Source organism: Ischnura elegans, chromosome 4 (assembly GCF_921293095.1).
Source record: "Ischnura elegans chromosome 4, ioIscEleg1.1, whole genome shotgun sequence".
In the NCBI taxonomy this organism is placed as follows: Eukaryota; Metazoa; Arthropoda; class Insecta; order Odonata; family Coenagrionidae; genus Ischnura; species Ischnura elegans.
The window spans coordinates 7934584-8212716 of record NC_060249.1 but is presented as its reverse complement, the minus strand read 5'-3'; the positions used below and the strand labels follow the sequence as shown (position 1 = coordinate 8212716).

Below are 278133 nucleotides of genomic sequence, written 5' to 3'. Positions count from 1 at the left end.
TTTAATATTCAAGACGCAGGAAAATTCTGACCAGGATCATCTCTACATATTCTGAAAATTTCAATATGATAGCTTAATTTTTAAGTCGGCGATATGACACGAAGACTGACCGGTCGGGTTGCAGTGATGCGCCTTCTCAATTTAAAATGTCACTTCATGATAGTCGTCTCTCCGATTCGAGAATTGATTCGTACTTTATCACTTTTCATGGCGCTTCTCTAGTGGGCCAAACTTTGCATATCTGCTTGTTTTCTTCATCGTTATATCACATTATTTTAAGAGGAAGATATGTCCATCAATACCGGTCGTATTTTGTCTTTTTCGGCGATATATATTACGCCTTTAAAAATTTCGCTATCGTATCAAAATTTTCTGAGCATCCAGAGTTAATTTTTGTCAACATTTGTTCGTATTTCAAATATTAATAGTCAGAATACTCTGTCTAAAATTTTCAAATTTGAAATACAGTTGACCAGTGTCCTGTTATGAAACCTAATAATATCAAGATTATTGAAAAGTTTTTAAGCGAGTAATGTATCACGAAAAATACCGATCGAGCGGCTGTGAACATCAGATGGTCTGGGAATTATTTTGTAAAAAATGAAGGTGTCAGAATGATTGCTCTGTCGAGAGTTAGCCATGATAACATATTTGTAATCATTTAAATCCTGAATTAACCAATATATGTCTTCTTCCTTGTATATGTCTCTTCAGAATTTTGCTTCAGACTTTATTCAAACATGTCGTTTTCGTCATTTTTGTGAAATTCGTGGGTCAAACTAGCAAATTTATGACATTCATTTGGGACCAATCGTGCGTTCTATGATACAGAAAACTCTATGATACATTCATGAAGTTGAGTAGGTATTTTCAAGTCATTTAGAGGTGTGTCTTGTTCTGTTCCACTGTGTTGAATTGCCAAATTAACCAAATACGATTTTGTAACTGTCCTAGGAAAAAGTTTTGCGCTTGACCCTTTTTTGTTTTTTTTTAGATGAGTACATTCCAAAGTAAATTGGTGATATTAAATGAAGTTATATTCATAAACTTTTCTATGATCTAAGTAACTGTGATCTAGTAATTGTAAAAAGAAGGCTAGTGAAGACTCTGGAGTGTAGGGCTTTATGGTGTGGAAATATAGGCTCTGCGGAAAGAGGAGTAGAAAATAATAATAGCTAAGTGAGTAAAAATATAATAAATAGAGGAATGAATTGGATGGGGATGAAAAGCAACGAAGAAGTGGTAGACATGGTGGGCAAGGAGAGTAAACTTTTAGTGGTGGCTCAGAGGATACAGAGGGTCTTGGTTGAGGGAACATTGATGGGGAGTGGATGTTGAAAACATTGTTATTGGGAAAATTATTGGGTACGTGGAGACGGGGATGAGATGAAACTAATGCATGCACAGGCATTATTGTGAATTGAAAAGGGAAGTTAAGCGTGGGAATGGGGACCAGCTGGGGTGATTTGCTGAGTGCTTTATGTAAACCTATCAGGATTGGTAAATGCCATTAATAATACTGATGCTAATGAAGTTTGCTTATTAGTAGCATCAGTTTTGGATGTTGTTGAGTGATGTTTACTAAGTTTTTAGAAGGATGTATCCCAATCATCAATTCATTTTGGTATATCTTACTTAAATATGGTGCACATGTTTTTCTTGCAAGTGAATTATGTTTTGTGGTATAATGGACTCAATTAATTTAATTTTACATGTATTGAAATAACCATTTGGCAATTATTAAACTCAAGATTATTTTATAATTGTATTATTATTATTAATTAATTTCAAATTGTGGAATTTTCTCTTGTTTTTCATTGCACAATGCTCTTGTTTACTTATAGTGCTCATCAATTGCTTACAAGCTCACAGACGATGCAATATTCACAAATCCATTCTTCTCATTTAGAGCTGAAGCTAAGGTATTTCCTCAATTTCCCTGCAAAGGTTTTGGCTCTGTAACACATAAATTTTGTGAGATTCCTGTCTCTTCATCTCAGTTTGTTGACTTAAAGGGACAGCATTTACAAAAGACATCCTGATTTTATATTCATAATGAATCTAATGCCTCGTTTCCACCTTTCTCTTGTGGAATTGAGTGGGGTCACATCATGTTGTGAAAACAGTAGCAGAGGTTAGAATTGTATCCCCAGTTAGCTTACTACCAGCTGTTAATGCAGGTGAACAATCTTAATGCAAACACTTTATGCAAACACCAGGTTCTCCCCTTATGACCTCCCATGCTTTCTCTCATTATTCCAGAACTCAATTCAAATATGTAGTTTTATTAATTCCAGTCTAATTTCTCGAAAGCAAGTTACACTGGTTAAAGAATTAAACACGATCTTGGGAAACTTTGTGGTATTATTGTGAACACCGGATGAGGACGCTAATACGTTGAAACCCGGGTCATGTTCTTGTTTTTATTTATGTGGTTTAGTAAAAGTTTCCTCACGTAATAAAGTTTACGCTGGTTAAATTAGTATCTTTTTGGAACTTCAATCAGGTTACCCAGCATTCTCTAACCATTGTTAAGTTTGTGTTGTGGAAAGAAGACAATGTGACCACCTGTATACATGTACTCTTAAGTTAGAGCATTCCTTTCCTTTAAGGGGTATGGCACAGTAAACACTGTCCTCCACCACTACATTCACATTTCACTGTACTAAAGGAGAATGTTTGTGATATTATCACTACTGAAGGTCTATTGGTATTGTCAACATTTTCTGCTCCCCACTTGGGTTGGTATAATGTTGGAAGATAATGTGTGTTGCACCATCCTTTTACACATAATCAACCTACCAGTTTTGGAATAATTATTTGAAATGCGATGAATCATTTTTCCATCATCCTTGTCTGTATTCATTCCTGCTCTGAGTTTCCTCATCAGTTTGGTTTAAAGGCTAATGCTCCTCAGTGTTCCACGAACTCATTGCTCTCTCTTTATCCTATACCTATCATTGCTTACCTATTATCCTTCCCTATATCTCAAACTTCAACATTTTTTCCCCCCTCAGAACCCACTCCATCCACTCCCTCTGCTCTTCCTCATCTCCTCCAAAAGTTTCCTTCCCTTGCACACCATCTTCTCTCTCCATCTGTTTCACTTCCATTCTCTCTCAAAGACACACCTCTAATTCTTCTATCCTATCCTCGTATTTCTTCCTCAACATCCACCTTCTCACTCGAACGAGAGAGATCTCAAGAAGGAAAAAAAATAATATAAATAATTTATTTTTCCAGTGTCTTCTTTTTTTCCATTGCAAACAAAAGTTTGCTGTTGTTATTTTGATTTCTTCATGTGGTCTATTGTTTTCTTGATCTCTTTTTACGCCTCTGTGCATTTGACCTCATGCGCTTAGGCATCCACCACACTTCCCACCCCATTCGTTCATCTGCCTATTCCCCCTCCCTCCTTTCCTTGCGCCCCCTTCCACTATATCTCCATTCTGGTCACATTTCTTGAAAAGTTGGTCTATTTACATGGGTTCATTTTGTACATTTGCAACATTAATTGGGTTGATCATCGTCCTCAAACCCTTGTAACTACTCTATTCTGGAAATAATGGATTAGAAGACGGAAGTTTGGCCTCTTTTTTATAGTTCTGGCTGTCCTGCTGCTACATTTTTATTGGTCACATCTATTTTTTGCATGGCAAATGTTAAAAAATCCACTACAACTTCAGGCCACTATCGTCTGCATTGCCATCATCTTCAACTTCTTTATCAACATCATTATCTGCAGATGACAATGAACATTGAAACGAGGGTCATGAATAAACATTCAACAGTGAAATTTACATACTTTTTATCCTTTGCAGTGAATGGAAAATTTCATATTATTACCCTGTTGCCATTTATTTGCCAAATTTTCTTTTCTTTGCATTGCTGAGGCTATTACCATTATATCTACTGAAGTATTTAACTTAATTAATCATCAAGGTTTGCCGTATTTGTTTGACATGGTAGCAACTGTCCATGGCCAATATTTTTGTACCTTGATAAGCAATGTCATTCCCCAGCTTACTCTATTCCTACTCTCGAATGGCTATAATCGGCTCCACAATGGTTCAGAATTTTAACATGGAATGGCAGAGTGGCGCAGCAACCACACAGATCCGGCTGCAGAAAGATATATTCTGAGAACTAAATTCAATGCAAAGGAAAGTTGTGTGTTTCATCAAAAAATACTATGAATGAAGAGAGTGTGTGGCAAAGCCTGAGCAAAAAATAGGGCTGGGAGCTAATAGAGACTTTGAGGCTATGGGCTAGGTTTAGATTGATGGAGCAATTAAGAACAGAATTCTTTTAGAGTGACACAGGGAACATCATATTAAAGCGGTATTTTCTTTCCTGTTCTGACCAAAATGATGAAATGAGAGAGGTACTTTTAAATGGCATAAAAAAGATACATATATATATATATATATAAGTATTACACCTGTCACCACCAACCATTCTATCCTCATTTTTGCTAACCCTTTTCTCTATTCTCTGATTCAGTAGGTACCCATCTCCGTCATTTATGGGTGTGCAAGATGGAGCTTAGTTTGAAAAAAATATGTTGTTAATGGCATTGTGAGTGGAAACCAGAGTTTCTAGTTTAATTGGCTATGTGAAAGTCTAGAGGGGTGTTGAAGAGCTGATTTTAATGATTGTGTGGGAAGTACAACGTAATTTGTAATAAGAAATGGGGAGAAAGTGATTGGAAATGAGATAGCATGTAATTTGGAGGAAGCTGCTAGGGTATTCACTCCCACTTCCTGTTCCTGTATTCCGTAATGCAGCTTCATTTTTTTGTGTTTAAGTTACAAATCACAATCATGATTAATAAACAAGTAATTTTACTAAAAGCACTTAAAGAAATGGAGGAACCTGAATATTTTCCCCTCATATGGCATCACCTTCACCAGCATTTAAGGTCCATATTGTGGGTTCATGTTCATAGTGATGGTATTGCTTTCTATATCCAAGCAAAGATAAAGAGGGGCTAGATAAAGATAATTACTGCTATCACTTTTCAAGTTGAAGCTTTCTGTGTATGGCCTCTATCATGCTAAAATTGAGGGCATTTTTTGTATCCATGTCAAAATTGAAACCAATGATAATATCTCACAAAAACTTATACTTCAAAACAATGTGATATAAGGAATTATTCAATTCTGAACACCAGCACAATCCTACGCACCGGAGTTGTTTTTATAAATTAAAGCACAATGACTGTGATGACACATGTTACATGGGCAAAATAGAGGATTCATAAGCAGTACCAAGAAGTAATGGTTAAGTTTTATGGTTTGTGATGATGAATGCTGTTTCACAAAGCATGTAAATGACTAGTCATTTTTGTAATTTTTGAGCCGCTATTTTTTATAATTTTAACTAAGGGCCTGAGCTCAAGTTCTGTTAGCAGTGTGAATTTGCATAAAGACAAGGCAAGTCATGTAATGGTATTATTTTTAACTCCACATCACCTTGTGAGTCTATTTAATAGGACACACCTTGCATTAAGTGCAGTGTAACGCATGCAACAATTTAACATGAATTGAAAAATATATAGGGAACTGTCTTCTAAAATGGATAGGGGAAATTTGACGAAAGTATTTAGTTGCTTGTCTTAATTATCACATCACCAATGAGGACAAAGTATGCAATATATGAGATGAATCTAGTGTGTTGTCATGCTCACCTTGGGGTCTCTCTTCAAGGGTTGCACCAATACATGATAACTCTAATTTTATTGCTCAATGAGAACTAATGATGCAAGGTCCAGCACTTGATAACTGCTACTTGGTATGCACATTATATGATTTCTCTACATCCCAACTTAAGGGAGGGACACCCCTTTATAGTCGTGCCCACAAAATATGTGCACAGATCATTTTGCTCTTACGAAGTCAGCCATTCATTTGTTGAAGACCATAGATGATGATTTGATGAGGTGGGTGTGAGGGACCATAGTGACCCCTAGCTAAAGAAAATTGGTGACTTATGTTTATATTTGGTGATTGGATTAAAAATGTTAAGTTTTTAGTAATATATTGAGTTGGGATGATTTTGTTAATATTTTGTTGATACATTAATTAAGTTGCAGAGGAAATCAACTTTGCGTGCTTCTGTCAACTGCATATGACTTTTGTGAGAATTTTTGGAACTACCTTTCTTACTCTGCCTCAAAAGAAGGGGTTTATTACCCACCGTTTCCCTGGAAACACTGTTTGACTTATGACTTACCCCCTTTGGTTAACTTATAACTGTATAACTTATGACCCCCTGCTTTGGTTGAGGCAGAGTGTGATGGGTAGTTCCAAAGATATTTTCACTTTTAATTTTAATGCGTTGCTTTTCATATTTTTTTTAACAAAAATAAGTGCTCAAGTGAAACAACAACAGGTGTTAATAATTTGAAATCAAGCTGTGTAACTTAGAAAACGTTTGTTTCTTCACTGAATTTAAAGCAAATGATGCAAGATATAAAAACCATGTTCATGGGAATGTGTATGTTCATGTGCTAGTAAATAATGCGAAGAATCTATTTATGTTTGAGCTTTTCTGAATTCTTCTCTAAAAATCATACTCAGTAAAATAGTGCACATCTCGCCAAGTATTTCTCAAATTCATCCACCTCCTGGTAGTTCTTCTCCCTCTTTGTCACACAGACTGGAAAGATTAAATTTTCATCAGACATCATTGTGCCAAATACAGGGTAAGGGTGTCCCATTTATCTTGACCACCCGAAATAACTTTTTGTCCCGATGCAAATTCAAAAATGTGTCAAGCAGATGTCCATTAGCCGCCAGGGGGACCTTATTTAGCATGATTTCCTTCCTTGTAGCTTTGTTATTTACAAAGATAGGAACAGCGGTATTTCTTTTTTAAACGGCATCATTTATTTTTTATTTGGCAATTCATTTCCTCCATTTAAAAAAGATATACCGCTGTTCATATCTTTGTAAATAACAAAACTACAAGGAAGGCAGTCTTGCTCATTAAATGTCCCCCTGACGGCTAATGAACATTTGCTTGACACATATTTTTGAATTTGTATCTGGACATAAAGTTACTCCGGGTGGTCAAGATAAATGGGACACCCTGTATATGTATAACTATCATCTCATGAATGACTTAGCACTCTTTGGATATCCCATTAATATCACCATACTGAAGATTCCTCATTTTGACGCCTGATGCACTTTCCCCCGTCGTGCATTTCAATCTATTTCCATTTGCTCAGCTGATTGTGGAGCCATCAGAATGCCGCAGAGAATCAGGCTGGCATTAGGACAGTCAGCCAAGGATTTATATTTGCAATGGTTTTATCCATATAAAGTCGTAACATTTCAATGATATTCACTGCAATCACAATTCAATTGTAAGTATGTCACTCGCATTTTGGAGGCATGTATATTATGCAAGAATGATATAATTACCCTAGCCCCTCTTTATGAAACACCCATACCCTATAGAAGTGGAAAAGGGAAAAATGGTGCATGTATCTAAAATGCCCCACTACATAACTGTTTTTGGAACTTGGAAGTTAACTCTAGAATGATGTAGTGAGCCAGTGACTGTTTTACTTGTATGTATGTATGTGTGTCTGCAAATATAATGAGGTGCCTTCATAGGATCACATCAGCCCTGTAAACAATCTAATCAGGTTATAGCCTTCGTGGGGATCCTTAAGCCCTTATAGTGAGCATCTTAGTTTGATTGAGATTGAGTGACTAGGGTTCTGGTTGAGTGGTTGGGGTTTGGTTCCTGCTGTGAAACTCCCCTTCCTCCCTTACGAACTCAATGATTCATTGTGTGATTGCCACAAGCATGGATAGAGATAAATTTTACCCCCATTAGGGTTTATATTTAATGTTGCGAACTAAGAGCCTGTTCAGCTCAAATCTCCCTGCCCTTATTATGGCATTTTTTGAATTGTAGAAGTGGTTTTTTATATGTTATATTCAATAAATAAGGCATACCACATTCCCAAGACAACAAATAGTTTTATTTGGGGATTCGATGGGAAATGTGGCATTTGTGACCTGTCTTTTTCAGAATAACGAAGAAGGAATGATTCTAATGCTTTAGAAACGAGGAGCTTTCTTATGAGTGATTTTGTGTTGTGTTTCTTGTTAGAAATCTTAAATGATTAGGATTTAAACGATTTTGACTGAGAGTGGTTTCATTAAAGAATTATGTTATTGACCTAGCCCCTCTTTATGATTTGAAGAGTACCCATACACACAGAAGTAGAAGGGGAAAAATGGTGCATGTATCAAAAACCTCCCACTACATACATTTTTTGGAACTTGGAAGTTAACTCTAGAATGATGGAGTGAGCCAGTGAACTTTGTTCCTTCACTCTATTTACCAATTTCTTTCAATAAATTTGGTCTTTCATGACTTTTAATCCTCTTTAAAGATCTTTAGGTCAGTGAAGTCAGGCATCTGCCACGCAAATGGTTTTAGGAAATAAATGATATTTGCCTAGAATGACGGCATGCCATAGCCAAAATGGTTCACTCCATCGTTCTAGTGTTAAATTGCAAAATTTATTCAGCTATGATCCGGGGACCCATTGATTCAAAAGCTAAGGATACTAATGAAAACACTCATATCTCATCGGTTCACCTCGAGTCCGACTCATTTTGGCTCTACTTGCGGCTCTCCAGCATCTTGCAATGCCTCACGAGAAGTTTAAACTGCCTGAAGTGTTGACTATATTTAGGGGTAGCACGAAGTGTAGCCTAATTTAAGGGGCAATATAACATCCTGATAGTTGTGACGTCTGACGAAGTATTTCCAATGTTGTTTTGCCTTACGATCCCTTTCATTCTTGCAGGTGATGCCCTTGTGTAAGGTTTACAGCTTCGCGCAATTTTTAACAAAATATTAATACATCCTTCTGGGATCAATAACTAATTCTTAAAAATGCGCTGCAAAATTTTGGGGGAAGGTTTGGATTGGGCACGAAAATATACAAAGTGGAGAGAAATTGTGTCATGAAATTTTAACCCGGGATAGCTGATGCCAGTGTGAACCAAAATCACGGATGATGTTTATGTCGAAAACGTACCATTTTTAATAAATTGCGGAATTTTAAGATAAATGGTTCAAAATGGTGAATTTTACGGCTTTCTGAGGGATATTTTATTAATCCTTACACTATTCTATTAGTAACATCAATCCAATTAAGTAAAATGGACTTAACTTAAAAATTTCCCTGAGCTCTTGGGGGGATTTTATCCCCCAAAACCCCCTCACTGCACCACTGCTCATGTGTATATCAAAGTTCTCTTTCGTAAATTTCCCATCAAGATGAATGCTCAAAACAATTTACTTTCGAGTTGAAAATACAAAGAAGCATTAAATATGTACTCATTCTAAGACTTCCTTTGTTTTATGTGGTCGCAATAAATCATCTTTATTATCTCTTGATATCGCTGTGATCGGAATTCGTTCGTTTATTTTATAAAAATTTTACGGCAAAGTGATTTACTATTGTATAATTGAGCTCAAAACACTCTAAAAGGTTTTACACCAGTGACTTTTATCGGTAAATTGTTCCCTAAAATTCCTTTTTTATTTCGCAACTGCCGATAGTAAAATCTCGAACTTCATCATTTAACGTAAAAAATTGCAGTTTCAATTTCAGATCTCAATTCGCTCTATTCCGTATGTTTACAAAAATTCCAACATCGGACATTAAGGTAGACCACATATTGTAAGCAGGAACTCAATGTTTTAGGAGCACGAGCCTTTATCTCAATAATCGGATGGGGTTGTAATTGTATTTTGAGTAGAATAAAATCAGTTCCTTTTTTCGTCATAATGTGTGAAAGTTTAAGCTTCAGTTTTGGAAAACAGTCTCCTGTAGGAATATAAATTGCTGCGTCATTTTCTGCGTCAGGCTGAGTGCAGCCCGCGCCTTTTATGACGTCAGCTCCCCCCTGGAGGGTGAAGGGAGGCGTTCTGTGCTCATCCACCGCCAAAAACGCCCCTCAAAGCAAAACAGGAACGAGGAGTAAATAGTTCTGAGGTGAGGGCGAATGGATTATGGCAGTGACGTGTTTGGTCGTTGGGTTATTCACCCGATCGCTATCAGTCCACAGTAAAAGGGCGAAAGCGGAGAGAAATGCATTAATGGATTGGGAGTGGCTACTTTGCATTTTATGTTCAGTTGACGGAATTTTCCCAGAAAACTGGAGGAAGATGGGGAAGGCATTTGTAATGTAAGTGAAATTATATGTAACGTAAGTAACTAGCGAACCGCGGTAGACGATTTTCTGCCGGAGAATATTTTCTACCCTAGTATGTGTTTATAGACGCCAAAGGAATACTTCATATCCGTCCAAAACTCAGTAAAATTCGAATGACAGTACTATTTCATTTTAAAGTAAAAATCACCATTCAATTATATTGTGACTGGTTGTCAAGGAAATATGTTACAGATAATTTCAGGGTAAAATAATTCACTCTATATTGTTCGTGACCGAGGTATGTACTGCAGTAGCCATTAAAACATCGTCTTAGTTGGCGTTGGTTACCAAGATATTAGTAGTTCGTAACAGTGCAACTCGACAGTGGTCGGCGCTGCTAGTGCGGCCGAAGCCGGAAAAAATAGAGCACGTAGAGGAGAGCGATAAGATCCATTTCGAGTCATTAAGTGAGAAAATGGATCCATGGGGAAGAATAAACGATTTTAATTTCTCCTGGTGAACACTACTGACGAATATTTCTCGGGTTTTCAGCCAGGTAGTCTTATGAATGGGGCATGATTCATGATTCAGCTAAAATCATGATTTTCAGACGAAAGCGAGGCGCACAGGAAAATCGTTTCGAAACATTGGGACCTGAAATCATTTCTCCATCTGACGAAGAACTCCCACCGTCATTGTGTTCAGAGTTGTGGCTCATGAAATCGTTCACGGAGAGCCTTTGAGTGAAGGGAAGGAATCCCTCGCAGGAGTGTAAACAGCGGCGAAGCACACGTGCACGAGGTCGAGGAGTAGCTGGATGAGAAGCAGCGACCCACTCGCCATGAGCTCGTGACGTCATCGACGTGTCTGTGAAAGGGTTTAGGCCGGCGGTTTTTCGTAGCGAATAGCTCGAGAAGTATTCAACGGATTGAAAAACGATAAAATACGGGTGTCTTTATTTTTTCAAACTCTATTACAATCGAAAATGTGGGATTGTTGAACGAGCCTATTGGTCGGCTTAGATGGCGGCGAAGGAATATTAGGTAATAAATGAATTGGTAAAGTTTTACGAACGAATGAACCATTAAGTTTTATCGATATCATTGGTTGAATTCCTTTCTTAATTCCATTAATTTCGCTGCAACGGATAAGTAGGTATTAAAAAAAATCATTTTGCTTAAGTTCCCAGTCTGAATTCTTAAAGGTTATTTTGATATATACTTTTACGCTGAGAAAATCCTCTTCTTTTCATAGAAAACACTCAGCCGTACTGTAGCTTTTGTTTATAAATCGGTAATATGACAAGAATTTAAAAACTTCAAAGTCAGATCATCTGAAATGTAAGGAAATGACCGAGGGTTATCCGTCGGTGAACCTTTTAAGGAGTCGCCTGAATGTGCCCACACCAGATTAAATACCAAGCCAAGCGGAGTTTTCTTTTATACTGTTTTTCCGAGCTCCCAGCCAATCAGCTGTCTTCTTGGGGTTTCTGCAATTGGGTGGGTTCTTATGCTATAGTTGATTTCTCTCTTGATGTTTCGCACCGAGCATTGCGAGGGTTAGGTGGGTGAGGGAATATGGGAAGGGTTTAGGGCACATTTAGGGGTTCTGTGGGTACATTTATCAGGAATAGCATAGTCCCAAAGGTTAATTAATAGCGCGAATTTTTGCTTCTGCGCATGCAATCAAGGTGCAAATGGCAATTACCTAGATCACGTGTCGTGATGACTCTCTGACGTACAAAGTAGTTGTCCTTCTTTCCCAATATTTGCCAAACTGCAAAGACTACCCTTGGAGAACTTACACATCTATGAGGTCCTGAATTTATTCTATTTTCGTAATGGTAACACCTCAAAAGTTTCGGATAATGGGTAATCGATTCATACGAGTACATCATATTGTCCAAACCAAATGATAATTTGTTCAAATGAAGTTTTATTTACGTGGGGCCAAAAATTTACAACTGTTTGCCAAATACAATCAAAGAGAGTAATAGCAGCTATACCTACCTATAGCAAGTGTAACCAGCCATAAACCAACAATTTTATTATAAAGGATATTTCATAGAAGTATTTTCAAACCATATTCTTTTTTCAATTGTTTAATTTTAATTTCTATCTCTGTTTTTCTTTGATGTATCATTAATGTAAACCACTTATGAATCAACAGTTCATCAAGAAGAACATTTTGCTTATCAAAAACCTGCACGGTATTACGCTTATTATTTCCCGAAGATGATCCCACCAACAAGCAAAAACCTCCGTTATCGCCTAAAGCTTCAGACTGTATTCGTATCTATGTTACTGTAAAGTGTTAATGGACCAATAAATATTGCATGACATTATTTTGATATCATATCCAAAATGATAAGTTTGACTTCCACGTCAGTTCCATTAATGGAGTGTATTGATCCGAGGGAATTATAAATATACTCTCTTTTTCATGTATTTTTCTTTATGAGAGTAAGCAACATTCCTTGAAGATTAAGCCGTTTATGTGCACCTGCTGATACAAGATTGGAAATGCACTTCGATGACGTCATTGCTATATGCGCAGCGACCCGCCTTGTATTGGTAGTACCACGACTAAATCATCACAACTTCCACCATCACGGTGAATAATTAATGCTGAACCAAATTCGTCATGGAAGTTGACGAAGTTTTTTTCGCCGGTTCGAAATGAAATATAGGTTCCAAAAAGTTACGACAGATATTAATTACCATCTTATTTACGGCGAATAATTCCATAAAGTTGAGCTGGCAACAGCTAAATCACAATTTAGTAGGAGACTTTTCTTAAATTCAAAGGCTTTCTTGGTTGATGTGATTCTTCTTTTGACCTCAGACTAACTGGTGATACGATTTTTTCAGTAGTATTGGGATTGAAAATTCATTCGTGTTTATTTGAGCCGCAGGAATCGGCCGTAAATACACGAAATTGGATTTGCAAAGTGATATGAGACAGAGAGAGACAGACTCGCTCGCCAGCCGGTCTTCAAGTGTGTCACCCTCCGTGTTGAATGCTGTCATGACATTGGCGCCATGGCTACCGAGAAGTAAACAATAAATGGACGCCGCCGCTTCCCATTTTAGAACGATGTTTAGCAATGAAAACAGCCACTCTCCCCCTTTGTAGGATGGATGTTTTCGAAGCGGACATTTTTAAATTGCCTTCGCAACCGATTGGGAGTTCAATGATCGTGCGAGCCACAATGATCCACGGGTTCACACGACTGTCAACGGAGTGTCTCGACTTCCCTCTTCATTCTTTGAGAAAATCACAATATCTGGTTAAACTTGCTAACCCGTGCCGATATTACACATTCAATTTATTTCACAATTTGATTAATGCATACTTTTGAAATCTTCTTGCAAACTTTCTAAATTCAGGCATAAAACATCAAAGGATTTCATTACAGCTATCGTTCAGAGTGCTCATATGCGAGAAAGATAGGTACGTCTGACGTTGTTATGCCCATCTTAATGGAAAAGTTGACCGTATGCGTTGTACCCCACGGTCATTAGGATATTCAATATGCTACTCACATCGATAGGTGGTGAGTTAACGATGTAGTAATTCGCCCTAACAAATAGACATCTTCTTAATTTTCCACACTATTTTTTTATCGTCTTTCTCAACAGATGTATCTGTGCATTCTGCCATCTATCCCAAGGTAGTTGAAACAGGTTGAGGAAGAAAATAAAAAATGCAAATAAGACAATTACAGCGTTATCTCTCTAATGTTTGAGACGCTTTCGGACCCGTCTCGGCAGTTCTGAGAAATGATATTCTCGTCTCGATTGCCTAGACTGTGGGGTGGTCGAGAGCGTCGTGCAGCCCTCAGAAGATGAAACTCACCCATTGGTCTACATCTACGAGGTACGGTGCAGGCCACCGCTATTGTCGGCGTAAAAATGATGTGCAACTTTACATAGCAAATTTATATCTTGACTTCAGTGCATGCCATAATGATGAATAATACGTCATTTTAAATGAAATTTTATTCTTAATTCTGATTTATTTTATTACGAAAGATTCAAAAATGTAGACACGCCAGTGCAACAAATGACTCCGCGCACCATAAAATTAGCCGTATTGTCAACTTCATGAACTTTGTAACTCAACCTAGGGAGAAATAATACGTCTACAACAGTCATCTTCCACAATAAGTTGAAAACATTAATGTAGATTAATAAAATGGCCTTTGCGTATTTTTAGAACGCATACTTTGTTGCAAAAAAACGAAAATGTTTAAACACTATCTAGTTCTACAGTTTACCCCGAAAGAAAAATAAAATTAATAGAAACCCTTCTTAATTTACTTGAAAATTTTCTATGATCCGAAAATACATGATTTTTAGGTAGCATAGATTATGGATGGACATTGAAAAATACGCCTGAGGGAACGAATGCTGCGTTGCCACGTCTTGCCCGCGAAACTTTACTTCCCAGTAACCGGCACTGGCCCAGCGCGGCCCCGTTTGGCAACATGGCATTGATAGAAGTTATTGACATTCACAAATGTCAATATTTTTATAGATTATGGATCATAGAAAATTTTCAAATAAATTAAGAAGCGTTTCTATTAGTTTTATTTTTTCTTTCGGGGTAAACTGTAGGACTAGATAGTGTTTAATGCACTGAAGTCCAGATATAAATTTGCAAAGTACAGCTGCACATCATTTTGACGCCGACAGTAGGGTGTGTGGCACGGGGCGATTCCATACCAGCTCATCCTAGCCATGATCAGCTAAAGCAAAGATATATGATCCCTCATTGTACGCGGAAAAAGAGACATCTTAATATCCTTAAATCAAAATATAATATCCTTCATGCCACAGCAACACGGTGCTCTGTTGCGTTAATTTTACGAGTGTTGGGTATTCATACGTTCATTTGATTTTTTCCCTTCAAATCGTATTTGGGAGGCCGTAGAGCTCACAGTCTCCCTTTCTACTTAGATTTGTTACTGGGTTAGATTTGGCTCCATTACGACGTTTCGGCAGCTGACTGTGATGTTCAGTGCCTTGACTAATTGTGTTCGGAACTTTGTTAAATTCAGATTGATGAAGAAGGTGCCGCCTGATGGGTTGATTTTTCCCGACTCAAAGATACTATGCAGTACGAAAGCAACCGCTTTACGCTGGAAAAACCGTTCAATCTGGTGGCTTCTCCTTTGCCAACTTAGGATTTATGAAAGTCCAACCAAAGTCAGTCAAGGCACTCAGTTAGCCCCTGAAGAAGGCAGCAGAGTCGCCGTCGAAACGAAGGCATGGAATCGACTGTAACCACTTGGAATACCTGAGAATCCAACTTATTCACCAGGAAGACATCAAACCATTTGTCTCTGTATTTGTTGTAGGATTGCTGAATTGCACAAGAAGCGCATACCTTTCTATGTGTCTGCTTTGAATAACCACATGAAAGCGTTTTATCTTACAGATTCTACAGCGAGTCATTGCAACACATTGACGTTGTAAGCCAAGGGATGGGAGACCGAAATATGAATCATTGCTAGGTTGCCAAGGAACGGATGAAAGGAATGGTAAAAGGTGAAAGGGAAAAGGTTGATACCAAGTGCTTGAAAATATCGAGGAGAAACAAATCCTGATAAGAATAGAACGGCGATGGAAGAGCATCAACGTGATTTATCACTTGACTATCAGTGAAATAGATGGATCATTCCACCTCAACACAACCAACAATTTGCCATTAAGGTCTCAGGTTTTGATAAAATTTTCTGCGTGGGTCTATATTGACCTCAAACTTAACACTCACAGACCGTTTATCGAAAAAAATGTTCTATGCTCTTTAAACGAATTTTAATTTTCTGCCTTTTTAGCCAAATAACCCGCCTATAATCATATCATCCCTCTTATCTCTCCACGCGATTGTCATTGAGTCATGATTTTTTAAATCGCATTTTAAATCTTAGACTTTACTTGGCACAATAGACATCAAATCAATTGAATTTATTCCATTATATTATTCTTGTAAACTTATAATGTTGAACAAAATTTTTATTGATTTTTGTCAATACTCCATCTCAGAATCTCCCGAAAATTTGATTTAATAATATAAATGTATTTTACGATTGCGAAAATAAGAAATAGTGTTGCTCATTAGCCCGTTTTATAAATGTATTGAATAATCAAGAATTTACTCCGATTCGGCACTTCAACTCTTTCATTGGGAATACATGCTGTATTCTTGCGATATAAGTATATGGGTGTTCTCTTTGCTCCATATCGTGGTGATATGAGGTGTATCTTCAGTAATGTACTATCAGTGCCATGTGTGATTCGATTGTGTAGCTAAAGGAGGCAGGAAATATCGTCCCTTTCGTAGTTGGGAGAAATGAACTTGCGACATTGCAGCGTTGGGTCAAATGTCGCGCTCCCCTCTTGAGAAACAACATAAGCTGTTTACATTGTTGGGCGCAGTGGGTGCCGTGTTTTTGATTCCGTCAACTGTGGCAACGTAACGGTCTACCTTCTTGTTTACCTCGTGGTGTGCCCGCCTCTATATATACGCGCGTCTCTGCGTCTGCCCTCACACCCCCATATCGGATGCAGTGAGTGACCTTCCCTTTTATTATCTGGGGTGTCCGATGACCCGATGCGATCCAAGTTGCTCCCGAGAAATATTTTCCTCTCATCCCCAAGGTCTTTCCAGAATCCTATCTCTCCCCTCCCCACAACCTATTCCCGGAACAATCAATTCCCCCACCCCCTTTCCCTGTCATACAGGTACGCCATTGACATGTCCTCGGGATACACTTGTGCATTTATTGTGTTTATTATTATTAGCAATCGCTCAAGCCATTTACTCTAAAGAAAGAAATGCTTACACCCCTCCCAAGTGAAGCCTAGAAAGTACGCATCTTGAGAAAGATATGGGAAATCACGCGATTTTGAAGGTTTTTTTTCTCTACTGATATGTATTCGGTCGGATGAGGTTGCGAATTGGAATATAAATTACTTGTATCCCATGTGAAAATATTTTTCCGCCTCTAAATGCATAATGCTCCTGATTTACTTTTGCTAATTTTCCCACTTCAAGTAGATGTCTTCAAGTAGAAGTAGATAAGTCGGCCGTATTTGGAAGGTCGGGACTTTCTGTGCAATATCGACTGGAGAAAACGTTTCGTCGGTTCATTCAACGCCATCATGGGAAAAAATGCTTACAATTGTTGAGAGTTACGTCATCCATGTTATGATTGCTGCAAGAAAAATCGTATTTAATCCACTGGTTGATAAAAAATGGCCATTCTGCCTTGAATGATGAGATTTAAATGCCTCCATTCACCAATGATCTTTTTATAACACAATAATATGATCACTCTGCATGAAAAAATAAATAATATAATGGAGGGCCTCATTCAAATCACGATAAATACGTTCACCTTTATTTTTTTAGTGCATTCACAGGTATACGGCTAAATGTCTTAACACCGGTTAAACTTATTGAGGTGAGTAGGTGAAGTGTTGTCAGCAAAGTTGGAGTTGTTGAACTAGCTAAAATTGTTTTTTTTTTAGGTGCACACTCATTCCCTCTTTTGATGGCGCCACTTTTCGGATTAAGAGAGGCGTGGACTCACGTGCGGCGGCGCAGGGAAGTAACCCGGGGACAGCGGAGGGTGCAGGGGAAGGGGAGGGGGGGTTGTCGAACGCCATCTCGGGGGATGTTGTGATCGGGCGGAATGGGATTGTTTGTTTGTTTTCTCGGGAACACTAGGTCATTGGAACTCGCCTGTATCCCAGACTGAGATGTAAACAAGTGCTAAATTCGGAAGCTAGGGTAGGTCTTTGGAGGAGGCGACAGACGCCTTAGACAGGGTTCAATTCGGTTAGGGACTTCAGGGAATTTTCCAACGAAAGGTGGGTTATGGGCGTACCCAGCGAGGGACAGGGGGGCAGCTGCCCCCCCAGAAGCAAAAATCGCAAAAGTCTTTAAGCAAAATCAGTTCTAAATTGAAACGACGGCATTCAACAAATTTTCTTTGAAACCACTAAAAATGATATGTATTAGTATGAGATATGTAACTAAAATAAAACTATTTTTTCAAGGAAATAATCTCATAAACAAATGTCACAACTTGGTTTGCCCCCCCCCCTCACACCTAGACCATGGCTTGCCCCCCCTCCCCTAGACCACGGCTTACCCCCCTCTAGTCATGATCCTGGGTACGCTCTTGAGGTGGGCTACAAGGGCTTAGGTCAAAACCCATTTCAAATCATTGTATGGAGAGAGTATCGTAAAGTCAGTCTACATATACGACCAATTTTTCAATCGCCGAGGTGGTTATGTCGAAAAGTAACCACAAGTACACTTAATTTTAAGGAATCAAATAATTTTTCATCATTCACTTAGCCTTCTATTAATGGCCGTTCAGAGGTTTAAACAATAAATGGCCTCGTAATTTGTTCTAATGGGATAATGAGCGTGTTATAAGCTGTAGAATTAAACATTTTAAGTGTTAATACACCCGTCCTCGATGGTGTAAATGATAGCTGTCGATCGCCTTCGCCGATAAAAGTGCGAATGTCGGCGAAGGCGACCGAGTGCCATTTCCAGGAAAAAAAATCTTTTCATAAAACATGGCGATTAGGAGAGGTCCAGACGGAGTCAGTTGGACGGCGTGGAAGGGGGAGGGGTTGATTGAGAGAGCGGAGGGTTGGGGGAATTCTGGAAAGATCCGGAAGATGAGAGGAACATTGGATCAGCGTGGACTACGTCAGTCCCCCACACACGTATTCTTATTTTTCTCTATGCTTGCGTTGAAGAACCCGATTAAACTTTTTTTCCAGTCGATACTGTCGAGACCATGGCAAAAAAGGCAGAAATGGTTTAAGAGGTGAGAAATTTGCTTCATTTTGCGGTTAACTGTCTTGAAATCCAAGGAAATACGAAAAAAGTGATAATTGTCATGTGGTTTATTGCGGTTCTTCCGTCGCAAAGGTACAACATCAAAAACTGACATGAGCTAGCCACATTGCAACAACCGTGGCGAGAGTAGCTAATTTCTTCGCTAACTTGAGTAAATCAACCAGGAATAATTGCTAATATAAACAGGATAAACGGCCACCAATAGTGTATACACTAAACAAAATTGTCGAAAAACTGGACTCAAAACAATGAATGCTGGTTGCTATGTACCGCGAACGGTAACAGTTGAAGCTAGAACGAAGCCCGTACGGAAATCTCTTAAGATGGCCAATTTCTACGCTTGGGAAAAATTTGCAAAGTTTCGCTGAAAGATCTTTGTGGAAAAGGTATTTTGAGGCACAAAAAGCTGTCTAATGGGATACAAATAATTTATCTTCCAATTAATAATCTCATCCGAATTTCAGGAGCTGAGAATAAACCTCGAAGTCGCATGATTTCCCATTCATTTGTTTAAATGGAGGGCAACTCCTTAGATGCATCTCAAGATGGCAAGATGCGGAAATTCTTGGCTTCATCTGGGGAGGGAGTATGCTTAAAATCCTTAGTTTCGAGTCAAGTGGATTTAGCGATCTCAAATAATAGCCAGAAGAAATGCCCAGCAATGGCGTACTCCGTGGCATCGCAAATGGCGTCTGCGTGGACGGGGGAGGGGTAAGCGACTGTTGTGGGTTTGGGAAGGTGTGACGGGAGGAGAGGGGCCTGGAAAGATGTGGAAGGTGAGAGAGGAACATATTTCTCGGGATCTAATTCGATCACATTGGGTCATCGGCTGTCCCAGAGAGTAAAAAGAAAGGTCACTACATCCGGCAGAAGGTATGAGTCAAGACGTCGACGGGGGGATATAGGTGGGTAGGTGGAGCTACGAGGTAAATATGGGGGGGGGGAAACCGTTACGTCTTCCACAATTCCCAGAATCAACGACAGACCCCGCTCTTATCTGTCGCTGTAAACAAGTATTTGCATAAGACTCACGTCGTTTGACTCATAGTGTCAGTTTCGCCATTCTATTCTTATCGATACAATGGAAGGAACCCTCATAACTCCAATAAATGTTTCATTAAGAAGAAATTGATATATTTCAATGTAATTATGAAAATTAAATATGTTCAAGCAAAAATAATTTAACCTATTAACATCACCATTGCTGTGAATGGTTATTTTGCGATTGTATTATTTTTTAATTAGCGACCGCTATAAAAATGATATTACAACGATTTCCTAAGTACAAAAGAGGGAAAATTTAATTCTAAGGCCTCAAGTTTGCAATATAGGGGGGAGGGCGTCTCCATCCTTGCGAAGAATCCCGGGTTATCGAACAGGAAGCCTTAGTTTGAGTCCCTAAAGCCCTAACAAAAGATCTTGTTTTGGTTGCTTGTATGCCTGAGTGGGTGTACATATGTTATGTAGGTAAGTGAGTTTGGCTGTTCCAGTTGAGAGTCTGTGGTTTGGTCCTCGTTGCAATGACACTCTCTCTCCCTTCCCGTGCACCAACACAGTTATTCATCGTTGCAAGGTGGACGGGACGGCCATTTGAGTATTTTCTTTCCATATTGCCATGATTTCTTACAAAAACCTTTTTTAGGGATGGTCGGACCGGATACCTCGGATCCAAATATCTGCGGATATTGCCCTTCATCGGATAAATCGGATCCAAAGTCGCGGAAGACATCGGATCTGGATCCGAAATTTTGAATAATAGCTTCAATGAATGCAACGCCCAATAAGGGTGGAAAGAGTTCCGATTCTCTCTTCGAATGCGCCGTCGCATGCGATTCTTGTCGTACTCATGAACTGTTTTGTTTGAAAGCTCTCGCAGAGGTTACGTAGGAGAATTTCAGCCGTGGAAAAGAAAAAAAAGGCAAAATACGACTGGCACATAGTGTGACTCTTCCCAAGAGATTGAACAACCATCGGGGGAATCTCAGCGTCAGGAATTCGAAAATGCATTTGGATCCGAAAATATCCGATTCGAAATATCCGGCTCCGAAAATCAAGGATCCGATCCGAATCCGGATCCGATAAAAATCCTGGATCCGTCCATTTCCACTTTTTTTTTTACATCCTTTGAAATCCTCAAAGTTTTTATAAACAGAAAATAAGGTTAACAGCATGTCTCCGAATCATACATCGAAACCCACTGCGAATATTCACCGAAATTTATTTCTGCCTTGGGCTTATATTACGGCATGTATGTATCGCAAATCTCAAAACTGCATTTTATCTGCGTTTAAAAACCCGCATGTTTCACCTGTGTTGCTTGCTAAGTATCTTAGTAAGGTGGCGTTTGCAAATGGACCTCAAGGGAAGTATGAGGGAGTATACCTTGAGAGGGTATAGTATAAAAGCTTGACATTTGGGAAAATAAATTGATTGCACTTGATTGAAATTGTAGCAGCGTCAGTTTAAACCTTTTTAGAGCAAAACGCAGACGCCAAATATTTTGGACAAGGAACATGAATGAAAAAATTCGTCAAAAATTTAGTTACAGTCCAATTGTCGCTTCCTTTTCATGCCCACTTGGTTAATGGTATAATACCCGGCGCAATACCTCACTAAAAGACGGATAGTAGGGTGGTTTATAGAAAATTTAGATATAATTGGATGAGAGAAGGAGATTTATGCCTCATTGTCTCTCTCGAGCGTAGTCAATACTCCAGATGGCATACATTTCCTGCGAGGGTTGGTAGTTCCATTACTGTAGAATTTTTTTCTTCAAAAACCAAAATATAATCCAAAATAATGAAAAAGACTTTTGCTTTAAGGTTCTCGCTGCCTCTTTTATTTATAATTGTTTCTTCTGGGAAATGCTTCATCCGAATAATTTTTCTCTCAACGTTTCAGACTCTTGATAAAGTTTCCGGTCAATAGGAGTGAAAAGTTGAATGAAATATGAATCGGACGAAGAATTTCCCGGAAGAAACAGCTACATATAATGACAAAAATGTATTCTGCCTGCTTGTTCAATAGAACTGAAAGTGGCACAAGTAGGATCGGAACTGTCCAGAGTTGAGAAAAGCTCACATTTATCCTGAAAGGAGCAAGAAAGGTTAGTTAAATAAATTGAGGGGCATGTTAACTTTGGCAGTTTCTCTTCCATCAGTATAACTTTTAATAATAATAAGGGCATGTGCTGAATATTTTACGAATGTGCAGGTGATATTAACTCAAGTTTCTCCAAGTTAAGCTATTGTGCTAAATCACCTTGTTATGATTCAACGTAGATATTCCGTTTGAGTTTTGGTCTAATATGAAAAGTCAATGTGCATGTTTAAGAAACTTTTAATGCTTCCTTTGGGGATGATCCTTCAAAACCAAAATAATAGTTAACATCGTAAAATGGCATTGAATTTTGTTTGCTGTAATTATTGTTGCATTTTTGTGGCCTTTTTGGTTTTGGTCAGCTCTGGAAGAGGTTCAAAGAGTTTGCCGAAACGTCGGCTGCGGATTTAATAGTTTTCTGTATTATCCATCAAAGAGAGAATTACATACTACCAGCGCCGGATACAGGATAAGGAAAAAGGGGAGGGACCTGGGGGACTAGGTGAGGGCCATCGGGGCAACCTCCTAGCAGTGGTGGGAGTCCGAGCAAAATTACCATTTTATCTAGTGTAAACCCAAGGGAGAGCTGTGACCCCTCCCCTAGCCTCTCTTTGGATTCGCCACTGCATATTACCGATTAAAATTTTTTTAAGAGTAATGGTTCGGTCGTTTGATGGTTATGGGCAAAGAATTGATTTAAAAAAAGCAATGCCTTTTTTCTTTCCAAAAGTCTTTTACCGCCTGTTTCCCGCATCAAATCCACAATGGCCTCTCCATTTCGTTTGTGTGCTGCTTATACACTGATGAGTCAATGTTTCATTGGCATACATATACAAAATTTCGCCCTAGAGTTCAATAGCACGATTTTGGGGTTGTCGCCGATGAATAGATAAATATCTTAGAACTCCCCTGTGGCGGCCGATTATCAAGTTCCTAGGAGCCCAAGAGGGGGAGGATGGGGGAATTGCTGTATTTCATGAAAATGGGGAATTGATTCGAGAATTCGGTAGTTTTCCATTTCATTGGCGAGTCCTTTCGCCATTGTGGTCAATTGAGCAAACTCGGCGAGACTGTCGGGGGAGGAGGGGTTGGAGGTGGGGGGGGGCAGAGGGGGTGGGATGGGTTGTCCACATGGCTCAGGTGATTTCCTAAGCATTCATTTATAAGTCTCGATTCGCGGGCAGATTCACTCTTAAAAGCCACTGCCGATGTATGGTCACCCGAATAAAACGCCAGTTTATACCAATGGCCCAATTGGACTTTATGATAATTGTCGGCATAATTGGAACTGTTTTTACATGAGATGGCTCGAATCCACAATTAGTTTGTCCGTTTGTCTGAAAAACCTGGAATATTCAGGGATTTACAGTTTTTCCAGGCCGTGGAGGGGAGTCGGAATTAGTCAAGCGTAGACATTGAATGAAGTCATGTCCCGAGCCGAAATGGCAATTTCAACCTACACCCCCGTGTTACGATATTTCTTCAAAATAGACTCGCCCATGCCTAAAACTGACGTCCGCGCAGGGTATACAAAGTTTTAACTGAACTGCATTTATAAAAAGTTCAAAATTTGTATTGATTACCCTTGCACTTTGCTGGAGCGCAATTATTGAGTTCTTTCTCAAGATGGCCAGATGCGCAATGCCTTGGGTTTACCTTCTAAGACCGTGGTTTACCTGGATATCAACAATGCGGACTCCATTAAAGAAGGTCCAAGAACACAGCAGTCAACTGTTATATCTGTTGCCGTTTCGCGCGCATTTTATTCGGCGGCGCACAGTGGTCCCAAATCGAAAAAAGCTGGCCAAAAGTCGTTTTTTTCGAAAATTTCAAGGAATTTTTGAACCTTATTTTCGGATTCTACAGGATATGGTCTACAAAATACACTACTAAGTTAGTATTTTTGTTCATCAGAGCGACTGCAGTGATCCGTCAAACATGGAGCATTCACCGTAAAAATCACAGTTGCGTGAAATCGGTCGATTTTGAGGAAGTTCAGCGTCATGCAGGACAACCTTTACGCGATATATTTGGCCAAAAACATTTTTAACTACAAATATGAACATTATTACATAGTGGGACATAAATTTTATTCGGATTTTACTATGTTTACTATTTTATATATATTTTGTAACTTTTAGTGTTTTTTACCCGAATTTTCAAATAAAATGTACAATATCGTTTAGAAAGGCACGTGAATGCACGGTGTCTTTTGCACCAATACAAAGGGAAAAGTATATGCAACGCAGTAGTGAAGAAAATTTTTGCTACTAGTTGCTACTCCGACCTCAGCATTGATTTAACTGTAATGATGCAATGCGCTGACGCGGGCGGCGGCCTGGCTGGCGCGTGGTAGGGCTCGAGGAAATCCAGTATTTATGGGTGTTATTCAACATTGTTGGATATTTTATTTCTACAAAAAATATTTACCCTATGAATAAACATCTCTTGTCATACGTAGAACGTTTTATCATTAATAGTTTCCATTTGACCTTACCTTTTATTTACGCGTGCCCATGCTCTCATAAAAATTGCTTAAGGACTCGAGCGGAAGGATATATTTATGGAACGAAAGTTCGCAGCTGTGCTTATAGTAATCCTCAAAAACATGAATGCATTCAAAACAAAAAAGAATCCCTCAAATGCTACTCCACCCTTTCCTTCCGTTAGACGGGTTAGTTTTCGCCCTCACGCGGCACATTGCCCCTCTGTCGCCTCCTTAGCGGCCTCCTCAACCACATGCAGGGCAAACGACGGCCGAAAAGGCCTAGGCTATTGATTGCGCCCATCGGGAAAACGACACCACCGCTCTCTGTACACTTGTTATGAATTGCACTTTGGCCACCGGGGATGAACGGAGTAAGCCTTTTCACCTTTCAAATGTGATATTTACTAGAAAATATAGATAATAGCATCGCGAACCTCACACTGTGGAACCCCCAAATTACTTCTAGACATCGCTTGCCCGAAATTTTCTCGCCAAAACTCAGTTTTACTCAGATTTTGCCAAACGAAAGACGTGAAAGTTAGTTTCCTCAAGCGTGAAGATCGAGTCTTGAAAAAGTCGAGTATCCTCGAACTTTTTAAAGAAGACTTGTGGGGTTAAAGAAGAGTGCCCATAGTGTTTTAGTTCGATAACTCTGAAAATTTTCACGCGTCTTGAGATGCATGAAAAATTTCTTGAAAGTGGAAAAGGGTCTGTATCGTTTAAAAACCAATACTTATTGGATTGCTGGAGCAACAAGATAGAGTTAGATGAGGACGTTAATTCAAAAGTAATCCTAAAAAAATTGCGGAGAAGTGTTTTTTCTCTCAAATTATCTTCGCCGGTGGAAGGAAAGAAAAAGAAATGACAGGTTTTTTAGAAGAAAGTTCGCTGACTGCCTAAATGAGAAGTTGAAATTTCCTCCGCCTTTATTTAAACAATTTGAGAAGTCCAGTGAAAGGGCCTAGAGATGAAAAACGGAGGATCTTAGAGCTAGCACATCGCCAGTTGAGCATCCATGAGTTATCGAAGCAAAGGTGATGAGTTCGTGGCGAAAATAATAAATGAGGTGACAACAACCACTCTCTCAAGAGCGCGGCGAGTGTTATCAAAATGGAGAGCCAAGGATGTGAGGCAAAGTAAAATCTCCCACGAAGAAGACCTTTCCATGATCGTTTCTGGTAATTTCACGAAACATCAGTACTTGCTCCTCCGACGGACATCTAAAGAAGCTGCCCTTCCTATTGTCCACTTGTCCGAGGAGGCAATGGAGGCGAGGAATAAGGACATAAGAAGATTCAGGGAGCACCATGCAAGGAAATTTTCCTGGATAGCAACGAATGAAGACCTGTTTAAAAGATTACTCCTAACTTCAGATGCAATGATATCAAGTATTTCTAAGGCTCAAAGAAGGAAATTACTTCAATTACCAATCGAGGTAAAGAGTTTATTAATCCTGGAAGAATTGAGTGGATGACGACTGTGATGAGGATTTGTCGGATAGTGATCATGAATGTATTTAAATTTTTTTCGTAACAATGACTGAGAAAGATAAGGAGAAATGTTAACTTATTTTTTTGATAATTAAAAAAGCCCAAATTAATGGAAAATCTCATTTAATTTTTCGTACCAAATCATGTGCTCGTTAAATTGATGCCTCACTTCGTAAAGAGCTTATTGCAAGCGTATCAATAAATTTGGCGTTTAACTTGAGTTATAGGAGTTATGAAATATTGTTTATAACATTTTAATGATTGTAATAATGCCTCCGTTGAAACTTGTGAAATACGGAACCCCGTTTAAAATTGCTTCCAAATCCATTGGCACGTTACAAGGAACTATAAAATTGTCTACTTAATTAGAATTAGATATTATAATTTTTAAACAATTAATGCAGTACAATAATATTAATAATATACTTATAATATAAATTTCCAATTAATATTAACTTATTTTTCGTATCAAATACGATCAAACAAATGAGAAAGTAGAAAATGTTCTCTTGGTTCATTCAAAATAAGTTGTTCAAAATTTGTCCAAAAATAAACAATGCAGTAATTTTATATGCATTTATGTATGTTTTAAATAACTAATTCAGTTTTATGATATGTATAATTTTAATTTACTATCACCAGTATAATCTCAAATTCCAATGTTAAAAAAATTAATTGTTTAAACAAAATGTGAAATAGCAATAAAATTATTGCAAATACATAAAAAATAGTTATGAATTCAGAATAAGCGGGTCAAAAACAATAAGAATAGACCTTTAGATCAAATATATACATAATAACAACGGCGTAATTAATTTTGGCCAGCTTTTTTCGATTTGGGACCACTGTGCGGCGCCACTATACACGTATACATAGGCAGCGGTCTCATTCAGTGTGACTTTCGTCATTAACCGTAGTGGAAGTGGTCTTTATTTGTTGATAATCTTCTCGCATACATGTGGTTTATATGATTTATTGGCTCCGTTACATATTACTGCCGTGTAGAGAGGTGAGAGAGAAGTGGAAATCGATGACTCGTAGCGCCGCGAGTGGCGTTTTTGAAATCTGGCGACAATTCTAGCGGCAGACTTGAGATTCTTTTAATGTAATGTTCGTGGTATCAGTATTCCAATGCTCATGCCCCTTGCACACAACCGATTTTGGACGGCCGGTAAAATATCGGCCGTCCGCATTCCAGTAGTGAACAATTGGAGGGCATGGGAGCTTGCAGACTGACCGACCACGCAACGGCACCGGTAAAAAGTCGCTTAGCTGCCGGCAATTGCCACTGCGGATCACCGGCGCCAGCTCAGCAGCCAAGCAACTTATCGTTTGACCGGTTGAAATTCAGCTTGTGTGCAAGCAGCGCTTCGCCAGTAAAATATCGGCCGGTATTTTACCAGCCGTCCGAAATCGTTGTGTGTGCAAGGGGTCTTAGAGATCAATGGGCAGCAGCGATAAAAGTGAGTAACTGAGAAACGTTTTTGGCACTCAATCTGTTTACAGCACAGTGGCAATTATCCTTCGAGCCTTTCGGGTCGTAATTTTATCGTATCGTAGTCTGCCAGGTTGGATGGCTTCCCATGTGATGGGCAGATTCACTTTCAAAGTGGCGAGCAGGGGATGGGGCGCAGAATACCTTACATTAGTGCTTTTACTTTACTCAGTTTCCCTCATCTGCGGAGTGAATAATACGCCCGTGTACACCAGTGTCCGAATCGGACTTTCGGATGCTAATTTTCGGCATAATTGGATCTGTTTCTATCAGAGATGAATGAATCGAGTTCACTCATTCGTTGGATCCGAAACTGGGATGAAATCTCAAATCGAATGTTGCATCTGTTTGGTCCATATTCGTGTAACTATTCCCATTAATCGAGCAGCCATGATCTTTCCTCCAAATTCTCCATCTGAATCCACGGGAGGTTGACTTTAACAAATTGGTTTACCTATATTTTCACCCATTTGCGAAAGAAATGATTTAAATAAAAGCTCGGGTTTCTAATGTATAGCCACATTATGGTCATCATTTGCGATCGTCAATGATTGCTCTTGAAATTGTTGCATGGAATTTAGAAAATCATCTCCTAAATCCAATTAAAATAGGAATTTTTATCTCAATAACGGGGTTTTGGGTTAACTAAGCAACCATAATCGGGGAGTAGAATTTGTCTTAACTTGTCGGAGAATGTTATAAGGCATACTCTCTTCCCTGATAATGTTTTCCCATCTAAACGATTAACCGGTTACTCCTTAGTTGCTTCCAGGAGATATACTTCTAAATTTCATTTTCAGCCAATTAGCAGCCCCACTCAATTGAATATGAATGATTACATATTTTTAGCAATAAGCGGACTACACAGCACTTTTAAGTTCAAATTAAGTACGCTCGAGATAAAAACTACTATATATAACGCTTATAAAAATTTTCCCCTTTGACAATGTAGATGATAAAAAGAAAGGGATGCCTACGACTAATTGATTTTAATTTATGAATAGTCACGTCCTTTTCCCTTATTTATTGCAAAATATTTTAATCCATTGGAATACGATTTACCCGAGAAGGTTGGACAATAAGGGTAACGATTTTAGCTCAGTTTTTATGAATGAGGACCACTGGCTGCCATGAATTTTGTTTCACGCAAGATTTTGTTTTACCAGAGAACCAACAGCTGGAAAGTACAAGTTTACCGTGTAGAATCTAATATAGTTCTTACAACTAGGAAATAATTTGTGAGCAGGATAAAAAGAGAGAAAAACTGATTGATGATACAAACTGATTGAAATAATTACTGACATCACGTATATAACATGATCAATGTATATATTACTATAATTATTATAATATCTTCCGTCCCGTACTGCAATTGAAAAATAACCAATCACCATGCAAACAAATATTTTTCTCTTCATACCTACCTATTTCCCTTTTCTTGTTTTGAGCCGATTAATAATTTAAAACAGACACATCTTAAATACACCAGCATTATTTCATTCCTCGCTGATTCTTAATCACGCGCATGTATTCCATTTTGTTTGAACTTAAATTGCGATTATACTTCTCTGCGGAAGTGAAGCATGGACGATGAGAGTAGCGGAAAACTCCAGGATAGAGGCTTTCGTAATGTGGCTCTAAGGAAGAATGATGAGAATCAAATGAATCGACCGAAGAAAGATTTCGTGCTTTCGCGGCGAATAGACTTAGTGAAGAGTTCTCGGGATCGCCACCGGGTCAGGAAATGCAAAAATCACAGCCCTGAGGACGACGACCGATTTGGGCATCGAAACGTGCAGCTCCTGACCCGGTGGCGATCCCGAGAACTCTTCGCTGAATGGACCGAGTTAGTAATGAGGAAATCCTGAGAAGGGCAGGAGAGAAGAGAAGCGTCATGAAACCCTGGGCAAGAAGACGGAGCAACCTAATAGGCCATATCTTGAGACATGATGGCCTGATGAAGACGACCGTTCGAGGGACAAGTGGAAGGCAAGAACGGAAGAGGAAGATCTCGAATAAAATGTATGCAACAGGTAATAAAGGATGTGAGAGTTAAGAAATGCGTTCGTGTAAAAAGTGTAGCCCCCAGGAAATTAGAGAGCATAGCTGCACCAAATTATTCTTAGGATTGTTGACCAGTGATAATGAGTGTTTCGTCATGGGTTGCATGCATCTATAGATTTTACCAATCTCCTTCTTTCGATAATATCTGGGCCCATTGAATTCATGGACAAAGTCAAGTACCTGTGTCTTGCATTTTCATTCTCTATCACACTGCGAAGTTAGAACCCAACGTAGAGGTGACACTTTGGTGGCTTTCCTTGTGAGACTAGCGATGAGTTTCTTCAAAGAAGATGATACACCGTCCAGCCCTCAATCAAGTCTCCTATATTTCCAGGTCCGACAGAAGCAATAAATGAAGATAGATGTTTTGCCGTACGGATAGATATGGGAATTCGTTTTTCCCCCGAACCATAAACGACTTTAATAAATGCTGGTCCTAAATTCCTTAGAGCACTTTCTTTTTGTGTAAGAACAGCTGGTGTCCTAACACCGCCTGCCACACACCTCTTAGGCGGCTTGCGGCGTATTATGTAGATGAATTGTAAAAAGGCACGCTTCACTTCCCTTCTGCCGAGTGGTCCCTTCCGCACGCAACTCCCTCGCATTCTCGCTCTCTCCCGATATTTCGTTAATTACCCACGATTCTTCCCAGCTTCACCCAGAAACAGATGTTTTTCTCCATTCGTACACGGAAAAAAAAGATTTGATTAAAACTATCGAACTGGCGTGATAGAGAGTATTTTTGTTAAATATACTTAAACTTTGATGCAAATTATTAAGCACTTGATTTATTTTACCAAACGCTAGCGTGAGCTCTTGATATATTTCATCAAACATTTTGGTATTGCATAATTTGGCCAATTGTACGGAAGAGTTTCGTAAAAATAACCGAATTAATTCAATACGATTCTGAGTTTGATAACTTTCATCGAAGTTATGATTAATTTTACGAAGGTGATTGCTTGTTTGGTAAAAATTATCAAACTCAACATTGCTATGCAAATTTGGTTTGATAGAATTTACCAAGTGTTTCGTAATCTATCGAACGGTCTATCGTTCCTCTTATGTTTATACCAATACACATTTGCAGTTGAAAGATTCTTAAACGGGCCTTACATAAAAGATAAGTTGGTAGAAATTATTTTGTTTTAATTATTTGTGACGGCGATAACGATTTAATTTTGTTTACGTTCATTTTTCTGTTTTTTTCCTGCTTTAAATTGCAATACTACCCGTTAGCTGGTGCATCAAAGACATTGATTGAATCACATATTATCATAGATATTAAAGCTGTGAGGAGATGTTTGTGTATTTAGACACATTAAATCTTTAATTAGAGGTATTCCTGAGGTATAATCATTCGCGATCATGTTTAATAACATGTGATAAAAGCCGTGATACTAGACCCAATCCATGCTAAGCATATCACCCAGCACGTTAAAGCCATCTCTATATCGATGTAATAAGCCTGCAAATAAAGTTTTATTGCGCATCTGCACTAGATATTCATATGGAGTTACTACGTAATGCAATTGTGTGCATCAAGTATTCCTCTTAAGCATACAAAGGGAAACTGTAGTCACACCTTATCCACATTTCAAAACAAAGGTTAAATACTTACAATAATAATATATTACAGCGTTTAAGTTAGCAATTATTATGACAACCGATTTAGACTAGTTGTTAGAGTCCGTTGTTACCACGCGGAGGGCCCACGTTCAATGCTTCATGCAGGCTTGTTATTTTTCCACTTTTTTTTGTATTTTTTTTGCAGAAACTTACGCCAGCCTCCTAATAATATTATTTTCAATCATAATAGTGTTTTCTGGGTTGAAAATCTTTCACATGTGCACGCTACGTCGATTTTGTTACCCTTTCGATTTTGATAGTTTTTATCGAACTGCTGTAGCCATTTCGGTAACAATTACCAAATCAGTTTGATAGAATTTATCAAACAGGTTTGGTAATAATTACTGAATTTTTCAATGTGCCATATGAACCCAAAAGTTTGATAAATTTCATCAGAATTCGATAGTTCTAACTAAACTTTTTTTTCCGTGTAATTATTGCAGCGTGTCTGTAATGGTGGCTCAGTTGCTATGTTACAAGGTTAAACTCTGAGTAAGGGAAAATGAGATGCGACGCACTCAACTGTCTCAACATGATATCGACACCACTGAGAGTTAATTTAAAAAAATGTTACGAATTACTTCAGGCTTCACTATGTGAAACCTTTCTATGTGGAAAATAAAGGTTGTTCACTTTATAAGGCCCACTATTAATGTATGATGGGTACCACTCGGATTTAAGGACATGGTATTGTAATAACCTGAAAATATTATTGTGTTACGCAACCCGGGCCGTGTGTATTGAGCATAAATAGTGAACCTTACGGAGAGTTATACTTTTATTCTCCAAAAAATTCATCGCCCGGAAGTTAAATTGTGGGCGATGAATTCATGGTATATGTTTTTTACTGTTCCAGGGAAATTTCCATTCTTCCGAAGAATGAGAATCAAGTTTACTATTACGAAACCTTAAATATATATGCGAGGAATACACATTTATCAATGTGTATCCGGGAAATTGAGTAGAATCTTAAATTTGGACCAAGAACTCACCGAGGAAAGAGGTCATTGAGGACATTGGTGGAGGCTGGGAATTTTCAGCAGAAAGAATAGCGGAATAATTGGTGGCCGAGTGGCGAGGTCACTGCTTGCATTTGTAAAGATTCCATTCAAGTGTTCGAATTAACGCCCCCTTGTTTCATCACTGCCCCCAATCAGCCTAAGTAACACAGCGAAACAAAATCGCTAAGCAGAGGACTACAGGAATGCCGGATCTCAATATTACAAAACATTGTCTCACAGAGCAGTGTTTACCGAAATGTATTCCAGGCAATGAATTTTTTGGAGGATAAAACCCTCCTCAAGGTTCAATATTTATGTTCGAAAGGAAATACCCAGGTTTCGTGAGATGGAATCGTCTTCAGGTTATGTTATTACGATTGCATAATTTGTTTTTCTTTCCTTTACTTGGCGTATAATCCAAGGACTGGTACGTCTGAATCACTGTCATACCGATGGGGGATGTGAAATTTGTGTTGCATTGTGCATGCGTGCTTTTAGCGAAGTCACGTCTTTGCGTCTTAGTGACATTATACTTGTGCGGGATAGTCTTTCTTGTATCGGTGGTCCGCAAAGGGTTTGTTTCTTTGGGTTTTTATTATTTTCCTTTGTTTTTATGTTTGGCTCGACTTTAAGTGGTCAAGAGTTTTGCACAATTATTTTCTCCTGGGCTGATGAAACTAAATGAATTAATATTATTATTACTTTCCTCGATTTACTACATCCGTTTCTTCGAGATATGTTTTTTGACTGTTTTTTTTTTTTTTTTTTTTTTTTTTTTTTTTTTTTTTTAAATTCTCAGACCACCGGATACAGCTCTCATTGGCCATTTTACACCGGGGTGTTCAACAACTGTAACAATTAAACGTACACAAACGACCATGCCCTGGATCGGGGAAACCTACCCAGGCGGGACTCGAACCCACGACCTCAGGTTTGGCAGGCGAGAACGTTACCCCGCCGCCACCGAGGCCGGCCAACTGTTGTTGTTCAGACTGTTGTTTTTAATTGGTGGGAAGGCATTGCTCTTGTTGAATTCGATTCTTTGTGCTTATTCAAGGGGACTAGAGGAGGTTCGTCCCGTGAAAGCTTCATTTATAATGCCACTAATGGCGCATTTCAGTCAGTTTTCGAAAATTTCATTCGGAAAAATATAATTCTCGTAGACGGGTCAAATTTGCCGAAACACCGTATTGTAGTACCTTTTTTGAGTTAAATAACACCCTCAAGAAATATTTCAGTCATGATTTGAGAGTGCAAGGGTTAAAAAATTTCTGAATTAAGGTGTAATGATTCATGCATAATTTGGTGTGGACTGACAAGGGTAGGTACCCGAGTTGCACCTCCAGGTCGCATTCAAACTTCGCAGTGCGACAGAAAATAGAATTTTTGCTGAGTTCTACTCAATCGCTCATGGGGACTTGATTTTCGAGATGTTATCGATAGAGAGTGATAGTGTAACTCCCTCATTTATGCAAAACTCAATATTTCCTAGAGAAGTGCATAAATTGAGTTCTTATTAAAAATCATAGTTGGTGAATCAGAGAGGGGAAGGCCTGTTTTTGGCGGCAAGTTGTGAAGTCCTATATCCCTCGCGTTTTCGGAGTTTGAATAGCGCTCCTTTCAATGCTGGTAGTACCTACAATGTTTTACTAACTCCTGAATACTGGATTTTTTTCACCTCACCAATTTGGAAATAGTCAATTCCCTCACTTGTTTTTAAGGTGTCATTTATTTTATAGAATTGCTATACTTAAAAAGTTTGGCTGTGGAATAAACTTGTTTTCAACCACCAATTTGACACCCTTCAAATCTAAGGAAAGGTAGTGGTGTGCAGTGGTGTGATTATTTCTAGCTACCCAGTAGTTTTTTAGTTATGCTTTCAGTTTATTTTCCCCCAAATGCGAAAATATATAAATAGGTAATCCTAAAGTTTAATCATCCGAGATTATAGACAACATTTATTTATTGTGAACGAGAAAAAAATCAATATTTCATCTGGAAAAATTGTAAATTACTACTAGGAAACCTGTAAAATGTGAGGTATTAAAAAAAAATTCTTTTCTACTTCCCAGCCTATGGACTCACTGAATAGTGACACGCAAGTGCCATTTTGTTTTGGAACATGGATTGACTTTGGTGATTCCTTGTGACTCAGTTGTTCATTCGCATCTATTCATATATCTTCATTCTACTCCATTAGCCGCCTCAACATGCTTGTGGCGGGGGGCGTTGGTACACAAACCGTTTATAAAGAAAGATAAGAAAGTGTGCGTTGCAGATATTTGATTAATGAATCCCATCTAGGGTTTAATACAGTCTTTCATTGTTCGGGGAAATTATTTTTATCCTATCCCAGATACATAAAATCTATCAGTTATTCTCTTATCGTTTCGGTTAGACCTAGAAAGATAGCGATGTGCCAAGGTTATGTTCAAAGTGTAGCTCCGGAAATTATCCTTTCTTAGCCACTCAATTAATATTAGCCTGACACGTAACATCTGGGTCTATTACGGCTCCCAGTCTAATAGCTCCGTATCGCTCTTCCATCGATATTAGCAGTTTTTGACGAATGGCGCAGTTTTCTCTCGTATTTTATGAATTTCACTGATTAAGTCTTTCCGCGCCTCATGCAAACACGTGAGGCGACGCGACGCCGCCCACTACCTCTTCAAGGCGCGGCCGTGTGACATTGTACCGCTCTTTCATTTTTCATCCGTAAACCTTCCCTCAGCACTATTTTTGAGTCCTAGCTTCTTCACGTATCTGCCTTTAATGTTTCTTATCTGTGTTTCCCACGATAGACTCGCTTGGCCGTAGTCGGAATGGCCTTCATCCAAGGTCTGAGCACCCGATGTTATTGGCGAATCAGGTTGTGGAGTAATGCCCGCGAGCAAGGCCGTGTTGTGTTCGTGACGTCATATTACTCGGTCTTAAAACAGACTCCACTGTTAGCATACGAGGCTCAGTTCCCCGCTGGAAGTGTTAAGATTCGCATAGTTTGTGTGTGTATGTGGTGGATAATGGTGCGCGCTATTGCCTGAACGGTTCACGGTGTTATAACAATTGATTGTTTATGAGTTACTTGAGGAATCGTTAGCTAGAAAGTTGCCATGAAAGGTTAAGAATATCTTCCATGATTTTAAGTAATTTTAAGGTCTAGGGATTGTGAGTATCAGTACCAGACCGAATGTTCCGTTTTTTCCAAAGGATGAGAAAATGACGAGGAAGTGGCTTACGATCATTCAGAGGAAGGACTTGACCCCATGACCCCATCTACATGATTTAAGGTGAGTACCATGAGGATTCAAATTGCCTCCTCTTTCTTGCCAATGATATTACTTCTCCGTGATTAAACCTGAATCGTACGATTTTTTTGGGTCCCATCCGAGCGATCGCTCCCATAACTACGGAAAATGGCCCTCTCACGCAGTCATTTTCCGGGTTGGCTATGGAAATCCCATATATATTGTACCAAAACTCGGCACATCCCTTTTTCCATATTTGCAAATACAGCTGAGCATTAAAAGAGTTGTCGTATCTTAAACCTGAATCACATGATCATTTTTTTCGTCCCTTCCAAGCAGCAGATCCGAGAAATGGTGGAAATAATGACCGTTTCAGTCGACTCTTTTACGCGATGGCCATCTCATCCTTTTTTCTATATCTCGGTACGTCCCTTTTTCCGTCGCTGTAATTATCGCTGGCACCGCCTTTCGGCCAATCGGAATACACGGCACTAACAGCGATCTATGCTTTTGATTGAGTGACAGTTGTAAATACGGAAAGTGACGGAATTAGTGATGGAAAAGGGACGGTGGCAATGACCGTGTGAATCAGAAAATTATGGGTCTGTGGGTGATCACTCTATTGGTCCATGAAAACCTATCGATGGAGTAGCAACTCTAGGAAGGGAAAAAATTATCGTGTGATTCAGGCATAGTAGGAGCAAGATATCTTTTTCAAGCTGTTGCTTTCGCGATCGACTTGGGCATTCGAAGTAGTCCGCAGGGAACGCATTTCTTCCGCACAAGCAATTTTGGCTTGCAACTTTCACTCTCCTCTAGAAATTTGCACATTACATAAAGTATACCCTCTTTGACGTTTACTCAATCTCAAAATTAGAACCTATTTTCCGCTGAAAACTTTCAAGTGTACTGATTTTTGGGAGCGTGGTTGGCTGTTGGATAGAGCACATGGCTGCTTATGAAATGGTCGCGGCTTCACATCCCGGGAAAAATCTTTTGGAGAGTCCGAAACAAACATTCTCACAGTGCGAGGTAATCAAGGGAAAGGGACATCAAGTGAGGCAGAAATGAACATTCTCTTGCGATAAAAACGAATAAAAAAAACTCAATATTTCTTATAATGACAGAATGATAATTAGTTAATAACTTACCAATTAGAAGAAGAAAGTTAGTTGGTAAAACATTGCCTAAAAATATGCGTATATTATTTACTTATTGTCAAAGAAAACTCGTGTTGAGGAGCGTATTGTGGTATTCTGTCGGGGCGAGAGCTTGGCTGTTGATCGAGGGATCCTGGAATCAAATCCCTGGTGTAGCCCCTGGGAGCCCCCGGACAAAATTCTGGAAGTGTGGTGTACCTTAAGGAAAGGAACCGAGTTTTTTAATAGTGCCGATGTATTTATTCCCGTTGTCCGCCTTTTGAGTCATTTTCTTCATTGCATCGAATCTGATTACTAATAAATGGAGCAGGTGTTGAAAAAAGTAGCATTCCAAGTGGAGCTATCGTTTTCCAATCGACAAAAGCCTCTCCGTTTTTCGTAAAAATCCTAATAAAGAAATTAATAATATAAGAATGAGTTTCTGATGATATTGAGGAAAAGTGGATTCACATTATTTTTTTCTCATATACAATCTTGTTAATTACGAGTGATGGAAACGTTACCGATATGCAGCGCATCCAACACGGATATTCCGAATTTTTGCAAGGAAAGTCGGATCATTTCGGTTTATATTATCGTCTAATACCTCACCTTCAATAGACATGATACGCACAGTTCTAGTGAAAGCATTCATCGCGGGCGTCGTTATTCAGACGATTTTCCGACCGCTTGAGCATATTCCTGGGAAATATCGCGCAGGAAGTCCCTATTCCCTTGAATGTTTGATTAATTACGGCACTTCGATCAATTTTTAATCAAATTTTAAAAGGCTCGCATTGTAGCGACGAGCGTATCCATTTCTCATATTTTCAAACGATTTTTTGTGTCCGCGACGGCGTTCAAAAGCTACGGAATCGACTGATTACGCTAAAAGCCCCGATTATAGCGAATTTTCCCGCGTGATTTGGACCGAGCCTCTGTCGTGAGAGACTCGAGCGGTACCTTTTGTCAACTAGTTTAATTGCACGTTGAGTGGCGGCCCCTTTCGGTGGCCGATGGGTCGGCAATATTCGTGCCTGACAATATGAGCGAGTGGGATTGCATCGCAATTAGTTCGGCGAACCGGAGGCGGTTCTCCGGTGATTGTATCGATTAATGCCATTAGATTGCTTTCTCCGGAGGCCTATCGTCCTACCGACGGAGGTTGGACGTCAACCAGAGGCGACGCACGCGGTCGGAGAAATTGGACGATTTCGGAGGATGCGGAGGTTTACGGAGCGGTGAGTCAGACATGAGAACCTGCGCCGAGACCCAAGATCTTGTTATAATATTGATGCGCCGTGTTTGCAGACTGCAGAAATTTTATGTGCCCACCTTCGTATGGATTCGTGAAAAAATTAAGATGAATATTTAATTGAAAAAATAATTTGAAGAAAGAATAAAGTCAACTTTTTTTTGGAGAGATATCGTGGAGCAACATATCGGATGATAAACAAAGATATCGCACTGCCTACTAATTTTATTTTAACCGGTTAAAACACGTGATTCGATTGCTATATAATCATCACCAGGTATCTACTAACAATATCCTATTTCGAAAGATGTATATATATATATCCGTCTTAAATGGGATTTTTTAATACCTTTTAATAATTGGGCAGCAATAAAAATACGTTTTGTAAGCTGTAAAAATAAAATTAGTAGGCAGTGCGATATCTTAGATGTTTATCATTCATAAAGAAAGACATTTTTCTTAAATTTGCCACTTATAGAGGAGAACGGGGTACGCGACAGAATGGGGTTTGGGATTAAAGATCTGAGGTTATCCCGACGTATGATGATGTTGAAGTTGTTTCGGGTTTCCCACCGGGTGAGGTTCTCCATCTCTGCCGGCGTTTCGAGTGCCGTGCCGTCCATCGTCAAGCGCTGATGACGATGGACGTCACCGCCATCGAAACGTCGGCAGAGATGGAGAACCTCACCCGGTGGGAAGCCCGAAACAACTTCAACGGCGGGTTTATGATTTTTTGCGACTAGGAGGTGCTGTCAACTGTCAGAGAGTATCCGAAATATGCTATCCTGTTATTGCTCATGTTTTGCTTGATGATTAGGCTTCAAAAAAGACCGATAAAAAGTGTATTGCAACTAAAAATTCATTCAAATTAAAATAAAATAACATACAAGTTGCATTTTTCTTTTGTGTCACACATTTAATTTGTTTTTGTAATTCATTTTCATACTATCCCATTCTAGGGCAGACCTCTATCTTCTACCTCTATCTTGGGCTGAACGGGGCAAATGACATACTTTTTTGATTTTGGGGAAAAAATATATAAGGTTTTTTCCAATGTATTGTTGTATTTTTGTGACAACACATTCCAAAAGGCCTATCTAAAAAAGTGAGGTAATTTTCTAAATCCGTCATGTGCTTGTTTTTTAATGTTTTGAACTTGATACCTCATTCTCTCCGTAACCCCGATGTATAAAAAACCGTTTCCCTTTGACCTGAAGACGCTGACCTTGCAGTCAGCGAAACGGTTGTCAACAAAAGCTAACGGACGCGGTGACAACCCGAATAAATTGCATAGATCAACAATCCTCAATGTTAATCATTTAAAAATAGTAATTGCTTCTTCTTACATCGCCCTTATACTAACAATTGAAGAAATTTATGCCCAAATTTTAATATTCACAAGAGTGTGAACATTTTCAGAGGTTAGATAGTTCACGGGTGATATGGTAAGAAAAAAGGCGTCAGTCATGATTAATTAGTGACTCATATTGGAAACGTGGAAAACGTTCGGTCCGCAAACCTCCACTCCGTGCCCAACAGTAATCGAAATGTTGCTTTCTGGCTTTCTGTTAGCAGGCATTGAATGAAGATTATTTTCATCGGCTTGTTCGTGTGAGGGTCTGAGCTTCCGAGCCAGATTGACTGCTGTGGAGCTGGCTGTATATCTCGACTTGTGCAAGTGGAAGATGAGCGTGATGGCCTTGGTGAGCCAAGCTTATGGCCTCTGAACGAAAAATTCCCGTTTCGAAATTTGGGTAGAGATTTCGGACACAGCAACAAATAAAACCTTGCTGTCACAAAAAAGATATGTGAAATATCATGTCTAGCGCATAATATGCAATTATTAAATTGATTGGGACGCTGTAATTTTATGTACCGATGTTGATATAGTTCGATGTTCGTTTCATAGCCCTGAAAAGAGCTACAATACATCTGTAATTGTAAAGAAAAAAATCGACCAACCTCCGAGAAAATCAGGATACGGCACAAATTCAGTGGTCAAGATATGAGCCATCACGTTGACATTTGAGTGATTTCAGGCGGAGGAACCGGCCTACCGAATGTGAAAGTTAGTGGTGTAGCCAGGAATTTCGTTCGGGGGGCAGGGTGGGGGGTCAAAACCAGGGAGGGGGGCGGGGGGGGGGGGGAAACCGGGCAATAAGTAATGGATTTTAAACTAATTTTAACACTTTTCATAATCGTAAAACTTAATTTGTTAAAGAAACATTATGTAAATTCCTGATTTTTCAATATTTTGTTCTCTTTTACGAAGGATAATAATTGTGTTTGTAAATTTCGGGGGGAGGGGGAGTCCGGACCCCCCGTATCCCTCTCCTGGCTACGCCACTGGTGAAAGCGGAAAGTCCCCTGATTGTGCCTTAATCCGAGGTGAACTGTATCCTCGCATGTCCAAGGAACTTTCGCATTGAAGGAGTGAGCTCGTACGGTACCAATTCATAGAATGCTCCTTTTAGCTTGGTCAAAGCATCCCTTGTGGCACTCGTCATGTTGATTTAGCGAAAGATTTAAGGAGTGTCTGTGTGTGTGGTGGTCATGACGCATGTCCGTTTGGTCCTGCGTCAAATCGGTGGCCACCCCCGCACATCACCCTCACCCCGAGTCACTCCAAAATCCTCCCCCCACCCACCGCCACCACCACAACGGGTCACTCGGCGAACGGGTGGGGGGTGGGAGTCAGGCGGGGAGGGGGGGGTCTCATGTCTCGTGGGAGGCAGCTCGTGTATGACCCCCAGTCCGCCCCGCCCCCTACTCCCCACCCTCCACCGCCTCACCAATCGGAGCTGGGCAGTGAGGAAGCCGAGCTTTCTGAAGAGGGCGCCTCACTCCCGCACGATCGCACGCATTTTGTCTTTTTTCATGACGCAATCATCGTCATCTCTGGTCAAAAAACCTAATTTTCGATTCACGCAGCTCTCCACTCAATTCTCCTATCAGCCAATCTTTTCACACCTACGCACTTCTTCTCTTTCACATTTTTTTATCTGCCTGATTGATTTTTACCAGCTCAATATATTTTGTTCGAGGTCTTCCTTTTTCCAGCCTTACCTTCTACTTGTCCCCAAGATGATTATCTTCATCAGGTCATCATGTCTCAAGACAGCGCCAGATTCAGGATAGGGACAAAAGGGGGGGGATCTGGGGAGGTGACCTCCAAGCAGCGAAGAGAATAAGGAACCCTTCGAGGATACAGCACATCCGGGGCCGGGAACCAAATCAGAGACTTATACGCCCGATCACCCGGGGAGGGGCTGGGGAGGGAGGGAAAAGGAAAGAGGCGCCGCCGCGATAGGAGCCCGACGACGCCTCTGGCGACGTCTAGCTGACGTCTCGCCTGAGTTTGTTTGTAGCATTTTCAGGGCTGAGGTAAGAATTTTCAAATGAAAATCTAGAATCGTATATGATCTCACCTCTGAGTATGTTAAAAAAAATTCTAGTGAAATGTCGGCCAACATGAACCATATGATCCGGTGTAATACCCGAGAAGAATTTACCCTTTCGCCTTTCGCCCCGTTAGCCTGAAATCATTCATCAATTTATTGACAGCTACTTACGAGTAGTTTCGAATTTTCGACATTAACATGGTGTAATTTATCGAACTATTAACTTATTGAATTAGAAAGAAATGTTTAAAAGGTTCTGTTACTAACACCCTGAAATTTTCAAAGCGATTTATTTTTTAACAAGCAATTCGTCACTAAAAACGATTGGTTGAGCAGAAGTGATTCGTCATTTTAAGGTTTCGCCATGGCTACAAAAAAGAGGGCAAATACTATTGAAGTTTACTTTTATGTGCGTCATCTCTCGATGCTAAAAATTAGGGTACATAGAAATAATGTGGACATTTGAAAGATTACATTTCGAAAATAATGATTTCTTAAGCTTGGTTAGCCTTTTGGAGCGCCGTTTTCACTTAACTAGCGTAATGTGATTACAGTTCACTGCATTAGGTTAAGCTAAGGACTCAAAAAGTCTTATGGTTACATTCCTGCATTTTGCTTTTATCTATGGGCCCGTTCCGAAATTCACTGCCAGTGCTGCCAAACCGTTCCGAAACCAACTGGCAGTACGGTGCAGTAACCGATGACGTCAGTCGTTTGATGACGTTCCCTACTGTGGACTCTACTGTGGCTACTGCAAGGCGAGAGCAGCAGTAGCGGCAGTAAGGAAACGTAAGCCGATGTTCACCTGTTTTTGGAGCACAGCAACCGCTTTGTTTAATAACATATGGTACGCAATTTAATGAAGTATAATGGACATAATTCATAATATATTCACGAAAACTGAGTAAAAGAACTCTAATTTCCACTTATAAATATGCATTTGATGTGAAAATGGCAAGTTGTGCGCTAATGAATGTCTGATTACCTATATGAAATATTTAGTTTTCTAACTTCGTGTGATTTACCGTTGGTGTCTGTCTCGTAAATTCGAGTGGTAGATAAGAAGTTATTCCTGAAAACTTCAACGCAAGAAACTATTATTATTAAAATTACGTTTTCAACGCATGTATGTGTATCATGTGTTACTTAAATGCATGCATAAACTTTCTTGATTTCTTTCATCAATGCAATGCACTTGTTCTTTCTTGACTTCCTGTCATTTTTGACAGAGACTTCTTGTTCCACCATACCGCTTGACGTGTGAGCACAATAATAACCTAAGTGATGGCAAAAGCAATTTTAACTACGCGTTGGAAATTCGTCTCCATTTACATTCTTCTACCACCAAATTTAGAATGTATCACTCATTTCACCTTGTAAACAGCCCTAGAAATGTACCAAATAGTCCACCGACTGTGGGATTATGTGTATAAAGTAAGGTGCTATTCATGAGAATAAATACTGATTACGTTTAAACCACGGGGAGAAATAAGGAGTATACAAGAAATATGTGGCTTTTGGTAAGGTAAACTATGTATTTGCTGCTGTGATTCCCATAAAGTTAACGCAAAATCTCAAATTTCGTCTCGTTTCTGCAGTGGGTTTCTGTTCAAAAACAGGAACTTGAGTACAGAGTGAATAGTGTTTGAAACTTATTTCTGTGTCTATCAAATACTTTTTTTTACCTTTTCACGATCATTAGGATCTCAACTCCGGCTGATTAGGGAATCTAAGTTCCGCATGGTAGGTAACTAAGTAGATACATAAGATATATTTTTAGCTAGCAATGGATATATTAAATCTTAATGGACAAAAAATATTTAAAAACGTTCGTAAAATAATTTTCATTAATCGCATAGTTATTTACCTCCTTATTTTACTCCCACATCGCGCTAGTGACAAAGCAATCACTTTTTTTCATAAACTCTGCCGCCATAACGAAGTCAACCAAAAGTAAACTGAATTATATTGCTTTCTTAAATCCCTCTTAAGTCAATTTGTCCTTTTAGGAACTACTACAAAGCTCGACGAAAATTTTTACTTCGATATCTTGCATTGAAGGCTCTACCACTCTTCTCTCTTAGCGAAGTGAATGGTGTACCGTGCGATGACATCAGAAGGCGTTTCAGGTCATGTAACTTCAGGCGATATTTGAGCATTTTTAATTAGCATTTATTGACGTTTGCGGAATACAAGGAGAGTTTTGGCTGATATATTTGGACTCGTGAGAAAATTTTCTATTCAATGAGACTAACTAGCATGGTGAAAAAATTTCATGCATGTTCCCCATTGTTTTGTGCCAGTGCATGAAGTGCGAAATATAATTTGAAGTGTATAGCGTTTATTGCGTTTAACTTGGCTTCAAACATGAAAATTGAGAGACAGCTAATTAATAGGGTTGTTCAAGCCTATCAGAACGGTCTAAAAAACGAATGGATATCACTTCTGATGTAATTTCATTTTGATTGGGATTAATTACAGATGCGTTGAAAAAGTAATGGTGGAATTATTAGCAATCAAAATTCGAACAATTTCCACGCCGCCAAAAACGGTCCGCCATCTTGAAATAGAGGTGATGACGTAGAAAGCCTGTACGCCACTGTACGCCTGGCCTGTACCACACGGCTGTGCCTGTACCCTCGATGCCAAGTTGAGCACTCTGCATGCCGACTGGACATTGACCAAGGTTATTCCTTATTTTGAAATGGCCTATGTTGTGCATGAGACTTCCGGATGGATCAAGGCGACATAAAATCCATTCTTCAAGTTAGGCAGGCAACGTATGTAGCGTTGACAGGAATTGAAAGCTTTGTATATCTGCATTTGCTAAGAAACTACGTGCAGTGAACTTTCATTGTGCCTCTAGTGAAAGTGAACAATGTGCCCTTAATGTACCCCTAAGTGAATGATTGCATATAGACGATGAAGTAAAGAGTGAAGCGACAAGTGAAGTGAGTTATGAATGTAACATCTTCGACGAAATTATTTATGATGAAACAAAAAGGAAGACAATGGCAGGTTCCACAATTTAATTAATACTGCGACCGGTTTCAATACATGGTATCATCATCAGGCACTTTTGGTATAACAGTTTCCACTTAACTTAACAGGGCTCTCCCTTGTCACCTCTACTAGCGGATATATACATGGACAATTTTGAACAGATCGTCTTCTCCTCCAAGAATCCACTGGTGACGAACGTATTCTGTTGGTACCGATATGTAGATGATGTTTTCTGTGTGTGGACTGGCTCACGAAGGCAATTAGACAACTTTGTTACATTTCTAAATAAAATAGACCAGAATATTAATTTCACTTGTGAAACTGAGACAGAAGAAACTTTGAACTACTTAGATTTAGTGATCAAAAGATGCAACGAGAAACTCGAATTTTCAATCTACAGGAAGGAGTGTCACACCGACCATATAATTCCGGCAACGTCAAGTCATCACTTCTCCCACAAAATGGCTGCCATTCACTCCATGCTTCACAGACTACTCATGATCCCAATGCCGAGCACAAAAGTTAAGAAGGAATTGAACACCATCAAAATAATTGCGAAGTCCAACGGGTACTCGGAAAAACTAATTGAGAGAATGTACCAGAAAAAAGTGAAACGTCTCGCCATAAACGAAATATATAAATCAAAAGTGAAAGAGGACAGAGTGAAATGGTGCAGAATCCCATATCTCGGTGAAACATCATCGAAACTGTCTAAACTATTCCCGAAGACTGAGATAAAGCCAGCGTTCTACAGCTTGAGAACCTTAGGCAGCTTGCTGTGCAATACCAAAGACAAAATCAGTGATATGAAGCGGAGTGGCGTACATCAACTTGTGTGTCGTGATTGCAATGGCACCTACATTGGCAAAACCGGAAGAAACTTCGACATTCGGATTAAAGAGCATCGATCATGTTTTATAAACAACAACCACTCCTCGAACTTTGCCAGACATCTCCTAGAATGTGGCCATGAAAGTAATTTTGATCCAAAAATTCTCCACAAAGTCAGCAACGGCGCCAGACTCGACGCCTTGGAGCAGCTAGAAATTCTTCGAGGCCAAAATTCCCCGTCGGTAATGTTAGTGAACGAACAATTGTATTCTTTGAATTCCCCCATTCTCAATGTGTTTTCTCAACCATACCCCCCTCCTCCCCCTCTAAGTTTCCCTCACAACCCTGACCACTCTCCCCTTCCTCCCCCGCCTACATACTCCACCTCCCCTCCCATTTCTACTGGCCCCCGACTTGACGCTGCCAACCAATCCCCCTTAACCTCCCCACCCTAACACCCAATCCATGATGCTATTAACCATTCCCCTATTATCTCCTCCACCCCCCCATGCCTCATGACTACTATATAAGTGGAAACTGTTATACCAAAAGTGCCTGATGATGATACCATGTATTGAAACCGGTCGCAGTATTAATTAAATTGTGGAACCTGCCATTGTCTTCCTTTTTGTTTCATCATGAAGGAGTTCCATCATATTTCGCCTGACACGATTGAAATTATTTATTTCTTCCATGCTGGTTCAATAAACCCTATACATTTCGATCTAAGGTATCTAACTATTGCGAAGGGGATATGTTTCATATTTGAGCTAGTTGTTCTTTAGGGATACATCGAACGCATATTAATTTTCATTAACTTGTTCGCTTCTAAGTTCTGTTTGATATTATTACCTATTGCCAATTCATTTTGAGCATTCGCCAGTGTTTACATTTCACGAATTTCGTTGCGCTGTTGTTTGTTTTTATTTTGGTCATATTTTTATTACGTAAGAGTGAAAGTGAAATTCAAAGTTTTTTGATGTTACAATAACTGGTTTAGCTAGTTTAATAATTTGTTTCAGCCTATTCATTTCATTTGTCTTCGCAATGTCAATGTGAAATAAGGTAAACTGATTCTAAGTCGTTAGTGATGAGTGATAAGTGAGGTGTGGAGAATCCTTTCAAACTTGAAGGAGTGCAAATTCTTTTAGTGTGTGCAGAGTGATTGTTAAACCGATTATCATGTTTTATTAGTGTTACATAATAGTGTTTTATATTTATTGTGAGCCAAGTTTTTCATTGAATCAGTTGATTTGGAATATACTGATTATAAGTACTATCAAAAAGACAGCTCGTGAAATGCGTGCGTTGTAGTGCTATTTGTGATTTGATGAGCAATAAATATGTACAAGTAAGGGTAATTTGCTTATTATTACTCTTATTAAAGGATAAATTTGGATTTTCTTAAAACACTGATCTGGCGGCAGACGCTGGAGATCTTTAAAAAAAGTGGAATAACCCTGCTGAGCCACTTAAACAACACTGCAGTAGGGCATCTACAGGCTTGTGACGTCACACATCAATTCAAGATGGAAGCAGGGCTTTTTGGCGTAACGTAAAATTTGTCACTGTTTAAAGCCTTCTCTAAACATGTACAATGAAGAAAATAGCATAACATAACTGTCATTGCTCCTTCGGAAGCACGATCTTTCGATTTCTTAAATAAAAAAAATATGGTGAACAACCCTATTCCTGTATCGGTGCCTTGGAAATTCTTCTTGATTATATTTACGCACTGATTGAAGGCATTTTTCAGCCTGAGATTGAAGTACTTTTAATTTTTAAGGTATTACGTGTCTCTCCTCAATTATAATGGATATTAGAAAATTATTTATTTAGGCTGCAATCTATCAATTTCGAACTTTCATGCTTACAACGTATATATTCAATTTACTTTGAAAATGGTATTTGAACGATTCATTATTTCCCGCGAAATTATCAACGGCAGCTACTGTTGACCGTTCCGAAACCACTTACTTGCTTATAGTGGCAGTACTGCTTTCCGTTCCGTTTTGCAGCAGAAGTAGCAGCACTGCCAGTGAATTACGCCCTATATTTCAATAGTTCAGCGGACCATAATCATTTTGAATGAATAAGTTAAACTTTGTATTTCCACAGAATAATAAAAAATTTAATCACGACCATGGTTTCTAATGTCAATGTCATCTTCTGGCCCAGTATTTTTTAATTTATTTAATTATGCATATTTAATTTTGATTGTTATTTGAGTTTTGATTTTTATTAATTTACATGCTGATATGTTTTCTTAATCGATGTTTTTGTTTGTTTATTGTTTGAATTAAAGAACGTTGCTATGTTGTTGTTGATAATAGAAAAGGATTGTTTTTTTTAGATCACGAGATGTGGGTCAATTGTAAATATTATTTATTTTTTCCAAACTTTGCCAACGTTTCGGACATTATATTTGTCCATCCTCAGGTCTATAAAAATGATAATTTATGATACAAAATTAGTTAAATACAGGCAATTTTACAGTTGTTATACATTAAAATACATGGAAATACATATTCAAAATTTACCCTTAAGTCTGATGTTGTTTTTATTTATTTATTTACAATTTGGTTGCTTGGATTTCTTTCTTTGTTGGTTATGTCATTTATTAAATTATGATAAATTTTGCTAAGGTAAGTAATGTCTGTTCTTTTATTGCAGCTTTTTTTATTTCTGGATATGTGGTACATTTCTTTGAATAATCTTTTTGATAAAACTGGTTCTGTATCTAAAATTTTGGCCTCTTAGAAACGAAATGAGTGACTGTTTGTAATTGCATGATCTGCTAATGCACAAATTTGAAATCATTAATCCTAAAATAAGTCCTAAGATTGATCTGACAAATCTCCACTCAATTCTCATATCACCTAATCTCTTCACGACCACGTTTTTCTTCCCTTTCACATCCATGTTTACCTGTTCCATGTATTTCATTCGAGGTCTTTCGTTGTCATCTACATGTCCCTCGACGATTGTCTTCATCAGGCTATCATATCTCAAGATATGGCCTATAATGTTATTCCGCCTCCTTATTAAGGTTTTCATGAGGCTTCTCTTCTCTCTAACTCTTCTTAGGGCTTCCTCATTACTTAATCAGTCAATCCATTTGATTATCTTATTCCTCTGTAGCACCACATTTCGAATGCCTCTATCCTTGATTTTTTCGCTGCGGTCATTGTCGATGCCTCACTTACGTGGTGAAGCATACTCCAAATGTAAGTTCTGATAAACTGTTTTCTTACTTCTATGCTTTAATTTCACGCTGTAAGAAGAGCTTTCTTTTGGGGGAATGCTCTTTTCACGTGGGTTATTCTGCTAGTTTCTAATTTTTTAATAAATTAATATTCAGCTAATTTCTTTCTTGCTTCTCCCGTCGCTAGTTATTCTGATTCCCAAATAACAGAATTCATCCACCTCTACCAGTTTTTGCTTCCCTATTTTAATGTTAGTCTTGACTTCTGCTCTTCTGCTGCATACTAAGATCTTGGTTGGCTTAGTATTTATTTTCAGCTGATATTTACCCATTTCCCCATCCATATTAACCAAATTATATTTCACAAATCCATCTCTGTCTCTGCTTTGACGACTACGTCATCGGAAAATATTAGCATGCTAATTTTATATCCATAGACATTCACTTCCGAGGCCTATTCTTTGATTTAATTAGTGGATTTATCGATGTGAACGTTGAAAATCACGTGTGGCGAAGCAGACACAGACACTTGTCTCACTTCTTTCCTAATTCTTGCCTCTTCACTGTTGGGTCCTGATTTTATCTCAGCTACTTGGTTTTTCCATAAACTGTGGATAATTCTGTTGTCATTGTAAAGAAATACAATTTACTTCAGGATTCCAACCATTGTGTTTAAATCCACGTTGTCAAATGCCTTCTCTAAGTCCACGAACGCAACGAACGTGGGCTTGTTCTTTTCCATTCTTTGGTCTAAAAGCAGTCTAAGGGCCAATATTGCTTCCTTTGTGCTTCTGTTTTTCTGAGTCCGAATTGTTCCTAATGCAAGAACTCCTCTACTTTTGCTTATATATTTCAATATATGATCCTTGCATCTTCGACGCATGTGTTGTTAGACTTATGGCCCAAAAATCTTCAAAGTTCTCCGCTCTTTTCCCCTGGGGAATGGGGATTATGATGTTCCTTTAATGGGGAACTTGCATGATTTTTTTAATTTCACAGACGGACAGAAAATTATTTTCTGAGTACAACAAAGAAAACCGCATGTATATCTGAGTTTTCCTTCGCGAGATATTCAATTATAAATATAACGAATTTTAAAACGCGGGAAAAACTCCCTCCCTCCCAAGTCACTGCCGACGAAGCCTCGATGACGTCAGAGGTGCCTTAACATCACACGAAGCTATTGTTATGATTGTTTGTAATAGTTGCCAGCAGTTGTGAGAGCTTCGTTTGTTAAGGCCTGTTTACACGATACATTAACACTAGTGATGGGCAAAGTCGATCATTTTAGTGATTCAATCATTTTGACTCGAGTCACATAAGTGATTCAATCAATTGATTCAATCACTATGATCGAAAAGACTCAAATGAATCAAGATCGAAAAGACTCAAAGGAATCAAGATCGAAAAGACTCAAAGGAGTCATGATTGAAAAGACTCAAAAGGAATCATGATCGAAAAGACTCAAAAGGAATCAAGATCGAAAAGACTCAATCAATGGATGTAATAAACCACTTTGAATAATCGAATAAATACTGCCTCATCTGCGAAGAGCATTGGTAACGCTGATTGCTATCCATATTATCATTTCATATACTATTTTGATTGTGAATTCCTAGATGAGTAAATTAGATTGCAAAAATGAAGGAAGTAGTGTCATGAAAATATTGGGAAGGCAAAACTGCCACAGTTTCTTAACACTAATAAAATAATTTCTAACTATAGTTGATCAAAATATAACACAAAATACACCACACACTATGCATGAATCTGATCTGCAGGATAATTTTATAAACGGCACAGTTAAATGTAACCAGCTTTAACTTCTACTTCTTAACGTTCTCCTACAGGAGTCATCTTAATATTTTCCTTTTACGTGTATTGGTGTTATTAATACTGATAACTGCTGGAAAACATTTAAGAAAAAGATTACACAAGTATTCAGTTCTTCATAACATAGTATTTAATTTTCTCACAACTATTTCTGCCCTGACGAAAAGAGATCAGGCATCGATCGTTCCAAATTTTGAAACAAACCGGAAACTGAGATGATTGATATATGAAACCGGAAGTCGGAGTGATTGATGATTGATGATCGACTTGTTTAACGAAATGAATCATGAGTCATTTGATTCACCCAGTGATTCAATCTTTTTGATCGAATCGTTCATGATCGACCCATCACTAATTAACACGTACGAGTTAATTGTACGCTTGCGTGAATGATTTTTGTGGACCGGAACGGAACATGCACGAATGCATGAACCAAATTAGAACAGGTTCTATTTTCTGTGCACGCATTTGCACAAGTTGGGTGGTTGCACGGTGCAATTTGGCGTTCATTCTCGCGTTCATACATTTAGACATTAACCCGTACGTGTTAATGTACCCTGTAAACAGGCCTTTAGACGTGTTGATTATTTTCTATTTAAAGATAAATATCCGACGATTGAGGATCAGAAGCCCTCATATTTTGTATTATTTGTAATATTAATATCTGAGTAAGGGCATAAAATATAAGACTGAAGCAGTTAAACCAAAAATTTTTGTAATACCTAAATAACATCGTTGTAGGAGTCTGAGCCACGGCCGTTGGAAGGGGGATACATCAATTGTAAGTTGATGTTATCGACGGCATATCATTCATTTAAGTATGTAAGTAGAACGATTTTGATGTTTACTAATGTCCGCTTAGCTTTTATATAAAACGAGTACTTATATTGGCGCTTGAATTCATCAAGCGGGTAATTAGGGGGGTGGGAACATTGTTGTGTCACGTGTTGTCGAGTATTGTGTCCATAAGTGGTTTAAATATTCAAAATTTTCCCGCCGTTTTTTGAAAGGGAAAGGAACTTAATACTTCACTGTTAAAAAGATTTGTTACTTTCAACAGGTTTTGATTTGACGGATAATTCATTCTTTGGATAGATTAAGTTAAGCATTGACTAATTGGACTAAGGTTTTAAAAATTTCAAGAGAGTGACGATTTTGTGGTTATTTTTCAATTCTTAAAGTCCATAAGCGTTGTGATAAGCGAAACTTGAAAATGAAACAAAGATTCGTTAGATATATATATAAAGAAATACCACTCACAAAACATATATCAATAATGCAGTATGTTAAATACTAAATTGTTACAATTCCCCAAATTTCTTTGGTCTAAAGGAAAATAGTTTTAAAGATTTTCCAAATTGCAAAATAGCCTTGATAATGGTAACGGTATTTCACCTAAACTGACATCTGCAATGTATAATCTGATACTATTGATTTCCTTTCCATTCAATTGTTGTCCCCAATAAATGCCAACAAAACTGTACCAGTGGATGATAAATCCTTTAAGGAATAGCGATAGGATTAATTTGAAGAAAATGAAGAATCGAAATATATCGAATAGGAGTCCACCAATCATGCATATTTCCAAAGGCCTGCATGAAGAAGGCTAAGATGCACCCAGAAAACCAAATTTAAATAGGCTAACAGGAATAACAAATAAGATAAGCCAATTTCCGTATCTGCTATCATAAACGAATTGAACTTTCGATTATAGCGGCACTTGATTTGAACGATTCGCGATCACATTAAGTTGCCATCCACTCATTGGTAATTTCCTTTAGAATGAATGCTCATTTATCCCCGTAGATGTTAAATTCTAAACATTATAGCAATTCGATATATTTCACAAAAGTATAGATTCGATATGTGTCGCAGGGGAGCCTAGCAAGCAAATATATTTCAATAATACATTATGAACAATGCTATGAATAACATATTCATCAAATTTCTTCGTCTTACATCAATAGTTATAAAGATACGCCAATTTGCATATTTGCTATCATCATCGTATCGATTAATCAAGTATACAGCCACGTCTATTGAAAATTGAATAAGAATAAATATTGTCTATTGAAATAATAACGTCTATTGAAAAATAAGAATATTTTCAAACTGAAATGATTCTTAATATTGCGTCTAATCCGCGTTTTATATAACTTCATTGTTCTCCAAGAAACAGAAAATATTTTATAACCGATTCATTGACCTGTCACGGTATCTTATGCTATGGAAGTTAAGCAAGAAGAATTTACGCCGAAAATAAAATATTTGTTGTTAAGTTTTGGCTTAAACGCTTAAAATCATACCCTAGAGCCTGACGAAATAATATTTTTTAATGGTAATTGCCAGTGAAACATAATGCCGTTGACACAACTGCTATTATTACGCTCGAACTAATAAAAATGCAATCAAAAATTACGTGTAGTCCAGTCTCATTTACTACAATGTTAAGTATTTGAAATATTATTTGGGATGAGCCAAAGTCTTAACATCACTCCAGTAGACGTTTCCATCTAATAAAAAATCTGAAAGTCCCTGATCAGCTTAAGGTTGGAAGGCGATATTTGGTGGAACTTGTTGACCGGAAACATAATGAAGATACACTTTTGTATGTTACACAAGAGTTTTTTTATTAATAATTAAGAGTTTTTCCACCTTGATAATGACATAGTGTACTGTCGAAACCTGGGTCGGTACTAAAAACTCTTGTGGAACATACAAAAGTGTCTCTTCATTATGTTTCCTGAAAGTCCAGCCAAATCACCAGCATAAATAATGGTATAGAATAACACGATATCTCTTAAATTACACTTCAGATCTTACTTACTGTGCGTGAAGTCATCACCACAAGGAATTTAATAGTTGCAGGAAAGGAAAAAACCACAGAAATATAATACAGATATTTTATATTTTCATTAGTCAATCACAATAATATCTGCCATGTTTTCTTCTTACCCTTATCTAGTTAGGCGAAACAAATACTGTCATTCTCTTTGGAACAAAAATTATATAAAAGCGCATTGTCAGAAGCCACAATAATTATTCTCAATAGTTTCTCCGACGAATGTCCGCTGTCACATCATCCACTTACAAAAAACAAATCCACATCCACCATAGTTCTATATGTCAGTTCTACCAGTATGTCTTTGTCTTCTAGATGATAGTTGAAGAAATGACACCTCCCTCCAATTTGGGCACCTTTAATTCAACACGAACCCTCCCCATCTTCTCGTGCAAGGCCACAGATTTTTTTCTTTTCTGATATCACTTGATGTGAAGTTAATCTCATGCACCTAAAAGTAACAAATAAGAAAATACCATGTAAATTACTTCGTCATTTCATCTCCGCATTTTGTATTTGTATGAGAAATATATTTAATGACTAGGCTAGTAAATATAGGAGATGAATATATACCTCAATGATATTTTTTATTTTAAACTCGAGCATAAGATAATTTGAAACGATGAAAGTCGAACACCGTTTAATTCCGGTTCATCGCACCACTTACGATCGAAAGAGAAAAACGCATATTTCCATTTACGGCGGTCCGGACGCCCAAACAACCTATATAAGTTCCTGACGAGACTCAACGAATTTATCATGATTAAACGTTTTATGCATATACATTAATGATATTAATATAATCTGAAGGCAAGAATTGCTAAAAATGTATGTGCTTTCCTCTGTAATATAAGGCACTACGCCAAAAATAAAATGACTATGATAGCTTCATCGAAAATACCCTAGCTTTTCAAATCTAAATTGCTAAAGTATAGATAAATAAGCATTTTTACTGAGTCTCCGACGAATAACACACCAAAGAAAAAATATTCGATCCTGTAAACTCGGCTGATAATTCCCCTCCTTCTCTGATAAACTCCTTCAACCACACGTTTACTGAACAAAAGAATACAAAAATGACAACTAAAATACTAGAATTTTCGAATGAACTGCCGCCACAATACTTTAAATCACCACTTTCAGTACTGGAGTCATTCATCAACATTCCCAAGCCACATCTGGTTAGATATTATCTCCAAATAATTACGGCGAGAAAGGATACTTACCTACTGTTTTTCCTGGTGGTGAAATTATCTCTTTTGATCCCCCAATTCCACTTGGTCTTCAACTCAGGATCTTTTGGAAAGCTAAAAAATCTAACTTGGATCCAGTCCGGCAGTTTTCTTCACATCCTGGCACTACACTCGTGGGAAGCCTCATAAACACGTTTCTGAAGCCGAGTGAATGAAATTCAAGAATAAAGGAAACTTCACTATCCTCAGAAACTCCAATTTTCTCCCACTGACACCACAAAAATCCCAGAAATGTGGTAAAACGTAACGTAAATTCGCACGTAAACAACGTGATCTCCAACAGCAGCCGGCAGAACATAGCACTGCTCGTGCTGACGTTAGAGCCAAAACCGTCGCTTGTGATCGGGCCTTCTCTCTAGGTGGCCATGGTAAAGTATCATGCTACGAATCAGAGTTTCGACAGATCAAGTCTCAGTGGCGGATGATTTTATAGTCGAATTTTGCCTTGAAATTGAAAATTTATTGCTAAAAATCTGAAGATTTAACGTAATCTATGCATATAAAACAAAGTCGAAAATTGTGTTAGTTTCACCATTTATAACTTGAGGACGGCTGAACGATTTTAATGATATTAGGTTTTTTGCATTCGTCTCAGCCCCGGGTAACAGAATAAACATTGAAAAATAGGAAAAGTTCACAAAAAAATATTCTCGATATTAAGGGCATTTTTTGTGAGTTGGTAACACTGCAAAAGCTGTCAAGTGTTGATAAAAAATCAAAAGTCGATCGAAACTAGATGATTTGTTTTTTTATAATTTTTTTATGACTGAGCTCCATAGCAAAATTAAAAACATATTTGTAGTATAAAATATTTAAAATATCAAAATCGGTAATATTAAAATAATTTATTTTGAGTTAAGCCTAACTCGAGTTGAGTTGTCAACAAACACATAACTACCCTGTGTGTAAGAAAATCTCGAAGCAATTGTTTACTATCGGTAATGATTGTGTTCCTGTCGACGAATCGAGAAAATTGATTATTTTTCCTCATAGTAGTAAATATACACTATTGAGCTATTTGTAGTATATATGAGTGCTTAATTAAAACTGATAATAATGTGATTCACACAACTATTCTCAAAGGAAAATGTAGATAATTTTGACTTTACGAACTTATTTTTAGCAACACGATATCTAATTAAAAATTAAAAAATATAAATTAGAAAATTCGTTGGAACAACTCCCCTTTAACGTGCCCCGGTGTATCCTATGTAGATTGAATACAGAAAATGTCTACAACCAGGCATTCTAATACTTATTTTGGTAGTTTTATTGATTTTTTAATAATATTTTATCATAACAAGTAATAAATTATTAAAGCCAGTACATCCGCTCCTATTTTATGAATGGTGTAACTAAGCTGTTCATTCATTATTAGGCGGTACAAAGTACACCGGACCATCTAGTTACAATATTGATTATGGTTAAATAAAAGCTATAATACAAATATGCGTGTGAAATATGGTTTGATGCTTTCCTGGCGAATAGTGTGGGTAAACTCTTCTCGGGATTCCCATCGCGTTAATTTTTCCATAACGGCAAACGTTTCGAGTTTCGACTCGGCGCTCATCCAGCCACGAGGATGAGCCTCGAGTCGAAGCTTAAAACGTTTGGCGCTATGGATAGATTAACCCGGTGGGAATCTCGAGGAGAGTTTAGTCACAAATATGCATGTATCGATGGAGAGCCATTGATTGAGAAAGAAGAGATCGATTCTGGAGTATTTCCGAAGCTGACCCTTAAATGCTCTAAAGGGAGGAGAGATCCAGGGAAGAGTAGGCTGACGAAATGGAGTTGGAGAAGACGGGAAGTGTGTAAAAAAAGTGAATATGGGAGAGAGAAAGACGGAATGTATCGGAACAAGTATTCAAGAGGATGGGCACTCGCCAATTAAGTAATTGTAAATGAAAGGAAGAAGATAGATATTCCTAGAGGGGCCAGTGAAAGAGCGGACATTATAATATGAAAGAGCAGATATTATAATATGAAAGAGCAGATATTATAATATGAAAGAGCAGATATAGAGCGAGGAGAATGACGCTGAGGTGAGCAATGCGGTGTCGGACAGTTGAAATTAAGGACTTGTTGGGGCGTTCAAGAATTTCAAAATTGTTATTACCGGATTTCCACAAGCGAAACTGTTTGCAGCCAAGAATCACGTGATCAGGCGAGACCACGTGTGAACATGGACTTAACACCCTCTGCTCATGCACTCACAGTATCTTAGATGTTTGCACTGCATGTGCGGCACCCGGTGGCAAATTTTAGAAATGAGGAACCAACCGAGAGCACTGAACTGAGGAGGCCTCAGTCCTTCTCGTAGACGCTTCATCTATGCTGCGCTCAAAACCTCACCGGCGATAATCAAGTGAAACGCTTTGGAGTTTTACTCCCGTCAAATTATATTCAATGGAATACCAGGAATATTAGAAGAGAGGATTTTCCAAGTCAGCCACGGAATGTGTTGTCACCCTCCGCGCCTTTGAATACGCTCACTGAAGTAGATACTGACGTCGGTCGCGGCGGAGCGATCCGAACTTTACGGAGAAAGAAGCCAAGAAATAATTATGGCTGCATAACAATATTATGAGCGTGGTCATGTTTCGACCAAAAATTTCAAAATATTTCAACGTTATTTTATTTATTTTATTTTTATTTTATTCTAAAACCACCGGATACAGCTCTCATTGGCCATTTTACACCGGGGTGTTCAACGTATGTAACAGTAAACGTACACAAACAACCATGCCCTGGACTGGGGAAACCTACCCAGGCGGGACTCGAACCCGCGACCTCTTGTTTGGCAGGCGAAGACGTTACCCCGCCGCCACCGAGGCCGGCAATCATTCGATAATGCAAATAATTGATTACACATACTGAGGATTAAAGAATTGCAGTACCGCCGATGGCCGCGCTACAGACATTCTGATAATCGATTCAAATGCGCCCATAAATGGCGAGAAAAATCATGGTTCAGCGGGATGGGGCCTCCTCTATGTAGTCCAGTCATTGATTGCAACAATGGAGAGGGTGGTTTTGGCCCTTGAGAAGAAGTGGAACACATTGGAGGCAATGTGATAAGAATGTCAATTGAAAATTTTGAAATGTTCTCTGCATACTTAATTCATGTTTATAGGAAATTGCGGCTCCTAACCGTATCATATAATTTAGTGGCGCTTTAGCGGAGTATAGCAGTATATGTTTAACTGTTATTACTGGCAATTGTCGCTAAACAAAAGGTTAAAATTGGTTGGTTACAGTACCCTTGAAAACGCAGCAGCAGATGTCATAGCAACCAAGATCAATTGCTCCTTACTCATAATTTTTTCAGCGTCTTATCCCTTTCGCTTACTCGGCTGGAAGAACGTTGCATGTGGATGTCTTCATTTGTTGGGAAACATTCTCGGCCCATAGTGCTCTACTACGTGTGCGGGGGTTGTTGTGAGGGGGTCTGCATTGGCAGCGCCGCTGTTTACGGCCGGGTGTTGACTTCCGCGTTGGGGGAAAGCGATTGCGGAGTGTGAAGAGTGCGGCGCCGCCGTGACCTCAATGGGCGGAGCGCATAATGAGGGCGCCACGTGCGCCCCTCCGCCAATGCCCTCCCTCGGGGTTGAAGGCACCCTCGCTCAGCCTCCATTGCGCATTGCTCTCGCAAGGACATGTGACGGCGGCTCAGTGGTCGGGTGGCTTATGAGCGTGGGGTGGGTCGCTGTTTTGACGTGGTCGTTTGGGGGGGTTAGCGGGTGGTGGGGGTGAGCGATACCTCTTCAGGCAAGGGTTTTACTCCTTAGGCTCTTCGGTCGATGCTCGCAGCATGCATGGAAAATACTCATGTTGATCATAACTAGAAAATAAATATCGTCTAACGAGAATATACCTCCTGATCGACCATTCTATTTTTCTAAACTCATGCTGTCATTTTCAAATTTTAAAGATTGCTTAGAATGTACACTTTTCAAGAAAATTATTGCGGTAAAGGTAACTTTTTTTAGTCTTTAGAGCGCACATAGAGTCGACAAATGTGGATATTATGTGCAATGTCAATTTCTGGACGATATTTTTAGTTTTAAACCAGTGATATTACGCCAATAAATGGCAGTTTTTTGAATGATCGCATTTGCCTTTTTTGTGACACAGTAATTGAATGAAAATTGACAGTTATATCGAAACTTTTAGGTTAGATAAAGTAAACGTTTGTCAGCATTTGCATGTAGATCTAACATGATTCCAAACATAAACCTGGAGAAAATATCCCAGTGATATTTTTATTATGGAGGCTAATGCTTAAAAATATATTTACTGTGTCTTCAAAATATTTCAAGATATTTGCATAAATAATTATGTAGTATTTCGTCACGCATATAGATTACAGATAGATGTGGTCAGCCGAACGTGATAAATTCTTTAATAAAATCTTCCGGAGGTTCCACGGCATTTTCATAAAACTTGCAAAAAAGCTCATCTGAGTGTACTCTAACCAAAATTAAAAAAATGCCTAAAAAAACAATATGCTTATCGGAAATAGAATTTGAAACAATAATTTTTTCTTTTTGGCTCTTATGACGAAGCTCGTACATTCTTGGAAAAATCTATGTTGATTATAACTAGAGTATAAATGACGTTTGAGGAAATACTGAATCAAAGTTCCTTATCCCGTTAGAATCGCGCTAAAAATTAACATTAGGCTAGTCACCCTACTAACCTTCTACGTATTAGCAAAATAATTCCGTCGTTTAAGCGTAATCACGTTAATTGAGTGAAAAGTGCCATATTCGGGTAATTGAGCTTGAGAAAGTTTTAGTTTAAGAGATACATATAAATGTATAAATACATTTTTAAAGGTTGAAGAGTCTATGCAAAATAATTATTCTACGCATTTGGTGTTATCTATGAAAGCGAAACGCTTTATTAACAAAACATACGAAAAGCATATTTTTTATTCTGTATGCACGGATGCACCACTTTAATGATTTTTCTCCGAGAAAGGAAATATATTTCATTCTGGTTAAAATTGAAAATACTTCATCCTTACAGTGATCTGCTTTAGTGGCTTTGAAGAATCATTCGGAATTTTACTCTATATTCTATTAATATCGAGTCTAAAAATATGATGTTGTGCATTGGCTGTGATGTAGGTACATGGCTGTTTGTTGGGGAAATAGAAATCTCAATTTCAATGGTTGTCTTGTTTCGATAAAAAACTGATAAGAGTCGCGGCCTAAAATGGAGCCGAAAGGGAAAAAAATCCAGAAAATTTAGCTCTGCGCGTTAGTTGCCATTGAGTTATTAGCAATACCAATGTTGTAATACATATTAAGGTACGTAGTCAAATGAATCTAGTGATACGATTGTTGTAAAATTTCTAAAAATATCAATTTATGATATTTTATTTCATTTCATGACGAGAATAAAATTTCCCACATTATTGGTTTTACACATTCTCCACTGGGAATTTATCTTTGACATCAAATGATGACATTTGCGTACCTATCTAAAAATTAGAACAAAATAACGGATGCACAAAGTTTTACTAAATTACACTTTAGTACACGCGGTCACGGCCGGTGCAATCCTTTGAAATATTTGCATATTGGAGAGGTTCGTGGTAGGGGGTAAGTGGGAAATAAACGTGTGCCAGTCAGTTTGGTAATCATAGACTTAAAATGTAGGGAAGAGGTTTTTTTAGCCGTCCCGAGCAATTCGAATCGCCTTTGTAATGGATAGTTTGCTCGACGAACAGCCGCTGCAGTGGTTGGAACAGCAAGATGATCCAACCAGATGTGGACTGCTGACGTAATTATTATGGAAAAATTGTACCGAGGTTACATAGTGCTCTTATAAAATAAAGAAACCCTGTTCAAGGGAGAGGATGCGCTTTGAAGTGCGATATTATGTAATGAATATTCTCTAAAAATGTATACCTTCAAATAGAGTAAACTGTATGGATAAATGGAAATTTGTTGAAGCATCCATGTGTTATAGTGTTTCCGAGCTACCATTGGCGTATAGAATTGTGCATCTCCATGTTAATCTGCTTTACGCAAAGCAACACATTTTTTGAAGCACACATTGACTCCAGTCGCCGTGCGTTTCATATTTTGCGGTACTGGTTCATGGAGAAATATTTGCATCGTTGCGTCGCGTTTGCCTGTGTATTACTTTGTTGAAAAGAAAAGGGAAGCAAAGGATGGATAGGTTAGTGATAGGATTATGGCAATTATATCGTAACTTCATCATCATCGGAGGTTAAGTATCCTAAGATTGGTCTGACGCAACTCTCCATTCCACTCTCCTGTCCATTAGCATTTACATAGCGACGCATTTCCTCTCTTTTACATGATTAATGGAGTAGAGTTGGAATGTGGGCCTCCTGCGAGTCATCGCTCGCAGCTGCAGTGAACCGCATCCAAGTCGCAAGAGAACTTATCCTCATAGAACAATTCTTTTGTGAGCAGGCGAAAGGAGTGTGAGGTTGATTGGGAAGTGGTCTGGGAGAGATTGCAATGGAGTATGGTCCGTCGCGTCAGGTGGGACTTGCATGCAAGTCATTCGTTTTAAATGAAGGCACTAATGATCTCCGCTGCGTACGGACGTCTGAATGCCCTCTTAAGTGTGACCTTTCTCAAATATTTCGGCCTGTCGTAGCCAACGTACGCTGATTTTTGAGCATATTTTGTTCCGGAAAACGCCGCCGCCCGCGATATTTGAATTTTTGGTCACCCTGGATCATTCTGTTAATTTTTGCAGTTTGTTCAGCGCATTGGATCTCAACATCAATTTTTTATCGTAATAGATGCGGGAGTGTTTCTTCCATTACTTCTTGAAATGAATACAGCATGAGCCGCTAAATAACCAATGCGCGAATGGAAGTTGGTTAGGAAAATATCGTGGTTTACGATTTAAATCGTATATTTTTACGTCATGGAAAAATATTCATTTTTGTCGTCAAAAACCGATATTATTGATAGACTGCAGGTAGCGAAGGCATTTTATCGCAGTGATCACAAAAACGAGATTTCCTACCAACATCACAGGAGGAGAGATATGATTTTTCTGATGCAGTTTACAGTTACATTTAAAAATTCACTATAGAAGCGGGGCCTGAATGTGTAAATTGTATCTCGAAGAGGTCAGTGGCGTGCATTATTGTGCTAGTTCTCGCCTCGCTGCCAAACTGCCGTTGTGCGCTGAGTTGTGTGTCGTTGACTTGAGAGTGTCCCATCCGATTTGTGTACGTGCCTTTGCTAACGGGATGGCCCGCTTGGCTCTTCTATGATTTAATCTCTCCAGAAATCTCCCGACGGCATCCCGGCCGCGGGCTTCCCCATAAATGTATCGATAATATCGGTGTCTATAACCTGCTAGAGAGAGAGAGAGAGAGAGAGAGAGGGCGGCAGGCGAGTGAGGCGGTGCAGGGCTTGGGGTTGAGTTGCACCGACCATTCCCCCCCCCCTTCCGCCCCCCGCCCTGCCGATGCACGGGGGCGCCACCGCAGCAAGGCACTGCCGCCCAATGGAGGCAATGTGGACGTGATGCGCCGCAGCCCTCTTGACCCTTTTTGGGAGTGAACGGAAAAGTTTTGGCTTGAAATCCCACCTGCCTATTGCTCTATTCATTGATTCATAGTGGAATTGTTCACCAATTTTATTTTATTGCCTATTGTGATTTACTTTTTAAGGTATTCCCCCGATATAGCCAGGATTCCATTGAGTATTTAAAAAGTATTCTGGCCGTCTCCCCACCCCTCATGGTCTTCCCTCTTCAATTCACAATAAAGCCTACTTCGATTTATTTCATCGAGAAATCCTATTATTTTCCCTCGTCTCCCCCGTTTACCCAACATTCTACCCTCCAATATTGTTTCCAACATCCCCCCCCTGCTCAGTACTCGCTCCATCCATACCTTCTGCCTCCTCCGTATTTCATCTAAAAGCTCTCTCTCCTCACCCGCCATGTCCAGAACTTCTTCGTTCAGTCCTTCCATCTTCAGTTTCCGCACCGCAGAGAGCTACACTCCAGATCAGACTCTTCACTAGCCTTTTCTTTAAACTCGTCATAAAGATCCTCTCAGAAGCTCCTTTCTGCTCATGGACGCCTCCTTTGCTAACGCAATTCTCTTCCTGATGTCCTTGCTGCTGTTTCAGTTGTAGATGGTGATAGAGTTTTAAAAAGAAATGGACTTGTATTTTCCCTACAGAACATGTGAACATATGAACAAATGAACGCTCTACGGTCGTGTTGCAGTTGAGTGAAATAATTCCCCAATTCCTCTCCAGTGAGTAAGGCTTTCTTCCTTTCCTTACCCTTTGGCCTTTTCATAGTGCCTTTTCACTTCTTTGTCATTTTCTTCCCTATGTTTTTCTGTTAGTGCTATTCCATTTCCTACGACCTAGGGGAATTATTTGAATCAAACATAATTTTACGTTTGTCGACCCTTCTCCTGTCTTCAGGTTCACAGTGAGAAGATACTGTGTTTTAGGGAACCTTATTCGAAGGCCTTGGTTAAGCCACAGGAAAGATGTTAGTCACCTTGACATGCCCTTTCATTATTCAAAATGTATTTTTCCACGTGTGTATTTCACCTTATTGCCGAATGTGGTTTGTCGTAGCGCCACATATGTGTAACCACACATTGAGAAACTCTCGGATTTTAAATACAATTTCAGAAAAATGCTCTGGAAGATCAATTGTTTTAGAGTAACCTTTGTTAAAGCACAATGAACAGTACTGATTGATAGCTACTCTTTTCGCGGATAAAACTCGAATTAGATGTAAATTCGAGCGCTAAATTTAGGTACGCAGCAGCCAAAATCAGCAAGAGTGAAACCACCTAACCTCTGTATTATTATGAGTATTGGAAATGTTAGTCAATGAAATACTTACCATTAGATTGATTAAAATGTTGGCCCTTCTCCTCTTTCGTAGGTATTAAAAATAATGAAAAAACTCAGGCAATACGTAAATTAAAGCTCTCGACGGGATCAGCTAATCAGGCAAATTAGGGATAATCAGGAATATGGTTTGACCAAATGACTTGCATGCAGTTATGCGCATATATGCTGATTTTTATTATCTGGGAATAAAATTTGACATGAAAACATGGTAAAGCTTTGAAGTATACTTAGGCTGAAACTCTGTTATATGCTTTGAAAGGTGGTGAAATCATAGTGTTACTGAAGATTTCACTAGCTCAGTGATATGAATTGACATTCATAAATGATAGGAACCTTGTAAGTTCCTCTTAAAAACTTTATTCGATACCCTAAGCTACGCTTTTTGAAGCTTCCCTACCATTTTAGAGTGCGCCAAACATTGATTAAATTGAAAATTATGAGATAATATCGGAACACGTTGTGTAAGGTTCAAAGTGAAACTTGCAATAATTGCTCTTTGTTTTATGATGGAAACCTCATCTCACCTGAAACAGCCAGTTTCATTCCATGCTACCCGAATATTGATATGGATAGATGAGGGTAGAGCTCACCCCAAACTCTCCGGGACAGGCATGTGAATAAGCTCCATTCAAAGTATAGGTTCGATTTCGTTTCTTTGGACCACTTCGCACTCGGGGGAGTTTGGGATTTGGGCTCGTCAAAAAGCTTCTCACGGGACGAGCGAATGTCTGATGGGAAAGCATGCAGCAATATGAAAGTCTGTTTGATCGGATATGACGATTAGAATCTAATTAATGGTATGATTTTCGCTCGAGACAAATTTCATCCCGGGGTAACTCACCTTTGCGCGTGTTCTTGGTAATTTGATGGGATAATTACTCGTCAGGGAAATTAGGGAGAAGCTGGGGGGTTTGGAATATGTCAGGGAAGCAGAGAAATGCTAAGAAATTTGAAATTAGTCAGGGAAAACAGGGACTCATGGGATTTGAAATAGATCAGGTATATCAAGGAAAAGACAGGGAATTTCGTCCAAGGCGTCAGGGAAAATTTGTGTCGTGACTTAAAAAGCGGAAGAGCAGCCGCGAAGCGTGTTTGACGTGAAACGATGCGGTTAATTTGTCTTTGGAACTATATCAATATGATAGGAAAGCGCATTGATTGTTGTTTTAGGAAAATTAAAACTGATAATGTGGTGTTTCGTTGTAATGTTTATAGTCCATCGCCAATCATTATTATGTGTCCTTGCCTCCAATAAATTCTGGAAACAGATTCCTACGCTTGGCGCTTAACTTATCTTGTTAAAAGTTTGACCGAAATTCAAGAAAATCCGTAAAATTTGAACAAGCCGCCTCAATAGGCAGGCATCGAGCGGTGTTAGGACCCCTGACATTCACTTGAAAAATAATTTCGACTTAGATTTATTTGATTTGATTGGAATAGACGTTTTTGTGCACTGCGATCAAGAGTCATGAGTGAAGAGATGAAGGTTTCAGAGCGGTACGCGTTGCACGGCACCAGCCGTCATTAATCCAAGCTTCCTGTAATTGGTGAACGCTGTGATGGATTTGACTTCATGAGTCCCGTCTAGCACTCATTTAAGTCCTTTGTCGTACTCCGTGAAATTTATTTGAGCGACAATGTTCCTGATGTGATGTCCTTTAGATTCGCGTTTTTTTGTTTTTGGAAAATTATGTCTACGTCTAAATGTCACCTTACAAACGGCCTCTAATGGCGTGAGGTGGGGGTGTTTGGAAAGCAGCCGTTTACAAAAAAAAGAGAGTGCAATTTTGAGGTAGTTGATTGCTGAATCGTACATAGGGCTCATTAAAGTCCTTCATTGTTCGAGGGAAAAGCAAAATCCCATCGATGTGATCCGTGAGGCAAATAAACGTCTTATTTCCTCGATTTCTTTTTCTGACCTGGAATCGAGTGTGAGTGGGGTTCCTCGGTGATGCTCCCATTTCGGATGGGCGGGAGTCGTCGTCTTGGCATGTGTGCGCTCCACCGTGCCCACCGCTGTCGCTTAGCCTAGATGCGAGGCGATACACCCGAGTGGCTGCGACACTCGGTCAACACCAACATGGAAATTTCCAGACCCGTCTTGCACTCACTCACTCGGGCCCTTTCCCACGACACGGGGTCCTTGGCCCATCGTGCAACGGGCACTATCGCTTCACATCTCTCCCGCCGAAAGTGGCGCCTTATATCGGGAAGAATCGGCGAATCCCATTATTAGGCATTTGGGGGAGGCGATCGGCAGCTGAGATGATTTGCTCCATGAGGGAAGGATGTGGAAGGGAGGCTGGAGAGAAACCCGGCGTCGGCATTGGCCTGCTCGGAAAGCACCAAGGGGACCGCGGCTTAACTCCCGGTCCGACGGACGGAGTGTTGCGCTTGAAATACCCTCCACACAACATTCAAGCAGGGATTGGGCAGTCTCTGAAAAATATTTACCATTTCCGGGATTTGAACCCGGAGCCACTGGGTGGGAAGCCAGCACTCTAGCATTATTAGGGGAAGGTTAATTGTGTTTACGAGATCGTTGATAAATTTTATTTAACTGTCGTCTCCGATAGAGTTGGAAACATAAAGAGACCCGTTTTTTTCTGCTTTGCGACCCTTTGCACACTTCTCGAGTGGACAGAGGGCGCTATCACTCTATGCGGATTTCGTCATGTTCTAAATAAGTTAATCGTGGTCGCTAAGCAATGAATAATTGAAGATTTTGTTTCTCACTGCAAGGGTTCTTGCAGTCGGTGATAATGCGGAAAAATGTTGGCGGAAATGAAAGAAAGGAAAAGAAGCGGTTTAGCTCGGTGCTCTGCAATTAACTGCAACAATAGTCCGGAATGAAAGAAAAATAGAGCTTTTTCAGCTTCCCGAAATATCCAGACAGGTAAAAGAGTACTCGATTAGTGAGAAGGTAAGAGGAGGAGGTGGAGATAGAGGCCGCGGTACCTCGAGGTAACTCAAATGTATTGTATGATACGGGCGCGGGCATAGTGTGGAGGTCGAGGTATAGGTGTACCTCACGGTTCACCAGGAGGTGACGCGAGATCGCTTTCAAAGACAAACGAGTTTGTCTTTCCAGCGATGTGTCACGAGGTAGATATATCGGGAGGCTTCTCCGTGATTGGTGCGTTCCAGTCCGTTTCATGTGATGTCCTCATGTATTCCTGAAATTTGTCTGGGTATTAATTGAGTTGCAAATGCAGATGGTGATATTCTCCCAGATCTTGTCGCACTTGATTTGTGGAATGAGTACTGAATTCGCGATTACTTATCGTAATAATCAGCCACCGTTAAAAGCTGACAACATGTCGTCACCATCGCCATATCTATCGCTACTATTATAAAAATGTTACAACCAACCAAATAACCATTGTACTTGATGCCACACAGTGAAAGACTGGCTCGTGGCTATGGCAATGCGTGCGTAAACCTCTTTCTCCACCTCTTCCTCCTCACTTTGCGAGTGCCCGAAATGCAGGTGCAAGCAATGAGTGATTCGTTGTCAAAGGATTATTAACGTGTATCCCCTATAATTATTTTCCTGTATATGCTTACTCTGTGCTTTATTCCTTTTGCTGATCAGTCGATGACGCCTCGAACTCATGTCTGGCGGGTCACCAGTTCTCCGCATCTCCTAAGTGTTGAGCAAAATCCTCTCGTGATTCCTTGATATTCATACCGTTTTGAGCGATTCCTTTGCTCGATGAGAGGTTTTCATTTTCTGCGAATAGCCTTATGAACCATGACTTTAATGACGTCACAAACTCATGAAATGCGAGCAATAGTTTTTGCGGTTGTTTTAATCTTAGTAAGAGAATGGGTGATCGAGGAGTATTCTATTATAGTCGAAAGTCATGTTCTTCTTCCATATAACGAATCTTTCAAATCAATTGCGATTTCGGATCTGCGTTAAATACCTAATTTTTTTTGGTCAATAATCCATGTGTTACTTTGTTGAGTGAAATCAATTTGGATAAAAAGAATCATCAGAGAGAAGTTTGCTCAATTAATCGTATTTTACACTTATTAGTAAAAAGTTTCGTTTGAGAGAATAAAATTATATGCATCAAGTTAAATATTTTTACCAAAACCTTTTTACAAGGTTAAAACAAGGCAATATCATGTGGTTCTGAAATAGAAATTCGTTTTGAATTTTTCCTGATGCGTTGGTTGACTATGTTTTTATGATGTTTTTCGTCAAAAAATGGTGAAATATATGTGTCGTGATAATCATCATTTACCATGTTTGACGCTCGGAATATCCACTCAGCATCGTCGCCAATAATTGAACTGATTATCATCTGATGTGCCCGGCGGAGGTATGGGCAAAAAGTGCGTTTTGTTGTTGCTGTAGCCCAACTTATTTGCACGTCGGCTGAATTTCATGGCATGGCCACGAGATGACCTAAGACAAAAGAAAGTCAAAGGATACCCTCCGCTAAAGGCCTTTATGGGATCCAGTTCTGATTGCATCACGGGATTTGTAATAGGGTTGCTCAGTTGCTCAGCAATGCTCACTCAAATACCTGTAATCGCAATTTCTCATGAGAATTTGGAAGTCGGAAGGGAATGATACGAAAGAGACGCTAACGAATATATTCTTCTCTCGTAATTTTAATAATGCGAATGTTACGGCCCTTGTTTTCGATGTTGAGTCGATGATGTCATCAGAGTTCTGGTTTATTTGCTTGTTCAGAGTGAACATATCATTGAGGGAAAGACCCGTTCACAAGAGTTTAAACTTTAACGAATCTCGTGATGCTCATGCACAAAATTGAGGAGTAGTTGAGAATCGGTGAACCTCTCGCCATGAGCCAGTGACGTGAATTCAAGTAATCTTTGTAATCTTTCGGACTAATCTGTAAAAACTTTAAAATTTTCGCCACGAATACATCGGGAGGCAGGCGACAAATAAAAAGTATGCATACACTAAATAAAAAACCGGCGTCAAAATTTTCAATCAAAAATGTTAAGAAGCCCATTTGTGAGAATATGATGAACGCAAAATGAGTTCAGATACTTTAGAATTTGGAGCATATTATCCAATGATGTTTGCGATAAAGCACAGTATTAAAAAAAAACTTAAATTTCAATGAGTGACTTTTCAAACTAAGTTAATTAAATATGGGAAAATATATAAAATATTCATCGATTTTCAATTCACTCTGCACCGAATGTTTCTATTCACTCATCGCTGTGTTCCTTGCGTAGGTTGTCATCTTCATTGACGATGTTATTTTGCGAGCCTGTGTTTAATGCGCGACATGACTTATCAACCATCGGGTCATAAAAAATGCCTGTGTTCATTAATTAAAATTACTTCGAAAGCATAGAACTAAAAGTTACCATCGAAAATGATTAAATTAGGTTCTGAGAGTAGGAATGATGACACGGAACGACTTGAAATTAAAGACCTTATTTTACACTTCATCGTTCGCGATAGCTCACAAAATTTCATAAGCCAAGATTGAAATTATACGCTACAGATATCGGTGACACTCATTTTCTTGTTACGTTATGTTCAGTGGACTTATGACATATTTTTCATGAGAAATTCAAACATTACTAGTCGTGTTAAAAATCTTTTTAAGTGTATCGTAAATGATTTTAAGAGATCGCTCTGAGGTGGCATCCGTAAGAGGTTTCCGGGCTTCCAGGTACTGGGCAGGCGCATTGTGCGAAGGCAATTAACACTTAATCCTAGATCTCACCTAACAATCCCACTTTTTATTCCATCGCTGCGTTGGTGTACAGGACGATATCATCTGCTCCAAAGCAATGTGGGTTGCGGCAATACTAGGATGTGTTTCATTTCTCAAGACAATTTCTCCTGGGAACGATTTTCGTTTGCTGACGATGTTGCAACTTGATGAGTGGACGTAATTATAATGCACGACGTAATCATTAAAGCTAATAATGAGTATTTTTTGCCGAATCATCAAGTGGAATAGTACTGAACAATCGCTGAAACTTTCTTTTGGTTCTTATACGTAACAGAAATTGAGCCTCCATAGAAATTCAACGAGCAGTTAACAGTGAAAATATAAGCAATAAACGAGAGTTGAAAGTATTTGTCAATCATAAGTTCATTTATTCATTGGAAGTAAAAATAATTATTTTTTCATTTTTGCATCCTGAAAACCTTGATTTACCGGTTGTGTTTTGATTAAAAATATAGGAAATACCCAATCAATCTTACGGTGTGTCGGAAAATATATGAATGGTCCTGTGTCGCGCCGAATATGGTGCTACTTGATTTCATTTCAATTGCCACTCCTACGTGACTTTTTTGAAAATATAACTCGCTGCATTTTTCTATAAAATCCATGTGTACGACTGCTTTCTCAGTAATTGGGACAATTCTCGTCGTCAATTCAGGAACATAAAAAAAATTCGGACAAGAATTCACGGTGAAGGCAGGAAAAAGGAGATTTGGTATGAACCCTACATTTGCTTGCTTTTAATTATAGAATCGTTTACCTTTACATTGTTTATATGCAGAAATTCTGAGGTCCTGTATCATAATTCAGATAATAATTGTTGGAATATTTTACTCACGTAAATGAAAATCATATTTAAGGTAAATTTGAAAAAAATTAAATTTGCAGTGAAGTTCAGTTTAATTGTTCGACTCAACTAGCATTAAAATGATAAATACTTAGGACTGAGTCACATACAAGCTAATAGTATTGCGCCTCTTATTTTGTGAATTATCGTTTACACTTCGGGTAGGTTAATGGTAGTAAGTATGAAGATGTGACTTACCGTAGCGTCCGACGTACTGAGTGCTGGACATGTTTATATGCTGTAAATAATATTGATATTGGGCGATTGTGATCTATTAGTTCAATATAATTGAACACCAATTATCGAAGACGATCCCCTCCATGGACAAGGTCAAGGTTTCTTTCACTAAAAAAAATAAACCATCTTAGACTATTTAGTTCCAGAAAAGGTCTTTCAATTATTCCACTTACATTCAGGTATATTGGCAAATCCTTTGTCCCGTTACTCACTTTGTTTAAAATTAGCGTCCATTCACCTTCTGCACTGCAGTAACGGGAAAAGTTTTTCTGTGTAGTATTTTTCGGAGAGACTCCACTGCCTTTTATCATCCAATCTCTCTCTCGCCTTCCCGTTAGAACCGAAACGTGGAAGGCATCGTGGCCGAGTAGATGAATGGATAGGAGTTGTGCGTCTTATATGCCGCTTTTTCTCGTCGAGGGTGAATGCTTTCGTCTCATCCTTGCGCCTTTCTCCCACGTCGTGTGTCTCTGTCACCATCGCCTCGGTCGGGGAAAGAAAGGGGTCACTCAGATCCGCGAGGGTGTGCAGGAAATGCAACTTCTTCCTCTCCTCACGACTCCTCCTATCGAGGGCATTGCCTCTCCCACAGACACACATTTTTTGGGCCTTTGGACTACCGTCATTGCTTTCGTCAACGTTTTGGCGGCTGGATGGCACAATGGCGGAAGAAAGGGAGATGATGGAGAGGGAAAAGGTACGCAGAGGAAGAAAAGTTTATCTCCGACCCAGGATCACGAGACCTTCGAAATCGCCCGCAAGGCTACTGTTCTCACGTGACACTAGCTCAATCTAGCTCTCTGTGCCATAAATCCTATTATTGATTTGTGGGCGTGCCCACTTGACGGTACTCGATTGTGAACATTTACGTAATCTGACTTGGTAACCCGTGCGAAAATTTCACACTTTCACGCTATCAGGGAATAATCATGCGAAAGAAACGGTGTGATTGGGTTTTTAATGAAGAAGAAGGTGTGTCGTGAAGTACTTTCTTTATAAGTACTTACTTTCTTGCAAAAATATACAAAACATAAGAATGCAATAGGTGCCAGAGAGTTTGGTACCAGCAGGAACAATCATGACGTCTGAGTAATGGTGCGCAATTAACAACACTTCTTTGAAGACAGTATTAGAAGTAACAGAATTAGTATCAGATGTTGTTGTCAAAGGATAACATTTTGGTGATGAGCTTCTATAATACAAACATAAATATCACGGAAAGAGCGAATTTTAGAAATTGCTACATGCAACTGTCTATGCGAAAAAATAGGTTTCTCACTTTTATACTTAACAATTTTATGCCATTCACTCATACACAATCTTTGTGTGCATTTCATACTATTTTCCTGATTTGATTTCACTCCCCATTGATAATAATTATTAAATACTTTCAATACGACATTTTTATTTTTTCGTGACAAACGTTATCCTTTAAGTTCCTTTCACACGATGTCTCTAAAAGAGAACGTTCTTAATACTTTTTAGATTTTATTTTCAATATTTTTTTCCTGGCTATGTTACGTTTCTTTGGTTTAGTTATTGAATAACGGGTTTTTAATTTCTTGAAATTTAGAATTAAAAATGTACGGAGTCGATATTCCTCGAGCGAGTAATCGACGTGGAAAAATCGAAACTTTTAAGTCAAATTAATGAGCAAAGAGTGAAATTTGAGATTGAGATTGTATTTTTCATCGGAAGGCAGTGAGTAATCGTTGAAAACGATACCACATTTATCACTGTAGATGCAGTATTAAGGGAGCATATACTGAATGACAGAAAAAGGCCTTTGTGCAATAAAAAATAGGATGGCAAATTCACAAAAGCACTCAACCAAACGTGTTCCTCAGTAAATTTTAGTTGTTAGAAATTTGGCGCATGACTCACATTCTACTAGTTTTGCTTTCAGGACATTTTACCCTTGACTCTGGCTAAGAAAGTCATGAAATTGGTTGAGGTGTTGAGTAACATTCATCATCAGACCGTGACTGCGGCTCGCGAACTCACGGCGTGCCGTTGCGGGGGGGGTGGGGGGGGGGTTGTAGTGCGGCCGTGTGATGGATGCTTAAATATTTTATCCCTCGATATTAGGCGGTTCATCGAAGCCAGAAGCAAAATGATTTTGGCTCTAAGGGAATGTACTCCTAGAAGTATGATATTCTTTAGGTTTGAGAAATTTAATAGCTACCTGATTTAGGGATTTTGAGTAGCCTCTAAATGTCAAACAATTGTCCAGATTTTTATCATAAAAATTCTTATTGCCACAACACATATTAAAGGCTTGAACTTGAGAGTCCAAGATAAAATTAGAAATAAGTCACAGATTGTCTCCTGTGTTATTCATTGAAATATAATGCTATTGGCTTGAAAATATGAATACATTTAAAAGGGATCTGTATCAACATTGATTTTCACTCAAAGTTGGCAATTTTACCTAGGGATTGTCTCAGATTGCAAGTTTTAAAAATATTTTATATTACGGCAGTGCTAGCCAAAGGTCCGCTCAAATAAGTTGCAAGATGATAATACGAGTTGTAAACGAGTAATGTCACAAGTCACTATAAAAGCTATGCAGCTGTTATAATGGTAGTGATGCGACGCCTAAAGTATGGACATTTAATCAATGTTCGGCCAAGGAAAGTTGATAGAGGTGAGCCCATTCTATATCTAAGAAGCTCGATTCTTCTTCCTACCTCGGGCGAATTTGCATTTGCTTCCAAAAATGTTTGCTGCTTGGTGGTAGGCCCAGAGCTATCCATTTATTCTTAATATTTGAAACAAGAATATTTGTAATCGTAAGGAATTGCATTGAAGAAGTTATGAATTGGATTGATAATGCCCTGATGAATCCCAATGAAAAATTTGGGAAAGCCATGAATTATATATAATATGTGTTTGTTACATGTTATAGATCACGAATATAATGTTGAGTTAACAGTCCTAATTATAGTCAGTGAGGTGATTGAAGACTATTGCTGGGTGACAGCACATTTATTAGCCTCCTCTGTCCTTCGTGCTTACAACGCTGCGTTCTGATTTTTTGCCCGGTTTCAAAAATAATAATCTAATCTGATGGAAAGAAACCGATGGAACGGGCACTTTTTCTTGCCCTTCTCGTGATCTGGTGAGGTAATGTTTACTGGTATGAACTGTATTGGAAACTTGCCCTCTCTGGTCCCCGTGGTCTGAATGCAAAGGCTGTGGCAAATACTGCGTGCGCTTAGTGTGCTCCAAATGACCTTCTTGGTTGACCTTTGTCGTCTCGCATTGGAAACGGTGACCTCCGGCTCACCCGTGACCTGAATGCAGCCGAGCAAACCCTCTCTTCCACATAATCATAACTTTCTGCTGCCATCTTCGATTCGATTCCAGATAAGCAGTGGAAATTTATCCCAGACTGTCGTGGCACAAAAAGTCACACTGAACTGCTATTGAAGGCGACGCAATACTTCCCCTCGACTGGTCTTTTTCCTAACGTATTTTTTGTTTGAAATTCACCCTTAAATGCTGAAATTGTCTGGGGAGTTTATTTTCTATGAACTGCAAAAATTTTCTCGCATTTTGTCCTGCTAGTAATTGAGTCATGTTATCCCTTTATGTGGGGTGTTAATGATAGGCTAACAAACGATTGCATTGCTCAGAGAGCAGTTAATATCAGTGCAATATAATAATATAAGCAGCAGTGAACAATATGAAATATTCGATCCATGCAATATTCGATAAATGTAACAAAATAACTTACTTAATATTCATAAGATATCCAGCACGTCTATTTAACCTTTTATGGATATCCAGAGAATATTCAAAGTTCCCACATTTAGATGTCCAATGAATAGTTACGATAACCTCGAACCTCACGTGGGGAACACATATAAAGAATATTTGCGGCATAGCTCTGAAGAAATTAGGATTCGTCAAGCGTATTGTGGGAAGGTTTTCGGATGAGAAAGTAAAAGAAAGGTTCTATTTCGCTCTCGTCCGACCGCACCTTGAATATGCAGCGAGCGTATGGGATCCGGTGCAGAAAGACTTAATCCGCGAACTGAATAAAATACAAAGGATGGCTGCGCGTTTCGTCAAAAACTGCTACGGGCGTACAGACAGTGTTACCCAGATGTTAAGCGAATTAGGCTGGGAGCCGTTGGAGACTCGGAGGCTGCGCGCTAGGCTTAGATTGCTTGAACAATTGTGAATGGGTATTTTTAAGAGCGACACAGAGAACATAATATTAGAGCCACACTATATTTCCAGGTCCGATAGAAGCGATAAATTAAGAGAGATGTTTTGCCGAACGGATAGATATGGGAATTCGTTTTTCCCCCGAACCATAAAGGACTTTAATAAACGCTAGTCCCAACCTCGTTAGAGCACTTCATTTTTTTTAGTTGTAAACGGCTGGTGTCCTAACACCCCCTGCCACACGCCTTTTAGGCGGCTCGCGGGGTATTATGTAGATGTAGATGAAACCGGGAACATTGAGGTGTTTATTTATAATTAAACTAATCACTGTCCTACTTACCTAGCTGCCTTCATGTTGCGAATTTCCGCCGACGTATGGCAGTAATTTTTCGTAAAAAATTCCATGAGGTTCATGATATATCAATTTCAGGTATATTATCCAAACGAGCGGCAACGTAATCATCCATTTTTCTGATAAATATACGAAATTGAAAGCATGTATTTTATCAACCCGATTGTGCCTTTTTAATATCCCAAGCAATAATCGTAGCGCAATACCAATACGAATACTTCCCCAAGAATAAGAGCAGTTCAGGCACGGTTGACGACGCACATGGCTTCGGCAGAGCTTGGGTACCTTCGCACAGCAGTCGGCTCACAGAAATTTTTCAAGTCAATTTGTTATAAATTTTTGATGGTGAATTAGGAGAAAATTTGTATTTTTACGTTTTAACTGTTTAAAATATTTTTTTTGTAGCAATTGACGACCAAACGACGAAGCATTTTCCCCATTGGGAATATTTATCCAGTGGCAAAATATTCCTATGCTGCTTATTATGTTATTTTTAAACTTAGAGAATTTTATGTCGCCAACATTTCTTTCCAGATAAAGCTTATCATAGCATTTAACTAAAGCAGTCTTAGAAAATTGATTACCAATGATTTCTTATTTTGTCATTTAAGATGTATCACCAATTAAAACCCATTTCAAACCAATATGGTACAATTGGTATATATCGCCTTGGAGATTAAAAAAAACTTTTACCATATTCAATGTGTGAGATTTTCACCGATTATGTCTTTTGGACTAATAAGTGATGATAAATATGTAAAATGATATCAGCTAGGTAACAATATGTTAATTTTCAATTCGTATCAAAGTTTTTCAGCTATATTTAGACCGCGGAGTATGAAGAGATGCTTTCCGCTGGTGAAATCCAAGAGCTGGAGTACTTAGTTTTCGATTCATTATGTGCTGAATCGATTGAAGTTCCGCGTTTGTGAGGGTGGACTCTCTTCAGATAACTCCCCCGCATTCGCAAGCAGGTCGTATGAGGAATTGATGTGGCGGCCTTTTTTGATTGTTGATATGCAAATCATCTGAGGAGAGGAGGAAGTGCAGAGTCGTTGCTGCTTTCCACCGCCTCTGTCAGCGACTCTCCTCCAAGATGTCTCTCGCTTGTGCGATTTTAAGAGCAAGCATAGTGCAGTAGTGAGCGTATCAAGTATGTGGCCTTATTTTGTGGCACTTATTTATCTTTTGAAATTTACGCTTTCACCGTGTAGATTCGCAGAGAATAGATAGTAGACCTTTTTCATCGTTTACCTGTTTCTCAAATATGAAACATTTTTGCAATGACAAAATTTTGGACTTCGGTCTGAAATGGAATTTGCAATCAGTATCTACGTAAAGATATCCCCTTGAATTTTTTTCTTGATTGGAGCTTAGCTGTGTTCTGTGGTGATTAATTAATTTAGTAACATGAAGCATATAGGGGAGCGGCGAGGGGGTTAAGCCGAATCTCAAACAATCTCACGTGTGTCGGTTGGGAGAGTCTCTTCAAATATCAGATAATTTATTTTGCGAAATAAGCAGTGCAAAATTTCGGCAAGTACGAGCCGTTTGCAGGAAGCTAGTGTCGTTAAAATATACAGCGAACAATGGTTTAGGATCTCAATTTTATTGGCACACGAAAGAAATATTTAACGCTACTTCTCTACTTGGTTTTCAAGGTACTTTAAAAAATTCTTACAGCGGTCGACCAAATACTGTTGTCCTTCCTCATTAAAAGACAATGCCAAGGATGGCAGCCGTACGCACAAGATAATGCATTACAAGAAGTAATCTAAATGGCGTTAATAGTTACCAAAAACCTAGTGCCCATGCACGGAGCAGCGGCAGCTGCGCTTAAACAAAACGGTACTTTATTTCTGCATGCGTCTCGCATTTGAGTCTTTTGTTGTTCTGTCTTCTCGCTGTGATTGTAGACCACATTCTTAGTTGTCTAAAATACTAATTTTCAATTTAGATTTAAAGGGAATAGTCTGTATGAGCTCAACCTCACCTCTTCCAACCCACCTCCAGGTTGAATCACCTAGTCGGTTTAAGTATTGTAATCTTTGGTCGGTGAAGTTACGGATTGATTCAACAAACATGAGTGAAATTTATTGAGCAACGTACAGTTTCTCATCATAGTCTCAGCTTGACACGGTATGTCTCCCAATGTATCCAAAAAAGCGTTGAAGTCACCACTGGCCAGATGTGATTTTAACGCTACTTTTATTCGTAAATATCGTTCTGACTGAATCATGTTGAAATCGCCAAAGGTATTTATAAGCTATTTATTTTTACCAATAAAAAATATGCGGCTAGCGTAATATTTCTCCGAATAACGTATTTTAACGAAAAATACTCATTTTGAAAAATGTCACGCGATATTTTTTAGATTACGGTTTGCGACATTTCATTCAAGGAAGTAGTCGAAAGATCACCAAAATCGCCTCACGTGAATGAGGCACGTCCCTTTAAATGTAAGGATGATTTATTGTGCGGTGTATTATGAATGAAATTTATCGGTGAGACTGGTGCCCACGATGCCGTGGTTTATTCTTCCCTCGCCGGAAACGACGCCGGTTGACCCAGGTTCTCTGTTTTTCGAGGCGCACCCCTTGTAGGAGGTGGAGGTGTGTGCTATCGCTGCCTGCCGATCGGCCTGCTTCCCCGTCATAGGGTGACCCCTGCATCAGGGTAGCCGGGAATTAGGTAAAAGGTCCGTGTCGATGGAGGAGTATTTTCGACGAGAAAGCGAGTGCGGATGTTTTATTCAGAGAAGGCTTCCTACTCCTCTCCACGCCCTCTGCCCTCAGACCAACCGTCCCCTCCCTCCCTCCCTCACTCCCACCCCCCCTCCCGACCATCATCGCAGAACGGTGCAGTCACCTCGAGATATGCAACCCGGCCGTTAATAATTAGCGGTCAACAATTTCAGTGCTTTTCTGCTTTTTCAATCGGAATAAATGCTCTAAATTATGTAGTTTGACCTTGGTGAAAAGGCATGGCCAAGTAATTGAAAACATTTATCAGTCTCATGCAGTATTAATTAATGGGTATATAGCTGGTGGCTGCCATGATTTTGATCTTAATGTGTACTGCGTTCTTTTTCCAGGCAAGTGCTCAGTGATGATTGCAATGCCTTCGTATTGTAAATCAACATTATGATGATGATTGGTAATTCGTTCTTAATTTTTCACATTGATAATCCCTCCCTCTGCGCTTTCCTAGGCCTCAATTGCCAATGATCTTACCGAATCCTACGCCAGGTATTTGAATTAGTGGATGTGCTGAAGTATCTATAAATACCACAAAGAAATCGGTAATCGCCTTTTTGGAACATCTAAGCACTTCATATCTAAGGCATTGAGTAAAGAGCACGCGATTTTGTTTCCATTGTCCTGCCTGGGATTGAATCGCAAGTACAGTAAATCGTCAGTGTAAGGGGATACATGTGGTAATCGTGAATGCTGGGAATTGTTTTTGGCAGTAGATACAGATAGGAATTTCAAGTAGAAAAAATGTTTACTCAGTACTTGATAGTGAAATGTAGCAGTGTTAGTTGTAATCTATGCTGGAAAGTAATCTCTTAGCCCACCTCTAACATAACATAATTTCCAACTGCGGGCTTAAATGCAGGGACGGTTTTATAGTATGTGGTTAGCGTTCACCTTAATATGATTCTGCCTTAACCATATCTATGAATAGAAGTTGCGTTTCATTTACAACTGACACCTGGCGATTTCAACGCCACAATTGGGAGATATGCTGTTTCATAATTTGAGGCTATGATGTGGAACTGTTCAGCTCAATAAAATTTACTCAAAATTCTTGATTCAATCAGTGTCTACACCGACCGTCGATCACAATGTGCTAAATCCCACCGGGTGGTTCAACCCGGCAGCAGAGGTGGTTCAACCCGGCAGCAGAGGTGGTTCAACCCGGCAGCAGAGGTGGTTCAACCCGGAGATGGATTTGAAGAGGCGAGGATTGATTAATGAGCACAATTCCATTTAATTCTAAAATCAACGCGTAGACAGTTTGAGGCTCGTTACAACAAGCCTCAAAGAATTTTATTAGTACCAATAATCGAGTCAAGATTAGAAAGTGCATTCAATCTGTGGTCAGGTAGCAGAGCGCGGTTAAATCCATATCGCTTGCAAGAAAAAGCCGTCGAGAAAGAGTAACTGTTCGCAAAATGGGCTCGTTCGTCAATTTCATTCTATTGTCGATTGTGATAAATTTTGTTAAATGAAGAGATGCACATTCTTCCATTTTCCCGTCCCTTGTCTTCTCGGGATATTCACGACGAACAGTCGACGGCTTTAACCCTTTCGCGGATGAGCTTATGACGTCATGACCTCAGGGAATTGTAACCCCGACCCCCTCCCCCTCCAACTCCCTTTCTCAATCGTCCACCAACGGTCTGCCATCGCCCCCTCCCTCCTCCCCCGCCCATTTTCCCTCTATTTATTCTGTCGATGTCTTCACATACCCATCAATTTAAACTCCTTGTTGCTCTGAAGATCTTTAACTTCGTGCGTTAAAAGGGCCTCCTGGAGGTCGAAATAGATCTAATCGCCCTTCAATTTTTTCAGCATCTTGGCCTAGTCAGCTTGAGCTTATTCACCGAGCAATTTATCCTGTGTGAGGCAATTTGATTTTTTTCTGTGTGAGTGCGCGCGCGTGTCCGGTTGAGTGGCTCTCTTTGAGCCGTAGACTCATACCCCTAATTCCTTCACGGATTCATTTCCGAGCAGTTCTCCGCTTTTTCGCCACTCCTTGCATGGTCTTGAAGTACCGAGTTAATTGTTACTTACACTTTTTTGAGCGATTCGTTCTCTTAGCGAAAGACTCTCCCTGAACGAATTAATGGTCGAGAATTCTGCTGAGAAATGAATTACTCGTGACAAATGAGCAGTGGAAACTTTAGTATTTTCGAGGTTTTCCTGAAATTAGGGTATAATATTACCAATAAAATATTTGTTTCAATAACACGGCTGGTGTGGAGATTCGTAGTAAAGTCTTTAAATGCTCGGCTGAAGGAAAAAATTTAATTTGATTTCTCAAGGAACAGAAAGCCCTCCAAATAAATGAGTTTGGGTTTTATAACAGATATTCCTTAAATTATACGAAAGAATAAAATTGACTTCATCGGGACTCAAACCCTAAATTACAAAAATTACAGGGGGGCTAAGAACTAGACTATGGGAATTATTGAAAACGCGTGCTTACTCTATGGGAGTCAAATCTTAATCTCTTGAATCCAGGAAGAAGCCGTGATACTCTTTCGGCATTTCTAGTAAAGTTTCAGAAAGCAACTCAGAATAACAGAAAGGTCTCCTTGTTAGTAGCAGACGTTGCGGTGAAGGCCCAACCTAACCATGGCACTGGCCTGGCACTGTTAGGTGCAGTCTCATAGTTTACCTATGTAAAAGAAATCATTTGTCTACATGCCTGTTTATCGTTTACTTAAATGTGCACTTACATGCAATTGAGGTGAAAGCCTTCTTGCTAATTACAGAATAAACTTAAACGCATGAGGACCATTTTCCTCTAAAATTTTATTTTTGACGTTTTAGAAGAGATCTCAGTGCACGGTCGCTTCGAATGCATATGAAATAGTTGTGGATAACTGCTTGCATGTTTTATTTTACAATATGTTTGAATTCCACCAGGATAAGCCTGAATCAACTTTCTTTATTTTATGACCATTACCCGAGTTTTTTTCAATAGTTTGATGTAGCATAGCGGCTTAAGCGATAAGACTTTTAGTGTGAATGAATTCACGGTTGTTTAATAGATAGAAAATTTGTATTTTCCAAATGGCTTTTTATTCGCTAGACCCTGGCCACTTGCAATACTCATTTGTATTTATCTAGAGATTTACTACTAGTTTGTAATGGCGAGTGCGTTCACATGGCTATGGGAGGGGGAAGAGTGTTTTAGAGGAAGAGAATGACTCAGGCGTGGAGGTTAGAGGTCTGTCTACGGGCTGGGGGTGCACTTTACTAAATATTTTTTCGGAGAGGAAATGGGCGCTGAGGAGAGAGCAGGCTGGTGTATTTGTATCAAGTCATGTATCAATTCCTCATCGAAAATTTTGGCGTAGGTAATAATTGCAGTTCTCAATAAAATCCAGCTTATCACCTGGGATGACCATTTGTAAAATGTGTGTTTTAAAATAAGACTAATGATCCGAATTTTAAAAATTGATAACAAATACTCATATGTTGACCCGGATGAATGAAAGTGAACAAATGCTCATGAGTATGAGCTCGGATCATAAGAATTTGCTTTGAGCAAAAGGTATGAGCATAAGAATTTGCTCTATTTAGTACATATAAGCTCTACCTTATACTCCTAAGCAAATGCTCCAGTTTAAATACCTTTTGCTCAACATTTTGCACACGGCGCACGCGATAAAAGATGACTTTCCCTGCTTTGCCATCACTTCTTTGTCTACTAACGGTAGTTCAGTACATGTTTCGCAACTTATTTCTGCTATTTGTACTTAACAATAGTCTTTCCGTCATTACACGGGTACATAATTATCGGTCGGATTCTAGAATCAACTGTATTGGTCAAGTTTTATTTGCGCTTATTTTGATTGAAACGTTTATATTACTTTGCAGTGGTTCCTAATCGATCGAATTTTGCATATGAGTAAATTTTTTATGTGGTTTTAGGTGAAAGAGATAAATTCAGGAATTTAAGAGTTAGTCGGAGTATTTTTTTTAGAAAGAATTGAATTTATTATTCTCTTATTTTCAATGTTTATCCTCCAACTGGTTATTTTATGTGGTATACATATTGCTACATTACTCAAATTAATTTAATATCATCACAAGTACAATATTATCCATTAATGCTTGTTTAAGAAAAATATGCCCTGCGAAATGGCAAATGAATAGGCAAAATAGCCTGCCACATTAAGATTAAAACCAAAATTTGATAAAATGCTCACAAAACAATTACACGTTGCATTGGGTGCTTTCCATTCATTGACATACGTCGACACAAGTCGACTTGCGTCGCGGTTTTCGTGTTTCATTCTGTATGTGTCGCTGACTGTTGTGACACAAGTCAACAAACGATAACGCGCAGGAATTGGAGAGTTATAACCAGTTACCGCGAGTCGACACAAGTCGACGAGTGAGTCGCATGAATGGAAAGCGCCCAATGCAGTATTCTTGTAATAATACGGTTAAATTTTTGTTTTCTAATGAATGAAGCAGGAAACCGGCACTATTCATATTACATAAGGTAGCTTATTTGTGGTTTTCTGAATTGTGTGAAAAAAGTTGGTCGAAGGTCACATACGCACAAAATAGAAATTACTTGGAGTGTGCATAGTGAATTTTGTGCTTTGATTGTGTATGATTTTGTGCTGTGCTTTTGATGGTCTCCCCGTGGCATTAAGTGTCCAGCATATTTTCCATTTTTTCATTGAAAGTAAAGGCAGGAAAAATTCATGCATACAGGCTGTAGGCAAAAGTTGGAATGGTAACATTTATACATATAACAACCGTCTTAGGGCATTTTATTAGTAAAATATTGGTGAACTTAATTTAAGAATAATTGTTCTTAAAGTGAACTCTCTTTTGAGAAAAACATTTAGCTTCTAATATTTTTGCGGTCCACGTCTAAATGGCTTCGTAGAGCCGTGGATTACCAAAGCCTGGTCTATTCTAAAATCACTGACCAGGCCAATTCTGTCTACGATGTTGAAAGCATTTTTTTTTACCGGAAGTAGCGTCCTACTTTAAACTTACGTAAAGATTTTTATGTACCAATTCATATGAATTTTAATCCTGATGTTACAAATGCGTGAGACGCTAATGCACAAGTATATATCATCAGTAATAATTTTACTTGCGGGTCTTTTTCCGGTCTATTTTCTGAGAAACACTAGCATGAGGGAAAATTGACACGGATGGTAATTTATGAGCTCCGTATTAATATCATTCACAATTCAGGGTTATCATAAAAATGGTGCGGTTTTGAACATGGTTTAAATGGAGCAGAAGTACTTGGTGTTTATATTTTTTATTTTTTGAATATTTCGTCTCAAACAGTTTTTTCACATAACTAGTATCTAAATGTCGATATGTGCGCCCTTAGTCGATCGACAAAAGAGAAATCCAGGGTCGAAATTAGCCTGCTCTTAACGAAAGGCCCCAAGGGAGCCACAGCTTAGCGTCCCCTCCGACGGACGGAGCGCTGCACTGAAGTGTAGCTGATTTTTTTCTGAAGAAAATTTGTTGAAGTGCCCTCCTCAATGCACTCAAGTAGGGATCGGGCAGCCTCTGAAGAATTTCTTCCACCCTATTTCTACTATCTGCTGTTGAATCATTGAAACCATACAAATCTTTTATAATAACTCTGTACAATGAGAATAGTCTATTAAAAGGTCGTATTTCAACTTGTTTCCCATCTCCTAGTGGAAATCTGGGTATTATAAAAATCACAGAAGGTTTGAATACGTTTCTCGGACGAAATTACACCTGTTATATTTTCGTTCATTTCTCCTTATATCACAATTGTTCATTCTTTAAAATCAATGTGTTATTGATAAAAACAGATTTTATACAATTCTATAATCACACACGATGAATAATCCCATCTTACACGAAAAACTTCCTTGATGTATCAAGTCCGGAAGAGATGCATTCCTGAGCATTTGCTCACCCTTTGAAGCTATTGCTCCTCAATATTCATACTAAATACTTGAAAGTTGACCATTTGCTGATGCTCCGCTATGAAAGTCAGAAAATGATCACGCACTGCCGACAGAGCAGAGCGTATGCTCCCGTTTTTTATTCATACAAAGTGAAGCAAGTGCTCCAAAACCAATGAGCATAAGCATTTGCTCACTTTTACTCGTATGGGCCTGTCACCACTAGTAACTGGTTAAAATAATGTTGTCCTTTCAATAAAATTTCGCACCATCTGTTTCACGTATAAAATTGAAGCTTTATGTGCTACTAGTCACTACGCACATACTTCGCCAACTTTTCGTTTTTCTTTTTTTAACAAGCAGTTTTATTTGCATGGTAGGATGTTCGTGTCTTTAGCACACACTCCTAGTTTCTGGTCCGACCGCGTGTCGTTGTCATGCGTGCTTTCCTGCTGTCCGGCGTCTCTCATTAAGGCTAGGATGGTATGGAGTCACCCCGTGCCACTCACCCTGGAGGCGGCTTGCACGGTACCTCGTTGATTGTGATGTATGCTCCGCTCTTCTTTGTTAAAAAAATCTTTGAGGTTAAATAAATATCTTTCAAGTGTCGATTTTTCAAAAACTTACACTCACGCTCAGATCCGGGTTTTCCTATTTGAAATTTCCTTTGAATTGATGAAGTTTCACACTATTTATTCAGTCTTACTACATTCCAAGGGACTTTATCGAGGAGTCTCTAGTCCGTGCCGTGGTAGCTTCATTCATAAATACACTTGCGGTGTATTTAAATAGGGATTTCAGAAAAAGTCCAGGCACCACAACGAACACCACCGTCGTCATTATCATCTAAACAAAAAAGTCGCAAAATAATAATTTAACAAAAATATGAGCCCTTGCTTTCATGTTGCTCGCTGTAATTTTAATTCGCGACCTCATTTATTACGTAGGTACTTATGGAGGTGCGTGTGAAACTGTTTGCGGTTGCATTATTTCACTATAACCAGTAAATTGAAAGTTTTAAGTGCAAAACAAGTGCATTTGGTTTTAATGAATTCGTGAAGAGTGTAGTTTGTAAGAAGGAGAGCCTTAAAATTATTAACCGGGAAAGTTAAAATCTGGTAAACTTATCCTAAAAAACGAATGGATAGTTTGAAAGAACGGAAAAATAATGTTTGAATATATTTTCCGCCATTTCAGCCTTTGCTCTTATATGACTCATAGGCTAGTGATGCATTTAGATCGTGGATGTGTAGTTGGAATATTTTCGTCGTAGTTCAAATATCAGTTGATGATGGATTCTGAGTTGATTCTTTTCGGTCGTCCATACCTTTGACTGGTTTTCTGTTAAATTCCTACACAGATGGAGGGAACCGGAGAGCATGGAGCATTTCGGTTCTCTGTCATTGAATCGATGGAGGAATCATGTTTTGAAAATAATTGCGGTCACATTGCTCATTATCTCCATCCGTTTTGAAATCGTGTGCTTTGGAGTAGGGATGTGCAAATAGCACTTTCTGAACTCGAGTCGAGTATTGAGTCGAGTTGAAAACTACTCGCGAGTATCGAGTCGAGTCGAGTGTGGTCATTTCCGGACCAGTCAGTACAGCAATGCATACTCCAACATATTATAATTTTTTTTCAATTCCCTTGTAAATTTTCAACTCTGAATGCTCATCCTAATGCAAAAAGGAAAAGATAATGAGGATTGTTGATATAATTGTGTCACAATTAGGAGATGAATGAAAATTAATGTGTCTTGAACAGTTTCATAAGTACAATTGAAATTTTTTAACTTCTACTAATAGGTCGTCAAAGTATGTATCCAAACTGCTTAGAGCAACCCTCAATAAAGATATTTGTACAATTTTAATTAAGATTGTATACGTAAATATAACATGTAATATTTGATCCTTTCAAATTCCCATGTAGAAGAACCAATTGTTCTAAATGCTAAGGCTAAACAGGTTTTGACGTCTCCATTTTACAGTATTACTGCCTGCAGAAAAATGTCTTTCACAACACACTTTTGTAGCTGAACAAGTAATTTTTTTTCCAAAGTTACAACTATTCGGAACCTTAAGAGGTTTAATTAAAACTTATATCAACGATTTATATGGATCTTGAATATTCATGGAATTTTAGTGCACGAAGCAAACGAACTATAAAACTTAAAGCACTGCAGGAACAAGTGATTTTGTACGCAGTCACGCGCACGGGTGCATAGTTAAATACACCAACGGATAAAGTTCGCAATGAAAAAATATTTTTCATGTCAAACTTCATAAAAAATATTTTTCATGTCGGGTTTTTTACCCCGACAGTAGCTTAGTAAGCACGACCCTCGCCACATGTGTCACAGTGTGGACTTGTGACGTCAACATCTTGTTCTGTAAAACCCATCCCGAAGTTCGCTCTGAGAAAATGGCTTGGTGGTGGAACTGGTTAACACACCTGACCGGTAATCGAGAGATCCGAGTTCGAATCCCGACTAAGTCAAATATTTTTTCATGGCGAACTTCATCCGTTGGTGTAGGTATTTATGGAACTTAACTTTAGCTTTGTAGATCAAAAAAGATTTCTTTCCTTCTTACTTTGTTTAATCAACCATAGCGACTATTTTCTGTTGATTCAAGAGGGAAACTAAGCGCAATAAAGGAATAAACAAAAATTAGCATTGGACGTACTTAGTGCTAAAAACCCTAAGAGATGACACTACTTGTGACGTCAAACACCGGTAAAAACCGGCATTGCCCGCTAAAATCTAAAAGTTTCATTTTTTCCATAAAAATCCTAACAATTTTTACGTATTCGCTCGGCGTTTGTGTGAAGAAAGTATGGTAGGATATAAAAGTATCGCATAACAAAGTATGAGCGATGCCGTGGTCCACTGCGATTACTCCGGATACGCTGCCGCGCCGGAGCGGACGCCGCGGCTGACGAATAGGTATTCGGCACCCACGTCTGACTACTCTAGTGGTTGACTGATACGTATAAAAATGAGGTATTGGATGGATGAAGCAGATGTGGAGATCCATCATGAGATATAGAGTGAAACACTTTGCACTTTCCCCATAAAAATTTATTAAACTACAGTCGACATGTTTCGCTGCACTGCAGCATTATCAAGACTCAGTATCAGTCTTGATAATGCCGCAGTGCAGCGAAACATGTCGACTGTAGTTTAATAAATTTTTATGTGGAAAGTGCAAAGTGTTTCACTTCATATCTCATACGTATAAAAAAGCTGAAACTCCCAGTTCAAGGAAAAATATTGAATTATCGACTTAAATACGTTTTAATACATTAAGTTTAATGATCGCGCCTCCCGTCGGTGATTTCTGAACTTACTCTCCTCGATAGCTCGGTAACCAGAACTACTCGACTCGATATTCGTAATACTACTCGAATCACTCGAGTCGAGTGCCAACTACTCGATTCGAATCTTCGAGTACTCGCACATCCCTGCTTTGGAGCATTATTAAGTTCCCCCTCGGCAGTGCCAATTATGTCACATCTTCTCCCGATGGCCGGGGCTGAGCGTCCACTTGCTCATGGCTGAGGGCGGGTTGGTTGTCGTGTATGGGCTCTCCTCGTCGGTCGCACGAGGTCCGCTCGAAGACGTCTCTCCGATTGTGGGGCGCACTTGACTAACATGAGGCGAGAGGCTTTTCACGGGTGGTGGGGGGAGGGGCGGACCGGAAATGGGGGTGGAGAGGGGGGGGGGGGAATGATTAGCGGCCGAGATTTGCCGTTGCGGGCGGATTGAATTAAGTGAGTGGCCGTTGGGGGGGGGGGGGGGGGAGCAAGGGGGGGCCGCCCACTTCCAATCCGTTCACCTCACGGCGAAGAGGAAATATACATTTACTAATTTTTTACCATCTGAGAGAATTATCCATCAAAATTTATTGTGCTAGTTTTAATATTTGCGTTTATATTATGTACTTATATTTTCATCATCAGTGGTCAACAATCCTAAGATTTTCGTATGAAGATTTTCACAGCTTCTTTTACCAATGTTGGTGATAGTTTTCGGGATTTGCTGCGTAGGTAACAACGTTTACTCACTTTACTTTTACTTTACTTACAACAAGGTTACTCAGCGTTTCACTCCTCCTACTGGGAGCGTTATCAAAAGAAGAGCGTTATCCCATTCTCTTGATAACGCTCCCAGTTGGACGAGTGAAATGTTGAGTAAGAAAATGTTACCTCTGCAGCAATTCCCGAAAACTACCACCAACAATCCTAAGATTGCTTTCACGCCGCTCTCCACTCAATACTCCCATTAGTATCCCAAATTAGAAAAAATATCTATTTTATCAGATGATTTTTCTTTAATTTTGGAAACAAGGAAATATTTATAAAGGCCTACCATATATTATCGAAGATTTGAATATGATAGCAAACTTTGTAAGCGAATATTCCATCGCCAAAAAAAAAGTTTGAGAGGTTATATTCTAGGCTTCAGTAAAGAATAAAATTTAACTCTTGGTAGATTTGACTTTTCAGCTAGAGTAAATATCCGCATTTCTTACACTAGACATTGACGAATCATTTTAATATTCTCAAGTTATATGGAGGAAACCTTTGTTTAATATATCGGAACGTTATGCATAAATAGTTATTCTCTGAGAAAATAATGAGTTCAAATTTTCTCATAAGATACAGGAAAATGTTGCAAATGGCTTGCTATTTATACTGACACTGATCATTTCAAGATGATGGGAAATGCTCTTATCTTCCTTTATCCTATCTCAAATGTAAAAATATGAAGCAATTCTGAGGTGAAGTATTTACGTTTAACATGTACGAAAATGTTGGAAATGATTTATGGTGTAAATACGCTGAGAATTGTAAGAGCGTGACGCAATGTGTAAAAGGGTAATACGCCAGGATAGCAGGCTCAGATTGGATACAGAGTGATGCGTCGTCTTAACGGATTTGTTTGATTGTGGGATCGAGATGACCTGGCGGATAAAACGTTCGACCACAGAGCGGGCGCTCTGCCGTTCAAATCAAATGATTTTGCACTTCCTTCCTCTGCGAAGAACTCTCGTTTTGACAGATGACCCATGCAACGGACGTTCCCTGCTCTTCCTATCCTTACTGTGTTGAAGACACTCAAATCTCTTGATTGGGGATCAGTTCTATGCATTTTCACCTTTGCACTTTGTCCATATGCGCCGACGTCTCCTAAAGCAGTGAAATATTCCCCATCGGATGAAAAAATGTATCGCCATCTTGGCCGCCATATTATTTTTGGGTTAAATTCGACTTGGTAACAAGCAAATTCGTACTCAGACGGGTCGAATTTCAACTCCTAAGGCACTAACTGCCAAAATGTCTCAATAGGTGCCGTTCGATTTGAAAATACCCGGATTCAATATATTTATTTCTTGAATGATGATCGTGTGAAGCCACATGAAAGGATGTGAACTTGTGGCTCCCTGCTCTCCATTTTGTATTTCGCCGTGGGAGGTGGTCGGCTCGTCTATATTTGGTTTCTGTCGCTTGTGTGAGTGTTGCAAAATGTTAGCCTCTGTTTTTTCGCCTCCTTTCTATGCGATTAGGATCTCTTCCGTCGGAAATTTTTTCCCTTCATCCCCCTAAATATGGAAGGTTTGTTCAAAATGTGCAAATACAAGTATTTCCTGCCAAATATTCGTCAGTAACGTCAATATCCTGCCAAATAATTCGTTGTTCGTGTTTTCAATAATCATGTGGCTATAGCCGAGATTCAATCAAATTTTCATTATCGATGAAGTTAAAGACTTTAAGAAGTGTAGTTTATTATAATATCCATGATGATAGTATTAACCCTTCATCATCTAGCTTGAGTCTCGCTGACCTCAGAGATTAGATAATCGTAAATATTTCGGCGCCCGAGTTTGTGCCTTTACTTTTTTCCCTCGCCTCTCAGTGTGGCGCTCGCCGGGGTTAGACGTGCCTGCGTTTGTCACGGGTTGGAAAAAAACTGCTACCTCGTGTCTGGGATAGCTGTGTTAGGTGGTTATGTGATTTTTATTAAATTACTTATTTTTCATTGCTAAAGTGAAAAATGGCTCTACATGATAGTTCTATCGCGAATTGGTTGGAGAACGAAAACCTACCGAACGACGAATTCAGCGATGTGGAGTCTGATATTGGGCTACTTCATGTTTTGGAAGAGAGTTGTGCGGCCGATTCTGAATGTGAAAAGCGAACTGCATAATTAATCATTCCACATTGCTGTTTCCTCAAATTTAAGTCAAGACAAAGAGTTTTCATCAGGAGATAAAAATAACCTCCATCTCGCATTGGATGGAGACCGAGGAGGAAGAGTTATTTCAGTAAGATTCGCTTTCGCTGGTCATCTGTCTCACAGTATTCGCGAAGAAGAACTTTACAGCATAACATAGGAGGGCAGAAGATTGAAAGCAGGTTCAAGTTTTTGAGGAAACAGGGCTGAACAGTTGACGAGACTCCATATGGAACGTCGTGAAAGCAATGTGAAAATGAAACGTGATATGCGTATCGGTTTTCTACGTATCCTCCATATGGACACGACCACCCTATCAGCAGGTCCAAGAAACAATAATGCTGAAGAAAAGTTGGCGGTTCACAAAAATTGTCCAAGTTGCACTCATAGTAAGATCCGCAAAATATATAATGCATATTTTTCAAATTCAAAGCACCAATTTGTCTCGAATGCTCAAAAAAGATGTGTTTTTGTTGTAGTGAAATCTTTAAGTTGAGAGTCTGCAAGTTTGTTGATTTAAATTTTTTTTTTAATTTAAATTTTTTTCTTGGTTCGTTGTTCATTGAACATTTAAAAAGTTACAATTGTATACTACATGATAATTGTTTTGGATCTTATTGTTCAAATTTGCGTGTATGTTAGCTTAAAATAAGATTTATTTACACTAATCAGAGATTAAACAAAAAATAAAGTCCATTTCCATTTTCCTATATGTTTAATACATACGCTGTTTAATATGCTCCTAGACCAACTATTGATTATTACCCAAACCTTTCTGCGCACATTTTATAAAATTGAATTATTTTTCTTTGAGGTCTCACAGATCCATGATAGGTGGTTGTGTGCCAAAAATATATGCCAGATAGTAAAGGGTTAACTTTGTTTTTTTATTACTTTCCCCTCGGCCGAATATTCAGTTATAAATAGTGATGAATACAGCTTTACTTGAATTATTAATTGATACCGATAGTCAGAGTGATTTCTCGACTAAGTGTGTAAAATTTATCAAAAATATGATGAATATAATGAATAATATATAATGAATGAATGAATAGTATAATGAATGAATGAAAATAAAATGATTTAAGTAGTAATAAAACGAAGTAGTTTTATGCAATTGTAATTATGATGGCGGACTTGTTACTATTGATTACTTTGAAATAATGACTTGGTTTGCTACTATAATTTATACTGTAATAAACTTCATCTTTCAGCAGTACAAGAAAGGATAATTCATTTTAGTGTAATGCATATTGCAACCCAGCCCCTTTTCTCATAATAAGCAATAGTAATAAATGCCTAGCAATAGGAGCCCATGCGTTAGGAGATAAGATATTGCAGGGCCTCTATATTTTCATTACTTCATCAAACGGAATTTTGGGAGTGTGTTAGACGTGTGGGTCGAACGTTTGATCGAAGCTCCCTTAAAAAAAATGACTTTCAAAAGCAAAAGCAATCCTATTAATCCCGAATTTCTCGCACCCGTGCCTTAGTGTTGCGTGAGTTCGACTCCTTCCTATCCAATCCAACTATGGGTTGGTTACCTGAGTGAGTGTGTTATTTTTCAGAAACACGGTTGATAGTGTTATCTGATTGGTAATATTTTAAACAATCATGAGGATGCTGCTTAGTTACGCAGTGTACATTGTGATTATCATTTAAGGGAGAACAAATCTTCCAGGAGTGTATTGAGTTTCAAGCAAGAGGTCCACATAGAAGAGGCTCCAGTTCGGCCCGTAGAAGCTTAAATTATGTTGCCTTTTGTTGTGCTTTGTAATCGGAATTAAAAATGTTCGCCGTTTAGAAATGAGTGCCGAGCACTTCATTTACTTCCAATGTTTGAGAGAGAGTATTTGTGAGAATAAACTAAAATAGTAAACTTCCACACAATTTTATTTACTTCAGTACCGACCCGGTTTCGACGCGTAGAGTCATTATCAAGGTTATAATACCAAGGTTATAATAAGGTACCTTGATAATGACACTACGTATCGAAACCGGGTCGTTATTGAAGTAAATTAAATTGTGTGGAAGTTTACCATTTTAGTTTATTCTCATGGGTTATTAAAACATTTCCACCAAATATCGCTGTGAATTGAGAGAGTGTTTGCTCTCGCGAGAACTACAATTGTACATAAATTCCATGGATTATACCGTGTCGAATCTAAATTTCGGTCGATTATGTTATGCCTTATTTTCCCGAGAAAGGCGGATCGATCAGCGGTCAGTATTGCGACTGGCAACTATGAAGCACTCGTGTGAATGCGCAGTGGGAGGCTGCATTCAATGGCCGACCGGAGAATCTTCTCCAGTAATAATAGCATTGCTTTCGAACACTCGATCGACTTTATCAACGGACGTTTGGCATGCTCAATGCTTTCGAGAGAAAATCAGTCCGAGATACGAACCCGCGCCCCCTCTCTCTCGAGGCAGACACGCCTCCATCCATTATTCTCCCCCCTCCCACTCCAACCCTTTGGGCACGAATCTTAATGTCGACGGTTCTCCAGTCGTCCACTAGGCGTGTGTGTTGTCACCCGCGGCGCATTGAAATGGATCCGCTGAAGTGGCCACTCGCCTCGCTGGCGGTAGAGCGATTCTAATTTCGCGAAAAATAAGCCGTAATTAGGGATAATAAACGATATTTATATTTGAGATGGTGTAATGTAGCGTATTCATAACTTTCCAATGCTATTCCCCGCGAATGCATATGATACTCCCCTCTCCCGCGTCAGACACTACATTTCTATGCGCCCATCCCTCCCTGGTTGGCTGTTGTTAGCGGGGGGGGGGGGGGGGGGGGGAGTTGGGAGAGAGTGGAACCCACACCACCACCGCTGTGTCGGAGGGAAACGCGGAAGTGGTGAAGCGCTGTCTGCGGCCCGTGCGTATTGATGGGCCGACCCATTGCGACCGATATGTGTCCATTATAAAATTGACGTCTATTCTGCCGTCTCCCTCATTGTGGCCAGATGTGAAGCCTGCATTTGCGGCCTTGAAGGGAGGAACTCCACCACGGCGAGGCGAGGGAAAGTTATGGCACATCTTCAAACGCCTGCTCTGGTTGCGTGTCTTTAGGTGAGGTGCACTTTGTTGCAATTATGTTCATGGCAGTCAAAGTTGAAATTACTCAGGAAATCGGCCCCAGATAATTCGCTACGCAAAGCGAAGCATGCTTGACAAGAATAAACATCTCCTGTTTCCAAGTGTGACACGTATTCGCCCAACTACGCCTTCGGCATTCTACGAGCATGTGATTATCAAGGTAATGCTTCCAAGTATAGCTCCAGTTAATTTACCCATAGGTGGAGATGAGAGGCATTACGTCAGAATACATCTGCAGCTGCATAAGACACTCCGAGAGTCACACGAGGGTGTTTGGCAGGGAGTAATCGACAGCGTGCAATAGATTCTCTTCGTGGGCACAATATGTACATTAAAACGATTTACAAACATAATTATTACACATACACATTCATGCAGATGGTCTGAACTCCTCCTGGGCGTGAATTTTTCTATTTAATCCGAGGCTATCACGCTAATTAAATTACATATAAAGTTAAAATTTACTTAACAATAGTTAATAATATATGCATAGCCATTTAAGGTTAGAATGGGATAAAGAGTTCACCGCGAAGGATTTAAGGTCAAGTAATACTTTATAATGGTAAAATGAAAAAAAAATACTGTGAATATGCAGTTGGGTCAACTAATTGCACATTGTGAAAGGAAAACAATCCATCAGTGATCTTGAAATCCATCCTAATATCAGAAATCTCTCTGTTCTGCAGTCCTATTTGCTCTATTTTTTCTTCTCGAGATTCCGTATTTCAGAGTGCGACGATGACGAAGAATATTTTTGCAGCACCTGAGAACAATTCTTCACTGAATTTTCTAAGAAATTTTAGCCACAATTTTGGCCTACGATCCTGAAAGAATCCCAGATTAATTTACTAAACATAAGGGATATGTTGCTTTTTTTTATCGTCGACAACTCTACTCGACTCTGGCCTCTTTGCGCTGCACTGTATTAGTTCCAGTGGTCACCCCTGCCTCACCGTGATCCTACGCAACAGCAGCTTAATCTAAGTGAGAAAAATGTTTCCGTAACCAAGAATGGAACCCGTGCCTTCCCATCTACATTCCACGACGCAAACCATTATAACATTCAAGAGTCATGTTCAGGAGAGGAGTGTGTAGAAAAGAGGAAAATTATGGTGAAGTGGAGGCGGCATTGCCAAGGAAATATCGGACGGTAGGCGATCGAGAAATTGAAAACAGCGTCATAGCAAAACTTTTGGCCTGCCTGCGAGCAGTTTCACATTGGTCTAAGAAACAACGAGAGCCTCTTTGTTGACACGGTGTAAAATAACAGCGCCAAAATCTGTAGAATTATTACTCACACAATTTCTTCGAAAAACCGAATTCATGCTCACTCGGTGATCCATAGAACAGAACCAATATTACTCTGCCTTTGAACTTTCCTTCCTTTGATTTGCCTCTGAACCTTCTGCCTGTGTTGGCTCATCTAATGTGTATCATTATCTTCGCGCTGTAATTTAACGCCCCTTTTCAGTCTGTTGGGTAATATCGGTCTGTATCGCATGAATATCAGAGTTTTTACCCTTTTTTCACCGATGTACCTATCAAATTCCCACTGAGTTTTATTTCAATTTATAGTCCAAGACTTTCTCAAAGGACTCTCGTGCTCCTCCCTCTATTGGTCTTTTTTAAGCTGACGGATAACTCTCGAAAGATATTTGATTTCATCTTCCAATTTTCATGATAAGTAAAGCACACTATCTGTTCATCGTTTGCCTGTATCTCAAACAAAACATTACATCTTCGAAAACAATGAAAAGTTTAAATTTAACTTCGAATTAAAAGTTTTCAAATTAATTTGAATTACAAGCAAATGTTGGCAACGGTCTAATTTAAGTGCCCTTCGAATTTCAAGATCGTAGCATACGTTATAGCGAGTATTCCATGACCAAGAAAAGAGCTATCAAGAGGGTCGTATGCTTTGCTCCCTTCTCATTGCAACATATACATTCAGACCAAACTCTTGTGCTCGCACATGAAGATGATATAGTATGACAAAAAGCAGGTCGTCAATAAATCGTTCGCAGTGACATTTGCACAAATTTATCATTGCAATCATGGGAAACCTTCACGAAATTTCCCCTCATACCTTTGTTAAAACAGTATTGGTTTTTTGTTGTTCTGTCACGGCTGATTCTTATCCGATCGCTACGCTATAAGAATACCGTCCACTGGGGTGGCTTTGTCTACCTTGGGGAGGCTTTGTCCCAGCAGTTGGAAAAAGCCTAAGTGGTTCATTCCCGATTACGAGGTTGCTAGTTAATTATTATATATTCCGATAGTAATTTCAAGAACTTCCACGTTGGATAGTTCCGCTGGGGATCTATTTCATTACATGAGAATATACCATCCCTTTATTATTGAGTTTTTGATAGACTTATATTGCCTACAAACTTTCTATTGCATCAGGAAAAACAGTCTCATAAATACTTACGGGAAGCAGCTATTTTTAATATGTATCACGTTGACTTTTAAGATGCATAAGAGTCTATGATTTTTTACAGACAATGATTTAAATATTTTAAAGGTTGTGTGAAGGTGCATTTTTTATTGCATTTTGGGGTGACTATGTCACACCATTTGAAGCGATATTTTTCCGGTTAAAGTGACTTTGCATTATATTTGATTGAAAATTGTACTAGAAATAGTTATTTAGATAATAATTTGGATTTTACCACTATTCTCTGACCTCTTTATTCGAGATTTACTATGATCTTAGTTCTCAATCTCGTAAGTTGGAATTTATTTTATTCTTCTTAGCTTAAAATGAGAAAGTCATTTCAAGTATAAAAGTGCCTATACTCATATATGTACAGTGATCGTTTAGTACTAAATATGGCGATAATTGGAACTACAAGATTTCCTTCCCAGAAATTTGATGTACTCTGAGGCAAAGTCATTCCATGTCGGGTTGAGATTGTCCCACCAAAAAAAATCCACAAGAGTCCAGAAATAAATTAAAATGGGATCGACAGTGTTGCACTTAATCTATTCTGCAGGGAAAATACGAGGGACGTTTCTTTTCAACCTCCGATGGGTCATGAACAGATGACAAAGTGATTGTTCAGAATTTATTAAATTGCTAAATGTTAAACACACTATTGGTATCCTTTTGACATTATGCCTCGGCGATTGAGGAATTGATCGTTCCTGTGGAGAAGCTCTACTATGCCTTCCTCATAGGATTTTGCCGCCAAAGGCTTCCCTACGAATTTTGCCTTTGCCCTGACGCTTATGACCTGTTTGAAAACGCCTCCCTCCTAGCCACTTCTTCATTTCAGTGTTAAGATGGAAGTAACACGGCACTATGCCGACATTGCACGGCGGGTGATCGAAAACGTCCCATTGAAATTGCTCAAGGAGCAGTTTGGCTGCATCAGCGCTGAGACGACTGTCATTGTTATGGAGCAGAACACTTCCAGAAGTCAGCATGTCTCTTCTTTTGTTTTGAATGGAAAAGGACATAATGTTCACACCGTTTTACACTGTAGCCACATTGCATTAAAGAAAAATTCTCTTTTATCGGCATAAAGGTCAAGGCATTTCAATGCTGAAGCCATTCGGCGAGTTTCCTGGCTGTCGCTTCGCAGTGCACACTTGGCGGGAGAATCAATTGAGGCAGTGCTGTTAATGAGATTGCCACTAACCTTTAAGTAACAACTTACAGTCATAAATGACGTGAGGGTGCGGTACGGAGGGCGCGCAATTGCCCTGCCTGTGCAGAACCCGCCTGTCGCTTGTTTGGTGCTCTTGATTAGCGGCTGGAGGTCGAAAAAAAACCTCCCACGTATATACTTGAAATGAGAGGGTAGAATTCAGGTCTTGCTTGAGCATATTGTATGTAATTTAATCAAAATATTGAGGCATAGTCATCCCGCTTGACGGCTTGATCTGAATCATTTGACCCAGTCCTTGAGATGGTGAATGTCGAGCGAGTCATTTCAAGGAGAACCTTGCCGAGAAGTTGCGATGGTTCGTGACATTTATTGCCGTTGTGGCCTTGTTGCAGTTATGAGGAAATATTTGCAGAGGAAATGGCGTAGATCAGAGGCAAAATGGTGCCCTTTTTGATGAAACATCGGGTGCTCTCACGCCGAGGAACAAGCCGATTCGTCCAGGTGTGAGTGTGTTTTATTAAGTCTTTGTCAAAGCAGCCATTTGGATACCTTTGGTCATCCAAACGCGTTTCAACGGACTGCGATGCCTCTTCTGCCTCCCCGTCTCTTCTTCTCTTTGTGAGAGAAGCGGCTATTTTGGGCGATGATGCGTGAACACCCTGGTGACCACGTTTCAGTGGTGCTGCCCACTCGGTAGGGGCAGGGGTGACGTCAGCCGGGATGCGATTGCAGAGGGCGCCGATGAGATGTGGCCGACCACGCCGACTCACGCCCTTCCGAATCCTCTCCTCCCCACCCCCACATTGCCCCCCTCCCCCCCCATCACTCTCGGGTGGGGGTGATATGCTAAGTGCCGCCCTCTGAACACTCTTCGAAGGTCAAACGTCCCCTCTGCCTCAATGTACGCGTTCCTCGTCCATCATCCCTCGCCTCGCCTGCATTATAGCCGATGAATAAAGTTGAGGAGACCAGGTATTTCCGGAAGATTTTATCTACCTTGCCCGCATACGTTAATTATAACATTATTTTATCATGCGCATTTTTAATGTGGGGTGATTCCAAAACTATACTAAACTCTTTCGTTCGGTTCAGGTGACATATATTGCGAGACGCAGTGACGGCAGAACTGTCGTAATGGTTTTAAAGGATAGTTCAGAAACTTACTAAATGTTTTATTTACAAAAAAATGTTTTACCTCAAAGTGAATGTTCGCTACATGAAGGAGGCCCCAGTCTGTTCCGTTGAAGCCCGAATTATTGCCTTCAATAGGGCGCAATTTTAACGGTTTTCATAAATGTCCGCAACGCGGCAATGAGCACTGAGCTATCCACTTATTCACAATTTCTGAAATATTAGTGTGTAGTATTTGCGCTCGCGAGAATTAGCACTGAAAAGTAATGACTTTAATAGATTACATCATTACGAATATAAATTTCGGTTAACTGTGGTAACATAGTGTCTTATTCTTCTTTTTCTCCTCAATCCTAGGATTAATAAACATTCAAATTTATTTTTTCCTTAGTCTCTTTGCTTCATTGTATCTTTCCCTTGCTAAAATCGCCATATTTTTCGAAATCCTGGAGGAAAGCAATTCAAGGAATATTAATCGGAGTGTTTTTCGGGTTTTCTGCCGGATATATGTCAATTGTTTTGGACGACATTTTCAGATGGCATCCTCAGGCCATTGAATTTTTGTGTTTCTGTTTTCTGCGATTATATTTAAGGAACAACGAGGAAGATCTCTTGCATACTCTCCAAACGTGGCATAGCGCCTGGGTACAATTGCGTTACGAAGATCGCTCGCGTAAAAAATTCTAAGCAGAGAAATAGGTAAGAGTTCCTGCAGAACTCAAAATAGAGTTATATACGAAGTTAATTGGATTTGTGGCATTCGAAAAATTGGGGAAACGTGCACAGCTGAAAATGTATTTCTTTTTCATCGGTCGTTTCTCTTGCTATTCTATCTCAGCCATCACGAAGTGTATTGACACTCTTTGAACACTTCCGTGCAGATAATTCCTTCTGATTGGAAGCCCTCCTGTAGCAGTCAGCCGAAAAGCATGCTTCATAGTTTATGGTCGATTGAACACATCATTTCGGGATGGTTCTGAGCGCAAAGGAAGTGTAGGCGGATATCATTCGATCCATCTCACCGGATGTGCTTGGCTTTATGTGGTAATGCTGTTTTTTCCTTACTTCAAGATGCTGTGACCCACGGTGGAGCATAATGTGGCAGTACATTATGTGTATCCGTGTGGAAAGGCTAAGCCATATGATTCGCGGATGGATCCTTCGCAAAGCAATATGATTTTTCATGAACGCCCGTCGGAAGATCGGAAGAAGATGATGGCTTGGTCGAATTTTCCTGAAAATAATTTCGACATATTGAATAAACAAATTAAGTTTATTTATGGCCTGGGTTTTCCCATGAGAGCAAGCACAAATACATGTAACAATTTCTGCTTAAAAATAAAATTATACCTGACAGAATCCTCTAGGCAATAAGAAGCATAAAATATTACATCGAAGTAAAATTACTGTTAATGAGAACATAAGGTAATAATCTGGAGGGAGAGAAAAATCAGACACAAATTCCCCAGATAATTTGTAATTACGTAAGATAAAAATAAATTTAATTTATTGACGTAATTGATCAACTAGGCAATAATGAAAGTTTTTCATTGAAAAAAGACAGAGAAGAGGATTAAAAAAATGGAATTCATGCATCATCAAAAGTTTTTGAGCTAATTTTTTTAACTTCATAATTTCCTCACAGCTTTTTGTATAGTTGGTCGCTATTGGTTTCAACACTTACCCACTATTCTCGATGGATGAGGGTTTAAACCGATCGGAGCAAAACAAATAAACAGTTGTGTGGAATTTACAAAACTTTCATCTATTTATTAAAGAGAACTCATGGTTTCCACTCGACCGGTCTATCTTGGTGACGGAACATTTTATTAAGAAGCTACTTTCTAACGATGCCATTATAATATTTCCTCGGAATGTTGGGTACACTCTTGTAAATGTAAACCTGTGTTTCAAAAATGAAACTTTTGCCTGAGTATTTTCTCAGATGAATTGATTCAAGAAAGATGAAAATGTTGAACAAAGGTTACAGTGTATCTTCTGGATTTTCCAAAATGATAGCGTAAGCTTCAAACGAGTAGCGCTGCCTCGAAAATGACAAAGTGAGACCGTTCGCGAGGCAGGGGGGCGCCCAATGGGTGGGTTATACATCATCAGACACATATATAGTTTAGGGAATCGTACGCGCGAGTGTTTAAGTATTCATAACTGAATGGCGAGCTAAACGTGACTTCAACCGTATTTTATGAGGACATGGGACCATCTTTTGATCTATTTTTTAATTTTTAATCTTATAAATTAGGGGAACATTCGGACCATTTTTCATTATGATTCAACGTTTGGCTGTAATGACGTGGAGATTTGATTTCTTCCAAAAGTGAGTGAAATCAAGTGATATATTCTGATTTTATAAATTACGAAACCATGAAAAATTTTAAACTTCATAATATTTCTGAGTATAAATGGAGCTAAGGCTAATGAAAAATAAGCGCTTGTTTTATGGCTTGATTTTCATTGAGAGAGGAACCATTCCAGATTAGATATAACGCTTATTCTACATTATATTATATAATTCGATTGAATAGATGCTGCTGACCATCGTTGTATGTCGACTCACAATTAGGTTCCGAAAAGTATTTTTTTAAATGAAAACTACACTCCTAAAAAATGAATAAATTTCATCCACGTCCAGTGTGAAGTTTTGGTGTTCATACTCATGGGACGTTGGGTGCAAACTTTTTTACTCAAAATTCCCTTCGGAGTTGAACAATCAGGGCGTTATCAGGGCTCCGGTTCCACAGTCGCTAAGGGCTAGCTACTGCTAGTGGAGAAAGGAAGGAATTGAAACAAACTGGCGAGAGTTTGTTATGCCATCGCTTACATGAGTTAGTGACCGCTAGTAACAATTATAATAAACTTTCTAAAGTCTAAGTTTTTTTCGCTAATTTTAAACTGTGTAGTTGAGGAAGAGTACCAGGTGTTGCTGATTTTATTCAAGATAGAGGATGAGGTTATTATCCTCTTAGTTTTCGAGCAGCAATTTTTTATGGCATTAAGTCTGAATCACGCGGTAATTATCTCGACCAGGTGCGAGTATCCAAGCGAGTGTCCATCAAGTTGTACAAGGTTGAGTATCTTGTGGTTAAGAGTGACCATGCTGGAAGTCCTGTGAAATCGTCAGTTGCCTAGCTGGCATATGAGTGCTTGTTGTCACCATTGGTGTGGTGATAGTTTCATTCTTCCTCGTTGTATGACCTCTAGAGAGTCGACCTCATCGACCTATAAAGATTGTTCTTTTCTACATTTGTATAGTGATCGGCAGTTATTCACAGCCAAGAATTATCAAGAGGATTCTGGCACTTATTTTCGAATTTCTATTTTATTTCTGAGTAATCTGGATTCTATCGACGTTTCCGTTCTGCTCTTCGAAAAAAAGCTTCCCATGGTAACAGAACTACATATTCAAATAAAAGTTGCCCGTTGAAGTGCAAGTAATTTGTGCTTCAGGTGAGGACGGTCTTGGGCATCCTGGGCTTGGTCCTGGAAATCCTGCAATCGCCAGCATCCTTGGAGTTGAGCAGGAGAAAATATTGATTGATCCATGATTTAGCGATTGTTATGTCGACGCAATCAATTCATTACCACTCAGCATGCATCGTTGGTGACATCTTCTTTGGCACTCAATAGGAAAGTGATAAGTGCTCGCCGCTGATAAAAAAAGGCACTGAAAAGAACCTCAGGTAGCTGAATAGTGATAGTGATAACTGGCTTGGGAAAGGGAGAGGTGGAGGGCAGCAGTAGAATACGAATGCTTGATAGAGGACAATTATACAAATTATTCCAGTTATATTAGTACTGATATTATTATACTTATAACAATGTTTTGATAGTGGACACTGGAAAGTGTTATCAGAAAATAAAGCAATTTAAGTGGTAATTCTGGAGCTGTGGTCATCAGTATATATAACGAACAAAAGTGGGGCGGTTGCGCATCCTTGTGGGACACGAAATGTCACATATGATGCGATTCCATCATTAACTTAAGCACTATGACTGAATGAATGAATAGCGAAATATGAACGCGTGTTCCAAAGCAAACATTAGGATGTCACAAGAGTCACGAGCGCGTAGTAAGTCACGAAAAACAATGAAATAGGATCGGGTGCGATGCGTGCTCTTTAGCCTCGAATCCTTCATTCAGCACGAAGCGCGGAAGGAAATGGCAGTGGCGTGGACGGACGTGAGAGGGATCCTCTTTAGCGGAGTGTGAAAAGTGGCGTGAGTGGTGTTGGGAAGGTCAGGGGGGCGTGGCCACGGGGAGGGGGGAGGGGAGGGGGAGTGCTCGATCAAGGTTGCATGCAAATGCATCGCCACCCACCATCCCCCCACCAGCCCTCCTCACCCGCTCTCAAATGCTCCAATCTTCAAAGTATTCCGCTCGCCCCTCCGTCCTTTTCACAGAAATTAATAAACCTCTATTGTCTCTAGCCTCCAGACCTCTCGCTCCACACATGCACGTTGCTAAGTTCCAATGAGAGATTTCAAAGTCGATATATTTATCAATTTTGCGACGGTAGTTTTTTTCCCGAAAATTTAGCTAATTTACATCTAATTGGGGAACAAAAGTCGTTAATTAGTGCAATGAGCACAAGGGGGCGATTGGGCATCATTGTGGGACACCGGATATCGCTATGAACGCAGCAAAGCTAATGTAACTACGGTTAGTAACTACTTTTTGCTACGATCACATATATTTTCGTTAGGAAATGAACTAATTTTGATGCTGATTCGGGTGCTGAGGTCATTAGTATTATTACGCTTCCATGTGGTACTCCAAGTGTCACTTGAACAATGTCAGAGCTAATGTCGTCAGTGACAGCTTATGGCTTACGATCACTGAGGGAGCCGCGTATTCAATATCCTATTTTTTCATTGTAAACCTGCATATCTGTCATTAGCATAAAATGTTTTTGTGAGATGTCAAATGCTTGCGATCACGATCAAGGTTGAATGCAAATTCTTGCTACTCATCCATTCCATCCAACCAAATAACTCCATCATCGCTTCCTTCCTTATCTTCTCTCGCCGCAATTGGTCCGATCTTCACGATGCTCCGCTCTTCAACGCCCTTTCACATACGTTACGGATTAGCATCAGGTGTACTTGGAAATTTCTCAACACGATGAGGGAAATATTGGGAGAGCAGCTTGCGATCGAAAGGTCCCGGGTTCGCAGGTGAAGATTTTGGACACGAGCAAACAAATTTTGAAGTGGTAGTTGGCTCATAGAAAGCAACTGAAGAGGTAAAATTCTCTCGCCTTTGACGTAGTGCGGTGCGAGCTCTAGCCTAACCTATCCAAACCATTGATCGCGTTAAATCACTGAGTGAGTAATAAAGGCAACATTGAAAAGAATTTTGCGGAGAGGAAGAAGAGTAATCTTGAGATGTTCTGATTATAATCCTGCCAGTCCTCGTGAAAAAAAGATTATTAATGATAATTTTCCAATTTTAGTTAGGGGAAAACTATCGTTTTTCGACAGAGGTTCCCATGGAAATATTCCTAAAAAAATCAGGTTAAGCCTAAACTTTTATACATGAATGAGGAGGGAATTCAACATTGCCAGCTCATTTTTCCTTTTGGGCCAAAAGCAATTACACCCGCTTTCATGGTTGATGACATTATCGTCACAAAATAAACAAATTGTGCGTGTAATTCGGATATCGCTTTGCATACATTAGAGCTGATTTCATCAGGAAGTACTTTTACTTACGATAATGCGGAAAGTCGCCATTGGAACTCCTATGATACAATTTTTGGCGAATTAAATACCTTTTGTTTTGCAAATATTCTGTTAGACTTGAAGCATATGCGAAGCAATACAACGGTGCGTATCTAATTTTCCGGAGAAATGCTTCCAGCCAAATAAAGGGAACGCAGTGGTCTTTCGAAACGTGGTGCGGAGAGGATAAGAAGTGTCACGTGGACTGTCATGCCGACGGCATAGGCGACGCTGGATGCTCGCCTAAGAGACATCATTGCGGAACACGAAGCGAAAGTGAAGAAAGTTTGCCTTGCGCCCACACACATGTGGAGTGGGCTGCAAGATTGGAGCAATCAGGAGGATGGGATCCAAACACAGAGCCTCCTCATGTGAATACGTGACTTCAGTGCTCTGAGGCAACGGGATCCATTCCGATCGAATTGCTTTTTGTTCCCCTTCGTCTCGCACTACTCGTTAAAAGCTTAAGCTATCGCGTGTATATTTCCTGGGTGCATGTAAGAGGCCTTTTCAGTCATTGACAATATGCTTAATTCCAAGTCAGAATTTTATTTGGGGTAAAATTTTATTCACGACGAAGCACAAAGATAATACTGCACACTTAACTCTGGAAATCGGGAACTGGTCATTCCGAACGGTTTTAAAAATTATGTAATCATGTTGCGGAAAATCCCGCTGCATTTAATCTGCGAGATGAAAGTAAGTGACCTTTCTCAACATTTCTTAGTGGTCTTTAAATTAGCCATGGGATGTCTACCATTTATTAGCAGCAAACATTACTTATTCCTAATCAAAAATTGTCAGTTGAACTCCGGATTCAATACATTTTGTACTGTCTACAAATGTTTTATTGAACCCTATTCAGGACCTGAAGATTATAAAAAAAAATTTTAAACCAATGAATTGAAATTAAAATTGAAGTGAAAACATTAACGGAAAATTGCCGGTAGCGTACGATACGTTAAAACTCCACAAAATTAATCCCGAAACCACACTATATTCGTAGTGCCATAAACCACACTATATTTGCCGGCCTCGGTGGCGGTGGGGTAAAGTCCTCGCCTGCCAATCCGAAGGTCGTGGGTTCGAATTCCACCTGGGTAGGAGATCCCTAACCAGGGCATGGATGTTTGTGCTGTGCTTTGTTAATGTTGAAGACCCGTTGTAAAGGCCACGATGTGCTGTTTACGGGGAATTTGGAAATAAATAAATAAATAAATATTCGTAGTCAGTTTCTATTTTTTTCATAGTATTTTTACTTTTCGAAAATATGCGGTAAAATAACCAAAATTTTTAATGATATTTATGATGTTGATTGTGGTTTTTAATGATGATCATGAGGAGTGATCAAGTTAAATATTGACGAGGAGTAGCCAGGCCAGGGCTGCTATTTAGTCCTTCATCAATTAACATCCAAAGGAGCTTTTTGTGTTGAAAACAACATTAGCTTTTAGTAGTAATAAAAAAGGCTTTGGTCGACTGGGAAGCGTAAGATCAATTTAAAAATTGTTTTTAAGTCACGAAATTGCTTAAAATTTGGTAATTTATTATACTGCTTGGTAAAAGTCATATAACAAGAAAAATCATATTGATATGCTGTTGTAGTGCCTGCTAGAGGCTCTGCATTTTTAAATAGCTCTGATATGGTTGCACTTGAAGTAAATAAGAATTCGAAGAATGATAAAATGAAAGCTTCGAATAAAATTAGTCAAGGCAATATCTCAAGAAATCCATGTTCATTGGCAATTAAAATTGGGTAAAACATAGCAGCAGTAGTGAAAACTAAGGCCAAACAAAAAAAAAGAGAAATGTACATATTGCATGCATTTTATGATTTAAAAAAAAAGTTTACTCGTGTTTTCCAAGCTGGCACGGAGTGACGATTGACAATGATATGATGTTATTCAGAGTTAGAGTCTGTAGCTTTTCAATGTTGGCGAGCTTAAAAAAATTATAAATTACGAGTGAAATCTTACGTGTAAGAGAAAAGGAACCGAAAATCACGTTTGAAAGTTATTTCGTAATTGGGTGAAAAGTGAGTGCGTACTAAGCTTCCGAATCGCCAAATACAGTCCCAAACTTGCCGGCCACCTATCATTATCCTTAGCAGCAGATTCGGCCTCTAAGGTTTGCTGCAAAAATCCTATTCTCGCTATTTTGTTACGTTTATTTTTTCATAGAAAAAATAACTATAGGTAAGTCCAACAATCCTACCATAATCTCATGCTCATGCTGACGTAAAATCGTTGTTTGAGAAAGAGCTCGTAAAAGCTTTTCTTTTTTTTTGGAGACTTCTTCATCCTTCCTTCTCCGAATTGAATAAGCATATTTAGGTCCTCCAGTCCTTCATTTTCAGACTTGCTCCTTCAGCATCTACCTTCCATCAACACTCGACTCAAATGTCACCCTCCCACACTTTTCTTTGGGGATATTATGTAATGCTAGGAGATATAAATACATAATTTAATTATCTTTCTCCTCCAATTCCACGCTTCATGTAGCTCTACGGCACTACTACCACAGCATAAGCACTTTGTTATAACGCATTATTTTAAAGTACATGAAATTTTTTCTGGCTCACAACTGGCTAACAAAGCTGAAGGCAGCCGACGCGTCCCAAATCGTTAAACAATTGATAATTTGACTGCTTACAGATCTCAGGACTTCTTAATTTCTAACCGTGAATGTCCTCTTATGCTTAGTCACATGGATGCGATAGCCACATGATGCACGTCTTCATATCTGCCTAGATCGACGGTAATATTTCCCGAGGCCCCGTGTGGATTTAGTTCAAGAAGTCATCCACTCGCTTTGGCTCGCTAGGAAACTCACGTGCTGCGCGCGACGGCAGGCGCTTGAGCTCATTCCCGGCTGGCCGTTCAACTCCCTTTGATACCCCTATCGTGGGGGGGGGGGGGGGCAGTGGAATTGGCCACACCTTCAAAACCGTGAAGACTGTAATGAGAACATAATACAACCGAGGCCTGGATTCCAGCGAAATTTAACATTCAGGTAGTTCTCGAAAAGTGATTTCAATAAAAGATACATAAACGCCATCAAAACCATTGCGATAAGGAATGGATTTGATTCACATTTAATGAAAAGACTCTTAGAATGTTCTAGACGGAAAAAAGCCCGCAATATGATATCCCGCAAACCAGAGAGTAGAGACCACCTAACTGGTGAAAGATACCATTTATCCAGAAAATTTCTTTTAAACTTGGCAAGATTATTTCAAATGACAAAACGAAAGTGGCTTTTTATAATCCATTGACACTAGGTAAATTATTGTTTAACTTTAAAGACGCATATTGTAATGATAATAAAAGTGGAATGTATGAACTGATTTGTGACGATTGTGAAACAAAATATATTGGCCAGACTGGTAGGAGTTTTAAAACGAGAATGAGAGAACATAGACGATGTTTTTTTAAATAACGACGACTCATCAGGAATTGCAAGACATTTGAATGACGAACACCACTTGTGCAATTTTGATGCAAAAATTTTACATATACATGACAAGGGACGGAAACTGGATTTATTAGAACAGTTTGAAATTGCTAATTGCCCCGCTAATTTTAAATTATGTAACGACCATATGTTCCCATTCCACTCACCCCTCCCGAAAATTACCCTACCTCCCACCCATCGCCCATTGACGTCATCATTAACTTTGGAATGAACAAACCCCAATAACCCTCCCCCCTCCTGAAAAACACTACCACTATACAAAGGCTGTCACCCAAGGCTATGTACCTTGATAATGGCATGAGTTGCCGAAACCATGGTCGGTTTAAATAAAAGTGTGTGGAAACAGACAAGTGGTTTTAGTAAGCTGATTTTAATAGTGTAAGTTCTCCTCCCCAGGAAATTTTATGAGTCTAAAATGTGCAACAATGGTAAAACTACCATGTTGGTGGAATAAGGTATTTTTGAAATAATAAATAATAATAAAAATTAATTAATTACGGAAGTTGAGATCAATATACCGCCGCAAAACAAACGTTATAAAAAACAAGCTTTCTTTGTCGAAGGCTACTTGGACCTACTTGGAGTAAGAATGAGAACTATTACCGCACCAATGATATGAAAAAGAATGTTCTACTCCCTTCGAGCGTATTATTTTAATGATTAAAGATCTGACGGTGATATGAAATCTTATTAGCTAGGTTTCATAGATAGCCAAATGGCGCACCTCTTTATTTCTATGTAGACGTATAGCAAGATCTCGATCTTACCCGGAAAGAAGATCAGCTCATTCATTTCCACCAACATGTTTTGAGGTCTTAATCATGGAGTTAATGAATGGTGATGGATGGGGACATTTTCATAACATAAGAACGGGTTTTTGACTAATGAATTGAAACGAAATGCATATTTCCTGAACTCTTTTAAGATATTAGCAATAATGATAGATAAACATAATACCAGTGAACTTTTTTTATAAGGACGCGTAAGTACCTCCCACTCGACCAATCTTTTTTTTTTTTGGTGACAAAATACTTGCGTAGTATTTACGCTACTTACACAAGGAGTGTAAATGAGATAATTTTCAACGTGAAAATTGTTTCTTTAATTTCATAATTGTACTGCTGTAGTGTCTATATACTTTTTGCATTTGATATGGGTTATGACCTAAACATTTTGGTTCGATAACTTACTCCTTAAGGAGGAATATGTCAAGACTAAAGGCTAAAATGTCATTATTCGAGAAAGGATCTTGCGCCAAATATTGTTTAATCCCTTCCTTTTGGTGATAGCATTAATGTGACAATTAATTGCGCATGAGTATACCAACGAAAAAAATTGTATTTATGATCAATGAGGAACGTGGTTATGTGGGGGAGAGGCAGGAAGAGCTTTCCTCTGCTGAGGCGTGGTGGAAGCGTGCAGACGGGCGAATGGAGGGCCAAAAAAGGACGAAAAAAGAGAGGAATTCGAAATGAGGGGATCTAGACGAGCTCTGGGAATGGGGCAGCTAATAGCCTGATTAGTATAGTAACCTGTACAGTACGCAAGTAATGCTTGCTGCATACACGACAGGATGAAATCGCCTCTTCAATATTCATGGACCATGAGCAGTGGCGTGGGCCATTTCCGAAAGCGCCATCTCCACTGAATAAACATACCTACTTAAAATTACGTCAGAATTTATTCACCAATGACGGCATTATTTCAGATTCTGATATCTTAGGCTCTTGTAGAATACTTGCGATTAGCTGTTTTTTGCATTGTTAAAATACATAAAATGTACGTCGATGAATATCTCTAAAATACCATGGAATAACTGTATACTCTATAAAAGTAATGGATGTACCAATAAACCGGTAGATCAGTATATATTTAGCGGCATATCTATCGGAGAGTCGTTATATTTTAAGAATAGCTCATAACATTACATTGATGAAATTCTGCATGACCTTGGCATCATTAGGTTTAGTGGCGATACATAAAATAAATGTCGAAATGGCTTACAGTGATCCAAAGGCCCCGGCAAGGTACTGATCCAAAAATGAAATGCATTCCCTCAGAATTTCACTTGGGAAAATCTCTGCTCCGGCCTATGGCAATAGTGACAGACGCGTGGAAATACATCAACAGACAAAGGACAGTCTGAAAGTTAGCGCATTTGAGATTGCAGACACTCAGTGACAGGCCAAAGGAAAGAACCTCTACTTAAAAAGACCTATAACATTACGCCTTGTTCATTCGTAAAAATGAATATGAAAATACATTATTTGAAATATGAGCTATAAAATGTTTGCTTTATTGCGAGCAGAAAATCTGATAGGCGAAAGTTATTTCGAAAAAGGAAGACACGAAAGCCGTCGCATTGGATAAAATTTTGCGAAGCTTTAAAAAATTTTACTTTCACTGTGACAGTACCAAAAAAAATTTCTTCCACCTTTGTGCCGGTATTACGGGAGAGCATATAATGATGCGTTTTTATCCCTCCTATTTGTCACATTGTCGTCACCATTTCAATCTCTATATGATTAATTAATCCTTAGTGCCGATGAGTGGTCAATAAACGCAATTATTAAGTTATTCATATGAAGGAAATAAATAAACGTCGCAAATATGAATTTTAATTGTAACACGCCATCGATTTTAAGTACTCAGGCGTGAAATATGGAGAATGAATTCTTGGCAGTGAGCTAAGGTGGAAGGCGGCACTTATGAGGTGTTTCTCAAGGGAATCAGATGTGGGGGAGGCCAAGGCAAGGGCGTAAGCGGGGGCTGAGGAGCGAGCGTGAATAAATTCGCCCTCCCATCAGCTGCCCACTTCACCCATCCTTTGATTTGGACGCGCTTCCGGTCCCAACGTCAACGCTTTATATTACCAGCAGGAAGTCGGCAGAGATTCCCAAGTTTGATTAAAAACTTGTATGCTGTTAACATACATGTATTTACATTCTTGTAAGCAAAATACTCGCCTTCAATGTCAGAACCTACCGGGATTGACTACAAATGACGGGATTGACGTTTTCCAACGGTTTTAGAATCATCGCAGCCTTCTTCATCACAGCACTCACTCACTCACTATCCTATTTTCGATCATTTTTTAATCCATTCGATGATAACCCAGGTTAACGCGAAAAATTTCAACGCTGAGAATAAATAGGATATTAGTGTAATTTTAGTAAAGGTTATTGTCTTTTGATGACATTCTTCAAGCAATATTTGCTGAAAAAACACGTCATATTACTTTCGAGGCTTGACGAATTGTTATAAATTTAATTTATGGACTGTGTTTGTTTATCATTCGGATAAAGACGTGTTTTGTTTACGCCTTTATTTGGATTTTTGGTTGTTCTTGAAATTTCGGATGTTAGGCCATACTCACTCTACCTGTTCTATAGTTAAGCAATATATAGGACAGGTCATATGTTTATGAAATTGCATTAAAAAAAAGAAGCTATCGAATTTTCAACGATAACTACTGAGTAATGTTCACATCGTCTTGGTGTTATTTACAGCCATACTTTGAAGATTATTTAGCCATAATTATATCTTAAGCATTAAATCACAATCATTTCTCTTCGTTGCAGTAAATACCTTGTCAAACCAGTGCAGTGATTAAAAGGTTTCGAAGAATTAAGCTAACGGCAAAATCAAACACTAACAGATTTATGAAACTTGCATTTCGAATTTCAATTGTCTCGAGTATTTACCAATATGTCTAACAATAAAATGATGCTATGAATTCGTGCTACTTTCGTCCTTATTCCGACTTTTTTTCCGGTAAACATTTGCACATTTCAAATGGTTGATCCTAGGCGCTCTTTTTGAAGGTGCCGACGATCTACCTCACTCAGCTACTCATCTCGAAGGTTGGTTTGGGCAAGTGAGGACTGAGGTCTCCCCGAAGTCGAAGGCGTGTCAAATTCGAACACATTCAGGATGGTAGTGCGAACTACTTTTCTTTCGGCTACCTCGCACTTATTTTGGCTCTCTGATAGCTTCCCCAGTGATTTTGCCACTTTGCCAGCAGCAAAACGCTCTGCTCACGCTCGCGAGCTGATTCTCTGAATCTGAGCCATTAATGCTAGCCGACATTCTTGGAAGGAAGGAAGCTCAGATTGAATTTTGCAATCACGAATTGACATTTCATTTGGGAACTACTGCTTTGTGCCTTTTAACCCATTGTTCGACCGTTTCAATTTATTTATGCCTGACTAGTTTATACATGTAACTTTTCCTCACTTGCAATCCTTATTTGACTTATTGATTGAATAATAAATTGCAACATTGCCCCTAAATTTATATTTTCTCGACGCGTTTCGCACTTTCGTACAAGATTTTTAAGTGCATCATGCGCTGCCAAGTTCTTCGAGATCCTAAAATGGCGAACCATTCTCACGCAAAATTCGTTAACTCCTACTTCCAGACTCCCAAACTCCCTCTCTTTTAGCAGCTGAAAATATTTAAGGAAGAACTTTGCTGCAGATGATGAACTTGAAAATGTTGCTGTAACAACGAAACGCTTCGTGTGAAAATAAATTCAGTGGAATTATTGCAGTGTCTTATTTAAATAATATTAACTGCCTCCACCACATCGTGCCACGTACAATAGAAGACTAATTTGACTTTTAAATCAATTGAAGCGATTCCTTAGAAACAGTTTTCGAATCTATTCGTGAGTGCTTGATTTTTCCGAGGTGCAATATCTTCTTCTTCGTACCTTTGGCTGCCGAAAATTCACGATGGAACCTTTTACTTAGGGTAAAATTAAATAAAAATAAAAAATGCAAGCAGCACAAGGATTTCAGTTATCTATGATTATACGCAATTAATATGCACAAACCTGAGATGACGCCTAGGGAAAAATCGGATTAAATGGAAAATATCAGGTAGAAGTTTAGTTGTCTTCTGGGACATGAGACATAATTTCCGTAGTTAAACTATTTTTAATACCACGAACAGTTAATTAATATCGGTCATAAAGTATGGCTATGCCTTTTAGGGGATTCTTACTCCCTCATGTCATAGTACATATGTCCATAATACCGAACATAGACCACAAAACATACGATATGAAAGATAACGATGCGTGTAGGCATAAGTTGTCATAACACCACATCTTAATTAAAATAGCAGAAACATGATTTATACCAACGGGGAGAAAAAATGTGGTTCTGAAAGTGTTAAATATTTATATGAGTCTGTAGAGAGATGAGTATCAATATTTTCAGGCAAAGAGGTAAGAAATACAGCAGACAAGTGAGCGCTTGACACGGGATAGTTCAGGGATGGTGTGGGACAATTAAACGTATAGATGCAAGGAAACTCTGAAATTAACGACGAAAATAATTTCGGGCTATAAACGAGAGAGTTCAATGAGCTGTCTGTGAAGTTGAAGCCTGCTTTTCTACATTTAATGGCTGGGGTGTGGGCCAGTCAGAATGATATAGAATATCAGGAAGTAAGTGCGGAAATCCTTCGAAATTTCTCTTTGCTGCAAATTCTTTACATCCTCATCATCATCATTTGTCAACAATCCTGAAATTGGTTGTATCCTCAGCTGTAAGAAGATACATCTTTTTGTAGAAAGCCTTCTTTGCCTGAGCTATTAATTAGACTGTTTCTTCCTTACTTCATCCATAGTTCGGCCTCCTTGATGCAAAAACTTTTCACCTCCTCAAGTTTTAAATTGTTCACAATTGTAGTTCTTATTCCAAATTTTTTTAACTGTGGCAAGGAAAGTATGTTTCATTCTAGAGTCTTAAATGTTTATGAGAACACTTTCACAAAGCTGTTGTGCAGAGAATGCATCGTAAGTAGTGGGTGTAAATGAGCTAAACCCTATTGAAAGCACCTTCAGTTGATACTTCATGTACGGAACGAATTAGCAAGGTATTACCTCAGTTCTGACCACGGTTCATTCGTCAGTGAGATTTTATAGATCATCGGATAATTAATTTGTAGGAGTATGGTGTAGATTTTGGTGTCTTCTTTCTAGTGGTTTTATTCAAGAGAAATGTAAGATTTTCTCAATTAATGCCCACATTAATTCGGACTACGATGGTTTTGGTTGTTTTGAACCAGTGAACGAGTATCATATTTTGAATTGGGAATGGTGTTTTGAGGATTTGACTGGGAGTTGGTGGCTGAGGTGATTTGTGCCATGGGGGAAGAGCGGAGAGAATTCCGCCTTTTGCATTTGCCAGCCCTCTTGACTAACAATTGCGTGTGTGGCGCGGGGGTCGGAGTAGCCTGCTTTAAGTATTCTCCACATGGAATTTAAGTAGGGATCGGGACTTGTAAAAAGTGTAGGCATCCGCATGGCGATTATAAGGCCGCATGGGGCTATGAAGCCATCACTCATGCCGATCCGCTCCAATCTCGTGTATAGCTCTCACAAATGCTTTTTAACAGTAGAGGGAGGTTATTTTGTGTGGAGCGCTAACGACAAACCCTTCGTAAATGCTACCAACACTCCCACTCCGAGTGAGGGGTGGTTCACCACTACCGGTCTTCTAGCTCCGTCTTACCACAACGGCAACGGCACCCCCCCGAAATTCTTCCCTAGTTTTAAGGGTCGGTCTTGCCAATGGATGATTTCCTCACTTGCATACTAGCCTTGCGTGTGTGTGATTCATGCCTCCAACTGTGCGTTTCGGTGTGCCCTTGCGTCCATTTGTATTTCGCTCACCACAGAAATTACGGAATTTTAGCTTTTTTCTCAATTAGTTTGGTTCTCCTGGCCATTCCGTCTCTCTCTACCTCGCTTTCTTCCCTCCATTCGCCCTTTCCATTTGCGCCAGGTTCTTTTGCGAGAGCTATAAAAGCTCCATTTTTTAAAGAGCAAGTCGCGCCAAAGAAGTCAATTCATGTTGTTGTGAATAAGAATTGAATCTGTTTTCACAACAACTTAACTTGGCTTAACTTGAATTGACGTCACTCAGACCATTTAATTAAATATTCCAACAATCAAAACTCAGACCGTGTATCGATCGTGAAATTGCTTTCACAAGAGCTTCTGATAGCTTTTACGACCTATCAATAGAAATTTACATCTTCCTTGCTGATGGCTACTTTAAAAAGAAATTTGCGCTTTATTCAACCAATGACTGTTCGTTGAAAAGTTACTCCGCTTTAAGTTTTTGTGAACCAGTAGATGCTCGTCTTTCTTTTTCATATCCACAATTACGTCAATTTAAGCTATTTTGATGGAAACTTTATCTTTCTCAGAGATACCGTGAAATCAGATACATCTAGGAACTCCTCGCAAACAGTTTCAATTGATGTGTGGGTGTTAGGACACCAGGTGTTCATTAAAGAAAAGAAATGAGGTGCTCGTATGAGATATTTGACTTTTGAGTCCCACTTAGCAGTTATTTAAGCCCCTTATTGTTCGGAGGAAAAACGAATTCATTTAGTACCTATTCGTTCGGCTGAGGCTCTCGGGCGAAAAGTGGCACTGGCCACTGTAGTGCCACTAGAGTGTCTATCGGATTTAAAATCAAAATAAGTCGATACATTTTGTTTGATCCTTTATCCATGGTATTAGAATATTATAGCCAACAAATAATTCCTTTTTAGTTTAATAAAAAAATCAAATTTTAACTAGTAAATAGTAACTTCATATTGTTTTTACATCATGGCAATTTTCGCTAGTATCACCAAATTTCGGTGGGACTAAAAGGACGAACTATTCGGGAGAATGATAGCATCATGTTGACTAGAATCAACGTGACGATTTCGCTATTTTATCTTTGATTGTCGCAATGGAGTAATTGGACACTAGGACCAAAGTTTACTTCGATTAATTTTCCTCGTGGGTGTGGTAAACAAAATGCGACGTCAACAGTGTCATGGGCCCTGTCCACTCGCTAGAGCCATGAGAATGTTTCGACGGATCGTAAGCGTATTCTTGACCTCCTTCGGACGTGAGGCGAATGCCCCGCTATCGGAGAGAATCGCTCCGCGCGATACATGTTTTACCTTGATTTCTCACGTTTGTGAAACTGAGCATGCGACGAGTAGTTTTGCGTCACCCAGGGGACAACTAGACTCGTCTTGCTCAACGCCGGCGTGCGAGGTGAGGATGGATGTGTTAGCAGCCAGCCCCATGACCTGCCGCCATGTGAACTAGATGTTTTATCTCCACTCCACGATCGTGACTACCTAATGGTTGAGATATAAAAAAGCGATTTTTATCGATTGTAGCAAGAATTACTTACATTTTTCGATTTTTGGAATTATTTATTTAATCGCCTGCTATGCGTTGATATATCATATTTATCAAAATATCATTGATGTGTCGAAAGATATACTGATAACGATACATTTGACGATATCTTTCATTTTTTAAATTAATTCAGATTTTATCTAGACTCAAATATTCAATTCATTTCTAAACTAAAAGTTTGAAGAAATTAATGTTTTACTCTTGATGTACTCCAAGTTTTTTTCAAATTGAATGGAAATATTTTAGAGCGAAATAAATCACTTAGTAATGTTCCACAAAAACTTCATTGTTCCGACCCAGGGTTTCGACTGTTAAATAGTCATTATCAAGGTGCCTATTTACTAGTCGAAACCCTGAGCCGGAACGATAAATGTTTTTGTGGAGCATTACGAAGTGAGTTCAGCATTCTTTTGGGCTGCATCCGCGTCCGTTGTCGAAGAACCACAACAGTTTCGCCAGGTCTCCTGCCAGAGTCCTCAGGTGAAGGATGAAGTGAAGCTTTTAGTCCTCTCTTATATAGTCAATTTTTGGCGCCAGTTCGGTGGATTTCTTTCGACCAATCAGGGAACGTCGTCGTATTTTCGTCGAATATACCTTTTCCACGCGCTGTGCAAAGGATAGCCATCCTCCCTGTTAAAGTTCGCTGGTCTTTTGACTATCTCAATGGCCTCTCTTATTATTCTCGGGAAGTACTTGTCTTCTCTCGCAATTATTTTGGCGTCGTCAAATAAAATTGAATGTCCGGATTCACTCCAGGCGTGCTCCGCGATGGCAGAGGCTTTGAACTGTTTGTTTCTGGTCGCTCTTCGGTGTTCGCTCATACGGGTGTTCAGCGCTCTGCATGTTTCACCAATGTACCATTTACCGCAAGAGCATGGTACTTGGTACACGCCTTCGGAGAGTAGTGGTGAAATTCTGTCCTTGGGCCCGGGTACCTGCTGGTCTTCCTTTACAGTGTCCAAGGCCACATCTCATTTCTCTTCTTCCTTACATGCGATTTTTTGAATCAGTACCCGATCGTAGCCATTTTCTTGGAGCGTGGTAAGGAGGTGTTGTTTCTCTCTAGCGAGCGAATCTTTATCCGATATGGAATATGCCCTATGATATAGGCTTTTAATGACTGATGCTTTTTGCCTGGGATGATGGTGTGATTTGGCATTCAAATAGCGATCAGTATGCGTTTTCTTACGATAGACTGAATGTCCCAATGTGCCATCTGATTTCTTCTTGACGAGAACGTCCAAGAAGGGAAGTTGGTTATTTTCTTCCATTTCCATAGTGAACTGGATGGAACTATTTTGGCTATTAAGATGTTCAAGGAATTTTTTCAGTTTATCTGTCCCATGAGGCCATATGACGAAAGTGTCGTCAATATATCTCACGAAGAGTTTCGGCTTCATAGGGAAAGAATCCAGGGCTTTTCGTTCAAATTCTTCCATATAAAGATCTGCGACGACAGGTGATAAAGGAGAACCCATGGATGCCCCTTCCGTTTGTTCATATAATTTCCCTCCCCAAGAGAAATAACAATTACGAAGGCAAAACTCCACCATTTTCGGAATGTCTTTCGGAAGGCCTTTTTCTGTCAGAGTCTTAATGACTTCGATGGCATCTTCAATAGGTATTTTGGTGAACAGAGACACCACGTCAAAACTAACAAGGAGATCCTCTTCCGCAATCTCGTATTCCTTTATAATTTTGATGAAATGGGAGGAGTTCTTCACATAGGTGGCAGTTAGGCCTGAGAATGGCCGAAGCCTATGGGCAAGATACTTTGCAAGCTTATGTGTCGGTGAACCAATGGCACTTACAATAGACCGGAGTGGTATCCCATCCTTATGAATCCTTATGAATTAGGCAGGCCATAAAGTCGTGGAGGTTTAGGAGCCGACTGGATTAGTGATCGTCTCTCCTCTTGGGGTATTGACGAATGCTTCATGAGGTCCTTGATGTTCCTCTGGATGTTTGCCGTAGGATCTGAGTTAAGTTCTTTGTAGGTGTGGTCGTCTAGCAAACCGCAAACCTTCTTTCGGTAGTCATCCTTAGAAATGATCACAGTTGCGTTCCCTTTGTCAGCTGGCAATATCAGTGAATCATCGATTTTCCTGAGTTCACAGGCGGCCTCTCTCTCTGCCCTGGTCAAATTGGGTTTTGGAGGCCTCGCTTTCCTGATGATATGGCTGACTTCTTCCCTGATTTCATCGGCCTCTGATTTCCTTAGCTTGCGTAAAGCATTTTCTACCCTAGTGATTATTTCCTCCTTCGGTGTACTTCTGGGTGCTATGGCAAAGTTAAGTCCTTTGAATAGTATGGAGGTTGCAGATTCACTAAGATTCGCCTGATTTAGATTTTGAACCACACGATCTGTTTTATTGAAGGTGGATTCGGGCGAAGGACGTTGTTTTTTCACCAAATTTTCGAACTTCTTTAATTGCTTCTCTCTCATTGCTGTAAAGGTGGTGGAGGATGATTGGAAGGTAATTCTCTCCAATGTCTCCCAATCCTCTGGTATCAATTTGTTGCTAAGCTCTAGGTGTAGGTGGTGAAGTTCCGTCGAACAAAAATGGAGAGCACTCCGTGTGTACTGCACTCGTTCTCTCAGCAGAGCAAAGCTCGCTCGGCGGAGAATTCTCTTCGCCTTCTTAGACTGGATAGGATGCTTGATGTTGAGAAAAGATAGTATCGTATCCGAGTCTCTGCATCTCTCGAGGAAAGCCAAAGAAGACAGAAGTTTGAATTTCCTCTTCCTCAGCTTCTCAAATCTTCTACTACTCTTGAAAATATCCTCCCCGTAGAGGTGGATTAAATTATTACGGAGGCTTCCGCGGTGAGTTGATTGGTGATGGTTTTCCGGGAAGCAAACGGAAGCAAAATCAGCTCAAAAGTGATCGAAGAGGAAAGTAAAAGAGAAAAGGATGACATGGGAGCGAGCATCTTAAGATTGGAATTTGACGCTGCAATAAGAGACCTGCGAAAGAATAAGGCCCCAGGAATAGATGACATTCCAGCAGAGATAATCGAAAATGCGGGAGAAAAAGTCTTAACTCAACTACATAAAGCTATCTGCGATATGTACTCAGCAGGAGACTTAACCAGTGATTTCGAGAAGAACAGCATCGTACCAATATAAAAAAAGAGAGGTGAGAAGTGCGAAGATTTTAGGACCATAAGCCTGGCGACTGATGCGTCGAAGATTCTGTCAATAGTCATTTACAGGAGAGTAGAACGAAGAGAAGAAGAATTGCTGGATGAGGACCAGTTCGGATTTAGGAAAAGCAGGAACACAAGAGAAGCAATTTTGGCTCTTAGGGTGCTTAATGAGCACTGCTCATAGAGATGAGAACGGAGCATAGGATGAGAAAGAGCAAAGCGACTGTTGAACTTCCGTTTCCTCTTGCTCCGTTATAAACTAGAAATCGACAGCCACACTCGGTGGGGAGGATTCTCAAAATGTGGCAATAATTAATGGAATAAGAAGTGATGACACTCGCTTATGAAATTTAAATAACCATATATTTAATAGGGTGACTATTAAAATAAATTTTACGATTGGAACGCTCTTAAACGATAATTAGGATAATTTTTCTTCAATCATAAATTCTATTCTTACTTACTATGACCCTTGACCCATGCTCCAACCCACCGATGACCGCGTGTTTTAGGCCCCCATTAGCCGAGGCAACCAGACACGCCACCGAGCCTCCCAACGGTGGTGCGTCTGGCTGCTCGGGTTTACTCCGCCCAGGTCACCGGAGGCGCCACCAATATCGGTTCTAAAATTCACCCAGCGCACAGCAGTAGTTAAAATCATAGAGGTTCCTCATCATAGAGGAGGAACCTCTAGAGTTAAAATGGTGTTGTGTTATGAGGACCTACTTTTGCTAGCTCTTCTCATAAATAGGAGAAGGCGAAGGACTAGGAGGTTTCGGAAGCATCCTCTTTTGATGTCGAGACTTACCAAAGGGCTTTATTACACACTATACGATCATCTATGTGCAACTTAAATCATTCATTGAATTATACTCAAATTTAATAATTGAAGAATTTAAATTAAGGTTAAAATGTTTTCAACTAACTTTATAGTAATACACCATTTTACAATAATCTTAGCAGTTGTTAAAACTTTATTCTACTTTTACAAACAATCTTAAAATAAACATCAGTCCTATTATTTCATTAACATTGTTAAATTAAAATGATAATATCCATTAAAACAATAAAATAATCTAGTAATCACTGATTTTTTCAATCAAATATTTGTTTGATAACACGTGAGAATAAAATTCCTGAATCTTTCAAACTTTACACTTAACAAGGGTTTCCATAGGATGTCGGTTACTTGATTTTCTGAGGATCAAAACTGTAAATTAAATATTCCTTCCGAATACTCTGTCTCTCACATAAATGTGTTTTGTTCTCCTACTCATCTGACCAGATTGTATCATTTTTATTGTATTCTGATTTTCTATTTTTAATTTACAAATAGCGGTTTGCCTGTCAACTCCCCAATTAAATCCTTAGCATTTTTTATTTCTTGACAGCACTCAGATGTTGCAATATATTCTCCCTCAGTTGAGGATAGTGCCACAACGCTTTGTTTGTGCGAGCACCACAGGATTGGCGCACTACCGAACAGAATTGCATATCCTTACTTACGTACTTATTCTTTCAGACAGATCTCCTTCAAAGTCAGTGTCACCATATCTTTACAGCTTCATTTCCTCTCCCATTTCTGTTACGCGGAAATGTTTTTCCAAACCTTGTGTTCCTTGTAGATATCTCATTGTACTCTTCAAATTCTCTAAATTTTCTTTGACAGGTTTTTCCATGAATCTGCTCTCAAAATTAACCAAAAATGCAAGGGCGGGTCTAATTTTACATGATGTATCGTATCATCTATAAATTATACGAAGTATCTTCTACTATCGCGAGTCTCAGTCTCAAATGGACCGCAAGCATCAGTGTGAATTATTTGCAAAATTCTCTTAGCTCTCATTCTTTCAGTTTAAAATGGGAATCTGGTTTGTTTAGCATTCACGCAAACAAAATTTATTGCCATTTGTACGTGCAATTTCTTTAAGTACACCCTGACATAGTGAAGACAATTTTTTAAGGCTTTTAAAATGACCCATTTTTCTGTGCCATTCCATATCTAAATTAATGAGTTAAAATGGCCTCGGTTTCGTATAGATTAACTACAAACTATCCATTTGAATCTTTCTTTCCTTCTATTACAATATTTTGTTTTGGCATTTGTACTTCACCTACTAATATTTTAACGCTATCCTTTGTAACTAATACATTTCTATTATTTTTTGTGATTTCAGAAACTGACATTAAAGTTTTAGATAATTTGGGTACACATGACACCTCTTTTAGATTACATATATTCAGTTCTAGACTTACCACTCCTTTCACTAACATACTCGCATCTTTCTTAGCAACCTTAGCCTTGTCATTACTTGCAGATTTTCTGCTATTTCGGTGGAATTAACCATATGTTTTGTCGCTCCACTATCTATTAGAAATTATCTCCCCCTTTTTCGGACATCTAGCTTTTATATGAACCTTTCCGTTGCATGGAAAACACACTATATCATTTTTATAATTCATTTAACTGTGTCGATAATCTGCAGCGAAAGATACTTCGCTTGTATCACCCAACGTCTTCAACTTCGCTTCAGCCATCTGTAGTCGTGCGCATAGATCCTCAATTGTTTCTTCATTTCAACACATAGTTACCTCAGAGTAATGCCTCGTTCACATTACGATCGTCCGAGCCGTCGTCGTAACTATCGTGCATTCACATTACGATGGTTAAAACCTGTGCTGCCCTCAAGTGCTGACATCTAAAGTGAACGGGAAATTGAATGTTAGCAAAGCTGTTGAGGTATGCATGGACAAGATATTACTGTGTTTAACGTGTATTTACCGAATAATTTTTCTTCCGCCCATATTCTTCCTTCCTTGGACAAATCCATGAAATGTCCATGAAAAAATAGAGCTTCACGAGCATTTCGTCTTTCTCTTGTCGCTTCCGTTTCTGGTCTCCCAGCGCCTAACCATCGTAAAGTGGCAACGTTCGGAACTACGTCAACTATAGTCAGAACTTGCATTCACACGGCTAGTTCGGTCAACTATCGTTAGGACGACGGCTCGGACGATCGTAATGTGAATGAGGCATAAGGATTGGGGTAGAGGGCGCTTTCAGGCTGCGCAGTAGCAGATTATTGTAGTCAACATGGTTACCACGTGATCGTGGGAAGTAGTGCGGGAATCCCTTGTGGGAAGAATTGTGGGAAGTGTGGGATGTATATGCTGTGTATGCGGGATCTTGACTACATGCGCAGTAGCCAAAGCGCACTCTCCCCCATCCTTACTCTGAGATAGTTACTCACAGAATTTTAATTCACAAGAGGAAACAAACTCACCACTAGATTGGACTGTGAACTGAGATTGTGTGTCTGCCTAGGGCGTGTTTTTAATTGTAATTCGTAAAGTCGTTATGTTATGATATTACGTATGCGTTGGGTGTTACAGTGGAACGTGGTCTCAACGTTTTTTGTATTTGAATTGAATAAGTTAGAGATACTCGTAGAAATTTATTTTACTTTTTTAGCCCCTCAGAAAAACGTTTCTCTTTATAAATATTTACATTCATATTGTAGCCTACGTACCATGCGCTCGTTTTACATGAAAGTGGAAATATTGCTTATACCTAAGCTAGCTAGCTTAAAAATAAACGATCCTTAAGTAACAAGTAGCAAACAAAAAGTGTAAGTCCCCCCACAGTGAGCATAACAGGCCGCAGGCCTTTTTCGGGGGGGCCTAGGGGGGGGGCAGAGCCCCCCCAGCGAGCAAAGCGAGTAGGCTACATATACTCCAATGCCCCGGAACGATTCTGAGGAACCCGAAGTGGAAGGCGCGGTTGCGGGGCTCAGGCGACTGGTTTCGGTGGAAAGTCTGGTGGCGCGTCTGGTTGCCTCAGCTAATAGGGGTCTTAAGGCCTGGTTACACGGTGCATTAGAATGTACAAGATTCTGTACATTTTTCTGAATGGTTTTCTGAAGAGATTCTTGTACATTCACATGGACAAGATCCGCGTAGGTGGTTACCTCAGAGTAAGGATGGGGGAGAGTGCGCTTTGGCTACTGCGCATGTAGTCAAGATGGTGTCACGTGACGGTGGGAAGGAAGCTCAGAGGGATGGGGAGAGTGCGCTTTGGCTACTGCGCACGCAGTCAAGATGGTGTCACGTGACATTGAAACGTTGGATACCGTATCGCCGTAAGATAAACAAACATACGAATTTCCGACAAGGTGAGTAGTTTTTAAAGTAAAACCGTGATCTTAGAGTGAATGATAATTATTTCCTTTCTCGATGTATTTCATTTGTTATACTGAATATATCTGGGGCGTTTAGATTCTTTTCTCCCCTTAATTTCTAAAATACCGTAGCGTCAGCATGGCAATGTTTTGCTATGCATTGAGTTGTAAACAATGTTTCGCGAAAGGAAGTGGAATTCATTTTCATTGATAATTTCTTTAGATTGATTCTTCATAGTGTCAGTGTTCATACAATTTCCGTACCCTTCTAGCCTCAACGGTATTCCTTTTATAATGGAATTTGTGTGTAGTGTGTTTGGAATGTTTGACACGCCTTGAAATGGGGATATTTTAACCTTTTGATTATTCCTTTAAAATATGGGCTTTTACTTAGATATTTCTTACGGCTGACTTGTATTAACTATAAAAAGTGTCTCTTTAGGTTTCCTGCAAGTGAAGAAGAAGGAAATCATCGATGAGGAATGTAAAAGGAGCATATTTCGTGCCCAGCAAGTGCACCAAAATGTGTTTTATCAAAAAAGTTTATCATTAAAATATGCATTTATCTCCAAATAAAAGTGGAAAACATCAAGTGCATTGTTTAGTCCAGAAGGAATCCTATTAAACTTGAAAAATGTATTATTTTAATGCTTTGGTGGATATGCAAATACTGTAGACTAGTAATAGTGGGAATAGTTTAAAACTATGCATTCTTTTACTTTCCATGGTGAAATAATTTTACTATCATTATATAAATTACATGTTTAATATTATAAATACAGCCAAATCTTGGAACGTTTTATTCTTGACGCAATGTATGAGCTGCGAGTCGTAAAGTAAGCCCCTAGTGTAGAAAAAGGTATATTTTACTTAAGTAGTTGTTGGGGATCTTACGCAAAATTTGAATTTAGACTTTGCTATTTCTGATATTCTTTTGAAAAATTTAATTGTTGACCATTTTAGATGCTGAAAGCATACAAAAGAAAAACAAAGCTTTACGACATAAATTTCGTAGTTGAAAATTTAAATCATATGTGAGAGAAAAATGGAAATTAATTGTAGATATAATTCAATAATTACTTTTTCTAAGAGTCTTTGTTACTATTTTCGAGTTTTTCGAAGTAATTGAGCCCGATTGTATTTATTTAGTCCTCATTGTATCACCGTAATACGGTAACTTCATGCCACCCGTGCTACGGTAGATTTAAATTTCCCGCACTTCTTCCCACCGTCACGTGGTAACCATGTTGACTACAAGGATCTGCTACCGCGCAGCCCGAAAGCGCCCTCTACCCCAATCCTTACTCTGAGGTGGTTACACGGTACATTTTTTTCGGATATTATTTCGTATATTTTAAATGCGCAACAAATTATTTCAACTTCAAATATAAACCAATGGGGAACATGCAAACTATTTTAAAAGTACTAGAACAATAAGATACTTACCTCAAATGTACCTGCCAAAAATTTCGCGGATGAATAATGTTTTATAGCTGAGATATGAGTCATTGAAAATAATCTTCATCGACTGTTTGAAAACACGTGACGGAGCGTGCGCACGTTACATCACGGCACGGTATCCACTGATGACAGGCCTAGGAAGTGGATAGAAAAACTGTCTATGTGGGGCCTCAAACGCATATTTGGCGAATATAATTACTGTTTTAACGTCAAACTTCGGATTGTGAATATTTTGGGTTGCCAAGGCGTTGTTGAAATAAATAAAGGCGATTGTTTGGGGACCTTTGGAAAGATTAAATCCAAATAAGTTGATTGCAGATTGTGATCTACGTTACACACCACAACATTTGCTTAATGCAGTAAGTGTATTGCAGCATGGACCTTCAATAGAAAAACGTGTGAAAACCATATAAATCGTGTATCCCATAAAACCAGATAAAGTGCTCCGTCGTCTAGTAGCTCTATTTACTCGCCGGAGAAGTTTTTTGCTTGTGTTCGAAAGGACAAAAATAAGTGGAATAAGTGGATAATGATTCACAGAATGGAGTCAAATACATTATCTATATTGTTAACGGGATATCCTCAACGTAAGTACACTCTTAAATCATGGTTACCGCAGGATTTTATCAAGTTACTTATTTCACTTTGTAAACAACTCTATATATGTACCTATCATTCTACCCATTGTAGGATCAAATTATAAAGAAAGTGGCTGTTTACGAGAATAAATACTGATTACGTTTAATCCACGGAGAGAAATAAGGAATGTAATGGGCGGCCGGCCTCTCATCGAAAGGAGCCCCTAACAAGGAATATTCACGAAGTGTCTTTCGCCGATATCGTTCAAATTTTGTTTGATAGTAGTGTTCCATAATAAAAGCACATTTTAAAATTTTCTCGTGCCCTTAAGCCTTGTGATATAAAAAACAGGACATAATAAAGGCAGTTGAATTTTAGTCTTGAAAGCGAGTGAGTCGTGATTTCCCTCCATCCTCCTGTGAATCGGCGCACGCTACAGTAATATACTAGAAATATGAGGCTTTTGGAAAGGTAAATTCAATATTTATTACTGCGACGCCCATAGTGTTCACTGAATGTCAACGCAGCACCTAAAATTTCGACTCGTTTTGCAGTCGATATTGATTCAAAAACAGGAACTCGAGTAAATACAGCGTAAATAGTACTTGAAACTTATTTCTTTGCCTATCACATGCTTTTTATGACCTTTTAACGATCATTTGGATCTCAATCTTGGACAATTCTCGCGGTTCATACATTAATGGCCTTTCCATCTTACCCTTCCTTTTACCCATCCCCTTATCTTGTGTTCCATTCTTTCGCTACCCATATCCAATCAATGAGATATTCAAGTCAAGCAAGATCATATCAAATCCAAATAACTATCGGGGCCGTATGTAAACAAAGAAGTCGCCTATACAAGCCAGATGAAATGAATGTGTCGTTTTCTTAGTCTGCCACCAGGTGACTCTGAGTTCAAATTGTATGCAGAGTCCTATAGATTGCTCTCTCAACACTACTCTCTCATCATATATATAGAGGACTCTGATTGTATGATTGTCTGAACGAAATTAGAGCAGGAGTTCAGAAATTCATACATTCTTACATTTTGCGTGGTTACACGGTGCATTTTCGCGTTCATTCTGAGATTTAGACATTCTCACATTTTCTTGTACAGTCTCATATACCGTGTAACCAGGCCTTTAAAAGTTATAAGTAAATAGGCACATACGTCCCCCCGATTATTGTCAGTTTTGTGAGGCAGAGCAAAAAAAATGAGGTCATTGTGAAGCGTCGTGCCAAGAAATATTTCAGCTCTAAAGACGCGGGTTGCTTCTCCGATTCAACCTCTCTCTCCCAGATCAATCAAACAATATATATCGATGAAGCCCTCACCAAATATAATAGAAAAATATTTGCCCTCGCTAGAGGTCTTAAGAAGGAGGGCAAATTAAAATTTGTTTGGGTGAAAAACGGTAAAATCCTTGTGAGGCAATCTGAAACCGGCCCTGTTGTTGTCATCGAATCTCAGAGAGATCTGGATCTTTTTTTATAAATAGCGATAAGTGTTTGTCTGAGACAAATCTGTATGCTAGCACTGATAAAAATATCAATATTTCATTAGTTAACGCTCAATCACTTGTCGCACATTTCGATGAATTTAAAATGTACTATGATTCTAGAAAGATCCATATAATTGGTGTTACTGAAACATGGTTGAAATCAAATATTGGAGATGATTTTGTTGCATTGAACAATTATACTCTTTTCCGAAATGACCGTGAAGGAAAGAGAGGGGGAGGAGTGGGTATATACGTCCATGAATCCTTACAAGCTGAACTGATCGGTTCGTCCCCTAGTGAATATTCGAACCGGCCAGAGTATTTATGCTTAGAGGTATGTCGACCACCAACAAAAATTTTAATTTTAATTATGTATAAACCTCCAAAATCTCAAAATTTAGAAGAATTTGAAAACTTCCTTGGGTATCACATCTCTATGTATGAAAATGTACTTGTGATGGGAGACTTTAATATTAACTTACTTAAACCCTCTTCAGAAAAAGATAGGCTGTTGGAAATGTTACAGGGATTTAATCTCAGCGTTGTAGCTACTGGACCAACTTGCCATACGCACAACGCCCAGTCTGTTTTAGACTTATTCTGTGTCGATAATCTCAATAAGGTGGTTAAAATTGAATTATTCGATGAACCCGACATGTCTTGCCACAATCAAATGACTTTAGTGTATGATATTAAATCACCAGACCCATTAGTGAAGCACATAACCTACAGGGACTTCAGAAATTTTGACCACTCCAAATTCCTCTCCGACCTGAGTAATAAAGACTGGGATGCAATAGCGAATGCAATATCCCCAAATGATAAAGTAGAAATTTTCAATACCGACGTTATAGATACATTTGATTTGAATGCTCCTATTCGCACTATTCGTGTGACCCACCCACCAACTCCATGGATAACACCCGAAATAAAGACGGAAATTAAGCGAAGGAACTATGCCCGAGCATTATATAGAAGGTATGGTGACCCTGATGCCTTTGCATCATACAAAGCCCTGAGAAAGTTTACGAAGAAAAAGATTCGTGAAGCAAAAAATAAATACTATCACGCGCTTTTCTCAGAATGCCAGAGTGCAAAAAATACATGGAAGCATTTGCGAAATCTCGGAATCGCTACAAAACATAAAGACGATAAGTTAAACATACATCCAGACATCATAAACAATTACTTCTCTCTCAGAAAGAAGGCAATTCTTCCCCAAACCTCCATCAGCAATGAGGCTGTTGATCTTGATAACCAGTTCTTCTTTTCACACGTGAAACTTACAGAGGTCACTAAAGCATGTAAAAACATCACCACAAACGCTAGAGGCTATGATGAAATTCCTATAGATTTTATTAAAAAGGTATTACCTATGTTACTACCTGTTCTCTTAAATATCTTTGACTCCTCTCTACAACTAGGTATATACCCAGATGTATGGAAAAGAACCTTTTTACGGCCAATTCCTAAATGTCCCAAACCTTCCAATCCGAGTGACTATAGACCAATAGGATTACTATGTGCCACAGCTAAAATACTTGAGAGAATCGTATTTGATGAAATAAGTGCGTATATCACCGACCGTAATATACTCGACCCAAGACAATCTGGTTTCAGGAAGGGACACAGCACACAAACTATACTTCTGCGCCTAACCGAAGACATATTAAAAGCAATGGATAATAGACAGTTAACTGTGCTTGTTTTGTTCGATTTTTCACAAGCATTCGACTCCGTTAACCACACTCTCCTATTGCAGAAGTTAAAAGCATACAATTTCTCAAATAGTGTTGTTAAATGGTTCCGATCATATCTTTCCGAACGAATGCAGGCTGTAATAGGGAAGGACGGAGTAACATCTACTTGGCAAAATGTGGACACAGGAATGGTCCAAGGTTCTGTTCTTAGCCCATTACTATTCTCCATTTTTATCAACGACCTACCGAAATGCTTAATTCACTCACAATATTTTCTCTATGCCGATGACTTTCAAATATACCTTCATGCAACTCCTGAAAACCTCATACAAGCTATAGATAAGCTGAATACTGATATTGAACATATTAGCACGTGGGCTGAGACTAATGGTCTGAAACTAAATGAAAATAAATCAAAAGCCATTATATTTAGCAGTAGAAACCTTTCCCTCAAGATAAATCTTAACCACATCCCAGAAATCATGGTTAAACATCGACCTCTCCCCTATGAAGAGCAAGTAAAAAATCTGGGGGTAATTATGGACCGCAATTTAAATTGGAATGCGCATTGCATAAATGTTAAGAGTAGAAGCCATAAAACGCTTTATTACTTATACAAGACAAAGCGCCTGTTGCCCACAAACATACGAAAATCCATCGTAAATGCTCTCATTTTTCCCCATTTTGATTACTGTTGTGGTGTGCTAAGTAATATTAATGAAGAAACAAATAACAAATTGCAGGTAACGATGAATGCTTCACTGAGATTCATATATGATCTAAAGCGTTGGGATCATATTACAGATGCTTACAGAAAACTAAAATGGCTTAAAGTCAAGGAAAGACGCCTCTATTTGTCTATGGTTTCTGCCTTTAAAACTTTTAAATCCAGCTGTCCTCAGTACCTATTCAACTCTTTCACTTTTAAAAAGAACATAATAAGTCGCTTAACGCGCTCCCAGCATATTGATCTACAGATTCCCCAGCACAAAACCGAAATATATCATAAATCTTACGTAGCTACAGTATCAAGGCATTGGAATGCACTCCCGGAAGATATTAAATCAAGTCAATCTTTAACTAGTTTCAAAATTAAATTATTCAAACACTTAATTCTAAAAAATGAAGAATCTTCCTAAGCACATTGTATCCTAAATTTAGTTTTAATTTAGCTCATTGTTATTAATAATATGTACGATATGTCAATTCCTCCTGTGTATGAGTGTAAATTTATATATTTCCTGTAATTAGTAATCAGACTTAGGATGCCCCAATTGTATGCTACTATGTACCACGGTACAGTCACTTGTTCTTTTATACTTTGTGAACTTACTCTATGTTTTTCAAAAAATTCATTTTGCCCCAGATCAACACTGTTTCATGTTTCATGCCTTGTTATGTATCGAGTGGAAGTTATTGTTGCTATGGGGAAGATACTATTTTTTTCTATTCTATGTAATATTTCTGCTGTACCTAAGTCTTTGTTATTTTTTTTATTTATTACTGTCTTCTTATCATATAAAAAAAAGCTAAATTTTTATTTCTGTAAAGTCTTTAGGACCTTGAAGGTCTACGATAATAAACGTTTATTATTATTATTATTATTATTATTAAATATCGTGTCTTTTATCGAAATTTCACCCAAAATCTGGCAAGTAGCCTAAAAGAGCTACTTGTCATTTAATTTTTTAGGTGACTTCCACGTCTGGTACCACCATTGCTTTCAACTCTGCGGAACATTCTTTTTATGTCATTTGAAAAGTGGAATTTTTAGACAAAGTTATTCTCTCATTTTCCTGATGGCATCAGTTTTTATAATAAAATAAGGACTTATACCCATATTTTAAATATTTTCAGTCTTTTTTGGTTCAAAATAATGTTGAATAATGAAAGTCGACCTTCAAAAATTATTTTGCTGAAAGCAACTACTCATCAACGGCAAACGAAGTAAATACATTGGTAATTCCATCAGTTCAAATAGTTTCATTCGGTACAACCTTGGCCAATTTCAATAGATCTGAGGCATTATGAGGAGGAAATGTATTTCAAATGCTGTGTGGAATTATAAAGTATTTCATATATTTATTTGGCTACGAGCAAGCTCCTTTTAATTAACCCGAAAACAATTGAAAATATAACTGCGTATTTTTCCTGTCCTGTCTCGATTCGCCTTTCTACTTTCCTGCGAATAGGTCATTTGGGAAATAATTCAGTAAGAGAAGTTTTATTGAAATCTCTTTTTTTCCAATCGTGGTATAGTTTTCCGAAATTATTCTAATTACTGAATGCTAATAATTACTAGCTGGGAATTTTCATTGCTTTGTTTTTATTTTCCGGCCTTTTGAGATTCCTTACTGTGCGTACGTGCAGGGTGGCCACTTAATACGACGACGAAGGCGACCTCTCTGGTCACGAGTCCTCCGCCAGCCGACAAGCACGAGGCTTCTGTGCGGTCAATCCCATCACAACCTCCAGCGAATACCACGTCTGAGAACATGGTTGGGCCACACTTTGTGACCGTTCACTTTCACGTTTTTCTTCTTAGGTAGACCGAGGCCTCGCAGTCATTTCAGCATTATTTTAATATCGGTAGAGGAGTGATATTTAGTTGACTTATTGATTGACAAAATATTTTACTTGAACATTGCTAATAGCTTTGTGACTTGAAAAACTATTTAAATTTTAGCTTTACCAATATGGGGTAAGCAACGCCTTTTAAACTTCTGAAAAGTGAAAAATGATTAAGCTATTTTGTCTAAGTACGGGGATTCTGATCATTTTAGTATTTTATGTATCGCAAATGTACTTTCAATCTTCAAGTACTAATCTAAAGTGGAATATAGTCGCCCAAAATTTAGCATCAAAATAAATTTCATATTATGATTAACTACATTAAATTTATTTTCAAGTATTAGTTATGCCAATTTTGTCGGCCTCATTGAACGACCCCTTGTGTGCTTTGCAAAACTTCGCAATCGATTCTGACGGAAGAATTCCTTCTTTCACCTGTGGTAGTAATTCGTATAATTATTCTTCCAAACTCTTTGCTGAATGAAAAAATTGACTTGGAAACTTTAAATAACGTAGGAAATTGCCCTGAACTAATTATCGAGTTATCTTAATGGCATCCCGTATTATTTGATTGTAAAGATCACGCCGGATGCTCTCGTTCAATCCGCTAAGGCATTGTCATTTTGATATATTTTGTTACTAGTGAACCGTATAATTGTTAATACATTTAAGTGATAGAATTGCTCAAAATAAAGAATGTCCATTCTTAATTCAGTGGATTAGAAAGTAAGATGATTGCTTCCGTAAAAATCGGCTATCACTCAATGACCCATCACTCTAATGACAGATTGAAACTACTGGATATTTTCCAGCTCTGAATTGTTTCAGCGCCCAAATTTGGTCGACATACAGGCCTGTAGCCTCGTGATCGAATCACCCTACCCTCCTCATAAGTGCTGATTTAGTATTTTTCATTGATTTGATTTTTATTTGCTAGTCTTTTGAGGTTCCGTGCTATCGCTGGGTGACCTGTTAGCACGATGATGAAGTCGCCCCCTCATGAGCATTTCGCCCCAAGAGTCAAACGCGAGGCTTTCACTCGCGGCGGCGGTCACTCCCCTCACAACCTCCAGCCCTAGTGGTGTCCCGCCTAAATACGTCATTGGGCCACACTCTGCATCACCATACACTCTCACGATTTTCTGTTGGAAGCCGAAATTATACTGTCATGCACTTCATCTCTTTTTATTAATTTCTTTTTAAAATACAATAATTTATAACTATGAGGTCTTCTTGCTCCCTTATGATGTGTTAATTGGCAAAGGCCCAACGCTGAGAGCCCTGCCAATTTAGGCTGTTAAAAGACAGTGTATTTAAAGACATCCGCCCGATTATGGAAAGCAACCTTTAGAATTAATTTTTTTATTACTTAAATTCCACATGTAGGACCACCATTAATTTCCGGGCGAAATATAACTGGACATAAAATTTTTACATTTACCATTTGAACAAACGAATTCCAATAAAAATTTCCTCTTTGCAGTAATAAAATCATCCGTTTGATTATTAGACAAGTATGTTAACGAATGTCATAAATAGTATTGGGGGTATTTTTCTCAAAAAATTATATAAAATTAAAATCAATCTTCAAGAGAAAAAAAAGCTGCACTTGCTGAAAGTATTTACAATTTGTTCCGCGCTCAACACGCCTTTCTACATGAGTTATTTTGAAAGTGATGCAGAAGGACAAGTTTTATTGAAATCCCTTTTCCAACCATTTTATTGTTTGCCTTAAAAATTCTACCGACGGAATTAAACGAATGCATCTTCTAAATTACCAACAGAGCATTTTCAGTGTTTTACTTTTTTGATCAGCTTGTTGAGAATCAATGCTCTGTGTATGAGCGCGTGACGTGACCTCATAATTTGTTGACGGCCTTTCTAGTCACGAGTGTTTCGCCAGCCGACAAGCACGAGGCTCCTCTGAGGTCAATCCTCTCATAACCTCCAGCGAACGTCCCGCCTGAAAACGTAGTTGAGACACACTTTGTATTACCATTCACTTTCACGTTTTTCTGACAGAAGCCAGAATATTGATGGTTTGCGCTTCTTACAGTTAATTTACATTTCTCTTTTAAAACGTAAACGTAAAATCATGTAAATGACGTGCCTGCAACAAAATCATGCGCAGAAATCGGAAATTGCCGAGGGGCAGGTATTATTCTCCTAATTTATTTCATCCTGATAACTTCCACCGCTAAAATCATGAGGAAATTACATGATGAGACTCTTCGGAAGTTATATATTTTTTGAAAGTAATAAAATACGAACTACAGCGTAATTTTTGTCTTTACTGTGTATGAAAACGTAAATTTTTATAATTGCGTTGGATTATCAAGAGAAGTCAAAAAAATGTCCGGTGCAATTGTGACTGAAAATCATTGTACAATGGGAATTGATGCCCAAATTTAATAGCGCCCTAAAAAACTGTTAATGTGTTCGATTCGGCCAATAAGAAGTAATTTCCTGCAATATGTGTGGTAATTCAAAATTTTGAGTATAAAATGAACCTCTAATTTAACATTCGCCTAAGTTTCATTGATACCCAAGTATTTATATTATTGAAGTGCTGATTCATTTAAGTTTCACCGTGGTACTTAGCTAGTTCGGTATTTACACTTTATATGATATAATTAATGCTATTGTAAGTGTTTACCTATCAGCAATGCAAAGGAGAGGAACCGGCGTGAAGGAAATTCACGCTAATTATAGCGTACATATTGAATTAAAATGTAGTCGTCTGCAGTAAATACGTTTGACTACGCCTCAACGTTTAAACGACCATATGGTTCCTGCATTTTATTCGCGTTCTCACCGCTTCCAATGGCTTTATTTGACCACAGTTTCGCTGACATTGCAATCAGCGGCTTCAGCCTGAATCACACAGTCATTTGTTCCGTCCCTCTTATTGTTAGTGATCAATAGAGCGATCGCTTTTCGCGACCGAAAAGTGGTCGCTAGAGCGATTTTGTTTTCGATATCACAGCTCGTTGTCATGGGATCAGCATCACGAAAATATATAGCGTGTTTATGTTTACCAATGTCGTTCCCACAATTGTCAAACGTTGCGCTGCAATCGCTCCATACGGGCATGCGTTCTGATTGGCTGATATGGGGTTTTAGGGACGGTTTGAGCGACGGAATAAACGACCAGACGAGTGATGAAAAAAGTGATGGGAATCCTCATCATTGGAGTGATCGCGACAAACAATTGAGCGCGACGATCATTTGCGAGTGATCACTCGGATGATTGCTGCAGTGATCACTCGAAAATGACGAAAAAAATGATCGTGTGATTCAGGCTTTCGCCTGGATTCCTTCGAACCTTCAAACGTTAACCTAAAGACGCTGTCTGCAATGTTAGTGAAACTGTTGACAAGAAAAACCAACGGACGCGGTTAGAATACGAAGAAAATGCAGAACACGTCCGATCAAAGCCGCGAAAATCTTCGAACCTACATACCTACCAAGGAAATTTTAATACGCAAAGCCAAGCAAAGATGGTAAAAACAAATCTGTGGGAAAACTGACGAGAAATTCTCGTTTTCTCAAGAAAGAAAGGAGAAATATGCAACGTTGACTCTTTCATCTGATGCCAACAAAAGTTGCCACCTTTGCTTCGCAAGGCATGGGAAAGTTGGGTAAGATGACGAACTCGGTTTTTCTTTTACGCATTCATAGATAGCAGCATGAGTCCTAACTCTTCATGGGACTTAGGCGCTTAGTAACGAAGTTCGCCGCAAAAGACGGCGGGCCGGATTGTTTAGCGAGCATTAACGAGCAAGATACATTTTCATCCCGCGCGATTGTAATTTTGGTAGTTCTCACGGTAAGGAATTACTCTATTTCGGTCAGTTGTTTTTACTCTTTCTCAAATTAGTCTGAGAGTATAACTCGTCAACTTTCCCGATAAAAGCCACCTGCCTAAAGCCACCTCATACAAACATCTTGCATCAAAGGCTTTCTCCGAATGGGTAAATGTTTAACGGCCAAGTGCCGAGGATGGTGGTACAGCCGAAGGATGATCCATCTTTAAATGAGTAATTGCATTGTTTTCATCTCCCCTTGGCCATATTTTTGAAGTTCTGTATTATGTGCACGTCCGGGGTGACATTTTAGTTTGCTGACGATGTGAACCTCGCAGGCACGAGTATTTCCCCCCGGCGAGAAGCAAGATGCTTCCGTGCGCACACTCCTCTCACAACCTCGAGGGAGTGTCACGCCTGGAAACGTCGTTGGGCCGCACGCAATATTCACTTTCACGTTTTCCCTCTCTCTACGTCGGAGTGGAATGCCAGTCACTCTCGCTTGCATCGATCGCATATTCCGGCTATGGCTAGGAATTGTGCCCCAGTAACATGAAATAGCCGTGTGAGAGGTGCTACGAAATTGGTTAAATCTGGGCTCGGTTATCTCGGTGTGCCCGAAAGCCACATTTTCTGATCCGTGCTGATTTCTGAAGTTTTCCCAAAAATCCAAACAACCGTGGCGAGTTGAATTGATTTAATTTACTCAAAATGATATCCATGATTTCACCTTTTTTCACTGGGACTGGCGAGAAAAGACTGCACAAATTAAACAAATTCTACGCTTCGTTAAAAAAAAACTTACGCAAAAGTGCACGAAGTTACGTAATTAATCCCATCTTAGGTACCCTTTTCTCAGCTTTTAAGGTGGTGTAATGCTCATAACTCCGCCCACCACAACATTCACCCATTAAAACAATCGGCTGGTGAACCAACACCTCCCTCCACACGCGTTTATGGGTGGATTGCAGGGTGTTACACGGATGTTGATAGTTTCCCTCAAGTGATCTTTGTATGTTGTATAAACCGGTCGTGAGACTCTTCATTGGAAATTTAAACTTCTGAGTCAATAGCAAAGAGGGCAAAGAGGTTCTCTGACCTCACTTGCTCCGAAATGCGGATAGCTCCAAAGCAATGTAAGACTTGAAAAGGGAGTCCGTAGCCAGCCATTAATCAAATATTGGTTTTCAAATTTTCTCCTTTCCTCTGTCCGTAGGCAAATGGTTACATTATAGGGCAAGTATGTGTTGCAACGAGAAAGGCAGGGTCACCGACGAACTTTGACTGCTTAGGCAGGGAAAGAGGAATAATTTGATCTAGGAGGCTGTATCTCATTTGGTGGGAGACACCCAAAGATATGGTGAGGAAATTGTCAAAATTAAATGGAAGGCACACTGCCAGAAGCCCATTAAAATCCTAAAAACCCAGTTTACCATGAAGCTCATTGAAGCACAGATGTTCAAAAATGTCTCCTAATACTGGCAAATGGCATAGGGACAGTGGTAGGCTGGGGTCGATGCGATCCGTTTGCTCATGGAAACTGCGAGGAATGGAACGAGGTGACGAAATCGGTTGGGATTAGCATATGAAGAAGGGGCTTCCAGCAGCGCTAGGGAAACATTTTACGAAGAAAATGAATAGATGAGGCCGAGGGAAAAGGTTAAGGAGTTCTCTGGGTCACTGCCGAAAGAATTAATGGTTACAGAGGCTACGGATCAATCCGTTGGTTAAACCATTCAAGACGTCGAGGTGGTCACTGTACTGAGTGTGTTTTTAATGAATGCTCAACTCAAATTATGACTTAACTCACAGTGGCTGGATGATTGCTGTCTTGTCTCTTTTCTATCGTTTTCAAATGTTGTTGTCCTGTTTAGAATGCAAACAAGAATTTAGCTGGTTAATTTAGACCTATTTTTCTCACCTGGCCCCAATGTTTCAGGAATGACCAGAAAAAGAAGTAAATACCTTATCTGGAACTTCAATGGAAAACGCGGAAAGGAATTCCGAAAATTTTCATCTCCCTAGTGTAAAATTAATTAGTTGACCTGCAGTTGCAGCAAATGGAGAAATATCTTCCGAAATCGTCAATATTGATGCATATTCAAAGTACTGTTTTCTGTTGAATTATCAGTATTATTTCCTACAAATCAAATAATCACTTAATTGATCCCTTACTTTGTTCAAGTTTCACTTGTATTTTCATGTTGAACCCACCTTGACGATTTCTTAGAACAGTTGAAACCACAGTTGGCTTAATTAAAAGAATATAACTGGAATTCAAACGAAGTCTGTGATTAGCCGATATGTATTTAAACACAGAGTTCCACCAAGTAAAACCCGAAATGAGCCGTACGTTATGCATGACTTAATGGCTTAAACATTGTTTTCTCTCGCAATTTCAAAATTTTCACCTATAATGTGAGCTCCTCATATTAAAAAAATAATGATGAATATAATAAGTCCTAGGCGTGTGGCAAGGCGATGTTAGGACACTGGCCCTTCATTGAAAAATTATAATGTTGGAGTATTTTGATTATTGGGTTTCACTGGGCATGTTTCAAAGCATCATGTGTTATGGAGTAATATTTTTTCTCACACCTAACCGTTCGGCGAAATATCTTCCTTAGGTATCGTTTCCGTCCAACCTGGAAACGTAGTGAGGTTCTAAGATGGCTTTATCAATGCCGCCCTGTCAATCTGAAAGATATCTGTCCTACATTGCTCAAGGTATCTTAGTCGAGCACTTTGCCTCCCAGTTCTTAGCGGCCCCAAGCGTTTCCATGCAGAAGCTGGTTAGCTTCCTCTGTTCGTTCGAAGCAATTTTTGACGAGTCGCGGTATCTTTAATTTGCATTTTATTTAGTTCACGCACAAAGAATGATAAAAAATATAATAATTGCAGCAAAAGTAAGTAAGAATAGCAAGATATATAAAATATATAATGAATAAAATAAAAAGTTATTTATTTTATAATTAAATTATGCATGCATTCTTGATAAAATGCTTCTATTCTTGTTCTGAATGTTTCATTTTTAAGCTTTACATAGCACAGATAGCAGGCTACTCAAAAAACACAGACGGATACTCATAAAAATTATAATATAGTTGGGGTGAGCAAAGTTTAACGCGACAGTTTCTTACGCGCCCGAAAGTAACCGCGGCGTGAAAAGTAATGAGAAAGAAATCTCTGTGATTCTCTGTAATCTCGGAGGATCGAGTGATCGCCTCAGGATAGCCACAATCTCCAATACTATACCCTCATGCGTTAACGCTATCATATTGAAGTGAATCTTTGACTGCATCATTTTTAGACAAATTTTCAACTTTTAGGGAACGTCAAATAATACGAGGAAAATATTTTCCCATATCATTCGCGACCATCGGAGAGTTGTGTGACGGTTGCTGGTAGACTTGGATTGGAGCGGCGGGGATGTCCACTCTCTTGCAGATCACCCCACTTCTCAATCAGCACAATTGTCTGCTTGAGTTTTGACTCATCTGCTGTCATCCGTGTGTGCTATTGACGATCCGTCTCAAATGCATTTGACATGAAAAATTCTCGCTACTTGTTTGCTCGTTCAAGCTTACTCGAAACGACGGAGAAATAATCTGATGACTAAATATTATTGGACATTGGAAGGAGTGATTAGAAAATGCGCGCGTAGCAGATACTGGTCAGTGGGTATGCCGAAGAAGCGCGGAAAGGAATCAACACGCGGAGAGAATGGACGAATTTTTAAGCGATAAATGAAGAATGAGTCAACCAAAAGAAATTGGATCGGTAACTTGGATGTTGACCGAGAAAATGTACCGGAGAATGTACGCACTAACCTATAAGTGAGGAGAAAAGTTGAAGAAGAAAAATATCTTTCAAATTTGATTGCTCAGGCATTACGAGGGTAGCATTTTAAGTGTCGGGAATGAAGAAAACTATAAGAGGTACAATAACGCACTTTTTAAAATTGTTTTCCAAGTACTCTCCACGATAGTCAATGCACTTTTGCATTCGATGGAACCAGTCGCTATAACATTTATTCCATTCCGAAGTAGGGGTAGTCAAAATGGCTGTTTTGTAGGCATCAACCGCTTCTTCAGACGTCCGGAAGCGCTTCCCTCGTAGCATATTCTTGATTCTGGGGAATGTGAAAAAATCATTGGGGCTTAAGTCCGGACTGTATTGAGGATGATCAAGAATTTCGACGTTTTGCAGTTCCAAAAACGACTTTGTGACTCGAGCGGTGTGTGAGTTTGCGTTGTCATGATAGAGCGTAATGTGAAAAACATTTGTCGGTTTGAGCTCACTTTGGAAGCCCCCTACTGATTGGCGTTTTGATTCACACTCGTAGCTATAGATCCATTACTCATCACCACTTAAAATGTTGCAAACGTGCTTTAATGCTCCTGAGTTGAATCGTTGTAGAGTATTTCGACACTATTTGACTAGAGCCGCTTTCTGTTCTTCTGTGAGGAGGTGCGGTATCCAGCGGGAAACCAATTTTTTAACACCTCTTCGTGTAAGATATTTTGAACTGAGGTCCCTGAGATGTTTAATGATGCCTGAATCTCACGGTATGTAACATGATGATCTTTCATAATCCCGTTACGTGCGACATACACGTTTTCTTGAGTGACGGTTTTTGGTCGCCGTTCACGCGGTTCGTCTGTGAGGCTAGAGCGTCCTCGCTGAAAATCTGCATACCAGCGATAAACGTTTGTCTTTGATGGTGCTTCTTCGCCAAAAACAACAAAAAGTTCAGTAACGCATTTTTTCTGGGTGAGACTTCGTCGAAAGTTATAGAAAATTATGGTGCAGTACTGCACATGACTTAATTCCATCTCGTGCAGCGACTTGGGAACTTTGACAAGCCACCGTTTTAAAGCTATCTGGCCGATCTTAATGAAACTTTGCATGGGCATTAACCAACTCAAAAAGGTTGTTCATAAACACAATTTATGGTTGCTAGGTGATGAGGAACGTTCTAATCCCGACATTTAAAAGGCTAACCTCGTATTTGAATTTGGGAGGAAGAGCGATGGCTTATATAAATTTTATCATTGAAATGTAAATTTCGGTTCATGATCATCATCAATAGTCAACAATACTGAGATTGGTTTGTCGCAGTGCAACATTCCTCTCTCCAATCCACCTGCCTTATCATAGACACGTATTTCTTCTCTTCTACATCCAACTCATTGCCCTTTGTAACACAATCGGCGCCGTCCCTTGTCCTTCTTCCCATCCACCTGTCATTCTATCTGGCGTGTCTACAATTTTGACTTTACATTTAAAAAATAAAGTCAAAATTAAGAATGAAATTATCTTAGAAACGACGTATTACTCGTTGTTATAGCATTCGCACAAACCCAGATATAAATTTGCAAAATATAGCGGCATTTCATTTTGACGCCGACAGTAGATATGGATTATTGTTACTGCTTGAAGAACGGTTTTACTTACAATATAATTTAGAAGAAAATACTTTAAATGTACAAGAAATGGGTAGAGTACATTATATTTCTTTGATCCACGTTCGGAGCATGGTCAACGGACTTGCACGCCTTCCTCTGTGCAACAAACAGCCTTGCTTCCCGCGAACCAGCAATAATCCCGCGCGGCCCCGATTCAACGGGCCGTTTGGCAACATGGAATGAAAATATTTTATTAACAGTCACTAATATCAATATTTTTATAGATTTCAGATCATAGAAAAATTACAAATAAATTAAAAAGTGTTTCTATTGATTTAATTTTTTCTTTCGGAGGAAATTGTAGGACTAGATAATGTTAAAACATTTTCATTAATTGACAACAAACTATGCGTTTTAAAAATACGTCAAAGTCATTTTATTTATCAATATTGATGTGCACAACTTATATTGGAAGATGAATACTGTATACCTAGTAGTTTTTCCTCGGTTGAGTTACAAAGTTGCTGAAGTTGACAAAACGGCTAATTGTAGGGTGCGCGGAGTCATTTATTGCACTCGTGTGTCTACATTTTTGAAATTTCCACTAAACAAAAAATAAATTGAAATAAGGAATGAAATCATCTTTAAAATGACGTATTATTTGTTGTTTTAGCATGCACATAAGTCCAGATATAAATTTGCAAAGTACAGCGGCACATCAATTTGATTCCGATAGTGTTCTCATCAGGCCATCGCGTCTCATAACGTGGCCGTCTTCTCCTTATGGTTTTCACAAGACTTTTCTTTTCTCCCCATCTTTTCAGCACTTCCTCGTTACTTACACGGTCAATCCATTTTATCTTCATCATCCTTCGGTAGCACCACATTTCGAATGCTACCGCTCTTGACTTCTCTACTGCTGTCAAAGTCCAAGTCTCGCTTCCATTGAGAAGCATACTAAAATTTCAGTTAACCATCCTAAAATTGGCTTACTTCCACGAGAATTCGCATCGCTTTAGCCTTAATCGACTCAAGTGGAGATTTTTGAGAACCTATTTAAGTGTGCGGTGAGCAACAGCAAATTTACTAGTCGGTTGGAGAACCTTCTTTTGTAATAGTATTCGTTTTTCCACGGGACGGATTCCCTCCCCCTATGTGCTATTCTCTCCTTTGGGCATTCACTTTCTTGGTGCGAAAAGAGAGAGCTTTGATTGTTCATGCATTCGCTGGTCGATATTGATGATATCATGCGGTGCCGGTGGCATCCTCCCCCACCCCCGGAAGTGTAACAACTTGCCTCCCCCCCCCCGCCTCCTTTGTTACCGCCGCCGGCGCCGCGGACGGGAAGTTGACCCCTCGCGACACCGAAGTAGGTCGACTCCCCGCTCCGCTCGTATTGTAATTTGCCCGCGGCAAGGGGCGACGTAACGGTGTTTGACCGGGGGTCGGCCGTCCCCTCGCCGGGGAGCTTCACCCCATCTCTTCCCCCCTCTCTCCCCGCGATCTCCGTGGCCTGACCCCAGGGGTGCGTGCCACACAGGCGAGCGAGGAATCAGTCCGCCCGTGGATGCTTCACTCATGTTGACATGCATTTTAACCGGTTAATGAAAATCTTATCATACTCATAAGAATCACGGCAGGGAAATATACTTATCATGTTATAATTTTTAGTGAATGCATGAAAAAGAGACTCGAAATATTTCACACAATAATTAATGACTAACCAAGGTATCACCTACTCAATATGCATTATCAGGGAACGTATAACATGTTGCCAACTCTCACATACAAAGTTTGGGGGTGGGGAGTAATTGAGCGGGTGAGAAGGAGGGGGGGGGGGTGGAGTGATCTTCATTTTACCAGTGTCTCCCCCTTCCCTTGACTCCCCCATCTGCCTAAAGTTTTAAGAGCCAGCAACCTGTTATTTAACGGTGCCTGGGGAGCGAGCGAGAGATCTTGATCGGTTATCATTATATACTGTGTGAAACAAATCAAGTCCCTATTTTTCATCCATTCACAAATAGTACCATTCCACGAAGTCAGGCCAAAATCAATTCACTTCATATGCTATGACTTCATTTCCATGTTTTTCTTTTCTTTCGTAAGAGCAGCTGCAGTTAAATGGCTAATAACAATCCCAAAAATAGGCAGAGTTCCTGTAGAAGCGACGCATATACAGTCTAAAGTTAAATTTTACTTCGCTTTGGATATGCACCAAGGATGAAGTTCGCATTCGCTTTCGCTAACTACACCACCTCCATCTCCTCAGAGACAACTTCGGGATGGGTTTTACCAAACAAGTTGTTGACGTCACAAGTCCACTCTGTGGTACACGCGTCGGAGGTCGTGCTTACTAAGCCACTGTCGGACTTCTCCGTCTTACTGCTTCGTCGCCATTAGTCGCTATTAAATTGGCTATCACGCCTGACCGGCATTCGATACATCCGGGTTCGAATCCCGGCTAAGCCAAGTTTTAAAAGTATTTTCAATGCGATCTTCATCCTCGGTGTATATAAATTTTCACCCGTGCGCGTGACTGCGAATTAAACCTCCTGTTTCATGGTCAGTGCTTCGCAATGCATTTATTATGACTGCGAATCACACGTTAATTGATCTGAGAAGAGTCCAAGGAGTCGCGCTAGTATATTTGGACTCATTCAACGTCTGGTATTGTGTGATTCTTAAGGGGCCTCTCATTTCCACCGCCTCTGGCGTGGTCGCCATAGAGGAGGAGACTGCAGCCTGTCCTGTACAATCTTTATTCATGTTGCCACTTGGCCGCATTTTAATCTCTTTCCAAAAATGTCCGCAGCGTGGCGCTGAGGGCAGAGCGATTCATTTCTTTTTCAATTCACTCTCACGCATCACGATTTTTTTGCCTACACTTCCCATAGTTTAAAAATGATTCATAAACCAAAAGCGTCTTTTTTTCTTGTTTAAACCGTGACACTATTGCAGGGATCTATCATAATCTTTCCCAGAATAATCTCATTAAAAAATAGCTTGACCTAGGTTTCATAAGTATTAATTGTTATCAGAATGGTCGACTTCTAGCTTCTGCACTAGAGAACCTTACCGTAATTAATGATGCGGAATAGTCGCTCATCGATGCAACGAGGGAAAGGAAAGGGACATTTTGGGATAGGGATTAGATTATTATAGAAGATGCCGCAATGGTTATCAGCTGGGGAGCAAATGCCTTATTTCACTGTAAGTTTACAGCCGAGGCGACCGAAAGGGGGAGGCACTTTGCCCGTCCCCCGGAGACGCTTTATTTGTGCTGCCACGTCGGGTGCTTTGTCATCTTTTATAAAAAATACCCACGGCGCGGGTATAAGTGAAAAGCGATCCATTCATACCCAATGTTTGCAGTAGAGTATAAGCTGGAGAAGGGAATGGGATTGAAGCGTTATGAAATCCGTGTGCAGTATCAACGCGAAGATGAATTTTGGTTTCATTGAGAGCAGGCTAATTCCGACGCCGGACTTATCTCCACCCTACCTTCCTTACCCCTCCCTAATGGCGAAAAGGTGACCTTAGTCGTCGGTCGCCTCCTCTAAATAATTCCAACTGCCATATAATTTGGTTAGCAGTCTTCATTATATTTTATTTTCACATTAAATTGTGTAAAAAATGCAAACGGAAATATTCCCGATAGCAGCACAGTGTGTAAAGGAGGTTGAAGGAACTCGCTTTCTTATTCTCGAGTTTCGAGATGGTTTAAGATGTTTAAGAATATCGGAGAAGATGCTCAGTTCTTGAAGTCCTTCACAGTGAATCCTTCATGTTGCCATTTTATCTTTGAAAAGTCATTTCTTTGTATGGTAATATAAACACGAAGATTTGTTTTGGTTTGCAGCCTTAATTTTAGCTTATTTTTCCGTAAACTAGGGGTCGCTCTGCTTTCAGCGAAAGCAACATGACGAGGAACCATATCGTAAGGACCTTGTATTTTTTGTTTTGTTTATAATAAGATCCATTACTTGATACTATAAATTAGAACAATATGTACCACTACTAGTATGTAATAGAAATCGTCATTTTCCGCCAAAAGGCGAATTCTTTGATTCGAATACTTCTGCAAATTTTCATTGCTGAAATTTGACTATCGAAATTCTGAGTTATTCATCATTCTAATTTGCCTGAAAATCGGTAAGCTTTCGGAAAACTAGTCATGGGTCTGACATAGAATTTCTTTAAAATCTGATCAGTATCCTGTACAATCCAATGAGATCTAAATATCAGTTTTGCTTATCGGATTGTCATCTATTATGATTCATGTTCACACCAAATGCGAGCCAGTAATTGAATGTGTAATTTGCAGATAATAGACCTACCTTCTTAATGTACTCATGACGGGTTGTATGATCGCTTTGGCGTGATGGCTAGGACGTTGGCTTCCCACCCCATGAGCCCGGGCTCAAATCCCGAAAGTATCAGAGTTTTTCTTAGAATGCCCAACAGCAGCTTGAGTGGTTTGTGGAGGGCACTGGTATAGCACTCCGTCCGTCGGACGGGACGTTAAGTAGTTGTCCGCTCGGTGATTTCTGTCCAGAGCAGGCTGATTATGACGCCGGGTTTCTCTCCATCCTTCCCTCCTAGCGCAAATGACCTCAGCTGTCGGTCGCCACATGAGAATCGGATATAAATTTGAGATACGCAGTCACGCGACCGCTGAAATAATGCAAGCGAATGAATTTAACAGAAGAATAGCGGTTTGCTCGCATCAATATATCTTGGGCGTGTGATTAGTGGCCTATGAGCGATTTTTTAGGAGTTGTATTATTGATTTGAAGCGAATGTTAATACTTTGCAGCAATAGTATTCCTTGAATTCATTGGACCTTCATTGGTAACCCTATAATGAACTGGATGGGAATAGTCAAACATCCTGGTCATAAAGTAATTGTAAGATTTTCCCTCAAAGTGAATTTTGGCGACAGTAATTGGTACTTTCATATATAAGTTTTTCATTATCCGAGACGTTGAGTGAAGACACCGTCGTAAGACGTTTTCGGCTGCAACTCTTAGATTAGTAATAAAAATTACTGTAAATTTTCCATTAAATGTTTACTTGCACGACCAGGTTCAATACATTTTCCATCGACCGGACCATGATACGAAATGTATTGAGTTATTGTGTGCTATTCAAATTTTTGGAAAAATTTAGTCAGTTTTATAAATGCACGTTGTTGAGCCTTAATTTGCGTTTTAATATAATTGAAATCGGTGAATGTGATTGTTACACTGATCAAGGGAAGGACAAAAGAGGGCCGATTGAGTGCAATGAAAACCTTCGGGGCAATTACAACGATTCATGTGTGTATATCCGCATTACAGGTGTAACGTAAACGAGAAATAATAGACGATAAAAAGAGTGATTCTTTTACTGTATATGGAATAAGATATTATTATTATTAACTAGCTGACCCGGCGAACTTCGTACCGCCTAACAATCAATGAACTTACAGTTTACTTACACCATTTATAAATCAAGAGTGGCTGTATCGTTTTTAATCATGTATAATTTATTATAATAAAATAAGGATACAAATTCAATAAAACTACGTAAATGAGTACCAAAATTGCTTGTCAGAAAGACATTTTCTTTATCAAATCTACATAGGGTGAATCGGATCACGTTTACGCGGATTTTTTTCAACAAATTTTCTTGCGTTTTAGCTTAAGAAATTTTGGGCATTGTGGTTTAATAAAGCAGTTCATGAAATAAAAATTATACGCATTCAGTTGTTGGCTATTTGCGTTATTAGCTGTAAAAAAATGTTTTTAGGTCCAAGTCTGTTGCATACACTTGGCCCATTCAGGGGGCAGGTTGACACGACCCCAGACCGACGCTTGACTGATGCTCAAAATCGTGCAAGAAAAGCCCCTATGAAGCAGCATTCGCATTAAATGACTTAAGGCGCGCCAGTTTTAGTATCTCTGTTTGGAAAAAATGCACTGCGTAAACGTACTGCATGCGTAAACGCACCACGGTGAGCCCTACACATTCGGGTTTAATGTCTTGCGTCAAGCACCTTCTGAGAAACAACAGTTTTTGTTTTGTTATCAGGCGCAAGATGAAGCGGATAAAGCTAAATAAATATAGCGAAGCAAAGCAGTGACGCAGCGAGGGGAGGTTTTGGGGGATAACCCCCCCCCAAGAGCTTAGAGAATTTTTTTATGAAAGATTATGTTATTAATATTAGGGGGACGGATGACTAACAAACAAAACATATTTAACTATTCACACAGCCACAAAACCCACTATTTTGAACCATTTATCTTAAAAAATGTCTGGGGGAAGTGCCCCCACACTTCCCGCTTACCTTAGCGAGTTTTCTATACCCTACAGACCCGTGGTATTAGCTGCACCCAAAACCCCCTATCCTAGCTACGCACTTGAAGCGAAGGAAGAAATACAGAGGATGGTTTATCGACTCGTGAACATAGCACGCTAAATTGACCATGAGAAAATCATGGGTTTTCATTAGCACATGAGCACAAACAACCCAAAAACTGAAAAAATGACCATGCGATTTTTTAATCGTTATCACGAATGCAACACGAATTGTAAATTGAATACGTTTGAGCTCAAAAGGGCATATGAGTTGAGATCATGGAATCTACGGAATGAGGACTTCCTAACCTTTGAATTTTCCTTTGAGTAAAGTTGCGTGAATCACATTCATCACCAATTTTTTTAATGACCAAACACGTTCCGTTGGATAGTTATGGTTGGTTTAGGCTTCGAAAGATCATGAGCACAGAAACTACATTTTTCTGTAAATCGTGCCTTGGTAAGCCAGGTACGTCCAAGGACTTAAAATATTCAGATAGATATTTGGTGATTTCGTCTTCGTTTGTTACACATTTAAAAGATCGAATCCATGCAGAGTACGAACTATTTGAATTTACCTCGTTTTAGTCATCCACATCTTCGTTCTTGCTCGCTAAATCAACCATCTTTGATTCTTTTGGTGATCAATCATATTCTGGAACTCTTTGTTGATGAGCTCACCTCCCGCTGAAACTAATTTGCAATCATTCCAAGGAAATGAGTGAAAACTACTCGATTCCTCGACAGGAACACGGACATTACCGTTTGTCAACAATTGCTTGGAGATTTGTTTACAAACACGGTAGTGAAGTGTAAACTCGAGCTGGGCCACGGCTGGGCTTACAATCAGCTCGAATTAAATTTTAAAAATGTAATTTCAATTTAATCAATATATTGAATATATTTAGTAATTAAAATGTTGTATTACACACCTACATTTCTTAGATAACAGTGAGTGCTTGTAATTTAATATGAACTTTATATAATAGCAATAAAGCTCAAATTGATTCTACGTTTTAGTTAGAAAACGTTTGTATGTGAAAAAGAAAAGGGCTGTTTTTAGGGTTTTCCCGGCAATTATTCGATTTTTTCTCGCCGTAAGAACCATCCTTGGACTTCAACGAACATTTTAAAAAAAGAATTGGCCAAATTGGTCCAGGCGTTGTTGAGTTATGCGCTTACCAACACATTTTGCGATTCATTTTTATATATAAGATTATACTTCTCCAAGTAGAGAGATATGGGAGATCTTTTGTCCCCGACTAAGAAAGAACTTGAATAAATTTTAGGCTGTGATCGAACCTGGTAGTAGTTTTAATTTCATTAACGGCTGTTTGGAAGCGTGCTAGCCTATTGGGCGGAGTACTTGGCTACTGTTCGGAGGATGCCGGGTTCAGATCCCGGGTGAAGCATTCGAAAAACCCAGCTTTAAACTTCATGGAAGGGTGAGTTAGTTCAGGGGAAGGAACTGGCCCCTTACCATGAATGTGCGGAATTAACACGACTGAAGCTTAGACTGGGGTGAGCTCTACCTTCACCTATCCTAATCGAAATTGGGATTGAATCATTGAGTAAGTTATATTGTTCTAACACATCGAGCTAAACCCCTGTAAAGGAGCCTTAGGAGGTCCTGAGGGGACATTGGCCCAATTAAATGTTAACTGCTTCTTCGTGTCAGTCGTCCGACGTCAAGTAATAGCAAAGGTTTTTGGTGTAAATTACGAAAGATCAAACAGGAAAAAACTTTGTTTTAGCTATTTAAGGCTTTATAATATGTAAGCCATCGGGAATATTTGGAAGGACAAGGAATGTAATCAAATTCTCTGAAAAATATTCGTATGACGATGAACTCTGTTGGAGAAAATTTTTCTCTAGAGTGCATCAAGCTTTTATTATGTTAGACTCATCCTTATGCTATCAGAGTCTCTTTTCTTTCGTTAGAATCTAGATAGATTTATTCGAATTCCTTCATATCAACATTAATGTTTTTAATGAAGGGCTTTTGAATAATTACGGTTGGCATGTATGTAGAAAAATCTTTGTTTTAGCTTTGAGTGATGAGCTAATTATCGAAATACGTTGAAGAAAACCTTGGCTCTTTGCATTAGACTCAAGGAAAAGGATTATGCATAGACTTATTCCGTCTATTCTAGTTGCGAATGATGCCAATAAGAGAGGTATGCGCTGCATTCGTAGCTAAATTCAAAATATAATGATTAAGGAGAGAGAATCCACTAACATTTCAGGAATGAGAAATAAGAAATAGGTAGCCTGGAAGTTATATTTTAACTGCTTCAATAGAAATTTAAAACGGTTAGACTTTTATGATTGCATTTTCATACTTACCGTTAGTTTGTGTGAGAATTTTAATAAACATAAATTAGTGCTTCATATTTTTCATGGGTTTTATTACTGCATCTGTGTTTATCACGATTGGACTAAATTTGAAGCCCCGTATGAAGCAATATAATTTCCAGTGAATTACATTGTCCTTTAAATTCCGACCGAAATTCAAGTGAAATACAAACATTATTTGTTGTAAGATGCTCAAGAGTCCTGTAAGGTATTAATCCGATAACAGTACAAGTAATTCACTTTCCTGATTTTAATTAGAATGCTGTGACGATCCACCTTGAGGTTTAATCTGGAATGTACGTAGAATGGTTATAAAATGCATTAAATTGCACCATCTCTCCGTTCAAATTACATCACAGGAGAGTGGGGATGTTGCATAAAGAGCGCGGATGAGCCAAAAAATGCGATCACACAATTATTCCTTTCCCTCATCACCCGCCCCCTGCTGTTTCCAGTATTAGACCTTCCCCCGCCCCCTCCGACCTTCCCCACGGCGAAGAGCACTCTCATTGGCCACTCTACAAGCATATAAGCCCCCAATGTATGCACTATTCCGATGAGTCCCAATGTGTGATTAAGATGGAGAGGGGTGGGTCATCGCCCCTCCCCCGCAGTGACCGCGATACCAATGGACGGCGGTGGCGGCTTGCGGGGCCGACGAGGGTGGGTGGGGGCCATTTCGTAATCCCACGCACCCGAAGGCCCCTAACGGCACCCAGAACGGGAAGAGGCAGTAATCCGCTACATGTACTTCGCCCTCGTCCTAACGGGACGTCCTGGACCGCTACCTGTCGAATGACCCATGACCCACCCACCCCGGACCACGGGGCTAACACGCCAACGCATCCTCCCGCAAGTCCCGCTCCGCAGAGTTCCAAGTAACCGTGCTTATTTTTGCGTGCAGTGGGACGATCAGACGGTGACTTTGTGTGCAAAATACAAAGTTTTGGACTTGTAGGTAAGAAAATCTAGTAGTAATACGTAGCGTGCGATAGGTAAACTATTCCACCGGCTAACATGCAGAATTTTTTCGATTTTTCGGACCTGCCTCCTTGGAGTAGTGTTCAACAATAATACCCTTTGTTTTTCAGTCGTTTGAAAATGTAACGGGAAAGTTGAAAACGGTTGAACGGAATAAATACCTTTGAATTAAGTTCTGTGAAATAAAAATTAAAAGAATATTATGTAGCATAAAACAGATAGAACATTTTTATGGAGAGCTCATTGATACGAATAGCTGCGTGGAAATAAATGTAAGCGGGTGCTTTGTATCATGATAATGCGAACTTAGTTTTAGTTATCCATTTAGCACTCACTTGCAGTTGAATAATTTCTCTGCCCTTTCCCATTTGTGCTCATTCCCTTGCAATCGTTACCATTCCATCCGTGCATTTCCAAGCGAATGTCAAGCGCCATGCAACTGTTGGTCATTGAGTAAGAGTGACCGAGAGAGAGGCTCAATTGTGCAATGAATGACCTCGGAAGTGCAAGGGAAGAGATTAAAAGTGTGAGAGTAGCCCGGTCAAATTAGCCCAAAAAATAGGGTTACCCTTGCATAAATTGCCAACAAGCTGAAAATTTGCACGAGCCTCAAGGATACCACTCTAATGAAATCCTGAAAAGTCCCCACCGATCCCGTGCGAGCAAAAAATTTTATTCAAGGTCAAAGGTCACAAAAATGGGTTTTTTGCATTTTTTGGCCAAACGGTTAGTTTTATGATAAAAATTGCTCATACCAAAATTGTAGATCAAAAAATTATCTACAAAATTGTCATTTCATTTTTTTCTCTAAGATTTACCGTATCTGAGGAAAAACCATTCGAAAGTTAGCTAGAAGTGTATTCTCCGTAATATGCATGACTATATTGTTGCGCTCTCCGAACATTATTGGACGCGTAACTGTCATATTGGTTGTAGCTCTCCCTTGACCATCCGCCAAAAATCTCTTTATTATTTTTTTGCACCTGCAAGAAATGGTGTAGTTCAAAATTTAGTTGCAAAAAGTGGGCTTATTTTGTTCAACGGCAAGCATCACCTGTCAAGCCCAGTCGGGTTCAAACGTTGAACTTTCAACAGAAGATGTACAGACATCAACGACGAAGCAGATAATGTATCGCTGTTACAACAAGTTACGTCGACCCACGGGAACACGGGTCGATACATTATCTGCTTCATTATCATTGCGGTATTTTCTTACAAATGCTAATCAATTTTGCCTTGGGAAAACAGCGTTCGGAGCTAAGGAGTTTTTGGTAGATATATTTTATATTTACATTTTCGTGCAGAATTATTCACAATTAGTCGAGACGGATATTGTAAATCTGAATTTATGTAGCAGGTTTTGCATTTTTGTATTGGTGTATGTTTCTCATAACCGTGAAAAACAACAGCTTCTACGATCATTCGGAAATTAAATATAAAACCAAATCAATATCCAGTGTATTTTTTGCACATATTTACGTATATTTACTCCCGTAAAGTCTCAAAGAATAATAATAGGTAACGACGGGATGTTGACGGTGAATGAGAATAAGTGTGAAGGATGATATAGTGCCGTAATCACTGTGAAAAATGAATTTGTTTATACGTATTACAAATTATTTCGTTCTTACATGAGCGGTTATAGAAAAAGGAAAATATTCCGATTCAGAGCTATATAGAGCTTTGCTTGGCTAATTCCAATTTTATGTGCAAGGTGTTTTCCAGTGCTGAAGAATATTATTATTATTATGACATATCGTGAATAGGCTACCAAAATGGAATTCGTGAACATTATTGATACAATAGAATATTAATATTTGGAAATTTTCTGAAACATTATAATTGCGAATTTTTAGATTATTTTCATCCCTATGTATCAAGCTACTAACACGTTTTTAGCCTGGGTTCTCGTAGCTGTTGAAATAACTTCAGCCGCATTTTTGTGTAACTGAGGCTAAATTCTAAACCCTTTGCAATGATCCAATGATATGTATTCCGTTCAACCGTTTTCAACTTTCCCGTTACATTTTCAAATGACTGAAAAACAAAGGGTATTATGGCAAGCCTTGAACATTACTCCAGGGAGACAGGTCCGGGAAATCGAAAAAATTCTGCATGTTAGCCGGTGGAATAGTTTACCTATCGCACGCTACGTATTACTACTAGATTTTCTTACCTACAAGTCCAAAACTTTGTATTTTGCACACAAAGTCACCGTCTGATCGTCCCACTGCACGCAAAAATAAGCACGGTTACTTGGAACTCTGCGGAGCGGGACTTGCGGGAGGATGCGTTGGCGTGTTAGCCCCGTGGTCCGGGGTGGGTGGGTCATGGGTCATTCGACAGGTAGCGGTCCAGGACGTCCCGTTAGGACGAGGGCGAAGTACATGTAGCGGATTACTGCCTCTTCCCGTTCTGGGTGCCGTTAGGGGCCTTCGGGTGCGTGGGATTACGAAATGGCCCCCACCCACCCTCGTCGGCCCCGCAAGCCGCCACCGCCGTCCATTGGTATCGCGGTCACTGCGGGGGAGGGGCGATGACCCACCCCTCTCCATCTTAATCACACATTGGGACTCATCGGAATAGTGCATACATTGGGGGCTTATATGCTTGTAGAGTGGCCAATGAGAGTGCTCTTCGCCGTGGGGAAGGTCGGAGGGGCGGGGGAAGGTCTAATACTGGAAACAGCAGGGGGCGGGTGATGAGGGAAAGGAATAATTGTGTGATCGCATTTTTTGGCTCATCCGCGCTCTTTATGCAACATCCCCACTCTCCTGTGATGTAAGTTTCGCCGACACTGCTTCAGGTAGGTATGCCATTTTGGTCCCTGGGCTTACCGAATTTTCCCGAAAACAGAATTTCCGAATGCCAATTTATGGAAAATATTTTCGAATTTTTGTTTCTTCGAATGTCATGCGCAATCATTGGCGGGGAGGAGAACAGGTCTCCTGTTAAACATCCCGAGGGTTGAAAGGGGGGGGGGGGACTCTGTATTTCTGAATTTGGGTTCAAGTTCGGATGACATCACATTATTAGGAAAATGCGGTCGTTGCTTGGGCGTTCAATGAGTGACCGCCTACTTCGCGCGAGTAACGGCTCACTTAAAAGGGGGTCTCGAGAACGGATCATTTTCATCGTGCAATCGTTATTAATTTGAGCATTGAATGGCTCATTGAAAGATTGATTTGAAAATCTTACGGCTCTCCGAATGTGGTCTATTTCATTCGGGATAACAGAGTAACCCGCCGAGGCTTATCTGAGGGTCATGAGTTCGGATCCCATCTTTCACTCTCCCCCTAACCCTAAGCGATTTCCCGCGTCTTCCTCTCCTCCCTTACACTCAACGCAATCGGTACACTGGTTTCGGGGATATTTCTCCCGTCTTTATTATCTGTCATTTTTCAGATAATTATTGGCTCCATTTTGTCATTGCTATGGTCAATCTGTGAGGTGAGGAAAGTCGGCGAGAAGTCGTGAGGTAGTTATAGGGGAATATATTTGAGGTTCATTGCCGTTTGATATAATCCTGTCTAATTACAAAAACTTTCGCGGTCCATGTTCGTCAGTATTTATGTCTTTTGGGGTAAACCGCGTTGAGATTTTAAAATGCCCCACGTTTCCTCGTTTCCTCTCCTATGCTGGAGACCTCATCAGCTCTCATGATCGTGTCGCCTTTATCGAGCATCCATTTAAGGTGGTGCGTGCTGCGAGAGAGCTCTCTGGAGGCGATTGAAAGTCATGCTTCACTTATCTTCTGTCCGCCGTCTCTATTGAAAATGTTCCGAATCTATTTTTAATTTCCAAGGCCTCTTGCAAAATTTTCGACAAGAAATGTTTTTCTCTATTGAGATTTTTCGGGAGGTTTACATGAGTGCGCGATGGGTCGTTTGCTGCACATTCGTCGAGCGCTGTTTTATCGGCGTAGCCCAGTCAAACCGCTCCGCTTTGCTCCTTGACTCTAGTCCTTGTTGTGCGTATGGCTCTACCCACGTACACATGGTCGCATGCGCCGCATTTAAATCGGTATACTCCTTCCGTTTCCAATTTGCTCTTGCTATGACGTTCCGGATAATGTCTCTTATTTGGGCGTGTGGCTTAATCACGGTTTACATTTGGTGCTCTCGCAATATCCTGGATATTTTTACACGTGGCTCTTTTTGTGGTGGGTAGGAAGGCTTTTTTCTGCTATTCGATCTTTTCATCTTCAAGTCTTGAGTCTTAGTGTATTAATGCACGGGAGATCGTCTTCCTAATTCATTTCCCTCTATATACCCATTCTTTATAAGACTATTCGTTAATTTATTTAGCTCTTCGTCCCCGTGGTCCTCGTCGGTGAGTTTGATGGATCGATGGATCATCGTGTTCATCACTCAATTCATTCGTGATTGATGGTGATGGGATGCGGCTAGCAATGCCTAGCTACGGATACCTGTTCGTGGTTTTCTATGCACGGCGTGACTCAAGGGTGCGTCTTCTTCTCTTTCAGTGAGGAGATCCAGGGATTGGTGTGCCCAGATTCATGGCGGGTTCCTGTTAAATGGCAGCGTTTGATTGAATACAGAAGTATCTATAAATGTAAGTACGCATTTCTTGATCTAATATCCTTTGTTCTATCTCTTTTGTGTTCTAAGTTTTATAAATCTTGAGACTACACTTTATTTACGGAATTCATTGTGCTCCATTATTTCAAGACAACATTTAACCCTAGTTCCTCAAGCCGTCTTCACGTAGAAGATATAATTTAGAATTTTTATGGCCCATCTTCACATTTTAGCAGATTTCACCATGTCTTTTTTTATTTCATCGGCGAGAGGCAAAATATATCCCGAGTAGTAGCTCGGTACTATAAAAACCTTCAAATAGTGTAAAAAAACTAAGAATAATAGATGTATCAATTTTCCTTGGGAGATGGTTTTCATTTTCAATTCCGCCTGATCGCATGATATTTGTAAAGATGTAGTTCATATTTCTTCTTCTGCCCCTATCTCTTTCCCCTCTCTCCCTCCTCCTTGAGGGCTTATTCAGACAATGCAGATTTCATAGGATATGGTAGCATTTTAAAAATGGATTTAACGCAAGTGTTTCCCTATTTTTGGATGGAAAGGTTGATTTCTAACCTTTTTGAATTAAGTGTCTCGTGTGTTTTGCAAGCGTACAGCGTCTTGCAACGGTACTTAGGCTTCCCACTGGGTAATTGTTGACGAAGCTGCAGACGGTTAGGGGACGGATTCGGCTCCCGAGACGTCAGCAACAACGTCAACAATTACCCGGGGAAACCCAAATAGCCTTCCAAGACCTTTTAAACTACATCTATAAATATGCGTTAAAGTATACATTGACATAAATGATCGAAATCTCGTTTTGTCCAGGGATTGAGTTTTTATAGCGTTTGTATTTCTTTCATCTTTTTAAAATGAGAATGAGGCGACGTATACCTTCAGTTCCCGTATTCAATTTTTCTTCCAGTTTCAATTTTATCTCTTGAATAATTAAAGGTTAATCATTTATTAGCTCTCAGAGCCCAAAATGACCCCATACATAGGTTCAAATATAAGCGAGGTATACTGAAGTTTAGGAAGGTTTTCCCATATCGTGCAAACGTAAGGTCGATCCGGTCCGAACTTCGGAAGGGTCCTACTGATGGAAACGAATCAAATGCGGAGAAAAATTCGAGGTGCAAAACAAAACAATTTTAAAATAACAATAAAACATTCATTTCCCGTGGCAAAAACCAGTTGCCTTTAGTAATGTTTGAGAGGAACTTAAAAAAATGCTATGGATAGGAGGAAATCCATCTTCAATACATTCGCCTTTTAGCGGCAAGGACAAGTGTTCTAACACTTACTGCTGACGCCCTTCACAGCGGGTATCCGTGGTGGCGGCTGTGCCGCGCTTTGTTGCCGAATTGAGATTGGTCATTGAAGGAGGTTGTAAGTACCCCCTTACAGCCTTAACTATGAGGAAGTTTGTTCCTCCCATAATGGAAAATAACTTATTTTACTCTTCACTCTTATTATTTCTAAACAGACCCGGTTTCAATACATTAGTTACGTCATCAGAGTGACGATGGCGCTTTTATATTGAAACCCGGATCACTTAAGAAATTCTAAGTGTGCGGTCTAAAATCAGTTATTTTTCTTGGCGCGGATGTAAATCTTAAGCCTGTTCCCTAGGATATTCAAACGCGATAATTTTTCTGTCCCTCAGAGCAAAAGCTACAGCGATAGGTTTTCAGGGACCAAAAGAGTGATTACACGGCCATACTCACCGTTGTCGCTTTTTCCATTCCTTACTCCCTCACCTTCCGTATTTCAATACAACCGTCATTCAATCAAAAGCCAAGCGCGGCGTTACAATCTCTGTTTGGCGAATTGGCTGAAGGACGGTGCCAACAATGGTTTCAGCTACGGAAAAAGGGACGTACCAAGTGATGGAATGAGGGATGGAATTCTTCATCCCTGGAGCCATCGTCGAAAATTATTGTGTGAAACGTTTATATTTGCGACGTAATTGGAGCTATCGCTCGGAAGGAACGAAAAAAAAACGATCGTGTGATTTAGACTTTAGGAGGCTTTGTCAGGCTTATTGGAAAGTATAATTGTATAAACTTCATTAAATTCATAATTTGTGTAATGGACACGACCCGGGTGCCATGAATTACAGTGACTAAATCTTCAGGTGACTGTAAATGATTACAAGCGTAGGTATGCATAAAGAAATCGAGTGCAGGTCGGAAGGATGGAGAGGTTGGAATGGTTGGGAAGATAGTTCGGAGGGTGGAAGAGGGCTGACTTGAGAGACACAGAACTGAGAATACTCCCCTTCGTCGAGATATGCTTCACTGAGAATCTTTGGGGAAGAGTAATCGGTCTTTAATAAGTTATCAGTTATAATGTGATAGAGTTTGCAAAAATGAAGAGACCTGTATTTTTCCGTTTTTCCCCTCCGTCGCCTCATTCTCCATCTGTTTTCGGCGTAAAATCCTAAACCCCTTCATGGATTAGTTGATGACATTGGATGAAGTGGATTATTTGGTCTTGAGTTAAGCGAGATTAATATTGACTATTGCTATCGCTTGAAGCTCAAGGAAAATGGCGAGCCTGGGAACATTCATGTGAGGTTCAGCAGTCAGCACGTCAAGGAGGCTTTATTGGCAAAACGCAGGCTTAAGAGAAATTTCTCCACGCGTCATTTAACCCTGGACAACATTCCACCATCAGACGTACCCATTTACATGAACGAATCCCCGTGTCCTGGCCGCCGTAGAGTCCTCAGTGCTACAAGAGAAGCTAAGAAAACCAAAGATATACCTACCTCTGGATTCGCGGGGAAAAATATTTATGAGGAAGGCGGAAAAGGAACGAGCCATTGTATTAACTACCATGGAGGACTTAAGCAAGCTGTAAATATTCTAATTTTTTTCAATGACTTCATAGCCTATTAACTCAATTATATCTGAAAAAGAGGTTCTTATTGTGCATCAAAATATAAGAAGTCTGAGAAGTAACTTTGAACGTTTTATATCTTATATATGTACTTTAAAAAATCAGCCATGCATTATTGTACCAACTGAAATTTGGAAAAAAGATCACGAAATAAGTCACTTTCAGATTGATGTATACAAATATTTTGTGAAATGCAACAATGAAAGCCGAGCAAAAGGTATTGTGGTGTATGTAAAAGAGAACTTAAAGTGCTTTTCTAAACCTTTATTTTTTAATTCTGCCCATTGTATTTTGCTTTCCTTAGAATTGAGTTTTTGTAATATTGAGCTTTTGAGTGTTTATGGGAATCTTAATACTCCTACGGTACATTTTTTAATGATAAAGAAAGTATTTTGAGAAATTGTCCTGGTAACCTTGTTTTTAATGATGACATGAATATAAACACCCTGGTCGCAAATATTGATACTGATCATTATTTGAACTTGTTATTTTTTGCTCTAATTAGTCAAATTACTCAGCCAACTATGATAACGAACATTTCCACCACATGTGTAAATCATGAATTTGTTAGATTTTCAAATGTTTATAAGTAAATGCTTTTACCAGATGTATTACACTTAGAAATAACTTATCATTCATTGGCATCGCTTACTATCTCTGCCAATGAATACAAAGGTACTTGTGTAAACATCCTTCGAACTACGCCACTACCAGGGGAGTAAATTATGACATATTTAAAAAATCCGTAGCAAATGTTAATTGGAATGCTGTTTTTAGTGAAAACGATGCATCTGATTCATGTTCACTCATGTTGTTATCTCTCCAAACCAGTCTTGAAACTGTAAAGCATTCGTTAAATCACACAAAAAATATGTTTAATTAAAATCGTGAATTACTCGGAATCTCCTAAGACATATTGAGGTAAAAAAACACCTCTTGAAAAAACAGAAAATATCCAAGCAATGTTAGCCTAAGAAAAGAATACCAAAGTGTAGAAACAAATTGCGCGAAAAGTGGCGGAACGCCGCCAGTAATTAGGTACTACATGTCAAAGGTAAATAGTAAATTACAATGGAATTCGCTTAAAGCATTAATTGGTGAAAAACAACGAGATCGTTCTATGATGCAGTTAGAATTAAATGGAATTGTTATTAGTGATTCGAAAAATTTAGCCTCTGCATTTAATAAATACTTCAACAAAATTTTCGAATGTGCAAAAGTAAAATACAATGATGAGAACAGGGAATGTAGTCAAAACCCCTGTGCTAATAAAAGTGAGTTGAATTCCTTTTTCATAGAACCAGTGGTGACAATTGAAATAGTAAAATTAGTTAAAAATCTTTCGTGTAATGAGTACCCTAGACATGATGGTATAGAAGTTAGAATGTTGAAATTAAATATAGATGATGTTGCGCCTGCGTTTGCTCACGTTTGTAACTTAAGTTTTATCAATGGCGTATTTCCGAGCCCTTTGAAGAAAGCTGTTGTTATACCAGTGCATAAAAAAGGGAATAGACAACAAATCACGAATTACCGACAGATATATCTTTTTTTAGTGTTTGCAAAAATTATAGAGAAACTTGTTAAAAGCCGCTTTCTGAAATTCCTGGACAAGGCCAAATATGAAATATAATCGGGTATTTTCCCGGCGTAGGTGTTGGATGAAACGTTCTCGGGCTTTCCACCGGGTAATAAAATCCTTATCCGCCGACGTTTCGATGTCCATCAGGGGCATCATCCTCAGGGCAACTGAGTGAGTTGCCCTGAGGATGATGCCCCTGATGGACATCGAAACGTCGGCGGATAAGGATTTTATTACCCGGTGGAAAGCCCGAGAACGTTTCATCCAAGACCAAATATTTTAGCCAAAATCAGTTTGGATTCAGACATGTATTAGGAACTGAAGGTGCTCTAGAGAAGCATATGACCGAAGTATACAATTCAGTCGATTCAAGCTCGCTAACTATCGGGTTATATCTAGACATAACCAAGGCATTTGATACACTCTCGCACAAAGTACTGCTAATGAAACTTGAGCAAGCTGGAATGCGTGGGTTACACAGGTCAACAGTGGTTTAGATGACGGAGCTTTTAAAGCCGATTTCAAGTATAATTGGGGTGCTGAATCCAAATATGATATTAGTTTTTTTCCTATCAGCTCTAGTTTTCAAGATCCAGATATGTTGTTGCTTACGTAAAAAAATGTTCAATATGATGATATGGGTTAATTACATAAATGATAAAACCCACAAAATATAAAGACTTGATTTATTTATAGGAATTTTAAATTACCTACAATGACAATAGTTTTGCAATACAATTGAATACAAGTAGTAACATTTTTTACTGAAATAAAACACTTTAAAGAAAAAAAAGACGTAAAAACGTCACCCAACACTTCGGAAGCTTCTTTTGAGCGATTTTCTTGCGTGCGCTTTGTTAAAACAGTCTCGTTTTAAGCACCAGCGGTAATCTGCCATCATATGGTTATCACATCTTCCTGGTAGCGATCTTCCATTGTTTTGATTTCCTGGTGAAATCTTTCACCTTGTTTTTCACTTGTGCCGCCTAAATTTTCAGGAAAACAGTCGAAGTGGCTGTGTAGGTAGTTAACTTTTATGCTCATATTATATCCAAGTGATTTGAAGTTAGTGAGCATATTGTTTACCAGGTCGAGATAATTCTCTCGTTTGTGATTTCCCAGAAATTTTTTTATTATAAATGAAAGCCGACTGTTTTTTTCAATCTCATTCATTGACTTGACAAAAGCAGGATCCTTTGTAAATTGTCTGATTTGTGGCCCACCAAAAATACCAGCTTTAAGTTTTTCCATACTTATCTGCGGCATTTTTATTGTTATGTAGCCGAAGCATGGTCCATTCTTGACAAGAGCCTCTACAAATTGCTTCATTAGGCCTAGTTTAACATGAATGGGCAGTAAGGTGATTTTCTCCCGTTCAACTAAAGACTCAGCAATAATGTTTTTACCCAACAATTAAGTTTTCTCTCTTGGACCACTCTTTCTTAATCCAGTGGTTTGTCTGTCCCTGCTAGCATAGAGGCACAAGAAACAAGAATATTTTGTGTTGCTAAATTGCTGCCCAAGAAGAAAGTTCACCATTTTTAAATCTACACAAATCCCCTGGCGATGTACCTGGTATTTTATCTTCTGTGAGACCAATACTATTGTATCATATTCTTCTTTCATTTCAGGTGAATGAGTGATTGGTATTGAGCCAAACATGATAACATTGCGAAGAACACATTTTAAACTACGCTTGGAGCTATCAATGAACAAACGCCAATCACTAGCTTCATATTGAGGTAGTCCCATTCCTTTCAGAAGACCTCTAGCGTCTAAACAAAATGTAAGATTGTCTTCTTGAGTAAAGAAGGATAGCAAATCCTTTTCCCTTGTACGATAAAAATTAATTTTTGTACTTGTTCCATTAAATTCTTTGAATGCATCCTTGAAGCTAGTAGTTCAGATGCTTCCTTCGATAAATTCAATTCTCTAACAAAGTCGCTTAGTTCATCTTGATTAAATAGTTGAGGATTTGTTGATACTGCCTCGTAGTCACTGTCACTATCGCCAATAGAATCAGGAATGTGTTCACATAGCTCATATTCATCCTCCCATACATCTGGTAATGTCTGAAATATTAGGATCGGGATTTCCTCTGAATGGGGTACCGGGCGTCTAGCTGAAGGCAAATCTGGATTTTTCCACTTGTGGCGATTGTTTGGATTAATTCCCAAAACATTAACCATGCAAAAATAACAGTCATCAATATGGTTTGTAGGTTCTCTCCAAACCATTGTCACACCAAACTTTAAACTTTTCTTTTTTCCTGTAGTCCACTACCGTCGATGTTCTGTACATGTTTTAAAGACAACATGCGGTTCCCACTTTTTACCTTGGTCACCAAGCTGAACACCAAAATATCCCAGGTATGCACGTTTCACAAAGTCTGTAATGTTTTTCCTATTTTCTTTTAAAGTATATTCCCCCCAAATGAAACAAAACACATCACAATGATTTACACAGCTTCTTCGAATTCAGCTCATTTTTAGAGGTTGCTTTACAAAAACTTTGAGAATTTGAACATTTGTTTACGGAAATCCCCTTGCTCATTACTTACTCCCGCCTCTCCATTTTCAAAGACACGCTCTCTTTTTACCCTATCCCCCCTTTTTTACTCTTCTCCACTTTTCTGTGATTCTTCCCACGTGTCGTTATTCTACTGTTATGGCTAGGGTCCTTTTCCACCGTGGGTTTCCCACTTCCCTTAGTTGTATCTTTTCCCTCTGTCTCCACTCTGTACACCTGTCTCCCCCTTCTTCAAACACGCCAAATCCTCCCCAACCCCTTTCTCAAAGGTATAAAGGTGATTTTCAAAGTAAATACTGCAGAGTGGTTATGAATTAGTTTATTTATAGATTGATTTAAATTTGAAAAATATTTTCTGGAATATATTAAATATTTAAAAGAATTTAATCATAAAATGCGCCGGATCTAAAAAAACGTAGAGCTGTTACATAAAAACGGATATCATATTTGGATTCAGCACCACACATATTGTTAATATCAGCTCAAAAACTCCCTGCACCAAAAAAAATTTTTTTTTTGTTGGCCTGTGTTATCCTTGAAGTGGTTCGAAAATTATTTGTCGACGAGATCATATGTAAAAGAAAACGAGAGAATGTGTAAAAGTAAATAATTGTTTTAGTGAATATTTTACAATGGAGACGGGGGTACCACAGGGCTATGTTTTAGAACCTATTCTGTTTTTATTCACGTAAAATATTTACGTGAAAATAAATTCAGTTGTGAACTCACAGCCTTTGCTAATGATATTGCACTATGCTAATCAGCTCCTAATTGGAGTTGTACTGAAACATTTTTTAAAGAGGATCTACCTTTCTTGCGAAAATGGTGTGATTTCAATGGGTTAGAGTTAGGTGAAAAGACGAAGTTTATGTGCTATGACATATGTAATACAAGCATTTTTAATTGTAAACTTATATTTAATTATAAAAATTGCTTCAATTTGTATGTAACTGTCCAGTTATCGATAGAGTGAATAAAATGAAATACCTGGCAGGAATTTTGAACAGTAATATACGCTGGGATAAACATTTACTTAATGTAAACAAATGCCTTAGATGTGCCTTGTCCAAATTTTACTACCTACGAAACAAATGCCCACTTCCGGTTAAAAAACCATTTATCATGCTCTTATTCATTCTAAAATTTCTAATGGTACAATCTGCTGGGCCAGTGTATACATGAGCATTTTTAAGTGTGCACTCGTTTTGAAAAAAAAAATAATTAGGACAATATTGTCAAAAAATTATTATGAGCACTCATTTCCGTTGTTTGTGGCCCTAAATTTGTTGCCACTGAGGCATTTGTATTTATTCAAAGTGCTTACATTGTTTTTTGTTAGAAGTGGAAATATGCCGAGTGGATGTGATAAATATAAATATAATTTAAGGAGTGAGTCATTTCTAGTAGCAAACAGGCCTAAGATAACATTATATAAACGTTGTTTTCTTTACATTTAACAAAGTTATTTCATTTACTGCCCGCTAGAATAAAAAATAAAAATCCTCAAATGTAATGTTAAGACTTGATAAATACTGGCTTTCCCGCAAGAAATAATTGAAAATTTATTGTGATTCTATTTATTTAAAACACTCATGTATCATTTACTGCATTATTATTTATTTATTTCCATACATTTTGTTATTTGATGGTGGCTCAATTCTGGTCCTATGACCTTGGAGACCACCTAAACTGCTTCTCTTTGGTATATATGTATTCAAGTGTAAAACTAAATGAAGGAGTAAATAAATTATTATTATTACAATTATCATTGACATCACGTACTCATTATCGAGCGGTTCACCGCTTCTCAGCTGCTCCTCGACCTTATGCGTCGTCTTTACGAGGTTCGATATTGTTTATATTGTTGTGAACGATTAATTCTCTCGATGAAATGTCATCGTTGGACGTATTAATGAACAATGACTCAAATGACTTGATTTCTGTGCGCATTCTCCATTCTTTTCACCGTAAGAATTTTCCAAAAGCTGTTGATTCGCATTAGAGAAGATTTTGATCTTTAATTTCTGAAGTCAGCATTTCCATGATCGGCTATCAAAGGACTCCTTTAATGTTATAAATTTCGCTAGTTGCATCTGAGGACGCAGGGGGCTTGGTGATAGAGATTTTGCATCTGTTGATATTGAATGGATAATGAAATACCTACCATGCCGAGTCCCAAGTCCAGATAGTAATGGTTAGAAAGACCCTTCTGATATAAAAAATGTGCAGGAAAACATTTTCATTGAAAAGAGGAGTTGAAGGAAATAATTTAATTTGAGGACGTGAAGCGTTCTAAGTCGTTTTTGTTAGACTAAATATGTTCTTGGCTGGATAAGATATCATCGAATACCACAGATATGTCATCAACGTAGTCAAAATGTTAGTCTGCATATCAAGATGTTAGTCTGCATATCAAGAATAAACTCATCACTAAGTATGTATTTCATCCTTTCTAAACTCTCCTAACAGAGTAATCATTATGTTCAACTCATTTTTCCTTGATAGAGAAATTAATATTATTAGAATCCATTTTACTTCTGTATAAGTTTTAGTAAATGCTCAAGTGGAAGTAAATGTAATTCAATTAAAAATGAAATGCCATTTTCCACTTCTTTACATCTAATTAATGGGATAACTAGTTTCAATAATATTTCGTTGGCCCCTTATATTTTTATGATTTCAAGAGCTATATATGTTCAAGTCATCACTGTTTGCTAAAAGATATGGTTATGGAATCGCTCTTATTAGAATCCTCATCAGTGCTGTAGACGTAATGATAGCGCAAATTGGTATAAATATTTTTGGGCATACTTTTGATGCATTACATGAGTATAATATGGAAGGTTATATAGGGGACGTATGTCTTCTGCTTCGATTCCAAGATTCTCCTTTATAAAATGTGCGCCCCTAAAGTTTTGATGATTTGGGAAGCCGTCTAGGTCCGACCGTCCGCTGTCCATTTAAATCCCAAAACGGAAGTTCTCCCTCGGTGGAGGTCGCATGGCGGTTGTCTGTTGCTAGCCACCCACACCCCCCCCCCGCCGCCCCCACCCTTATTCTCAGCCAGCCCCCGTGGGAGCGAACGGCCACCGTCTGCCTCCACCTCGGGGCTTGTGAATGGGTAGAACAAGACCCCGAGAAAAAAGTAAAACACATCCTGCACTGTTTCCGAATGTATTTATTGGCTTTCGATCGTGGGGACTTCATCGAGGAGGCTTCAATTCTTCCCGGAGAAACTTGATTTATGTCGACGCTCCATCCCATCTTCAAAAGTGTAGTTACCCGAGTTTGAATTCATGGAATGACTGCGCTGCGGTGAGCTATCCACTTGTACGATCACAACGTCATTTACATCAAAAGAAAGGTTAAGAGCGCCTTAAAAGAAACTGCTTTGTACTTTCTACCCTACTTTCTAATTACTTCCACCGATTTCAACGACAATGCGTCATTTCCAAGGGGGGGGGGGGGCCTAAGCTTCTGGTCATTTGGCACTCTCCTATCGAAAATAACGCATTGTTCTTGAAATCTATCGCAGTAGTTAAAAAAAGCTGTGTATTGAAGTACAAAGCAGTTCCTTTTAACATGTATGACGCACGGAAATTTCACAAAGTATGACCTACATCCAATAATTTAAAATAGAAGTTGTTTTAAATTGTGTAAAATGATAAGCGTCGTATTTGGGTTTAGATGGTTAGAGGAGCCGAGAAGAGAAGGAGTATTTGTTTTTCGTAACTTTCCGCGCGACCATTGAGTTTTGGTCTTCAGAGAATGGAACGAACGATCACAACTAGCTTCAAATCAATAAAATGTGGGCACTGGGGCACGTACCCCTTCCCCCCAGACGCTTAAAAAATAGAAAATATTTTTAATAGGGTTATCATTACGTTCGTTTTGTTTCGAGTATTTAGGAGCCTCAATCATTTCATTTCATATTAATTACTTTATACTAAAATAAAGAGAATATTTCGTGCAGTAATTGTAATATCTCGTTTTTAAATCTCATATATAAGAAGACTGTGTGCCGGTGAGGCCCTTGCGCCCCCCCCCAGAAAAAATCCTGGATCCACCCTTGGCCATCGGCGCATAATGTTCATTTATAAAAATGATGCAATACCGACATTTCAATATTAAAGCATCATCATAACTGGTCAACAATCCAAAGAATGAATTGACGATGCTCTCCCCTCAACTCTCCTTTCAGCTAATCTTTTCTCCTCTTTCCTCATCATTCATCTGTAGCGCCACATTTTGAAGGCCTCTACCCTAGATTTTTCCGCGGCTCTCATTGTCCATGCCTCACTTACGTGGTGAAGCATACTCTAAATGTAAGTTCTGATAAACAGCTTCCTTATTTCCATGTTTAAATTCCCCACTGTAAGTAGATCTTTCTTTTGGTGGAATGCTCTCTTCGCTTGGGCTATTCTGCTGATAATTTCTTTCTTGCTTCTCCCATCCCTTGTTATCCTGGTTCCCAGATCATAGATTTCATCCGTTTCCACCAATTTTTGTTTTCCAATAAGTTTAATCATGTTTGCATATAATAATGTTAACTTTGAGAAGTAACATTTTCTCGGAATCAGAAATCGGAGAAACTTATGCGTTGTATCTATGCCTTTGTTTACATTTATCCAGTGTAGTTTTTTCTGTAGTGACAGTAGTATACCATTCATCGGGTTAGGGTTATTTTCAATTTTTCGCCCGGACATAGACGACCGGCGAGCAAGCGATGGGCCGGGGGGGGGGGGGGGGGGGGTTGTTTCCTTTCCTTCCGTCTTATCGCGCCATGGCTGTAGAAGTAGTAGTTGGAGGGCGCATATCAATCCGTTTTTGCAGTGCCACGCAGAAATGAGTAAAGACGGATCCATTCACTATCACTATTCTCAAGTTGAGAATTTGCAGTCATAAAAAATAGCACTGAAAAAATTTGAATTCCATCGATTATATCTGAAAGCGCTTTTGAGTGAAGCGGTTTTGACTTCTACTGTGGGATACGAGAGGCAAAAAATGACTTCAGATTTCTATGTTTGCGTGATAATCTGGGTGATGAAATGGATAATTACTGATGTACCCAAAGGGAGTGCGCATATGAGGCCCGAGTCTACTCGGCAGAAGCTTTAAATATGCCACCACTTAGCTTCCTTTTTAATCTAGTTGTTTTTTTAAGCCCATAGCGCGGCAATGACGCAAAATGATTAATTTATTTTCAATATTTGCGCATGGGGTATTTTTATTGGCGTGGATTAGGGTTGTAAATTTATGAATTTGATAGTTTATAATATCATCTCGAATGCATTTACACTTCAACAGCCTTATTTTTCGGGGAAAGGTTTACGCGGTAGGCTCATCTTCATAGACGAAAGCTTCGCCGATTCGCCATTTTTAGCTTATTTCTCTGAGATACACAGACCTCTCTGCCGACAGCGCGCGAGTTGCGAGTGATTAAAATCCCATTTAAATGCGTGGTGGGTTACATTTATATTTAACATAGCACATATTTGAGTCGATTGCTGAATCCTCTGTTGTAAAATTCGTGCGGTCGAGCATAATCATTGTCGTCATTTTTGTTGCGGCAAGGCCATAATATTTTGCGCGAATAATAATGAAAGTGTAATAGCTTGCGAAATATATACCATGTACTTACTCACGTAGAAGCAACCGTTAACGTACCTGCGCACGACCGAAGCGCTCCTACTTCAATCCAAACGAACCATTAACAAAACTACGAACTGTTAAAAAAAATTGCTAAGCGCTACGTTGTGCTGAGGAATATACCTAATATACATGGGTAAAATTGGTGGTTTGTGTATAACTCACTATCTAGGTGTATTCAAGTGTTGCTTAGAGAATGATTGATTCTTTTGGAAAGTCGGAGGTTGATTATTTTGGAAATTATTTCCGCAGCGGGATGGAAGTTGAAATGTGTCGACGAAGGGCTTCACATTTTGATGCAGTGAGTAACACAGCGATAACTAATAAATAGTTTTATGACAGAAATACCAAAATAGGCTGTCGTTAGTTTGATTTTGAAGTACTATTTAAAAAATCAATTTGGCTTAAACATAAAAAAGGCTTGAATAGGGAAGTGCACTAATTTTTTTTATTGCTGAATTTGAAAGTTTAGCTTAAAAAAGAAACATTAGTATAGTCACTTTTATTTTCTGCATCTGGGGTATGCATTTTAAAACGTTTTGAAAGTCGGAAAATTTCATGTTGCGCTGAAACACAGTGCCTCCATCTTGATTGAGATGTGACGTCACAAGGCAGTAGTCACCAGTGGAGTATCGCTGTATTCCGTCGCCTTCTTTAGCGCGGCGAGAGTTTCCGGGAATCGGTGGAGTTTGCTTCCTAAAAATGTCGTCTAGTACCGAAAACATGAATTCAAAATAGAATTATAAATGATTTTTTGTTCCAAATTTCATCTCGACGTCGAAACAAAAGCCTGGAGAAGATATTCATTCCCGTGCCTTAAGCACAAGCTATACGGAATAAATGCTTCAAGGCTGCTCCTGACTCTTACCTATCGATGATATTCTGTTTTGAAGATCATTTGAAGGTATTGTAAGATCAAAATGATATTTATATTATAATAATTTACGTAATATGTACCTCAGTCACATCAGAATGTGTGTTGAGTCAAAATATAGCATCTTCCGCGTAGACCTACGTAATTTATAAACTGAAAGTAGTTTGGTTAAAGAATTATGGCGCGACTATTTTTTTACGCGACCGGGCAAAATGCGTACTTTGCCCATGATATGTGCATATATGATAACAAACGATTTTTGTTAAAGTTAATCTTAATTTGTTGAAATTAGTACATTTATAGGTGATACAGATATAAAGGTACACGGCAGGTCGCGCGGCGTAATTTGCACTCCACTGGTGACGGGTTCATCTTGCTGATCTAAAAAATTAGCTGCAATACCTCGAACTTTGAAAACTCGCAATATAGGCAGTCAAAGTATATTGTAAGAATACACGAGACCATTATAGCCCAGAATGTACGTATCGACCATAACCCGGTCCAGGGTTATCAACTTTTATTTCATCCTATTTGTTAGTTGAAATTATATTTCAGAATGGTTCTTTTAGCACTGCTACTGAGGTAAACTGGTAGGTACTGAGTACAAGGTACTGAGGTATGTACTGAGTAAGTAAACTCCCTTTGGAATAATGTGAATTACAAGTGTTCGAGATATATGGCATTTTATATTCGCTTTGTGTTCTTATTAATTATGCCTGTACGCATATTGTTGCTTGCCGCGAGTCTTTAATGGTATGTGCTCTTGCAAGAGTGGTTTTCATTTTTAATGTGGAAGTTGGTCAGTATAAGCAAAGAAAAAATTAACATTTTAGCGCACACCAACCCTTGTAGTCATCGTATCTCTGCGTTTGTGATGACATTGCTAAAATACCTAAACGCCGTAGTGATGATAAAAAAATTGTCTCATGTCAATGATTGCTGCAATTATAATTAATGATAAACTTGATGCCGTATGATCACAATGAAGACAACAAAAAATAATGCTATGACGTAGTCTTGCACCACGGCCCTTCGGGTGAGATCTTTCCTTTGAATCGTGCACGCAACCACTACCCCAGCCGACCCATTAGGAATTTGAGGATATTTTGGATTTATATATATAACTTGTAAAAAGTAACGCATGAAAATTAATTAATTACAGCCTAACTAACGCCCTAATTGAAAAAGATGCAGCAAGGTACGCGGTCTCCCCTTGTTGGCCTTAACCTCTCGCATTTCTATGGAGCGTTGAACCTGTCCTCCTTATTGAAAAATTCAGTAACCATAAATACATCAAAGTTTGGTATACCATTTATAAATCGTTGGAATTTTCCTTCTCCCAACCAAGATTATCTTTTCTTGAACCCATCCTGGACAGCGAACCATTGCAACAACCAGCCAGCTCGGAAATAAGGCTAACATCCCATGATTCTAGTTACGAAGGGCGAACGTTCCGGACGGCGTGAATACATACGCAACGAATAAGTCTTGCAGCAAACGCCTGAAATAGGTTTATTAGTTTGACTCGGTTCTTAAAAAAAACGTTTTATGCATGCATGATAAACGGCATTGTGCCAAAATATACCCAGCGAAAAATAAATGCCATCATGCATTTATTAAAGATTCAATGTGCTATTCGTACTACTCTTTCCAAACTTGAAGTTGACACGTAAATGAATATTAATATATTACGCAATGATGAAGTCGTTTACTCAAAAGAGAAGCAGCCACATATTTATTCTGAAGATATTTTATGACAGTAAAAAACGGATACCCTCAAATTCTGTAATTTTTCTATGCAATAATAGTGGTAGAACTTAACGGTGTAGAAGCTGCCTTCTGCTACTGCCTTGTGACGTCACGGCCAATATTCAACATGGACACCCGTTTTAGCGGCCTTTGAATTTTTCCATATTTCAGACGGTCATCTCGAATCACTATTAGGATTTAAATGTGGTTTTACGACATTATGTTATTCTGAACTCTAATTTAAGAAATGTGTTTGGTGCATTTGAAACACTAGTGCACTTCCCTATTCAACAAAAACGTCAAAAACATATATTTAGTTCCATTTCTTGGAATCTCACGCACACGCGAGGTAAACATACAAGGCAAAAATAAGGTTATATATTTCTTATGCGAGGGTGTTAAACATTACTGAAATATTTCCAAAAACTATTTCTGCCATTATTTCTGCTAAAATGGGCAAAATAAATAGTGGAATATCGGATAATTTGGTTAAATTATTTCATTGGCAAGAACCTATTAAGTTTGTTTATAATTTTGTTTTGCTTTTAAATGAAACACTAAGGAAATCGGTTGATGTTTTCTCACATCGATTTAAACCAATGAGTACATTTAATTTCTCGCTCATAGTCCCCATGCAATGGTTGGAGAAACTACTTAGCGTGCACTCAAGTGTACTCAAGTGAATAGGATGCCACCGCAGCCAAGCGAGGCAGGGACTAGTTAGGGAGAGAGGGGAGGGTTTTCAATTGTGTCCCCTCCATGGACGACAGAGTTTGCATGACGGAGGTGAAAAGAGAGAGAGCGTATCCACCTATGTAGATTCAAGGATAGAGTTTTGTCACAGTCAGCGGTACACTCGTATGAAGGCGTTACCCTCAGCTGAAGAAATAGGATTGTGTTCGAAAATGAAATTAAAACTCTCGTTTCGTTTTGTAAATCTTTAAATCATTTCTACGATGAAAAAGGGCGATATAAACAGAGGGGCGTGGCAGCATAGAGGGTAGACTGTTGACGAAAGGGTCCCGGGGTCGAATCTCACCCAAATTTCTTACACCTCACATAAAATCCTCGTAGTGGTCCAGAGAAAGGAACAGGTCCCCCTACCCTGTATTTGTGACACTCATATGCCTCTGGCTTAGGCAGGGTGAGCTTTACCCGCACATACTCAAACCAACCATTGGGTTAAATCACTGAGTAAGTGAGATATAATCTATTGGCGATCGCAAAACGAATAATAGAAATAGCAAACTTGATTGATCAACGGCTGCAAGTGTACTAGGACGAAGGATGTAACCATGACCTCATCGATGATGAGAACAGACATACGAGCCTTTAATTCTGGAAATAATGCAGGCGATTAAAGGGATTCGGTTTTGGGGAAGAAATATTGGGGAGTGATATTATCGTGGATATAGGACCGGAAGTGTGCAGGAGCACTATTGTATTTATCGCAGGTTTTGGGATTTCGTGAAGCATGTGACTGCCAATGAGTGGTTAGATTTAATTGCAGGACTGGAGGAGAAGATCTTTTCTAATCACCACGTTATTGCGTATGTGTGAAGGGGATCGAATCGGACCCTTATTTTTCCGTTTTATCGATTCATCGAGCTATTCGAGACCTACAAATCGACGGACTTTACCCTTTCACCAATTATTTGATGAGCTCCCACCGAGCGCTTCTCATATACACCTCGGTATTTTGAATGGGCCTCGCGTGGTTCGTTGCTGTTGTGACGAACCCTTTTCTCAATGAAAGGTTCTTCTCCAGCGAGGAAATGAAAGAACCAGAACTCTTAAGACGTCACCAATTCGAGAGAAGTGAGCGGCCACTTAATCTTTGTCGTATGCTAAGCTGACTGGAGGTGAATGGGTGAGTGAGGAAGGTTGTTTTTCTTCGCAACTCATCTCTTCCTTCCATCTACCGATTTATTTGAAGGAATATTTGTTTCGCCTCACTCGCACCGTGGGCCTGAAAACCGATACTCTTACAGTTGACAGCACCATAAAGAAAAGCACTATAATTCTCTATAAAAAATTAAATGGGTAATTTATACTTAAAGGAAAATTTGAAAAATCTCTGTAAATATCCATGAATAAAGTGAAGGAAAAATGATAACTTCGTTGGGTCGCAAACCAGCTACCTTAGAAAACAGAGTTCAGTGCGCTAACCATTAAGCTGATGGCCTAGCAATGGCGGAGGGCGATAATAAGCTGTAGGTTGATTTTAGGGTTTCAAAAATATCGTTTATTGCAGTAAAACTATGCCGCGTTGGACTACATAGCTACCATTTCCATTTGCCATTTGCACAAAAAATACTTTAGCTTAGCAGATTTCCCCACTCGGATTAACGAACCCTTTGTTCCATTGCATATCCGTGTGAGTGGTTAATGAACTCTGAAGCCGTGATAAGCAAAAGGCCTAAATAAATTATTAAATTTTTGAGCACAAATTTCAGCCTCGATCCTCCTTAGAATGCCTTTGACTAGCCCTCAGAACTAACAGAGGGCAAACAGGACCACTTGAGAGGATGGCAAGGGTTTTAGTGGCTCAGTAACTCTACATTTGAACATTCGAATGATTATAAGACTTGATTCCTATGCCTTTAAATGGGTAACTATTGGTTATTTTATGAAATTTGCTTGGGTCCTCCACCGGGTCAGGGCGTCCAGTGGGGCAAATGTTTCGACCTCGAGTTGATGATAGAAATGTCGACGCAAATGGACGCTCACTCCTGGAGGACAACTCGAGAAAACTTTTCTAAGCAAATACGCCGGGAAATCAACAAATCATATGTTTGGCCATTTTAATTTTTTAACATTTTAAATACATTGCCAAATCTAATTGGTCTTGTTAAATAATCTTGGACTTCTGTTAATTTTAAAGTGTGACGATCGCTATCGTAATAATCTGTCGTGCATATCGTCTATATATTCGAAAATCTCATTTTAATAATGTATCTACCAATTAATGTATATGTTTCATGAAGTTTTCCTCTATGAGATCACAAACAAGTAAGTGGATTAATAAAAGTAGAGAAAAAAATCTGCATTCATTTTTATACATTAGGTATTAGTCATCTTTTCCAGAGAAAAATAATGACTGTTGACGTCGCAAATAAACTAGTAATTTATCCATTAAGTGGCGCTTAAAACCTTTTAGATGGATCTGAAAATAATTTTGAATGGTAAGTAGACCTGGCATGTGGAAGAATCATGATGACTATTACTTGGATTATTGTGGTGACTTCGATGTTTCCATAGAGGTAACCTCTATGGATGTTTCCTTATCATTAGCGCCACCCAATTCTACGGCGAGAGGCTGAACTTTCTCCTACTGGCAAAGAGTGCGGGAAAGTATGAACCGACAGAAAGGGTGTCGTTGAGCGCAGTCCATTACATCTTTAATCTAGCTTCCGAATTCTGACGTTTATTTAGGAAAAGCGTCCTGATAAAACTTTTTTCCAAAGTATTCAACACGAAATTGTCTTTATTTTTGACAGACTGATGATGAAAGACATTTGCCATTTTTGCTTGCGGTGAGAGGAGATTTCACGTAGATTTTGATTACTGCCATAATTAATTATCGTGAGTCAATTTCCCGTCACTAAGCTTCCGCAAAGAGCTGAAAATTTACATTTTATTTTTCAGTATCTTAATTTTTTGAGTTAAATTAGTAATTAGTTTCTAGATATTGATGGATTCTAAATGAAAGCGAAGGTTATATTTAGAAAAATGTCATCGTCCTCTTTCAAAAGTTAGTAAAAACAAAAATGCTTGTCCAATTCTGTAACGTATTTCGTAAAAATAAAGTAATTAATTCGGTACAATTTGTCTTTAAGAATGAAATTTTATTAGTGCATCGATTTTAGAAATGGTGCATAATTGATGTAGTTGATGCGTAGTTTTCCGCGGCGTACTCTAGATGATGTCTCCATGTTTCTGGGTTTCACCGCGTGGATTTTTAAAAATTTCTTCTCACAAGAAATAAGCAATTTCAGCTCTCCACCATTGCGGAGCATGCATGGAGCGAACCTGGACACCAGATACTGTTTGACGAAGCAACAGTTGTTGCAAAAGAAAATAGATATTATCCCAGGCTAATAAAGGAGGCTATCGAAATATTCAAGACACCGGAAAACATGAAAAGAGAAGACGGCTACCCTCTCCACAGCTCGTGGAAGAGGGTCATACGAGAGAAAAGAAGGTGGACCAATCAGCATCTAGCATGAAAAATTGGCACCAAAAATTGAATCCCGACATCGACCTGAAGACGCCGGTTGGAATACCGGAGAAACTGTCGTCACAAAGAAAATCCACGCGGTGAAACCCAGAAACATGGAGACGTCATTGATGTAGTTAGCTGAGTGAAATAATTTATGACTCTCCTTGTTCATGTCGAGTATTATATTTGATTATGGATTTGATTTTATATATTACTTATTTGAAATAGATTTTAAATCCTGAATTATGAAGCATAGGTTAACCCAACTATAATTACCTGTAGGTGTGGGGGTAACCGTAAAATCCGATCAAACTGTAGGTTTTTTAAGCAAATGTTGCTATACATGCATTAATTGCTATGAACTAAATACTATGCAATAAATTGTGTACAATTTATACATATGAATCTTCTTTTACATAATTTGCAGTACAATATAATAATTAATTATTTCTTCTCAAAAAAATTTGGTGAGCATTTCAAACAATATTTCCATATACTATTGTATAAATTTTTAAAATTTGTTTTAAATAGCATTTGAAATTTCTACAGTTTTTATTTCTGTTGGGAGTAGATTTATGTGGGTAAAAATCAATAAAAGTCCTCTTAAAAACATTGAGGGATGGCCTGAGTAGTGAAACATCGGATTGAAAGCGTTGCTTTCCCTTAAGGGCAAAGTGCCACTTTAGTGACCTATGTCGATAATGGCCTCAATGGGGAACATGCACAATTTTTTACAAAGTAGTAGAATAAGAAGGTGCCTACCTCAACTGAACTTGTCTAAAACTTCGCGGATGTATAATGTTTTTAGCAGAGTTATGAGTCTTTAAAAATTAATCTTCATGGGCTGCTTGGAAACACGACGTCATTGGAGAGCACGCGCGCGTGACGTCACGGCGCGGTATCCACTGATGAAAGACTGAGGAAGTGGATGGAAAATTGGTCAGCGTAGGGGCTGAAACGCAAATCTGGAGAAAATAATTGCTATTTTAACGTCAAACTGCTGATTATGAATATGTTGGGTTGCCAAGGCCTTGTTGAAATAAATAAAGGGGATTGCTTGGGAAGATTTGGAAATATTAAATGAAAATAAGGTGATTGCAGATTGTTATATTACGTTACAACCTACATCATTTTCTTAATGCAATAAGTGTATTTTATGCATGGACATTCATTATAAAAACGTGTGAAAACTATACAAATCGTGTACAGCGCTTCGTCGATCAAGCACCTCTATTTCCTCGCCGGAGAAGGTTTTTGCTTGTGTCCCAAAGGACAAAAATAAGAGAAGAAAGTGGTTGATGACCTCCACAATGGAGTTAAATACTTTATCTGCATTGTAAACAGGATATTTCTCAACGTAAGTGCACTCATAAAGAAGGGTTACCGTAAGCTTTCATCGAGTCAAGAATTTTTCTCGGATGACCACCAAGTTTAGGATGTATCACTCGTTTCACTTTCTAAATCACCCTAGAAATGTACCTGTTAGTCTATACATTGTGCGGTTAAATTTAAAGAAAGGTGGCTATTCGCGATAAAGAATACTGATTACGATTAAATTGCGGGGAAAAATAAAGAATATACGAAAAGCATGAGGCCTGTGGCAATGTAAACTCAAAATTTGCTACTGCGATGCCCATAACATTTGCTGCATGTCAAAGCAAAACCTAATATTTCGACTCGTTTTTGAAGTGGGTCTCGATTCAAAAACAGGAACTGGAGTAAATACAACGTTAATAGTACTTGATGTTTATTTATATGTATATGAAATCTTTTAAATTACCTTTTCACCATCATTTGGATCTTAACTCCGGCCGATCGGGTAAAACTAAGTTCCAAATTGTAGGTTACTAAGTAAATACATAAGGTAGATTTCAGCTAGTAATGAATCTATTTAATCTTACTGGGCAATTAATAAATATTTAAGACGTTCGTATTACAATGTTAATTGATCGCATTCTTATTTACCTGCTTGCTTCTACTCCACGCATCGCTATAGTGACGAAGCAATCTCTGTTTTTCAGGAAAACGGCCACGATTAGAGAGTCGACCAAAGGTAAAATGTTGTGTTTTGCCTAATCAAATCCCTCTTAAGTCAATTTTTCATTAAAAAAAACCTACTGCAAATCTCGACGACGATTTTAACTCCGATCTCTTTCAATCAAGGCTCTTATCCCATTGCGAAGTGAATGGTTTCAGGTCACGTGACTTAAAGCGATATTTCAGAACTTTTAATTAGCATTCAATGACGTTTGTAGAGTACTAGAAGAGTTTAGGCTTATATATTTGTACTCGTAAGAAAATTGTCTATTCAATGAGACTTGGTAGCACGATGAACAAATTTCATGAAATTTCCCCATTCTCGTCTCTTCGTACCTAAGCTTGCGCGGAAATCCATGTCATAATTGTTTGCATATGCTAATTAGCTGTGAAGGGGACATGAGCTGTGTAAAGTGTGGCCAAGTCGCTCTTACGCTGTTATGTACAGTTTAAATAAAACTATCTTGATTTATATGGGACAAGACCAAATGCTGACCCATTTATTCAATGAAAGCATGAAACGCATATACAGGTGTATCCTGTAATTCTCGAAATCAATGCTTGAGATCTTACGTTAATTAATATGTCAGAAGCAAAGCATCTTTAAGTTAGGATAACTTCTGTTGGGGAACGCATTTAGTGAATATCTGTGGAAGAGCCCTAAGGAAGATAGGATTCGTCAAGGGTGTTGTGGGAAGAATTTTGTGTGAAAAAGGAAAAGAGATGTGCTATTTCACACTCGTCTGGACACATTTTGATTATACAGAGAGTATATAACATAAGGTGCATAAAGATTTAACCCATTAAATTAATAAAATACAAAGGAAAGGTGTGCGATTCGTCAGGAAATGCTACGGACGTACAGAAAGCGTTACATAGACGTAAAATAAATGAGGCTGGAAGCCATAGACACTCGGAGGTTGAGCGATACTAGGCTGAAATTTCTTGATCAATTGAGAAAAGATACCTTTCAGAGCGACTCGGAGACCATCATATTGGAACTCCACTACATTTCAGCTCCGAGCTAAACGATAAATTATGAGAAATATTTTGTCGAACAGATTGGGATTCATTTTAGCCTCGAACAATAAAGTAATTTAATACATTTCGGGCTGGGCTTGGTTGGAGCATTTTATTTTTATTTGTTAACGGCTCGTGTTCTAACCTTTCCTATCACACTCCTATTGAGACATCTTGCTGGACAGTTAGTAGTTCTCTCGTGATAGATAAAATTCTTCCCTTTCTATTTGTTAATTTCTGGGAAATTTTCAAAAACTTTTCTGAAAAAGACTAGCTACAAGACCTTGAGCAGGTCCGAAGACACTGCCAGGTCAAGGATTACTAGGACCAGAGCAAGGAATGGTCGATACCATCATTAGCTGAATCATAGAATACTTGACTCACTCAGGTTACGTTTAGGTTTGCTCTGTTTTTACTATGGAAAGCAATGTTTTTCGCTTAACTGAAAACGTCGTTAAAACAAAATTACCGAGAAATGGTATGGAAGCATGGTTAGTTCCTGAAAATATAATTAATTTTTCTTTTATATTTCCGGAATATATTCAATTTGTTGCTATTTTACCTCAGGAAGTTAGGTTTTTTCGAAGAACATAATAGGAACATTGATATAAAAAACATTACACCATATTCAAATGAAAACGCGTGTTAAATTCCAAATCAATTGATTACATTTCCTTAATATGAACAATTTATGATCCCAATGAAATATTTTAAATGGAAAACCTCCGAGGAAATATGTATACATATAAATATTGGGGTATAGAGGGAGGGTATTTTGACGTTTAAACAATTGTATATTACCTTCACTGGTAGTATTTGAGCGCATTGTAAACCGTAGCAGTTAAACGCGTACCTTCGGCGCAAGATATACTATTGTTTTTTATTACAATCTCAATTTTAAAATAAGTGTTTATTTTTTTTACTCTGCGAAGTTTTTTGTCTACCATTTAAACATGCGTGTGCCAAATTTCATCGAATCTTATCTTATGGTTTTCATGGAGATGTTTTTTTTTTTTTGAATATTCATGAAAATTGTTTATTTAGAAATTTATGAGAAAGGGGAGTTTGCTGAAAATATAAAGGTATTTTTAATGTTACATCGAGTTGGTGGATTATTTTCAGGCAGTAAATGTCTGGTCTTTTGTGTTAAGCTAAAAAAAAGCCGACTAAGGAAGGCAAGAGGAAATAGAAGAAATCGAGCGGATTAAGATTGAATCAGTGGAAATTTGTTGAATTGAAATAAGAAATCAAAATCCACCGTCGCTCCAAATATATTGTTAGTTGTTACTCGTTCTATCCCGTTCTCTGCATTGAGTGCTATTATCAAACGTGGAGTCGAGTTTGTGACAGCAAACCATGCGAGACGGATACGCGAGGCTGAGAAGAAGCGATATGCCACTCGACAAGAGTCAGTGACGTCATGAACTTTTCAGTCAAAGTATATTTCCCGTCGATATTTCGCCGTTCATAGCTCGAGGGGAAGATGACGGATCAAAATACGGAAAATAAGGGTCTCTCTTGTTTTCCAAGGTTTATCGCAATCAACAACAACAGCAGTATGGTTCATGAAACCATTTTGAATGAAATGGAGGTTTTAAGTTATCTCGAGGGCATTGTCAATATATTTTACCCGACATGAGCCCATTTTTCGGAGCCTTCTGATCTTTACCCTCGCTCCCTCAAGCGACCTCGTACTTGAGTGGGGATTAATTTTTCTTTGAGGATGTGGGGGGGGGGGGGGTTAGAAGCGAAGACTTCAACACACTAGGCTCTGACACTCCCTGATAACATGATGTTAATCACCAAGCATGGCGCAAAACGGAAGTAGCCTATCCTGAATGAGTGAATTTCGCACAGCTTTGGCTTCCTTGAGGCTATGTTCTGCTCTTAGCTGTCCAAGCCAATCCAATTTTAGTGGAATTAACACAAAGGCTGACATTTGACATGAAAAAATAATTCAATTTAGTCGGGATTCAAATCCGGATCTCCCGATAGTCGATGAGCTATGCTACAGTTTACACCAAGGGGCCACCCACCTATATTTTACACGAATTTTGTTGGTCCAAGGTGTAAATTTGCACCCGTGCGCGTGACTGCGTGCTAAGTTAAATGTTTCGCGCGGTGTATTGCGTTGAATCACTGAGTGATCGGAGGTGAATGCTTTTCTCACTGCTTTCTGATCTCCAAAACCACCAGCATTCCTTTTTAGCATTCAGTATATCCACATGTTGCAATTGTATCTATCGTTGAAGTCACCTGCATGCGGATTCCGACACTAAGTGTTCGTCAATTGGATTGGGAGAATGTCTCATTCTAAAAATCTCTAATTTGTGCCACCGATGCCAATATTACAATTTCTTGCTCCGAGATGTAACGCAATTAAAAGTTTGCTCTTTCATTTCACGCGCTTTTATATCAATGCATGGATAAGTTCTTGAAAGAATAGCTTTCCAAGTAAAGCTACCGCTATTCGAGCGTTAATATACATCCTGATTTGATACAAAACCGTATTAATAAGTGCATATGTGATGATGAGTAACTGATAATAATTTCGGAAGCGTAGAAATGACTTTTCTTTCATGTTTTTATCTCTACTACAGCTGAATTGCAACTATTGGGGAAGTTCCCGTTTTTTTATTCTCCGTGTGTGTGTATGTTTGCGAGTAATAGAATCTGGTGTTGTACAGACCAGCAGTATACGGTATTGCCGTTATTGTAAACTGATTAAAAGGTCGAATTCATTTTACATCGACCCCTTTACTCTTTACTTACCTCTCGTTAGACTAACGACGGTTTTACTCCACGCCGATGATTTTCTAAGACAATCGAATAATTCGAAGGTAGATTCAAAATCTCATCGAATAATTCAATAATGAAAGGGACTTTTACCAATTTTATATCCCTGTCAAATGTTGAAGTGAATATCCTCTAATTACTATGAAATTTTCAAGGTGATAGCAATAGTTTTAAGCGTGTAATTCGCCATAAAAATACCAGTGAGGTAAAAGGTGTGCATCATCTTAAAAAAAATAATAGCTTTTTCCAGTCCCGTGTTGGTACAGGACCAGGGTGAGGAATTTCTCTCAATGATAGAAGATCAAGAGTTTTAACATGCGGAACTCACTCGATGTGAGGGTCTCCATTTTGTTCCCATGTGCCAACGGGATCGCTTTAATCTGCCATTGGCGCCCAAGCGCCGTCATTCTCGGAAAGGGATCAAGTGTACTGCAGCCCAGATACATCCTTAATTGGGGCTACCCACTCCCCCGTTGTGGACCCAGCTTTTCTCCCCTTACGTAACGAATTATTCCTTTAAGATTCAAGTGTTCGCGGGAGGTCCTGGCGGGAGGGGTGCGATGGGAACCGTGTTGAGGCACGGGAGGGCGGGCAAAGGGGCTGCTCTACTCTCCTCACCCACCCTGGTCGCCGATTGTGCGGGAGATATGCCTTATTTGTGTGCGTGTCAGACTCCCAAAGGAATACAAACAATAACAGGGACGGGAGGCGCGAGCGAGATAGGCCACACTCGCACTGCCCACCACATATCCACTATGCGCCCTCCAAGTCCTTCTCTTTTTATGCGCAGATTCTCCGGGTGCGTGTGTGCGTGCAGTTGTCTGGATGTGATCGTCCGGTGACCTGAGTTTTCCTCGCAACGGATACGAATGAATTCTGGATTTTAATCGCTGATGAATTGAAAAAGGTGATGCCCAACTGGACCAGGATTTCTACTAGGATATTGCTTAGCAGGAGGACCAACCTATCATATTAAAAACCTGTATTCCGTCGCTGAGGTCTCCTCATTCAAGGTGAGATATGCTCTAAACTCTAATATCACGGGTTTTCATTTCAAAATTCGTTTAAAATGGGCGTTGAACGGCTGGCTTGCTGGAGATCTTATTGTTTCTCAGTAAATTATCGGTTCTTTTCGTAATCGGAGAGCGGAAGATTCAAATATCTCAAATCAAAACTTTTAACATTTTCTAAGCAAACAACTCGAAGAAAGAGAGTAATCATTATTATTCAACAATCCGAAAATTTATGTTGCTGGTGGTTTTCGGGTATTGCTGTGTAGAAAACATTTTAACTCGACGTTTCACTCCTCCTACTGGGAGCGTTATCAAGAGAATGGAAGGAATTTATACTCGTCCCGAGCTTATATATGTTTTTTTCCGCTACCCATTGTTGTGCCGGATTTGAATTTTAGCCGATAGCCGTTGGCCATTATATTGTGCTAGGAACCCTCCTAGCACAATATAATGGCCAACGGCTATCGGCTAAAATTCAAATCCGGCACAACAATGGGTAGCGGAAAAAAACATATATAAGCTCGGGACGAGTATAAATTCCTTCCATTCTCTTGATAACGCTCCCAGTAGGAGGAGTGAAACGTCGAGTTAAAATGTTTTCTACACAGCAATACCCGAAAACCACCAGCAACATAGATAAAAGAAGCTGTGAAAGTCTTCAGACGAAAATCCGAAAATTTGTTTAGCACCTATCTCCACTCGGCTCTCTTAAAAGCTTAAATTGTTGTTATGTATCCTCTATTTTATCCTTAATGGCCTATATAACTCATTCGGCTCCGCCCTTAGACGTATTGTCTTCATCAGGCCATCGTACCTTATGATCTCATGTGGCCAATTAGATTGACCCGTCGTTTTTATTGCACTTTCAGAAGACTTATATTTTCTACCACTCTTCTTAGTCATTATTATCTTCCATATTACTCACTCAGTCGATATATTATATCTTCATCGTTCATCCGTGGCACCACATTTCGAATAATTCATTTCCGCGATTTTGCGCTTTAGATTTGACGATTGGTGATCTTTGGCTACTCGTCCTAGCGTCCTATATTTCTTTTCTATCAGTTTCATGGTATACGGGTCATGTGCTCTCCTTTCGGGTTTGTATCGACTTCCACCTTATCAGAGTACTCGTCCTTTTTGATATAACCGCACTGATATATCACGGTTTTCAAACGTTTCATTAAACTGGTTGGTGCAAAAAACGAAGTGTATTTGGTTGTTATGGAAATTGCAATAAACACCTACTCCTCAATTTTTTTCCACAAAAACGGACTATCCATGCTAAAATTATCCGGGAATTGCGTTCAAATGCAATGCATTATTTTACAGGATTAAGTGGCGATACGAGTCAAAGTAATGGAAAAAATATTAATAACAGCTCGGGTACATTTGCCATAAAAAACTGATTTAACGTTGATTATGCCGTATGAATCGTGGCAAAATAAGATGAAAGCACTTTTCATCTTTTAGAGTTATCAGCAAGATTATGCGCTAATTTAAGTAAAATATAATGACTCTACGATCAACACAAATAGCTGGAAAAAGAACTAAATAAAAAATGAAAACAATCCAAAATTTGATTACACGAATGATAATTTTAATCTCGTTGGCTCTCATGGCTGAACGTTTCCTCAATTTCATACGTGAAAAGTATTTTTTCTGATTCGGGCAGTCGCATAAAAATATTTTGAATAATTTTAGCTTACATAAATGCATTGGATTTTGTAAATGTAAAAATAGCTGCAGAAGTCTAATTCAGAGGTGATGATGGTGCTCTGCTGAGAATAAATTAATGCATACTTACAGCATAGAAATCATGTCATCCATGGATAGTATTGCACCTCCCTTTTTTTAGCGAAGTATTGAATACTGGATCCAATGCTTCTTTTAAATTTGAGAATATTTATTTAATTTGTTCCATAAATTAATGGCTGGTCAATTTAATTTAATTGAGAAAAATAAATTGATGGCACAAGATTCTAGAAAAAATTGACAAGGAAAAGAGATTTAATATTGCTGTTTCATCAAAAATACTCATTATCTGCCGTGATTTGAAAATCCATCGTCGCAGAATGGCGCAAAGTAAGGCTTTCTCCCGGGCAGTGTCTTAGTAAGCACGACCTACGTCTCCTGTGTCACAATGTGGACTTGAGGCGTTGGCAACGACTTCGTTTCGAACAGACTGAGACCCAAGCCGGAAGATATTGGACTGGTTTAGTAACTGGCAGCATATCTAACCGGCTATCGGGATATTTGGATTTCAATCCCGGTGAAACAAAATGTTTATTTTATAGCGAATATCATAATTGGTGTAAACTTGAGCTGTTGAATTAATGGAAAATTTCAGCCCATAAAAAACAATTAGATGCATGCATATAGTATTTTTATTTTGTTTCCACTGAATTTGGTCGTAAAGAGTTGATAGATGTTGATAGTTGGTAGTCTACCTTCTTGAAGGATTAATTCTGCTGAGTTATGGTGATGAGCGCGTTAAATGGTTCATAATTAATCATATCTCGATGAAATTTGAGGCGGCGCGCCTGAATGGGGAATAAGAATCCGTATCCGTCGTCATCTCCCCCTGTGGCTCATTTCCATTGGTCGGCGGAGAAATTGGGAGCGCCAGCAGGGAAACTGGGTCTCATGGTTGCGGTTGCTCATTCGTCGCTGCCACACCGACCGCCACCAAAGCCAGCCACATGGCCCGGCGCCTCCCCCGACGCACGGTACGCAGAGGAGGAGGCACCGCGGATTTTATTTAATCTTTTTTGGGCGCATTTTAATTCATCGGGAATCAAAAGTGTCCACAGCGTGGCGACGAGTACTTAGCGATTCTCTTAATAACAAAATTATAATAATAATAATAATATACTACGTATAAATATATCCCGCTATATGGAAGGTAGGGGGTTAATTGATATACAGCAGATTCTCAAAAATCGAATTCATGGATTAAAACATTTCTTTTACAATAAATCAAACAGTTCGATGCTGCACAAATCAATAGTATATGCCGACAATAAATTAACACCATTAAACTTAAAAATGGCACGACCTATGGAACAACCAACTCAAGAACCGTTCTATTGAATGGAAAGGTAGAACTATTGGCCCAGAAGGAATTACATGGACGAAACATCAATGACCTCAATCAACCATTTGTTGATAAAATCTCATAAAAAAATGGCTGTTATTGGGTGAACTTTATGGAGAAACCGAAGGGTTCAAACTTGCAATACAAGGCCAGGTTATTCACACTAAAAATTATGCATAGTACATCCTGAGTGATAAAGGCATAACGGATGACAAATGTAGAAGGGGTTTTCAAGTGCCAGAAACAATCCAACACATTATATCTGGCTGTAAGATGTTAGCTAATACAGAATACCTATTTAAGTAGACATAATCAAGTAGCAAAAATTATCCAACAAAAACTGGCCTACCAACACAAGTTAATAGATACCAAGACCCCATACTATGAATACCACCCCGAAACAATGCTAGAAAACAGCGCAGTTAACATTTCGCAACAGAGCGCATCACTACTATTTGCCAATCCAAACAGATAAAACTATAGTTAATAACAGACCAGGTATAATGTTGGTTGACAAGAAACATAGAACTTGTTACATGTTTGATATTGCTGTGCCACTGTCGCATAACATCGAAAAGACAATAGCTGGAAAAATAAATAAGTACTAAGAATTGGCAATAGAAATAAAAAGAATATGGAATATAGAACAGGTTTATATAGCTCTACTAGTCATCTCAGCTACCGGTGTCATCCCAAAACATATACAAAACAGTTTCAAAATACTCAACCTTCATCCAAATACATACATCAAACTGTAAAAGGCTTTAATAATTTCAACCTGTCATATCACGAGAAAATTTCTCAACGCAGTTCAACAGTAAAGTTACCTTGGTGAGAACCTGTACTCTTTACACTAAAACAACTCAGTGAAAACTGAAGTAATTTTAAAGTATATACTAATTAAACGTTTTATTACACCATACAAAAAATTAAATTTCAATTATAAATAGAGAGTAATTTTGGGCAGCCTTGAAGTAGAACCTGTTTAAGGCTACGATCAAATGATAATACACTATGGCTTTACTTAAAGACTCATGTAGCTCGAGAAGTAATACCACGCCTATCTCTGAACAGTGCAAGTGCATATCTTAAAGCTACATTCTAAGAGTTTATTTATAATTAATTTACATCGATATGGACAACAATGATTGCTCTGCGCTATCTTAGGAGAGAAGTGAAGAATGTGCATTTTCCAAAAGTTTATTCACAGAATTTGAAATAGTGCATTACTGGGATAATACATTGTAACATATACCTTTGGTCATACATACAAAAAACATCTTTTAAACAATATAAAGTCTGGTTTTGGTAAGGGTACACTTTTTTTACGCAGGGCATAGCGAGAAGGCAGGCACTGAAATATATCAGTGGAATCTTATTCTCAATATTGCTGTTCAAAGTTTCCCATCGCGGTAATGGCATTGAAAATCAGTAATTTGGTAAACAGCACAATCACGGATTTAATTTCCAGTTTACAGACCCAATTGCATCTTATTTATCCATGAAATTCGGATCTCTTTGTTCGTGAGCGACGTGTGTGGCGCTTTTGGTCAATCCCCTTGCTCGTGGATGCGCTGCGGCAAGGGGCGATGACTGCACACGTCGATCCTAATGGACTGTCCTCCGGCCTTATGTGCGTGGACTCCCTCGTGTCAGGGCATCGATCATTTTGTCGAGGTAGAAGGCACTTTGGATGCGGCGAAAACGATGGAACCCTGGGCCCTCGAGCGCACTATTCTTGATACATAATACAAAAATTGATTTCATTGAATCATCTCACATAAAACTTTTAATTTTGTGTTTTTATTTGTTTTAGTTTCTATCCAAATTTTTTAGTTTTTAATTTAAACCAAACTTTTCAAAATTTTCCCGCACGAAGGCCGCAATTCGGACTGGAGCACCACACAGTTCATACAAAAAAGTATTAAAAAATATGCCATATTTTTGCTAATTTATTTGATCAATAAGAGTCAACAATCCAAAGATCGTCTTGACGCAGCACTGCATACCTCTCTCCTGTTTGCTAGTCTTTATAGAGCGACGTATTTCTTTTCTTTTTCATCCTTTAGAACCCTTTGTCCTATGTAACTCATTTGGGGCCGTCCCTTGCCCTTCTTCCCTTCTACCTTTTCCTTCTAATATTGTTTTCATCAGACCGTCATGCCTCACAATGTGGCCGTCTTCTCCTTGAGTGAAATTTTCCATGTAATTCATTGTATTTGTATACTCAGGTTTACATTAGCTTTCTCAGTAGGTTTTCGCAGGTTTTTCACGCCCCCCTTCTTGTGTGGGCGTTTTCCTGCAGTGGGTTTTTTCCAATAAGGACGACAGTCAATACCCTTAGGTTTTTCCCACGTTCACTAACATCTTTTTACACTTGGTCAATAGTAACTTTGTTAAATTATAATGCTAATTGTTGATTGAAAATGGAACTTCTACTTATTTTTATGTAATTTCTCTGCATTTAATTTCATGAGCAATTTGACAATGTATTTAACTGCATATATTTAATGTTTGACGAGGGGTTAGATGGAAGATGGGACTTTCTAGTCACAATCTCGCCCAATAAAGACGTATTATTATTATTATTAGAAGAACCCTCTCTTCTCCCACTCTTCTTAGCACTTCCTCATTAATTACTCGGTCGATCCATTTTATTTTCATCATTCTTCAGTAGCACCACGTTTCGCACACTTCCACACTTGACTTCTCTACTGTTGACAACGTTAACTGTCAGATTCTTGCTGGATCAATAATTGTAAGAATCGATTCGACGAAACTGGAAGCCCAACTGATTGATGATCGACTTGTTTTTGTACAATGACTCATGAGCCATTCGATTTACGTGGGCATTCGAACAATTTGAACGAATTAATCGCGAACGGCTCATCACCAGCACGGACAACTGGAGTAACTTTGGCCCAGTGACGTAAAACAATTCATAGTTCTTTCATAGTATTGGCATTTCGCATTGAGTTATCGACTTAGTTGTAGCGTCGTTTGACAGGTGACAGTTATGACTCTTCGTCTTATGAAGGTTAATAAATTAACATTCTGATGGAGGTTGGGAGTAAATTTTGAACATTAACTGGTCATATATACATTATGCATTGAAACGGTGCAATTTAATGTGATTTTTCCTAGCAGAAATGTTTTTTTTCATTTTTATCTGAATAAAATACACTTACTGGTTTAAATCAAGGAACACTTTAAAACAGAATACTAAGAGGTATTATGTGTGGGGCATCTTTGCTTCAATTCATTTTTTAGAACTAGATGTGTACTTTTTTTATTAGATTGGGCCAAAGTTACCCCCATTCAAGGTAAATTTGGCCAAATTTGAAAAGAAATCTGGGTTATTAAATTAGTTAGAGATCCAGAAACAGTCTTACATTGAAGATATATGATCTGTCATTAATTTTTACCATGCATTCATGAATTGTAATGTTAGATGAGTTTTTTCCCGAGAAATGATGAGAAGTTGAAGTCTAATTTATCCCGGTGAACGGTGGCAATTTGGACCTGGCATGCAGTGGCTGGTCTCGCGGTTTGTGACATACCCCTGACCCCCAGCCCCCCCCCCACCTCACCCGCTGCATCGCCGCGTGGCACAGCAGTGGCTCCCTCTTTCGTCTCTCTTTGTCTCGGGTGGAAGCGGGGATGAAGATTGTGTGGGAGACGCGATTGCCTACTGAGACCCCAGACTCTTTGAATGATCTACTCACGATACACACCATTAACATTGCTTTCATCCCACTGCTTATTCAATACATTATAACCTTTAATTCAATATTAGCATTTATTTTTGTTTATCATTATTTTGTATTTCTTTAAATTTAAGCCAAGGGTCTCCAAAATTTTCAGCCTGGAATCGGGTTTCTATGGTGACTTCCTTTGTTGTTAAATGAAAAAATAAGAGAGGTGCAATTTCGCAATCGTCTGGTGCAGAAAGACTTTATCCGACAAATTAATAAAATAGAGAAGAAAGCTGCGCTACCCTTGAGAAACAAAAAAAAATGGACAGCGTAGCTCAGTGTTAAACGAATTAGACTGGCAGCCGCTAGAGACTCTGAGTCTGCGCGCTTCCTTGAGCAATGGCCGAACGGATGGATAGGTATGGAAATTTGTTTTCTCCTGAACAATAGAGGACTTCAATACATGATTGTTGGAATCGTTTAGAGCATTTTCTTTTCATTTGTTAACGGCTGGTTTTCTAACACCCCCTGCCACACGCCTTTTGAGGCTGCTTGTTGGGCAGTATGTAGATATAGAGTGCTGGCTTCCCACTCTGTGGGTCCAGGTTCAAATACCGGCGCGCCGGTAATTTAGTTTTATAATATACAATATCTAATTTAGTCTTATAAAATACCTACATCATTTGTATTTACTATCGCGGAAATAATTTTAAATTTCATTGTCTTTTTTGAATTATCGATTGTTTAAACAAAATGTGAAATAGCATTAAAAGTATTGCAAATACATAAAATATAAACTTGATTGTTTCTGGCTTTACTTTTTGGAAATCAATTCTTAATAATAAAACGTTATTGTACTTTTCCACACGATTTAATTGAACAAAAACAAAAATAAACTAACTGTTATTATAACGGTTTCTGTACCTGATGATGTCGCCTCTGCGACGAAACCGGTCGTATTAATTAAATCGTGTGGAAAAGTGCAATAACGTTTTATTATTAACATAAAATATAGTTCAAAATTCAGAATTAGTGAATAAAAAACTATTGAAGTAAATCTTTGCAATACATATATATTGGTGATAATAACAGCGTTATTAATTTTGGCCAGATTTATTCGATTTGGGACCACTGTGGTGGATATTTTTCAGACTATCCGATCTCTACTTAAAAGAGTTTCGTGGAGGGTAATTCAAGTACAGCACTCCGTCCGTTTGATGGGACGTTCAGCCATGCCGCCATTCGTTGAGATCATGCCATTGCCGACGCTGGGTTTCTCTCCACTCTTCCTTTCCTACCCTAAACTCTTGACATAAATGACCTCAGCTGTCGGTCGCTAAATCCAGATACCACACCATACTTTAAAACCTGGGGGTCGCACTGCAAACGGCATTTTGGGTGCCGGCTACTTAATTTAGGTCCAAATACAAAATGGCCGAAGGAAAATACACCGGTGTACCGGTTCTCCTGAATCTCCCGAATCGAAAGAATCATTTTTATTGAAGCGCAGTTAATACGATAAAATAAACGTGACTTTACCTGAAATGAATTTTAAACTACGAATCTTCAATACAACGATTAGCGAAGTAGAAAGGGTGGTGTACATATTTACCCAATCAGTATAACATTTGTGGCTTGGTGGATTGTTGCTTCTAGAGAAAACTCAGTGGAATGTTTTCTCTGTATTTCTACTGTATTTCAGCAAATATTTTGGTGTTGTTTTTAAAAAAATCTCTGAGGGCCAATATTGGATTGACTGCTATCATTCAAAATAATTCATCACTTCAATCATTCAATAACAGTCGTCAATCCGATGAATTGTTCGACAGAGCTCCTCTCTCGACTCTCCTATCCGGTTAAGCTGTCAACGCTAAAACAATGTTTCTGTTGAACGTCGCCCATCACCCGATAACTCATTTGAGGCCTTCCTCTTCCGTTCTTCCCTTCCACCTCTCCTTCAGCGATAATTTCCAACGAAGCACCGTGTCTTATGCTGTCGCCAATTGAGTTGTCCCGTTCTCTACTTAAGGTCTCCAAAAGACTTTTCACTGACTCTTGTTTGAACTTCTAAGTTACTCACGATTTTCCATTTGCTCTTAGTTATAACACCATTACTAACTATTTACTAACATTTGAATGCTTCCAGTCTAAATTTTTCTGCTGCTGCCATCGTCCATATCTCATTATCTAAAAGAAATTAGGCTCCAAATGTAGGTCCCTTTTAAGTGTCCCTTTTCAGTGTCCCTTAATGCTTCCATACTTCAACGCTTATATTCCCAACTGAGACTCCTCTCCTTGACGAATTCCCCATTCGCTTCAGCTAATCTGCTGACTTTTAGAATTCCGTCAGAGCAAAATAAACATTAGAATTTTTTTCTGATCTCTGCCAATTATATGACTGCAATGTCATCGGCAATTGCAGGTAGATAGTGTTTTCACCACATGACTTCATTCCTGGTAAATAATCTAGGATAAAATTGATAGAATTTTGAGTGAAAGTTCCGGGGCAGAGCGCACTCTTTTCTCACTTTCATCTGTATTTTTTGCGTCTTCGCAGCTGGGTCCAGATTTTAACGCAGCTTCTTGTTTTTTTTCAATAAATTTTGGATAAGTCTGAGGTCATTATGGAGCACTTCTTTTCCTTTCAAAAGTTTGACTGCGTGCCTTCTAGAAACTTCTTCCTCTCAGTTTGTCCGAGTCAGGGAGTGACTGGCATTCTTAAAATGCGACAAATTGAGACGGTGAAAGCGGTGAGACTGCTTTGGCGTTTTTTTTCGATTCGAAGTCATTAATTCAGCGAGGGGACACATTAATGGGGCAAAAATAGCATGGGAATTATGTCAATGTTTACATTTATCACTTGAACGTTTTCGGTGTTGGCGTAGTCTACAGCGGAACTACCAGGGCCCGTATCTCTCTCCCCCCCAAAGTTTTCTTTATTGTTTTCCCAAATTCTTGTTGTCTTTGACTAAAGATCTATATTCCATCTTGACGACGTGTTTGCCTATAGATTAATCCTACGCAGTCCTCTCTTTTTTTGTCTTCCATTTGGTTCCGTGAAGGTCAGCGCGGGAATCGGCCAGTCGACCCAGAAGTCATCATTGCCGTTCGTTGGGTGTATGTATAGCAATACAGAGGGACTCCGTGGTAATATTGAGTGGTAAAGAGAGGTTGTAAATTTTGAATCTAATATTTCAATACCATTGGATAGTTTATGGTAAAAAAGAGAACGACTCACGTGGTGGTTCAGCGAAGGAAACTTGACCACCAACCCTGAATGGAGCTGTGTTTATTGCGTCTATGTATGTCATTCATTGTAGTTGTTGTCTTGTTATCAGTCATATGTATGTCATATATGTCGTTCATTGAAGTCAAAAACGACTTTGTCTAAGATTCGATTATGTGCTTTACTTTATTGTTACTGCGGATTACTTAGATTAATTTTAGCGGAAAAATTATTTTAAAGGCTTGTTTTTTAGACATCTGTTTAAAGAGAATTTCATGGTGCATTAGTGGAGCAAGTGTTGATAAGGAGAGCAAGGATCAATGATGGGAGCATTCATGTGATTTGATTTACTCGCATTGAATGTGTTATTTTTTGCTCGTGTTTTCTGAAACACGGGATGGGTTTGCTCCGTTTACAGTGCCCGTTGAACGTTGGAGATAAATATTGAGAGTTATTTAAGGCTTCGTGAAGAAGAATTCTAATGTATTGGTAAATGACAATTTACTGGCCATTTTCAAGGTATACTTCTATTTCAATTCACCACCAGCTTCAATGCATTTTGTATACTATCTTCATTACAAATTGTATTGTAACGGTCATGCAGTAAATTAAAATATTCGTGAAAAATCGCCATTAACTTCGTATTTACTAACTTGAATATAAATAATGTTGCGAGTGAAAAGGTTGAAAAATTATACCTCCAGGAATTTAGAAAATTTTGCATTATTACTGTATCAAACCGAATTCCCGAATTATGGAAAGTTTTCCAAAAATCTACATCTGATGTGAGGAAGGACCTTTAATTAGCTCCATGTAAGATCTCGGCCGAATTTTGAAATCACCAAAATATTACTTATATTATAGGTGTGGTACATACTTAAGGTAATGTTGTCAAGAAGTTAAATAACATATTTTAAGCCAATGAGGAAGGTGGATTTTTCAGCGTCCGTATGGAAAGTATTTTGATGAAGTAGGCTATTGACTTGGCTTTTTAACTTACATAAAGTAAAATCCTTTTCATATCTCTTACTGTGAATCACAATTTGAAAAAGAGTTCCTTATTTCTCAACTAGGTTTTTGCAATTTTTCTCTTGTAATGCCTGTGTTTTCTTAGATATTATTCATTACCTTTTTTAGAGATGTAAATTAGATATAATGCAGTGATACACGCTCAAAGACTTCAGTATTATTCCCTCCATAGCTCGAGCCTGGCTTCAGTCCTTTGTACCACCTTTTGTACAAATATTTCGAAATATGAACCAAGACATAACCAGTCTTTGGAAAATGGTTTCATCAATTTATTGACTATACAATGTAAAAAGACGCATAATTAAGTATCAGTAAGTAATTATTTTAAAGAATATATATTATGGTACCTACCGTATTAGCATGTTGTTGTTCTTCAGTTTTGCTTAGTGGACCCTGGTAAATATATAACTTTATTTATCTGTCAAATTTGAAAAATTTTCATAAAGTTTTTTTCATAAACAGTTTTCTTTGCATTGAAGAAACAGAAATTTTTGCAAAGGTTTGCTCAATGTTCTCTGAAAATTTCGAGTTACTAGCGTAAGTTTTGAACGTGCACTACGTCACGAGGAACATAGGAATAAATACGACTATTAGAGAGGGAGGGTTGCGTCCTAATAAACTAATAGGTCACCAATTGATAGCTAGAATATAAATATAGCGAGGATACTGGACCGGCCCAATTAGAAATTAACGTTTGCGTAATTCATTGGCTTCACCCCATGCATTCTAGGACTTACCATCTGAGTACTTACCTCAACGGAAGAAGTGTGGTGTAAATCCCTTCCAATATTCACATTAGAAATTTAATGAACTGAATTAAAACTTGGCTTTGTATATGTACATTTGTTTGCTTGAAAACCTGCCGGAATCGTGGAGCTGTTGGGTTGAATGCAGTGTTATGATAATTTTCATGAACTTGGCTTGTTCCCTTTGAGGCCGATGAAGAACGTATGCTAGTAGTTGCTGTCTTCTCTCTGTCGCATTGAATTCAATAGTATACAATAGTAAAGGCTGTTAGTAAAGAATTAAAGGGATTTCTTTTTGTCCCTATTGTTCTGATAGCTGTTGTTCATTAGACACTTATTTTTTTACCATGGTCTTGCTAAATTTTCTTCTTAAAATTAGTAAACATTGCTTTTCTTTAAGCTTTTTAGTCAAATTTGCTTTTAATTTCTCATGTACTACACATAACTCAAATGTAGTTGTTAGGAATACATTGGATGATTTCGAACGCTGTAAATTGAATTCTTGAGCTGGATCAATATCAGCGAATGCTGGTGATTAATGTATAAAAATATTTCTCCTGTGGGAAAAAGTTCATTTTCGTATTTTACGTGGCTTAATAATTAAAGAATATATTTCGATGCTAGTACGATTGTAACATTCTTGAAACATTTTACTGGTCGTATAATAGGTTTCGCCTGTAAGAAGCATCTTAAGGAAAGAATTAAAATAGGCGATGTTTAATACTTCGACCTCTGTAATTTTTTCTGGTTTTCCCGAAGGTTGTTCGTTGGTGATGATGCTTGTAAGTAATCTTGAACAATTTTTGCATTTTACAGTTCGTTAGAGCCTTAGTTACACAGGTTATGGTGGCAAAATGTTTGCTAAAAAGACTTAAAACCATGATATAATATGATTTACAAGTAAAATAAAATGTTAATACAATAAAATGAGGACAGGAAGATATGATAACAGGCAGGCAATCCAGGCGTTTAATATTGGTCTTAGGAGAAAGGGATTTTGAAGGCTTTTATTTCTTACAATTTCAGCAGCGCTTTACATGAGTCTTTTCATGGTGGGTCAGGGAAAGGTTCTGGTCCCTCAAATTGCGCCTCCTTAGAAATGATAATTAGTATGCCGATATTTGTTATTATAAATTAAGTGTTATTTATAATTATAGATATAAATGTATCCAACTTTCAAATATCTTTGACCTATGTCGCTTTTCGATGCTTTTACGATAGTGAAATTAATTCAGTTGTCTCTGTTCTGCGATTGTCATGGTTGTCATTTGCCTATTACGTAAATGGAGACTTCTTACTTTTTATCTGGCTCATTCTGTATTCAAATTATTTTTATTGTTGTTATTTATTCGTCGTAATTAGGGTTATCTAGATTAGGTATACATGGGGATACATTAATTTTACCAAATTTGCTGGAATTAATGAAGAAGTAGTTTACCAAATACCTATTCGTTACTAATCAATTGGATGTGCAAGACATTTTGGAGAATGAAAGTTGGATTAGGGGAGGGTAATTTGCGAATTGACGGATATCTCGTCTCCGATCTGACAAATTCTTCAGATCACTCTCTCTCAGAACATGAAGTTCTTTGTTGCCCTACGGTGTGAGTCCTGCCACCTGTCATCAAAGAAGAGAACCTCTTGCAAGAGGAAACATACGTCCTTTGAACCGGCGCCAAAATTCAAGCCTCCCATCAACGCATGGTGTTCTTTTTTTGGTTATTCATTTATGATTAAATACTTTTTATTTCATTGAAGGCGTTAGGCTACCATAACGGGATTCAAAATTAAGTGATGTAACATCTTCGATGTTAAAAGCAAAAGTACTGAAGAAGCGTTGGATTTGTGTTTAGAATTGTCTCGATATTATTACCTTTTTCAGTGTTTGAAGTCGGTATAAGGGTTATTTTTTCTCTGTCGATTAATTTTAATTCAATTTCTGCAATTTCTATGCGTTTGATTGAATTTTGAATTAAAAATGAATTATCTATCGAAACTATATTTAGTAATTTAAATAGGTATTTTATTCTTATTACATTCTGATGTGTTTTTGGAGCCTTTGAAACTAATTTCTTATGCTCTATGTCTACCTGGTGACTAGGTACACGTGCTACTATTACGCTAAATCTCTGAAATTTGTACTTCTAGATACTTATACTAGCTTACCAGATTAATCTTAGGTGAAGTAAGTATGCAAGATAGAGGCTTTGGCCTCAATCGGTAGCTTATCTAACTAAGTTTTAATTTTGTTCGTGGTGTATAACATACATTTTAAAAGTTACAAGAATATTTTACGGGAAAACTTGTTATTATGTATTATATTTTTGAGTAGAATAATTAACTACTACTTTTGGAAATGTTTTTGAAACGTATGAGAAACCATAACGATGCTCTAACTTCTTCAGATATCTCATTTTTGCAGTTTTATATTTTTTTAAAGACTATGCACTCAAAGACTCGTGAATTTTCAAGCTATAAAGTATACAAAACTGACCACATAATAACATCATAATCTTGAATTTTTTACTGCGATCAACCAATGAAAAGTTATGATTTCCAAAATTTTTCAGAATTTCAAGGCACTATGCTTAATTTTTGTTCCAAAAATAATTTCTGTTGCAAAAAATATATTTTTCTGATGTTACGGAGGTGAAAACCGCACCACCCGGTTATCGTTTTTGTTTATATGCCGTAAAATACTGATTATTTTTTAAGTAGCAATTTGCTATGATGGATTTATATCTAGTAATAATAGTCGTTCGTAATCAGCCTTACATCGAGGGCAATAGGAATGACATGCCTCTAATTCGTGGATTACATTGGCACGGTTTTTTTTCCTAAATCAAATGAAAGGCCGCTCAATGGGTAGTAGATTTAGTCCTTCCTATGCAAACCTCTACCTAGTCCATTTTGAACAAATTTTCTTTCCCAGCATTTGTTGAAACCTCTTCTTTGGCTCCAATTTATTGATGACATATTCCTCCTGTGGGTACATGGTAATGATTCCCTCAACAATTTTATTGCTACTCTCAGTTCCTAATTCCCACTTTCTTTCACCTCAACCATTTATAATTCCCAGATTACCTTCCTTGAAATCAATATCTCTCTTATCAACAACAAATTTCTCACCCCTGTCCATGTAAAACCCACAAATAAGCAGAAGTACCTTCACTTTAGCAGTTGTCATCCTTCCTACTCTAAACGATACCTTCCCTTCTCCCTTTCCATTCGATGTTAACGCATTTGTAATAACCCTGATGCCCTGAACAATTTCCTTCACAGCCTTCATCGTTCCCTCCTCCAGAGAGGCTAACCTGATTCCTTCTTGAATAAAAATTATCAAGTCCAGATGCCTCCCAGAACCTTGCAATAGAAAAAAAATCACTTGACCTTTCCCCTTGCACCACTTACTCATCTGGAATTAAATCCATGCAATCTATTCTTAAAGAACTTTTCCCAATCTTTCAAAAAATAATAAGTCTACAGCCAATATTTTTGTCCAACTTTGTCACTATCACCTTCAGACGACCAGCAAATCTTTAGGCCCGTTTCAAATGGACGCGGACGGTCCCGTGCGCGGGAAAGGTTCCATGGACGTCAATGGAAGCTTATATAAATGAGTGCGGACCGTCCGCATGAGACAGGAGCCATCCGCGTGGCCCCTCCGCCCCGCGGATCATCCGCGCGCGTACGGGCCCCACAGACACAGGTTTGTGCTTACACTTGAACGCGGACAGCTGATGCGGACCAAGCGGATGCATCATTGGAAATAGAGCGAGCTTGGAGATAACAACGCGAGTGCGTCTTTTCGATATGGATAGTCAAATTGACACTGAGAAAAAAATAAAAAAATTATATTCATCAGCGCGAAGTTTAGTAAATATGGTCACTAAAGCGGCTTTTAATGTTCTTCGTGCCACAATAGGGTGCATCCTAAACCTCCTTTGAGAGCCACTTTTCTTCCGTTTTTTTTAACCTGGTGTACAGCATTTGCTTGAGTTGAATTGAATTGGCAGTACGACATTGGCAAGTTTCACACAGCTCACATTGTGCCGGACGCGGACGGATTTCGTCCGCTACGATGTGAACAACGGTACAGCTCTCCGCGCCCCGCGCGCGCAGCGCGGAACCAGAGGGGGGGGGTGGAAATAATTGAAAAACAGGTTAGCAAGTAGAGGGTTTTAAACTACTTTTAACACTTTTTACAATCGAAAAATCTTCATTTGTCCAGGAAATAAAAAAATTCATGATTTTTAAATATTTTGTTTTCTTTTACGAAGGAAATTAATGGTGTTTTATATTTTGTTGGGGGGTTGGTCCGAGACATCCCCCCTCGCTGTGCCACCGGGCAGATGTGTGTTTTACATAAGTGTTATACAATTGCATCATTGTAATTTAATTTGTAATTTAAATAAAAAACTTACTGCAAAATGATTTTTTCACCTTATGCGTGTATTATGGTAAAAATAGATTTTCGGGTTGGGGGTGACCTTTTTCAAAAGCTTAATAGAAATAATGTCTTTTTCTTTACTTTTGTACAAATGTTCATCAATTTATAGCTCAGGAACATGGAATTACACAAAAGTAATAACGCTAGTGACCTCCGTGGGGCAAGAAGAAGTTTAATTTATTTATATATTTTTTGTATAATATAGTTTTTGAAGGTATTCTTTAAGTGAAATCCATCATCTACGATTCCACTAAACTGATGAGCATTTTTGATCCTAACTGTTTATAAAATGCCATTGCCCAAGTATAAAATGGGGCTGATTCGAAGCATTTATTTTGTCTTAAATGGTAGATAATCAGATAAAGAAAAAGTACAAACATTAAAAAGTACAATACTCTATCTGCTTCACATAGTAAGTAGCAGATGATAGTATGAATAAAATTATAAGGAAAACAATCTGACAAATTATAACAATAAGGTCAGAGTCAACGAAATTTGAGGTAATAAAAAAAGATCGTCTGGGAAAGTCATAAGTTGTGACGCGGTAAAGGTCCTCTGTCACGCATTCAGATGCATATTAGTACACAAATGTGTGACGATTCTCCATGGAAATATCTTTTTAAGGATTCAAGGTGGATTAATGCTGATGTATGCATTTATTTGCAACGGTGCGCGTGACTGCTTCCCGTTAACGGCCCACCCATTACTTATATATATGTATATTCCTACAAGCCGTAGTGTAGTCCTGAGAGTGGATGCAAAAGACACCGGGAATAATCAAAGATCGCTATCTTTCACTCCTCCCTTTGATTCCATGCTAATCGCCATCTCCCTCTCTCCCTTTCCTCCTCACTTGCTCGTCATTCCACGCTCGCCCTCGTGGATTGGCCACCAGTAAATGCTTCGATTCACAATAACATATATTAATGCCTCGCTCATTGGTGTAGTGCTGCTCAAGATTTTCGATGGCGGTGGCGGGGGAGGAGGCCTCTAAACCTTTACAGCCCACATTATTTTGTTTTATCATAAAATATAAGTATAATAATGTTTTCCGTTTTATTGATTTATAAGGAGGAAATATATTAATTTAAATACTTTTATATTTTATGAAGAGGTATGTACCAATTTTACCGGACGGAGAAAGTGGGTATTGGAGGGAGTATTACTCTCCAAGAACTAATTTTAGCCAAATGGCAACTTTCTCCCATTGTGGAATGAAATATTGTAGATTTTATTTTTTATAATAGTATATTCATTGGTGTTCTTAATTACTTCAATGTATTTTAGTACTCCAGCAAATCTAATTTTTCGTGTTTGTCATTGCAGTGAACATGGTTAACAAATATATCTACCTTTCCCATTGCTAGATTATCATATCGAAAATGCTTTTCTTGGCCACATATTCTTCGATTTGTTTACCAATCACCAACGGGCTGTTATCAATACCTCTTAAGAATTGATTGGATACATGATTGGCTAATTGTCATTCGAAACCTGATCCTAGGGTGGGGGGAAATCCGGATAAATCAGCAACGTTTCCTGGAAACCTCCGTCATAATCATTTATGTTGCCGTAGACCTTCCCCACACTTATAGGGGAGGCTACGAAATTCCTGTCCACGATTTGAATGCCGTATTTTATGTTTGGTGAATGAGGAACATTGAAAAGGCTATTTTAAAATTGTTCGGTCCAACTCGTCCTTGTTTCGTTTTAATTAATTATTTTTCATCGTTAAATCAGCTCAACCGTCGTCATTGCCCATTGCCCGTGGGTAGTACTAAGTTTGTGTATTTAACTCCTTATTCTAATATGGCTGGTTTGGGTCCAAGGAAGACAGCTATTTTTCCTCTAGAAATAGCGAATATTTTAAAAGATTTTTCATCTATGAAGGTTTTTTATGTGCTTTTGACTCATAAACAGTCCATATGTTTCTCATACAGCTCACAATAGCAATGGTAATGGCTATGTGTATTCCAATTTTCCGACTGAAAACAGTCAATAGCAATGAGTGAGGAAAGGTCAATTTGGGCCGAAAAACTACTACATAGCCACATCTATTGGCCCTCTGCACCTAACAACCCATACGGCTTTCAAATCGTTCGAAGCCTTCCCTCATTCAGTGGTCATTTCATTGGGCTCTTGCGCATACGCCTCGATTAGGGCCTGCGGCTGCTTTTCATGATACTCATTATTGTTGAAACACCTGAGTTAAGTCCCGTTCACGACAACTTAACGTGGCGTAACTTGACGTATGATGAAACAGACTAATTAATAACATATTCCTCTAATCTTAGCACAAGCCGCGCATCAATGGTGAAATAGATTCTGGTGGATTTCTGATAGCTTTTATTTCTCTAGGCAAAATTATCTTCCCTGCTACGGGTTAATTTTAAGAGAAAATTGAGCCATTTTCCTAATTTATGACTTTCCGTAGTCGAATTACGCCATTTTAACTTTAGGTGAATCAACCCACGCTTTTTTAAATTTCTCTTCACATTTACGTCAAGTTAAGTCGAGTTATGCTGTGTTGAATGGGACTGAATGCTCAGAATTTTCGGAGTGAATGGGTAAGAGTACAATTTACGAGTAAATATTATGCATCGCTAATTCTACATTGGTCGCATTTTGTCTTTTTTCATGAAGTTTTACTCGTTTAAAACTTGAGTTACCAAGTAGACATTTTTAGGGCATATGGGGTAAACCTTTGACTTCCCTGCATCATCTCAACCATAAGAATGCTGCCTCTGACGAACGCTGAGGCATAAGTAATTAATTTAGTAACGCGTCAGAACTAAGACAAGTTGAGATCGTCTCTGAAAACTTCTTCATTGTCAAGTAAATTTTCACCAGATTCATTCAGTGGTTAGAATGAAAAATGAAGTCATTTCTACGCTATCAATATAATTTAAATCTTTCTCGTAAAATAATGAGTAATAATATTTTCATATTTATTTCCATCTGTTTTTATATAATCTTTGAGTTAATCCATCGGAAGGTGGCCTCAGTACCAGCAATGCTTTGTAATTTGTTTTCATCTAATAATTTTGGTTGATCTATTTTTTACGATTTAAAAGCATCTTTTCGGTTCTTCCAGGATGTTTTGGCCTGTACCATATTACGTAGGAGTAAAGTCGTGTTTATTCTTCCATTTAATCATCCTGAGATTTATATTTACCTTATGATTCTCGTTCCAATTTGAAGTTCCAATTTTCATCTATTTGTGTTCTTTTATTATGTTTTACATATACTCTGGAAACTACTTTGGCCCCCTTGTGGTGGTAGAGGGAGCGTTGTAGTCTTAAGGGAATAGCGCTCATCGGAATGGTCTGGTTTAAGTATACCGGGAATAGCCAAGATGATTACCTTACGGAGTCACCCGCAATGCACAAATTGTGCGAAAAATCCACAGAGAAAAAATCATTCGCTGCTTGTGGCATCATATGCTCAGCAGTCCATACCAACTTGTCCGGTTTAATGCTCGAATTCCCAATTGAATGGGAATTCCAATTTAATGGGAATTCCCATTCAATTCTGGGGGAATGACGTTTCGGTAGCGTAGCTGGAAGCTCACCACCGGAAATCGGGGTATCCGGGTTCGAATCCCGGTCAAGGCGAATGATTTTTTTCTTTGTGGATTTTTCGCACGAAATGATCTGGGTTCCTATCCCGGGTGTAGCCTTCAGGAATCACAAATTCTCGGAGTGGGAGGTGGCTCAGGGAATGGGACTCCTCTGACTGCCCTGAATGAATAAAGTACGCCCGTGGCCAGGTCTGGGCACGCTGCCGCACTATCACACTGTCTCATTCATGCACGCGAGTTACATCGTGTGCTCCCAGGTTCATGGCGGCCACCTGACGTCTTTTCAATGTTTTTTGTGAAGTTTTGCTGTTTCAGTCGTTCTATGCATCTTGCTGCATTTATTTTCAGGGATTTGTTTATTGAACTCTATAAATGTCGCCGTAGGTTTTTGACTTTCGTATATTCATTCCTATTCACAAGTGCGCTATGACGCAATAAAGTTTTAGGAATTGCACTGCTTACCTTGTATAGTTTTTGTACGTACAGTAACTCCTTTTAGACCTTTTTTGTTTTGTGATACACTTAATTTCTTTGGTGAAACTAAAAAGCTATCATGACCATCTAAAACTACTTTCGTAAAATTTTAATAAGGTATATTTTGTATTCATTGTTTTGCTGTAACTTTTTCTATCGCGTGAAATATGTCACTTGTTTGTTAATGAGATACATATGTGCGTGCTCTAAAATGGAAGAATTATCGATTATTTGTACTGACGAAACATGCAATAAATTACCATTTATATTCACAGTGCTAAGAAGTAATCTGAATGTGTAAAGACGTTAATCTGAAAATTTCGGAGTTTCCAATCTTTAAATCACCCCTGGCATTGCCTTGTAGAATTAATTTTTAATCTTATCTTGAGTTTTATTCAGGATATTCTTGAGTTGCCCGTTGCTGGTAATTTTAGTGCAAATTTGAGTTATATGTGCCCATGACATATTATCACTAAATGTCTGATATAAAATGCTTTTTTTAAGCATATGCCTTAAAGATGTCACTTACAGTTTTTTTCATTAATTTTTTGTCTAGATAGTAGCGATATGTTTATTTGAGTTATTGAATGATATAGTGGCTTATATTTACATTCATATTAATTGAACTCGTTCATAATTTATGGTTCTTGTTTGCAAAACAATATCATCATATGTATAAATGAAATTATATTTGGAAATGAATATAATATGCCGGTCAATGTGATTTGAGTAAAAATAATCAGTTCATTGACATGAGACGGTTTATCTAACAAGCATCTTCAGTAGTGGCAATTGAATTTACGATCCGTTTTTTCCCTAGGTAAGATTAATTTTGACTTTTTAAGCAAATACTTCCCTGAGTTACTTGGTACAGTGAACGCCGCATAATATCGGCAATGAAGAAAATGGCTAAGGATATCTAGTACGTTGCCGGAAAGACGTTTGCGTGAGGGTTCGCGGGAGGCGAAGTGTGGTAAATCAATGAAGAATAAGAATTGGAGAATATTTGGATGAAAACCTGCTCCTCCTACCAAGTACTTTGAAATATTAATTAAAAAGAGACGTTTTTGCTGTTTAGTCGCGTTCTTGTCTTTGAAATTCTTTTGAAACTTCGCATCTAATCTAGGCCCGTTAAATTTTTAAAATAAGACAATTATGTACATTTTCGAACAGATTGGCAAGGAATTTGTGTTGTCCGTGGACCCGCGGGCATTCAATTAAAATGAAAAGACTCTTAATGTTTGGTTAACAATTCAAGAAATTGACTCGTAATCATAATTTTATTTTCTTGTAGCTTATAATGGAGTTTGCAAAAATGTTAAGTACCTATGTTTTTTCTATTTTGGTTTCCTCACCTTTATCTCGAGCTATGTGTGACGAAAAAATCAACACCTTAAACTCTTTCGCTGATAAGTCGATGACGTCTTAACTCTTTCCTAGCGGGTCGCTTCTTCTCTACTACTCCTCGACCTTGTCCATGTTGTTAGCACTTGTCTACACACTTGTACCGTGGTTCATTCCCTCATTCGAAGGAAATCCCTGAACAAGAGGATGAAACAGAACTCTCATGACGTCACCAACTTATAAAAAGTGGGAAAAAAACGTTCGCATTTTCATATTTTAAACTTTCCAGAAAATGTCTGGTTGTGGAAGATTTTTTATTCGTCTTAATATAGCTTGCTCCTTTCATCGACAGAATTTTTTTGGTATCAGTTTGAGTGAACGATCCTTTTTGTAAAAAGCCACTCCTAGATTAATTATTGCCACTGCCGCAATACGCCATTTGCAGCGCATTGTGGGTCTATAGCGATTGCAATTAGGTTTAGATTTATATATTTTGGGGGAAAATTCAGTTTTTGAGACCACTTGCATCCGAATTCGGGTGCTCGTGGGTTGACTTCGCTGGGACTCCATTCTCAAGCGGTCGATCAACTCGGCGCCTAAGAATGCTGATTTTACCGTTGACCGGGGAGAGGAGGGGCGTGGGTGGGTGCCGCATCCCTTCGCGAGAATTGACCGTTGACCCCGGGCGTGAATATTGGCGCGTAGGCGGCGGCAGGAGCAATCCGCGTAGTTGCGAAATGAATCCGGGACATTTCGGACAAGAGCTAATCAGGTGCTCCCGAGCGGAACCTTCGATTAGATGCGTCACAGACTCGCTTAATCGAGAGGCGGACCTTTATTCTCGTGCATCCATCGATAAGAATTATACTCATTGGGCTTTTGGTTGCCATAAGTGTAAAATGCAAAAATCGTCGGTTACTCACTAAATTATTCGCTGAATCGAGTAATAGACCGCTAATTATGATAACAATTAGCGCCCTAAAACCTTTAATATTCAATTCGTCAAAGCTGCTATGGGGACTGCAGGAAGCGTTCCACAGCTGAGGCTAGGAGCCGCTAAAGACTCAGAGGCCACGTGCGAGGCTTCTATTGCTGAAGCAATTGAGAATAGATATCTCTCAGAGCGACACGGAGAGCATCATATCGAAGCCATATTATATTTTCAGGTCCGACAGAAGCGATAAATTGAGAGATATTTTGCCGAACGGATAGGTATGGGAAATCGTTTTTCCCTCAAACAATGAAGAACTTTTAATAAATGCAAGGAGGAACTTCGCTATTCCATTTCCTTTTTATTTTTTTACGGCTGGTGTCCTAACAGCCCCCGCCGCACACCTATTAAGCGGCTTACGGGGTAGTGTATAGGTGTAGATATATGTAATGAGTATCTTTAGCAAACAGGAGGAGACGCTGTTAGGCAGTATGCATGATTTTACTGCAGCTAAATAACATTACCAATAACGGCTGATTTCTTACAATCACTTGGTAAGTACTCATATATGTGCTTACTTTCTCGTTAATTATTTTTGCCTCCGTTTTTTGAGTCAATTTTTCCATGCATTATTCGAAAATCGTGAAACATGGCATCGATTTTCAGTCAGTACCAACAAGAGGGCTCCAATTACGCTTCCATATTGAGTCCTGGATTTCCCTGTAGCTACATCAGAAATAATACTATCAATGACTACTTTTGGTTTGTATTTTCTGTTTAAATATTCTTATTTACATGAAATATTCTTACATCATTTGAGTGATGCATGTAAAAAACTTTAGATACTTACTCTAAAACAGGCATTTATCTTGTTGGTTAGTATATAGGTAGTAGGGCACTTAAATTCCAAATATTTCATAGTTATTTTATGCATCCGTTTGGTTTTGGATGAATGCGTTATTATTATCATTTGATCGCTGTAATTCAAACGCGCCAGTATATCCACAGCCCGTAGGATTTTACTCTGCATGCTAGTTTTCGTGGGCGTATTATTTGAATGATGGTTTTAATGTGAATCCGAATGCATATTCAATGTATGCGATGAGTTGGAGTCTTTGTGGGTGGAGAGCGGATCCTCAGTCGAGATTAATTTGCATCCTCATTTGCGAATCGATGAATTCAGCGACCATTCATTGAAGATAGACCGATTCGGATGCTTCCTCACATCAGCTCTCATCGGTCCGAGATAAATTATTCAGTGCTAAACGCCGGAGGATAAGTCTTGAGAAGGAATCAAGGTAGCCAGAAAGCGTGTGTTTTTGAGCGAAAATTAGCTGCTGAATTATTATTGCTATTTCAGTAGGAATGCAATATGATAAATCGCTCACTCACGTGGTCGAATCCTAACATTGGATTAGATAGAATAGTTAGGTTGTCCTTATAATTTGCATAAGCAAGTGTGTCCGAAGAAAAAAATCATAACTATAATGAATATTGGAAAGATAATATCTGCTCCACCGGTTTTTCGGTTGATTTAATGTATCATGAGCTGGAAGGAGGGCAGCTGTGAACCTGAGGAGTGTTAAGTGCTTGAGCCAACAGCCAAATCCTTCCAAAACTCTGGCAGTATTTCCTCCCCGCTTATGATTGCCCACGACAACCGAAAAACCGAAGCTTATCTTCGCCCATCACATTAAACAATTATCTACCAATGAAATTGCTCTAGTTGGGATTTTTTTTACAGATTTACAGAAATGAAGAGTTCTCTGGCTCTGAAATCTGTTTTTTCCGGCTGTTTTCTCCACTGATTGATTTTTGTTTGCCCAAATGGTTCACAGCTTATTCCACGAATCTCAAAGCTCCTGATAGGCCTCTTAATTGCTTCCTTAACATTGTAGGAACATCTTAACCCCTCTCTCCGTGACCTCACTACTGGTGATCCCCTCTCTCTCTCTCTACATGAGATAACTCTCCGTTACAACGGCGGCGCGCACTTATCGACCTCAGGATTCTTCACCGAATCATGAAGGGTTTAACGACATTCTTTCAATGTTCTCCCTCTGTGTCCCTCCTCGTAAAACACGAAACTCGTCTCTTTTCCATCTACATCACCACCGTTTATCTGTGACTCCCTTATCTACCCGATGCCTCTAACCTGCAATTTTATCAAAACTCCAATTTGTTGGTATAGAATAATCAATGTCATCGTTTTCAAACGCCATCGCAAGACCTCCTCCCTAAATCCATTTTCATTTTCCCCTCCCTCCCTAAATTGCGGAAAGAGTGGATGAGGCGGTCACGCCTGTGTTATTAGCCGATATGTCTCAGTTTATTTAATGAATTTTGTTTTGCTGCAATTTACTATCTAACCTTTAGTTTATGAATTCAATTAAAAGGTTCTCCTGAATGTTTGTGATTTGATTCTAAGTAAATCAATTGGGATTTGAGTTTTATATCTTAGGACGTGTAGGTTTGTATAGGTGAGGGTAGGACTCGACCCAGAGTAACTCACTCGTGGGATATTTTCAAATATACTGAGTAGAGGGGCTGAGTACTTTCCTCAGGACACCTCTCATCTCGAGGATTTATGTTCGGAATGCCCAAAGGCTTCATCCGGGGTTCGAATCCGGGACTTCCGGATAGTAACATGAGTCAATCGGCTTCCAGGCTCCCCTGAAGTGGATCTTAGTCATGTGTAATAATATCCGGTAAAGTCTGTCCATCGCTTTTCTGGTTATGCGCGTAATTACTCTTCATTTTTTTTGGCCGGGTTTCTGTTAACAAAATATGTTGTTTATAAACATTTGATTCAGGAAATACCGGCAAAATTAATTTAATATGCCATTTTTGAGTCTTTTTACTCACAAATGAGTAAAAAGACTCAAAAAAGACTTTTTTGAGTTTTTTTGCCAGTATTCCAGCCTATATTTTCCTTTGAACTTGCAGAAACCATGAAATATGGTCATAAAATTTAATAGGTACTCTGGCGTAATATATCAAGGAAAAAATAACTTTGTAACGCTTCTTTCCTCTCTCTCAGTATCATGTTATTAATTATTATAACCTGCTGTTCCACCATATATCACCTTATACCGCTAAAATTATTCAAAACATGGTGTGTGGACTTGAATTTAACTTCTTGGTTTAAATAATCACCTTTTATTCAGATTGTAGTTTTCGAAAGAAAACTATTTTTGTAGTTACCTCCTCGAAGGAAATACTTCGTTCTAACTACCTACCTATGTCAGCTAATGTCTATGGATTATTCTAAGTGGAATCGTCCAATAAGTGTTTTTATTTTATGTATTTTTTGTTTTGAAATATAAAGAGAATGTAATTGTTCAGTTTTCGTCGTTTCAGTTTTCGCCGAATCGTCACCTATTTCTCGAGCTATTCACGGCAAAAAATCAATAGCCATAGCTCTTCGGCATACAAGTTGATGACGTCACCGGGTGGTTGCGAGTGGTTCATTTTGCCTAAGCTACTCTTTGGTCTTGTGCGTGGGGCTTTAGTGGTTCCTTATTGTTTACACTAGCTAGCGACTCCTCTCCTCAATGAAATTTTCCTCCCTGTAAAGTTCTGTAATCATGTCACCAAGTCGTGAAAAGTGTGCGGAATATTTCTCCTTTTTTTAATTTAAACTGATGAGGGGATGAATGAATGGGGACGATTCTTTTTCGTCTCAAATTTTGATGAATTGAGATTCCTGGTCTGAGTGAACGACCCCATTAAAGGGTTTTTATTGCTCATCTCTTAAACCTCTTGTTGGTTCTCGGAATAATATTTATTTTTAAGGTAACCTTCTGGATGGCAATGGCTGCAGGCGTAGGCCACCTCCTTAGCGAGGTCAGCACCCATCTTTCTCCCTTCCGTTCTTTCCGGGGCCGCCAATTTGTATGATGTGCACGTGAGGGCATAAATAGCCCCCGGGCGACGACCCGCCCCACGAGCACGTGAGCACCGCCCCCGCGGCCACCCGGCGACCGGGCTATGCTCATCTGAGCGACTCAGGTGATTCCCTAAATGAGCACATCGCATTATCATCCCAATTTCCACCTCCCACCCACACCATGCGAGGTAATTTCATTGTTAAGAGATGTGACAAGGTACACTTACATAATGATAGGACATGTTTTCCCAATATTTTCATTGCTGCAGTCGTTTTAGGGATCGTTGTTTCACAAATAGAAGAAATCAGTTGAACATTCTTTTCTTTCAAAATTATTCTATGAAATAACTGTGGAATGGCCACTTCGGAGTCACTCCAAATTACTCATCGGTCACGTGAACCGTAAATGGAGCTTTTAATTAATTTGAGCACATGTTTCTATACACATACAATATTAGGGCCAAATGATTCACTTTATAATTCATTTTATTGACACTTAGGCGTGGAGTGAGTGCTATACTCTTTCTCAGAAGGCACTATGAACACAACTTATGGTAAAAGAAAGTTTTCACCGTAAACACGGCACTCAATAAATATTAAAGCTTAAAGCACACAGTTATTTTTTCGTCCCATCCGAGCGACAGCTCCAATGATGGCGGAAAAATCATCGTTACACGCGATCATTTTCCACAATGGTTTCAGGGATGGGCTCTCCATCCCTTACTACGTCGCGCTGAACGTCTCTATTTCCATCGCTGGCTCCCGGCAGCGTCTTTCAGCCAAAGAGAACGAACGGTGGGAGTCTCCGAACGCTTAAAACAATGATGGGTCAATGAACGTTCACTCTTTTGGTCCCTGAAAGCCCAACACTGGAGAGAAAATGTTAGAGAGGCGGAGAGATTGATCGTATGATTGAGGCTTAAGCCATTTGGGAAACACAGGGCTGTAGTTTTAAAAGTTAGATATTGTCAGATGTTGGCAAGGATCTCATCCATATTATATGAAAATTTCAAGACGATAGCTCCAGATTTAATGAAGTATATATACCGAACCTATCTCTTGGAGGCAGTTGGCTTTGTGGTTTCACAGGTGGCTTATCAGCCGGTAATTAAAAGATCAAGGTGTTCACTGTGAATCTTAGTAGTTATAACAACTACAATTGGTAAAGAAATTAACGGAATTCTTTACCTTTACTTTATTTAATTTTGTGACTAGTTTATGTGAAAGCCCTTGGTGACATCAGAACATGAATAAACCTCCAGGGTTCGAATTTTGGTTCGGCATACGATTTTTTTCATGGCGAAATTCACTATTGGTCAAAACAAGTAATATGTTACATACGTTCGAGTGGGAATGGTGTATTATATTCGCGTCATTCCTGCCTCTCGAAATGTTAAATTTTGTTTCTTTTTTTGGTGATGGAATACTCATTCAAAACTTTACACAATCATGCTTAAGTTTTCGGGATTACGATAGACTTGATTTTTCATCGTTTGCCTGCATATGTAAGATAAAAAAAGGTTAACTGGAAAATCATTGAGCCAAATTTTTCAAACTTGAGATGCTGGAAAATTTTGCTCAACTTATATTTTTTATGACCATTGATATTTTACGATTATTTGAGGGAGTCCTCAGAAGAGAGGGAGAAAATAGACGAGACAAATTATTCGGCCACGTCATAAAGACTGATGGCCTGATGAAGACAATTGTGGAAAGACACGGGAAGAAAGACATAGGAAGATCCAGAATCAGGTACAGAGGACACGATATGCTGTATGCAGAGGAGAAATGTTAATTAAATATGAATAGGTTAATTGAAAGGAAAGCGGAGTGGAGAGCTTACTTAAGTAAATATATAATTGTTGACTTATGATCATGATGGAGAGCATTAGTTTAAATCGAGTAATACGTGTCACGGATGGAGGGGGAGGTCGCCTTAATTTAAGAGGGTTTCATAGTCCCCCCACTCCACCGAGGGAGGGGTGGCCGTGGGCGTTTAAATCCCTTTCGTGGGATATTAACGAACTCTTGACCGGAAGCACTCATCTGCATTTCCACTCCCTTTATCTGCGTCACTCAACTCCACCCACCCCCACCCCAGAGGGAGTCCTCCCACATCGCACCTCTCCTCTCGTGAGAAACCAAGTCATGATGCGTGAGAGTTCGCCATACAGAGACAGAGGTCACTTCCCGGATAACCCCTGACCCCCCCAAAAGCCTCTTTAAAATCAGCGATTCACGTCAGTACTACCCTGAAACTTCCGAGGTGAGTGAGATCGAGTTTTAAACTAATTATGAATACGCTAAAATGAGTAGGGCAGGTTGATCTTAGGGTACGCCCTCCAATAGGCTCCACGACTGGGAAAGGCAGCTGATTTTAGCACACTCAATCTCGCAGTGATTCCACCTGATATTTGGTTGGGGTAGGTGAGGGTAGAGATCACCCTAAACTAATCCACGGACGTATGACTTTCACAAATTCAATTTCATTCCCCTGGACCACCTCGCAATTAGAGGATTTTGTTTAGGGGCGTCTGAGAGCTTCAACTAGGAATTGAACCCTGTGCCCCTCGATCAGCAGCACTCTACCCACTTGGATATCACCCTTCCCCCTTGGTTTTAGTATTCATGTTCAAAATAATGATTGCACCATTTTTTGTTCATTAGTACTTCCGTTGTTTAAAGAGAAGGAATTGCTACTGTGTCTGTGTTATTTTCCCCAAGTACCATCCATGAGAATTATCAACGCATTGAGCTCTTAAAATAATTTTTATGTGGGCCATAGTTTCTTTAGTTGAATACAAAAGCAAAGCCTTAGGGCTTACTTTTGGAGCCTTACTTCTTTATGGTGATGAGGGATTGGAGTACGGCAGCAGCACTGAAATCTAGGATGAAAGCTTTCGAAAATTGTTTTGCTAATGAATGATGAAGATGAAATTTAAATATCGTGTGAGCTATGCAGAAGTTATGAGAGGGATTGGAGAGATGTCTTTCGCTAACCTGGCGTAGAATTCGGCTCTTAGTCGGCTGCGTGATGGGACAAGATAATTTGGTGAAAATGAGGAGGTTGAAGGACAAGGGAAGGGAATGGCGACAAAGGAAGGATTCGAATGAGATATAGATCTGGTGAAAAAGGATGAAAAACTGAATGGTTATACCTGCGTTTATAGAGTAGCTTGTGGAAGAATTGAGTGGAGAGCCACGTTAAACCAATAATTGTATTCATGACCGACGATTTTTACAGAGCTCATATCCTTGAGAGCCTTCGACAAAGTGGTCTAAGTCAAGATATATCAATGTTCATGGAGGTATGAAATCTTCCGAAACCGCATTTAGAACTCCAGTATAAACTTTATATCTAAAATAAAATACAGATGCGAAGGAAATCATTGCTTCTGGGAAATAATATTTGAATATACAATCACATTGAAAATGGGGTTGTGGTATTTTTGTTGAATGTGGCTCATTTGATAACGTACTCTCGTCTCGTAATAGGGAGAAATCTCTATGTTCTAATGCTGAAACAGAAAATGCTTCAGGTATTGTGAAAGCGTTTTAAACTTTTAGATATATATTCTTATTATTCTTAAAAAATTATCTTGTCAATAATACTATATTTTGATGTAGATTTAGTGTGTTTATGTAGGATTACCAATAAATATATTCGTAAATGTAAATTGTACCTAATATTGCAGCTGGAAGGGACAGAATGTGCAACACAAAATAATCTCTCAGATTTGTGTATATCATAATTTAATATTTTAAAAACTCCTAATGATCATTAAAATCATTTTATACATTTGGAGTAATAAGTAAAATTGTATTAACTATAAAAATCGCCTGGAAAAGATAAACATAGCATAAGGGATAGCATAGCTCAGGGATAATATATGCATCTCCGTTGGAACAAGCTGGTTTTCCGCTTCTGCTTGCACGTACGTTTTCATCTGCATTTACATCTACTCACTATGTTCTGCTGTGTCGTTAATTTGATATTTCTCTCTTTTCTTCCGTGATATTCTTGGAACTTGTTTTTGAGCTTAAGTCAATAGAGTCGATTAGCTATGAGGCTGATGGTGAAGATACGATTTCCTTTCCACCACACGTCCCACTCACCGTCCATGAATTTACGAACTTATTACATACTCTTAATCAATCGCGCTTGATGAAGAATAACCAGATCAAAAATTGTAACGGGTTGAAAATTCTTTTCCTTAAAAACAACAAAAAAAAGTGTCAATAATTACTACTCAAAGCAAAATTCCGATTAAGGTAGATTTTATAGAGAATTTTGTGAATTACCGTGGTATGCACCTCACCCTTAACATTTAGCTTTCCTATTTTTTTTTCAATACAAAGACTATTCTTATTCACTCTACTTTTGTTACACACACTATTCACTCTACGATACTGTTCTACATTATATCTTCGTCACCGTAGGTAGTGTATACTCTGGAATCGGAAATGAAGCATTTTACTAATCATCCCAGCTTGCCCATTATACTCAAATTTAACTTCCTTCTTTTCAGTGAACAATAAATACTCCTCCCTTTTTATTCCATCCATAAATTCTGTTCTATTCCTTCCCCTAAACTGCTCGCATAACATTTTTCACTCTAACTACAAACCTCCCCCTCGATCGGTCTGTTCTGGTGACGGATTGCTCGCTTTGAAATTATGATATTGTCCTCATATTTTTAGCGCATTTAAAGTAAACCCTTGCCAATTCACCTGGATTTCAAGTTTAAAAATTTTACCTGAGTATTATTTCAGGTTTAAATTTTTCATATTTTAGATAGCGGTGAATGTCGAATAAGGTGTACTCTATTTATTTTTTAAATTTCAAGGTGATAGCACAGTAATTGACGGTCTCTTGCATTATCTCATGCAACCGATTAAACAAGATTGACTTGGTTGTTCCGCACAAAACCACTATTCAAACGACTTCCGTTGAGCGTTAATAGGAAACTCGGATCGTTTCAATAGACTATTTTTTGTGTAGAGCATTAAAATTCGTCCTACCCTTGATAGCATAAGTTTTAATGGAGTAGGTACGTCACCAAAGAACTATATAATACGATGAGGCTAAGATAGGTCCTCTTAATGCTGTGAAATTAGTGAAGGATGTAGATTTTCATTTACAGAAATGGTTTCTAGAGAGTCCGAAAGAATTTTTGTTATTGCATCCGCCAAAAAGATTGAATTTTTTATTTGTTGAAATTTCGTCTTTAGTTATGAAACTGCGATCTTCGCGTCCACAAAAATCTTCGGATTTATTCATCGTCTTGCATATGCGGAATGTTACCAAAAGCAGCGGGGCTTATATCTGTAGCGAAATGTGGAGATTGCATGGGATCTTGCACCAATGAATATAAATGCTGGTTAGGAATGTATGTCTATCGCTTATTTTTAATACCTTCTTTTATCATTTTATTAGCAGATTTAGAGCGTTTTATGTGCTATCAATTCAATTGACAAAAGTTTGTACCTTTTCATCGTAACAATGTGGGAAATAAGAAATGTGCAATCATAATTTTTCAGCCTGATATCTTCAATAAGCAAAAGATTATGGATTTTGCTAGCAAGGTATTCCATTTTCATGCGATATTAATGTAGTATCTCAAAATTTATAATGATTGGTGTGTTTGTGAAAAAGGAAAGAAAATATGGGATTCACAGACACATTTTTCTTTTTCGGAATGAAAACTCGGCGTCTGCAGTTTCTTGCCATCAAAAGAAGGCATTTTGGTATCATTTGAGCCTCATGAGAAGGGAGTCCTGGGGATACTCAATTATTTTTCGAATCTTATTTTTTTGTGATTGGAGCGATGAATTTATTCTGCACTTTATCTCAGAATATTCGTGGGGTATTCTTTTATTGAAAAAAGGAGTACTTCTCGTTCTACGCATGTGCCAATGATTTTTTACCATCACGCATCGACGACTCAACCTTTTCTACACGATGAATTTAATCGATCATATCGCGAGGCTCCATTTGCGTGAATTAGGGGCGATCAGAAAGCAACGTATGTTGAAATCCATTGATCACAATATTGCTAATTATAAACCGTAGCACCAAACTAGCGGAGATGTAATTATTTTGAGGATTAATTGCTTCCCCATGATGGCACCGAGGCCCCTCAGAAGAGAATATACAACCCACTACAAATCCACACTTTTTACTCTATTTCTCCATCCCATTTCCCTATTTGTTTGCAGTCAAATCAATACTTACCGCTTTTTGTATTGTTTTAGTAAGGTAAACAGATAAGAAGCCTGTTTTTCGCCTATAGTTCACCATAAAATGCAAATAAATGTTTTCTAATATAAACGATGAAAGTTTCTTCAAAATTTTGATTTAATACTTTATGTCATCTCAAATTAAAATTGCGGTTACAGCTCATCTCTTCGAGAACTTCGTATCTTTCTAACATCTGTGCCGCGAGTGAAGAGTTTCGTAAACCCATTTAAATGTGCCGTGGGTTGTAACACGCATCTTGAGGCCTATTGCAGGATTCCCTATTGTAAATTTCGTGGTATTAGCTCTCCTTCTCTGAATGTAATTAGCATAAGTCTGTAGCGTAAGTAATGCGCTATATAGCGCTAATTTTTCACCCTATTAAACCGGAGTTCGGGCGTTCGTATATATCGCGGGTCACTCCTTGCCTTAGCATTATTATTTTGATAGCTTTTGTAGGTGACTTTTTGAATTTTTCCAACCATGCTGGACGGTGTGTGTCAATGCCAGAACTTCAAGGGATCAACGCGGTTGACCGCTTCGAATACGAAATTAAGGTAACTACAGCAGTGTTTTAGCCAACGTTGGGTGAAAACGAAATTTGCAGCACAAGAAATCGGTGATTATATAGCGGATGATAGTTTAAACCATCTAATATTATTCTTAAATTGTATAGACCAAATGAATTTTACTCTAAAGTTGGTTTTAGAGACTTTTTATGTGTTTTCTAATAAGTGTACCGTAGTAACGCAGCTGTGAACTCCGTCCCCCGCATGATAAACGGATTTTATTGTATCTGGTGAGCAAAAACCAACCAACTATGCGCAAAATCCAACCTTTGGCTTTAGTTCTGCGTGGTTCTTGTCGCGCCCCTTTTGAAGGAGTACAGGAGCCGTGCACCGTTACTTTTTCTCGTATATTCATCCGCATCACCTGCCTGAATACTTAGATTTCCGTAAGAGTGTTTCCAATTAATATTAAATGAGCTGAAATTATTTTTCGGCGTCATAAGTTTGTGAGGCAGCCGGATACGCGGTGAAGGTGTGTGTGACGCTCATCCGCTTAACGCATGCATTTGTCCGCTATTTTTTCATATTTATGTGCGCGTTGAGTTTTCGGGGCGCGCATCCCAGATCGCATTCTGTTTTCCCACGTGCGTCACCTCAAAGCAAAAGCCACTCAAAATAACACTGGACTCGCGAGTATAGCTGCAGTTTCTTTCTATTACAAACTAGCTGACTCGGCGAACTTCGTACCGCCTAACAATCTATGAACTTACAGTTTAGTTACACCATTTATAAATCAAGAGCGGCTGTATCGTTTTTAATCATGTTTAATTTATAATAATAAAATAAGGATACAAATTCAATAAAACTACGTAAATGAGTATCAAAATTGCTTGTCAGAAAGACATTTTCTTTATTGAATCTACATAGGGTTGATCGGAGCACCTTTACGCGGACTTTTTTCAATGAATTTCCTTACGTTTTAGCTTAAGAAATTTTGGGTATTGCGGTTTTATAAAGCAGTTAATGAAATGAAAATTGTAGCAGGATTCAGTTGTTGGCTATTTGTGTTATTAACCGTAAAAAAATGTTTTTAGCTCCAAGTCTGTTGCGTAAACTTGGCCCGTTCACAGGGCAGGTTAACACAATGCCAGACCGACGCTTGACTGATGCTCAAAATCGTGTAAAAAAAGCCCCTATGAAGCAGCATTCGTATCAAATGACTCTACGCGCGCCAGTTATAGTATCTCTGTTTGGAAAAAATGCACTGCGTAAACGTGCTGCATGCGTAAACGCACTACGGTGTGCCCTACACATTCGGGTTTTATGTCTTGCGTCAAGCACCTTCTGATAAACAAAAATTTTTGTTTTGTTATCTGGCGCAAGATAAAGGGGATGAAGTTAAATAAATACAGCAAAGCGAAGCAGTGACGTAGCGAGGGGGTTTTTTGGGTATTAAAACCCCCCCAAGACCTCAGAGAACTTTTTTATAAAAACTTTTGTTGCTAATATTAGGGGGACGGATGAGTAACAAACAAAACATATTTAACTTCTCACATAGCCGCAAAACCCAATATTTTGAACCATTTATCCTAAAAAATGTCTGGGTAGAGGGCCCCCACACCTCTCGCTTACCTTACCAAGTTTTCAATACCATACAGACCCGTAGTATTAGCTGCGCCTAAAACCCCCCTATCTTCAATTCATAGCTTCACTCTTGAAGTGAAGGAAGAAATACAGTGGATGGTTTACCGACTCGTTAACATACCACGCTTAATTGACCATGAGAAAATCACGGGTTTTCATTAGCACATGAGAACAAACATCACAAAAACTGAAAGACTGGCCATGCGATTTGTTAACCGTTATCACGAATGCAACACGAATTGGAAATTGAATACGTTCAAGCTCAAAAGGGCATATAAGTTGGGATCATGGAATCTTCGGAATGAGAAATTCCTCATCTTTGAATTTTCCTTTGAGTAAAGTCCCGTGAATCACATTCATTATCAATTTTTAAAATCACCAAACGCGTTCCGTTGGAGAGTTATGGTTGGTTTAGGCTTCGAAAGATCATGAACACAGAGCCTACATTTAGCTTTAAATCGTGCCTTGGTAAGCCAGGTACGTCCAAGGACTTAAAATATTCAGATAGATAGTTGATGATTTCGTCTTCGTTTGTTACACATTGAAAAGATTTGAATTCATGCAGAGTACCATCTATTTCATCCTGATTTACCTAGTTTGAGTAATCCACATCTTCGTTCTGGGCCGTCAAAATTGTTCGCTCAATCACCCATTTTAGATTTTTATGGTGATCAATCATATTCTGGAACACTTTGTTGATGAGCTCACCTTCCGATGAAACTAATTTGTAAACATTCCGAGGAAGTGTTCTTTTTTCTCGATTCCTCGACAGGAACACGGACATTACCGTTTGTCAACAATTGCTTGGAGATTTGTTTACAAAAACGGTATTGAAGAGTCAACTCGAGCTGGGATTTGGATTAGTTCGAATTAAATTTTTTAAATACAATTTCAATATTTTGAATGTAATTAAAATTTTATATTGCTACGTAGTTCAGTTATTAAATTGGTAAAAACAAAACAAATAATTTAATTTGTAGTTTTTACCGACTTATCAATTATTGTTGAGTTACTAACTCCTAAAAACATATCACTAAGAAAGATAGAATTTTTTGTGAAATTATCCTTTTTTAATGTCCTATATGTTATCCGGGGCTGATACAAATCCAATGAACCTAATATCATTAAAATCGGTGCATTTTGAAGGACACCACAGGTGATATTAATATAAATAAATGCCATGATAGGCCACAAAAACATAGACACAAATAAAAGAGAACTCACACGTTAGTTTCAAATTTTCGACCCCTTAGGGTCTTCGTCGGGAACTATTGAACAGTTATGGATTAAATGGATCACATAATCAGGAATATGAATGTGGGTTGGCGGCCATAATTATAGTTTATTTCTCCGTAAAATTCGGATTGTTCTGCTCGTCTGCGACGCGAGTGGTGACTCTCGAAAACCCCTTTAAATGCGCAGTGTGTGACGAGCATTTAGGTTAGTGCGCCTGGAGGATAATCCTTTATAGTAGTATTCGTGGCTTCCGCTGTAAAGCTTGGTTCCCTCAATTGGTTCTTCAAAGCTACGAAAACCATTACTTCGACGTTTTCCCATGAATACATATAATACAGCTTGTAATCCATTTCTGTAAAGAATCGAAGTAACAGTTACAGTTGCCTCATAAAATATCCATTCAAATTATATATCTGAAATTATTGCAAAGTGGATATGCATCTCCAGCGTATACTTAGAGGTGGTCTACTTCAAGGTGGAATTATATTTTTAATGATTTATTAAAATGAATTTTATGGAGAAGCTTGAAATCGCTACTCATGCATGATTTTATAGCTATTTGATAATAGGGTGGTTTCCTATTATTTTTTTATTGCCTAAATCGAAAGATTATTACTCCTGGAGTACGTACTTCATGCTTTTAGATTTTTAAATGACGATATCTATTTTTCGCGATTCAATGAAAAGTGAAAATTTTCAAGCGCGCGAAAATGTGACGCGTAAGTATGAATGCCGGGAAACCTCTCCGTGTGACGTATTTCTGGTTCCCGCTGCCGCCCTGTGAGGTGACCCTGAGGCGAGTTGAGCGCTGATACGACGCAGGCTGCTAGCGGGTAGCTGAGTACCCTGCTGGCTGGTAGCGCTTGGCTTAAATAAGGATTATTAATACCTTATCAAATGAAGAAAACTTTCCGACCTTAGCCAGTTTTAATAAGTGATTATTAAGACATGTTTCACTGAGCTCTGCGCCTCATGCATGCATTGGTAACCTCAGACGACGTATAACTCCTATCTTCTCGTATAGAAACTAGGTCCATGTGACGTCACGTGGAGTGGCATCGCATGGGCGCCAATCTGGCCCTTTTCAAATGAGGATAAAAATGGACCATTGCCATTCGTCGGAACCGGTATTTCTAAAACGAAATAATTTGTATATTATGAATACAGTAATGGTGGGTAACGAATCGCAATCAATGACTTTTGTTTTCTTTGATGAAGGAAACTACCCTATTAATTGTGGAATGACCTGATGCCATTACCTCATTTTCGTCTGTACCAAATTCCGGACACTCATTATATTAAATATTTGACCACATCCACCCCCAGACAGTCACCTTGCGCGACATTAAAAAAATAAAAATTCCATGAAATGTACAGTTTAAATCTCTTCATATAGTCTTGTCGGCCTCGGTGGCGGCGGGGATAATACCTCGCCTACCACACCGAAGGTCGCGGGTTTGAGTCCCGTCTGAATAGGTTGCTCCTTCCAGGACATGGGTATGTGTGATCGTCTGCTGTTGATTTTTTAAAAACTCCCGATGTAAAGGCCACATTGTGCTGTTTTCGGGGTTATTGGAAAAAAAAATAAAAAAAAGAATATTTCCAGGATTGACGAAGGTAGCTCTGAAACTATTGAGTATATAAATAATTTTTGATGGATTTTGCCATTATGCAACAAAAATGCTGATCACAAATCGAGAAATGCATTCCCTTTCTCAGTACTTCAACAAGACGGTTGGATTAGATAGGTCAGGGTAGAGCTCACCACGGACTAAGCTGCAGGCGTGCAATATTTCACTCAGGTTTAGGCTAGCTCTTTCCCCGGGGAAACCTCGCACATCGAGGATTTTTGTTCGGGGGATTTCGAAGGCTTAATTCGGGGTTCGAACTTGGGACACTTCGATAAACAACTAAGCTCTCTATCATTTATGCCACAAAAATCGCCACAAAATAAAATTTAGAAGAAAATATTCCACCTGCGTTCAACGTTTTAGTTAGGTCTACTGCATTTCAGCTCAACCGTAAAAAAGTAGATGTAAGTAAAATATTAACGGGTGGGTAGTTAAACACTTTATTTTATGCATCAAATAAAGGACATCGTAATTTCTCCCCTGTATCACTTCACTGTGCTTAAAATGCATTCTTTAGTGCATAATTGGAATTCAAGGCTGCAATTTTTCACGGCGATGCCCGTGTATATGTATCACGGAGGAGTATTTTGCTAAGGCTAAACTTTGGCTAGCAATGGGAGGTCTTTCATCGTTCCTTCCCCTCCCACCCCCCCAATCAAATCTTCTTCTGCCTTAATCGGGTCCTCCCTATCCGCCACTTCCTGCCTTCTAGCCCACCCACCCACTCGCTATGCGCGGAGCCACAAGTCTTTTTCGCCTCTGGTCGTCATTAGCGACCAGTCCAGAGGGCAGCCCTTCAATCGAATATACATGATAACGGAGGAGTGTCGCGGAGGGCGGCCGCCATGGATCTCAGGCGCGTCGCCGCGGTCACGTGCCTCTTTTTCCCCCCACCCCCCAATCAAAGGCAGCCAACGAGAAATTCAGCAGTGTTGGTCGATTTGCATTCGAAGAGACTCGACCGCTCTTTAGCGCCTCATCCGCGCATTTATAAACCGCTGCTCCATTATGCCCGCGGTAATGATCGAGCCAACTGATTCCATCCCCCCCATTCGCTTCTTATGGTAATGCGCCCTGGCATCTTGAGATGCCACCCGGGCCACCCCGGCACATATTTTTAGCAAGTCAATTTTCGTGAACCTCCCTCCGACCGTTGTAATTGATATCGGAGTTAATCCATCCTCGGGAACTTTTTTTTATTCTTGGCATTTTGTTGGTACTGAAATCATTCAGACGTGTTCTACCTCGCAGAGAATGAGCTAAATTAAAGGAAATTTAAAATAATTTTAATACTCATCTCGACTCCTCCCAGTAATTGCTCCGTCCCAACCGTAAATGAAGGAGTTCTGGAGAGGAAAAATATATTGAGTGGAATCCAACTAATCCTATATCGTGGTCAGTGATTTCTATGATTGATGCTTTATTGATGGAAATGAATTAGCAAAGTCTTATTCTGATTACATTTTAATCAATGCTAACTATTTTTCCCTTATAACTTTTCGCACTACCGTGCCCTGAGTAATACAGCATTGCTTTTCCTGTTTGTAAAGTGGAGTTTATCAATATATTTGGACAATCTTTATTTCGTAATACTTTTATGGCCCTTGCAAAAGATATGATGAGAGGACCAATGGAAGTCGATGAATTTATATCATAAAAAAACGTTTGCTGTGGTATATGTTTTTGAATCCAAACGCAGATGTTGGAGGATTTAAAAACCAGTAGTGCTCATTGTGTAGGATTTCGGCTGGGTTAAAAATTGAGTTGCATGAATATACAAATGTGTTCTTTTTGGGCGCAATACTTTGTGCATAATATTGAGCATGGAAGTATTATAATCGTGATCTTGCATTTAGAATGATCCTATATCTAAAGACATTTTTGTATTATAACTAGCATTAGGTAAGAAATCTAGGTAAGACATTTTTTTTAAATATTGACGTAATTCCCTAGCATCATATAGTTTTGAAAGATGCGTTAATGTAAAATATTCATGTTAAATTTGCGTTTTCTAAATTTAAAAATATATCTAAACGCCGTTTGAATCGAATGGTTAAGCTAATGTTTTGGATTTTTATGTGGTAAAATAAGCATAAATTATTTCTATTATTAAGTTCCATCCTGGAGATTTATTATTTTAAATTTTTCAAAGCTCAAAATGAGTTTTTTTCCGGTAATTGGAATGTAATCATTTGAAACTCACACGTTAACTACCTTATATCTAGCAGTAGGACTTCGAAGTAATAGTGCCTTACATCCTTGCTATCATATTCTAATACAGTGTTTCCAAAAAAGAAACTTGAGAATTTTGTCGGGAAACCAGGCTAATTTTAAGCGTTTTAGTTATTTAGGTACAAAGAGAGATTTTCCTGTTGTATGGAGATAACAACTGGAGTATATTATTATCTAAATGATGCAACATGCTTCTTTAAAATCTTATTAAAGGAGATATTTTCGTAAGGATAATCCCGAAATGTTTCTTAAGCAACGGTGAATGACCGAAATGTCAGGTTACTTCGCAGTTAGAGGCTAGTTCTAAAATATGCGTATGCTTGTATGATTCGTGGAATTTGATCAAATTTAAGATATAAGAGCTTAATAATTCAAAATTTATATTTGAACCATTAGAAGGTTAAAATATTACTAAATTTGGTAACCAATATTGTTGTATAAATATCGAAAAATGTAGATCGAATTAACTCCAAACTTCCTCGGCAGAGTGGCTTTAGACATTAGCAGTAAATATGGATAAGGATTAATTCTTTACAGAATGAAAAATAAGGCACTATTCAAAGTATCTTATTTTTGTATTAGTTAAAATACATGACATAGCTAATTTGATGTCGTAAGTTGTACAAGCAATTTAATACTTTCTTTTGGACCGAAAGAAAAACGAGAGTAGGTACGCTATTTTGGTTTTAATGCTTGCCCTACTTGTCTGGTGATTGAAGCCGAAAAACTGTATTGTATCCCTCAAATATACATATTTATGAATTAGAAATTCTTACAATTTTTATAGCAATATTGTTTGTTAATGTTTCACCTCGCTCAATCAGAAATAAGGTTTGTAATAAAATACTTTTTTCTGAAGAGAAGCCATCAAACTTCTTGTAAAAATGGCATTTTTTCAAAACAATGCATCATTTAAACTTCATATTCATTATATGCCTAATAATATATTTAAAACTCAACAGCTGTCAATGGATCAAATCTTGGGTTAGATTTAATATCAATATGGCATAGGTCTTTGAATTGGTCAAATGTAATGACTCGTCCGATACCAACTAAACATTTTATTTTCGCGCACATTGAGGTATATCAAGGCCAAGATCTTCTTTTTGTGTTTACTCATGAGTGATATGGATTCGAATTTTGATATTTTCTATGTAAACTTTGACTAATAGCCTGGTCTTACTGGTTACATTGGTATTTTAATGAAGTTTATGATAACTCTTACCACTATCATGACCATTAGTGTGCCTTTTACGTGTGAAAATTAAGTAGGTGTTGGATAATAGCAGCGTACCCTCCAGTCATGGTTTCCATGCTGCTATTCTCCTGTCATTGGCGTTATCAATGTTCCTCAGAGGAAAGAAATTTCCTTTTACAACCCTCGGTCAGTCCGCTATATCCGGACGAACCAAAATCCTTGGAGAGGTTTACCATTACTACAGCTATCTTTTACTCGACGAATGGGGTAAGTTAAGGGTAAAATCGGAGCGCGATCCCGTCATCTTAGTCTGGAATGCTGGCCTTTTCTTTTCGCCTGCGCAATTAACTCCCCTTTCTCATATTCATTACTTCCAGCGTTGAACGTCATCAAGTAATTCTCGCGAACTGGCATTTTCAGCTTGAATTAAAATCATCCTTCTTTTGGTCCTTACTGACGTTATGTCTCGCTGCTACTCGGGAAAATTTTCAATTCATGCGAATGCTCAGTTCTGTAAACAGAATACCGCCGAGTCTTTATCTTCGCGGAAATAGAAACTAGGCGCACCAATCGAATAGTAAATTACCTGGAAAGGGGGCGATGGAAATTGGCCCAAAGAGGGGCATTTACGTCATTGACAGTGTCGATGGTGACTTCACAGGACTCCATATTGTGCCGGCTTGCATTGGAAATCGTGCGCCCTTGTCTTAGATCCGACTCTTTTGACGCAATCGACGAGTCGTCAGCCAACCTCATAGTTTGTCTGACACGCAAACTTTACCCGTTTACGCATACAAATCTGATGCTTTCCCGGCGAATATATTCGAAAAAGGCTATTCGGGCTTCCAGCCGGGTGGTCTCCCTCCATTCTGCCGACGTTTCGGAACACGAGTCGGGTTCCTTCAACAGGGTCATTAATGGGTTCTGAAAAATGCCTGCTGCCCGGAGATGAGCGCAGAGTGGCCCGTGTATTCTCTAGACCGCGATAGAGTATTTGTGCTCGCGAGGAAAAATCATTGAAAAGTTATTCATTCAAAAGATCGCATCATCATAATTATGTACTTCGGTTAACTTAGCCGTAATAACAGTTGATTTCTTCATGGAGGTTGTGCCTCTCCGCTGACAGCGACGCGAGGGGAGTGACTTACGCGAACGTATTTAACTGCGCAGTGGTTGACAATGCAAGCCGAGGCCGACTTAAGAGTCTCAGTTGGAGAAGCTAAGCCTCCACTACGAATGGAGGATTCACCAGCCGGCAATAGTGTGTGTTGTCAAGCACCGCGCATTTAAATAGGTGAACAGAAGTCGTCATTAAATGAACACTTGGTGACAGCACCTCTGATGGTCGACTGGAGAATCATCTCTACGCTGTAACGCAGGTTCTTCGAATCAGTCAACCACATTGTTTGTTCGACTCAAACTTACGGCTTGCCCATTAAATGTAATGTTTAGGTATACCGGGACTAGCCACGGTGATAACTTTTACGGCAGTCGTCCTCAATGTACGAATTGTGCGAAAAATCCACAGGGAAAGAAATCATTTGCCTTGACCAGGGTTCGAACCCGGATTACCCGAACCCGGTATATCCACTGGGAGGAATGACGCCTCGGTAGCTTAACTTGCTAAAGCACTCGACCGGAAATCGGTGATTCGGTTTTGAATCCCGGTCAAGGCGAATGAACTTTTGTCTGTGGTTTTTTTCGCAAAAAGTGGAATGCTATTGGAGACAGTTATGATTTTCATTTTTCAACGTATACCGGTAAGATTCAATCCATGCTAATTCAGTTGATTTATTTTGGGTTCCTTTTAATATTATTTCGACTATTCTTCAAAAAATCCAGCCTTGCATCACTGTTTTCAGTAGTTTTCCTTATGAGATATATTGTGAGGAAGCATCCATTTCCCTCGACCAATTGAATCATGACTCACCTGTTCTTTAAAAATGATACTATATTATTCAAATTCTAAGACTTTGTGGAGTATGCTCATATCAAGGGTTATATCATATACTTAAATGTTAAGATTGTTTGGAAATATTTAGGAAAATATGTCCAATTGCATAACAGACTAATGGTGATATGCGTTTGATCTGCACAGGCTGAGAATCTCAAGGTGATAGCTTATATTTCAACAATTGATGCGCCAATTAAAAAGACTGTTCGAGCAAAAAGGATGCAGCCGTACAAAAACCTTTATTTTAATAGTTTTATGTGGGGAAAGCACGCCCTGATCGAAGCCACAGCCTTGGATGTAGAGTAGAGGAGTCATTCCTTCCTCTGGGCCGACTAACACTTTGAAATTTTCGTTTTCGAAAATTTATTTGCGATATCGAAAGAAAAATTTTAATGTTTTTCATGAATGCACATTTAATTTGGTTCGAAAAACCTCAATTGATTTTCTAAATGGATTAAGTCGATATCGGAAATTAGAATGCACATTTGATTTGGTTTGCAAAACCTCAATTGATTTTCTAGATGGATTAAGTCAATATCGGAATTTCTCCATGATGAAAAAAATGCCTTTGAACTTTGATATTATTCATTTATCCACACTTTGTGTATTACATGTCGTTGATAACCCTCTCAGAGTTATTGGCTGTGAGAAAGGAATGGGTAGTTTTTTTTCTGATATTCACTGATGTGCTCCTGAAGGATAGCCATTTTCATTTTTTTAAATCCAATTTTGCAACGATCCATAGAATTAGGGACTTAAAATCATTTTTATGGGCTCTTGCGTGTGTGCGTTTAATTCATTTTCAACTATTTCCTTTACCTGGCCGTTTTTTCTCTCAGTTAGTTTAGAATACCCCAGTGCACAATAAAGAATTGGTTCCATCAACTAAGGGCGTTGTCCTTTCGACCGAATCGTCAACTTCAGTCTTTTTTAGCGACGCATTTCTCCTTTGAAACATACGCTATCATCTTGAATATATCAGAGTGTACACTGTACAGAGATAGCAGAATTTTCAAAATTTGCCTCATTCTTAAATGCTAGAAGCAGAATATAAGAAAGTATTACGGTATAATTTTCAAATTTTGAGATGCAGGACAATCTTAACCCGGGTCCGCAATGCATAAACTGAGAGTTGAATTTTTATCGCGAGAGAATACGCCAACAAAAGAGAGAGATTGAGTAGGAGGAAAGAACCTTCTTAGTTATTCCACTGTAATAGCGATAGTATTCGTACGGTTTATTGATAATTGAATTACCAATGCCAACTATTAATCAACTGTGACAAGAAATACACCACGCTGAACGTCACGGGCAGCAGGACAATTTTTTACAGCACAATGAGTTCATACAGGATGAGTGCGGTACACTAACAAGTATTACCAAGAGCTCAAAATCAATTTGATTTAATCGCTTGCTAAGGGAATGTCGGCGCCATTTCTGTATCTGAGGAGTGCCTCTGAACCGCCTATGACATGCAATTGATTCTATGGATAATCTAACCAAGAAAACTAGTAAAAGTCTATTTCTACCGAAGGAATGCTGAATAAACTGATTCGAGCCAAAACCTTGAGTATTTATTGTTTATAAGAGAGTAAAACTTGGAGGATCACTGAACTGGCCTCATTCTTCTAGCATTCACATTGAAATAGGTATTTCCAGCCAGAAACGCTGTTCAGTGTCTCAGATTTAAAACATTTGCAGCAAGTCTTTAGAAAGCCTATGAGCGAACCCGTCGCGTTTTCGTATTTCTTAGTCCTGTTATCCACGTAAGTGGGGGAAATGTTTTGCATGCGAGTGAATTGAATCTTTATAGTCTTTAAATAAATGGTGCAAAGAGTGTGTCTTTTGATGAAAGTTGCCAAGGCAAATTTCTCCTACAAGTTTTGTATCGCACCTTATTTTCCCTGAAGTACAAAGGTAAATTAATTTTTGGAACCTGGTATTTTCTTTTCTTTAGTTTCATGTGTATGTAAAAAGAGGACTTTTCCAGTTATATCAAAGTTCTTAATCAATGCTATAAAGAGCATAGTTTGGTTTTGATGGAAATATTGTTGGAGCGCTAGCATGACATAATTTAAATTTAAGAAATAGTGGTGATGTGATTTATCTCAAAATCTTCCAGTCTCTCACAGTAACTTAAAATTAGTCATGAAACAGCCAGCCAAAATTTTTATCACGATTGAAAAGCAATTCAAAGCAAAATTCATGTCAGGACCACCTGAAAATCTTTGGCGATTTTCAAATGTAATGCTGCCAAAGACTCGAATTTCGCATATTCGGAAATCAAACCCGATTTTGACTCATTGTATGGCTTTTTATTTGAATGGAAAAACATTTCCGACGTTACTGGATATTCAATAAAGGTTGGTCCATGGTTTTGAAGCATTTAATATTTCTTTGAAATGCATTATCTCATTGGGAATTAGACTTTTCTTACAATTTCTTTTCAAATTTTGCTTTGGTGTTTGCTTAGTGATGTTCATTAATACTATAACATCTGCTTTGTGTAAAAGGTAATAATATCTAATTTACAATTGACTGAATTTGTTATTTAATGATATGCTCTCATGTGGTGATTGTCTCTCATATTGTGGGAGCGCAGCTTTTAAATTCTAAAGTAATATTTGACTTGAATCGATAGATTACCGCAAATAATTATATTCTGATGAATAAATTACATCGAAGCACACAGCCTTCCATAAGGAAAGGCTTAACTCTTGCTCGATCGGTATTTTTATGGGGTATCGTATTACTCGCTAAACTCTTATGCTATTCTCGAACATTTCAAGATGGGTAGAGTAGAGCATGTTTAATAATACCTTGTACCTCAAAGTTTGAAAAATTAACCTCAGTATTTTTAAAGGTACGATTTTGAGAAAAAGTTCACCACGGTACGCTCTGAAAATTTTAAGGTGTTAACGTGGTATTTAAATGAGCAATGAGTCACCAAAAGAGACCAAATATGAGCAGTATTGAGGAAGGATTGCGTCCTCTGGGGTCGATTCCGTTCGCAGCGATTACTGACTCACACTTTCTCACAGGCATTCACCCATGTGAGCTGGCGTGCATCAGGTTGTCAACTCTACAGAACGTGATGAACAGTGTTCACGAGGAATGACTGCGATCTTCCGGAGGAACCTACGCCTCGAAGTAATCTATTAATGGGGAATAAATAACTTGCGATGTTTGTGTAATTTAATCTGAAGGATACTTTTGTATTTAAAAATACATACTCAGCATATGTGAGATGAATATCCGAGCATATAAATCATGTAAAAAATTATGCAAATTAATGTCTTCAAAAATACCCATGCCAACTTTGAAACCATGAAGACCGTTATTGTTTGTATTTATCTTATTTTAGCATGGTGGTCCCCTCATCCTAGTCGAAATTGTCATTTACGGAATACACCCGAAAATAGTGATGTGCACGCATGTTCTCCACTATCCTGGAAAGTCGCTGTCCAAAGAAAGCGTAACGTCATTCTTTCAGTTATCGTTGAGTGCTCTCAGGTAACGTTTTTAACTGTACAATTTAAGACGTTATTAAGGTCAATTTTAACAATCAATTTCCCCCATGCGTTGATCCCAAACTAGTTCATAATGGAGAGTGGTGATACTACCCCAAGGACTACGACTATTTCCACATCTCTTGATTTGACCGATATTTACAATCGCCACAAAAAATTATGAACCCTGGTGTAGGCTGCCCGTGACAAATTTTGAAAACTAAAGGATTTGATGAATTTTGGCTGCTAAAATTTTCGTATATTTACTCCAGTAATGGGTGAGATTGCTTATTGCTAATTATTATATATATGCATAAATACCTTTCAATTTTGGAAGTGAAATAAGGCCGATACAGCATTAAGCAGTCCCGGCAAAAGATGTCGCGCTATCATTCTGCTGAATTAGGAACAAAAAAAGGCCATAAATGGCGTATTGCCGTCTAAAATAAAACACGCTTTCAATGAATAGATTAGTTTTGCTTTCGTAGAAATGACCAAACAAAGCATACGATAAACTTTCAAATTTGTTTGGAAATTGAATATGGCCATATATATACCCATTTTTTCAAGATTTTATTCTTAGCTAAGTAGGTTACGCTGAATAAAACTCATTTGTAACAAACTAGTGTGTTTACACAAGCCTTTATTCCTACCGATTAACCCTTGTTTATTATCAGTCAACAGTACATGGATCTCACAGACGTCCCTCCTAGCTTCCTAATTGCAAAATACCTAGCTACGTGTGTTGCTTACACGCCGCACGCTTCCAGTTGATCCACGATGGTGAATGAATCGAAGGTGGCGTGTTGAGAGGGTGCAGCAAAAGTCGTCCATGGTTCAGCGGTGCAGTCAGGGTAGAGGCGTGCCAGCATGGAGAGTTCAATCATACCAGAGTCGGCGTCCATAGATATTCACATTCAATCGAGTCGATGTCCTTTTTTAACCTTGAAATCACGATTACTACATGTACTTCTACATGCTACCACACAGGCCTTAATTGGCGTGTGACGTCGGTTGCTAGAACAACAGCCGTTGACAAACAAAAAGGAAATACTCTAACGAAGTGTGGCCTACCATGTATTAAAGTCTCTGATTGGCCGGGGGAAAAAATATTTCCCATATCTATACCTTCGGCGAACTATCTCTCTTAATTCATCATTTCTGTCGGACTTAGAAATATAAAGGGTTTCTAATATCCATGTCGCTCTGAATGATATCAAATCTCAATTGTTCAAGCAGTCTAATGCTAACGCGCAGCCTCCGAGTCTCTAGCGATTCCTATCCTAATTTTTTTTACATATTTGTAAAGCATTCTGTGCTTCCGTGGAAGGTTTTGACGAATAGAGCAGCTTTCCTATGTATTTTATTCAGTTCACGGATTAAGTCTTTAAATGCTTCGAATCCCATATGCTCCCTGAATATAAATACATGATCGGACGAGTGCGATACAGCAACTATCTTTTACTTTTGTAGCCAGAAATCTTCCTGTAACCCTCTCGACGAATTCTAGCTTCTTTGGGCTCTGCTACAAATATTTATTGTATGTGGTCATTTGAATACAGCGAATGCCTAATTAAAATTTTGAGTGGCAAAATTTTGATTTGTGTGCCCATATACGAATTTTCATGGAGTAAGAATCGATTTTTTGAAGCAATGTAATCAACCTGTCTGATTGATGTCTCCTTGGAGTGAATCTAAGCAAGACCAATTTTGGGCTTCTGCGTATTCGGACAAGGTTGAGATGGAAAAATCCAACATTACGTGATGAATCTGATGTGTTTCTAATTCCCTGATTCCTACGTAAGTCCATGCTTCCATCTTTTTTATTGATATAGAAATTTTTATTTTAATTTACCTATCACGAAAGAGAAAGAGATTTCAACGTCTAAGACACGGTCTCAGGCGTTAATTTGTGGATTTGCTTCATCATAGAATAAGATAACTTTGTTTTATTCCACACTTTATTTTAAATGGTATGACCCGGGTTTCAGCATCTAATGCTATCATCAGGTGACCTGATGAAATTTTAATTTTAATTTTATTCTATGAGGATTTCAACGGTTAAAAAATGGCTTTTTATGAGTATTTCATTTGCCAAGTCATTCCACTTCCCATTATAATGCTGAAGCTTGGGATGTCGGCCTCAGCATTCCGTCACTCTGCAGCCAGCTTCAGCGGACTCATGCACATTGTTGTACTGACCATGAGTGACAAATGGCATTGGAGAGAAGACGAGAGGGGCGGAGGGTGTTCTTCTGACTCTCATGTGAGCACATCTCTGCCTTTGTGAATATCACTTGCCTCGCTCGGTTTGGCACTCCATCGATCTGTGATTTGCTTCCTTCTAATGATTAAAAAAATATATTTTGACTGATTATAGCGATCGAGAATCAAAAATGGTTGAGAGAGGATTTTTAATCTTCATCTTGCAGTAAGGCTGCTTAACGTTCAGTCTGGAGGCGAGCATGAATTGTCCTGAAAAGATAAAAAATAGCGAGTTTTGAGAGGCATGCTTAAAAGAAAGTTTTAAATAAATTTTAAATTATTTCAGGCAGGCAATGTGAAAATAAGAAAACATGACTGTTTAAGAGGGAGAAAATAAGTAATGATATATGTCTGGTTTCGTAATATGGACTATCAGTTCAAATATATGGCATCACAATGATCACCATGTCAATATAAATAATATGACTGAAAATTTGCTTATGAAAATTATTCAATGTTCACCCTACGTATTAAATAATATTAGTACTTTTTATTGTAATGGCATAATTTAGTTTTGATGACTTTGTAGGGCAATTAATATATGCAGCGCAATGAACAGTATATTTTGGGCACATCTATTACAGTGTTCATTCTCTTGGAATAAGATAAGATCTACGACAATATAACAAGAACAGCAAGATGTAATTAGCAAATAAACTTCTCGGCTTTGCAGCCTGTCAGGTAGCAAAAGAGCAGTTGTAGTGGTGATATAACCATCATTCTGTTATTCAGATCTGAAAAATAGGTATGGATACCTACCGCATGTGTTGGTACTATTAAGAAACTTTCCTGGAGGCGTAAATACGATGTAAACACGTTCGCGGCTATCGTGCAATGGGCAGAAATAATCACATAATTCAGTGGCGCAATATCTTTTTGTCAGCAATTTAATCCGGGCCTCCTGCACTCGTACCGAAGAACATCAGAAGAAAGGGAGGTGTGGAACGTTATGTGTTACAGGAGGTTGATAGGTGATGTGCTAGGGCACACCAAGCATGCGAGGAGTATTATGGGGGAAAAACTGAAGGAAACGTCCATCGAGGAAGACCTGGAGAAAAGTCCATGCGGCAGATAATGATGGACGCGTGGACGGAGATATTCAGGGAAGTGAAGGGGTTTGCTCAATAAAGGAAGAATGGAGAGCTGCTTACCAGTCTTAGAATTACAATTCCATTTCTAAATTCACACAAAAAGTTAGTAATAATTTTAAATATCGAAAGTGTCCTTAAAAGTTTAGGAAATTCATAAATTTTATGGATGAAAAGGATATTTGAAAACGTCACCCTTAGTTTCATTTACCAATCTGTTTTGCTCTTCGCCATTACTTTGAAGGGTATTACTTTGTGTTATAGACTGGTTCCGCCTAGGTATATAAAATAATCAGGTAGTTAATAACAATACTAAGTTAATAATACTAGTTTGTCAATAGAAATAAAATTTTCAGTAGAAATAGACAACATGAGAATGAACACTATTGTCGGCACCAGAGAAATGGATCTATCAGGGATCACTTGACCTGGTTTTATGCCTTTTTACTGTCGATCGTATGCGCTGAATCCTAAAATCGCTATTTTTGTGTTTGACAAAGAATTCCATGCGTAAAAATATTGGGGATGGAAATGGGATGCACCTCTTATATGAAGAGAGATAAGTTTTGTTGGAAGTCACGGCTGCAGCACCAAGGGCAATTGTGGGAGGAAGATGAAGAAAAAACCAAGTATGTGTGGGAGGCGAAGGGGGATGCGAGGAAGAAGAGCTATGGGGGAGTAAGGGTTGGGCTGCGGTGCGTGCAGAGGAACCGATATTGTCTTATCTTGTTTGTATGTGGCTGCGCCTTGTCACCCCCTCATTACACCCACCCCCTTCGCCCTTCCTTTGGCCATTCCGCATCCGGCGCCGGTCCCGTTTTTTGGCGCCATTGCCGCCTTTTCGTCTTTTCTGCGAGTCACGTGCTGTGGATACAGCGGCGACGACGGGGTGCATGGGATGGGAGGGATTGTGGCTAATGCGATGGAAGCGGGACGATGGGAACAATCGCTGTCGACGGCGCCCATCCCCTTCCTCCACTCCCCTCCAACCGCTGCTCATTTGCCGCTCCTTTGGTCCGCGGAGGAATCGAACCGTGCCTCGCTTTATCACAGGGGCATACTCAGAAACGAATAAAGAACGAAGGGTAACCGCTTATACGAATCATATAATTTACTGTGTTTTTCACTGATATTAAACGATCACGAAAGAAAATAACGTTTTTTGGGGGTGAAGAAATATCCAAAGTTTTCCCCGCCCGGTCAGGCTCCCCATTGCTGTCCACATTCCGAAGGCCGAGTCGTACATCGTCCTCAGGGTCGGCTGAGTGAATGCTGCTCCTAGATTGTATGAGGGTGGCTGTTCATTTTACTGTAAATATGACATTTCACCACGTATCCTGCGTAAATTCAATCTTCCGCCGAGGCATCTAAACCGCGTCTTTCTCTGTGTGGAAAAAAATTGAACATGGTCAAGACGTCTATCTTAACAGGGTGAATTGCTAATGTATATATTGAACTTAATGTAAAGGGTCAATTTTTATGAGACGTAGTTATATCAAGGTTTTTAACTATCCTATGTCCGATTTGAAGGGAAAAATAGGAAATCCATTATTCGCTAATCTCAAGTGCGTGGACCAGAGCTCTTAGACGATCATTGGAAGGAAAATTGGCCATGGCGATAGAATGCAGAGCGAGAATGGGGTCAATTATCGAAGAATTTGACAATTGAAGAAAGATCTCAGGTTTTCCCGGCGTATGATGATGTTGAAGTTATTTCGGGTTTCCCACCGGAATAGGTTCTCCATCTCTGCCGACGTTTCGATGGTCGTGTCATCCATCGTCATCAAGCCCTGATGACGATGGACGACACGACCATCGAAACGTTGGCAGAGATGGAGAACCTATTCCGGTGGGAAACCCGAAATAACTTCAACACAATTTGACAATTGTCTCTTTTCTCCCGCAAGAGCCTGGCCCATAAAGATAAGATGGGACTGGGAGAGAATTGAAAAATTAACGGCTGATCGTAACAGTACGTTTATCCCGTCTTGGCGGTGCGTAGGTGCATGTGTTTTCCCACGAGCCGAAGGTTTAAATGTGCCTAATTTCCTGTTTATCGTGTTCTCGCCTCTCTGAACCAAATGCAACTTTGAATCCGCTACTAACGTTTGTTTGGGACCTTCATCATGTTTTTCACTCGTCTGGCTAATGAGGGAGCTGGTCAAAACAAAGGTCTTCATGGGAAGGGGGAGGAGAAAGTCACCACCATCTCTTCCCTTTGGACCCCCCCTCCCCCTGCCGTCTCGTTTGGCCAGTGGGTCAATTGGTTTTGTCGTCATCGGGGCCACCCCGCCCACTCGCGCTATTTGCTCTCTGCACGACACAACTTATCATGCGCCCCTTCCCCCCCCCTCAGAAGACGGATTTGAATGGTGGAAGGGAGGGAACACCGTTATTCCCCCTCACCCCTCCCCCCGAGTGGACCGCTGGACCTTCAAATCTCATATGCATGAATTTGTCTTTAATGCTGTGCGAGCTGATTTACCAAAATTCTACCAAGTGCTTGCAGAGACGTTTTTTCGATCTATTCGCGACCATATTTCAGACTTCCTGGTTGAACTTGTCTGCCTGTTTAATTTTTCATAACGTCCGTTCGATCGTTGCTTCGATGTATATTATTAAAGGAAAAAATACTGTAATTCTTAAAACTTAAGCCAGCCAAAATTTCTACGACTTATGTGCTATTGCTATTTCAAGCTGTATACAATCTGAATATATTGGATAAATATTTCCTTATTCTTGTCTAATTATATTTTGAAAAAAAGTAATATTATCCAATTTTTTTGTTCTTTTTCTCTTTTTCCTTTACAGAATAAAATAACGGTTGGAGAAAACATATGAAGCCGATGACTATATTCACGCTAGGAAGTAGTCCTCAACGCCAATTAAAGTTGATAAATTTACGCTGTAATTGCCCTAAATATACTATTCATTGTAGTTTAAAATAAAATAAAATGAAACATATTATTATAATTATAACACATTATGCTATCAAAGCAGTTAATATTGATTATCCATTACCACCTTTCACATGTGAGTTGCTGAAAATACTTAAGTTTGGGTTAGATTCCTCTCGTAATCGCGCGTTAAAATCACCGAAAGTGATTTTAACGGGCAACTGCAACAAGGGCCTTAATTAAAAACCGTAATTGTTTAGCATTACTGTATGGTACGCCGCAGGAGCTGGGTTAAAAACTTGAGCGAAACAGAGGAGGGGATGGTGCGATATGGAATTTCGTTGTTCATTGGGCTTCACAAATTCTTACCCAGCCTCTGTGGCGTTTGCGAATGGGGTCTCACTTGAGGAGACCCCATTCGTAAACAGTAAGCGTTAATCTATGATGTGCTGTGGAAGTCAGTAAAGAAATATGCGGTGGGGAATGGTGCGATATGGAATGTGTCCCGTTGGGAGCAGCAGCTGTGTGAGGGAGAATGAATGGGAGCACCTCAGACTCGGAATACATCATGCAAATGGATCAGGGGGCGCTCAAATGAGAAGATCGGCGCAGGAGCGGCTAGCGGGAAGAATAACGGGCCGCACTCGCCCAACTAATCGCCCCCGTGTCTGCTGATGACGACAAAACACCCCAATGCGGAGAGGGAAGGGAAGGAGAGGTGCTCTGAGTCACGCACGACCCCCTCCTCAATTTCCCCCAAAAAACGCATTCCCAACGGCCACCCCTGCAAAATTCCCAACCAGCGTGCGTTTCGCTCATGTAGATTAAGAAAAATTTAATAGTGGTACCATAGCATCAAATAATTACATCTTATTTTGCCTTTCGAAAAGAATGCAAACAGGAGGCTTACACAATATGTATGAAGAGATTTTTTTCGGGATAAAACTTAAGAAATTCTTTAGTTAACTTAAGAAAAACTTTAAGAAATCCCGCCAGTGCAAACAGACATTCAGTGAAGATTTTCCGCTAGTGCATTAATTTCACTTCATATCAATACATTTTGTTGATAAGATTGTACAAATGAAGATGATACAAAATGTATTGAAACCATTATTGACATAAAATTTAAGTACTTGAGGAAAATTGTCGATTAATTTCAATGCACTAGCAAGTAATGATTTAACGGATATTAAGGCTGTTAATAGTTTGCAATAATAATGAAACAATTGAGTAGGTTTTTTTTTGGCTGGCTAAAGTTGAAAGCACTGCTGATTCTTTTTGGATCATATTCAATTGTATACACACATTGAAGTAACTTTTATACGGGTGTGGTGGAAATCTTGACCTCCAGGAAAGTTAATCAGGAAGTCTAAAATATGTTCAGTAATATGGTAACAACATATCGCGAAACGCTAAGTAGAATTAGGGGAATCAGCTTGAAAAGCATAAATTATAAGAGGTCATTCATTCAAACCAAAGAAATTTCGGCTCATTGAAAGAATTCGGTTGGTGGAAGGGCTATAAGATAGGACAAAATAAAAGTCTGCTCATTCATAAATTATCTCTCAACTTTAAAATTCAAATGAAAAAAAAAATGCGAAAGTCGCCGCCCACAAGTAAGTGGTGTCATTGGAGTGTTGGCTCATCGAATCGGATATAGAACCCTTTACAGAAAGAACCGCTCACTGGGGTATTAATTACAACGAATTACGTGAGATAGGTGCGCTCAGCCGAGAAGTAGCGGAGGGAGCCGTAAGCCAGTGACGTAATAAACTTATCTTTGGAAGGCTGTCGATTCTTCACGACGAATAGCTCGAGAATTAGGATACGGATTATGAAACGGAAAAAAATTCTGTCCCTCTATTCTTCATTCATTAGCAGAATCAGAAAAACTTACTGGGTGGGTTTTATAATGCTTGGTTAACTCCAACCATTATATAATACATCCTTCAACTTTAGCTAGTGGTGGTTGGGAGTTATAGCTTGCTTCAGTATAAGATCAGACGTCAAGCTTTACAGTTTCCGCCACCGTCAGTTAAAGTGGATGGCTGTATCATCTTATAGTTAGTGCTAACCAGGAATTATAAAACCGGCTCATATTGTACCGACAAAGAGATTACAACTTAACTACAAAAGGGCTCGAATTTTTGTCGCATATAGTTCGAGGAGGAGGAGATGGAATGGAAGAGGAAAAAGTACGAGTCTTCCAATTCTTCTATGTCATCAGAATCGGCAGAACTGTGTAGTCATTTGTGAAGGAACCCGTTGATGTATGCGCAGGATTTGAAGGTCTAGCGGTTTACTCGGATGAGAGGGAGGAGGGGAGGAATAACGGTTTCATCGGCTCGCCATGCGGGGGCGCCGCACCCCCTGTGATAGTCCGATGTCGCTCCCTCTCCGTGCCGCGCTAACGTCACGTGCCCGCGTCACTCGCGACGACGCGGCCGGCGGTGGGTGGCGGTGGTTGGGGAAGGGCTGGAATTGGGGGGGGAATTAAGCTCCCTTTCGATGACGAGGCGCGCCCCCCCCCCCCGACCACCGCGGGTCGAACTCGTGCCCCACGTATTTTGATCGCGGCGAATTAAGGTCGCGGGCCTCTCTCTTCATGTCTGGACCCAAATCGGAATCATAATCCGCAGATGATTAACTGATACTCTTTCGCTAATAAAAACTGATTGCAAAGAATATTTCTATGCTCAGGAGCTTATCAACTAAGTAACCTATCTAATGTAAATTGATCCTGTATGAAAGTTTGATTTTAAATGAAAATGTATTCCTTAAAGCTGATTAGGAATCCCGCTCGTGACCGAGTCCTCCCGCTCTTTCTCACTGTGGAGATCGGGTAGGTGTGTTTTCAGGCGCCACACAACATCGGTCGGATCGCAAGTGGTGTTCCGTGGTCCCAGAGCCACCGCCTTTCATAGAAAGCAGACTAATGCCGACGCCGGGTTTCTCTCCACTCTTCTTCCCCTGCCATTTCCTCATGACGCAGGTGACGTAGGCGTCGGCCCCCTTCTCCAAATAACATACCTCCTTCCGCATTCTTTCTAACACAATTCCGATTTAAGCAGGAGCGAATTAATTGCCTAACTCGCATGCCGATAAATTCATCTCATTCGCAGTTGGGGTACAGGCCCTTTATGAACAATTGCACAAAGAGGCCTTATTGGAGGCTAGGCTTAGATTTCTTGAGTTATTTTCAGTAGATATTACTAGGAGCCCATACTATATAAGTGGGATCACTCAACGCAAAGACAAGCCTTGATGACGATGGAAGACACGACCATCGAAACGTCGGCAGAGATGGAGGACCTCATCCGGTGGGAAACCCGAAATAACTTCAACATCATCATTCGCCGGGAAAACCTCATATGAATTCGATTTATTGATATGACCAGGTTATTGCTGAAATTTTTTGAGAAGATGGCGTTACGCGGTAAAAATTCTAATTAAAACATAATTTATGAAAAACTGAACTGATTTATACGATAACTTGGATAATCGAGGAAAATATTTATTTAATAATTGCTTACCAAATCAAAAAACGACAGGAGGTATGACCTATTCTTTCTCAAACTGGTATGATTGAACCAAGATTCTTATTAAACTAATGCATGATGACGTTGAGAAAAAATTCTGCTCCAGCGTGGTATTAAACTTGAAAATATGGAGCAGTAAAACAGCAAAAAAAATCGCGCTTTCTAAAATTATAAGGTAATGGGTAAATATCATGAAAGTTAGCATTGTTAGTGGACACTTACTCTCTAAAATTATATCCATAGCATAATGAACTATTGAACGTCAGTGTATGTTGTCAAATTGGATAGTATTTTGGGAATAATTTATAGAAAATAGCAAACCCATTGTATCGTTACATCAGAAGAATTATCTACTTATATCAGTTCAGCCTTCATTGAAAATGTCTGAGGCCAGGAATATTAAAATGCCAATTTAATTCTTAACTCTTTATCTACCACATAGGGATTTCAACTGAAATGGCAATTATATACAGTTATAAGGAGTTTTATCAATCTATAAAGGTCTGGAATAAGAATGATGCTTCATTAATCAACGAACGATTATTAGAAGTGGGGAATCATAGTCTAGCCATATCCATGCTAACAACAATTCCTCAATATCAATTACCCTCCGGCCTCGGTGGCGCAGGGTAAAGTTCTCGCCTTTCAAACCGAAGGTCGCGGTTTCGAGTTCCACCTGGGTATGTTAAACCTTTCCAGGGCAAGCATGTTCGTGTACGCACAGTGGCTAAATGTTATGAAAATCCCGATGCAAAGGCAAACTAGCTCTGTTTTCGGTGGTATGGCAATAAATAAAAAATTAATGTAAGTACCTTAAATTGATTCCCAGCCAACTCTTTGAAACTTACTTGCAGTTAAATAAATATATTGATTAAACATATTTATTTAACTATTCTCCTTCTCGTGTTTGAGCGCTAAATTAATCTAAAAACTTGTTTCGGAGATACATTTCTCCAACTTAATTTGGGATTCGGGATATATTTTTCCACATGTAATGACGATGTGAGTAGATGCCATATCGGGAGAACATAAACCAATATCTAGCGCATAATATCCTTGAGGCGGGTGCGTTGGAATGGTCAAGGGAGAGACCCCGAATATTGGTTGAGCCAGAGGTACTTAGCGGCCCCCGCAGTGCTCGGAGGGGGAGGGGAGAGCCGCCCTAGACACATATTGCAGTGCATTATGGAATCACCAGAAATAAATCAGCACTTCCGAGTTGCCTCATTTCCACACAGTATGAGAGCAAGGAGAGGAACACGGTCAGGATATCTCCATCGAAGTCGAATTTCAAGCCTCTCAATATTACCGAGACCCTATTCTGTGCAGTCGCGCTACAAAGCGATTTACGAATATCAGATCGCTTATTTATAATTGTTAAGTACGGCACAATATTTGGCATAAAATCAAATCCATTTTTAATGAGCCTTTTTTTATCAATGAAGCAAAGTATACCGTATATATTTAGCAAACAAAGGGGATAAATCATGCAGCGAAGTGTTGAGATCTAAGAACTGATCAATCGTTATTGACAATACTACAGCTCGTAATCCATGGTTCTTTCATGGCAATGCATGTAAAGTTTCCTATTTTGAGGCTATTTTCAGCTTGAGTAAATTATAGCAATGAACGCTTACAAAAGAATCATCCTCTGCCCATTAGTCAATTAGTGTTCAGATGAAAGGAAGTGGGGTTGAGATGGAAAAATGAACGAAAAGCAATCCAAGACGCCTACACGCAAACAAATTGACGCTTAAGCCTTGAAAATGAAAAAAAATCGGTAAATGTGTTTTTCATAAATGTCCTACACCTCAATAGTTCATATTAAGAAATAAACAGATGTTATAAAACAAAAGAAACTGAATTATTACGTAATAATATGTGCTTATACTTTTACGGAATATTTATTCTCCTTGAGGTGCTTTAAAAGCCGAGGCATCTTGCAGTAGTTATTCACCGACCAGTTGCAGGATTTAGAAACATTTCCCGGGGCATTGAGGCTTCACGGGCCTTCCACCGGATTATAACTGTCATCGTCGCTTAGGTTTTGAATGCTAAAATATTCTCTGTCCGTACGCAATGACTATCTTTGAGTTCCTGCCTTCTTTGTCGGGGTGCGGTAGAGCTATCTCGCGAGAAAGCTCTTTATTTGCAGCTGATGATGTTGCTGTGGTCTGGACGTCTTCATCGCGGAACATCCCAGCGAAATGGTGAATCGCAGCTTCCTGAAAGTAATGAAGAAATAACGATGTTATTGACGTGCTTTAAATTAGTAGGCTCAAAAACACTTTCATGTTTGTTTTTAGAAAATACACATTGTAGTGTGAATACATGCCAGATTTTATTGAAACATTTCCCCAACCTCGATCTTATTTATGGAGAATGTGCCTCTTGTGACGGTGCATGCGATGAAGAAAATGTATATTTGAAGGTTGGGAAAAATGTCATAATAAGGCCTCTTATGATACATATATGTGGTATACCACAGACGGTGAAGGTTACATTAAATATTAAAACCGTTCTATATTTTCAGGTCCGACAGAAACGATAAATTAAGAGAGATATATTGCGGAACGGATGTGTATGGGAATCCGTTTTTCCCCGGTCAAAAAGGGACTTTAATACTTGTAAATGCAAGGCGAAACTTCTTGAGAGCATCTCTTTTTTTGTTGATGCCTTGTGTCTTGTCAACCCCCGCCACCTGCCTGTTTAGGTGGCTTGCGGCTTGTTATGTAGCTGCATATGAATACGAAAACTGATGGCTGTTGATGATGATAACGATACTCTATCTTGCTGTATCGATATTAGGTATGCTCGATGTATTTCCAAAAATATGTGTGCCCGATTTATCGCTGTAATTGAAATCTAACTCTTCGGAGTTCTGTTGATTTGAAAAATGATTAACGGGACTGGTTGCGTTGAAAATTCACCCTTCAGTGATTTTGTACCGCAATAATGCATAATATCAATCATCTTGTCTCTTAAGGATACCTTTAGATAAATTATCTCCGGCAACTATAATTAGGGGTCTAACACTCTTAGCTGGTTCTCAGTTAATCAAACGTTCATCACTTACCAGAATAAAATTCCCTTTCATTGTTTCCTCCTATAATATGTATACGAAAGGAATTTACAAATAATATCCTTTATTTATACTACTTCATTCATTCACACGGCGCCTTAAGCGAAAACATACAAATAAATTCAGTGAGTAGGAAAGAAAGGGATAGGAACATGGAATAGAAAAAGGACGAGGACAGCGGTGCTGTGGTAGGTGGAAAAAAGCCAGAAATCAGAGGGTAAAAATGCGGCCTGACTGGGACTCGAACCCAGAACCTCCCGATTGCCTCGTCCTTTTTTTATTTATTTTTATTTATTTATCACATCCCCCGTAAACAGCACATAACGGCCTTTTGCAACGAGGGTTTCCAATATTAACAAATTACAACACAAACATCCATGCCCTGGATAGGGATCACCTACCCAGGCGGGATTCGAACCCACGACCTACGGTTTGGCAGGCGAGGACTTTACCCCACCGCCACCGAGGCCGGCAATTCCATTATATGTTCCTATCCCTTTCTTTCCCACTCTCTGAACTTATTTGTATCCTTTATTTATAAATATATACGGTAATAACTATAGCACAAAATCTTTTCATAAACGCCTGACTCGGGATGAAATTCATTTTGAAAGTTTTCAATTTTTCTTAAACTTTTCAAAGCAGTTGTAATTCATCATTCAATGAATATCAATATTCATATCCTTTGATAGTCAGAATTTTTAATGCAGAACTTGTTTACTTAAACTTTATCGATTAAATATTTGAGAGGTCGCATTCCTTCCGTCCATTCTTTTCGGGTAAAGAGCAAATAATCTCAAAAGATTTAGTCTTAAGGTATAGCATACCTTAATTACATAGCATAATACCTAACATAACTTAATTACTTAGCATACCTTAATCCAATGTTAATATTTTGTATTTTTTGGTTGAGGACAACTCGCTGAGAATTCGGTTTCATGTTGAAATTTTCACGGTTTATAAAGTATGCTGAGGTCTACACTTATATTTGAGAGGCAAGAAAATGTCCACAATGCGCTACTTCATATAATTTTGAGGATGACAGCTAGTTACGAAGGAACCACGTGACAAAAATGAGATAATACGTCCACTTGAGTGGAAGGTATACGTTAATAAAGGTATACGGTAATGGGATTGGAAATACCAAATTCTAAACCTCGAAAAATCGATATTCATGATTCCGTTCTGGCTTTCGAGGTTCGCAATCAAATTTAATTACTTCTTGTTCTAGATACAGAAAGTTAGCAATATTACCTATTCCTCCGTTTGCAGAGTGGAAGTAGAAGGAAATAAGCAGAATAAAAAATTTCAAAAGACTCGTTGCAAAAAATCTCTCCACCCAATCGCGAATGAAAATTATGTTCGCATGCATTAAACATGTTGTAGATAACATGCGACGGAATGGTTGCTAAACACTTATCTATTCGCGGCACACGTCACTTACTCAATGACTTGTTCATTTCAAGGTTTCCATTGTAAATGGGTCAGGATAAGGTAAATGAGGCCGAGCAGAAATATGCGGTTCTACTTAGCTTATGATTGCTTGGAATAGTCTTTGGGTCTAATTCAAGCATTAGCATGCGTTTGCGATCGGCCTCATCAATATTGCTTATCAGTCTGTGCATGCTAAACCAATGGTCCAATTGAAAGTGTCTCCGTAACGAACCGTTCTGTACACCACCACGTGTTTGGCTTCTTTTCGCGCGTTTCCGGACCATGAGGCTCGGCTGTCGGCAGCCGCAGAAAATGCGCTCTGAGCTGCTGCGCCCCCTTGTCTAAGCTCAAAAGTGAAGGGAGCGGTGAAATATGAAGGTTTTGCGCCGTTTTTCAATCACAGAAGTTTTCAAGAAATTTAAAATTAATCAATCCAATAACTTTGATTAACTAATTGGCAAAATTGATTATTTTCGAAGGCAGAAAATCCAAATGGCTGTCAAAGTTTGAAGAAAAAATATTCTCGGCCACGGACGGAGGAATTCGGCCGTGGACGGAGCAATGCGTCCGAGAAAATCGCAACTTCCATCGGGAAGAAAACACACAAATCGGAAGGGCCAAAGGTCATTGGGACAGAATAACCAAAGAAGACATAGAGATACGGATTCATCCTAGTGACATGAATGAAGATCAAGGAATTCATCCAAGCAGCGCTTGGGAACTGACCATAGAATATGCGGGAAAGCCAGCAACAAAACGAACCAATCAGGGGCCATCTAGGTGAAGGAGGAGGGCATATTTACCGGAAAAATACTGAAATCGGCATCATCAGTCCTGAAGTTCTCCTAACTGTACTGAAAGTCTCCTAACAAAACGTCAGCCTACAACATGTAGACCCTGGCCCGGCTGGAAATCCTAGAAGAATTCATTCGAAAAATATTCCATCGCCTTAGTCGATTATTTACGGGGAGGACAACAGATATAAACGCTACGAGGGCTAGGCTTGTTCAATCTAGCACTCTTTCTGTTGCCCTCGGCAGGTTAACTCTTGTTGATAACTGACTAGGACAATCAAATAACCAGTGTCGGAGATTTTTTCCTTCCAAATTCTAATTGGTATTCGAATTTCCTGCTTGCGGACTCATTCATTTTTGGAAACACGTCCTCGATTTGTTAAATACCTTGTATGTGATAGTCTACATTCCTAGTTATTTAGAGCGAATGATAAAATATAATGGAACTTCGATTGAACAGAACATTGAAGACGTAAATAAAAGTAAAAGGCTAGAAGTGATGTATAAAAAACCCAAGCCAAAGTTAAAATTAGTGCTACCTTTTCTTATAGTGATACGTCAAGTGATAACAAATTGAAATGGATATACTGCGCGAGAGATTCTTCAACGCTTATATTCCCACGTGTCCAGAGATTCCTTTTGAGGGATAGCGTATTCGCTGGACTTTTTTTTACTGTAATATTGACATGGATTTAATTAACACAAAGCTCATAAGTCACTAAATAAGTTTAAAATATTAAATGAAGTTTATTAGCTGCGTTGCGATGATAAAATCGTCGTTATTGGTGAAAATAGTAAATGGGTGATGGTTGTTTTGTGAATACGGCGCAGTAGTATTTTCTGCTTGCTCTATTTTGGTTTAAAAGTACAGTTGATGCATAAGGGTTGGCTTTGCCTTGAGATTTAAAAATAGCTCCCGTTGCCAGCTGTTGTCTGGCGTACGTCTGAGAGAGGTCTTTCTCCCCCACGCCCTCCCCTAGTGCACACACCCACCACTCTGTGGCTGGAGGGAACGGGAAGGAGCGACTATTGGCTCCACGGCGGAGAGAAAATCTTTGTTGTCACTACGCATTACCCCGTTCATCCACCTCTCGACGACAGGCTTACTAACGGACTATTTACAAGGGAGGAAGTTGTGCAATACTCAGCAAAACTTTAGTTACGACCACTCGAAACAGGAAAATTCACAACTTTAAATCGAGAGAATTCATCTTCTTCAGAAACAGCAAATTAAGTATATGCACACGTTGTAGTGACAATGGCAAAAGTGTATTTGCTGAAATAAATTTTTAATAAAAAAAAAATATTTCCTTGTCAATAAAAAATTAGAGCTTATTAAATTAATTTTCTCGGACATTTTTCATGATAATTCAGCAGTAATAGAATAAGAGAGTTTCTGGCCTTGCGTTAAAAAGAAAGGCCGTTCAGTGACGTAAGCGAACCACATGTTTCCTACTTTTGGGTGATTTTAGAGCAGAATTGTATTCATGAGGTGGATTTGGCGTCTAGCCAGCCTACTGCATTAGTGCGTCACTATCTCTCGTTTACACTTTTTCAGGGGCTGACGCATAGCGGTCAGTAGGTAGGAAATTAATACTTTCAGCCCGAAGATTTTAACTTAGCCCAGACCCGAAAATGTTTTTGCAGCGTGGTTGGCCGTCATCTATTGATGATATTCGAATCTGGGCGGAGTCCGGCGCGTCATCTATAGATGACGCTCGGTCTCAAAGTGTTAATTTGCCAAAATACGATTCAGTCAAATTTTAATTTTAGACCTTACCTGTCATCATGAAGAAAACTGATTTAATCAATGCGAACCTAATGATTTTTCGTCGCTCGTTAACCAATGTTAGAGTAATACTGACAGACAAGTTAAACTGCTTACATATTCGACAAGTATCATTTTGTCAAGACAATCCAGATTGTGTTTTTTATAAACTTCCTAAACTTGTCTTCCAGCCTCATCAAGAAATAACTAGACTAGATTCCTTAAATCGTATTGAGTCTATAGCCTTTTCGTCATCAGGATTACAAAGTCTTAAAATATCTATTTGCAAAGGATAGAGAAAGAGCCCTTCTGTGAGAGAAAATTAGTCATGTGCTATGAACCGCCATTCCATTAGCAATGGGATTTTTTTTCGCTGAGCAGGCGTGGGTGGTGCCGAAAATGACTCATTCCTGCTTGTCCAATGATTAGTCCGAGCTGGATAAACGCACTTCTTTATCCATTCTCAGGGCAGTTTTTACGCATGGGCCTACCCAGCGGGTAGTAGCTTACCCCCTACAAGCAAAAGTAACGAAAGTTTTGAAGAAATTTTCTTTAAATTCAAGAAAAGTGATATTGTTATAAAACATGTAATTAAAATAAAAATATTTTTCCGAGTAAATAATTTTCAAAACTTATAAAGCGCTGTTATAGATATCTTGATATTTTATTTTTATAACCTTGTCTGTGATACAGCTTGAACAACCACGGCTTGCCCCCTCTTGTTTTGATCCTTGGTCCGTCGCTTTTGGCTTTAATCGATAAAACTAGTAATCGATTTTCGTAAGAAATTATTTATTACATTTTGCTTACCAAATTCCAGATTAAGTTTTATGATGACACTAAATTTTAATTTCTTTCACGAATAGTTTTCATTTTAAATCGGTCGGATTCACGGCAAAAAGCTCGATGATTGAAATCCCATTCCTTCTATTTTGGCTGAAAAAATTCTTTAGTAAGGAAAAAATCTTCATTTGTGATTAATGTGCTGCAGTCTTTATATTTGATATTTAAGTTCAAAGAATAAATGAATAAAATTTCGATCATTTAGATTGTTTTTTACGCATGTAATGTTTGGGACGCATTGTGAACTACTATTCTATACTTAATTCACATTTTATGTTTTCGTTGAATTCAAGTATGCCTTGGAAATAATTTGGCTCGATCTATTATATAGAGTTCCTATGCGAACGATCAATGTCGTGAATAGTACGTGGCCACGTAGTTCTTGGCAGATGAGCTGGGAAGGAGGATAGCAGGTGTGAGAGAAGACTCCTGAGAATCGGTCTATATGGGGCAGAAGGGAAGGGGGTCTGAGAGAGCATTTGGGAACGCGGCTAGACGGTGGGCAACCATTAGATATTCACCTGCACCCGCGGGGAGAACCTATTTATGGTCTATGCTGCGGCCATGCGTGAATGTATCTTGTTATTCGGGAGAGAATTGGAAAATTTGGAAGTGATGCGGGACTCGTATGCAGATTGGTGTGGAATACGGGAAAGGCACGAGTGAAGACCGGCGCGCGTGATTTAAAAAACAAAACACTGCGGTGGGAGTGACGATGGATGGACGGTGGCAAATTAAACGCCTCCCCCTCCCTCCGTACCGAGACCCAAGATGGCGGGCCGCGCACGGAATCGACATCTAAGGATTTCGACCTGATTACATGATGAGGGCTCGTGCATTGTAATTTAGACGCTGTCTTCCCATTACCTATAATTTCTATTTTACTGACTTATTTCCCAATCAGCTCACCGTTGTTAACTGAGAAATATGTCACGCCCTCGCGATTTAATTGCCGAGAAATTACTATGTAACCGCAATCCATGTGAAGAGATAAGTGGATCATTTATATTTTATGTCGTTTGAATTGACCTTGATTCCTTACGTCTGCGGGCCGCGCTAGCGCTTAATGCGTGATAGGCATTGGCTGGCAATCTATTATAAGAATGGATTGGAATAGAAATACTCCCGATTACTCATTATCATTAATTGAAGGGCGAATTTCTGTGTTGACAAGAAATGACAGCATTTCGTCTACAGTAAAACAGTATTCACATTTATTGTCAAGGGGAAAAATTCCGTCGAGCCGGAACAGAGTTTTGGCTTTTCGGGCCACTGTGGAGACCACTACGCTATTCAGGCTCTTGGTACATATTAGATGTTAGACCGATGAGGTCCGTCGAAGATGGCAACGTAAGGGGAGGCTGGCATCCAAGAAGTGGACTAGCAGAAGTGGCAGACGTGAAGTATTTCCCAGAACCGTCAAGTGCAGCTTTAGCGCTGGAACAAGGTCACCTCGGATAGTGGCTTTATTCTCAGGATAGGAAAGGCCAATTTTACAGCCATTAACACGGTATGCATGAAATAGTTAAAAAAATGTATTTATGATGCTCTCTTTGTAAGATGTAATTTCCCTTCAACAGCTCTTAAATTCCTTTGACGCAGCTCTCCCCTTAGAACTCCTGCAATTGGGTGGATCCTTTTATATTCACGGATTTTTCCTCCTTTAAGTTCATGATAATTTCCTGCATTGTGCTTTATTCGAGTGCTCCAATTCACATACTTATCTTTCTTTTGTCTCGTCATCCTCATAAAGCCACATGATGCGGCCTAGTTAACTGTTTTTGATGCTGTGGGGATTGATCATTCCGTGCGGCTAATTAAGAAGCTCATTTATGCTCATGTTTTCTATGATTGAATTTTTTAAATGTTATTAAGTTTGGTTGTAAAGTAGATTTCATTGAATGTTAAAGTTTATGCAAATAGTTTGTGACAAATCAATGGAATTATCTTGAGTTTTCAATTTCAGATGATATCAACTATACGTGAGTAGAGGATCTCAGGCGTATGCTTAAAAAAAAAGAATCTTCTCACGTCAGGTAATGCGTTAAGTGACGTGAGGAAGCACTAGAGTTGCACTTACTTCTAACGCAAGTTTATTTAGTTTTGGGGAGGCATGTGAGATGGCAGTGCGGGGGAATTTAATATTTTAATTGTGCGAAATTTAATGTATTACGCACCTGCAAATGACACAAGGCATCAATAAATCACACAATTATATCCTGGAAAGTCCTTGGTTCTATCTTCTTTAGTTTGAGATGTGCGTTGGTGAGCGAGTGAATGAGCCAGCCAGGACATAATCCATTTATTTAAGTGAAATGTCTAGTGGCATTAACTATTTTGCCCTTCCCCTGAAGCCAACAGAAATGTGCAAAGAAAGGAGATGTCTCGGTAGTTGAAGTTGCCGACTATTTTGCGCAAAATCACGAGACCCAGACCCCGTCAATGGAAGGAAATGATTTTTCCTCTCAACGAAATATCGAACTTTATACGCAATTGTGGGTGATTCCGTGAAGTTACGCTGCTAGCTAGTTTGTTATTTCCTCGAATAATACTACGCAAATGATATACTAACGAATATGCTTGTGAGCATTATCATAAACTTTGTGGTTGTATTTAAATAGCTTCATGTAAATCTAATTTCGAAAATATCTCATTGACATTTATGTGTAATTTAAATGTTAGGCCTTAGACTATTTCTGATATAACTATGTGTACTTATTAGTACTAATTATTATTTATTCTATCTTTCCAGATTTAACGTTTGAATTGCCTAAGTCCTCTGCTCCAGTCAATGTGGCTCTCTCAAGTGTTAGTGTCACTGATCCTCTTGTCAGTGGTAAGTAATGCTTAGGCACTGAATTTATTTAGTTACCTTTGCAGGAATGAAATTCAATGAAATACCAAATTGATGAGCAAAAATCATCAAAATTCAAATCAAACAAATGGCGAAGCGAGACAAATGTCAAAACGAAACAAAGGTCATAACTGAACGGAATTAATATTTCTCCTGTCTCGATAACGGGAGCGTAGTTTGGAGTCGAAACGGAATAGCATTGTAATGGAGGAGCTAAAGTCAGCGTAAAAACTAAACGGAGTTGAATTAACCCTTTGAGTGCTAAACGATTTCCTAGGTAGGATACTAAAAGTGCCAAGGCATTCTTGATGATTTGGCAGTAGGTTAGGGAAAAAATTAGGTCTCAAAAACAAGTAAAGGTATACGTTCAAAAACTTTAGGACATCTCTATTATATGTGGTTTCAAATTTTTATTAACTTATTTGACGGATTTATGGTAATGTGAGTTAATTTTTATACATTGAAGGAAATAGTTAATGTTAAAATAAAATGAATATTGACAATTGTATGATTAGTTAATTATCAGCATCTAAGAGTGACTTTGCACTCTAAGGGTCTAACTGAAATAAACTGAACTCTATTTACGTTTCGCATTGAGGGGGACATGTGCTTTACATTTGTTTGGTTTGTTTCGACATACTACCGACACTAGATCGTATACGTAAACAAATATGTATCCTACACACTTTGCTACGGATGCAGTTGGCCCTAGCATTACCGCGGAGCACTGTTAATGACGTCATACTGTTCACATTTTCTCCTTTTGTTCCCGTTCGTGACGTGATTGCTTGGAAATGGTGCAATTTTATCAGGCATATGACGGTGGTGGTCCACGAAAAACTCCTCATGATTGTGACCCCGGGTGGAGCACTCGAAGAACCCAGCAAAAGCCTCAATCCGTGAACTTTATAGCATACTGAGGGAAGCTGCGCGATTCCACAAAAACTGCTACGATTGTACGTAAAACGTTGCTAGATGGAATTCAGTAGTCAAACGCGTACAACGCGCCTTTATTTATATTTTTAAATCGATTCGTTAATTCATTGGCATTGTGACCATTATTTTACCTGGCTGCCTCTTCTTGCTTACTGTTTACATGATAGGAGGCCGCGGCAAAAGTGTTGCTCTGCTAAAGTTTGCCGAGGGTTCCTGTATTGCAGCAGGATTAAAGTTATTGCAATTTTTTTATTCCGATTGTTTTGGTTATTAAACTCAGCTGTTTGTCGAGGGTTGTTGAATAGTTTATTTTTTTACCACTTGAATCGTTTCGTCCAGAGTCGAAACTAAGCATTTCAGTGAATATGATTTCATGGTGCGATAAAATTTTAGCTATACCAAGTGTTTCCGTTTTGATTGACATCCTTACCTTAAGTATTTTCATCGGCGTCTTATGTGGTTCTGGAATGGGGAAATGACATTTGAAGCAATATAATAGGATTTTGCGGTGGGAGAATACATTCATCCGCATTTATGCTAATGTCTACAGCTTTGGTATTACTAAGCTAACGAGGATTATGCTAACATTAATGGAATATATACATCATTTATATTGCATAATTATAACTAGGAATGTGCCGGGAATAGTTTTGATTTTTTTTCTATGCTCATTAAACCCCAAAAGGTACTCTTATGGATCGTTACGTATCATTTTATAACAGTTTTTTTTTGAGGGATTAATATGGTAGACGATCTTGTCTTTAAACTGACGTATCATGTAAGAAGATTATTTATTAAGAGCAGTTCTGAGCGTTTGTAGTTCATGAAGTGACCATATATCTGTATCCATCATTCGAAATCCTAAAATTTGCACCTGTAGTAATGCGGGAGAATAAAATATTTATAAAGACAGATCCAAAGAAGGGACTCGGATGACACTAGAAAATGAAGGATTTTACAATAAAATCAAGTTCTACATCAAGAGTTGTTGCTGGAACTATTGCTCCAATACTTTTTCAAAGCATAACTTGAAGTAATGTAATTTGAATTCAAACGCCTAAGTGTTATCTATACTGCCTTCATTTCGAGGGCGCTGCTGTTAGAACCAAAGATATCAGCAAAATAATAAAAGCAGATTAATTATTTTTAGGCTCCTCCGATGAATCGAATATAGCAAGTAGAAAAATTTAATACTGTACAATAATATGTATAAAACTGGCTTGGTCACAAACCCGTCCTGGGCGTAGCGTATTACAGGATCCTTGAAACATTCACTTCCTTATCCGGCTCACAGATGGCAGCACGAGTCGGTATCGCATCTTCGGCGTCGCAGAAGCGCGAGACCCATCTCGTTCAAAATCCACAAGAGACAGGTGCGTTCGTGGACGTGCTAAGCGCCCTTCCCCATGACCATTGGTCGTCGGATTTAATAAGTTTTCTTTGATCAACTGCTGGATAATTTAAAGAATAGCTTTTTATTCTCGTGGTATTCCTGCCTATTATTCTATCGCATTCTTTTTTTTCCGCATTCATGGCTTTTATTCAGCGTGTTATTCCGCGTCGTGGACCTTCAAATTTATTTTTTCGAGATAAATTAATTGGAAATTCTCTCTCTAACCTCATGATTTCTCAATTAAATATAAAAAATATGTCAATAACAAAAGAAATGCAATCGAATTAAAGTGATTTTCAAATGTCAAAAACCAATTTTTAAATGCGGCAGAATGAGGGTGGGGTGTGCCGGATATGCGCTAGTTCGCCAAATCTATTTTGATTGCTATTTGCGGTAGAGTTTAAAAAGAAAAAGACAAGTAATTTCTCCCGTTTTTGTTTCCTTCACCTATTTCTCGAGCAATTTACAATGAAAAATTTATGACCTTTTAGCTTATAAGTTTGACGACGTCACACAAGTTTCACTTCCTCTCCTCTGCTTCTCGGCCTAAATGGATGGGCCGCATGTCGTTCGTCTTTGTTTAAAATCTTACAGGCGATTCCTTCCTGCGTAGGTACTTCCTGAACGATTAAATAATATACGTCACTGAATTATGAAAACGTCGTATTTTGCGTTTATTTTTTGCTCTTACGAACGCTTGGCAGAATGGTAACACCATATTTCCGCCGTAACTTATCTTTCCTATTCATATATATCGCGAATTCTTTTCGGATCTGGCTGAACTACGCCATTGATCGATTTACTTGCTGATGATTAAGCTTTTAATACCTCACCACATTCTCCCCTCGAGGAGACTCGTTTACAAAGTTTCGGGCAGTTGATAAAGGAATAATGTTTCAACATATGCAATTCTACGGATAGTAAGCATCGACCATTAGACTAGCTGACCACGAGAGACTTGGTGACTTGAGGACACTGTGTTGGCGGGGGTTCCGAAAATAATTGGAAGGATAGAGTGAAAAACTAGAACGTGTATCGAAGAATAGGAAAGTATAGGATATTATAATGCACTAATTGCACTAATCGATGGTTTATTAGATGGAAAAATTCATAATTCATACGAGATAGTATTTACGTGGAGAACTACCATGGTAAAAAATGATGTGGAGAAATGTAGCATACCAATCGTATAAATTGCAGTACAAAGACTTGATCACAGATATTTAAATATCCATTGTTATGTTTAAACATTAGGCCAGATAAAGTTTATCTTATGTTGCAATGCCAGTTAATTATAAGTTATTAACATTCACAAATATCAATATTTTTATAGATTATGGGTCATTGAAAAATTGCAAATAAATTAATACGTGTTTCTATCAATTTTATTTTTTATTTCGTGGTAAACTGTAGGATTAGATAGTATTTAAACACTTTCGTTATTTTACAACAAAATATACGTTCTAAAAATACGCAAAAGCCATTTTATTAATCTACTTTAATGTTGCAACTATTGCAGTTTTCCCAAAGTTGAGTTACAAAGTTCATGAAGTTAACAAAACGGTTAATTTTATGGTGCGCTGAGTCATTTATTGCACTCGCGTGTCTATATTTTTGAAATTTTCATAAAACAAAAACTAAATCAGAATTGAAAATAAAATTTCCTTTAAAATGACGTATTATTCATTATTATGGCATGCACTGAAGTCCAGATATAAATTTGCGAAGTACAGCGGTACATCATTTTGACGCCGATAGCAGTCAACGTAAACTCACATCTACAATTCTCCAAGGTTCGAAGGTGAGCGTTTATGATCCGGCTACTGCCAGCTGAGCGGATTCGTATTGTTGGGCTACTAGATGATCGGATTTGGCACGGAGGCCGGTTGTTGAGTATTTGTGCAGTGGATGTATCGTTAGCTGAACTCTGTATCGCATTAATTATGCCAATAATATCCTCAGGTAAAAATAATACAGCAAAAAGAACCAAAACCTGTTAAGCAATACACGAAACTCCTCTAGACGTACAATCAATGTAGTCCAATTGAATCCTTATATTAAAAACTGAAGAAAAGCATTCACCTATCATTGGCGCAGCAATTAGATACCATAACGGATTGATGTAAGTTCTTGTTTGTAATCACGTGGCAACTTCGGAAACTAAAAAAATGAAAATTTCACTTCATTCATTAAAACAACTGGTAAAACAAGGAAAACAAAAATGGGAAGATAAATTACAAAATATGGTGAAAAAAGTGAATATAAATTTGAAAAAGCTTCTTCAAATGACTTCTTTTTAAACGAAATTTCCAAAGGAATTTTCAAATAAATAGTAACCGAGGGCTGAAATGGTAATTTCTTTCTAAGCGACAGCATCACCATCCGTGGATAGTTCTGCATTTCATGTGCTCCTGTCCATGTTTCTATGTTGCTTTGGGCGAAATGCGGCAGAAATTAAAAGACATAGTGTAACCTCATTATTAGAAGACAATGAAATGTTCTGAAAGAAGTAAAATACTGAGCTCCTTATATATAATGAAATATATAATGTGAAATATTCATGAATTGCCACGAGAATAAATTCTTGGACCTTAACTGTCCTATATTCTCCCAGGAAATTCAACCCGAATGTTGGTTTGGAAGAATGAGGGTAGAAATCACCCCGGACTAAGCCACAGCTCCCTTCCCTGGCCCTCCTATTGATTTTTAAAAATTTTATCTACATCTACATAGTTCTCCGCTAGCCACTTTAAGGGGCGTATAGCGGGGACATCAGTACAAAAGCCAATAGTAATTAATAAAGTTAAATAGGAGGGAACACTCAAAATTAAAAATTAGTTTTCGTTATTTAAAACCAGTAGGATATGAATGAAAAACACACAGGCCAATCTTCAGAGCTCAAATTCGATTTTTAACCGAGATAAGTAGCTTTAAAAGTCCGCTAGTACCTTCGGCCACACCCACGACGCGAAACGCACCTATTTCTATTGGCTGACGCCGCGTGACGTGTGAACCTCATGAATGTCGCGTGAGTAACGCTTGAAGAAGCCGTAAAAACATTGGGTTCGTGGAAATATTGGCCGAAGTTTATCATCATGGCGAAACAAAACGTTAATTTTGTTCCGGCTGATTCCCGATATGTACCGACATTATCAACAATTTCTGAACAGTTTTTTTAATCTCAAAACGAATCGTTTTATTGAAATGAAACTTTTTTAAGATGAGAGTTTGACAGTTGTGAGTGAGACAGTAATCACGATACTTATCTTGAATGCTTTAATTCGTAGTCATACCATCGACAAATTCTTTACTGATTACAGTTTTTTAGCTTTCGGATGTAAATTATAAAAAAGAGCAAAGCATCACAATCAATATCTTTCCCCTACTAGCTGTTTTCTTGCCCTCTGAAGGGAGGAAATCCGTGGCTCTCTCCGGTTCTTTCAGGATTAGGATTCAAATTTCGTTGGAGCAACATTTTTTTAAGCAGAGGTCTCTCTTTGGCCAACCTATGTTCCTGGTAATTCTTCAAGTCAGTTTCGTACAATAAAAAATGGTAAACAAGTGTTATCAAAATGAAAGAGTAACTCAGAGACGGGGATATTTACATGAAAGTAATCGAAAGTTCACTTATACTTACATCAGAGTTACACGTGCAGTCACTTTTACAAGTTTTAGAGCAAAGTTTGTGTTACCTTTTCTGCTTCTCAAGGATGTCTATTATCCTTTACTTCTTTCGTAGGTTTTTGCTGCGCTCCACAAACATTCCTCTAGTGAGTGAATGAATATATATATTTGAAAGAGATAATTTTTTTTATAACTGCAAATGTATCATTCCACTTCCATTTATGTAGGATGTAATGATTATTTCGTGTGCATTTACTGCATACTTGCACCGGTTTTCATCCTTAGTTTTTATAATACTTATTATAAGTACATTTTCATGTGACCGTGGTGGCCTGGAGGCCACCACTCTTTGAGTTGGGATTGTGAAGGCGGAGAGATCGGGACTGTCTCTCATTTTTTTCAGCTCGTTTTCTTGCTTATTTACAGTTTTTTTTGTAATCGTAATTTCGCTGTCATTACTTTTATGCTTCTATTAATGCTGATTCGGCTTTTTAAAATTAGGAAGAAAATGGCGAATAAAATCCTGGTGTTGGCGTTAACGTACAGTTTGAAGTGTGGCGAAAGGAGTTAAACATTACATTTTATTATTTGACAATTATTCTGTTTCGTTTAACGATAGCTCACCTTATTTGCTAGTATTAATTCAGTACGCACTTGCCTCCGGTTTCTCTGTTTTTTGTAAGACTTGCAAAGTTATCCGTGTTTATTATTTACTAATTGCGCTTCTGTGAGTCAGCGACACCTCCCGGTGTCAATTGTACTTATTTCTGCATTTTGTGAGCAATACGATATCACAGAATTTCCTGGAGTTAAAAAACTGATATTATCATTCGTTACTTTGCACTAATTGGCATTTCATTAGGTTAGCTTTGTAAACCTTCATTGAATCCAGCATAAATTGAAGCAGAATGATATAATTGCAATAAAAAAAATGAAAATTTCTCGTTGAGTGTGCATATATTTAAGCACATACGAAATTTTTGCGATGTGTAGCCAAAAACATCAAAAATAGTAATGGAAACTATATCCCTTTGAGAAGAAGTGACTCTGTGAAAAAATGGCCTTCAAACGTTCTATAACAGCGTGTTTCTGAAGGAATATTTAGTCTCTGTGAAGCGTCGTACCACCGCTTTCTTCGGTCTGGGTCGTTTGGCATCGGAAAAAATACTTTTTTAGTGTTTAACGAGAGGTAAATTCACATCTTGGCACACAAAAATATGCATAATGTTTCCTCCCACTCATTTAAAATTCTCCGTTTTATCTACTATTTATTCATACTCAAAATAACGTATGCGCCAATGCACTCCTTATGCAAGCAATGCAGTTATTATGAGGTTCACACGTAATCAGCATGGCGTCGCCCTAGAAATGCGTTTTTGGCGCGGAATTCAAGTTGAAACTTCAAACTGCTCCAGGGGCGAAATTATTCTGCGCTCAATGGTAAAATTTGGTAAGAGAATTTATTACACCAATTACATTATAAATCAAACAAAAAATTTGGTAGTGTAATTAATCCCTTCTATTATTCAGTATCTGAGCATTAATAATGAAGAACTGACGCGAGTGAGCTGTTTAACTACTTTTCTAACGAAGCACATATTGAAGTCCTTTATCGATCGAGAGAGAAAACAGTTCTTGTACTCGTATGCTCGACATAATACCTCTCTAGATTTATCTATTCTCTCGGACCTGGAAATATGGATGGTTTTTTATGATGTTCTCGCGTCGTTTTAAAAGATATCTACAGTATATCCTCGAATAACGACCACAATCCGTTCCACAAAGCTGGTCGTTATCCGAAATGTTCGCTATCCGAAACAATTTTCCCCATAAGAAATAAAGGTAATAGGAATAATTGGTTCCTAGCTCCTATTGACTCGCTATTATATGAAAGCTACAGGGTATATAGGTATTGTATTACTTTGTATTACTTCTAGCCCTACTATTGTAGACATTGTATTACTTTGTATCTATTTGGGATCGCACAGCACCGAACACCAGCATGGCCGCTACACAACTGTTCGCTAGCCTAGATTTTGTTGGCTATCCGAGGCAAATTTTTAGCGAAATTTTTGGTCGTTATCCGAATTGTTCGTTATCAGAGGCGTTCGCTAACCGAGGTTTCACTGTATTTTTAATATCTCAAGCAATCTAAGATTAGTGCGCAGCCTCCGAGTCTTTATTGGCTGTCAGCCTGATTCGTGCAGGAGCTGTGCACCGCTCTGTGTTGGCTTGTTGTCGTTTTTGACGAATTGTACACTCTCCTTTGTATTTTATAAAGTTTCGTCTTTTTGGGGTGTCCGAAGCTTCACCACCATGGTCCGGAACCCCTCGAATCAGCATCATAGAACTCTAGCCACTAGGTTATCCTCCACGCTAACCATCCTCGGATATCTGAATTGTATGAGGGGATCTTAATCTCTCTTGTTATGTTTCCGGACCCCTTCCCGCGAGCAACGTGCTCCGGAGACACGTTGTCCTCCGGAATAAATCGTCGGCCCCTCACTCACTCGGCCAATCACTATGCACGATGGATGCGAACCTTATCGAGGTGAAGTCATCCGAGGGGGTTGCAGGAAGGAGGGGCGGAGGGAGGGGGGTGTTCTCTTTCGGAGGAGGGGATGCGACAGGAGAGGGATGACGAGATTTTATCTGCTGAGTTACCCGACCCATTACATTCGCTGTTACGGCGCTATTTGATCACTTCCTCGCTGAGGACGTGTAACTTGAATTAAAAGATCCTTTTTCTCCTTCCAAGAGCATCCTCCTCCGTATTTTGATCTCATTAACAAACACAGCCGCTGCAAAAATCCAAATGCTCATGCAAATGATATTGTGTAGATTTTTCAATGAACAATGTCTCATTGAAAACGTATCTTACAATTGCTAATAGCTTTACTAACTGCGAACCAGTTACAGAAAAAGTGGCAACGAATGATCGCTATTATTCTTTTCCACCTTCTTGTAGGCTGATGTGAGATGGTATCATAACGTCAAAACATATTTCCTTAGCCCTGAGGATGCTTGGAAAGAACTCTTACGAAATGTCGGTCACCGTGGAACACGTGACCCGGTGCAATGCCAAGAATAATTTACCTAAAAGTGAAACTTTCAGATCTAATGAAATAAAATCTTAAATGGTTACATTGCAGGTTATTTATTCCTTAAATGAAGTCACAGTCCTGAAATATATGTACTACTAATAAAATAGATGGTAAAACAGAAAGCCTTAGAAGGGTCTATTTCTAATTATATCTGCCCAATCAATACACCTTTGTCCTGTGGAACTTTTTCGATCTAAATTTATCGGACTATTTCCACTACTCGATTTTAGTTCAGAGAACTGTTCTACAGGATAAAGTTAAAAACTTGCAAATAACTTAGCAAATAGCTTGGAACCCTAAAAGTAAGTATAATTATCACAAATTGCCGTGAAGTGCTGTATAGCACCTCCAGGGGCAAATCACGATATGTCGGTGATTTCTGCACAGCTAATACTTAGAAATTTAAAAAACGATTGCTTGACATAGTACTTAATTTTCTAAAAGTTTTAATGAGTTTTCTGAAAAACTAAAGTCCTAGAATATTTCTCCTTACTTTACTAACTTGAAAACTAGAATGATCGTGATGAGCGTTCAATATTTTATGAGGTCACTAGAAAGATTCTATTGAATATTGACGACTCTATTGGCCAAGGCTTATGTATTTAAATAGTTTTCAAGCCAGAGCCTTAAGTAACATTTAAGGTAAAATTAGGTGATAATCAATACTTCTACAAATTGTTTCTACGCTGTCAACAGCAAGATGATGATGAGATCATGGATATGGCTATTGTCGAACCAAAGTTTTATTTTTTAATTTTTCCTTCAACGATAACCAAAAAGTAAGTGGACTTATTTATATATATAGATATTTTTTTTGATTTTGGGCTCGCGTCGTTGCATCAGGGAGCGCATGGGCGGCAGCGTGCCCTGGCGAGGGGTTTTCTCTCGCTGCGATCTGATGGGCGGCGGTTGCGCCATCGAGCGAAGAGGAGCACGGGGCATCCAGGGCGGGAGCGTTTACCATATCAAAGTGGTGCAACGTAAACATTTTCGGCGTTATTTTGGTCCTGAGGGGTGCCATTTTCGGCGCGTTTGTCTGCTACTCTTGAGCGGGGAAGGAGGTTTGCGAATAGCCCCCGACGGAATTATTTTTGATGGGGTCGACAGAGGTTATTGGAAGAGATTACCGTTAAAAGGGAATGACACTGGGCTTCTGGCTGTGGATTATTTTTGTCAAACTGCACACTATATATTGATGAAGTGGCGTCACAATTTTTATTTCCATGTGGGAATATATAGCATTTTGCCTGTGATGTTGATCCCTTTCTGGAAAAAGCTATGATAAATTTACGCAAGATATTGGGTAGATGAGTCGATGTGATTTCTAATTTCTCCTAGAATTATTTATACTAAGGATGATATTATCTACCATAAATGCGTCCAAAGTTACTACTATCATGCATTTCTTACATTGCAATGATGAGATCGTATTGTAACAGTCTTTAAGATGAATAAAGTGAATTTTTGTTTCTCTTCGCAGCGCTGAATATGTTGTCATGTAAAAATCTGCTGTTGAGTAGCATGGGTTTTTAAACATGATTTTTAATAGAGATGCTGTACTGCTTGACCCAGATTAAATCACAATGGTGGTTCCTCTACTAATATGATGACCTCATGATAGATCCAGACGTTTTTAATAAGATGTTATGGACACACGCGCCATTTCTAAGGATACCGTGTCATAAATTCTATACCTTCTCTCTCTAGTTGTATATATGCAGGTGGGTAGGCATAAGTGCTGGCACCTGTTTTGACATTGTCATTTTTTACATTAAGTGCACGTATTCAGTACAGTTCAGTGTAAAATATAAAGCAGTTCAGTACCAAGACAGCATATTAACTCAATGAGAACTAGCAAGTTACAAAACGCAGTCATAGTATGTATTTACTTGGCGTTGAAATCACTCCAGCCTCTCTTGTTATGTGAATATCTCGCTGTAATTGAATTATCCCTTGGCCGTATGCTGAAAGCTTTTATCAAACTCTTTTTAATTTTTTTAGCGAAATTGCCCTTATCGTAGTCACTAAATGGACAAAAGTGCCGGCACATGCTTTGACACTCCTCATTTTTTCTGAGTACATGTATTCAGTACAATTCAACTCTTATCATTAGTCAACAAGTAGTTCCTTGGGGCTGAATGTTTTTTTCAGTACTAAACCCGGCTCGCACACCTACTGATGAAAATTTCCAGTCAACAAATTATAATTAATTTTAAAACCTCGTTTATCAATAGCAGATAGGTAACAACAAGATATTTGTTTATATTGAATACCAAAGTGTGCTTTCAATGGAGCTAACTAGGTATTACAAAGAGGTAAATTGGAACGAGTCGTCCTTAATATGTGTTAAGAAAGTTTTTTCATTGGCAAAAAAACAATATTTATTGAAGACTAACCCATGGAAGAACTTTCTCAACGCACATCGTTCGCCTTTGTGAACTCGGGAATTGGTAATACGCTTTGGCAACTTAGACGGCCTCGTATTCAGCGCTCGGTCAACAACCGCCAATCGTACGATCTCTAGTTATGAAAGGCGCCTGATATTCCGTTGCTTTTTTCTTCTCCCTTGCTAATGCTATGCTTGAAGCTGAGGACTGTTCTTGCGTGAAAGTATCAGAATCGCATGCTTCATCAGCGTAAGGATTATTTTGTGAAATGAATTAGTGTGTTCAAGCCGTTATTTCGCTAATTATTTCTTTTCCTGTTTTATCTATGTTAAAAATATCCTCGAATCCCAACATAGATGAAGCGACTATGGCAAACGTTGGGATGGGAATCCTCGACCCAACCTTCCATTGGATCTACTTTTTATCATTTTGACTTCCACGCTTGCGAACATTTTCGGTAAGGATTTATGGTCTTCTATGGGGAGTGTACCTAATATGCTCCAGCTGTTCTCCATACGCAGTGTATTCCAGGAATATTCGCGGACTAGCCATCGGCGTACATTTACGGAATCACCCGCTAGAGCACATGAAGTGCAAACATTCTTAGAAGGAAAAAATCATTTTTCTAGACTGGGAATCGAATCCAGATTTCACGTTTGCGCGATGTTCTACCACTCGGGAATCTTCTACCTATGGCACCTTCTCCCTGTGCGTAATTTGTTTGCTTCAGAAGGCAAAACTCCGCGAAACACTCAATCCAGGAAGATGGTGCCTTTTAGGTTAAAGTGCTGATACTTCACCTGACATGAATTTGTGATATCCGGGTTCGAATTTCGGTCAGGGCAAATTATTTTTCCTCCGCGAAATTTTGCACCATTTGTTTCTTTTCGGAAGAAAGAATTACATTTATTAAATATCAGCTTGTCGGAGAAAATTTTTCAGCAAACAGTAACTTTGACCTTTGCGAACTCTGTGGTTTGTCGATGAGCTATGGAAACTAAGTGAGACTGCCTCGTATATTCACCGCTCGGTCAACAACCGACAATCGCACGATCTACAGTTATGAAAGGTTTCCGATATTCCGCTGCTCTACTGCCCGCGCTAATGCCATTCTCAAAGGTGAGAGCCGTCCACCCAGGCGAGATTCTTACACATAAGTTAAGGGCGGTGGTGAGGGGTGTGGGAATTTCACATCCATCGCAGCCGCCGCTGGTGAAACGTCTTGCACACATCGACATAGGACGAGGGCAAAGGAGTTGAATGCACTTTCCGACTCTCATATCGGTATTTTTTCCTAGCTTCTTCCAAATATTCTACTATTTGGCAAGATGGCTAGTTTTTGGCTATGCCTTCTACACGAATAATCCTTGATATAATCGTGAAAATTCAAGAATAATTTGGCAGTTTATTTTTGTGATATACTTTTTCGTAGTGCCTAAAAGGTGTCACTGAAGTTCATGCTTCATTCTTCGTCTAGAGCACAGCAGCTAATTGCAACTTTGTGTAATTAATTTTAAATAAATATTCTACAAGTTTCATTAAAGACTTTTAGTTTAAACTTGTATCGTTTTTGGCAATTCCTCTATTAGTTTAATTTTATAAACAAGATAATCGTTGCTTATGGCTGCTTATGTAAACAACGACCCAAAAAAAAGAGTAACCCTTGATTATGGTATGATAAAGTTCCGAAACATCTCCTTACATGTCTCTTCAATCAATAAAATAATTCAAAGCGTTTATTCCAAGAAATAGTATACAATAGCTTAATGAGAGGTCAAGAGGTCAAGAGCCTGCTCAACCAAAAGTAATATATTCGAAAAAAATACGTAACATACAGAAAATTTAGCTTCGGCGAGGACAAATAAGATATAGTGCTGCTATAGCTTTGGGTGGTCAGCGTATAACCCTCAATCAACATCTGAAAACCATTCTCACGCCTTGATAAGCCATTTAATTCTTTCAATAAACTATTTTTTTAACGCTTGAATGAAAATCGTACTCATCATTAGTTATTGCGAGAACAGCCTTTGTTACAATGTCATCCATTTGCCCCTGTCTCCCCTGAATATTTCGAAATTTCATAATATGGGCTTGCGCGTCCTCTGTTTCTATTTCTCCTTGTTTCCACGACACTTCTCTACTTCGTTTTTCTTCCATTGCTCTCCCTCTATTCCCTGTTTTCTCCAATTCACTCTTGATCTTCCGCCTTTCAAAGTTTCTGGAAGCCTACAATTCAATATTTGTTTGAGCTATTCCTTTCATCATCGTCGGCTATATCATTTCTCATTTCCTTCATCATCACCATTGTATCATTTCCGACTTTATCTTACTGACTTTCTGCTGCTCCATCTCATGTTGTCTATCTTAGACGTCATCTCAGCGTGAATTACCTAGTTCTGTTTCTTTCCTTAGTACCCTGTACGTCTGCTCCGGATGTTATCACACTTTGTATCATTGCTTTATGTGATTATTCTTGCATTTATTTTTCTGCTAATATTTTCGTCCCTGAAAATACAACTATTATACAGCCGTTACGATAGTTCTTAATTCTCTTGCTGATCTCTTGGATACTATTCCCGCTTTTATTTAATATCACTTATAGGCACTTTGCTTTGGTTCCTCCCTATACGCACTCGTTTTCTGGTGGTAAATCTGGTATTTCATCACTTCCAACGACCACATATTCTTGTTCTTGTTTATAGTGAGCCATACTTTTCATACGCATCCTAACTCTCCTGACCGTGTAGCTCAGGTCTTCTGAAATCAGAATTTGTTCATCAAAACAAATTCAATCTCGGGGAAAGTTAAAATTTCTCCCTCTTCATTGTATGTGTAACTACGGTTTTTCTTTACGAGTGCATTCTTACTCGGACCATGAAATCAATCGTGGCTCGCTTCTACAGCGGCGAAGATGCCTCCCGGGACAAGCTCACCCACTCGTATTGGCAGACCCACCAGTATATGTTTGACGGTCTTAGAAAAATATATTGTAACTTCTACATCTACATAATACCCCGCGAGCCGCCTAAAAGGCGTTTGGCAAGGGGTGTTAGGATACTAACCATTTACAAATAAAATGGAAGTGCTCTAAGGAAATTACGACTAACATTTATTGAACTCCTTTATGGTTCGGGGGAAAAACGAATTCGCATATCTATCCGTTCGGTAAAAAATCTCTCATAATTTATCGTTTCTGTTGGGCCTAGAAATATAGTGGGGCTCTAATATTATGTTCTCAGTGTAACTCTTAAAGATATCCATTCTCGATTGTTCAAGCAATCTAAGCCTAAACCGGTATATATGCGTAATGACAGGAAAATTTCAACTAGGCATTTGATACAGTCACTTTTGGATTTGACCCGAAGGTTTTTTTTTGGGATAGATGGGGATAGAACTCACCCAAGACCAAGGTATTACTCTCATATAAGGTAGGGGGTCGGTTCATTAACCTGGGCCACCTCGCACTTGCAGGATTTTTTTCTATGTGGTGATGACCGAAGACTTCACCGCGGTATTGAATCTGGGACCATGAGATCAGAAGCCGAGCGTTCTATCTAGTACAATACCGTTCTCTCCTTGTTCACCACGGTGGTTTAGAATTTGCTGAATGATTACTACAGGGTATAACATACGGAGTGAGCCGGGAGTTTAAATAAGGTTATGAAACTATAAACATCACATTAAGCGTCAACAATATGAAGGTCTGGTGGAGTAATGGGGTGAGAAATGTGGATTAGTTAGGGTGACTGTATTTTTTGAATTACTTGTTGCTACGTACTACTGAAACCTTTCACACAACAACGTAACTTGTCTTTACTTGGCGTACCTAAGGACTTGTAAAGCTGCAAAAAGCGTCGGTTGATTAACAGCAACTTATTGTGGCGAAACTTGACTTGTAATACTTAATTATTGGTCGAGGATGACTCAAATTTGTCTTAAAATTTAGCCAGTTCTTTACTTTAGTAGCAAGGGAGATAATTTTGTCAATCGAAAAGCACAGTTTAAAAGTTGCAAAATAAAAATCCATCGTTTAATTAGTTTAAATTTTTGTACGGGCTCATGGCAAAAAAGAGACGATTCTTAGAGAGCAGTACCAAACTGTCACTAATTTTCCCCGAACCGTCAAGGATTGTGAAAAAAGCAAAAGCACCTAAAAATTCTTGTTTTCAACTTTGGTCTGTTCATCTGCTAGCTCTTCAAAAAAACAAATGTGGAGCAGTCCATGCGGGAATCTTACACATATGTCAAGATGCACGCGCTCTCGTCTGGAGTGTGAGAATTTCACACCGGTCGTTGCCGCCGCTGGTGAAACGTCTTGCACACATCGAGATAAGCTTTGGTGCGACCGAATTGAATCCACTTTATACTTCCCATATCTTTTTTCTGTATTTTTTATACCTGCTTCCAATGATTCGGCCATTTGCCAACATGGATAGTTTTTGGCAACGCTTTCAAAACCAATAATCTTTGATGTAAAGGTGGAAATTTAGCAATAGCGCGGAGGTAAGTGTTTATATTTTAGTTAGTAGTTATTACAGCTTAATTTTTATAGAACCCAATAACTAAAAGAACTGCAGAAAACTTTATGCTTGACCCCTCGTTTTCGAATGTTTGGCCATAGAGGTTTTTTTGGAGTCCCTCTAAAATGATGTATTCTGTGCATTTATTTAGAAACATCTCTTTCACTATAACATTGCCTTTGCCATTTCTACAATTCACAAGACGGTACCAAACTTATACTTAAACACCATATGTTAACTTAAGGCACCAATGTCGATATGTGGAACTTTTTGATCATATATGATAGATCTCGCCTTTGCTCGCTGGGATCCGCCGCAAAAGGCCCGCGGCCTGTTATGGTCACTTGACTAAGTCTTAATTTTTGTCTGCCGTTTTTTTACTTAAGAATCGTCTCTTTTTCAATTGGCTAGATTAGATTTAAGCAATATTTCCACTTTCACAGGTAAAACGAGGGTATGGAAAATAGGATACAATAGGAAAATAAATTTTTATAAAAGAGCAACGTTTCTGAGGGACTAAGCAAATAAAATAAATTTCTACGAGTAAGACAGAGTCTAAATTATTCTATTCAAATACAAAAAAAACGTTGAGTACATGTTCCACTATAGCACTCAAATTATACTTAATATCATAATGATACGAATTGGCGAACTACAAAGAACTATAGTTAACTGTATTTTAATTGATAAAGCCATACATAAAGCGAGTAAACACTGCAAAAAGTATAGTTGGAACTTAGGAGTACAATTTTCAGGTTGCTAATATAGAGGTTGACGGTTGAAATCCCTCCTGGACTTTTCTGTAACACCCAAGGAATCGAACCAAGTTATTGTCCAACTTTTTTCATGAATGTGGAGGTGTCTTTCTCCTTAATTGACTAGATTTAGATTTCTTTTTCTAGGCGGCTGTTATCCCAGCCGCCTAGATAGGCGGCTAGGAGGGATGTAAATGTAATTAAGCGAGAGGGGTCACTTCTCACCAAGCAAGCAAGCAAGCATCATTCATTTATTTAATTAATTCTAGGTATGTGAAATACTTTCTTTTTTGGCAAACAGACGGTGGATCCCCCTTCGTACGCCTGTTGACGATGCTTTCTGGCGTAGAATTTCAATTTACTAAAACATTTGCCACGAGGTATTCTTTACTTGTAATTAAATAATTCTCATTTTCATTGCGCGTGATATCCAGTTACGTCACCTTTTTAGGCAGGGGATGTTTAAATTATGCGTTCAGTAACATTAACCAGTTGGAATTTAATAAAGTACATCTAAGTGAACCATTCCCCTTTCCAGCGCTCCTTGCGATTTAATTGTGGGGAAGGAACGTGGTAATGGGAGATATTAGCCACTTGGGATTAGACGTAACTTTTAATTAGACACTGATTGGTTCTCTGTGCATCTCATTCTGTTGCGTCACATTTGTATCGAAGGAAGAATCTGAGGGGGGCGATGGTTGTATCATCGGATCGGCCGTGGATCCAGGTCGAAGGTGTTGATGTGTCCAGGTGCTTACATTACCCGCTTCTCGGGATGAGCTCGTTTGCATACCCTCGCGAGCGGGAGCGACGACCCGGTGCGGCTTCGCGCCTTCGTTTGTTTGGCGCCTGTGACCCATTGCCCGTGGTGGCCCTTCTCATAGTTTGTTGAACTGAAGAACCCTGCTGCGAATAATTTGCTCGGATGTGTTACGGGCCCTCTCCCCTCACATTTTGTAATATCAATTGCAGCAATGCTCCGCGCAACAAAAGCCGTTATCCTTGGTTGATCGCGGCCGTTGACCGTTCGATGAGCCCTCGAGCTTTGGCTGCTCATTGCGTGCCACCGTACGCCTTTACTTTGATCCATTAAGGGGGGGCCACATCATCCCTAATCGACCAACAAATTTACCAGACTTGTCTTAAATTCGCGTCAACAGGTTGTAATTTCGAGAGTGAAAAATTGGTAAGATTTATCTTTATATGAAATTTTAAAATTTTTCTGTAGTATTTTCTCGGATAGAAAATTTTTGCATTTCATTTACCGGCAAATATTGGCACAAGTCAACCCTAATTACCCTCATTAATCTCTCGGGTATTCAAACCTGGAGCTATTCTTAGATAGGTGTGGCTAGAGATTACTCCGGGCTCAGTCGTAGACGAGGGAATATCGCGGATTCAGGGCAGTTCTATTCCTTGGGCCACCTAACATTTCGAGGATTTTAATCTAATGACATCCTTATGTTTCTTCGAGGACTCATTGAACAGCAGCCATTTTCTCTATCCACTGGGCTCCCCTATTTTTCTGATGATTACAAAATCAATGCCAATGATTAGTCACCAGAAAGAAAAATTACGACTTCTTGAGCAGGAGTGATGTGTCTTATTAAGAAGCTAAATCAATTCGTACAAGACGTGACTCCCTAGGTTCCTTTTGCGAATAAGTGAGAGCATAGAATTGACGCATAGGACCAAAAAGTATCCAAATAAGAATTTTTTATTGCCTTCTTTGCAAATTTAGATAATACAGCAAATAGATTATTGTTATATTACGTCAAAATCTGAAAGGGACATGGATGAATTAAAAATAAATTAACCTCCAAAAATTATTTGAACTTGCAAAAATCTCACTCGGTATTAATAATTTATTACAGTCAACGTATTACGATGCACTCTAGCATCAGCAGGAATGAATATTGTTGGACGGGTTTTTTTTTTATTTCTCCTCTGAAAGTCAAGGACTGCGGAATGGAAGAACGTTTTTTTTTTACGAATAAGTGAAAAAAATCCGTGAAAAATTCGAAAATGGAGCATATTTAGCAATTAAAAATGTCACCCTCTGACCACAACGTCGAAACCAATCGCATAATTACTTGATGGAATTCAACAGTCTTCCATTTCATTAACGTTAAAATGAACTTACATAAAGTTAAACTTGAGACGAATGAGATGACGGAAAAAGGATTGGTTTCACTGTTATAATGATTGGACGTTTCCACCCCCGAGAAGGGGTGGAAACCACCCCCAGAGTGGAAATGTCAATCGGCACCATGTCACTGATATTTCTCGGAATTTATTTCACTGTGTACCCAATTTCATGTCTATTGACTAATTTTCAAATAATTCGGAAATGAAATGCTTTGGGGGCTGGAGTTATAATGGAATTCTCTTAATTATCGACCACCATAATCACTTTAAAAATGTTACAGTTTGTAATAGATGTGGCTTGGTAGGTGGAGAGTGATTTGAATTGGCCACTGGACTTTTTATTGCAGAGGAAAGGGAGGATGGCACAGTAAAGAATCGATTGGCCGACGAGAGAACGAGGAACCGAAGCTACTTCCTTCTCATTGGAGGAATTATTCGTGATGATTATGATTGATCCAGAATGGCTATTTCTGTGCCACTTGATAGTTGCAGGAAAAATTCTTGCCACACAAAAAATAGTATTTAGGCTAAATGAGGTTTCTATGCGCAGTTCAGATTAATAAACCTTTAAGAATTAGCGAAAGAAGTTAAAAGTGATTAAGCAGCGAGAAAATACCTAGCAGACCAAGTTGCCGTATTATGAATTTCTAAATTGCAAAAAAATCGAATTGATGGGTCATTGACAAAGAGTGATTTAAAAGGGCCAACATCAAATATGAACCTTATATGGCCATAAATATCTAAGAGGCTCATGGATAAGTTGGTTTCTCGTGCACTCTCTACGGACTACTAAGTATACCGTAATGTAAGCTATAGAGGGATGAAAAAAAGATTGAGCGTGTATATCCATTTTTAAATTTAATTTCCAAAAATACTTTTTTTAATTTTGAGTACAATCGTTTACGCGAACTTAGTGATTAAAAAAAGGTTTAAGAAGTAAAATGTGAATGACAGAACCAGTGGTAGAAAGATCATTGGGGAATTTTTATCGTTCGTAAACTAACAGAAAAGAAAGAAAAAATTTGCAAGAGAAAATATTATTGGATAGTTTGGATTATTAGCCCAACAACTTTATGGTGACTTAATGTATTACGCGGGGTGGATTTCAAAATCGTATAAATATTTTTTTTGAGAGAACCACACGGCAATGGAACGATTGGTGTGTGATAGAATGGGAAAAGCAAACTCTCTTTCTCGCATTCAAGGAATCGGTCGCGAAGCTTTAACAGGTCTCCAAAAACATTGCACACTAATAGTTACATTTCTAAGAGGAGGAACAATTTGTCTTTTCTGGATTCGCGGGACATGTATACGCGGATTTTTTAAATGAATTTTCTAATTTTTATGATTTAACTCAGGAAATTTTAGACATTGTAACCTCATAAAGCAGTTAATAATTAAAATTATATGCATGCAGTCGTTGGCCTATCTGTGTTTTAAGCCCTAAAATAATGTTTTTAGATCCAAGTCTGTTGTGTTAACTTGATTCGTTCTTAGGGAGAGTTTTCGCAACGCTAGACCGATGCTTGACTGACGCTCAAAATCTCGTGAGAATAGCCCCCTAAGGATCAGCATAAATATGGAGTGACTTGTGCCGCGCTAATTACAATTAAGTTCGGAAAAGTGAACTGCGTAAATGTGCACCATGCGCAAGCGTACTTCGCTCTACCTTACATATTGGGCTTCATTATCTAGTATCTTCTGATGTACAACTTTTTGTTTTGTTATCCAGCGCAGGAACATATGTACCGTATGGTTTACCAACATGTGCCACTCATATTTGACCATGAGAAAAACATAGGTTTTCCACATTCATACCACAAACATTCACCTTGTGATTTTTTAATCGTTATCGCGAATCAAACACAAATTGGAAATTGAATTCGTTTAATTTCTAAGGTAACTTCGTTTGGGATCATGGGAATCTTCAGAGTGAGAAATTCTTCATCTTTGAATTTTCCTTTGAGGTTATTTGCGTGAACCTCATTGATTATCAGTTTCTTTATCACCAAACCCGTGCCATTGTATAGGTTTGGTTGGTTTAGATTTCGAAGCATCATGATCACCGAGGCAACTTTCAGCTATAAATTGTACGGTGATAAGCCAAGAGCATCCAAGAAGTTTAAAAATTCAGACGGATAGTTCGTGTTTTCGTCTTCGTTTGTTACACAGTGAATAGATTTGAGTGAATGCGGATTAACAACGATTTGATTCTGAATTATGAAGTTTAAGACATCCACATCCTCGTTCTTAGCCACCAAAATCGATCGATTACTCAACCATTTGTGATTTTTGTGGTTATCAGTGATGTTCGGGACACTTTGTGGATGAGCTCATCCTTCTATGAAACGTAATTGCAAAAATTCCGAGGAAATGAAACTCTTCGATTCATTGACAGCAACACGGTCATTACCAATAGTCAACAATTACTTGGAGATTTGTTTGCACTCACGGTAGTGACGTGTTTGTTGACGACTCAACTCTAGCAGGCCTGACCTCAAATTAAATGATTTTAATATTTTTAGCATGCTTTAACTATTAAAATGTTTTTAATATTGTTAAGTAGCTCAGTCATTAAATTGGTAGAAACAAAAAATCATCCAGTTTTGTACGACTTGAATGCTTTTGGAATGTTACCAACTCCTAAAAACATATCCCTAAAATCAAGATTAGTTTTTTCTGGCCAAATGGGAGTTGGCCCCTGGCTGAATGAACTACGTGATCATTCGGAAACCGTAGCCATTAGTGCTACTAATAAGCACTCGATGGCCCGTGCATTTATGAGGTAGCGTTGTCTGGCATTCAACTCGTCCATGTAAAAAAGTACTTATGTTGCGTTCTATTACTTTGAAATTCATGCGATCCTGTGCTTCTTTTTAGCCAATAAGACAGAAGTGAATTCCACTTCTACGCCCAGCACATGTCATCAACATCTAAAAGATATTTGAACTCTTTCGCACAGATCCATTCAAGGACCATTTTTTTAATCGGCTCTTCAAATGCTCTTAATTCACCCTATGTGATTATATATTTTTGTGTATTTAAAAAATCATAAACAAGACTGTAAAATGAATGCAGTGGCCTCAAGGGGTGGTGAGGACACCAGGGTTGGTGGATGGAAGGGCCAGATAATCGAGTTCAACGTTCTGAGCGTGATGAGGGTAAGTTGCGACCAAGAGTGTCTAGCGCGGTCATTGCAGAGAAAAACTACTTGCGGCCACTGTGGAGTGCCCAAGAGCCGGGTAAATTAACGAAATCGTAATGCAAGTGTGTGCATATTTTGAAATTAAAGTTGTGAATCGTGATTGCGTAGTGTTATGGTCATTTGTTTCGATGCTTTTAATCTGTGCCAAAAGAAATCCTTGAATCATGGAGAGAGATGTTTCAATGTAAAAGAAAATGGATAACTTTGAAATACGCGTCATGAAATACGCTTAAAAGAATGCTAAGATATTACTCAAATTAAGTAAAACACATGTGGCAGTTTGCTGTTAGATTGCAGGGAAGGAATAGATGTCGTATGCGTCACTTTATTAATTAACAACCCAGAGCTGAGAGGCCAATTTTTTCATTTAATATTGAGGTATTAAACCGTAAGCAGCTTAAACTCTCTTCAAATTTCTGGGTGAAGGCTTTGTTCACCAATAACGAAATATTTTAAAAATAAATATGCGAAAGAAATATGATAGTTACTATTGCGGTCAAAACCTGGGTCGTATGATAGAGAAACATGCGTGAAACTTAACAGAGTGATTGATTGTACATATCGCGAAAGGGTCCCTCAAACTATACCCTGAGAATGTGATAAACAAAGAGAATTACAGAGAAATATTTGTGATTCTTTTTGTTAACTTGCGGAATTTTGAATCCACGTGACTGTACTTGTTTAAAGGAAAGTTTTTTTATATGCGCAGTCTTTATTATTTAATACACCATTAATAAGAGCGTCATGAAAGTTGGAATGATAATGCATTAAGCAAGGAAATTGCTTTAATGTGAACTAATTTATTATTAGTGAGTGGCCCTCATGATGGGTGGCCTCCCTGGTAGACTGTAAGCTAAGAATAGGGTTTGGTGCAGCTGTTTCGCCTCTCGTTTTTTACAGGTACATTCACAAAAGATGGAGAGTTGGGATGTTTTCGTCAGATGGATAAATAAATCCAGTTTATTATTTTTTTATTTATTTTAATAAAACGGTGCAAATACATACATCAAAACTGAAAATTTTTAGTGCACTTATAACAACTAAAAATTAAATAAATAAATTATTAATTATAATTTTGAATCAAGCAAAAAACGAAAGAACAAAAATTAATACAGTTATATTTAATCAATCATGCGTTAAATATGTTGATGCCAGGTGAGTAAATTTCTTAATTGACAAAGAAAACGGATTATATCAGCTGGGAGGGGTTTTATCAGAAAAGAAAGTCTGTGCAATAGAGAGCACATAATTAATGATAGCCTGGGTGTAGGCATGTGGAGTAGGCAGGGGTAGAACGGACGGGTGTGGCGGGAAGACACTCTGATGTTGGAGAAGGAAACGGTAATATTTCAATCGCTTGTCTGCGCCACTCGCATTTACATAAAAACAATATCCTGAGCTGAAAAATCACTTATCATTCTCTGGAATATACTTTAAACATTAATGTTGAAACAAAAATAGGTACTAATTGTAAGTACTTTTCAAATTTTAAATTTTGAATTGGTTTAAAACTATAAATTTGAAACGTACAAGTTTTGTCATTTCAACATGAAGCAAATTTAAGCAGTCATGCCCCGTACTATTGATTTTATAGCACATTTCATTGAAAACTTGTGGTAACAATAATAAATTGTGATTTTAAAGTTGATATCAATTACTCTTTTGATTGGAATGGCATTGAGTGGTGGAATTTAAAAAAATTAATGATTAGTGTTTTTATACATTTATCTGGGGCAAAGAAACAGGCCTACTCTTGATGCCCTCTCTACAAGATCTGCGAGGTTCTGCTAGTTTTCGTATTAAAAATGAGAAGTGTCTACATTAATGCATAGGGAGAGATAGGAAGCGAACTCAAAGTAGTTGCCCAGACATCCATGGTCGTAGCTCTAGTTCTGCCAGCATAAGCAGCACGGTGGCATCGCTTGGAAATCCAACGTTGCGGAATCCATGAATATCTTGCGAGAGAGCTTCGAACAGGGAGCAAGGAACCGGGATGGCTTTCAGTGTTCGACCCCATTCTCTGCCAACCAAATTCCATCTCTCTCTCGCTCTGTCTTCCAATTTTTGGCACATGTGCTACCACGATGTGGTACGTATCTACTGTGCACTACATATTATACGATCATAATATTTTTAGTATTGTCCAAATAATGTGGTTTTGGACTCCAGGAATATAATATCATAATTTCCTCGTCGTAAACAACCACAAGGTTGAATGTTCCACCTCGGCATTAAAATACTTGGCCGAATACGTATGTCAGACGCGATGGTAGAATGCACTCGGAAACGTGAGGACAGTGTTGTGCTCGGGAATCGGGTCATTCTCTTGGTCAGCTTTCTCTGAATTTCCACCAATCAGTTGACGAAATTTTTATGGTCTAAGTGTTTTTCAGTACACATTTAAGAGTGGTTTGCTGGTTTTATCTGGTGCTTGCATCGAAAGGTACCTATTTTTACCCGAAAATTCAGTAGAATTCATATCAACGCAATTTCATTTATTATTTTATTTAAGTAGTTATTGAATCGATAATGTTTAAGTAAACAAATACACCTAGAAAATCACCTATTACCTCTGGTGGTGTCATCTGATTTTAATAAATTGCTATGGATTCCCTTTGCTTTCAGTGTCAAATCAAAGAGAAAGTTACGATTAAGCTTTATTTCAAACTTGTTTTGCAGATCCGCGCCTGTGTGGGGAATATGAAGGCTGGGGCATGGTACAGTACTGTTTTTGGTCAAAAATTTGCAAAAAAGCAATAAGGTGTAAGTCGAAAATCGTCGAACTCATAAAAACACGTCTCACTTTAGCGGATGACACAGACAAATTAAACAATGAATACAGATGAAAATTTTATCATGATTCAGGGGAATGTGAACCAACATAATTTTTAAAAACTGACAGCTGGACCCTCAAAATTCGCGAGAAATTTAAAATTTAGTTCCCATTATTTTCCGCACACACCTCGTGAGTGCCGAGGGCCACCTAGTCCACGGGACCATTGAGGGAATGGTTGGGAGGGGTTTACAAGGGTCATCTACATCTTTAACCCTCCGAAGGTCAAGCCTGAAGATTTTTTAATTACCAATGAAGGTAAATTACGGTAATTTTCGCCATCTTAATTTTTTTTATACCCTATCACTCATGAGAGCCTAAAAATATTGGATAAAGTGCCCATTTATGATTATTTACACTGTGGGCGAAGTTTATAGTTTTATATTGGGGGGTCAGCATTACAGCCGGTGGGTATTCCGTAGTTTCTAAGAATTCCTGAAAATGTTTTAAAAATTAGCATCTGGAAAAAACTTTTAGCTACTATCCAAGCTTAATGTTTATTTAAACTTATAATGTTTCTGTTTTTATCATAGATTAATGTACAGGTTTCGTACTTTTTCTGACAAATAACCATTTAAATTGAGGGAAGGGGCCGAAACTCCGCACACGATTACCACGGTAATTTACTGTGTGGCTCAAGAGATTGTCAATTGTCTCCTGCTTAAATCGAATATATTCCTCGCGCTATGGAAGACTAGCGATGCAGATTCCGCCGTTGAAGGGTTGATGGTCGCTCCTGATCCGAGCGGAATCTTGCAAATCTGTTGCGTCGGGTTTGGAGCGCGGAAGCAATAGTGTGGCCGATGGCATTATAATTTCCGACTTGATGAGTGACGAGTTCAACGCCCCGGCCATTGATGGAGCACACAACACACGATTCTCAAAACATCTGTTGGGATTGGCCGCCATGTTGGTGGACCGGTTACGAAAGGCAAATATTACGTTCCAAGAAAGCGATTACATTTGAATGAGGGATGCGGGGACGGTCTTTTGGATTGATGGATTTTTCCCACAAACCCCACCGCTCGTGAGGAACTGTGACTCTAATGAGACGTTCTAATTAATGCTGTCATTTGATGCGTGGCACTACATTGCCCCTTCTTCAGTATGTTGTTAGGAAAATTCTGTAATTATAATTATTGCTTGATGCAAGTAAAATTCTGGAAACCATTAAATGGAAAAAATATGGAAATATTTGCAATAAGAAATGAATTTTTATTTAGGAAATGACTTGTGTTTGCTTTCGGAGCAAATGTAGGTCATACATGAACTGCCCCCTGCCCCATGGAGTAAAGTATTGTTTGTAGTGGTAAATGAACCATAATTATAATATTTACAACTTACATGTTGAATGATATACCTTTATCAGCGAACTAATAATGGGATTGATTTGAGTTTTAATGCTTCATATTTTAATTATTTAATCTATGATTAATTTATCTGGTTAACAGTGGATTTATTATCATCAACCACATGGCATTCCTTATTAACAATACACCAATTATTTCTTCTTAACAATTCCGTAGAATGATATCCATTTTGAATATCATTCTACCGTATTTGCCTGAGCAAAATTGTCAAGAAATGATTCAAATTAATGAAGAAATGATTATGATAATTCTATTAGATTATTGCCAATGAACGACTTAGGTTTAGAGATGTCGCTGGCATGCCCTGATCACAGCCTTACTAGTATGTTTGCCTGGATCTGCTCATGTTTATAAGTACTCTCGAACATACTTATTTAGTTCTCATAGTTATCCTAAATTTTTCTTTTTTTAAAGGGTTTTCCGCGTCATAATTCACTTCAATAATGCAATACAAGGTCATTAAATACCGAGTGAAAATGCACAGCTTACATTTCAATCCAATAATCACTTGCTCAATTACAAAATTATTCATGCGTTTATTGCTTTTTGGAGTTTAGTGAGCATATGAATACTTTCACCCAATCGATTTTTTCAAATGTGGAACAAGCAGTAATCAGCTCAGTAATCGATTCGCGGCTTGTAGTTGGAATCTCAACATATAGTTAGGATTAAAATTGCATAATTGTCATACATTTCTACTCTTTGCAATATGAATAATTTATGACTTAGTAGTTGCGACCATGGGGGCAGTCATCCTTCTCTGTACAGTCTATCTATTGAGAAATGACTGGGGCTCAATGTTAATGATTTGGGGGGCAAACGTTAATGATTTTGATGAAATTTCTCAAGCATCGTTTCGTGTAAAATCAATAACATGCCATAAAATGGTCCCCCGGAATAATCATGTGAAACAGGCATGTTTGTACTATTTGGCTTAGGCGTCCTGGTGCACTCGTAGGTTTACTGCTGCGGAAATCACGCTTTACGGTTTACATTATAATCACTGCCAAAGTCTAAAAACAAAAATTAGGTGCACTGTTTAATTCCCAAATATAGTGAAAGAAACACCAAAAAAGGAAAACATATTGCATATGAGGAAGAAAAATAGGCGATTTTACGATGCCGCGGATCTGACGAAAACATAAATGCCACGCGGCCTTTGTTTAGGCACATGATGAACTGTATAAAGTCTCCTTCAAAACCAACAATTTTCAATCAAGGTTAACTTTAACCATCCTAAGCCGATCCCTATGGTTTAGTTTAATCCAATAATTTATTTAATTTTTCAAATAAAACGTTTACAGATTTTGGGTGGTACACATCGATGGCTGAGTTCTAACAACACGTATCTCAAAATTTGGCCGGTATCTAAAACAAAGTGTAATAACATTAAAAAATAAAATTAAAACAAAACACAACTCTTTGCGTGAAAATGTATGCTTCCTTTTCAGTTTTATGAATTTTTAGTTTTTAATTTTACCGAACAATTAGAAAAGAAATTAATCGTTTTTTTTGCTCTCCTGAAAAGTTGCTATTCTGTAGATACGTGTTGTTAGAACTTAGCCATCGATACTTATTTTACCAAAAGGCTCAACAAAAGGTTTATTCTCTATATTTATGCATAAGGAGGGCTCAAACTGTTATTTTATTTACTTGAATATCGAAGAAAAAATATTCCAGTATTTTTCAAGGCTGCAAAATAGCTACTGCCATAGAATACAATTAATGTTTTTTGAATAAATATTTGTGGTTATTCTGTAGATTATTTTCAAACCACAGGAATCTTAAATTGGAATGATGTCGTTTGTGATATTACATTTTTTTTATCATGTGCTGTGTAGTACCACTGAGGTTCGGCTGTATTTATGAGAAAGGCAGATGCTGACAAATGCGTAATTGTATGCATCCCAAAATTTTCGAGACGATAGCATAAGTTTTACAGGAAGACTTCGTCTCCGAAATCAACAGCATTCGACCAGTGGAGAGGGGGTCGTCTTGATGTGGAAATCCTCCCCTCTCGACCAGCGAGCGATATGCTAATTTATTCTTTTCCATCCTGTTTCTCTTACCTGTCGCCAGGTGTCACCTTCGGTGGGGAACGCCTCCCCAGCGCCACTCGCACTGGAACTACGATGAATTTAAAATTTCACTCTAGAAATGATTCGACAGTTTCTACCCGCTAGTTTAAACCATTATCGTGAAGATACACGTATTATAAGTGTGCGCAAAATAATGGCCCAATGAGTATGTGGTCAGGTTAATTGGTAATGGAACGCCAAAGCCTGTTTGCAACTTTTTTTATCATCAGATAGGCTGAGTGAAGGGAAGACAGATTGTCGATTATACTTATTAATGATAGCGACTGCATTTTTAAGAGAAAAAGTCATTTCCCAAGTAGCACTTTAAGGCATTCTTACATCTGTGAGGCAAGAATATCGTATCACCTATATCGCTTGTTCGTCACCATCCCATTAGTGATAATAGTGACATATAATATGAATATCAATTTTGACGTAAACATTGGTAACAGTAAACATTGGTTATCAATTAAATATCATTTTAGATAATGAAAATTTGATATCACCGCTAGTGGTAATTTCACTCAACAACTTTAATTTACGGAAACTCCACAGAATATAGCCTTCATCCATTAATTCATTCTATCTTTTTGAAATTTTCAGAATATTCAGTAGGTCGAGATGCGGCTGTATTTCAAATTTTAAATTCTATGTCACTATTTTCTCGAATGAATTTTTTTATATTTGAGGGACATTATAATATTGACAAGAGTCTATTCGGTACACTCTGAAAATTTAAAGATATTATCGTGAGAGATGCGTATTCCTACTCGTAAAATTGTTGGGGAATGTAGACTTTTATTTTGAGTAAAAGATTTTCAGACAGTCCCAAAGAAGTTTTGCTTCTAAATCCACCAGATAGAGAATTGCAGAAGTGCATCCTCGATTTTAAACTGCGATTCTAGCTGTTAAAGAAGATATTAGCGCGCCTAAAATGTACCTCGCGCTTTTAAAAATAGGTATGCTTTTTATTCATGGGATCTAAATTATGTAATGAAATTCCAAATAAATTAAAGAGGAGACCGTCTTAACAACTTTTCATAGATTATAAGTAATGGCAAATGCCTGCCACAAAAATTGGTGATATGCTTCGTTAAGATTTTTTCTCTTTGTTTTGTTGTCAGAATCACGTTTTAACTCAAAGATGCATGATTTTACTATTGAAATATTCGCTTATGTTAATAAATATCATTTTATAATTTCAGCAATGTATTTCAGCAGAGCAACCTGTTGGTTCTGAAAATATGTCTTTTGCCTAGTAGGGCACCTAACTTCCGAGTATGATTATATGAATATTGAATGAATCCAATTTTTATGAAAGAATAAATTATTATGATATCTTCCGCAAATATCCATTACCAGGGACATCATATCCAAATGATGGATAGATTTGCGGAATCATAATATTCCTTATCGTTATATCATTATCAGACGAAGAAAACATTATCCATCACAACATTCAGGATCAACGGTGGAATGGGGAGCATGGACGCTTACGCCTACTAAGGATAGGAATCGGAGCTGGGCCAGCTTGCTTGAATTTGGCACATTTTAATCGTCTTTCAGCTGTGGCCCCAGTGCAGTGATGGGCGCGGAGTGATCGATACTAATATAATATGAGGTTTCAGGCGAGATGGAGTGGAAACGGAACATAATGAAGAGGCAGGAGCAATTTCCACAATTTTAAATTTATTGGTACTACCGGTTTCAGCATCATCAGGTATCATTGTGGCAATTGCTCCTGCTTCTTCATTATGATCGATAAAATTTGTATCAGTGTAAGTCTTAAGGGATAATCCGTCACAAAAAAAAAAGATTAAATACGAAGGAGCTGTGAGTCCCTCGACTTCGTTGTTCGAGGACTTCGTATTCGATCGATCCCTTCGACCCCAAATGGTGGATGATGTCGCTGAGACAGACATTATCACGGACCTTCCTTCGTGCCACTTTCAAATCCTCCCAGTTGCCAAGCAACACACAAGTCGTGAATGATGCTAGGCTAGAAATGACCCCATTTGATGTTGAACCTCCCCAAATAACTTCTACTGACCTCACCGGGCGAGAATTCGGATCTAGTAATCAGCATTATACACGAGTGCCATAATAATCACCTCGCGCATGGCCTCATTCGACCGATAATCTAGTTCTCTCCCTCCACTGTGCTGATAAATTTTCGGCTATTACGTCTCCGCATCGACGCCTGCTCCCTCTCCAATCCATCGACTGCAAATGTAAGAAGTTTCATGTCCACCAAATAAATGGGACCAATGAATCTATATTAATTTCAAGTAACTCAGTGCACAGCCATGTACATTTTTACTTACTTGTCCACAAATGGGAAACAGATGCAAATGAAAGTGATTCGGTTCTTCGCATATGTTATTTACGGAACAACCCCGAAGTGGTCAGCAAAGTACCTATACTGAGATATCCGCAAGCGAAGTTATTCTATGGAGGGAAAATAATGTGCCATGACCGAGATTCGAATCCGGATCTCCCGATTGCCGGCCAAATATAACACCACTTACACCACAAAGCTATCTTCCTCATCGTCTGCCTGGCTTTCTCTCTGACATTGGTTTACTCAGTAAGCAACAACCCTGCCGTCTCATCTGCCGCAACGTGGATCTGGAACAGAGGTCATCTCCCTCAATGAACCCGGTCTTGAACTCACCCCCTTGGAAGATGGCCTATTGCTGTAACTTGCAGCTTACCCGACCGACAATCGGGTTTTCTGGGTTCCAATCGCTAGTAATGATTTTTGTTCATGGAAAATTTCACTAATTGGAGTTAAATCATCGCGAGCAAAACAGTGTCCTCGGCTCACGTTGCTACGGCAACGACTGGCTTTCTTAGTCTCTTCTCCTTCCCCCACTCCCATGATTCC

The 278133-nt window shown here is 38.7% G+C and overlaps 2 long non-coding RNA genes across 2 annotated transcripts; both read left to right on the top strand.

Annotated features, from left to right (window-relative positions):
- The first annotated feature begins 35350 nt into the window (after nucleotides 1-35350).
- Nucleotides 35351-232628, top strand: LOC124157032. Its single transcript, XR_006864521.1, has 4 exons — nucleotides 35351-35635; nucleotides 153288-153376; nucleotides 179495-179717; nucleotides 232494-232628. It is a non-coding gene; the product is annotated as an uncharacterized LOC124157032 (long non-coding RNA).
- LOC124157033 lies at nucleotides 121896-122886 on the top strand. Its single transcript, XR_006864522.1, has 2 exons — nucleotides 121896-122093; nucleotides 122542-122886. It is a non-coding gene; the product is annotated as an uncharacterized LOC124157033 (long non-coding RNA).
- Nucleotides 232629-278133: the final 45505 nt, after the last annotated feature.